The sequence below is a fragment of the Emydura macquarii genome, unplaced genomic scaffold, assembly GCF_026122565.2.
Source record: "Emydura macquarii macquarii isolate MOO-44397 ecotype Brisbane River unplaced genomic scaffold, CSIRO-AGI_Emac_v2 contig_1363, whole genome shotgun sequence".
Lineage (NCBI taxonomy): Eukaryota > Metazoa > Chordata > Testudines > Chelidae > Emydura > Emydura macquarii.
In genome coordinates this window covers 7,709,947-7,998,304 of record NW_027131500.1, presented here as the reverse complement: position 1 = coordinate 7,998,304, position 288,358 = coordinate 7,709,947, and the positions used below count along the sequence as shown (strand labels likewise).

Genomic DNA, 288,358 nt, shown 5'->3' with positions numbered 1-288,358 from the left:
GCAGGGGAAAGAGAATGGGATTTGACAAGGAATGGAAAAGAGAAGGAACAGGGTGAATGAATACAGAGCAACTTATTCTTTTTCTTGGGAGGGGAGGGAGAGAGGAGGCAGAACTGAGTCATGTGGCCTGCTTGTTTTTGAGAAGGGTGGAGCAGCAGTGATAGGAGCAGCAGCAGAAGAGCTTTGGAATGATAGGGAAACAAGCTGGATTCTGGTTTGCTCATCATCACTAGATTGCACAGTCCTTATGGATGGCAGGTAAGGGTAGCCCAGTGTCTAGGGGGCTAGACTAGGATTTAGTGGACTAGGGTTCTAGTCCCAGCTCTGCTCCTGGCCTGCTGGGTGACATTGAGTATGTCACTTCACCTTTCTCTGCCTCAGTTTCTCCATGTGTAAAATGGGGATAATTATATTGACCTTCTTTGTCAACCGTTTGAGATCTACCAATGAGAATTGCTATATAAGAGCTAGATATCCTTCGCTATTGGTGAGGTCAAATGCAGGATGAAGCTTGGCTTTCAGATCCTACTTGCATTTGCAGGACTAACTGTTAGAACTTGGTTCACAAAGTTTAAGGCCAGAAGGGGCCATTATCTCATCCAGTCTGACCTTTCATATAACACAGGCCATTACAGTTCACACAAATATTCCTGTACTGAGCCCAATAACTTGTCTGACTGTGAACATTTAATGTGGAAATCATTGATTAAAGACAAGATCACATAATGCTATTTTTACTATCACTTTTAAGTGGAATTGCACTTCAAAATAACATTAATGTTGTAGCACATTTAACTGATATTAAACCCCACAAGCATGGAAATTGTAGTTACAGAATGAAGCTCCCAAATACTGATTATCATAATGTATGTTAATAATATATTTTGTAGATTAAGGCTCAGTTTTCAAAAATGGCTTCTGATTTTGCACCTGTGAATTTGCATGCTCCCCCCCCCAAGCCAAAGAGGACACACACAACAGAGTTTAGATGGAAATTTATTTACAATATATTGTGTATTATTGAGCTAGAGAGAGATTTCTAAATTATGGCTATCGTGTGGTACGAGGCCAGAAAACTGGAGGCAAAATTAAGAGCCTTGTGAAAAAATTGTTCCTTGTAGTTTTCATTAGGTAAATATTTAATATTTTTGTTTCTTATTTTAGCTATTATTTGTCTTCAAAGCACTTTAGTCAAGTGAAAGCAGATGTGATTAGTCATCATTTGAGTGGTCAAAGAAAGAACACTGCAGTAATTTTAAAAGAAAGGATTAAACACAACAGTATATCACAATGGGGAAAAAACTGAGAGCGTTATTTATTTAATTCTTTAAATGCTTCTCTCTCAAGACAAATGCTTCTCTCTCAAGACAAAAAATATCAGTATATCTATGTATTAGTGGATTCTTGAAGAGTAATACAAAGAAGTGAACCTAGTTCTCTCCCAGTGATTTCCTTTGTTTCTAAATATATTCCATATTGAAACATGATTACTAATAATATATTAGCATAAATGTCTGAATTAGTGTAAATAAAAAGGGAGGGAAATAATTTAAAAAAAAAAAAAATTATTCTTTTCCTCCATGGTTCTGTGACAGCGAAATACAATCGTTTATTAATGGCAGAATATGCTATTCACGTCATCTTGACACAGTACCAAAGTCAGTTCCAGTGCTTAAAATAGTTCATGGGTTTGTGGAAAATAAGCTACACAAGTGCAGGTCAGAGATAATACTGAAAATATTTTCTGCAAGGCAAGTGAATCTATTAATTGCAAGATGGAAAGTGCATGTATAACAGAACATTTTATTTGGGATTTGGTTTCCTACCTGCTCCAGAGGTATGTTCTTAGTCTCAAATAGATCAACTCTACAAAAATCAGGACTACATTAATGAAGTGGTGTGTTTTGCTAAAACTTCAGTATGAAGTTTTTTCATTATTTCTTTGGTTTTTCTTTCTAAAATGGAAATGCGATTTCTTTTCCAAAGACCTAGCAAAAAAAAAAAAATGTAAAATGACTTTTGACAATCATAGTAACACAGGAAACAAGATCTCTGTCTTAAAGGAAATAAGGATTATAGGACATTGAAGATTCCACTAGACTTTGCTAATTAAGAACCCGCTTCTACAATTGTAATATAAATAAATGTTTTTTAATTTACAAATCATGATTTTGGATTTAGGATATATTAGGATATCTAATCCAATATTTTGAAATATAATACCCTAATTTGTTAACACATGACTAATTTGTGGAGAGAGACTCTTCAGTGGATTTTTCCCCCCGTTTTAAGCAATAGTTGGAAGCAATGGTGAATGATATCTAGAGAAGTTATTTTTTTCTCTTCTGTCCTAGGATCTGTTCTATTAATTGGAGAAGGCAATCATGTTTGCTGCCTAGACCATTTAGAAACCTGAATAGAATTGTACATAAACTTGGTACACACATCATTAAGTAGAAGAAATAATTAAAGGAAAGACCATGAGATTAAGGACTAAATCATAGAATGGACTATGGGGATCCTCAAGTGATGGAAAGACCACCAGAGTGGATGGCTGCAGTTGAGGTAAGCAACCACAGCCTCCTTTCTTGTGGGAATGGGTCTTGTAGAGAGCCAGCCCATCCTCCAAAATAAGTGGTGGTGGTAAGGAAGAGGGATGGGCAGGCTTCAAAGCCTGTCGAACACAGCTGTTTTTAGAGAACTAGTGTGAGCCCTGCTAGCCTGAGTCTGTCAACCTGGGCAGGGCGGTTTGAATGCTGTGTAGAAATACCTGAAATGGCCCTTGTAGCCTGAGATGCACTGATTCAGGTCACTCCCTAGTTCTCTAGCAGGGAATGTGTGGAGTCTTGGTGGATTTTAAAGCTGCTCCCACTAGGCAGAAACTCTGAAGTGGGTGGGCAGTTGGGCAGTAGGTATTTTGTCTGCCACACCTAGAGTGAATCTTCTCCCTGCCCCTGAGAATTAGGGAGCAGGGAGGAGTAAATTACATTTACATGCACCAGATTGAATGCACCAGATCTACAGTTTTAAAACAAATTTGTACAAAATTAATCATTTTGTTTCAATTTTGGACATGTGACTAGATTTATGCATCCAACAGGTTTACAGAACCTACAAACCCTGCCAATAAATACAAGTTATACAAGCGGGCATGTCACAGTCTGACTTAGTGACTCAAAACACTTGGCAGCTCTCGTATAAACAAAGCTACTGAATCAGATTGCAGCAGGCAGATGGGAACTTTTTATGTAGTTCATTTCTAATGATGGGCTTTAAAGAATTACAAGATAGCAAAAATGTATCGAGATTTATAAATTAGTTCTGATTACCAAATGAGGGTAGGCAATTGTAATAGCAGTGCTTCAAAGTCTTGAATTATAAACCAGTCACTAATATAGCCTAAATCAAGATTTGTAAATCAAAAACTATTTACCTATTTTATAATGATTTGTGTTTCTGTTTTAAGATTGATATATACATTTCCTGCATTATAAATCACTGTCAGAACCATTGATCAAAAATAGCAACGGATTGCACACTTGCTATATGTAGGAGCAACATGGTATGTTACATGTTTGATGCTGAGAATATCTTTTCAAACATCTTGACTGATTTGAAATTAAAAAAGAAAATAAATGAAAATAAATAAAGAAAAAAGGCTAGCAATTAGTAACCATTAAGTAACAACCCAGTATTCAAATCACCCCTATTTGCTTTGTGGGAAGCTGTAGTATTGTAAGGTAACTCAACTGTGACAGAAGGATTCACTATACCTCTTAATTTATATTAAAAAATAGTACACAAAAGCTTATGCAATTGTTGAATGCTTTTATAAACTCATGGGATAATTTTTCCTGGTTAGCTAGAAAGGGAATTCTAAAGCTACATTTACTTTAATATACATTGATGACCTTAAGCAACTGCCTATTTAACTGATTACAAACCTCCTCAGCTAATGCCCTATAAATTATTTAAAGTTAAGATGACTTTCACCATAATGCTAGGGAGTTTACATGCAGTTCTGTTGTAGGTTTTTTAATTGATCTGCTTCTGTGACCACTTTGTAGCAACAGCTCACAATTTTGCAATGTGACAGGTTTTGTCTTTCACCAACAATGTTCTGCAATGACCTTGGCTCCTTGTTTTGGGATAACAGGTTCTCTCTTCTTGAAAGTGAGATGTCCACAAACTGAGGTCTTTATGGCTGGCTAACTCAGACACTAGAATTTATTTGAGAAGTTTTTACTTGATTGGGGATCTGGTTTATCAGAAGTCTTGAACAGGCTATCTCTAACTCTCCTGAGCAGGGAGCAGTTTTAACTGGTGTTGAAGTCCAAAAAGCTCAGCTGTTTCTTCTAACTGCATCATCTCATGCAGAGTACAGTCATACTATGAAACTATGGTAGCTAAATCATAGTTGCATAGCATGTCTGAACTTTGCATTCAGGATAAAAAGTGCAACATAACCTGTAAATCCTACAGCACTGAACTGAAATGACTTAAGTTCAGAGATGGATTTTAGTTGCTCAGGACACATTAAGAACTAATATATACATTTATGTTGCTATGATTAATAGAAGTAAGAGGTGTTTGAGCTGAGCAGTGGAATCGAAGAGTAACTAATGCCCAATGCCTCCAGAAGTATTGATGTGTAGTGTGTGTCCCCCTCCTTAGAAGGCGGGAAAGTCCTAACTCGTTTCCTGCAAGATGTCCAGACTTGTATAGTTCTTGTCCTCCCTGAATGCAAGGGTACTTGGCTCCAGCACAGGGGTTTGAGGAATGAGGAAAGCCCCTTCTCCTTTTCTCTGTTTGCACACTGCTGTGAGGATGGGCATAATCAAAACCCCAGAGTTGTGTACGTATATGTCATTTGTGATGTGTGTTAATGCTAAATTAGGCCCTGACTCAGGCAACCAATCAAACACAGGCTTGCGCCCCATTAAAATCAATGGGATTAAAAAAATGCCTAAAGTTAAGCATGCACTGAAGTGCTGTACTGAATCCGATTGCTTCCCTAAATGGGATGTTAGTGTCTTAATGGCCCAGTGGGAGTTAATTTGTAAATATAAGTGTTTTACTGTGAACTCATTAAATAAAGTTTTAAATGTAAATAAAGTAAAATATAATTTGTTAATTTGGATATTAATAATGGTGCCCACTGATTTTCAGCAATTAAAACAGCCATCAAAGTTCAATTCTTCAAAATAAGACTTGAATATAGACCCCACTCCTGTTATAATGAATTAAAAATCAAAGACCTCACTGAATAATCACCTTACATGTCGCCCTGAAGTATTTTAACTTGTACAATAAAAAACATATATTGTTAAATCTGACCCTCCGAGATTCATCCTTGGAAATTGTTAGAATTGTTCTCTGTTTTGTCAGGGAACAATGAGCAATTGCTGAACAATCTGTCTCAAAGATATGTAGGAGTTCTTTCTTCAATTACTTATTACATGACACCATGCTGAAGGAAAATTAGCAGCAAAAAACAACTTTAGTAGTTATCTCTCTGTATGTAAGCTGACCATGTTAAAGACTTATTATGAATTATGCTTCCAACACAATATTGTGCCATGGGGTGCTTCTCTTAGAAAGATGCATAATGGAAGAGACCTTTTTCTTCTCCCAAAATCCCCAGCTAAAATTATGCTTATTTTACTGTTTACCAAAGCATTTGCCAAAATTGTTATATTAGGTTTGCTCTCATCTGCTCTTTTTAAACTCAAGTGACATTTCAGAAGAAATCAAGAGGCCAAATAATAGTGACTTGGTGTAAATGATTCCTCTTAAGAATATATGATGTCTCAGTGCTGGTGCTGAAGGTTCCAATATTGGCCTACTTTTTATTCTGCATTGGTCATATTGTGCCATCAGTTTCTAAGCAGAACTCCCATTGATTTCAGTGGAGAGTTCTGTTTTTTTTTGTTTTGTTTTTTTTGGTGTTTTAAAACATGACATACACTCTTCTGTTTGGAAGCTCATTGTCATTGTCTATATGTGTAGGTTTTTAAAGTATAAATGCTTCAAGGGTTTTTTCACATAAATACAATTTTAAAATATAATGCTAGCAGCTCAGAATTCCTCAGTAACTTACCTTATAGCACAAAACAATTAATTGTGTGTTGGAAAAATTGGGAAGAGTTCAGATTTTATTGTTTAGTTTGTGCACCATATTATAAAAGGCCTGAACATGCTGCTCTTACATGAGCAAACTTTACCAACATGAATGATTGTACTGGAGTCCGTCAAGCTACTTGCTTGAGTAAGAGTTTCAGGATCAGACTCATACAGGGATAAATTGTTTTAAGAAATGGTGAAAAATACCATAATAATGTACAGTTCTCCCCTTTTAGTGTGACATTTAAAATGTATTTTTCTTCTGATTTGGAATGAAAATAAATACACATATTTAAAAAAAAAAATCCAAAGAACTGCCAATTCTGGAAAAAATATTTTGAAGTTTTGAATGTTTTTACAGGATTTGTCAAATTTTATATTATTTTTACATTGTTTCATGAAATGTCAGTAGTAGTACTGCACAAAAACAGTTGAAATACCTTATTTTTAATTTTCTTTTTTAAATCATGAAGGGCAGCTTCTATTAAGTTCTGATTGAAACATCTTATCTTTTCTAGATCTACATCTAGATCTTTTCTAATGTCTTCTGTTTGTGTTGTAATTAAACATTTTGAAACTGTAACTTTGACAGTATGGCAGGAGGAGAGAGACTGTCTTTTTGGCAGATTTTCAGTGATGTCACACATTCACAAAAGCCTGTGACGATCAGTACCTGGATGAGAAGCAGCACCTGGGTGAACCCAGGCAAAAATGAAATGATGCTGGTAGGAAGAAGGAAACGTTTGGAAGAGTTAGTCAAAACTCTGACCTCTCCTTTCATCACAATATTTTCTCTCCATTTGTTCCTCATGGTAGTAAGAAGCCTTGCAGTCACTGGATTTATCACTATCCCTGGATGCCTAAATAGCAACAATGGCAAGAAATACATGGTTTTTATCTCCAGCTTGCCAAGAAACTGCATCCCTCTCTTTTTTGATGAGGATCAGGCCACATGATCCATGCACTTGACATCCCTGATTTTGGATCATTCTAACTGTTTGTATCAATGGATGAAGATGGAGTGAATGTAGAGACTCCAAATTGTCACAAATGAGCCGCCCCATCTGCTTAGCAGGAAACGCCACCAGAAATACATCATATTAGTGGCCTGCATTCTCTACTGGATCCCAGAAATAAGTCTGAGAGCACTTTTCCATTCATGATGCCACTGAAAGAGCTGCATTTCTCTTGGACGATGCAACTAAGCTACATATGATGAAGCCTGAAAGACTGAATTTAAGGTGCTCTAAATCAAGCATGGGGAGAACTACTGACCTGAAGAAAGAGCTTTGTTCCAGCCTGTTACCACCGCACATTGCAAAACTCACTTCGGTTTTTTTTGTTTGTTTTTGTTTTGCAAAAGCCTTTCCACAGTTCTCAATGATAAGCAATTAAAACATCAAAGAAAGTGAGCGTAAGGAGGAAAAGTATAAACAAGGCAGCAGAACCTAGGTAGGTGAAGAGCAGAATACACCATGGACAGTTATATGCAAATCTTAATTATTGTATTAGGAATGAAGGTGCAGAGTGTCCTAGAAATACCTAATTAATCTGTCTTCTTTTTTCACTATAACTGGCTCAGTCCTATTAACCGCTTAGCCAATTTGGATGTTAAACTCTGCGTCAAATCCTGTCTCTATAATGGCAAGTGCCAAACTTCCATTACCTTCTGAAAGATCCAGAATTGGTCCTCTATTATTTATATGGTGGTTCAGTGCAGCACACTGTCAACAGATTGCTGAGAATATAGTGCACCATTGTTCCTCCTTTCAGCTTCCTTATATTACAGGAAGCACTGACACAGAAGCTTGTATTTCCTTCTCCTGTATCAAACGCAATGAAGCGCCAGAACGAGCTAGAAAAATTCAGCAGCTATGTTTTTTCTTATATGCTGCAGTCCTGAATACAGGCCTCACGCTGAAGAGAATGGAGCTAGATATGTGAGGAAGCACTAAGGGCCATACTGCCAGGACACGGCCCTGTTGTTGTGAATATTGACTTCCTTCCTTCAGTGCTGAACATAACTCACAGGGACACCTTTGAATTGCTGCAAACTTTCCATGGGGCAGCACTCCTATTTTAACTTCCCCTCTTAGCTAAGTGTATTTGCTTTTCATCATGAAATCTTGACAGTGTTGGGCTCTGATCCAGCAGTCCAGATGGTTCAAAGAAAGTGAAGGATAATATCATATGATTTAGGTTTTTTTTTTTTTTTTTTTTTTTTTACTTCTCTGGTACAAAAAGGAACAGCTTAATGTCAGGTCAACTTTGTAACTCATAAAATGAAGCTAAATTAAAAAAAGCTATGATTAAAAAGTACAAAATGGGCAAGTAAAAAAGCATAAGGTTTAAATAAGTCACAACCAAACAGGCTTATTAAAATAAACATTTCACTCCATTGTTTAAAGGCACACGTGAGGTATTTATTATTCTGAGCTGCAAAACAAACCAAAACCTAGTATTATCTGACCTGAATGTTATCTGACTGATCTTGTGTATCAATATATTCCCACATGTCATATTCAGAAACATGTATTATGGTGTTAAGGCTTTCAGCATTAAAAAACAAAACAAAATAATCTGTCTCAATGAAAAAAAAGTAGAAATCCAACTTTCTTTTTAAGTTGCTCAAATTTGAAAGAATATGTGTCTTAACAGTTACTAATCTAATCAAAGTTCTTTCATTCAAGATAAACCCTGCACTAAATTCAGCACTGTATTCTACATGACTACTGTCATTAAGGTTATTACTAGGTTGTAATGGGTTGTTAAAGGTGGCAGTGTAACTGTAATGTGGCGAGCTTCCTGGCTTCATACAGCAGCCCTACCCAGGGATCTACAAGCCGCCAACAAAGATCTCCCATTTGACAAAGCCATGTTATTCAGCAAGAAAACGGATGAAGTCCTCCATACAATGAAGGACTCTCGAGTGATGTTGTGGACCCTCGGTATATACACGCCTGTAATGAGAAGGAGACAGAACAGGTATCAGCCTTCCTAATTAGTTGGAACGGAGATCTATTTTACTTGTTTCCCCCTATACCGATGATCCTAAAAGTCCTATACAAAATACGCTCAGACAGAGCGACTGTAATCCTCATAGTTCCGGCATGACTGAGACAAGTATGTTTTCCTTACCTTCTCCAGATGTCGATACGCACACCTGTAGTCCTTCCAATGTGCAGGGACCTACTACATCAGGACAATGGCCAGACTCTGCATCCCCACTTGGATAAACTCCACCTCATGGCGTGGCTCCTATATGGTTTCAAGGGGAAGAGTTAGAATGTTCAACACAGGTCAAAAAAGTGTTATTAAACAGCAGAAAATTAACAACTCGCAAAACTTACCTTAAAAAATGGACTAGTTTAAATGAGTGGTGTAAAAACAGACATATATTACCTGTATTGGCTTCAATCCCAAATGTACTGGAGTACATGCTTGATCTCAAACACTCAGGCCTGTCACTCAGCTCTCGCAAGGTCCACTTGAATGCTATAGCTGCCTTCCATTGAAAATAGCAGACAAGATGATCTTTACTCATCAGCTAGTCAAACATTTCCTTAGCGGCATACAAAACACATACCCGGAAATTCACAGGGCCCTACCCCATGGAACCTGGACTTAGTATTACACACTCTAACTGCACATCCTTTTGAACTATTAGCAACATGCTCCCTCATACACATGTCCATGAAAGTAGCTTTTCTCATGGTTATAACTCATCTGCACGATGAGTAGATGAAATCTGGGCACTTATGGCACACCTGCCCTACACAATCTTCTACAAAGACAAAGTCACACTACGTTCCCATCCAAAATTTCTGCCAAAGGTCAACTGAGCATTCCACATTAATCAACAAATACACCTACATACATTCTATCCGAAACCGCATGAGAACGCACAGAGTGCTTCGTTATACACATTAGATGTCAGATGAGCATTAGCGTTTTACTTGGACAGGATGAAATCCTTCAGATAGACATCAGGGGCTTGTCTACACTTACCTCGGAGATTCGGTGGCAGTCGACTGGAGTTAGACAAACTACACAAAAAACTTGTGTAATTCCCGTCGACTTCTGTGCTTCTGTTCTGCACACCATCTTCACTGCACTGCGCGGTTCCTGTCGACGTAGCGCTACGCCACTTGAGAAGGTGGTCTTAATACGTCGATTTCTGGATTGACTGAGAGGGTCTTCACTGACTGCTCAGTCGATCCAGATAAGTCGATCTGACGGCAGCGAATTTGCCGCCATCAGGGAAGACATAGCCCAAGACTCTTTGTGTCCATTGCAGAAAGTTCTAAAGGGGGGGACCATATACAAACAGAGACTGTAAGTGGATAAAAGACTGCATCCACTTACGTTACACCCTTAAAAACGTGCAACCCCCTCAACGGATTACAGCACACAACACCAGAGGAATGGCAACATTCACAGTTTTCCTTGAAAATGTCCCGACAACAGACACATGCAGAGTGGCCACATGGCCTCAATACACCCGTTTACTAAACACTACACCCTTGATCAAGCTTCCAGTTCAGAGGCAACTGTAGATCTAATGTTCTATCATCCATAGACCTTAACAACTCCGAAGTTCCCTCTGCCAATTGAGGGATACTGCTCCATACTCACCTGAAGTGGAGCACCCACAGGGACACCACTCGATGAAGAAGAGGTTACGCACCTGTGCAGTAACTGAGGTTTGTCGAGATGTGTGTCCTTGTGGGTGCTCCACTACCCTCCCTCCTTCCCTCTACTTCGAAGCCCATAGCTGTTATTGCTCCATGGTGGAGAAGGAATGGAGGGACTCAGGTCGCATACACATGGCTCAAGACACCAATGGCGCCATGAGATGGGCTGTACCTGCGTGACCCGAGCAGGAACTGCAGATGAAAATCTCCGATCCGGATGCGAGGGTGTGCCAGACACCTAGTGGAGCACCCACAGGGGCACACATCTCGAAGCACCTCAGTTACTGCACAGGTGAGTAACCTTCTCTTAACAATTAACTTTACATTCTCATTGACTTTTCATTCCCACTGCTGAAGCCTGTTTGTTTATTTATGTAGTTTCATGAATGGTTCATTCAGTGTTTTGCCACACTCCAAATTTTGACACTCTATGTGCCCACTTAGTTTTCCTAGTGGTTGCACCGGCCCTCAACATAATTCACCTCTTGCCACAGAATTGTGCACCCTCAGCTTTCATTTGACAACAGATTTGTTTCTACATGTCATGGTTGCTGAGAAAAACTTGAAAATGTGACCTGAATATGTGTGATGCAGTGGTGTGTGCTGGTTTTCTAAGCCAACACCTCTTAAAAGTGTGAACTGCGTTATTGAATTTGAAACCTAAAGATGACATTCTGTGGCATACTGAAAATATGGAATAGCATAAAATGCGTTTAAAATAAAAATAAATAACATAGGAGCTACCATACTGATTGTGGTGTTCATTTTAATATTTAATATATTAATCTAAACCTCCTTATTATAATTTACCTGAAGCTGCTGTAGAATGTAGGGACCTTGCTCTAGAATTTTGGGTCCATGGAGTACACCAGGCCTTGGTTATTGCTCTCCCCTTATTGACTGTATCCAATCTAAAATTGCTTCCATGATTTGCTATGTAGGTTAGGTTGCTCAATGTGCCAAGGCGTTGATAAGTTCCTAAATTGGTCCATATAAAGTTGATATTTTGCCATGTACATCTACCTAACCTTAGCTCAAATTCTGGGGAAGGGAAGGGCTTTACCCAGTCCATTTATTATATATGATAAACTAGCTTTTGAGAATAGTATCAGAAAATACAAAACTCTTCCTTGGCACACACCTTGACAAGTGTCACCAATCTAATCCCCACTCTTGCCAACAACACTCATGCACTTTCCAAGTGATAAATGCCCTGATTCAGTCTCTTTTCCTTTTCTGAATGATGATTCGTTATGAGGCAGTGGCTTTATTTCCTTTTTCTATATGATTTGGAGCTATTTGACAGTATCTTACTAGTGAGTGCTCACTAGCAACCTCCAAACAATCTTAGCCTTCATGATTCCCAAAGGCTAATATGCTCCACAGGGAAGATACAGGTGGATAGTTCTAAGCAGCACTTGGAGGACAGCATTCTTGGCAGCAGGACTCAGGCTGTGGGACTCGCTGCAAGAGATCAGGCTGAGCCCTCATGTTGACTATGTTCAGATCCAGGCATAGAACAGGCTCTCATGATCTTGTGTTTTGATTATTGAAACATCTATTTCTCTGGCCTTGACAAATACAGACTTTCCCCACTCATATGCATTCAGAATGCTGCTGCAAAGATCATTTTCCTACCCCGTTGATTTGACCATGTCACCTCTCTGACTCCCTCCACTGGTTCCCCCTTTTCTACTGCATCAAACCTACTTGTCTTCACGTGTAAGACTCTTCCTGGCTTCTCTATCTCTCATTCACCACCAAGATGTCACGTCCCACCTCCGATCAGGCAGTGATGCCTACTACATTGCCGCCTGCTTGTTGCATTTATAAACATTCATCTTTGTGCTTTTTTCCATGCTGCCCTTCACACTTGAGAAGAGCTCCACATCCACAAAGCTATCTTCTCTTCCTTCAGATTCTGCCTTAAAACTCTCCTTTTCTGTGATGCCGTTAAGAAACTTGACAACGGTTAGACTGCTAGTGTGCTGAGACCACTGGTTATGCTTACCTACATTGTCTGATTGTTTCCTTGTACTCCCCTGTCTGTCTCCCTGTTCATCTATAGTCTCTTGTTTTATACTTACTGTACGCTGTTTGGAAAAGGGACTTTTTTCTGTTTTGTTTGTACAACGCCTAGAATGATGGGGGTTCTAATCTGAGACAGGGCTCCTATGTGATATGGTAACACAAATCTAAATAATAGCATACCTATTCCAAAAAGAAATCACCTGAATCAATGTTCTGAAAGAAATTATAACCATATAGTAACATTACCTTCTCACACACAGAGAGAGAAAAACACCTTTTGTTTTGGACATTTAGTGTTTCTATACCATAGTAACAGGCACTATATGAAAACCTAAGATAGACCAAATGGCACCATAAGGAAAGAATGGAGGGTATCGATTATCTTTGTTTTATCCATTAAAAATGGTCCCATCCAAAAGATTTGGGAACCCACCCAGAAAGAAACATATATTAGGACTGATTACTGGACTGTAACACTGAAGAGTCATTGCAAATAATGTTCACCATGTGATCCAAGTTCACTGTTAACCCTTCATTTTAGGTTCTTGGCAATTAGTATCTTTTGTTTCTAAGATTTCTTTTTTCATTTGGCTGAATTTACCTATAAAATTGGATCAGCTTTCTTAAAAATGATGAGATCTTTTGCAAAATAAATTAAGATTTGGAATGATATACAAACTTTTAATTGGAGATGATGTTTAAAATCTTGTAAGATCTTTGTATGGAAACTAAGTTAATCGGTTCTTTTTTTCCATTCATCTTTTTGCCTACTGTACCTTTGTAGATCAAACACAGTTTTCTTGCTCTTTGGGAGACTTCCAAATGTTGTGGGGAAGTTTTACAGGAAATCATTCCTAAAGATATTTACGACTTTCTCTTCCTGAGAGATAAAACCCCCAGATACATTTTATTATATTCACAAAGAATTGAACTTCTGAAGATGAAATATTTGTTTTTAGGTAGGTCTTTTCAGTTATGACATAGAGGCTAGCTTGTTATTTTTCCCACGAAAATCTACTTTGAGTTTTACCTCATTCTTATCTCCTGTTTACCTTCAATAAGATCCAACTTGCGCTAATGATTTAATAGCTTTCCTATTGTAAATGTTGTGATTTGACCAAGTTATTAGATATTGTCTTGTCAACCATCATATCTGAATGTCAGACATCAGAAGTGTATGTATATACAGTATAATTCCAGTTATCCTAATTCCTGTTTTATCTGAAAATCCTACTAATTTGAATCCACAGTGTGTACCCCAGGTAGCCCTATGTTACTTAATATCACTTCCATTTATCCAGAAGCCCAAGGGTGTGTGTGTGTGTGTGTGTGTGTGTGATAGTGATAGTGATATAAAATTTACTCCATATGCCTTATATTCCCAAAGCAGTCTCTTTAAGTTAAAAAACAAAAAGTCCAGAAAAACCTCATTGAACTTTGCTGATCCCTACTGAGATAGACCTATATGTATAAGTAAGATACATGTTTAGTCCATCACTACCTTTAGGACCAGATTTTCTGTGTGCTTCAGATCTGGCCTCTTGATGTCTAGCAGAAAGTTAAACACTGATATATATATTTAAGGCGCATGCTCTAATAGTTTGATCATATGCTTTAGGGTAAGTTGGGATTTTTACATCTGTTGAACTGATATCAATGTATATTGTCTATGAGCAGACATATCAAAAGTTTAGTGTAATATACTGCTCAGTTGAAACAAATGAATTAGTTCTGAGCTGAGTTGGAAAACAGCAACTTTTTAATAAGTTAATTAGTTAAAGATAGGCCTGTTAGAAATGTCCTAGTAGATCAGCCTAGTGGTCATCTAAATCATTCTGCCTTTGGCGGTGACCAGTTCCAACTGCTTTAGAGAAAAGTGTAATAAACCTCATTATAAACAATTCTTGAATAAACTGCCCATAGAAAGCTTCTTGCTAACCACAGGCTAATTAAGATTAGGTTGTCTTAAATCCTGAAATATGAGGAGTTATACATTTTAACTTTGTCTCACATAATTGCAGATATTATCTTTATAAATGTTTAATCATTTTTTTGAATCTTACAAAACTCATGGCCTCAATATTATCTTGTGGCAAGGAGTTCCACAAGCTTATTATGCATTTGGCAAAACAGCAGCTTTTATTCGCTTTAAATTTGTTGCCTTTCAGTTCTCCCTTGCTCTTGTTTTATATAAAAGGTAAATAGGAGTGGCTGTTTGACCTATCTCATTCATTATTTACAATCTTCAGTCATATTCCCTTTTATTGGTACCGTTTCCAAACTAAACCATCCCAATCTTTTCAATATTTCTTTTTGTGAAATATAGTGACCTGAGATGAGCACAGTAATCAAGGTGATAATGTCACCAATGTATATAATGAAATTATATAATGTCCTGGTATTTTCTGAACTAGATATGTTTTCAATGATAGCTCCTAATAACTGAGTTCTTTTGAAAATCTGGCCACTTATCTAAATTCCTGTGGTTTCTACTAGTTATACGGTTTGAACATAATATGGTTTTCAATAAATCTTTTTTTGTTTATAAACTACTTAAAATGAAATACTTCTAGATAAGGAAAGGAGCAAAGATTGTTAGGATTGCCTATCTGCCTAATGAAGCATGTTGACTGTTTTAAGTTTTACATCAGTTTTTGCCTTAGACAGGCAAGTGCTGGTAAATAACCAAGTCTCCTATTATCGTTTAGGCAAGGTTTAAAATACTCTCTGGTACCACTGAAATTTATCCAGGAATGGAAATCACTGCAGAGGGATATTCGTTCTTGGATATTTATGCTACATATACAGAGGTGAGAGGCTATTTTAAGGATCTTGTAAAGGTGTATGGAATATGCTGATGTTACTGGTTGGGGCCCAATTTAAGGATTTGAAATAGGCTTTAAAAATGTTGAATTGTCATTTTTGACATAGCCGGAGGGGAAAAGGAAGAAAAGAGAGGAGAGAAAGCAGGGATGCTTGATGTTTTTCTCTGTCCTTTCCTCAGCTCCTAATTCATTCATTCTCAAACTCTTCTTTCAAAACTCCTTTTATAATGAAGAAACACTCCAACATAACTTTAAATTATATTTTATTTCATTTAAAAGTACATCTTTTTTTAAAATTCCAAACATACAAAATATAATTACAGGCAAAAAAAATACACATTCATTTAACAGATTCCTGTAGTTTCTCCTAGTCCTTAAAATCCATTTTTCTAATTTGTAAATAAAAGAAATTGGAATGTTTATTGCATATACTTCCATTTTTAGTCTTTGGGTGTAATTAAGAAGCAGATGTGCTCAGAAATCCTTCCAAAAGCAAAGATGTTTTTTCTCTGAATTACTGACTGAATTCCCCTTCTGACTCCCCCTCCCTATTATTCCATAGAAAGTACGATAGCACAGACTTTGGTGATTATTTGAAATAGGTCACTTTTCATTTTAAATTAATTTATATGTCTTCATTGATACTCATACTTTAACACTGCAATATCCTACATCTATGGATTTTATGTCTGACAGCAGTTTGAGGAGCAGATGAGGAGCAGCTCATACTATAGTAATATTTCTACAGGCAGCACAGAAAAAGATACAACACATATTTACATGTGGAGAATAAACATAGGCTATTCTGTCTACTCGGTCACATAAAAGAACCGTAAAGAACATAAAACTATCGTAAAAAGACCTACAAGACATCTCTGGGTATCAGGTAATAACAAAGTACAATCAAATTTGAGGGTTTTTAGCCCAATATGTAAACAGGCACAACTCATTCATGATAATAGTGATAATAGTTTCACTATTAGTAAATTTGCCCAAAAGCCTAAAAACACCTGTTCCATAATTAGACAGTATCTTAATGAATTCCTGCTATCATAGCTAATAGTATTATCTTCATCCACAGTTTATTACACAAATTAGATAAATACCTAAAAAAGGTCTGATTGTGCACAGTTTGTCCAAACTCGTAGTGAAGTTAATGGGCATTTTGCCCAAGTAAAGGTGCAAGATTAAAAGGTGTGAAGGTGCAAAAGGTCTGGAAGATGTGCAAGTACCATTCTTCTGGTATTCTGGAGTAACCATGTATGCCAGCAGTGCACCTTTATTCTCATCAGATGTCCTGTACTCACTCCTTGCTGTCAAATAGTTAGTCATCTTATGTTCATTCCTCAGTTCTTTTAATTTTTAAAAGAATTGAAAATCAAAGTGAGAATATATTTTGGTAAACGTTTTCACAGTGATATGTAATGGCACTAAGTGTAAAACCACACTGTGAGGTGGTTACTATTTATTTTTAGGATTTTAATATTGAAAGTGCCAACAGTACAAAATTATAGTAACAAATGTCACTTTCCCTTCTACAACTTAAATAATTCAATTAAAACACAGGGTTAGTTTAATTCCTGGTGCAATCAAAGGTGGGGCATATATCTTTAATAAATGCCTCTGGCCACAAAATATCTAATCTGGCACTTTGTGGGATCGCATAGTCTTTTCTACAATAACTTTTTAAATAGCTGTACTTTTCTCTATTTTTGTGCAATCATTTAAAAGCAATATAACTAAACCCCTAAATTTTTCCCTCTCCCCAAAGACCATGCTTTAAAGGTCTTTCTTTTAATTTTCGAGTTTGCTACTATATAATTTGTGGGGCAGGATATTATCTCACTTCTAACTTTGTTTTTTATTCTCCTTTAGGTCCTAATCCCAGAGTACTTACAGGGAGAAAGTTTCTGTTGATCAAGGCACTTCATCCTGGATCACAGTGCACAATCATTGATGCTGCATGGGTAATATAGGACAGAATTTGGCCCAGAAAGTCCAGGTTTGCTTAAATAGTACAAAATATATTTTTAAGGTTATCTGTACTTATAATTATTATATGAAACAGTGTATTCAAGAATACGTATTATGATGTCAAAATGGAGGTTTAAACTCCCCTCCTGAACAATTGAGGTCTTAATTGAGAAGCGAGAGTGGTATTGCAGAAATTAGATTTAAAGACGACCAATGCAAAAATTCACTTTCTTTGTGGCAAAGTGACAAAATAGCCATTCATATATAGACAGAGTTTATAAATAAAACAAAAAAAATGCTTTGAAACTATTTTATAAATACTAAGAGGCAAAATCTGTGCTGCCTTGCACCGTATGCAACGCCAATGCAGTTACACAGGAACAACCAACAAGAGAATTTGGACCCTTGTGACTTACTATCTGATGCAATAAAGAAAAAAGTAATTGCTTTCTTATGGCTGTATTTGTGTTCTGTAGTAAAATAAGTTCTGAATAGAACTCCTACCACAAAGACTTGTGTGCAAGAATGGGTGCGTGTGTTACTACACTAACTCAATGGTAAATCAAGTAACTCAACTATGGTAACTCAGACTGTCCTAGATACACTTAATGTTCATGTATAGTATGCTAGTCAGAGATGATTGTACTGTCATGGGGTTGCTGTTCTTTTAAGGGAAATCTGGATCCAGGCTACTTCCGATAGGCTCTATTCCCTTAAACGAGATCATCTAGGCAGTTAATTGAATAACCAGCACCTGGGCCCTATTAAAGATCATCAGGTCTCAGTTGCAGGATGATGCTCATAGGGAGAGGAGGTGTCATAAGGAGGAGGAGCTCCCAGAGAAACATAGGCCCCAAGGAGGAGACACTACAGGCCAGAGAGACCAGGACTGAAAGGAAACAAGCCTCAAGGAGGAGGGCTGTGAGGCCAAGGAAATAGATTTTATTTAAGTTTATTTGTATTTAATAAAGGGGAATTTTATCTTCTACCTTTTTGGTTGGTGTGAAGTTCCTAAAGGCCCCAACAGAAGGGCAACTGAAGCAAGGAGTGCCTGCAGTGCCACAATAGATTAGGAGAAGAACAGCCCATGATATACACAAAATTACCAATGGGCAGAATCTGCACCTATTACTGCACCATTGAATATCTTTTGAGCAATATGCTATTTCTACCAAATAAAGAATATAAACAGCAGCTTTTAAAATTGAAGTAAGAAATCATATTACTACATAAGATTTTCTCTTAGCTGAACATTATTGCATTAAAGAGTTCAAATCATGTCACTCTTTGGACACAAATTACATTTGTCTTTTTTTCAAAAATATATTGTTTAAAACACATTTTTACACTTATTTAGAGTCAAGATAACAATAAGATTTATAGCCTTCCTGATTGAAAAGGAAGTGCACAATATTCTTCAAAATGAATCCCCTTGGATGCTGTAATCTTCATAACCTCTCCATTTAAAGCATCATCTTCAATGATCATTATCAGTCCTTCGGCAATTAGCGATGGGCTACAGAAAAATAAATGTTTTTCAGTTTTGAAAATAAAACATAGCACATAGTATCTTCTTGGTCATCTTAGTCATAGCATAATGCATTGGAATTGTAGAAAAAATATGTGATAAACCAAGTATAAATAAAGGTTTTCATAAATGCTCACAAACTGAACCATCTACAATTTGCACAGCTCTACTTTCAAGACTTTTGGAACTATAACAGAAGTAGCAAGAGCATTTCAGGAAGGGTATGGGGTCATATAATTTGGACATGCAAAAAATATACACCTGCAACTTTGCAAATTATCTCTTATAGGTCTAGTCATTGGTTTAGACATTTGGTTGCCACTTAGCTTCCTATCAAAGTTCTCTGTGATAAATGCTATGGGAAAATGTTTCACTCCATTACCCTCTTCAAATCTCCTCTGTTGTTCTGCATGTGTTTCTCAGGCATGCTTCCACTGACATTATTAACTGGACTGCAGTGCAAACTGGAGAGGAGAATTTTGCCCTATGTAATTTGCAATAGTGAATGTAAAGCTTCAATACTACTTAATGAAAGCAAATGACATCTGAAAAAGACTGGGCAAACCAACATATTGTTATGCTCTGACATAGTGGTAACTTCATGAATTACAACCGTCTTTGAGACTGGGCGTGAACACATCATTCAGTTAACAAATTGTCAGGACGAGTTAACCACAACCCCCAAACCTAAGGCAAAAGGGGATTGTGAATCCTCCCAGAAGTTTGGACTGAGTGGCCCTAGGGGTTTTGCTGTGTGTGTAAGTGGGAAGGAAGAACACATATCAACTGAGAAGATAGAAAAGGGGCAGGGGCAGTCTCAGACAGCCTGAAGGAGCAGCTGAAAGCATGGTGTCTGACACTGGAAGAGACCTGGGGAGAGATTTTTGGATTAGAGGTGCAGGCTGAGAAGAGTGTTCTTGCTGCTGTGACGAAAATAAGCTGTTTCCTGCTATTTGATTCCTTTTGTGTTCAGAGACCTAGGACTTTGTACATTCTTTGTAAATAAACAAAATAGCATCAAAGAAAGTACGAGACTCAATCAAGTTCTACTTCCAAGTGGAACATCCTTAAGGCCCTGAAATTTGACTAACTGCTAGGGTTGAAAAGGGGCAACAACAACATGGTTTTGTCCATGTTGAGTCCCTTTCCTTAAGTTGCCTTATCTTCTGTCTCACTCGGGGTTTGTGCAGAAATACAGTATAGACATTGGTTATGCTTCCTGCTGTGGATCAGCTCCCCGTGGTACTCCTACTTACTTTCCTTTCAGCTACAGAAGATAAAAGAATATTAGGTGTAGCTTCACTTACTCCATCACACCATAGAACTTCATCATGTCTTTGATCTCATCCTTGTATTCATAATATTGTCCCATATTTTCTTCTTTATCAATTGACTGAAGAATTGGTGTGTTAACGAAACCTGGACAAATTGTATTTAGTCGCACGCCATAATTTCCCATTTGAGCCGCCATCTATAAAAGTGTCAAACATATTAAGTGTTCATTTTCAGAATTTTGTGACCCTTTAAAAAGACTAGTAAATGTGTTGTTTGACACACACTGCAAAAGTAACAGTATCATATTAACCTTTTATTTATCAATGGTTGATGTTGCAAATAACATAGCATAAAAGGGGCTATGAGGGTGGAAGACTGCGTACTGGTCCTGGTCTTATGTATACCCTTTTATGATAAGCGTGTGTGTGTGTGTGTGTGTGATATTTGTTTTAAAATAGGTACTCAAAACAGAAATTAATGTGGTACGAGGTTGATGTGAAGGGAATAAAGACCATTAAAAAGGAGTTTCACTCCCATCAAAGCACATGGAATCCTGATTAAGGAATAAAATCTAGAATGTAATTTATAAATTATAAATCTACAATTATGTTAGTAGCTCCTGAACAACACTACTTCAGGTCACTAGCAAAAATTCAGCATGTACCCAAAGATTTCTGTAGCCTTGGCATCATTACCAGTTAAAAAAATGGTGGTGGTATCAGTGCTTAAATGTTTCAAGAAAAGTTTGAGCAATATACTCTTTAGCAAGGCAAGACCTTGCATACATCCTATATTTTGCTGTGGAGTATTATGACAGAAATCTGAACATTTCCTTTCCTTAAAACAGGGTATTTTTGAGCTTTTCTCATCAGCACTGTAAGCTACAACTATCAGCATTACCTTATATATAACCTTATACACAAGAAGCAGCTGACATCTAAAAATAACCCCAGCAAATCTTGGTTTTTTTCTTATAAAAACTTTTTCATCTGAAAATAAAATAACATGACTATCTCAAAACACACCAAATTCCAGCCCTAAAATTTTTGAATACTTTTCATTCACCTCCCTCACCACAGAAAATTGGGATTCCATTCCTTGCCATAGAATAACTTTTTTTTGTCTGCCTGTTCACCACTATATTGTCTAATTTGAGGTTTACTGTTTTTATTAGAGCTTATCCAGAATTCTTTTTTGGAGATGGCACTCTAACTCTGGGACAGACAATCAACTGTTGTCCTAAAAATTCTAATTTACACCTATCTGTATCAGGCTGCACCTTCTTCTCAGCTATCTGGTAAGTATTTTTAGGTCCTCTTGTGTTTTTCCTGTTTCATTTTGTTGTATTCATTAGGAGGTGGCACATGCTCTTATTTTAACCACTGTTTTTTGTTGTTGTTTGAACGGTATTATAATTATATATTTTTAAAATAATGCAAAAAATCAAATTATATATTGTGTCGTGCAGACTATGGCCAATATGTAATATATGACTCCTATTCCCAAACTGATCTGGATTAGTTAACCTTAGAAGGTTTAGAGGTTTGGGAAAACATCTTAAAAGTCTGGACACTTATCCAAATATATCTCAGCTTCTTTGGGCTAGAAATTTGACTACTATCTCATGTGAAGAAGCTATTCTCAAGTTTGCACATAACTGATCTATGTAAATACATGATTTTATTATTGTTATTCTCATACTTCCCTTGGTATCTTGCCATAAATTAGACTAGAAGCTTCTTGTGGCAGGAGTTGGTTCTTCCTATATACAACATCCAGCATACTAGGGCCCTATCCTGAATTGGAGCCTTTCATTTTTACTACCTCACAAATGTTAAGTAATAAGAATACCCGAGTCAGCCTAAATAATGGGGAGTACTTTTCATATTCAAATCACTTTCCACTTTACCAATTTGTATTGCAGCACCCATTTATTATATAAATATTATCATTTCTAATTTACAGCTGGAGAAACTGAAAAGCTAAATGATTTTTCCAAGGCTGTCTATTTGATTATGTCTTTATCCTCTCTCTACACCACCCTCATTGCCTAAACCTTGTAGTGATCACAAACCCCATATGTACTGACCTCAGTTGTCACCTCCTTGGATTCACCCTGTGAAAGGAGGAGTCTCCAGCTATCACCTTATTAGCTTTTGTTAGAACAAAACAAACAAACAAAAACCCACGCAGCACTTCTGTAGGCATTGGTTTCACCTGCATCACTGCATGATTATAGAGAGGAACATAAAAAAGTAAGCATGTTCTCAAGGAACTGCTGATAGTGTTTTTTGCTATATATACTCACCGCTATAGACCGTGTGAATCCAATTATGCCATGCTTTGTAGCACAATACACTGGTTGGTGTGCAGCAGGCATGAGTCCTTTGAAAATGAAAAGCCAGTTGAATATACACAATAATCAACACCTATTGAGTTTATAACAAATGCATAATCACATTTAGCAGTCACTATTATTTAAAAATTCTTAATTCTAGTGTAGTGAGGGCAAACTGGGGAAAAGGAAAGAGAGTAAAAGACCAGCCAAAAAAACTTCCAGAACAGAACAAGAAGGGAAGAGAGGAATAAGAAGAAAAGAGTATGGTTCAATGTTGGTGGGGTACTTCGGGGATCTGTCCTGAGCCTGGTTCAGTTCAATATCTCCATAAATTATTTGCATAATGGTATAGAGAGTGCACTTATAAAGTTTGTGGATGATACCAAGTTGGAGGGAAGGACTGCAAATGCTTTGGAGGACAGGATTAGAATTTAAAATGATCTTGACAAACTGGAAAAATGGTCTGAAATAAATAGGACAAATGCCAAGTACTCCACTTAGACAGAAATGATCAATTGCACTAATACAAAATGGGAAATGACTGCCTAGGAAGGAATACTGCAAAAAAGGATGTGAGGATTATAGTGGATCACAAACTAAATGAGAGTCAACAACTTAATGCTGTTGCAAAAAAAGCAAACATCATTCTGAGACGTATTCACAGCAGTGTTGCAAGCAAGACATGAAAAGTAATTCTTCTACTTTACTCAGCACTGATAAAGCCTCAACTGGAGTACTGTGTCTTGTTCTAAGCACCAAACCTCTGGGAAGTATCGGACAAACTGGAGAAAGTCCAGAGGAGAGCAACAAAAATGATTGAATGTCTAGAAAACATGACATGAGGAAAGGTTGAAAAAATTGGGTTTGTTTAGTCTGGAGACGGAGGACTGAGCGGGACATAAGTCTTCAGGTATACAAAAAGTTGTTATAAAGAGGACGGTGATAACTTGTTCTCCTTATCCACTGTGGACCAGACAAGAAGAAATGGCTTAAATTGTAGCAAGAGAGATTTAGGTTAGGAATTAGGAAAAATGTCCTAATTGCAAGGGTAGTTAAGTTCTGGAACAAATTTACCTAGGGAGTGTGTGGAATTTCCATAGATGGAAGTTTTTAAGAACAGTTTAGACAAACACCTGTCAGGGATTGGTCTATATAATACTTAGTCCTGCCTCAGTGCAGGAGGGCTGGACTATATGACATACTGAGGTCCCTTCCAGTCCTACATTTCTATGATTCTATGAAATAAGGTGTGAGTTGGAGTGACAGATTTTTAAGAAAAGGAGCTGGGCCTGCAGGAAACAAGTTATACAATAGAGAAAAGGGACTGGGAGAAAATGGTAGAGAGAGATTTCAGAGCAGGGACTCCACCATTTCTTGTTCTGTTAGTCTTCATGTACTTATAGACTACTATTGAAATATTCACTATTGATACTTATACAACAACTGTTAAGTATAAATTGGTCTTCTAGAAAAGAATATTTATAATGACTCTGGGAAAGAGTAACAGAGTCCCTTTCAACTATTGTAATTGAGTCTTAACCTAAGACTATCTCTGTAATACATCACTAAAAAAAGAAATTCGTATCTTGACTCTGGAGAAGTGACAGAGCCCTACTTGAGATATGAAGCTTTTTCTCCCAAGCCAAAAGAGAGGGATGAAGATCGGTGGCCTGCACAGAGCATGGCCAAACTGCAGCTCTCTCTGTTCACCAATACTATTATTTATTAAGTGCTTGACAGTGTGGTCAGCAATGTACAAAGCACAGAGAATGACATGGTCTTTGTTCCAAATACCTTCCAATCTACATAGACAAAACAATTCAGACTTGAGGTACCATCTGAGAGCAGTGTAAGAATTTATTTTATTTAATGATCTTGAGTCAGCAGTGATAGAAGGAGTAAACTTTAAGGAGTGTTTTGAATGAGACAGGGAGGTCAATTTGAATGCCAGTGATCGGAGTGCCAGTAGGAAACTCATAAGAGATCTAAGTGAAGAAGTCATGAAGATGAGAGTGACAAAAGACAGGGAACAGTGGAGTGAAGGGCTCAAGAAGGTGAGCAGGAAGAAATGAATGCAGAGAAGCAGACAGGTCAGAGTTCTGAAGCATCTTAGAAGGAAGATAAAATTAAATCTGATGTAGAAGGCATCTCTTTATATATTATGCTTAGCACCAACGGGCCCCATTCTTAGTTGGCCTCTGGTTAGTATTGTAAAATAATAAGTCAGTGGACAGATTCAGAAAGGGAAAGATATTCTGGGCAGCAGACTAGATAGCTGTTTTTTGTCATGACATTTTGTACACCCTGGAGTATAGCAAGAGGTGTTTTAGGGAGGCCAAAGAGAGATGGGATCTAATAGTCAAGGCATGGACAAATGTTTTAGTTGTATGGAAAGCAAAGATTGGATTTTTGAGAGATTGGGGGGGGGGGGGGGAAGAACCAATGTGATTTGGCTGTACTGGGAAAAGAAGAGAAGCAAAATGAAAATGACGCCTAGGTTGTGTCTCTGTGTGATGACTGTGGGAATGGGGTGGGTGCGGTATTATCAGTTGCAGTAGAGAAGGAAGGAAGTGGGAGAGGGCTTGGGAAGAAAGATTAGGAGTTCAGTTTTTGCCAAATTGAGTTTGGATTGGCAATGGGATAATCAAGAGATGACAGACAGACCATGAATCTATGTATTTATGCTAGCAACTTCCACTATACTACAGGCATTTCAGTCACAAATGTGCTAGCAGGCAAAATGACCAAATTATAATGCAAAGGGACTGAAAACTCAGCTGGAAATTATATAACTGTAAGCAGCAAAGCACAGCCACTCCTAAATTTGAGAGAGAAAACTTGAATATATTGCTGAAAGGAGATGTCATAAAACTTGGATGCTGAAATTACTGCATTAGTGTTCATTTTTTAGCTTTGACTAATGGAAATCACCCCAATTAAAAAAAACTTATTTGTTTTTCCCTTTTTGTTTTTGTAAATAATATGAGCTACAAAGGGTTCATCACAGTGGAGAGGACACATGCAAGGATCTATGCACCAGCCGAGTCCTTAACATGGGATTTCAGTAGAGATTAAGTGGTGCATAGGGCCTTGTGTGGGCTCTCTGCTCTGGAGTCAATTTCACCCAAAGGAAATAATTTTCTGATAAGGCACAGCATCATAATTACAACACTGACATGAAAAACAATATTTCAGTGTTTGACATCTTTCTTTCTTTCTTTATTTAAATGTGACATTGATCCAGTGAAAACAGCACTTTTATTAGCACTGTTTACCTTGAGGGAATGAATGGTGGTGCTCTTTTGAGTTTATGCAACTCTTCATCTCTGTTTGAAAGACCTAGCATTTGGATGCTTTTGAAAGTTGTGACGATAGATCACTGTACCCTTGCACCTCTAAAGTAAGAAGGTTGCTCTATTTCTGGACTCCGATCTATATTTCTATAGGCAGGAACCACAGATCTTTCTAAACTCCGCTGTTTTATGACTCTGGAGAGCTGCCAATGAGTTTATTCCTGCTTGGGTTTGTCCTCCAAGATTATAGCATTTCTTAAGTCTTGCAATAAAGAGTCAGCATTAGTTACCATCAATGTTATCAATCACACCATGGTGGTGATTTGTTTAGTACCACAACATGCTGTACACAGCATAAAGATAAAGACAATTCTTATGAATTTACAGGTGAAAAGGTAGGCACAAGACAGGATGCATTAGGAATCCAGAGGAAGGACTTAAAGCATATTGGACTCTTTGCATTTAAGCAAGCTACTGTTTATTAGAGAGAGAGAATAGATAAAATCAGAAAATAAATTTTAAAAGTACACCTCACTGAAGATTAAGTGGAGGGTGGCACAAAGCCTCACTTTGATATCAAAAGACAGTTGTGCTACAAGTCAAAGCAATTTTTCCTTTCATTTTTTCCTCCTACTGATTTCTTGGCAAGCTGACAAAGAGACAGCTCCTCCCCTTGGTTTATACTCCAATTGCTTTGTTGTTAAGGTGTCCAGATAACTCATTATCATTTTAGACGTGAAGTCAGACTTCTAACTAAATCTGTTTATTCATTTGCCATGGTCAATCGTTTTAATTAAATTTCATGGTCCGCAAATTGGGAAATTAGCTTTGTAGGTAATACTGTATCTCAGAGTCACACTGTTTCTTTCAGTCTATTGAACAGGTTTGGTGAATAAAAATTATGCATTTCCTCGTAGGTATATTTCCCCGATGGACAGGCATTACCCGCTGAGATGTGAACAAGCATCTCTTTTTAAATTAAGATTTAGATGGTCTTTCATCCCCTTTTTCTCCCAGGGCTGCATTGTTAGCCATTCTGAGATAAAATGTGATTCCCTTTACTCATAATCTTAAAGTTATTATAATTCTTTAACAATTACACTTCATATTTGGATGACCATCGCTTAGAATGTTGTAAAGGTAAAGAGCCAAATTCTTCTGTCTCACACATACACACACACACATAAATAATTTGTTATATATTAATTTTGAGTGGGTCCTTGATGTCACACATTTACTTTTGCCTTGCTAAATTTGCACTGATTATAAAATAGCTTTTGTGAAAATGATCAAGGACAAGTTTTGGGAAAATGATGAAATTTATTTAGAAGCAAACTATTAATTATTGTTGTAAATGTTGACAATTTTCTCTATTGCAACAGACTTTTGGCCATGTTTGTTTCTGTCTTTTATAAAAAAAATGCCTATCAAACATGTAGAACAATTATTTTAAAAAAGTGAATAACTGTTATAATGCCAACTTAAAAAGAAGTAGAATTTTCCAAGCCACAAAACAGAACCGAGTGCCTCTCTTTCTCCTCAGACAAAAAGCTGGATAAACAGAATGGCCTTGCAATAGGATCTGAAGGTCAAAATCTCTTTTGGACCAACAGAGATCTAAGAAGGGAAACAAATTAAAAAGTTGATGACCCTGTATCTGTGCTATAGGCTGAATGATGGGCGAGAGGGTTCACCAGAGGCAAAGGTTTGAACACAATTCACTCTCCCTGTGTAGACTTTATTGTAGGGGTTCCTGTTTACTCCAGATAGACACCAGCTTTGCAGAAGTTCCTAGCTACGTTCGAGAATATTTTACAAGCAATAAAATCAAAGTTCTTAATCCATTCAAGTTAGCTCTTGTTTTCTAGAGCTCTTACCCTGACTTCTGGTCAGCTCAATCTCTTTTCTCCTTTCTTGGCTGAGAGTAACACAGTTCTTTTTAAGGTATGGACCCTAAAATCCCAATCCTACAACCACATACATGTTTAACTTTACTTCCATAAGTCTTCCACTAAAATCAGTTTATGGTAGTAAAGTTCAGCATGTACAAGTTTTTGCAAGATCAGGGCCTAAATTGGTGTGCTTTCTGAAATACTATATGCATTGTCTTCAGGAGAAGCATCCTATGGAAAAACACCACTTTGACAATTTGAAATGTGGGTCACTTGCAGGGATCACCTGCATATACCTCACTTAATCATTTCCCTGATGTTGCAGGAGCCTCAAGCACTGGTGAATATTGGTCCTTCCTATTCACTGCCTATGGCACACAACAGTTTAGTCTCCTGTAGGCTGCAATACTTTGGTCTAATTTTGGTTGTTGGGTTTAGCGTGTGGGCACTGTGTGATGTTGATGGCTTGTGATATACTGGAGGTCAGACTGGATGATTTGGTGGTGGTGGTCCCTTCTGGCCTTAAATTCCATGACTCTAACAAGTCAGTATGTTCTTACACTAACAATTGTACCTACTTTAAAGTAGTCTAAAAATATATTTTGATTTTTCTCTTCAGAACCCAGATGGCTCAAAGGGCCTAGTTTATACCATAGTTTCATGAACGCATAAAGTCTGCCAGAATTACCAAATACAAAACAAAAAAAGCCAAATAACAATGCCTTGCTCTCTTTAAATTTCACGTGATATTTATCATAATTCATTCATTTAAAAACCTGTGGCCACTGGCAAGCTCTCTTCTATGGGGCCAGTTCCGCAACTACACACACAAAACTTCCATTGTCTCAGGCCTGGTCTACACTGGCGATGGAGGTCGATGTAAAGTCACTTACGTCAATCTCCGAACACTTGCGTCTACACTGACACTACAGTTAAGTCAACTTAAGTCGCAGCAAAAGTCAACTTAATAAGACCACCTCTGCAAGTGGCGTAGTGCCTAATTCGAATGTATTGGTTCGATTTAGTGTCAGTGTAGACACAACTTCACTTAAATTGACTTTATTGACCTCTGGGAGGTATCCAACAATGCCCCGTTGTGACCGCTCTGGACAGTTGTGCTGTGCTGCTCTGTGGTCACGCTACCCAGAAATGTCCCCTCCCCTCAAGCCCCGGGAACATTTGAATTTTCATTTCCTGTGCTGCCAGCGTGGAGAGAGTTTTGTTGCTGAACTCCTCATGGCTACTGCAAAGCCCAAACCTGCTCCAGCATGGAGTCGACCAGAGGTCTTAGATCTCATTGGTCTGTGGAGCGAGGAGTCTGTTCTGGCTCAGCTCAGAGCCAGCAAAAGGAATCTGGACATTTATGGGAAGATATCCCAGGGCATGCTGGAGAAGGGACACAAGAGGGACACACAGCAGTGCCGCGTGAAGATAAAGGAGTTGTTTCAGTCATATCAGAAAGCCAGGGAAGCTAACGGCTGTTCTGGCTCCTCACCCAAAACATGCCACTTCTACGATGAGGTGCATGCAATTCTTGGTGGTGATCCCACCACGGTGCCGCCCCGCAGCATCAATACCTCTGCTAGGTCACAGTCCATGGACAATGATGAGGACTCGGTGGACGAGGAGGAGGCTGAGGAGAGCAGGGTGCAGGAGAGCGGGTTGTCTGTTCTCCTTGAAAGTCAGGACCTATTCCTGAGCCCAGAGTAGTCCAGCAGCACGCAGGACAGCACTAATGATCCTGGGGAAGGAACATCTGGTGAGTTTTTTTTCTTCTTAGCAGTTCTGTCCTTTTACATGGGGGGAGGGCAGGAAGGGGATTTCAGGATAATTTATGTGATGAGATATGCTCCGATAATCATCAGCTGATATCTCATGGAAACGTTCATGTAGGTAATCTGTTATCCTTCGCAAAAGGTTTCTGGGGAGGGCTGCATTGTTCCTCCCTCCACGGTAGGATGTTTTGATGCACCACGCTGCAATCAAATGAGAAGGCATCATGGAGGAACACAGCATAGCATCATAAGGTCCAGGCTGGTACCCTGCTGTGTGCAGCAAATCTTCCTTTTCCTCGTGCATTACACTCAGGAGACTGATATCACTCATGGTCACCTAGGGAAGATGGCGCATGTTTAAAATACAGCAGATGCCCTGTACCTTTGTATTCCCCATTGCAGTGTCCTATCAAAAAATGTTAATTACTTTTATTTGGTTTAAGCAGAGACTATATACCCCCCTGTTCCCCCGCACTGTCTGCAGATCCCTTGCTTCCCATCTCTGTAAGGGAATAGCGAGCCAGCCCTTCTGGGATGTTAGGAATGGAATGAGGGTCTGTGTTTGCCGTGTGCACTACATGGGGATTATTGTCTACAATGTTGAAGTTGTATCATTTTCTTCAGTCTGCTAACAATGGCTACCTTGTTACTTTCTTTTCATTCTGTAGACACCTCTGCCTTGGCCCAACCTACAAGAAATGCTGCAGAAAGACTATCTCAGATTAGAAAGAGGAAAAAAAAAAAAAAAACCAAGAGATGACATGTTTGTCGAGCTCATGAACGCCTCAGCGGCCGCAGAGACAGAGCTCAGAGCGTGGCGGCTGACCTTGTCCCAGAACATGGACGTGGACAGAGACAGTCGCAGAGAAATGTAGGAGCATGATTGCAGTATTACGCAGGAGATGCTGCAAATCATGCACAACAAGGCAGACATGCTCCGGCAGCTTGTGGAGCTTCAGGGGGAGCAGAGGCAGGACAGAGTCCCGCTGCAGCCCCTCCATAACGCTCCTCCACCTAGGGCTGCGCTGCCCTGCCCCTCCCTCATCCCCAAGAGGTCTCGGAGAATGGCCAGGCTGCAGTACGTGATGCACTCCACCCCGGTCGAAGTGAGCAGAAAGCAGCGATGGCCCTGCTGATAGCTGGCTTGCAAGAAACCACGCTATGCCCTGAGACTGTGAATGAACATGCCCCCCCCTTCACCCATGACTTGAATGTTCATAAATAAAAGTTTGCATCATTTCAACACATTTCTTTATTAAATCATATCTTGTCCTGGAGGGATTTGGAGGGTACAGATATCGATTGTGGGTGGGGGGATGTTTAGCAAAGGCAAACAACACACAGGAAAAGAAATCAGTCCCGCATCTCATTGCAGAACCCGTTTTTCAAAGCTTCCCTAATGCAAAGCGCTCCGTGGTTAGCTCTGTGTACTGCTGGCATCTGGCTGCTCATAATTGGCGGTGTGTCTTCTGCCTCTACAGCCCAACCCTTGGGGAACCTCTCCCCCTTCGCTTCACACACACATTATGAAGAACACAGTATGCAGATATCACTGAAGGGAGTTTCTTTTCATTCATGTTCAGCCTAGTGAGGTGACATCTCCATCTGCCCTTTAAATGCCCAAAGGCACATTCTACAACCATTCTGCAACTGCTTAACCTGTTATTAAAACACTCTTTGTCGCTGTCAAGGTGCCCGGTGTACAGCTTCATTAGCCAAGGGAGCAAGGGGTAAGCAGGATCCCCCAGGATCACTATGGCATTTCCACACCCCCGATGTAAATTTTTTGGTCGGGGAAAAAAGTGCCCGCCTGCATATTAGAGAACAGCCCCGAATTACGAAATACGCATGCATCATGCACCTCCCAGACCACCCCACATAGATGTTGGTGAAATGACCCCTGTGATCCACAAGGCCCTACAGGACCATGGAAAAGTACCCCTTGCGGTTTATGTACTCGGTTGCTAGGTGGGCAGGCGCTAAGATAGAGATGTGTGTCCCATCAACGGCTCCCGCCACAGTTTGGGAACCCATCATGGCAAACTCGTCCACTATGTCCTGCACATTTCCCAAAGTCACTTTCCTTTGTAGCAGAAGTCTATTGATGGCCCTGCATACTTGAATCACGGCAGCGCCCACTGTAGATTTACTGACTCCGAATTGATTCCTAACCGAGCGGGAACAGTCAGGGGTTGCCAGCTTCCACAGAGAGATGGCGACTCTCTTCTCCTCTGTCAGAGCTTGTCTCAAGCAAGTATTCACATGCTTCAGGGACGGGGCCAGCTCCGAGCACAGTTTGAGGAAAGGTGCCTTTCGCATATGAAAGTTTTGCAGCCACTGGTCATCATCCCACAGCTGCATAACGATGCAGTCCCACCAGTCTGTGCTTGTTTTCCGGGGCAGAACCAGCACTCCACGGACTGCAAATGATGCATTACAGCCTGCAGCAATTGGGAATTGTTCTGCTCGATGGCTTGTAGCAGTGCAGCCTCGGTGGCATCACAGTTGCCTGTGCTTCAGCTTCTTGCTCTATTTAGAAAATACTCGATGATAAGCCACGATGTATTTGTGACACTCACAATAATAGTGCAGAGTTGAGCTGGCTCCATGTCTCCACAGCAATGGCGAGCACATGGAGCAAAAAAATGGAGTGAAAATAGTTTTCCTGCTTGTTTGGGGGAAGAAGGGAGGGGGAAGCAGCGTTTCATAATGGGACGATGACACTCGCCCCCAACAGCCACCGTGGCTAGTTGCACTGTGGGACAGCAACCCACAGTGCACTGCTTTGAAATTCAAAATAAGAATGGTGAGTGTGGACGCATGAGACCTGCGCAAACAGTGTGGTGTGTACACGCTGCTGTGACTTCTAAAAATTGACGGGTAATTCGACTTCATACATGCAGAGTCTTAGTGGTACAACTTCCTCTTGATATGAATGCATAAGTCCTTTGAAAATTTTCAGAAGTTTTATAGCCTTGAGATAAGCAGAGGGTTAGGAGTCAGGTGCTTTTCAGTTCTAATCCTTCTTGTGTCAGACTTGCTGTGTGGCCTCAGGCAAATTAGTCTTTTGCTGGCTCACAGAGCTGTTGTAAGGAACAAGGCCTTGATCCTGTAAGGATCTGGGCACTCTGGCCCCAATCCAGCAAAGTATTTACTGTAAAGAATGTGAGAAGTACCATTGACTTCACCTTGCAGGACTGAGCTCTAGGGCTTGCACCTTCTCTAATTAAAAACAGTGGCAAAACTCCAACAGAATTGAAGCCTAATTAGTTAATGTGTGTACAGGATTTCAAATGAAGAGTGTTATATAAGCATTAATTATGACTATTCTTATTGCACACAATGCGAGGCAAAGATACTTGCTATGTGTTGAGCCTTTCTGATGAAAACTTACAGAGAATTGAAAAGAAAAACAACTGATAGAGCAAGAAGTTTGTTAATGGTCAACAGAAGCTAACGCAGCTGAAAAAAGAAAATTCTCTAGTGAGTGTTAAACAACAGCTCAGTGCGGGAGTGTCGTGTGCAGTGACTGCAGGATTAGACTCTTGGATAGCAAAGGAAAGTATAATCACAACACACAAATGGGGGGTGGGGGGAAAGCCTGTGTCAATTTTTATACTCTGTTTAGTCTGATGACCTTGGAAACAACTGCTAAACTCATGCTATGTAAAAGTAAACAAAGCACAGTACACTTTGTTACTGAAAGAGATAGTCATAACCATTAGAGCACCAAGATCACATTTTTAAAAATGTAAAAGTAAATAAATAAAATGTTGATTAGTTAATTAAATAGACATTTGTAAAAGCTTATCAAAACCCAAGAGGGCTGGGTTGCTAGGTCTCAAAAATCAAATCATTTTGTAATGTACTAGGAAAAGTTCACATCCTGCAAGCCTGGTGGAGGCAAGACTGTCACTCACATCAGTACTGGTGACTCATGCCCCACAGTGTTACAGTACAGTACTCTACCTTTGCCCTCCTTTTATATGTTTATATGCTACGTGAAGCTGTTTAATCTTTCTCCAGAGCTGATGGTCCCTTGTGTTACAAAAGCTGTCTCCTTCCCTGTTGATATTTTGGGCCTGATCCAATGCTTGTTGGAGTTGATGGAAAAAAATCTCATTGACTTCAATAGGCATTTGGATCAGGGTGTATAGTCAGTCCTTACCTAGGGCTCTGTGTTTTTGTGTGTGTGTAAAACTATTAATTTAAATTCACATAGCTCTGATGTATGATGTAATTGGGGTGACTTCATTTTCTAAGCTTGCATGTACTGATCTGCAGGGGAATCTGGTGGAACTCTGGACATCCACAGGGGGGGCATCTAATCCACACTGCTCCCTAAACTCACTCAGTGTCTCCTCCTCCACTACTCAATACTCAGTGCCTCCTTGTTTAATTATCTATATTGCAGTAGCTCCTACGAGCTCTAGTTATGACCAGGACCCCATTGTACTAGATGATGTACAAACGCAACAAAAACACAGTCTCTGTCCAAAAGAGTTTACAATCTATATATAAGATAAGATTATCTTCTTATCCCCAAAGTCTCCCCTCATGGTTTGAAATTATGAAATGGGACTGAGCTGGAATCAATGCTGAGAAGGTCAGTATTAATTCCTGCAAGTGTTCCTCACGTGTTTGCTGAAGGATGATGCCAATAGGACCACTTTTCATGCAACCGCACCCTTGACTATCAACAGAGCCAGTATAACATAATGTTCACACACTGGAGATTCCCAAGGGTTAGAGGAAGGAGGGAGGCTTATGCTTTTTCTCAGCTTCCCTCCCTCTGATGAATTTTGGCCCTTTATAGAAGATTTTCTGGTACTTCCTTGTGCTCTATATTTAATTCCTCTTGATCTATTTATGCTACAAAAATTAAACATTTTGAAAAATAGAATGTAAACATTTCCTCTTTGGGCATACACATATTGAAAACTATTTTTTCATACTCACACCATGCTTCAAATACTGTATTTGACTTTACAAGGTAAAATATTAGTGAAGTATAATGAATTAAGTCTAGCTGATGTTCCCTTAATCTGCAATCGTTTGGTAACCTTGAAGGAAAGATTATCAAATTAGATATTTATACCATGCTCATCATTGTGGGACCTGAGATTAATAGTGTAGGAATTACTGAGTATATAATTACATAAACCAAGGGAGCTGGGAAAAATAGTAGTCCTTTTCTATTCATTTTGGAGATCACTGCTAGACAAATAAATGTTGTACAGGTATGAAGAAAGAACAAAAAGGCCATGAAACAGAAAGAAAAGACTAAGGAATAAATATGGATTCATTTTATTTAAAAAGTACCAACATGGAGCAGGTTTTTAAAAACAAGATTTTCTTACCTGCCAGAGATGATATATTAATAATTACCCCTCCATCACCTTTTCTCATGTATTCCAGGCCAATATATGTTCCTCTAATCACAGAAGTCTGATATATGAAATATAAAGAGGAAATTAATTCTAAATATGTCCTTTTTTCCTTCACATATCCTGAGCAGTGAGACTTTTATTTTTAATTTAAAGATATAACATTGATAAATAAGCCACAGCGGATATCATTAAGGAAGTGCTGCTACCGTTGACAAACTATAGCAACTGAGTAGTTTTCTTCTTTCTATTTTCTTTCATGAGTAAATAGTCAAACTAAAAAACAACACTGTAACAGATACTATATGAAAGACAAAATAGGTAAATAAGTACTTAATTATTGATATGCTATACAACTGTTTGGCTTGAGGATGAATGTGATCAATAAATTAAACTTTTCTTTGGACTTGGACCTCATTATTATTATTATATTTTAAGCGCAGATGGTATGTGTTGCATTGAAGAATCTACAAATAACCAACTGAATCCTCGAGAGGTCCTGAGCCCTGTAATTCCCAGAGTTCCAATGGGTGTTTCATATATTTATCATCTCCCAGGATTTGGCTCAGTGACATAATTCCTGTCCCGAAGAGTTTAGAATTTGAAGTCAATGGAAGTTTTACCATTGGCTTCAACAAGAGCAAGACTATACAAGGATCAAAGAACAAGGCATAATCAGAGACGCAAATAAGAGCTATAAAGTAAAACAGGCTACATGGGCAAGTGTTTGTTTTTTTCCAGAGATTTGAGGAAAGGAAAACTGACACTCAGGCCTTGCCTAATTTTGCCTCACTGAGATCCATTACTGCACTTCTCTTCATTCAGAACTCAATCTCATGGAAGGATTCCAGGATAAGGTCCCAGCTGAAGAACTGCAGACGCCATGCACAACTTCACTGTTATTGCTTTAGTGATAAGTTTCAAAACTATTTCCTTTTAATTAAATATAATAAAAATGCTCACTTTTGCCTAGATCTCCCTATAACTGTCCCATCTTTGACCTTCAGTTTTTCCTAAAATCAAACCCTAAATCAGAACCTTTTTCATATTCCCAATTTCATTTAGTTAGTCAAACAAAAGGGTTGCCATATGGCCGGAAAGATTCTTTCACTTTTTAAATGAGAATTTTTATAAATATTATTCATGTCTAGCACTCTTTTCAGGATCCCACTTTAAATTAAGAAGTTCAAATGACTAAGTGGCCAGTCCTGCAAGCCCCCTAAACATGTGACTCCTACTGAATTGACAGTTCTGAGCAGGGAAGGCTTGCATGATTTGCTCTAAATGGGGAGGATGGAAAGCTCCCAAAATAATAAAAATGTAAAGTCAGAAACAGTTGGCCTATGAATAAAGCCCTGTTGTAAGGAGTCGCCAAGTTAAATTGAAAAAAAAAAAAAACCCTTAAAATATGAGAACATTAAGTACTTTTTCCTAGTTCAGCGATGTTATTTAAATTGCAGATACCAAATTGGAATGATTTTAGAGGTGAGCTCTTTTTATATGTTTTATTCTTCAGCTATAAACTATTTTAATAGTAAATGCAGTAGATATATTTTGATACACATTATAAAACTTCATGTAGAAATCATGATCCAGATCCTGCTGCACTCATGCAAGAAAAACTCTGGTTCACTTTAATAAGAGTTATGCCACGTGAGAAGACTGCATGATCAAGTCTTGTATTCTATTATTAATACTTTTTACAGTGCCCAAGAACATGTGAGGCACTCAAGTATAAATTAATTTATTCTTGTTTTCCCATTCATAAGAAGAAATTCCAGGGAATGTATTACTGGTAAGTAAGTAGACTGGTAAGATAATGGACGACTATGAGAAAGTTTGCTTTTTTTTTTTTTTTTTTAAAAACTAGAACACAGATTTTTCATTTTTGTTCAGTATTGATGGGATTCTAGTCTACATTGTATGTGAGCTATATTAAATTATTATTATCCCTTCTGAACTGAGCAGTTAGCTAAATTTGTGGTGTTGAGGGCTGTTCCAGTTAGGAGGAGAAATTGATGATAGTCAGGTGCTTTCTTTGATGCAATCTGGTTTATTTACAAAAAAGTATACCAAGTCTATTTTCTCTGAACACAGGAGGATCCAAACCGGAGATATTTTCTTTGCTTACAGCCCAAGCCTTTTTAGTCATCACCAGACCCAAAAGCTCTAGGCTTCTCTCCGGGCCACACCCCATACTTGTCCAGGCTCTGTCTCTGTCTGTCATCTTTACGTTCATCCCAAATGAAAGGTGACAGTCACTACAGCAAGGTTTGACCGAATGAAAACAGTAGTATGCATCCTGGTGTTTCTAATTTCTTTAACTGAAGGAAAAATTAAATCAATAGGAAATACTGGCATATTATTGACTTTAATCAAAATAAACAAAAAGTCTGCAGATGAATTTTGCCACAGGATTCAAGGAAAGGGCTATCATTGAATCTGCATCTTGCAGGGGTACTTAAAATTAAAAATGATCTAAAACCAGATTTTAGATGAGAGTTCATAGCCTAACTATATCATCATAATGGGCTGATTATAGACATCAATTTTAAATACTCCCAAATTTAGGGTAAATTTGAATTTGGATTTTCAACCTTTAAGTTCTGATCCAAGGTTTTGTTTGAGCTTATTCCTACTTTAAATTAATATGTGGAAACTAACAGATCTACTATCATCAGTGTGTCCCAAAGACAATGCACAATAGCCAGTTATGCAATAGATCAAAACCTAAGAACAGCCAGCAATATGGCAAACTGACTTCCATGACCAATATGTAAGACTTGGCATTGAGAAAGCATCTGCTGAAATGTTTTTGAAGTAAACTGATTGATAGCCTTTTCAGGCCACAGCACCCACTACCCACTGTGGGTCAGTAGCCTTTGATTTTGACCCTAGGTAAGTTGTAAATTGTACACTTGTCAATCCTAAAAGAAGTATTTTTGTAACTATATATATTTTATTAGATTTGCAACTGCAAATGCATTTTACAAATATCTTCACTAATATTTGTGAAAATTGAAATGGGCTTGCTGACTTCCTCATTCTACTGCTGTTCACAGCATCTTCCTCAGGCACTTCTCTGTTAGGGCCTAATTTTATGACGTGTTTAGCAACTTCTGCTCCTACAGGTGTCAGTGGGAATTGAAAGTATTCAGTATCTCATAGGAGCAAGGCTTATGTATCTCTTTCTTATACTCCTTAAGGGAACGGCATTTGATACATGTCTTCAGAGATGTCTGTAAATAAATGTATTGTGTAGGACTGTTTTAATATTAATTGTACTATGTAATCCTCAAAGGAATTATTAAAACTATGTGCATTTATATCCGGTGGTGCTGTCCTAAGGTATAATTATTTTGGAGATAAACAGTAGCTAAAATGTACATGATGAAAGCAGCTAAACTGCTAATAGCTCCATTAGTTGGGACTTTGGATGAAGAATGTTCTATACATGTGATAGGTTGCACAGATCCCACACTAAGGCCGTAGGAATCAGATAAAGGTCCTATTCTGCCCTAGAAAAGCTGCTTAGCCTGCAGAGTGGAAAGGGAGCATCCCACGTGGGCTAATTAAAGGAAATAAATTAACAGGAAATGGAAATAACTTGGGACTCTTTGAGGAAGTGCTTTTCCTCCCGCTCCCATTCCCCATTCCCTAGATCAAGGAAGTAGTTGGTGACTCCCAGACCAAGTCACAACCATATGTCAGGGACTGGGTAGTTGACTGCTTTATCAACATCATAGGATTGCAAATCTTCCTAGACTAAATTAATACTATTAATTTATTTAATTAATTTAACACTTATTATTTATTAACACTTACTATTAATTTAACACTTATAATACTATTAATATTTCTCTTGGCTGAAGCAGGCCAGCAAGTGTTTGATACTGATAGTGACTCTCCCCTTTGGACCAAGTTGAGGAAAATTTAGGTCCTAACTGTGAGGGCTTGTCTTCACTGCAAAGTTAACTTGGGCTCTTACTCGAGTGTTGCCGCTAACCTGGCTCACATCCACAGACAACAACCTCTCACCCAAGTGTAATGGGGCTTTACACTTGAGCTAGATGTCCCATCTCGGGGTAGAGGCTAAAGCCTGAATGCTGCTCACTTGAGTTGGTAATCCATTCATTTTGAGTGCTGATAGTCCTCCAATGCTTTCCCACAATTCCCTCCACGTGCCCAGAATGACAGAGAAATTGTCCCACAATTCACTGGGAAAGAATCTTAGAATGTCTTAGCTGACTGTAACACAAAGATCCATGGGATATTGTCCCCAGAAGTTCTCGTGATACACACAAGTATGGCTTTGCATTGTGGCTGCTCACACCTAGAATAAGCCAACCCAGGGGTTCATTACCACGTGCTGATCACCCAAATTAACACTGCAATGAAGAACATACCTGTAAGTAGGAAAGAAAAAGAGGCTCCTTACAGAAAAGTATGTGCTTTAAATAGAGAAAGTATTTTGTTTCTCTTTTGTTTTTCTATTGCTGGCATGTGACACCACAGCCTAATGCCTCTTCATACTTTATCCCTTATGCAACTTTGAACTCCCACTTTTAGGGTCAGCCAGAAACACTTTGGCTGAGTTTTGAAAGAAAGTCTCCAAAATGTTACTTCATGATACTATAAAATATGGCTGATGGAAAGCCAGAGAGACAAAGAACAAGAACCTTCATATTTCTATACAATTTAGCTTCCAGTTTTGGATTATAAGGAAAAAGAACATCTCTAGAATTACCTCCAAACCAGCCAAGTATAAATATTTTACTGTGATATGACCTTCAGTGCACTGATGTAGGACTAATGGGAACATGTGAGGAAGGAAGTGCCTCCTGGTTTGGTAATTCTTATTACATACTTTGAGAAAAAAATGGGGACCTTTGCTCTTAATCAATGATAATTCTTAAATTAATGAATTTATCTGTTTTGGTGTTTTTGGTTTTGAAAATAAAAAGTCACTAAAACCTGTTTTTTTCCCCAATTGTTTTTATTTACATCTGCTAATCTATCACATACAGCAGAAATCATGTCAAAAATAAGGTATGTTGCCCTTGAAGAAGTGACTCGTGATAAATAATCCATTTACAATTGTATTCGGTAGCTTGGAAGTTCTCCATAAAAGTTTCAAGAACAAAGAACAGCAAACTGTTCAAATTAGAAATTGAACAGTTATTAAATGCAGGTAAAGTGAAAATTAACAAAGCAGATACCTCAGCACTTGGCCCTTAGAAGCTACCAAATTCCACTATCAGGAGCAGCTCTGAAACTAACCTTGCTGCTTAACAACAAAACCCACCATCTCCATACTGCTAATGTTTATTTTCTTACTGAAATATACACATTGATGTATTGTAAATAATGACACCCATCATTATACTGTGTTACAGGTCTGACTATGCTGCCAATAAAAGGAATTGTACTCCTACAGTTCCCAATAGAAACTGTATTTACCATGCTACTGTCCAGCAGTTATATTCATGAGTGTAGAAACTTGTCTTAATGTAATATTAAGTTACTTCTGCAATCCCAATTACAGAATTCGATGAGAGTAGTTCATGCGTGCCAAAGCACCAAATACTAATAAAGACAAATGTAAATCCCTGACTGCATGTCATTATTTTGCAAAGAAAATAATTGCACACTAAGGGAAAATACCTCAAATGTAGTTGGAGGACTCAAATCCATGCCATATTTTATGACTAATGACCCAAGTTAACATGCTGTCTTGTTACTTATGTGTAAATGAGAAGCTCAAAAACAAAAGTTACAAACTCTTAGCCTCCTCTTGTAATCTTCTTGCTCCCTGTGGCTTTATAGTTTTAACTATATCACTCTAAACAGAAAATATGTTGACATGCTGTATCTAAGCAAAGCCTAACTTATTTCTCCTGGCTCTAGCAACATATCTATTCAATGTTGTGCGATACTTAAGTACATTGACATACCCATCACCTTTAATTCAAATTCACATATAATTCTATATAGTTATAAACTTCCTAGCATGATCTATAAGCACCAGTTCAAAAAGTGTGTCCATTTTCATTGATTACTTAAAAAACCCATTAATCATCAGCCATTACATTTAAATTGTGTTTACTGTTAACTCAATATATGAGGCATTTCTAATGATCCAGGGATTCAATCTTATTGCTCTAGTTCCTTGTAGCAGTAAAACACCACACCTTCTTACCTAGAAAAGCTAGTATTTCATGTTGAGAAATGATTTCCTGCATTCCTGTAACATTGGAGATGACATTACATTGTTACAAAGATGAAAAGGCAACTGATGTGTTAGGGAAAACGTAAAGACCCCTTTGTCTCCCTACCTCTCATGACACTTTTTATATAGGTGTCTAAAATAATATACCTTATGTTAAGAGAAAACAGTTGATTTTGGCAAATTCATAAAGCAAGTTACTGGAGAGCTGGGGTTATTTGAATGTTGGTTGGTTGATGCTCATATTTTATTTGTTGTTTGAGCACCATAATGAGCTATACATAAAATACACGAGCAATATATGAGGTATATGAAACTAAATGCTGCTGGTAAGATCTTCCCCACAGAAGTCAGCTGAAGGGGGAAAACAGCATGTCGCTATTCTCTGGGGGACTTCAATACTACATTCTAACCAGCTGAGTTTAAATAGTTTCTTACTACACTATAAACAATTTTCCTCTCATTGCAGCATTTACTTCAACATTAGTCACTGTTATTATACACTGAGGGTCCATAAGTCAGAAAGATAACAGGCTTAATGTACAATTACAGAGCTAAATCTGCATGCTTTTTGCGTATGTGTTCTTCCATGATACACAATGGCATGTGTGTGGCAGATATGATTATTTTCAGAGCTTGCAGAATTCTTTTTACACACATGGTCTAGTTCTGCTGCAATGGATTTTAATGGGGTGATCCCAATCACTTTAATAAAAGTTGTTTTCTCTCCATGGTCTTGATCCGATCTGGAACATTAACTTAATATTGGGAGAGTACTAGTTAGCTGCTGGATTGCAAGGGTGTTTTCTGTCTTTATTAAATATAGCAGGCTTCTGGCTTGATTCCTGAAAGGATCTAAATCTTTGCATATGCCATTTAATTTTTTTCAGAGAGCATCATTTAAAAAAAAAAAAAAAAAAAAAAAAGAAGGGTTCATTTCATCAGTCAAGAACAAGGCTATGAAACTGTGACCTTCCCTTGACATTGTAATCACTATTTTGAAGATTGTAATATGCATTTTGAATGCCTAACTGTAGAGGTCAAGGACAGACTAAGGTAACTTATAGCATGCCTGGCACTTTCTTGAAGCAACTAACAGAAGTTATCAATGGTGGTTGTCAGAACAATGGATTGGCTAAAAGATCTGATTTTCCAACTTTATCTCCAGGAAAAGGTGGGACTTTAACCATCTGACTGGAACTATGAAGCTGGTCAGGGAGTCACATGACAAAGGACTGGAAACCTTATTAAAGGACAGGATCTGTCCAATCTCTTTCTATCTCTCACTCTACTAGCTGACCGCAGACCAATAACAGGAGGACTGCAGGAGGCAAGTGGCTAGGAGTGGCCTACTTGACTGACAGATGGAGCGGGCTCACAAGAAAAAGGGCTCACAAGAAAGGGTGAGAATGGAGAGATTGTATAGTCTTTTGTTGTTTTTTCCTAAAGATTTATAACTCTTGGCTGCTTTGAAAGTAAAATGTATTGTGTCTTAGAAACCTCTGTGCAAGTCCGTCTTCCTTACTTTATCTGACACATGGTCCTCAAGGAGTTAAACTATAATCCAGTGCACCCATGGGGGTAGAATCTGAGGGAATATGCATAAGTGACTGGGGAGGCTGGGAAGGGTTCAGCTCTGGTTTCAGAGCCTGAGGCAGCTGGGCTGTGGAGTCCCACATTCCAAGTAGGGGTGCTAGACAGGAGGTCAACACCAAAAAGTGTGATTGGGTCCTCTTACAACAGACTGGTGACCATACACTAAGGAACTCAACCACATTTCTAAGATAGTTTTGTCTTGTATTCGCCTAGGATATTTGAATTATTATAAACATTAATTCAAGATTCCTTCCAGAATCCCCGGTATAACTTTTGGCTCTTAAAAGCATTTTTTAAACAGGAGTTTCAAACACTTGTCACTATTCTAGCTTTCAGAAAAGGGGAGAGATTGCAGCTATCATGAGTCCACTGGAGTTTTTATTTACACATTGGTTTGAATGCTAGGCCACAGGTGGCATTCTAAATTCAGGATCTTTAGCAGTAACTGGAGAATGGCTGATCTGCCATGTCTCCTGTTTTTACTGGGTATTTGAATCTCCTGGGGAACTGGAAGACGTAACAGAAAATGGGAGAGATCATAGAGGCTAGGGGTGTATGCTAGTAGAACTTCTCATCCTCATTTCCAGTCAGAAGACTTCAGAGCATAGAGTTTATAGCAGGCGTGGCCAACCTTACTGACCACTCCCCCTTCCTCTCCCCCAGACACCCCTCCCTGTTGGGTTCTGTTGGGCAGAATCCTCTAGCTCCACCATGCTGCTGCAGGGCAGAAGCTTCAAGCTCACCACACCAGTCTGGTAGGCAGAGAAGGGGGAGCATAGGGGGCTCTGAAAACTGCATTTTAACTGTAAAAGAGCTGCTTGTGGCTCATGAGCCAGTTTGGCCACCCCTGGTTTATAGTATGAATGTGTGGGTGGCTGGTGAGGCGTAGAGTGCTGGGATTTCTGAGTAGAGCTGAGGCTTTGGGAAGAGATGCAACAGCAGAGACAGCAGCAATGGCAGAGCTGAGTCTGGAGATGGCCTCCATGATTCCAGCTCCCAGGGAGCTGGTCAGTGGGTCTAAACTAGACCCCCAAAGACAGGACCAGTGGTTAGAGTGGGAAATGGGGATTCAATTCCCTGCTTCACCCTAGGCTTCCTGTGTGACATTGGGCAGGTCACTTAGACTCTTTGTGCCTTGGTTCTCCATCTCTAAAACAAGGATACTAGCACTTCCCTATGTCACAAGGGTGATGTAAGGATAAATATGTTAAAGAGTGTGAGTTGTTCAGATACTATAGTAATGGGGGCCATATAAGTATGTTAAGTAGCTAGAATCTGGCAGGACTGATGGATGGCCAAAACTCTGACATGCGTTATTGAAATACACACAGCAAAACCTTGGCCCATCAGACATTAAGCATATGAATACCAAAGAGAGGGGAACTCCCTCACCTGAACCCATAAATGTCACATGACGCAGTGGAGTTTGTAACTTAAAAGGCATTTAAATGTCCAGTAAATTTATTTATTTCTAATTGTCTTAAATAGCATGTCTATCACATTACTAGCGCAATTGATACTGTGGTGAGTAGGAGTAGAATATAAAATTATTCCAAAATATGGTGACGTATAGTCATGAAATATTCAAATGGCCATTGCATCATTTCTATTAGATCTCCTGATTTCAAGCCTTCAACCTTAACCGGTGTAGGTAGGTCACTGAGATCCCTCTGAACAGAGGACTCAAAAGGTTTATTTTCTTTTGATTTTCCTTGAAAACCTCAACTGCCTTCAAAGGACTGTATTTATTATTAAATACATTTTGCAACAGTGTGCAAACAGCTTAGGAAAACACCAGAACTAAAGACGGAGTCAAATGTCCTGCCAATGCTATCAGTTGCACCTCTTTAAACTGCAGATCCACAAAGCTGCAGAGCAAAATGTCTTATTTTTTTTGTAGCTCACATGATCAGGAGTAGTTAAGCACTCTTCCGTTCTTCCCTCTGCAGGACCAAGCTATTTAAATTATTTGCAGGTTCAAGCCCTGAGAGACAGTGACACTAGCCAGGCTTCAATTTAGAAATGGAGAAAACTTCACCAATCTCAACTCACAGACAATTTTTACCTTAGTTTGTATAAATAGTTTATATAAAGTGAGACAAAAATGTAAAATGACAGATCTAACAATGTCTGCAAGATACTCTCAAGTTCTGTCCATGAGACTCTTGCATGCCTGAACAAATTCTATATATGTATTTGAATTCTGCCTCTTTCTAATAACTGTCATTAGGCAACTGCAATATTTGAGCTGTCTAATGCTGCCAGTGAAATATACGTAAAACACCCAGTGAAATATGAGAACAAGAATTCCTAAATGCATTTTATTCAAGAAATCAGACTTAGTTTCCAAATCTTTAGTGGAGGAAAGCATCAGTTTCTTCCTTTTCCTCTTAGACCCCTCTTCTCCTCCTAAACACACACACTTTTTGTTAGTTACTCAAGTTTAGAAATGTTTAGAAAAGGATAACTATATATTCTAAAACTTTAAAAATTAAAAGTGTTGATAATTAGTTTTAAGTTTTTCTGTTTAATGGCAAATATTTCAGCTGAATATTTTATTAGTGCACTCTCAATCTCATTTGTTTAAAAGTAACATTATGTAATACAGCTCATATTTCTTGTTTTCAGAAGCCAGAAAAGCAAATTCATATTTAACATGCATGGTAAATAAAATATTGAGTCTACTCCCCATAATTTAAAGTAATGAACAAATATTATTTTCCTTCCAGAATGCTTCATAAATTTGAGGCTAACACATATAATCACGTTTGATGATATTTTTATGGGTCTTTTCTAGCCCACGACAATGGGCTGGAAAAAATACATGTACAATGTATTTGTGGCAATGACTGTATATGTCTTCAAAGGGAAGCTGACACTATATCTAGAGATTGGATAAAGATCCAAAACCTGTAGAGTGGAAAGCTTAAATCTCGACTATGTATGTCGAGAGAGTTGAAGTATGATTAGATCCCCTATCTCAGTACCTCAAAACAAAGCAACTTTCTGTAAAGATGACTGAAACTCAATCCAACTGCAATTGAAATCAGTGTAGCTATTTCTGTTGACTTCAGAGGGAAATGATTTAACCCTTACTGATTTTTTTTTCAGATAACGTAAAAGATGGTCTTTGAAGACCTATTAAAGGGAAACAGTTGCACTGAGTAGAGTCAATCTATGGAATTCACTGACACAGGAATATTTTTTCATTGTCTCCCACTCTTTCTACATCTAGATCAAGCTTCTTGTCCTTACTCTCAAAGATGAAGATAAGCTGAAGTAGGGAGAGTTTAGGTCCTGGTGCTCAGAAACTATGGGTATGTCTACACTGATGGTGGCAAAGTCACCGCCGTCAGATCAACTTATCTGGATCGACTGAGCAGTCAGTGTAGTCCCGCTCAATCGATCAGGAACTGGATGTACTAAAACCACCTCCTCATGTGGTGTAGTGCTGCGCCGAGGGGAACACAGTTCCCCCCGGGGCACTGCAGTGAAGACACTGTGCAGAACAGAAGAAGTACAGCAGTCAACGGGAGTTACGCAAGCTACTCTGCATAGCTTGCATAACTCCTGTCGACTGCCGCCGAATTGCTGGATAAGTGTAGACCAAGCCTATGGTAATGAGTGCTGTAGAAACACCTTACTGAAAGAAGTAAATCACATAGCAAATGAACATCAACACTGAAAAGATAAATCAGGATTCCCAGCTCCAAATTCAACACTTTTACTCATCCCGGTTCATCTTATATATGGCATTCCATAATTGCCTGAGTGTATTGTAGAGTTTTATTCCACTTCCTGTTAAGCACTAGGTGCTGGCTACCATTTGAAGCAGAATACTAGATATGACAGCCAATAGTTTGATCCAGTATGACAATTCCAGTGATGTCTCAGATACAGGTGGAAGTTTCTTGAAGAAAGCTTTAATTAGTGTGTCTTGTAGAAACAACTGACCCGGAAGAGGTAATGTTATATAGTCTCTTTATTTATTGTTCTGACAGGTAACAGAACTGAGAGGTAATAGAACTTTGTGATGACTTCTCTTGTTCATCAGAAAAAACTCGCTACAACTATAGCTTCCTTATTAAGTATGGTAAGTATCTCCTCTGATGATAACATGGCCAATTTTGGAATAAGGGTACAGCCTGTCCCTCCTTCTGTGACATATCAGTTAGTTCTGTGGTTCTGATCATCTGCCTATTGCATATCTTGATAGATTCCTCTTGGTAAAATACATATCAAAGATGTCTGCTTTTGTGTACAATGATGCACCAGGCAATAACAAAGATGTAATTTGATCAATCAGATCACCAAATGTCTTTACATCAGCAGGTTTGCCCACACCAACAACAGTTGTTACCTCTTCCTCTATCATAAGGCAAAATTAAATATTTTGAAGATTTATAGCTGACTGATAATCAATGTCTGCATTTATTGAGCTAAATTTCTAAATGGACCTCAATCAAACCTCTAACTTACTGGCAAAACTTTATGCCCATGATTAAATGAATTTTCCTTTTTATGTGCACAATTAATTGTGAGCACGTAATTAATTGTAATTTACTGTACTGACTACCTGATTTTGTGTCTGCAAATTAGGTTATTAGGTAGCCAACTACAATCATTTACATTCTGAGTTAACTGCAAGCATAAAAATAAAAGACATAGCTAATTGTGTGATGGCATAATTAAAGCCTGTCTTTCAAAGTCAGACCATCTGTTTCTGTCTATATTGGCTCTGCACCAATCTGATGGTGTCACTCATTTCTTCTTGGGAGACACACACTGTCATCAGTTCACAATGCAAAATATCTTGGAGGTTAATCTCCTAGGATTATTAATATGAGCAGGAGAGGGTTCCCAGCTGTGGATCCTGGGCAGAGAATAGACACCTCTCTCAAACCTGGATATGGGCACCTAACTCCCTGAGCAGGGTGGAGCTAAGGACACATTCCTCTCTTCGGCATCTGCTATTGACTAACTTATACAGCTCCCAGCTTAGCATGCTGGCTTTTGTGGATCGCATTCTTAGGCAATTTTCTCTGCCCCTGCAATGTATAGGGAGCCTAGGAGCCTTACTCAGGCTTTGTGGATTCCAGTGGGACTGGAGGGGCTGGGAAGGAGTGCTAGGTGCCTGAAAGTCAGGTGTTGCAACATCTAAGTCCCTTTGTGGATCTGGGCCTAGAATAAACTGTAGAAATACCTCATTTAGGACACTTTTTTTTCCTCTCTCTTTTGGAGATTCGATTTAAAAGGTGGCTTCGGCAAGTTTGTTTCAGAATCAGCAGACTCAAATTATGCAAAATAACTTATGTTGTCACTTCTATCAAAATACGTCCAAGGATTAATCTGTTTTTGATATTCCATTTACAGATGTGGGTTTGGGGAGAGAGGGAGAAAACAGTATTTAAGAATTAACTCTACAGTATGGAGTGAAAATTCTAGCTAACATGTCAGTAGAGAGGGAATAAGGTGCCTCCCCCATCAACACCTAGTTCCCCTATATAGAAGCTAGATACCATCCCATTGAAGATCTCTGATGCCAGCACTAATCATATGAAATGAGACAAGAAAGGAGGTGGTGAGGTTGGGCAATGACTTTGCTCTCCATCCATACTAGCCACAGGAGCTGCCCAACAGCATGTACTCCCTCAGGCTCCCAGAAGATATTCCCAATTAGCATTCCTTCTGGGACTCCTGCTTTAGCATGGCCACTCTTCACCCTTTCCAGTGTACCTCTGGCTATAAAATCCATAACTTAGCCCTGTACTTTTAGATCTCTTATCTTGCTCTATTAGTGAGCAGCCAAATTCCAGCAGAGTGCCCATGTGATTTTGTTTCGTACTGTATGTGTTTTGATTTAATTTAAAACATCCTCGTGTACAAATAAGTCATTATTATCCTAAGAAACAATTAAATTAATTTTTGCATATTTATCCTTCATTGGAAGACTGACATAGGAAAAAGTCTTTCATGGCTGTAATCCCTTGCAAACTCTAACCCCCTTTCCAAACTTCATGTTACTGCCCTGTTTGCGGATGCAGATTACTATGTTTGGTATTAGGGTTCATGGAAGTGATCTACAGAGCCTCACTGAATCCTAACAGAGCAGAAGGTCTTTCTTAGATAATGGAATGTCAGATTTGAATGGAATGGAATTTGAAAGCTCAGAGCATGAAGTAAGTCCTTCCTTTTGGGGTCCAGATCTCCAAGCTCTGTGGTTTGAAGACAGAACTACCCAGAAATGGTGCCTAAGAAGTGAATCCCCGCTTACAACACACTTTAGTGGGAAGCCTTACAGGAAGAACAGGGGAGATAGTAGACCTCATGAGCAGGAAGGGCATCAAGGACTATGCGTGCAGGAAACTAAATGAAAGGGAAGTAAAGCCAAAGAACTGGGCTGTGGTTACAAGCTTTACTACCATGGATGTGACCAAAGGAGAAATGCTGTTGGGATAATCCTACATGAAGAATTACATGAAGAATTACCATGGAATCAAGCTTTTACCTCACACATTTAAGATATGGGAGTGATAGACAAAAGGCTACGAAATGAAGTGGAAATTGATCAGTGTCAGTTTGGATTTATGTCAGGCCGAAACACAACGGATGCTATCTTTGCACTAAGAATGACAATGGAGAAGCACTGAGAAGGACAAAGGGATTTGAGAATGATGTTTATAGATATCGAAAAGGCCTATGACCAGGTGCCAAGAGAGGAAGTGTGGAGATGTGCAAGAAAGCGAGGGGTTCCTGAGAAGTACATCAGATTGATTCAAGATATGTACTCTGAAACCAAGACTTCGGTAAGATGCTCAGCAGGAAGAGGGAAGAACTTTGAGGTAAAAGTGGGATTGCACCAAGGATCTGCCTTGAGTCCATTCCTATTTCTGACAGTAATGGATGTGGTTACCGAGGGTGTGAGAAAGGATCCCCCGTGGACTATGCTTTTTGCTGATAACCTTGTGCTGTGTGGAGGTTCAGAAGAAAACATGGAGGAAAATCTAGAACGTTGGAGAAAAGTACTAGAGGACAGAGGAATAAGGATCGGCAGAACAAAGACCCAGTTGCTGAACTGTAAATTTAGTGGAACTCATAAGGAATGGGAGGCACCAGTGAAAATTGAAGGAGGAAAAATCAAACAGGTAGAAAGCTTCAAGTACCTTGGATCTGTGGTACAAGAGGATGGTGGTATGGGTGCAGAAATAAAGCAAAGAGTACAATCAGCATGGAACAACTAGAGAAAATGTAGAGGTGTGCTTTGCAACAGGAAAATACCAGTTAAACTGAAAGGGAAGATATACAAAACTGTTGTGCGACCAGCACTAACATATGGTGCAGAAACGTGGGCGACAACATTAAAAGAGGAGACTAGGCTGAATGTGAATGAAATGAGGATGTTGCGACGGATTTGTGATGAAACAAAGAAGGATAAGATAAGGAACGAATACATTCGAGGGACTCTGAAAGTGATAGAGGTAGCAACAAAGTTGAAAGAGAAGAGATTGAGATGGTATGGACATGTAATGTGAAGAGGTGAGGACCATGTGACGAGAAGAGTGTTGGAAATGGAGTCCCCTGGACCACGGAAGAGAGGAAGGCCAAAGACCCATTGGAAGGATGTGCTGAAGAGAGACATGGAAAATGTTGGACTTAAGATAGAAGATACGCAAGATCGGATCGGATGGAGAAGGACCATAATGAACCTTTTTGGTGACTCTGCTTAGTGCGGGAAAAGCTGTGAGAAGAAGAAGAAGAAATTAGTGGTTTGTTGGTAATGTAGACCAATATAACTTTTGTTGTGGTTGCTTTCAGCCAGAAAGAATTGCTTTTCAGGGATCAAAGAGCCACAGCTGCCAGGAAAGTTTTTATTCTATATATCCCCATCTCTATATTTGTAGCCAGGTTTAAAAGCTGCAAAGATTCAACTAGAGTGAAGAATGTGAGAAATGAGTTGTGAAGTATGAGAGTTGGAGAGCTCATCTATGGATTTTCTATTCCTTGGGAAACTTCTACAGAGCTTATTTGTATGTATTTTTTCTCTCTCTGCTACAAGACAACTATTACCTTGGATAGTCTTGTCTACCAGAGACAACAGCCATAGCTTTTCACACTTTGCATACCTCAGTATGCTCCAGATACCTTATATTCTGCTATATCAGGCCTTGCATACCATTATACTAGTCACTAGAATCTTGTGTAATGTAATACACTCTGATAAAAATAATTTAACAATATTTTTACTAAAAACCTCATGGTTATTACCAATAATATTTTAATTTATTCTCTTTTCAGAGTTTTATGACTGATCCCCAGTTCCAGCAGTCTACTTTCTGTGTAGATGTGGAGCAATCAGTGGGAAATGTGCATGAACACATAGCAAAAGACTAGATATAAGATCTGGTGTGTGAGTCTAAGGGAAGATTATTTATCTGCATGTACAACGTAGAAAAAGTAGAGAAAAGAAAAGGAACTAAAAGGTCTGTAGCAAAATATTTAATAGTTACATACAGTTATTATTAATATTAATAATGTACAGATGCAGGACAATTAATTATTTGTCATATATAATAACTGATACTTTTTATTGTTGTCTTAAGATATATCAATATGTGAGATTAGTGTTACACTTATAGTACTTGCGAATGTGCTAGTATAATTATCTATAGTGACTCTCATGCATGCATAGGGCCATGTCATACACTGACCATGATTGGCACTCATGTCACTGGAAGGTAGAGAGGTGTGTGTGTTGTGGGCAATACAGGATTTTTAATGTGAAGCAATGTGATGATCCATGGAAAGAGACTCAACTATAGATCATTGGTGCATCTAAACATGATTTAAATAAAAATTGTTTGAAACACTTTTTTCAAATGGTAAATTTGTATCTTTAGATGTTCTCTAGGTTGACATGCATGTTAAGTTTAAAAAAAACAACCAACCAAAAACACTCTCACAAATCCACAGCACGTTATTTCCTCCTAAACTTTACCTTAGGTGGATTCAAGCACTATAGGCTAGGATTTTTAAACAGGACTAAGGAAAAATAAATTAGAGTTGAGTAATTAACTTCCTTAGGCCTTTTTGAAAATCTCATCTTTAGGTATTGTAAAGCATGAAGGATTCTTTCTCCAAGAATCAGGCAGCACAGACAATACTGAAGAGGTTTATTCATGATACCGGGAAGTCTGATAAATCAGCTTCAACTTCATGGTGTTACAGTGGTCAATTATATACACTTTCTTATCAATTACATAGTACGTTTTAAATTCTTTATCTATTCACTTATAAATACAGACATTGTCCCATTCGGAGAGAACAATAGTGATAATGGTCATTACATACATGCAGAGACACTTTAATCACTCTACTTACATCAAGGATGCTAGGGCTATACTCAGAGTGGGGGTAGCGGGGAGGAAAAAGGGGGGGCGGTCCTTACAAATAGGTGGCAGATGAGACAAAAATTCTAAAAAGCAAAAGTGCTGTTCTCATTGGAATTAGAATCACTAAGAGGACATCTGGCTTCCTGAGCCATCGGATGTTTACACTAGCCATTGTCCTTGAGGCTCAGGTATGCTCGTTAGCCATTTAAATGAGTTTCGACCTACAACTTGTTAGCTGAAAACAACCTCAAGCCTTACAGTATTATAGTATGAATATTTTAAAATAGAGAATGCTTACCAAATTAATTTGTATAGTGCTTTCCCAGTCCTTTTCATTATTCACTCCAGCATTATTAACCACAACATCCAGCTTCCCAAAATGTTCAACTGTTTTTTTAAAAGCACCTATAGTAAAATCCAAGGGAGAAAATTCCTTAGCTGTCTTGTTTTCCATATATTTTAAATATTACAAATGAAATGCAAGTTGCGATATTTCCTACCCTATCCAAAGTGTGTTAATTCATTATTTTTTTAAACAGTTAATGTTAAACACATACTTTGTTAATGTTTAACGAATACTTACAGCACTTACCTAACTATTCAACAAGTATTAACAGTAATACTATTTAAGACTGTTAATGGAAGTAAAATAGTACAACAACCTTTTCACTCATTCAGCACCTTTTAAAATCAAGTCTTTATGGCTTGATCTTGCATAAGTTTGGGGGTATTCAGGCAATTCAGCATCTGATTCCATCTATGTATCTTTAAAATAAAAGAAAAACTTTACACACTGAAAAATTCATGATTGTGTTTGAATTCAATTTATATTAAGAATGAGTGTATCCTTACTCAATGTTGTAATTAATAAATATTTTAAATCTTTAAACTATCAGTAATTCACCATATTACTTGATGAATTATGCCAATTTATGAATAATGTATATATACCCTATATATAAAGTTACTGAATCATTGCCTCTCAGATTGAATCTCATTCCTTTTATTGTTGAAAAATTACTTCCACAGAGTCTGTGTACATCATTCTGAATTAAAATTAATGGGCCAGATCCTCAGGACCTCCATGCTCAGCACAATTTGGGAAGGTAGGGAATTCCAAAAGAGGCTTATAGACACCTTTATGGATCATTAAAGGTGGCAATTTTTTCAGAATAAAAAGCTTACAATACTTTCATGGTGACTGTTTTTTTAGAATTACAAAATACTCAAAGACACAACTACAATTAGAAAGTGTACAGATGTCTGTACTGCTAGAAGCTGACTCAATAGCAACACATGCATATTTCCCAGCAATTTACTGTTCTTAAGGGCTTTATCATGAAACACTGAACAAATGTCATTAACATTCTCTTTGACCAAAAGAACAGTTTTGAGTAGCGTCTCCACTCATTTTATTTTTTCTTCTCTCCAAGCATTGTTCATCACTGTGAACACTTGTTCCATTGAACTGTTTGTCTATGGCAAACATCGAACAAATACTACATAGCAAAAATATCTTGAATGAAAATATTGTTGTAATAAAAGAATAGCATGATTAAATGAAAATCCAAAACATGTCAGGTATCCTGAAAGATAGTTTTGAGATACCAGGCCATTGTGGCAAGCAAAAATATCCAAAATTACAACCCCACTGTTGCCATACCTCTTTTTCTCTGGCCACACCTCTACGTCGGAATGGGTGTAGTGCCAACAGAGCTATGTTTGTGTCACCCATCTCCTACATTAGGGGAATCGACAGGTATTAGGCTAAGGCTGCCCGAGCACTGCATGGCAATTTTAGAAGGGGGTCAAAATATGGTCCAGTTCTTGTTTTTAAACACAAGAGCATTGTATCATGTTAAAAACAGCTGAAAGCAGAGATTGTATTCATCTCCCTTGTCTTTCAGAGTTAGTGATATTATCCTTCACTATAATGTTTTGATATTTTAAGGGCTCTATTTTTAGTTTTCTGTCTTTTCTGTTTTGTGTTGTTGATTGCCTATTTTGTTCTTCACTCTCTGAACCTAACATTCTCTAATCATGTTCCCCTTACTTCCTTCGGGGCCCTATCTTGCACTATCAAAGTGAACTGAAGTTCTTTTACTTCAGTAGGAGCAGAACTGGTTGCTTAGGGCATGCAAAATCAATGCAGTTTTGTGAATGCAGGATCAGGTCCTTAATTAGATCTCAGTTTCAGAACCTGGCTTTGTGCCTCACTTATTTTCATCCTGTTCTCTACAGAAGCTCTCCAGTAACATTGTCCTTGACACCCAGCATTGAAATCTTCTGTCTTAAAAAACAAAACAAAACGAAAAAACTTTTGGCTTATTCTTAATGATTTGTGTATTGTTCCTAGAACTGTACAAATCATCTCGACCACACTGGGAAAAGAACCAAATACTTTTCAACTGTTCATACTGATGTGCTGAAAAATTGTTGATTAGCTTACGTAGTCTATTGCTGGCAACAGGTTTGTCTGGCCACAGTGATCACATCTGTTTAGTGTCCTGTCACATGGTGGCACTAGCCCTTTAAGAGGGAGCAGGGTCAGTGCACCCTGCACCTGGTCAGATGACCGAGATTATGCTTTAAAAAAGAGTAGCTTGGCCTGGAAAGGGAGAGATCTGGTGAATTAGGGCTGTTAGAGTCCCTTAAGAGGAGAGACAGTGAGAACTTGAGAGGAACTCTTTTGGAAAAAAAAGCATGACCATGACCTGACTGCAGATGTGATAGTTAGACCCTGAACAGTGTGCACTGTGTGACTGCAAACTGTGTCTCTGATTGTGTAACTTGTTTCATAGGGGCAGACATGTATCCATACAAAGTTCCAGTGAAGTGGCACAGAGATTTGGCCCCAGTGAACAAGTTGCAGTATCAAGACCACTGTCAGTAAGAAGTTTACAGAATAGGTAGCCATTAAGGGCTTTAAAACTAATGGAGCCAATTAAAGTTAATTGATCTACTTTATAGACAACCAGTTGATACAATTTATGAAGCAGAAGGCAGAAACTATGGGTTTAAATCAAGCCTGACATAATTTTCCATGAAAAGAGCATTAACAAAACTGAAATCCATGGAAGGAGCATTAACAAAACTGACCAAGTTTTCTACCTAACTCACGGCCTCTGAATGAATCTGTGCAAACATTCATGGGATGTTGCGGTTATTATGAAATGTTTGTGAGATGTCTGCTGTTTAATGCTGCATAAAAAGTAAATATTATATAGAGCTCAGTAGAGAATGGGGTGTATTCCAGAATGAGAACATGCATGAAATCACAAACCGCAGGAGTTCATTGCTCTTTTTCTGTAGTGGTTTAAGTTAAAAATTTTAAAAAGCCATATTATCAGTTATTTCTTATCTTAAAGAGCAGCATTTCATCTTCAGCATTTAAGTCCAGGTTTCGCTCTGAGCAATAGCAATGTAAATTCAGACTAGCTCCATTGTACTGCAAAATATCTATAGTGCAGATTGCCCAGAGCAGAATTTATTACTTTCATATTGAGAAAATGTATTTTTGAGTCTGCAGTAAAGCTTTATTAAACATAAAGCTCTGTACTTTAAAGTTTTTAATACATTACTCATAAAAACCCCATTATCTTATGCAGAGGCTCTGATACAAAAGTATCACAAAATACTCAGTGTCTTCTTTATCCTTTCTTTACACTATGCCAGTCACACACTGGTAATAGTATTTCCCACTTGCAGCGTGAGAAACGGATCCTACCTGAGTCACACTTGCAAGTTATCAGAAATAGGCTACCCTCCAGAAACCTTAATTGCACACTTACAGATTCAGAAGCCCAGGCTTTTTTTTTTTCCCCTCTCCTTTTCTCCAGGTTGCTGCATGTTAAGAGAGCGTAGAATGCTGACAGATTCCCTCTTTACCTTGCAGTTGTTCCTGATCTGTAACATCGCACTGCAAGAGGAGAGTCCTCTGCGCTTCGAACTGCTCGTCCAAGGCGGCTTTGCTCTCCTCACCTGCTTCGAGGTTCCGATCCACCAGCGCTACCTGCGCGAGGAGGAGAGCGGGGGGGGGGGGGGGGGGGCGACGCACGTGAGAGGAGCCAAGGCAGCATTGTAAGGCAAGGGACATTCAGATGGAGCAAGAAAGACTCGCCATCCCAGCCGGGGAGTAGACATGCCTATGGCCCCTAATGCACCAGCCTGCGCCCCCCCGGCTGCGCGCTTGCTCTGGGAATGGCCGGGAGAGCAGCAGGTACCTTCCGCGCGCGACGACAATAGGGGGAGGGGCTCTGGGCTTCCTAGAAGGCAGCAGCCTCTGTAGAAGCGACCCCCCCAGTCTTCCCTTCCCCCCCCCCAGAAGGGGGGAGTGGCTCAGGGATGGCGGGGTGTCCCCATGCGCCCCCCGCCGCCGGGACACGCGCTCACCTTAGCGCCCTTCTCCAGCAGCGCCTGGACGAAGGCTCTGCCTATGCCCTGCGCCGCGCCGGTGACCAGAGCCACTTTGCCATTCACGTGCATGTTCGCCGCTTGCTGAAGGCTGAGCGCTGCCCCGCCGTCTGTCCGTCCCTCGCGCAGGGCTCTGGGGCGCGCTCTCTCGCGCTGGGTATTTATAGAGTCGCCGTCTCCTTTCTCTTCCCTCCCAGCCTGGCCTGCGTGAAGCAGGCGAGAAGGAAGCTGCCAAACGCGGCAGCTCTGGGGAACCCAACTCGGTGTCACCTGCCCTGCAGTTCACTCCCTCTAGCTCCCTCCCTCCCTCCGTCCCTCCTCCTCCTGCCGCCGCCGCTGCGGCGACTTTTCCCCTTTTCCCGGGACTCAGTCAGCGCGTGCCTGGGAGGTGGCGCGTTCCCCTCAACGCCTGGCTGAACCTCAGGGGCCAGCAGGGGAGCTTTGCGCTCCCAGCTCTCGCTGTTGTTTTTTTCTCCCCCCTCCCCCCAAGCAAACAAAAACCCGAGTTGCAGACTCTGGGGACAGGTCCTGCCTCTTATCGTGCCCTTTGCATCTAGCCAAATGGCGTGAGACCAACTTAGGGGACTTTTGATAAGGGCTGTTGGCAACTGCTAAGGTTTTTGCGCGTTTTGCTTGGCCCAGTTCGTATCAGCAGCAGGCTAAAGCACTGGGAACGAGCTTCAGATCCAGAAACAATAACAAGGTGGAGTCTCCCCTCCGACTCCTAAGTGCCTTGCTGAGTCCCTTCAGGCTCCCCAGCTTGCTAACAGCTGGGGGAATCTCCTGGGTGTTCATACCTCCTGGGTGGTCATCATCACGTGGCTGCCACTGCTTTCTAGAAATGTTCAAGCTGTCAGGTGATTAAGATAAATAATAAGGTATTTTTAAAATGAGTAATTAAATCTGCCATAATCTATCCATCACAAAATATGGAGCCATATTTTAATTAAAGAACTTTATTGATGAAGTGCTGCCTGCTTCTCCAAGGGGGGCACAGCTGTCTGAAGAGTTAAAAATACAGAATTAATAACAAACAAAGCTGAAATAAAATACCTCTAGATAAATAAAGTGCTACAAAGCCAACTAAAGTAGTGTCAGTAAGAAGGTGGGGGGATCCTTGTGGAAACAGTGAGGCAAATTCATGGTTAGTGTAGGTCAAAATAAGTACACCAGGAGTGAATTTGTTGTAGATTATATTTTCAATGGCCCAGTCTTACATTACTTGCATTCCTGACTCCAGTGGGAAGTGTGGGTGCGCTGGCATTAAGGATTACATTTAATATATTTTATGCTTTTTAATATAGTGTTGTTTATATAGGCTGAACTGTACACCTAGCTGAGCTCCTTGCCCTCCACACTCCCACCAGGCCCTTTGCCCCATCTCAATGGTCAGAACTCTATGCTTTTGGTGAAAGTCAAAACTGGAATAGCAGGCTCCAGTTCTCCCATTTTCACCAACATCAATCGGGGGTGGGGGCAAGGAAGGTAGGGGGTGAGGACTCTAGCTAGGGGGTTGCTGGATTGGGGACAAGCGACCCAGCTGTGTGTGTGTGTTGGTGGAGTGAGGGGGTCTGCATGGTAGGAGTTGGCCAGAGTGGTGAAGTGCAGGGCCAGCTTTCCACTAAAATCTAGCCCACAGAGTGCTTATTTGGTGCTGCAGGCAGAGGAAGCTATCTGGTGCCCTACTCTCGAACATAATCCTCACCCTGTCCCCTAAACCTAACCCTAAAGTCACTGCTTCACCTCCATATCCAGAGTGACCAAGTGGTGATTTTGGTTATAACCAATAGTTATAACATTACAGACAGAGAAATACCACTGAGTTGAAGGTAGGGCCTTGTTTTGGTTGGTCAAATATTCAAGGAGATATTATATTCTATCAGAATGTTTTTTTTTAAAAGCCAGATTAATAAATTATTATAGTACTAGTCCTGTAAATGAAGATGACAGGTGTTTTTACTTAAATCAAATTTTAAAAGTCACTGTACATACTAGAGAATGCAATTCTGGTTCCATATAATATATCCAATAATATATTTAAAATAAACTCATTGCATATTTAAATAATTTCATTGAATTTGAGCATCTCTGCACATTGGCACTGTCAAGGGCTAATCCCGCAAGGTGCTGAGCTCCTCAGTCTTGGGCTCAGGCCCTGAGTAGGTAAAGAAGGATTTTCCATAACAGTTGAATATTGGTGTTGAAGCATGCCCTGCCCTCTCTTTGCCTGATATAATTACAGGAGAACCTTTAAACCCCATTAGTTGGCACAATCTTTAAACGGTACAGTAGTATGGCAGCTGGGAATAAAAGCAAAACAAAAATATGTGAACCCCTCCCATGCCTCACCTATTACAATTTTGGCAACACATACTATAAAGAGCTCTGTTTTATTCACTTGACTATCATATGATACAGCAATGCATATATCTATAAATGTCTGTCTGTGGTTTTTTAATGTATATATATTGTGTTCTAAGGCACAGAGTATATAGCAGGACTATGAGAAGGCTATTTAACATGCTAGGATGTTTGATTAAATTCAGGAGGTCAGTGTCCCAGAATAACTCATTTCTATTAGGGTATAAGGATTTTAGGGTAATTGTAATTGATAATGTTCTCTCAGTCTCATGCAAGGGGCACTCACAAATAATTCAGGCCCACACTTTTTGGTATTTATATGAATGCCAGATATGCGTTATCAGTATTTGTTACATACCACTGATACAGTAGAAGGGGCTCTCAGAAACCCCTTATTAAAATCCTGCAACCCATTGGAAGGGAAGGTAGGGGGGGTTTCTGTGTTTTAAAAGATGTCTCAACCTTTTTTGTGTTAAGAAAGAAGAGCATAAAGAAAACAGTGTTTGGCTCTGAAGATGAGGAACTTTGAAAAATACTGAATGATCAAGAGAGAAAGATCTTATCATCCCTAAGCTCTCATGACTCTGTCCTCTCCTGTTCTCTTCTTTATCTCTCCCATCACTCCATCAGTGCTTAATTTTAAAGGATCCACCTCATTACCACCTCTAACTTTTAACTAAGGTCCCACAAGGCTACATCCTTGGCCCCCTCCTCTCTTGCCTCTACACTCTGTCTTTATAGTTGACCTCATTCACAAGCATGAGCTGAACTGTCATCTCTAAGGTGACGCTCACAGATCTACCTCTCTACTCTAGGCCTATCTCCTGTCAAGCTAAAATATTTGCCTTTCATTCTGACTTGTGGCTGTCCAGCTGTCAGGTTAACCTCAACATGCCAAAACAGAACTCTTAATTTCCTCCTAATTTCTTTCCTTGCTCCCAAACCCTCCTTTCTCAGTGATGGTGGACATTACCACCATCTTCCCTCTCACTCAGGCACATAATGTAGGTATTTCTGTCTAGACCCACACCCCAGGTTGTATTTTCTCATTTCTTCCAGCACAAGTCTTCTTCCAGTATGTCTAAGATCCAGTCTTTCTTCTTTATCCATGCAGCTAAAACTCATCCAGACCCTCATCTTATGTCTCAGTTCCTGCAACCTCCTTCTCTCTGACCTTGACAAATGCCACATTGCTGCACTTTGTATGCAAAATACTGCTGCAAAGATCGTTTTCCTGGCTCATTATTTTGACCATGTCATCCCTCTCTTTGTATCCTTCCACTGTCTCTGCTCTTTCCACCACGTAGAACAGAAACGACTGTCTTTACTTTTAAGGCATTGTTTATCCCAAACCTTTCATCTCTTACACACTATCAAGATGTTGACTTCTGTCTCTGCTGTGCGCCAAAGGTACCAATAGTCTTATTGCTCATTTATCAAATTTTCCAAGAGCCTTTGCATGTTCTCTCATGCTGCCTCTTATGCATGAAAGGAACTTAATGTAAATGGACTTAGCACCAATTCATTATCCTCCATCATATCTCTCCTTAAACTTTCTTCTGCCATAATACCTACAAAATCTTGACAACAGATGGAATCTCATGTGCTGTGACCATAGCTGATCATGCTCTTCAGGACTGTTTCATTGTTACCTTGTGCTCCCCGTCTCTGTGTTGTATCCACTTGTTGTTTCTCAACACACACACACATAAATGTTTACTTACTAAGGACCAATTTGGAGGGGTACTTCTAAAATTATATACCTGAAGGAAGCTAATGCAGCTTCTGTGCAGTACCACAAATATCCAGATAGTCTGATGGGTTCTTAACAAGAATTTGGACTCGTATCTATTTTAGGTACTATACTTACGTGACCCTCCATTACTATAATATCTGGCTGCCCCACAGTCTTAATGTATTTATCTCAACAACCCTGTGAGGTAGGAAAGTACAATTATTTCCATTTTACTGCTGGGGAAATAAGGCACAGAGACTAAGTAACCAGGTTGGCCCAAATCCTAAACTGGGGCCCTAACCACTGGACCATCTTTCCTCTCTACACTAATTCTAGCACATTAGATCACATGGCCACAATGCCAGCCCTTGATAAGTTACACTAATATTCCAGGCCTCCTCTTGAGTTCTCAGTTCTTTGTCCTCAGTGCCATTGTTCAAGTCACTGGTAGGATTGTTTACCTCTGATTATCATGGGCTGAGGCACTGGTGTGTGGTAACATGCCTTTTGGCAGATCCCTGCTCCTGCTTATCGTTTCAGTTGCTGGTCTAGTGAATTAGTCTTTAATGGTTCTGGAATCGCTGACAGCTCCAGAATAAATAAGATTCTTTATGAGGTTATTGCTTAGGTTGCAAACACTAGTTAATTTTGATTTCTGAAATAAAAGAATTGACGTATTTAAATACTGCACTGTGGTGTGATAACTGCTGACTTCCTAAGTCACTTTATAACAGAGATACCATTCAGCAGAGATAACACTCAACAAACTTTGGAATGTCAAGACAATCTATTCTTTAATGTATCTGTAAATCAGTAAAATGTCCCTATTAAAGAAGGTACAGTAATACACCATCTGGCATGTTATCTGAAACATACCGCTTAAACTTTGGAATTTGCTGACTAGTGCAACACATTTTGTTTTCAGGTAACATACAAGCTCAGTGACAAAGATGAAACAAAGAAGGGCATGAACTTAATTGAACAAAGCACACTTCTATATTGTTTGCTTTGGGGGCAACTGTATATGCTTGATGGGACAACACATATGTTCTGGAACTCCATAATGTGAGTAAAATCAGTTTCTATGACCAAGACAGAATTAATTTGTGCTGGTCACTATACACTTACCACAGTCCACTGTCACTTTGAGAACCAGGTAGTCTACCAGTCTGAAGCAGGACATAAGAGGTGTGTGTCAAACCCAATCCAATATGCTGTTTCTGAAATAATCTTCCTTATCAGTCATCTGGCGCCATATCAACCATCTCCCCCTTTTTGAATCCCTCCTTGGGCTCCCTATTGCCCTGTGTATTAAGTTTAATCTTGCTTTCAAGCCCAGCCTCCATCTCTAACAACTCGTCACAGTTCTTCCTTGGTCCTCCACTAGTGACTCCTCCATGCTTTCTTCATTTCCTCCTTGCATTCACACATCTGTCCCTTCTGTCATGCATGCAATGCCATCTTTAAACACACTTCTTTCATGTTACCTGAAAAAAAGTTTTAGATTACCATTAAAAAAAAAAAAAAAAAAGCTCTGACAGAATAATACAGGTAACTAAATTGGTTGAGTAGCCAAATGATCATGTTACTGTAACTCTTGTACTTGAAAATGTGAACTAGTATAATCCATCTGCTAGGTTGGAAAGTTTTCACTGATTTTTCCTGACGATCATGATTTACAGTACCCCATGAAACCAGCCAAAGCTGGCCTTTTGGATCTGTGAGAACCCTGGATGTAGTTCCTCCATTTCTGGGACAGTTGGAGTGGTTTAAGCTTCCACTACACATACCTCTTATGTAACTGTGTCCCAAAGAATCATCTCACTGCATAATGCTGTGGACATGGTGGGTGGAGGTTGTTGAAAAGTAATTTAGTAAAATAACCCAAAGATGCTAAACTGGGGTTTGGATGTTAATGCAGAGTCCTGCAAGTTAGACTGCCCATCTGTGGGGGTGTGCAGGGAGGAAAGAGATGATGTAAGGAGGCTCCCCATACACACACACTCTTGCAAAGGGGTTGGGCACAATGTATTTGAGTTTGGAGACACTGCTTCTGTTCAGAACAAAAGGAGGTGTTAGCTTCCAAAAGGTGCATGGAGTGGTAAATCTGTGACCCATTGCAGTGGTTGGCAGACATGACTGAGTTCAAAGTGGTGTACTTGCTGTACTCATGCAAAAGATGGTGCAATTGCTACTGTAGCACATGCTAGTTAGAATTACTTTTGGGGCCCTTATTACAGCATGATCCTCCTTCACCACAACTTCCCAATATTGTATAAAAGACAAAATATTGTCCTAAAGCTGCATTTTACTTTGGAAACACTATTTATAAACAATTTATCATTACAGGTTACTCAAGTTAACATCTGCTTGGGTTTTTGCAGCATTTATTATTTTTACTGGAACTCTAGCAGATAAACATAAAACTTCCTTTTCCTCAGGGCTCTTAAAATGGCAAGTTTTATGAATACTGCATTCATTTTTAATAAAAGAACATAGGAATTGTCATATTTAATCAGACCAGTGGTCCCATTGTTGTCCTGACAATGGATCATACCAGACACTTCTGGGAAAAGTGGAAGAAACTCCATTAGGGACAATTATGAATTGTAAGGGAATCTTTTTCCTAAACCCCAGCAGTTATGCCCTAAAGCATGAGGGTTTATATTCCAATATTATTTATTTATTGTGAGAAAGAAGCTCAAACATTTAATTTTCAAAAATGAATGAGTTACTATACGTTAAAATCACATTCCATAGTTTAATGGTAAAGTTGGCATGAACAAAGGATGTATATAGACACAAAGCCCTTCATCTCTATTGCTATGAACACCACTGTTTGCAAATTCATTACATATTATGTGTAAGTTAAACAAGCAAATATCACAAAGAACTATTATAAAAAATCACAAGTATGGAAAGGTATTAAGGTATTCCTATACTGTTTTGATAATTCCACATTTTGGCTGGTTGTTTTAAGACAAGAGATCCTGTATAGTTAATTTGCACCTTTATTCAAATTTATTTATAATTAGCAATCCTCAGATAATGTTTTTAGATATTGATGTGATCAGATTAAGCCTTTCAGCCTCCCTCTGTAAAGCAGGACACAGAAACCATTCACAATGAGGAACATATTTTCTCTTTATTGCCTTCACACGTCCTCCCTTGTACCTTTTCGTTAGCACTATACATCTCCTTTCCTTCCCTCCTTTCACTACCCCAATGCCTCCTCTTCTACTCCTTCCAATCTCATCTTTTCCTCTTCATTGCCCTGTGGCTTTGAGTTCCACACTGTAGATTCGGTAGGATGCAAGGAACCAGACATCAGATTGTCACGTTTTAATTCTTGTCCAAAGTGTGGGAACCTGGGGGGGGGGGGGGGGGGGGGGGGGAAGGAGAAAGTTTCTTTCATGATCACTCTCTGAGACATCCATCTCTTCCCACTCAACGGTACATTGTCCTGAACATGCAGGAAGAAAGACAAGGTGCAAGGGATGGGGTATAATTAGGGCAGTGACTTTATTAACTCATCTGGGAAATACCTGGCAATAAATCATACAGATAATCTTTCTTTCCTTAATCATTCCCATGTATTTGGGATGGCTGCTATCAGCCCTCCCCCTTCCCAACCTAATCCCTGCCAATTGATAGAACCCCACCACTCCCTCCTCATATGAAGGCTAAAGAAGATGGGAATGGGGGAGGGTTATCTTCCCGGTGTACCAGACACTAGGGACCCCAGTTCCCTTTCCCCAGCATCCTTTGGGGATGTCTTTCCCTAAATCTATTTCCAACTCCATTTTATCAGGGACCTGGGCTCCCCATGGAATGAATACCTGCTTCTGGTCTGCGGTGAAAGATGATTCTGTCTGAAGGGAACAAGATATAAATACCCTCCCTTCCTCTGTGCATGGTAGGTCACTGTCTCACCTGAGCCAGCCTCTTCCAAGACCAATCTTGGCTTGGGTAAATACCCCCTTTTCCTACCCCTCATAATCCTAAAGCAGTGAGGAATCTTAAAGGAGCCACAATCCCTTTTCTTCCAGCAAAAGCCCCCACCCTGAATTCAGATTGTGGTGAGTGCATTCTCATAAAACAGCCCAAGTCATCTTTCTGCTGTCACCTCTTCAGAATGTGACATCTCTATTTAATCAACATATAAGTGGATGGATGGTCAGGCAATGTCTAAGGAAAGGCTGCAGCACAGTTGCTGCAGTGTGTGCTTGACTATGGAGACTAAGTCAAATTCTAAACTGTTTTTCACCCCAAGCAACCTTATTAAAAATCAGTGGGGTTGCATGGTACATAAATCACAGCAGTACTTGGTGCACCTTGACAGCCGCTCAATGTGGGCAGTAACTAAAAATGGTAGACAACACTAGAAAGATGCTCTGACCCCTTCTTGGTGTGGCCTTTCTCAGTTTCTCCTGACTATCCCTCCTTCATTTGTTCAGGTCAGTTCTTGGACCCCCACCTCCAATTAATCCTATCTGCCCTGCAATTTTAAGCCATTTAGTCTCCTGACTGTTTTCTTTGCTGTCAGCCAAAGCTGTCAGCCTTTACACTCTCAGGACTTTCTGCCTCCTTTTCCATCTCTGTGCTCTCCCCTTTATAGCAGGTCTTGTTTTCTCTATTGGTTGCAGCTGTGGGTGCCTGCCTGCAGCTTTGGAAGCTGCATGGGGTTGTGATCAAGCTGCTTGCTTGTAAACAGGAGAGACTATCCTCCCCCACTCTGTCTATGTTCAGTATGGGGTTTGTAGGTGCCATTACTGATGCCCCAAAGGCAGGTGTCTCTGTCAGTTTGGGCATCCAAAATAACTGGTTAATAGAGGTCCTACAAAATAGTAGATAGCTGTATGGGAGCTGGAAGATCAGGACTGAGGTTTCTTATGTATGCAGCAGAGAAAGAACTAAATAATGAAAGAAAATAATCCTGTGTCCTACATATAATTAAAAGCCTCAACATAATCAGTGTTTTATAATGTTTGATAACTACAATATTTATGAACTAAAGGTGCAGAAGAATGGTACGTGGTTAGTTGTGTCTCAGAACATTCACCCAAAATAATTAAATGTTACAACATTATAGAAATATGATTTCCAAGATCTGATAGTTTTTGTGGTTGTTGCATGTTTTACTGATTTAACAAATTTACAAACTAAATAATATCCATGCCAAACAAAAAGATTTTTATGTATGTATGTGCGTTCCATTGTTCATGGTAATGTTAATATTTCACCATAGAGCATGATTTTAACTTACAAACTTATGTATAAGAATCTGTTTCTATCCTCTGTTTTTTCCATTAAAATTGAAAAATGAATTTAGTTGTGGCTGTCAACCTAATCTTTGTGGCATGGTGTCTATGAGTTGTAAACATGTATTTTACAATATTACCATTGTGAATATGTCTTGGGTAAAAGACTTCCCACACTTCTCATGCTTAAAAATCCTGGCCTATATACAACTGAAAATGCCACAGGCTATTTTCATGCTAATGACTCTTACAATTCCTGTCTTGCCAGTCAGAAGAACTGGAGTTAACTAATAACCTGGAACAATTAAAAAAGTGCAGGAATGGGAAGGGAGTCAAAGGGGCAGCAAAAGGGTTCCAATGTGACCAGCAAGTAGAGAACTCTGGACGGTGTCCCCTGCACTAAGATATCAAGAGAGTCAGTGGATGCCATACAGCGGATCTCCACACAAAATGGGAGCAATTTGATTCTGAGGAAAGTGACCCCACAGTCAGAGAAAGCCCAGCAATAGTCAAACTTCCTCTTAGTGTAGCCGTGTCCAAAAATAAAAAGGTGAAGGGAAAAGTGAAGCCAAAAATAGAGGAGCAGGTTCTGGAAGATGCAGAAAAGGGGCTGCGGATTGGTACAATTGAGGTAGGCATGTGTCACAGCCTCCTTCCATCACACAAAGGACAAATGTTAGGGAAAGTTGTGAACCATGCCAACAATGTGCCCATGATTATGGCTCCATGGAGTAGCTACTGAGGACATCCCGGCAGACCACAGAATAGAGGCAAAATACAGGCTTCCCCATCAGGGACCTATACTCTGAGATGGAGGCAGCAGGTCCTGCCACATGGTGTTTAGACAAGATACCAGGGCAAGGAAGTAAACTGTATGGCGCACATCCATGAAGAGATGTTCCCTTTGTACAGTTGGTGGTGGACCTGCTATTGAACTTTATAAGTTCTCTGTATATGAAATGGTAACTATGTGTGACTCCTATCACAACCAGGAGGGAATTAGCTAAAGTACTGAGATAAATGTGGTTATCTGATGTTTAAAACAATTTGGCTATAATATAATTTATTTATATGACTGTACACATTTATTTTATTCTGAACACCTCTTCCAAGGGATGTTTAGAAGCCTGGGAGCTGAAGCAAATTATATCAGCATCTTGACTATAGCTTTGCCTTGTCAAACCAAAAAGTTGTGGCTGGCCAGAAACCTCTTCATTTTCATTTTGGGAAAATCCTACAGTTATTTATATATGTCAAATATAGATTAATTGTATAATTATAATATATAAGCTCACAAAAGAGAACATAGAAAAAGATACTGGGAACTAGAATGTCCACTAGGTGTTCATTATTCAGAGAACTTCCAAAATTAGAGTGTCCACATAGATAGTCTAAAAACACAAGATATCTAATACCAGTTTAAACATTAAAGGAAGTGAATGGTACTTAATGTATTGCTATCAATGCAGGCCCTAAAGGATTAAGAGGAAATTAGTAAATAACCTGGAAACCTGAAACGTCAGCATAACTACTCATAGGCTGCACCCTTATGATTCAAGTTGTATTTTTTTTAAATCAGTTAATTCCTTAGTTATTTGTCATGTATAGAATTATGAAATAGGTACAGTTTAGAAAGTAATTAAACACAGATTTATGTAACAGCGTAGATCATTTAAGTCTACCTATTTTAAAGAAGTATAACTTCTTGTATTACCAAGGGAAAAAAGGAAGACTCACTAGCATCTCTGTTACAAATACCCCAATAAAATGTAGCCAAAAATGTCTCAGTTAGCCAATAAGGTTAACAATATATAATTTAAATGGGGTCCTGAACATCATACAAACATAGCACAAATTTATAACAATATAAAGGAAGGCCATGAGTTTCATCATATAATAGAACAAACAAGTACTTTAGTCTAAGACTAGACTGAAGCCAAGAAAAGTTTAAACTAGATATTGGGGAAAAGATTAGGGCATTTAAGCCTAATAGCAACTGGGCACTGGAATTAATTATCAGGGGAGGTGGTTGAGGTACTATTATTGTAGATATTATACAACAGGTTAAAAAAGATGTTAATTTAAAAGATGTGACTACCACTCCATTTTCTAGGCTGTTTGAACAGAGTGGTCTTTTAGTTACATTTTACTTTAAAGCAATTTATATCTCAATTGTTTTTGCTATAGTGATATTTTAACTTTTCAATATTAGTTTAGAATTAAATATGGGTTTTGACTGTAAATTCTTTTGTAATGAACAGAAGTTGAAGTAATGAATACACTCATACATGAAATGAATAACTTCCTTCTAGAGAAAACTGATTGATTGAGATTATATTATAATGTTATGCACTTTCCTTTGCAGGGCAGCCTTAGACCACATTGCAGAAACAAACAAAAAAAGGCAGAGCAGTTTTCCGGTTCTTTTAAGAAATTATTTTTATTGAAGTAAGTACAGGTTAACAATGAATTACGTATCCAAGCATACACAATTCTAAAGTGTTCAGTGAGACAACCCATATAAAAACTAGAAAAGTAATAAAACTTCTATTGAAAACCCCCCAAACATATTAGTAAGAAAAACCAGCAAAGTTTGCTGGATTATATGAATTTTCCATGTAACCAGTAAAGTGTTGCCTTGTCTTACTATAAAGGTATTAGGTCAGTTATTCAGCTTATTTGTCAGTATAACTCCATGAAAGTCACTTGAGCTTTGCCAGTTTATACCCTAATGACCTGACTCATAATTTTTTAATATTTATAAATGTTTTCTATCAGTAGCATTTTCTTGAATTCAAAGAAAAAATATGAACACAGGCATATTATTGTATGGGTCCATTTTGAGGCAAGTCAAGGAGCAGCTGGTGCAGTCGAAGTGTTTTGATCTCACATATATGGTGTAAATGTACATATAGAGTTAAAAAGGGGTAAAAGTATCCTATAGTTGTAGAAAACCACTAATAAGAAGTTATATAAATGAATGGATTGGCTTGAATAGCTTGAATTTTGTTTATACATTAAGATTGTTGCAGTGCACAAACTATTTTCTTTTAAGTTTACAATCGTTTTTGAATTCCAAATATAAATCCTTATAAAAGCAGACACAAAACATATGTTTAGAAGTGTTTATGTGGAGCTAGTAGTGCTGCCTAGGATTAAGGTTGCTTGACACTTCCTATTATGTTACCCTGTTTTCAATTTCTTATAACTTTACCAAGCTTTATCTCTTTGGGCTGTAGTTTTTCATCACAGGTATCTGTCTCAGGCTGAATTGTGTTTTGAAAAATTGCAGCTAAAATGGTTTAGTGAGAACCAGGAATGAGATTAGGGAAAAACAGGCATTTTGGCTAAGGCAGTTCAGTGCCAATCTGGAGAATTGGTTTCCATTCCCCATTTGTAAAATGAGAATATTAACACCACCTTGCCTCACAAGAGTGTTGCGAAGATATATTCACTAATGTTTATGAAGCACTCAGATGCTGCAGTAATAAATGCCATACACAATCCACTGAGAAAATGTAACACATTCTATATTTAGTGCAGGGTTTGTTGGAAAAAGTAACATGTGACCATGAAATTAAAGATTATCATAATGAATATGCACAAGGGGGCTGAATTAAAGTTACAGGCAACTTTAATTCTTCCATTTCCTAACTCGTGTGCTTGGCTTTGCAACCTTAATTTATATAATTTTTGTGATCAATCTTTTAAAGTAATCCTACATCAGCATTTTTCTAAAGCTTAATGTAATTGCTCAATGCACTAACTCGATATAATGGAACACAAAACATCATACAATTTTGTTCAAAAAGCAGTTTGCTGATGGAGGTGGTATTTGTAAGTGAGAAAGACAGCCTCCAAAATGCAAGCTTTTAGTTTTAATTTAATTTAAATTTAAATTTAGATTTGTGTATATAATAGAATAATAGCTAGTAGATAAATAATATTCTGGGAGGGAGGGCCTTGAAGCAGCTGCCTATCTCACTTGCAAGCTTCACTTACAATTCTGCTTATCCAAGTAAGATGTAAGGAGAAGAGCCCTAAGGCAACATATTATAATGCCTCAGACTATTGCTTTATAATAGTGTATTCTTCATGACAGTTAATCCTAAAAGTTTGCAAGTTCTATTTAGTCTTATCATAAAAGCATTTCATTCAGTAATGTGTGGTATTGTGTATTCTCTTTCCATTTTTATTGTTCACATTTTTCCATTATTTCACTGTAACATTGAGAAATCTGAATGGGTTAGAACTAATTCTACTTTAATCAGAACTCTGAAATCTGGATTCAGTTCCCAGAATTAATAAGAATCTGTATGAATGTTCCCATTTTATTTCACCAACATTGCTGAGTTCAATTTCAGCTTGCATTTTGGAGGCTGTATTTCCCACTTACAAACACCACCTCCATCAACAAACTGTGTTTTTTGAACAAAATTGTATGATGTTTTTTGTTCCACTATATCGACTTAATGTGTTGAGCAATTACATTCAGCTTTAGAAAAATGCTAATGTAGGATTACTTTAGAAGATTGATCACAAAAATATATAAGTATCAAAGATGAAAACAGACAGGGTTATGAGGGAACTAAGTTTTCATAAACTCAGTGAGGTAGAAGGATTAATCACACTGTAGGAAGTACTGCTTAAGATCGTGAGACTCAATGTATGGCTCAACAGCATATGGCTCACTGGTGAGTTGGAGTAAGGAATCAGTCAACATCCTGATTGAAGCAGTGGTTGCCCGGAGGAAGATAGGCACAGACAATCAGACACATACATGGCTACACACAGTTAGGTGTATTAAAGTTATCATTGTGCTGGGAGCCAGATATGGTCAATTAAGACTATTTCTTTGATGTTTAGCTTTTTTCAGTATTTCTCTGGTCAAAGGTAATTTTTAAAAATTATTACTTTATTATAAATTTATTTTTAAAAAATCTATATATCCTATTCCCAACTCAACCACAGACTTCCTGTGTGACATTGGGCAAATCAGTTAATCTCTGTGAGTATGTCTACACTGCAGTGTAAACCCAGGCTCAGTTTCAAAGCCTAACCTCTCTCCTTCTGTCTAAACACACATTTCTCTGACTCAGACCCAATTTCATAGGACCCCACGGAGGTTCAGGGTCCAAGTTGGAGTCTAGCCAGGACCCAGCATTCAAGCCCTACCCTTTTGCAGTGTGGATGCAGCCATGCTGGACTCGGGCCCTGGGAGTCCAGCAATGCTATCCCACAATCCCAAGGGCCAGTGTTCTTTGTCCTCTGTATCCCATGAGTCACCAATTGACTCCCAGGAAATGGAGACAACCCCTTTTGTTTAAGTACAGCTGATTTATAAGCCTTCCATTTTATTTTGGTCGCAGAGCTGCAAACACATTGATCCTTCTCCTGTGTTTGCAATGGTCACTAACCTGAAGAAGTCCTTTGCCAAGTGTGCTGCTTTCTGGTTACAAGAGCACTGCCAGTTTTTGGTGAGAGGCAAGTAAAACATTGGATTTTAGTAAGAGTACTGGGAATGACTATGCCTGACAGCAAATAGTAAAGAAGCTGGTGGCACTGGAAATTTACAGGGTTGGCTACCAGTGCAGGGAATGGGTTAAGTGGTTCAAGACTGACTATCACAAAGCCAGGGACCAGAATGGCACCTCTGGGAATTTGCAATCAACATGCCTGTTTTATGAGGACTTTGATTGGGTGCTGGGTACTGTGCCTAGCACGTAACCCTCAATGGTGCACAATGACCTGGTCAGCCAGGATGGTGACCCCAGAATCTATCATGGGAACAGACGGGAGCCAGTGATTCTGGTGATGAAACTGGTCTCTGAGAAGGATTTGCTGCAGGCGCAGCTGTAGCACATCCTGGGGCTGTACTTGGAAAAGCTTTTTGGTTGCCCTCCCTCACCCACAGAGGAGTGGCCTGCTTTCAGAACCGGCAGCAGAAGCTGAAGAGGCAGAAGTCACATTGAAGCTGGGTAAGTTTCTGGTTCCATTTTTGTGTTTATTAATATAGCTATGGGAGGGATTTCAGTTTTATGAACCAATGCAAAAGTTATTACAAGCCCTAGGTAGCAGTATGTATCCGCTAATGGTGGATTGCATGGCAGCACCTTGGCATCCACATGGAATTCAAAATGGAGACTGGGAAATGTAAACAGTGAAGCAGACCACTAACAGTGAAGTTTTACTACATGAATGCAAATTTGTGCTAGGACATTTGCTCGGATATTGTTAAAAATGAGAACCTGATACTGCCTTTCCTGTAAGCGCATCTCTCTGCACCAGTCTAATGGTGTAATGAGCCCCCTGAAAATAGTGACCTGTGGAGAGGTGGGGGGAGGTTGAAGTGGAATCCATTTCAGTTACATGTGGTCCATGGGTGATTAAATCAATTGTCTGAGATACATCTGGGGAAGCAGTCTAGAAAAGTGCTGGGCCAGGACAGGTGTGGAAAGGAAGGGGGATGGCAGTCTGGTTGTGTGTTTGCATGCAGTCATAAGAGGCTGTATTGGAAGCTGTGAGGAGGCATGTGAAAGCTACCTACCCATGTGAAAGCTAATGCAGCATCCTGTTAATTCCCTCATGAATCCTGACCCAATTTTGAGTGCTGTTAGCTGAAAACTTTGCCTATAGCAGGAACTCCAGATAGGTAATCACAATTCAGGAAAAGTGGTATTTTTCAGGGCCACCTCAGTAGCTGACCAGCCCACTTCACTCTCAGATGTGCTATTCACTCATCACATGTTTGAATACTTGGGTGGCACACATGGCTGGTTTCCCATCGGCAGCTTGAAATAAAGTGTCTCTTTGCCATTCAGGAACCCCAAGAACTGTTATGTCCTCTAAAGTGTAGAATGCTTGAGATGATAGAGGAAGCTTATGTAGAATGCCATGGCAAACACTCTTCCCAGCAATTAAAAAAAAAAAGAAAAGAGAGTTGTGATTTTTAACTTACCATTCTCTTTGCATGTCTGTCACTGCAATTAACCTGGCTGTGTCCTGGGAGCTTCTGTGGTCTGAAACATCCCTCTAACAATATACTTAAGAACAGTTTCAGAAAGTACATTTTATGTCCTCAAAATTCCAAAAGGAATTTTCTGTGCTTATGCACCAAGACAAATAACCTTCTGTGTTTTGCCCTCTTCAAGGCCCATTGTTCTCTTCAAATCATAGTACGTTGATAGCTCATTCTGGACCCCCTGCTGGTTATCCCAGGTCTGCATGACAATGTTATTGAGGGGTCAGCTGTCTTCCATCATGCCCCATCAAGGCTGTTAATGCAGCACAAGTGGATTGGAGAAGTTCATTCAGTAATCAGACTGTCTGGTCCCAAGCCTCCAGTGCATAAGGGCAAGCATCCTTATGCTTTGTCCTTCCTCTACTTCACAACTCCCAATCTTTTTGTTTCATCCTTCTTTTTCTGTGCTGGAGATATGCAGTTCACAGACGCTATTACAGTCCTAAGACTGGATGAACTTTTATGGGTTCAACATGAGAGAGACTGGCCCAGTGTACTATAAGGGATGAAACAGACATGACTCTTCCCTTTTTCAGTCTCTTTTTTGTTTTGGGGATGGATGCGGTGACCTTTGGCCTGGCTGGATTTGAACTGACAGCTTAGATATGAGAAATGATGTAATCTGTCACACATCAGTTAAGGCATCAAAGACTCAAATAGGCAAATATATGCAGTATTGCATATATTAGAGCCGCAGAAGTCTTTATCGGAAACACATTTATGATATGACGATGCCCATGATCACACCAGTGTCTGAGATTAAATGTTCCTGAGTAATATCAGAAAATTACTGTTTCTCAGTTAGAGTCAGTAATGCCAAATGGTACTGTGTTGTATCATATGTTATGTTTGTAAATCTGTACTTAATGTAATTAAACAACCTTAGTCTTTCATGACCAAGACCCCAGGCAAAGGCTTATTTTGTTAATAACAAATAAATTAGACACCATCACCAGCTAACAAGTGACTATTTGTATCCTAATCATTACTTCTAAAATAATTAAAATGTGATCTATATAATATAGCATTTGTTAAAATACTTATAGCATGTGTATACATACAATAATTCATTTCTACAAGTGACTACTATAAAATTTTTATGGGAAATAACACCACACACCAAAGCAGTATGGTTAAAAAACATAGAATCAGTACAGTGTACATAATGCAACAAAGATAACATAGCAGAACAACACATATCAAACATTAGGAGTAGTCAAAATATTTTGATTGGAAAAGGGGTCTCTAAACAAAACTAATTATTCTATAAAAACATTGTGTTTGAGTTTTTAAACATTTTGACTATGTGGGTGTATGTGTGAAGTAGAGCTGGGTGACAAATGGGTTTTTCAATTTGCTGGAAATTTGGAAAAATAAAAAAAAGTTTTTTTTTGGAATGTACTGAAAATTAATTCATCAAAATTGTTAGCAGTCAGAAAACATGTTAGATCGAATTAAACAAGTAGTTCAACCTGACATTTTTGTTTTGATTTTGAGCTCTTTAACAAAGGAGGAAGAGATTCACAAAATGACTGGAGAAGGAGAATGTGTTACTTCCTCTTTTATAAGCTTTTTCTAACCAATGGTTAGGGCATTTGCCTGGGATGTGGGGTATCTGCATTCAAAGTTTCGTTTCGCCTGATGTGGAGATGGGATTTGAACTTAGGTCTCCCACATTGCACAAAAGTGACTTACTTTATGGGCTGTCTGTCTCTCAATTTCTCTTGTCAAAGCTGTTCCACTTTGCATAACTAATTAAATAGACATTAAAGTAGAGATTTGAACTTGGGTCTTCCCCACTGCTCACGTGCGCACCCCAGCCATGAGGCTATTTCTCTGGCTTGAGGAGGGGTTTTTGTCATCATGCATGACTATGAATTGGCATGACATTACGGAAACATTTCATTTTTTTGGCTTGGTTGAAACTTTTCTCTGAATTTGACACAAATTTACAAATAAATTTGGGTCAACCAAAACTGCATTTTTCAGCAACTAAATTATTAGTCCAATTTTTTTGCCCTTCTAGTATGTGTGGATAGAGAGGAAAATAAATAAAATGAGAGAATACCTTGGGTCTCTGTGACCACTCTTTCATGAAGTTGGTGCCTAACACTGGTTTGGAGGGAGGCATCTTCCTCCAGTCAGAATTCACAGCTATGAACCATCCCTAATATGCTGCCTTTTGTGTGGGTTAGGCATGTTGTAAGTATGCCTAGAGAATCAAGCCCCACTGAGAAGATAGGTGGGAGAATGTCTAGTTTGTAAATCCTGCCCTGAGTGTGAGCTTTACTATATACCAATCACCAGAGTGATGGCAGGATTTAGGTTTATTTGTGCATAGCCAGTGGCTGACACATAGGTGCCTCCAGAGTTAGGTGGCAGTTGAGGATCTCAGTTATGCCTAACTGTGGGAGATAGAGACCTGAAGTGGCAGTTAGGTGCCAGAGTTGCTTTGTGGATATAGCCCTCTGTCACTCACATCTATTTCAGAGATGAATTGACCCATTACAAACTACCACAAGGGCAACAATATTTATAAAATGAGATTATGAATTTCTTTAATTTACTTAATGGTGGGTGGGGTGGATACAGTTTAGTGCCAGAGAATAATATATATATCTTGCTTGTGTTTTTAGTTATCAGACCTCATTATATAACTGAAAAATCACTCAAATCCATTTAAACAAAGAAGACATTCGTGCCTGTGATTTGCCTGGGACTGTCAACAGGTAATATTGAGTGAGTATTTGCTAGCAAAGAACACAGTCCTACTCTTATTGAAATCAATGGGAATTGATTTCAATGAGGGCAGGATCAGGCCAATAAGGACTGAGTAACTGCAACTCTCAATTATTTTAACAGGAGCTGCACATCTAAAGATTATAATTTGTATTACGATATCACCCATAAACTTCAATAAGGATTAGGATCATGCCATGCTTGTTACATTATAACCACCTAGTAAGAGAGAGTCCCTGCCCTGAAGGACTTACAGTCTAGTTTAAGTCAAGGCTCAACCTACAATTGGAAGGGAAGGTAAAAGTATCAGTGATAGGAACATATGGTTTCATACACTAACTATATACACAATTTACAGATTACAAATCATTTAAAATATATAGAATAATAGAATCATAGGGCTGGAAGGGACCTAGAGAGATTATCTAGTCCAGTCGCCTGCACTCATGGCAGGACTAAGTAATATCTAGACCATCCCTGAAAGGTGTTTGTCTAACCTGCTCATAAAAATCTCCAGTGATGGAGATTCCACAACCTCCTTAGGCAATTTATTCCAGTGATTAACCACCCTGACAGTTCGAAAGTTTTTCCTAATGTCCAACTCAAACCTCCCTTGCTGCAGTTTAAGCCCATTGTTTCTTGTCCTGTCCTCGGAGATTAAGAAGAACAATTTTTCTCCCTCCTCTTTGTAACAACCTTTTATGTTCTTGAAAGCTGTTATCATGTCCCCTCTGTCTTCTCTTCTCCAGCCTAAACAAACCCAGTTCTTTCAGACTTGCATCATAGGTCATGTTTTCTAGACCTTTAATCATTTTTGTTGCTCTTCTCTGGACTTTCTCCAATTTGTCCACATATTTCCTGAAATGTGGTGCCCAGAACTAGACACAACATTCCAGTTGAGGCCTAATCAGCGTGGAGTACAGCAGAAGAATTACTACTCGTGTCTTACTTATAACACTCCTGCTAATACATCCAAGAATCATGTTTGCTTTTTTTGCAACAGCATTACACTGTTGACTTATATTTAGCTTGTGGTCCACTATGACCCCCAGATCACTTTCCGTAGTACTCCTTCCTAGGCAGTCATTTCCCATTTTGTACGTGTGCAAATTGTTCCTTCCTAATTGGAGTACTTTGCATTTGTCTTTATTGAATTTTATCCTATTTACCACAGACCAATTTTCCAGTTTGTCCAGATCATTCTGAATTATAATCCTATCCTCCAAAGCACTTGCAACCCCTCCTAGCTTGGTATCATCCTCAAACTTAATAAGTGTACCCTCTATGCCATTATCTAAATCATTGATGAAAATATTGAACAGAACTGGACCTAGAAATGATCCCTGCAGAACTCCACTTGTTATGCCCTTCCAGCATGACTGTGAACCATTGATAACTACTCTCTGGGAATGGTTTTCCAACCATTTTAGCACCCACCTTATATTAGCTCTATCTAGGTTATGTTTCCCTAATTTCTTTAAGAGAAGATCATGCGGGACAGTATCAGAAGCCTTACTAAAGTCAAGATATACCACATCTACCACCTCCCCCCATCCACAAGGCTTGTTACCCTGTCAAAGAAAGCTATCAGGTTGGTTTGACATGATTTGTTCTTGACAAGTCCATGCTGACTGTTACTTATTACCTTATTATCTTCTAGATGTTTGAAAATTGATTGCTTAATTATTTGCTCCATTATCTTTCTGGGTACAGAAGTTAAGATGACTGGTCTGTAATTTCCCAGGTTCTCCTTTCTCTTTTTGTAAATGGGAACTATATTTGTCCTTTTCCAGTCTTCTGGAATCTCTTCTGTCATCCAAGACTTTTCAAAGATAATCACTAATGGCTCAGATATCTTCTCAGTCAACCCCTTGAGTATTCTAGGATGCATTTCATCAGGCCCTGGTGACTTCAAGACATCTAACTTGTCTAAGTAATTTTTAACTTGTTCTTTCCCTATTTTAGTGTCTGATCCTGTCTCATTTTCACTGGCGTTCACTATGTTAGACAGCCATTTGTTTCGGTTTTCACCAAGAAAGTTGGTGGCAAAGAAGTCATTTAGCACTCCTGTCATTTCTGCATTTTGTGTTTATTGTTGAATAAACAATATATATTAAAAACAATTTTGCTAAAAACAGACTAACACGCCTACCCCTCTGGAGCTCATCAATATATATTAATCTCCTCAGTATTCCTTCCTGGCCTATTTGCATCAGATCAAAAAAACAAAACAAAACCCAAAGTGAACTATTTGAAGAACATTGCACCACTCTGCTTGTTCAAATGAAATAATCCATTCCTGGCACTTTTATTCATTTCATATGTGGCCTTCATTTACTTCTCTGCATTTCAGATTAAATGAAATTTAAGTCATTTCTGCATAGCAGAAGTCCATTCTTGTTAAGCAAATTGTTGGGGGTTTCCAAGTGCTAATGCATTGGGACCAAATCCATTTCAGTTGAATCACAGACTTTAGCAAAGACAGCTCATGAGTACAAAATGTGCAGCTAAAATAAAGCTTCCAGTGTCCTTTTTGACTGTTATTTTGAGGTCATTTTCTCTGGAACTTTTGTCCCACAGGTAGAGTGCTTGTTATCTTCAGGATCCCCATTACACATTTAGACGGGAGGTGGAACTCAGAAACACTGGGGGTTCCTTTTCTAGATCTTTTCTGGAAGTCTTATGGCTCTTGGAGTCTGGCTCAGTGATACTAACCACATCTGGCATCTGGAGAAGAGAAAACTCAAGGCAGAGTATCACAGCCAACTAAGATTTCCAAAAATTCAGAGGAAAGAAAACCAATGTACAAATTCAAAATCATAGACTAGGAATTAAGATAACTCAACCATCTCATGATGAAATATAGTTAAATGAAATTCAAGTGGACATAAATTAATTCTTGCTGATTCAGTTAGTTTAACGTATGACTAATGAAGCAAAACTAAAGCTTTAACAAATTCTAGAGAAGCAGTTACGTGAAGAACTCAGCAAAATGGGAGGAAAGCAAGGATTGGGAAAGAACTAGTAATGTAATCTCTTTTTAATAGATAGGTTTTTTGCATTGTTCTTACTTACAGTTATGTAACAAACCTGAAAATCAATCACATTTCTATCCACACTAGCCTTTTTGCCCTAAATTTTCACACCCTTGTTATCAGTGGTTAAGTTTTCCTCATAGCGCCCACAAGGAGAGCACTAGTATAGATCAACCACTGGCATTTTAACCACTGTATGTCAGAGCAGATCTAAACAACTTAGTGGTCAAACTTCAGCTGCCATCCTTCCTCTCTTTCAATATTGACTTCAGTGGAAATGGGATTAGGGGACTGATGCAAAGCCCACTGACTTTAAGTCTACAATAGTTTTTTCAAACATGCTAGTTAGAATGTTAGCTAACATGCTAACATCACACCTTTAAATCCTACTTTAGGTATTGCTTCCCAAACTATGACACATTAATTGAACATAGAAATTCCTGCAATTTTCAAGTGGGACTAGTTAGGAAACATAGCTAGTGATAACTGAGGGTTAAGTATTTTCAGGAAGAGGTCAGTAATCATATATTCTAAATCACATAAAAGGAAGTAATGGAAAAAGTTGTCTTTTGAAGTAGACAGTGGGCAGACGAAAGAGCTCTGTGACTGTATATAAAAATAGCAGAACACTGTTTTTGCTTGTTGCTCACTTCACCTAGGAACTATATCAACAAGACAGAGAACATACTATGTAGTTGTAACTTGTTTTTGAAAACCCCATTAAAAATCTTGAATTAAATAAGTCAAGCTTGTCAGAAGCATACTTTGAGACAATAACTCTTGTCTGTATTTAATTTATCTAACATGGGATAACTTGCTTGTTACAGAACTCAATTGAATTTTCAATCCTGTAATTATGAAAGGGGAACAGAACCAGGAACAATGTAGAGTAAGAAAGCCAATACATGTTCTAGAGTGAGAGAGAGACAGAGAAAAAATGAACAGAGGAAACACATACATAGTATGTGATAACCATAGTTAGAAAATTATAAAGGCAAAATCCAGAAGGACCAGTCTATGGGTACAGCTGGCTCACTGGTTTCTTCTAAGTTTCCAGAGGAAAACAGGACATTTTCATCCCATGCTCAGAGGTTTGGGAAACAATATAGCTGAAAACAAGATTATATAAGTTAAATCAGGAAAGGAGCCAACCTCATATCCAGGGCAAGATGTGTTAATTTGCGTTTATTCATATATTGTCTTATATGTCATCACCACCAATAAAAGTTTTCAGATGATAGAAAATGTGACACTGCCATTTAGTTAATATGGCCTGCATCTGATGTCCCATTAAAATGGCCTTGAATTCTGAACACTTTTTTTTTTTTTTTTTTAAATGGTGGGATTGTCTTTGGGAGTTGTATGCCTAATGCCTGTAGGCCCTTTGAAAATTCCCCTCTAAAACAATCACTGGTCAGAGCGCAAATTATTGGGTCAGATCATTTGCCATTAAGCTGGTGTGCCATCCACTTTGCACACCAGTTCAATGGCAAAATGGGGCAGAGAGGTGTTGTAATACAGCTGCTGGGAAGTTCCTGTGAGCAGGAGGAATACTTGCATGGCATAGAGATGGTGTCATAAGGCCATCCTGACTAGTGCACCCTCTTGCAGCAGGACACAGCATGCCTGCCTCAGTTTCCCCTCTTAGGTAACTGAAGGACTCCACTTCAGGCTCTCTTGATAGAATAATGCCCTTCCTTGAGCTAGTTTATTTCCAAAACCAGTGTAGATAGTCCCAAACATAAGTCCCAAAACAGTCCATTTATTACCCCACTGCAGGTATCCATAAAAAGTTACCTATCCTCTCAGCCATCTATACAACACATACTACATTCCAGTGTCTTCCAAACACATCCAGACTTTGTCAGTCCTCCTCTGTCCCTCTGTCCAGATAGCCATCACAGCCCTTCCACCTAGGGTGCAACTCTGCTCTTCCCAGAGGGAACCCCCCCCCCCCAAAGCCTTTGCTAGAGATCACATTCACCAGGGGAAAATCCTTCACTCCCCTTGGCCCTCTCACAGTTCCTCTTGAAATGTCAGTGGCAAGGCTTCTTTGCTCCCCTCTCTTCAGCCCCCTCTGATCCTTTGTTCCAACTCTCCGGCTTAGAGCCAGCAGACACCTTCCCCTGCTGCTGCCGTGGTCACCTTCAGCCCTCTCCAAACATGACTCTCGGGCTTGGGGATGCTAGCCAACAAACCCCTCTTACTGTTGTCCTGCTTTCCCCCACATCCCAAATATACAGTCTCTTAACCAATTACTTCCTCTTTCCAGCCAGGTCTTGTAGAGAATGTTCTGCTCTCAACAGTTTCCCCCGGGCATCTCTTCATGACTGATTCTATCACTGAACTGGCTCATTCCCTGACCTTTTATGGCTCCCAGCAGCTGCCCTGACCTCTTTATTTGCCAAATGGGTCCACATATCCTGGCACAGGGGTGTTGGATCTCCTTGATTTACAGGGGCAGCCACCCTCTGACAGATGGCTCCCTGCTCTACACCATTTGCATCTGGTTTCTGGGCATTCTGAGTATGCCAGAGGTGAAAGAGGGCATGGATTAGATGGCATAAGACTGGCTATTCTGGGCTAGTGGAACATCCCTGTGGGGCTGTTTCAGTTGAAACAACTTGGAGCAGCTTTGAAGCTACTCTAATTAGTGTTGGGGGGCCAAATTGCCCCTTAACTAACACCAAAGGGGGGGGGGGGGGATAAACCACTTATTCTGTTCTCCTTCAGGCACATTTGATAATCAGGGACATCATATGGATTAGGATAACTGAGTAAAACAGCTTTTTACAAAATACATATAGATGACATACACAAATTCTACTGAGCATACATTGATATTTGGGAATCGTTTAGGACATGACAATGTAAAATGCATGAGATCATGTTGAAATCATGGTGCATCTGTTGCAAAATAATTTCAGATTAACCCTAATAATCATCCTGACATTGTAATAAAATGTGATTAATCTAAAATAATATAATTTAAATATGTTCTCTAACACAGCCAGTTGTTTACACCTACATAATCTGAAATGAATGATTAGCTCAAGATGAGTCTAAGAAGATATTACATTTGGACTTGGAAGACAGAAGGTTTACAAAAAAATCTTTGTTGCCTATGGCACATCTTAGTTTATTATTCATCTGAGTTTATTTAATTGGCTGCTCGCTTAGCTGTGCTGACTCTGTGTGCGAACGGTTGCTATATAGATCCTTTTATAGCACTACATTTAAAATCAACTGATTACTCACTCACTCATTTTCCTTTATCTAATAATACTCCTAATTTTATATTCCTGTGAGGAGTGCATCATTCAAGAGTAGAAAATTTATTTTTCAGTATACATCCAGCCTTTATCAATGTGTTCTCAGTAATTGAACAATTCTGCACAGAATATTCTAAAGGCCCAATCCAGCAAGGTGTTGAGTTTCCATGTGTATTAAATACATTAAGCACCTTGAGGGAAATGTTCAGTGTTTCTCAGAATTATTCATTATTTCTGCTAGTGACCCCATATTGGAAAAGGGTAGATGCTAGCTGTAAAGAAAACCATGCTACAATAAATCTGCTCTTTTTCTAGGCTAATGAGGGTGGGAATTGGGAGAATAATTTGCAAAGATCTCTACCTTTCAGTTTATATATATATATATATATATATATATATATATATATATATGCACTTCTTAGTTTAGTACTGATATATTTGTATTGTCAACTTGGCATCACATAAAATTCCATCCTACCAAGACACACCCTCATTCTCAGACCACCTCAACTAGGGAACACAAGAAGAACAGCCCCAATTTAAAAAAAACAAAAACTATTTTAAAGGAAAATAATCCAAATAAACCAAAACATCCTTCAAAAACAACTAAAAAACTGACCACTGTGATTTTAAATAGCTCTGCACTAAACCATCACACCAAATAGATACAGAAAGGATTGGGGCTGAGAAAGGTCAATCATGAGGAACAAATTAGATCTGAGTATTCAAACTTCAAAGAAAGGCAAATCATAGTTGTTACAGGTTGGCATTAATCTGTCCAAAATTCATGCTTGATGTAGAGTAGATTTAATATTGAGAATGAAAAAGAATGATATATACTCTGTATCCTTAAAAACAGACTGAACTGACTTCAGGTTGACAGCTCCAGTCAAGACCATTAGCTTGCAAAAACACATTCATTAAGATAGCACAAAGAGCAGATGGCCTTTTGAATTTGTAAAGCTGCTCAGAAAAAAACAGGAATGAGGCTGTTGAAAACAAGGAACACAGTTCTGAATTGGTTGAAGACATATCCGCAATGGACACTTCGTAAGATGTCCATGTCATCTCTGAGGTGTTTATCTGTAGGATGCCCAATATTAGAATATTTCTTTTAAGAATATTCACACTTTTAAGACCAAATGGAGCACAGACTATAAGTGGTAGGACATGGGACATTTACAGAGAAAACGGTGGGCTGCACTATCTACCCAAGAACCCAAAGACAGTGACTGACAAACTGCTTGCCAAAAAAGTTGGGGAGAATGAGATGTGCAGCACAGAGGATGCATTCTTTATAAATGTAAGTTGGAGCCGGGTGAATAACTGGTTTTTAGATTTGGTGGCTGAACCAAAAAAAAAAAAAGTTTTGGGTTGAATGAAATGTTGTGTTTGACCGAAAACAAAATGTTTCATTCAGCCCAAAATGAAACAAAATGGTTTTTCCCCTTTTTTAATTTTTGGTTAAAACTAGCTACATTTCAAAACAAATTGTAGTTTCAAAATGGAAAGTCATAAAATTTCATTTTGAAAATGTCAAAGTCAAACATTTTGATTTTATGGAAAAAAATCTTTTTTTCTTTTTTATTCTAGCCAAAACTACCAATTCCAACCTGAATTCATGAGCAGTTCGGTCAATCCCTTATTTGCCAAAAAAACCTGTCCAGTTCTATTTAAGAAATGTCTTTAATGACATGAATTTTGCTTATCGAGCATAGCTTTTGCTGAGCAAAAGATTAGTTAGGCAAACCATGGGGCAGATCCTCAGCTCGTTTAAATGATCAAATGCTGTCATTCTGATTACGTAAAAGTTGACACCGACGTTCTGTTCACTTTGCACAGGTGTAAATCAGTGGTTCTCAACCTTTCCGGACTACTGTCCCCCTTTCAGGAGTCTGATTTGTCTTGTGTATCCCAGGTTTCACCTGACTTAAAAATTACTTGTTTACAAAATCAGACATAAAAATACAAAAGGGTCACAGCACACTACTCAAAAATTGCTCATTTTTAGCATATGATTATAAAATAAATCAATTGGAATATAAATATTGTACTTACATTTCAGCATACAGTTTATAAAGCAGTATAAACAAGTCATTGTCTGTATGAAATGTTAGTTGGTACTGACTTCGCTAGCGCTTTTTATGTAGCCTGTTGTAAAATTCAGCAAATATCTAGATGAGTTGATGTATCCCCTGGAAGACTTCTGCGTACCCCCAAGGGTACATGTACCCCTGGTTCAGAACCACTGGTGTGAATGACTGTCCAAGGCACAGGGCAACAGAGAAGCTAGTCTATTATTTTTAATTACACTTGCTTGGGAATTTCATGCAAACCAACTGGGAGAGGTGAATCTACCTTCAACCTCTAAGAACGTGTCTATATTTGTGGCAGTGCAAAGGCAACATGTCGCTACATGCCACAGTGAAAGTCAACGTGCATCCACACTCACCGTGGTGTGTAGCTACCTGAGGCAGTGAAAGGCTCTGACAGGGGGCAGGCAGCGGGGAAAGGCTCCAGCAGGGTGATGGAGGTGGGACACTGCACTGTTAAAATAAAAGTATAGATGTGGGATGCATTGCTTGGATGTGTAGAGAGTACTTATAGGATGCATAGCCTAGAGTTCAGGTGTATAGGGCACTCTATATCTACTCTACTTGCCTAATCAGTGCTTCACTTTTTATACTCTATTTATATCTATGATAGCTGGGCTCATAGTGTCTGTACTCTGCACACTGCTGTATGTGTAGATGTACCATAACAAGAGGTAACGAAAGAAGGATACTTAAAGGATGCCCTGTTCAGGATTCTTGGTAGTAAGAAGTTCTCTCCAATATACTGTATCACTTGTAGGACAATGGTCAGGATTCAGAGTAAATGCCAAATGATCACATTTGGGAACTGCATGTCAGGAACGAAAAGTGATGAGAAGTTTAACAGAAATATTTTTGAGGAACTATTTGTCTTGCCTTCACAAAGTGGGTTGCAGCCCACAAAATCTTATGCTGGCAGAATGTTGTTAGTCTTTAAGGTGCTACAGGACTCTTGTTGTTTTTGTCTTATGAGATTGGCTAAATGGCTGGCAGTTTGTTTCATAATGAGATTCAATATTTGGAATTTCTGCACTTTATAAACTATCTTCCATGAACTGGATTAAACCTATCAACTAATTTCAGTCCTCCCACTGTCCCCCACGTTTTGAATGGAGAAGAATATGCTTCATTCATTTCATAGTCACCTCCAATTTACATAGTTTTGATTAGCTCAGTTGTGTGTATATGACTAACTGAATTCTACTTTGTTTTATTTTTAATTCCAGTTAATAATAGAAAGCCAATAAGAGCCATTCCAGTTGTTCTGGGCTCTTTAACAATAATGAAAACATATGGCACATTTACGAATAAAACAAAATACAATAAACCATACATATTCCCAAAATAGTCACATACTGATAAATATTAATACAATATAAATGCCTCACTCATGCCCGACCAACCTAAACTTGCCATCTCCCCAAATATATGTCAGATGGATTGTTTTTTTCCAGCGTGTCTAGAAAATTTAACAAATCCAGGCTCTGACCAAGCCAGGGGAAGGTGAATACTAAACTGAGAGGCCTTCACAGAGAATGCCTGCCAATAGCTACTTCTTGCTTAAGCCAAGAAAGTTGCATTTCAGTCACCTCAGCTGCTCACAGCTGCAGCAGTATTGCTTGAGAAAAGAGCCATTCTCTTGCTCAGCATGGTCCCAGTCCCTTTAGGGCTTCATATGTTAAAAATGAAATACTTTAAACTCCACTGGATAGCCTCAGCTATACATGGAGCTAACCATTGCCTTTGACTCCCGTTGAAGGCACTCATAACCACACAGGAATAGGCCTGTAGGCCCTGATCCTGCTTAAAGTGAAGCATGTGAATGGTCCCATTGGGGTTAAACATAAAGCCAGCCAGAGGACAACAATTCCATTTCACAACATTTGAGGTTTCAGAATTTGTTTTCATTCCACATTGGAACAGAAACAAAATATTTATAATGTTTTTTGTAAAACGGAACTGTGGGACAGTATCTGTTTTTGGAGCAAAAGAGGACAGGTTTTGAATTGGGTCCGTCTCTCACACATTGGAAGTGACTGGAGAACCCTGAAACGCAGAAACCTTCCGTTGAAAATTTCATCAAAACCAGTAAGTCTCTGTAAAATGTTTCAGCTTGGACAAAACAGCACATTTGGACAAAAATACATTTAGTCAAATATTCTGACCAGCTCTAGTTAAAAACACTACTCAGTTGCTTAGAGTTTAGTATGCAAGTAAGTTTTGGCAACATGGGGAATAAGGGTATGTCTACACTGCATTCGAGAACTGTGGTTGCAGCACATGTAGATGTGATATAGCTAGATTAAAGATAGCTAGAAGTAAGGATAGCAGTGAAGCCGCTGCTGCGGCAGCACAGGGTGGCCTGGGAAAGTCTTGTCCTCCCGAGACCCTGGTTACACACTTGAGTGCCAAGTTATATCTCGAGCTAACACTGCAGTGAAGAGAAGTCCTTAGGTTTTGCCTGCACTGCAGACTTACTTCAGGCCCAACTGCATTTTTCCCCCCTGAACAAGCTCTGCATTCATACATCCACTTGCCTACATCAGTATGACACAGCAAGGTAGCTACCACTCCCTGAGCCATAGGGCAGCCCCTGAGATAGCTGTAAACGTGCATTGCTACCCCAAAGTAACTACAATGAAAATGGGCAGCCATGGACAATCACAGCAATTGAGCTGCGATGGTTCTTCAATCCTTTACCATAAGCCCTCTAGGCACCCATTCCTGCTACTATCTGACCATCTACTTGTGCTTTGACCAGAAGTGGATTATCTATCTACCTCTGTTCTGTGTCCTGCTTGCAGTTTGCCTGCATATGTTTTTCCAGCTTCATCCATCTGTGCTGTTTGATACAGCAGAACAATGGACGCTAACAAGCCCCTGGAATAGTGAAACTCTTACTTCTTTAAAACCTTCCAATCCAAAACTTTTTTCCCTCTCTGACACTACATTAGTGCCTGCAGATGAATTTTTAGTGAGAGCCAGTAACCCCTGGCAGTCTCAAGGCTGACTCATTAAAAAACTTAAACCTAGGTAAAGATAGTAAAGTGCAAGGTTTTAATAAAACTTTCTTCTTCTCACACTTTTCTTACTATACAGATCATTAAGAGAATACTTTATAATTAATTGTTGTTTTCCTTTGAATCACATCCTTCTATTTTGTGTTATTGTAATTCATTTCAATTCCTCTTTTAATTGGCATTTGCTATGTACCCACACAAGGAATTTACTGAAGTGGTCTCTCCATTAAACAGCCTCCACAATCCCTAGAGTAGGCAGACAAGTTGCCCCACAACACCCTGCAAATATGAACATGGAGTGATATAGTGAGGTGTGGCATTATTCATGTTGGGATACACTCCCAGCTAGCTGTATTATTTGTCACACCCTGATATTGGGCCAGTGCAGATGCAGGGAGTGACAGCATAGTACATGAGGTTGTGCTCTTATGGGTTATGCTAGTATGGGCTAGTAACCACTCAGTTGCTTGCCCTGTGACTAGCATGAAGTGAAGACATAGGCTTAGTCTCTTACCTTGTCAAGGCAACATTTGCTGAGCTGGATGCTTTTTAACAATAAAAATAATAATAATCTAAAACTGCAATATATGCATATTTATATGACAGTGTGAAGGGAAATTTGATTAATTTATGTCTGTTCCTCTTTTTCCCATTTCCAGCACATGAGAGTATATTTCTCATATTCTTCCATATTTCAGCCTTTACATAATAATAATAATAATTAATAATAAATTCATAATTCATAATAAAGCAATTTTAAAAACTGGCACACAATCTTTCCAAATGGCACTAAATAAAGGAGAGGGTTCTTTGACTACTGTGGGTGGATTTATAATATTTGCTTTTGTTCTTGAATGCTGCCAAGTCTCTGTCTCCTTCCAAGTGTTTATTATTATATGAACAAGCATTGCTGAGAATGCTACTGAGATTGAGACCAGAGGATTCAGCAAACTTGCATTACCTTTATCATCCCTGTACGTGAGCACCCAATCTTGCTGTGGGATCTACCTGGACAGGTGTCTGCCCACCACTGGGACTTATGGGTGCACGATTCCACCTGCATACAGCAGACTGCAGGATCAGGGCCTCTGTTTGAGAGAAGTGCAGTTAAAGTTTCTCTCAAAATGGTAAGAGTCAATTACCTTGTTTATGGTGAAATCTTTTTGCATAGCTTAATTCTGATTATTTTTTAAAATATTTTTAAGTGTGTTAGCTGTAGCTGACAGAAACTGAATTCTGCCAGGTGAAGAGTTTAAGTCAGGATTGGATGTCTTTCTAACTGATATGCTCTGGCTCAACCAGAGGTTATGGGTTTGATGCAGAAAGTACTTGGTGAAGTTTTATGGCCTGTGTTGTGCAACAAGTCAGACTAGATGATCCCTTCCGTCCTTAAGATCTGTGAATCAAAGCCCCTCTTGAAGTCAAGGACTTCTATTGATATGGAATGGAAGCATTTAAAAAGAATAAACAGTGAATTTTGGCAACAGAAATTCTTTCTCTGTAAGTTATGAAAAGAGCCATTGAATATATTATGATGTTTACAGAGGTGAAAGTACAGGAGTTCTTTTAGGCTAGATTCTTTACAGTAGATTATGCAGGTTTACTTTTGGCTGCCTGCTGATAACAGATTTATACCTCTTGCTAAATGGTATATGTGAAGATTGTTATTGTTATGAATTTAAGTACCAGATTTTTATGTAATATGATAATGTGAGTTCAAATATGGCCTACAGTGACATGTGCTGACATATACTTTATCTTGCCCTTATGTGTAAAGCTTTTGTTCTGCTGACAGTGAGAATTATCTGCTGAAGGAAAAAAATAAAGTAACAAAAGTGCGAAGATACAAGCTCTACTGAGGGAAGTACAGTGAAATAAAGGAACATGAAAACGCTTTCTGTTAACAAACAGGAAGGTAAAATCTGTGATTCCACACTTTGCCTGGGCTAAGATAACAGTGACCATTCCTGGAATCTTATTTATTACTTTTTAAAAACCACAGATGTGCATGGCACTTTACAAAAGTAAAATGGAGTCCCTGACCCAGTTTACACTCTAGTGTTAAATCTTGCAAAATACTTATTACTGGACATAACTGTAATGTAAGAGACGCTCAATAGAATTAGACTCTGACTAGAACCGATAGACATTTTTAGAACAAAAGATTTTTTCATCAGAAAATGGCCTATTTTCCAAACCAAACTTGTTCATGAAAAATTGTTGATGTTAAATTTTTCGTACTCTGCAAAAAAGTGCTTTTAATTTAAAAACAACAAAAGTTTTATCTCAAAATACCTGTTTTTTTGTTAAATGAAGAATGTTGATAACCATTTTGAGAATGTTTTTGGTATATTTTCCTTAAAAATTTGGAAAAAGTGCAAAAAATGTTGAAAAAGCAAAAAATGTTTGTTTTGAACATTTTGTAATGAAAACAACAGACAATTTATTGGGAACAGTTTTTCATTGTTCGATCAGCTCTGATGTTGTCACAGGGAGACTTTTGGGAGAGAGAAAAAGAGGGTGATAACAAAGGTTATAAGACTGGGTGAAATTGTGGCTCCTTTGACATCAATGGCAAAACTCCTATTGACTTTAATTGGGCCAGGATTTACCCAAAGACTAAAAAGTGAACAGTCATTGCAAGAGGAATGCACATCTTGTGGAGTTTTAGTATTTGGACTCTAGTGCACTTAAGAAGCAGCTGCTTTAAACACATGAAATCCTCTCACCTGATTTTCAGAGGTGCTCATCTGAAGTTCCTATTGATTTCCATGTAGTGTAGCCCAGAACCTGGGGAGAATCAGGCCAATGATGTTTTTAATACCAAAAAAAAAAACAAAAAACAACCCTACAAAAAGGTTAGTGCATATTTCAAATAACTTTTAATAGAGATCCCCACATAAGATGCTTGCAATTTTAATTGAAAATGATCACCCTGGTCTCAGGAGCTGGGCTGTTTAATCAGACCAGCAGGGGAAAGACAATCCAGGGGATTCTGAAAGGAGTGGGCTAGTGGAGGAGAGAATTCTCTGCTTCTCTGTGGCCATTATGGGTTATGGCTGGGTTATGGTGAGGGAGGGGAGAGTTGATTGTTGCTCGTGCCCCCCCCCCCCCCCACACACACACACAATGTGAAGCCCTCAAGGGCATGCAGCAGAAGTGTATGCCCCATCATCCCACCTGTATAATGGAGGTATAATTTGAATTCTGTTTCCAGGATGCTGCAGGTCTGACCAATTGAATTGCTAGGTTTAGGACCAGGAAGGAATTTTTCCCTCCTGGCAAGACTGACAAGATGTTTGGTGGTTTTTTTCACCTTCCTTACAGCATCCTGAAGGTCCAGCTTTGGGTTACTAAGGAATTAGGACAGAATCTAAAAGTTTTAAAAGTAGAGTTTGAAATTGTGTCATAAGATCCAGTGTTGGTGAAGCTGAAAGGGTCAGCTCCCAGCGGATACATGAGACCTGTAGATAACTGTGGGACCCTACTAGCTTGGAGGAAGAACAGGAGACCTTAAGTCTTCACAGACTAAGATCCCCTTCATGTGTACATACCCTCATTTCCCCTGTAAGGGTGGTGAGAAGATTCAGGGGAGGGCTAAATCCTAGGGGTTAAGCTGGCGGGGGCCAACTCTGAATATTGCTTATTTATAGCTAGGAAGGATGAAGTTTTTATTGGTAAATGTCAGTAAAAACCAGTTGCAACCATACACATCCAAACTGTTAAACTATTTCCATCAATAAAATAGAAATTTGCAGATGGCAAAGTAAAAAAATGCTGCTTGAGAACTTACTAGTGTTTGATTTAAGGATATTCAGTTTTTGTGTATTCTGAAATACAGTGTTGAAAACGTATGTTTTAATAGTTATAAAGATTTAACATTTTGAATCTGTCTATGTAATTAAATAATTATTGTCTGACCTCTCCCCTATTGTCTGATCCCCCCCACAAATTCCTGCAGCTGTGAAAATCTGAATTGATAAAAATTGAAAAAAATGCTTGAAACCCAGAATTCTGAACAATTGTGGATTTTTTAAATTAATAGAAATAAAAAAGATGCTTAAAAATAAACATTGTTGTTATCCATCCAAATTATAAAAATATCAAAATTAAATTTTGTCAAGCCTAGTTATTTAGCATGGAGACTATTTACATCACACTGAATCCAAATAAATGCCTGGTATTTGGAGTTTGGGGGGGGGGGAGTATTATTAGCCCTCTAAGTTAATAGAGTTGCAGCCTTCCCACTTTAAAATCAGTCCCTGTGTCTGTATTATTTTTCTGCACCTTGATCAATAATACAATTCATATTATTATTGGAAGTGCATGCGAAAGTGTGTTTATTGTTACAACAGAGTATAGTACAGTTATACTGGTGTGCTAATAACGGAGAAAGAGATCTGGAAGAGCAAGTTTTAAGAGCAAGTAATCCTTGGTGCATTAATCAGGAGTTTGGAGAAAACTGTATATCATTTTACAGTTTCTGCATATTACAGGGCTGCTTGTGATTTATATCACTTACTAAAAAAATAAAAAATAAAAGGAAGACGAATGAAGAATGTACTGTTCAGATGTGTATCAAGCTTTGTCACACACTACTCAGTATTTTAGGAAGGACCACCACTGGTCTGACCATGAGATTAGATGCAAAATACTGTGCTATTATAATAATTTAATGGCCCAGAATGTTGCAAACTGCAAAATTTAACTAGTTCTTCAATTTCAAATGCATTAGACAGTTCAGGGGCTATATTAAAACTGAAACAAAGAAAAATCTGCTAAGGCATCTAACTTGAGCCCCATTTTTCAAACATTTACTGCTGGATGCCGTGCTCATTACCATGACTTCAATGGGACTAGTCACAGTAGTAAGCACTATACTCAGTAGGTAATAAGGTCCCGACACTGCAAATATTGTGCACATGTTTAGCTTTATGCACTGGGAGTAACTCCACTGACTTCAATCAGACTATTCCGAGCACATAAAGTAAAGAATGTGAGTCAAACTCTGCAGGATTGGAGCCCAACTGGTTGCACATGACTTGAATGCTACTACTCACTGAAGTACAGTGCTTGTAAGTGCCATTAATAGAACTATTCACAGTAATAAGCACTACATTTGGTATTTAGTGTTGGCAGAATTGGCTCGTAATTTGCACAAGCTAATATATAAAAAAGAAAAAAGGTAAGTAATATTATTATTATGGTCCCCCAACACTGAAACACCAAGAGAAAAATAGGGGGAAAATTATACTCAGACCTTCTTTAACAAAATATTTTGAAAATGTTTTTCTGCAAGGCTGGGGTCACATTTCACACCTCTTTGGGTGGGTGGCCATTGTCCTCTTTCTCTTTACGTAGTTCTCTTATAAATCTGGGTTTTGTAAAATAAATGTATAAAATAAAATAATTTCAAAGTTATGAAGTATTTTTTCCCCACCTAGATTTTCCTGTGCTTTTCTGATAGAATGCTTATTTAAAGCGCCTGTCTTTGCTACTAATACTGTGGTACTGAACATTCCTTCCAGCAGCCAGTTCTACTGCTTGCTCAACTGCATCCCCATGCATGCACCCATTCACTGACGCAAACTCTCATATTTGTCATCCAAAAAAGTATTAAAAAAAGTCATCCTAGCCATTATAGGATTAAAGATAATCTACTTCCTGTTACAGCCATACCCAGTGTACTGCTCAGGGATAAGGATGACTCAGACTTATGCTCTTCCCATGTGGCCAATGCTATCAGTCTAATATTGTGAGGGCTAAAAATAAATTATCCCTTTCCACCCCATTTCTCACACCGACATCCTAATGAAACGAAGACTTAAATATTTTCTTCTAAAGGGAAAAAAATATGAAAATGATATGCAGAATTATCAGCAGCTTTTTGTTTAGGTTTCATCTCTACTTGCATGTGAGTAGATGAAGACAGGAGCCAAATTCTGCTCTCATTTGCATTAGTTTAAACATGGGATAAAGCTATTGACTTCAGTAGAGTTCAGATTTACACTACCTTAACTAAGTAAAATTTGTTTTAAACTGTTATAGTTACAAAATGATTCCAGCATAAGATTATTACTGTTAAGAGTTGCAATATAGGTAGAATACATTTGGAAGTTAAAGTTTTATGCTTACATTTTACTATTTTGTAAAGTAAATAAGGGACATCATGGCGTCTTTTATCTTTAGATCTCAAAGCACTTAATCACTACTCATTAACTAAGGCTTGCAACACCCCTATAAGATTCTCATTTTACAGATTGGGAAACTGCCACTGACTTGTTTTGTGACCTTGGACGACCTCTTTCTGCCTCAGTCAGGAAAAGAACAAATGAAGCCTCTTACCTCTCAATTAAGACAGGAAATTACTTAAAAACCCTCCTAAAGTCCCAGTCCTGCAAACACTTCTGCAAATGCTTAACTTTAAGAATGTGAGTAGTTTCCATTAATCTCAATGGGACTACTCATATGGTTACAGTTGCTCATGTAAATTGAAATCTTTTGACACCATCTTACTTTTCTCCCCATCCCATTATGCTTATTTTTGTGATCACAGCATTTAAAACATGACCAGTACATTCTAATTTGGATCTGTAACTGCTCTTGCTTCATGAAAAGTCATCAGAAGTTTGAGTACAGTTTAACTCCCTAGACATATATATAGATAAACGGGCAATGGTGCAGAGAGTAAAGTGGCTTTACACAAGGAGGCAAGGCAAGCAGCCAGTGTTCTGGTGTTTGTCTGGAAAGCAGCTGGAGTTTCATTCTGTTGTTGGTTGTAGCAGTATCAGAAGGGAAAATGGAAGTGGGGTGAGAAAGAAAAGACAAGTACGAACAGGATTAGATTGATTTTTAGTGTTCTGGGTTAGTATACAGTAACTATATTCTTCCTTTATACTTCCAGTCACTGGTGGCAAGATATGGTTGTATTTCATGATTGCTGATGTATGTGTCATTGTGTTATACCACACAAAGGACAGGCAGGGACAGATTTAATTGACTAAAAAAATTACAGCACTGGGTTTTAATTGATTGTACAGTTGCCTCAGATTAACTATCAAATGTGGGTATGTCTACACTGCGGGTGCTGCATGGATCAATGCAGCAGGATTGATTGAGAGGGCAGCAGAGATCCGCTCAATCAATTCCGGAAGTGGTCTCTGGTCAACGCAATAAATCCATGCCCCCAAAAAGAGTAAGGCTGTGTTGACCAGAGGGCATCTCCTGTTGACACAATGCAGTGGAGACGCCACAGTAAGGGAATGTAAGTAAGTTGATGGGAGATACAGAAGCTACAGTATTGTAGTTTGCATATCTCCTGTCGATGGCCTCTGGCAGTGTAGACCAGGCCTTTGAAAGAAGAAGCATCTTACTGAGGATTTTAATATCTATGGTCCTTCCAAGAATGGTCACACACACTTACCTCTGACAATGGAGTAACAGAAACCTTAGTTTCCATTTTCCATTATGTTAATGGAGGCTCATGGAAATTACTTAAGACCAAATTAAAAGACTAATGCATGATCTCTACTGGCCCCCAAAACTGTGGTGAATCTGCCATATCTAACAGTTAATATGTAGCACTCGAACTTTATTCTTTTTTGGTTTTGAAGAGATGTACCCATTCTGATATATGGAATAATTACCTTAACAGTGCCCTTAGCTGTGCAGAAACGTATAGCCAAAGTGATTGAATGTTGTTCTTACTTTTGAATGGAAGAAGCAAAACACACCTGTTACATCCCTCCTAGTGGTGTGAGCGCTGCACCTCAACCAAAACAAACCTTAGGTCCTGCTCTTTTCAGGGTGTAACCTAACTATAGACCAATGAAGTATGAGTGTACTATTTCCTCCTTACTAGAGCCTGGTGTCTCCCCTACCACCAGGCTGCCACTCTTTATATCCAGCATCCAAGCCTAACTGATTATCATGCACAGCTACTGCTGATTCTCACTCCTTAACATTTCCTTTTCTATTTCCACAGTCATGGATAGGTGTCAAGGGAACTGCACGTTGACTAGGACCTCATGAGACCCATAAAGGTAGTGAAACAATCAGCGCTTCCTATATTTACACCAGTATATCAACTCAGAATACCTTCCCACCCAGCCATACACCTAGCTACCACATGTACAATTGCTGCAAAATGTGCCTGTATTCGTATCCATAGATAATGCCTCCATGAATATCTATGTGGAAACAAACATGTTTACTACTACAATTTAACAATTTTGCACTAAACACCTAAGTATCTAAGTGTGTATAGGAAGATAGCATGATTCAGAGAGAAGAGGATCGGCTGGGAGTTGGGAAATCTGGGTTCTGTTCAAGTCTCTGACAATGACTTCCTGTGTTACTTTGGTCAAATCACTTAGCCTCTCCGAACCTCAGTTTCCCCATCTGTGAAACAGGACAATGATGCTTACCCACCTTATAATGCACTTTGAAATTTAAGGATGAAAACTACTGCATAAGTGGTACATACTGCATTATTATTAGATAATGCTGTACCACAGGAAAGCATATGATTTAGACTACTTTCTTCTTTGTGTATTTGTATGTTGACTTGTGTGCTCAATTAACATCGCCCTCCCCTTTAAACTTCTTGCATGCACATATCAGAACAAAGGCACTCACTTCATTTGTACTTTATAGCTTTGGACTCAGTTTTACTCATCATCAAAACACATTACTATAAGTCTTAAATAGTTCCATTGACTCCATGTGTCTAGAGTAACTTCACTTGCATAGCTTGTCATGTCAGCAAAGTATTATTGAATTGAATTGGCACTGGTGAATCTATCCATGCTCTTTCTGCATACAGTATGTCTGAGAAGGGACTGAAAGCTGCGAATAGAGCAAAAGACAAAACCAGCAGAAGACTGAAATACTTATGAAACACTAAATCACCTGTAGGCAATCCCATTAAGTAGTAGTTTTTGCAATTAAGTATTATTAAGCTTATGCCTGTCCCTTGGGAGACCTCCTAAATAAATAGGTTTTTGATTAACGGTATTACAATAATATTGTGAGAAATAAGGCAATCTCTGGGCTGAAGTTTGCTGAATTAAGTTTAATGTGTTTGGAGTCCATTGTATTAAACGAATGGCAAATATATTTGGGTGCCAAAGACTATGTATTTCCATGGGAAAGGAAAACACAGTTCTTCCAAGAGCTGAGTGCAGTGAGGGGTGATAAGTCAAAGTCACTCAAATAGTAACACCTTCTGAGAACCAAAACCCGCTGGGGAGGCTCACATATATTGCTTCAATCTGGGTTCTCCAGGGACCAACAGACAAGGAAAGGATTTTTGGTTAAATAGCCTGGTCATAAGCTGACTCAGGGTCTCTTTCTGATCCAGCAAACGGACGGGACCTCCAGTTCATGGAGGATTCCAATCCTTAGGGAAGGATTGGAAGGACTTGGGCCTACTGAGGCCCTGTAAGGCTGTGTTCCTATTGTGAGCAAAGGGTGTAATGAACTTGATACCCTAGGAAAACACCTGGCTGGCATTTGAAGGACTGCTCACCTGCCAGTGTCCATAAAGAAGTTGGAGTGATTTCTGGTAAGTATATTAGAATGCATGTAACGTCAGTTATGGTTTTTAGTATGTTTTCCCTGTATTGTTTTTGCCTTAAGAATAAAATGTCCTGGCTTAGAAAGAGCTGTGCGGTAAATTAACTGTGTAATTACAATCTTACCAATCTCTGAAGAGAAGGCAAGAAAATCTTCCTTAAGCAGTCTGTCTTTTGCTGGGGAATCTCACAGTATAGCCAGGGGAACAGCAGCCTGGAAATATCCTAGTCAGAAAGAAGAGAGATACATATCTCCACCCAAGAGAGGCAGCAGTTGGGGAACCGGAAGCATAGAGTGCATGCCCTTGCTGGACCACAAAGAAGGAATGCAGTTGCCCTAAACCATAACAAATACTTCTTGATTAACAATGTTATTATAGTTCAATTTAGATAGTGCTTTTCATAGATCTATAAAGCACACTACAAATCTGACTAAATATCATTATATCGATTTTATAGCTAGAGAAACTGAGGCATAGAGAGGTGAAGTACCCAAAGTCACATAGCAAATCAACAGCAGTGCAAAGAATGGGACCCACATCTTATGGTGTGCACAAAGCCTTGTTTATGCATGTGTCCTTGTTATATATTATTACCAAATATTTATTTTGTGTTAGTGCCCAGAGATCCTGATCGCAATAGGTACCCTGTTTTGCTAGGTGCTGTGTAAACAAATAGGAAGACCTGGAGTCTATCTGAAGAATCTAAAAAAATGAGCAACAGATGAAAGGTGGGGTAGAAAGTGAGAGAACAGTGAGGCACATATACAGATTTTATTCACACACATGCATCTGATATGCAAGTTTTGCAGTTAGATAAATATTTATCTTCTAGCCCCATCTGATTCTTAACCATCTCAACCATTCTTAACTGGTTGATTGATTTCTCTTAAATGTCACAGCAAGGAGAAGTCTTGGGAAGGGGGAGACATGGAATACACTGTATTTCAGAGGTGAAGTGTCCTAATGTGGTGAACCGTTCATCTTCCCATCTTTTGGCAGTGGTTTCATGAACATTGCTGTCTACCAGTATGATTAGACATTAAATAAATGTTGTAACTCTTCCAAAACACTCTCATAAAACATACTGGGTAAATCCAAAGTGTTTACATGTAAAATAGCTAAGTTACAAAACAAAACAAAAATCCCAAGCCAAGCAAACAAATGAACATCCACACACATGCGCGCGCACGCACACACACACAAACAATCTATGATACAAGGGTGTGGTTCTATGTTAAACAAGAGTTACCTGCTTAAAACAGTTCTGTTAATCAATTGTGTGCTAATTCTGTATGTTGTTCTGTGTGGGTAGAGCCCTGAATCCATTTGGAGCCTGTTGAAATAAATTATAGGACGGGGGCCTTGGTTCCCACCAACAGTTAAGAAGTCACTCATTTATGTCTGTTATACTTTATTAAATTATAAATAAAACATCCCTATTCCTTATGAATAATTCATGAAAACTGTAAGTAAACAAACTGTAAGATTCACATTTCAAAACATAATTAGTAGAGGATCTATTGTTTGAAATGCTAACCTCTTTCTAAGATGGCTGTTTTGATAAATATCACATCTCCATGTAGTTGAACTATTCTTTCAACTTTTTTTTTTAAATGGTATATGTGAAAGGGTTTGGATCAGACATTTTATTATTTGTCTTTGTTATTAGCCTCCTGACTTAACAGCAAATATGCTAAAAGCCCTCTTAATCTCTTTAAATAAATATATCCCTTAAATAACTTTGACCTGTCTTTGGTTTTGTTTAGTCTAACAATATGGTGGCAGTATTAAAAAAGTCATAGCACAGCACAAATATTACACACATGAGCCCATTTGTTTCATGAGTTCATTTCAGGAAAGTTGTCTGGATTCTTTTAATAAAAGAAAAAGAAGAAAATCATAGGTGTGTTCAGCCCTATGATATTTCTTTATGACAGTGGTCCCTAAACTGTGGGGCGGGCCAGCTCCTATGAGGGGGCAGGGAATGAGCAGCCTAGGAGGGCAGGGAAGAACATCAGGATGAGGGGGGTGTCAGGGCCTGGGCCAGCTCCCACAAGGGTGCAGGAAGGGAGCACCACCCGGCCCCGCTCTGCCCCCAGCTCTGCTCTGGCCCCACCCCCGGCTGCAACTACGGCCATGGCTCAGCTGTTGCCCCTGCTCTCGGCTCCCAGCTTCTGCCAGGGGCCCCCGGCCTGGCCGCGACTCCACTCCCGGCTTGTGCGGCGTGGAGACATTCTATTACTGGTGGGTGGGGGGTACATGAGAGGAAAAGTTTGGGGCCACTGCTTTATGAACTAAATTTCATTTCAAGATCCAGCTAGTTATATATTTTTCTCCATAACTGCAAAATAAAACTACTTTATGAGATGTCATATATATAATGCCATTGAATGTTGAAATGCCAAAAGCTATTTTAATTATAGAAAATAAAGCATTATGTTGGCATGGAAAACTTCCAAATCTCAATAAGGACAAGGAAGCAGCTTGCTTCCTGAATGGATATAAAATAGAGGTTATCTTCAGAAAAAGGAAATGAAATAAAACTTGTTGGCTGTGGGTAGTTCATAGTATTTGCAGGATCAATTAATATCCAATATGGGTAAAATTAATATGTTATCAAATTAATAAAATGTACAATGAAAAAAAATCAATGCAAAGTAGAAATAATATTGGACGTGCCATGCATATCAAAAGAGAAAACCAGGCAGGTCTGATCTCATTTACACCAGTGCGACTCTGGTTAGGCAGAATAAAGATGCAGTGGGCACAAGGAGCCATTTGCAGTTCCCTCAGTCGGAGCCACCCAGCTCTGGGTCACGTTAGCACTGCATAGAAGCAGATCTACATTCTCTACTGTTGTAAGATCCAAGTGGAGGATTGGACATAGATTCCCTCTGCTCTGCCTCCTCCCCACTCTTCCTTGCCCTGGCCCTGGAATATTCCCAGCATGCCCTTTCCTTCTCTTACATGGTACAAAGTGGCCATAGAAGAACAGAGTTCAACTAAATTATGACTGATTTACATTGGTGTAGATGAGAGCAGAATCTGGCCCTGTGTATATGTGAGAATGTAGGCCCCAGTCTTACAAACACTTATGAATGCGTCACTTCACCCACATAAATAGCCTCATTAGTGCTCAGTCAGGTTATTCATGTAAGTAAAGTTACACGCGTGTGTCTTTGCAGGATCAGAATTATAGTGTATATAAACAAATTCAGTTACACTATTGTATATCTGGAGCAATTCTATTTAAATCAGTTCAGTTTATCTGGATTAACACCGATGTAATGGAGAGCCAAATTTGGCCCCTTGCACACAAGCAGGCAATAAAACTGTCTAATCAATTGAGTGCAAAGAAAAATGTCAAAGCAAAAATATTTGTCTTAGATATGAGCATGGATTTAGTGGAAACCGGGTGGGCACACCTAGCCACAGAACAGTGCTGCATAGGCTTACAAAAAACAACAAACCAAAACAAACAAACAAAACCCCAGCCCAGCTGACCAGTTAGCATGTGATATTTTCTGTACAATTATTTCTTTTGTGTTTGTGCAGACATTGCTTCCTCCCTCCAGGAGCCACAGAACATGTGTAGTACAATCCGGACAAGGCAGAGTGTTGCTCCCATCTTGACTAATCAGAATGAATTTAAAGCCATGACCTAGAAAGAACTTACTGTCTGTAAGCAACAGATGATTTAGCTTGGTTAAGGAAAGGGGAACATCTGCTGAATAATACACCAACTGCAATGAGCATTAGAAATTGTATGTGAACCTGAACAGAGGGCAGACTTGTTACAGCTATGACCATGAACTCAAAGCAACCACTTACCCACAAAATGAAATCCCTTAAACTTTGACTTTGTCTTCATTGCTAAGAAAAATAAGTTTTTGCTCCCCATTAGGGTAACCAACATGCGTGTTATCTCAAGGTAAAAACACAGCATTGACCTCACTTTGTTTACCTAGTGTCTTGTCGCTACTGTTTTTTCCCAAAGGGAAAACTCCCCTTTTTTCAGGGGAGTAAGGACAGTAAGGCCTTTTTACCTTGGCAGAAAAAAGACAAGATTTCAGGAACATTGAATACATATACTGAACGGGCAGGGCCTTTCATTCTGGAGACTTGCCTCATTTAGATTTTGAAATGAACATAAGAAGAGCTAGTTGTGAATTTTTTGACAAAACGTTTTTCATCAAAAAATGTTGATATGTCAAAACCAAAACTGTTTGTGAATTAGCTTCAGGTTCAACAAATTTCCCATATCAAGAAAAAAAATAGAAGAAAAATGCTTTGAATTGGTTAAAACATTTCATTTTGACACTTCTGAAATGAAAAGTTCTGGTTTGCTGCTTCAAAATAATGTTTTGTTTAAAAAATTAAGCTAATAGGACTGAAAGAAAAAGGCTAAAATAGAACAAAGGTCAATACCGAAATAACACTTCAAAACTAAAAACTAAAAACCCTTCAAAATTATCAAAATGAAATATCTCCACTGACCCAAAACAAAATTTTTTTAGTTTTTTGGTTCATGAATCTTTTTCAAGTTTTTTACTTTTTATGCGGCCTTGAGATGGGAAAAAAATCTCAAGGTCTCAAAAATATTCATGTAATGAGAAAAACATTTCCCACCGAGCTCTAGTCTTAATGATATGAGAGATTGTCCTTTTCTGAGACTGAGACTACAGAGATCTGCTGAGATGCTCAGCAGAACAGTCACCAAATTTGAATGTTTTCAGTGGAGAGCCCTGATGTAGGCCACACTCAGAAAAGAATTTAAGCATGTACTTAATTTTAAACATGTGAGGAATCTTGTAAGCCTTGTAAGATGTGTTCTTAACTCATGATAGCTAAGGTAGTAACTAACATAAGATAAAATACAAGGACATATGTAGGTTTAATGTGTGTTTACAGGTTTAGGTAAATCCTAAGCTCCTCCAACCTCTTTACCTTGAGCTGCTAACGTGAAAAACTACAAACTGCCTTGTCTTCACTAAGATTTTACCTTGTGTTAGTTACCACATTAGCTTACATGAGTTGAGAACACACCTTATTTCCCCGTGAAGATGTACCTATAGAGTTTGATTCTGTGGCTATGTCTGCACTAGGAGCACAGTATAGGAATGCTGATATAGTGTACTAGCAAATGCTCGTACTATGCATGCAGCTATGCTGACAAAGCTGTGCTCGGTATCAATATAGTAAAACAACCTCCACAACTGAAACAAGCTATCCTGATAAAAGTTCAGTTTTGCTGATTGTGCTGCACCTACACTAGGGAGTTCTGCCCATCAGGGATCACACTTCTTCATATCCCTCACTAATATAGCTACTGGCAGAAGTCTGTAGTTTAGATATAGCTTAGGTCTAGAGCAGAGGTTCTCAAACTGGGAGCAGGCCCCTCTGGGGAGGTGCTGAGTATATTCTGAGGGAAGCATGAGATACTTTAAGAAAAAAAAAACGTATTGTACACATTTTACCCACCGCCATGAATAACTAGCCAAGCTAACCCCTTCAGACAGATCAAGTCTTCAGCTGGTGCTGTGCATTAGACTCAAGATGGCGCTGTGCATTTGGGTGGATTTCTGTTAAGCTTGCATAGCATTATACAAACTTGTTGCCCACTGTACTTTAATCCATTTGCTATGAAGCGGTGTGCACATTTAATTGCAAGCATCAATCACCAGGGCAATTTTGTTTTTGCTCTTGTCACGATGGACCATGGGCTCTGTTTCAATCAATGCCTTGCTACTTTTCATATTTAGTGGGAGTTGCAAGTTGGTTTTTCTTTATCAGTATATGTAATTGTGTGGCAGGGAAGAGGGCATAAAGTACTCCAGACACAAAGAAGGGGGGCACGATCAAATAAGTTTGAGAAGCACCGGTTGAGAGTGAAAAATCAGGATAAGGGGTGAGGGGTAATAGGTTCCTATATAAGACAAAGCCCTGAATATCAGGACTGTCCCTATAAAATTGGGACATTTGGTCTGGCAAAACTTGCATTAATTTCAATAGCGCAGAATCAGGCACAGAGTCATTTGGACTACTCAACTACTTGAAGTTAAGCACATGCTAAATTTTTGGCAGGATCAGGGCCTAAACTGTGGAATTTGTATCCTCCATTGGTCTGATAGAGCCCAGATCTGATGATTTGCAGGAGACCATGTACAGTACACATTTTTTCAGTCTGAAGGGATGTGAAACATGTTTTGTTTAATTTACATTTTTTGTGTTGTCTCTTTACCTTTAACACTAGTTAGCATTATGGTGTTCTTGTTGAAATGTGCACACGTGTGTGGAGACAGTTCAGATGGGGCCATTTTTAGAAACTAAAGAACAAAGTCATAATGTTGTCAGAGGTCAGACAAAGGGGCACTGCTAGAGTAGCATAGGAAAGTGGTATGAGCCAGTCCATCAGCCCTAACCAGTGTTATCAGTACCTTATTTTCAAAAAGTAAACAAAGCTCAGAAAAAAATCAATATAACAGGATGTCTTGCATTTAAGGGCTGGAGGGCCTAGGGCTAGGCACCTCTGAAAACAAAGGAACCACACCTGGATTGGATCACGTGGTTCCACTATAAGAACATCAGGAAACTGCAGCAAGGGTGGGTTGTAAAAGTTGCTGAGACCGTCAGAGGTCTGGCAGTAAGCTGGGGGAAAGGGATGTCCCTGAGAGTGCAAGACCAGCATGGTAATTGTTATGCTTTTGTTTTCAATTTGGTTTACTGTATTGGGAAAATGAAAAAGAAATAAAAGCTTGGCCGGAGGGATCTGTGAAACAATTTGCTTAGTGGGAATGTAATTGGAGAGCCCTGAAGAGGAAAGAAACTGTTAGCAGAGCACTGTAGAGCATCGCTGGCCACGAGGGGGACACATGGGAAGTGGCTGGCCTCTGCTACAGGCGAGATTCCAATTGCTTTAACTAGAACATGTCCTAGGAGCATTTAATCATGTATTTTTGCAGTAGGTGACAGTTCAGGCCTAATTTTGCAACAGCTGTCTAATGAGGTGACTATGTTCTCATTATTTTCTTTGTTATGAAAGAAGAAAAACAATATCAACACAGAGAGACCTTATCTCACTATCCCATACTTGTAAACAATGAGCATACAGTAGTAGAATATAGATGGGGAAGGATACTTATTTTGTTTTTTGGACCGGAAGCTAAGGGAGGTAGCCTTAGTAGGTGCTAATAATCGGCTTGCACCTTTTCTGTTTTTATCAAGTAGTGCTAACTTGCCCTTAACAACAACACTAGCAACTTTCCAATATCTTAGCAATTTTGACTTATGTTCTTGTATGCTGTCTTTCTGAGAAAATATCAGCCTCACATAGACCTATAAGAAATAGCAAAGATTCCCAAGGGACAAAATTGAAAAAAACCCACAACTTTTAAAGGAACAAAGACACGTTGTAATTTTTATTTATCTCTTCTTTAAAAAAATTAAAATGTTTAAATGTACATTAATTTAATTAATGCAATAAATTGAAAAAGAGCCCAAGAACTGACACAATCACATGAAGTATTTTTATAATCTTGAATTTAACCCATGTCATTTAATTTCTGGCAGAAACTGTTTTTGGCATCTTTGTCTTTCACATTAATGGTTCAATCAGTTATCAGATGTTTACCTTAAACATGCATTTTGATAGTCTATGCATCATTATGACAGACAATGCTTCCTAAATGAAGAAATCATATACAGTATTGGAGTAGGTACTCTGAAAGTTCTATTATCTAACTAATTCAGTACCCATCGTGCATAAGGTTCAGGTTTTTTGCTTATGGCCAGATCCTATGTGTAAGTCCTCGACAGTTTTGCCATTTACTTCAATGGGAGCAGGATCAAATTCCTTGGGAGTGATGTTTAGCACCTACAGTTTCTGAAGGTTGAGGAGTCTGTGCCTTTAAACAGCAGTCCAAGAAAAAAAGAAATGTAGAAAATATAGTCCAATTTAAAAGAAGCAATATTTTTTTCTTCTGCCCCTCTGGAGTAAATTGTTCAGTAGTTTCACACCACAGAGAGTATTTGATACTTCTGAGGAATCTATAGAAACTCAATTGATGTTACCCCTGACACCCAAGTTCTAAATTCTTTTTTTTTCCTGATAAATTAATGAAGACAACTCCACCAAGACATGACTATGTAGCCAGGAACTTTTGAATTCTGGTGATAGTGACACAAAGACACTTGGTTAAGTCACTTAACCTATCTGAGGTAAATTTTGCTCTGATGGTTGTCATGTACTTAACTTGGGGTTGCACCTATTGCAAGTGAGGTCTGAATTTAGCTCCTTAAATCTCATTTTATCTGAAGAGATAATACTTACCAACCTGTTGCCTCACAGGAATTAATTAATATTTGTACAAGAGCTGAGACACATGCTGATTCGTCTCTTACTTTTATTTTACACTGGTGTAACTCCATTAACTTGAATGGAGTTACACTTGATTTACTTTGATGCAACTGAGAGCAGAATCAGGCCCATAAAGCACATTTGACATATTTTACATTTGATTTGAAATATTATGTAAAGTTTCCATTACAACACATGGTGTACCATTTAATGTCATTTTGGAATCAGTCATGTTCTGGCTGTATCATCGTAATTATACAAATGATCTTCTTTACCAGGCATGGAGGAAAAAAATAAGCCAGGAATTTTAGTGCTAGATTTTTAAAATTATTTTGGTGCGTAATTCCCATTGATGTTAATGAAAATTAGGTGCCTAAATACTTTTTTTTTTTTTTTTTTAAATAAAGTTGGCCCTTCATGACATTTTTTCTTGTGACAGAAAGCTGCACAAAGGTTTTAATATATCAGTGATCACATTATAACGGTAGAACTATGTAACTGAATGAAGTGACTTTTTCTTTTCAAAAATAAAAACATTGACAGTTGCTGCAGCCAGCATTACAATTCTAGAAGACTGTCCTCTGATTTGATCCAGTTCAAGCATTTTCAAATACTTGTAAGAGTCCTTGCTTTAAGCAATATTGCATGATTGCTGCATGCAAGTTTCATATATCTGAATGCAATGTCAGATGTGGCTGACATTTTTATGGAGGGCAAGAAGTGCAAGGCCAGTTTTGTGAACTTGTAGCTTATACAAAGCAGTGTGTATCTGTGTATCCAAAAAAGATATACAGAAAAAGCTAAGCAGTGCTATCGGCAAACTGGAGATGACTGTTTCATTTAATGCTGGAAAGATTTAATTCTAATTTCAGTTTAAACCCTCTGATTTTATAATAGTTGAAAGGTATAGATCAGGCTTTCGCAAAGCAAAGATACCAGCATTCACTTTTATTTTTGGCATTATGTATACAAAACAAAAGTTTAAAATAATTTTATTCTGACCCATGTTCAAATTCCCTACAAAAAGTATGAAGACAAATAGCCTTTAAAGCGAAGATGAAACAGTGAGTGTTTTCCTAAAGTTTTTGCTAAAATTTTAGTAAAGGCCTGATCCTGAGAAGTGCTGAGTACCCACAATTCGCAATGGCCAACACCTCTGCCTCAAGCCACTTTTGTGTAGATGACTATGTTTAGCTTTCTTTAGTCACCCAACGTTGAAAAATACAGATTTACACAGCTTGCTCAAGGTCACACAGCAAGTCAGTGACAGAAACAGGATTAAAACTCAAAGTTTCCAGAATTTAATGATTTTCTAAAACAAGGTCACATCATACTAATAATTTTGTTTAGTTTGTGTGTTGACTAAATGTTATCACTAAAATCAGTCACCACAGCATCACTGGAAAGAGATGGAACCAAATAGAAAAAGATTAGGGTAAAGGGTGAATCACCACGCTGGCAGTCTGCCTAGCACTCTTGAGACATTGAGGATTACTGTGTGGTTTTAGACACTGGTGGTTCTGTGGGTTTGCGTAGTCATTGGACAGCCTGCATTTGCTTCAATTTGTTTTTAATAAAAGACTTGGAGAAAATTCCTCCTTATAATGATGTCTTTGGAATTGCAGAAAGGATTCATGAGGCTCTTTTGGATGGTTGATGATTATATAAATAAAAAAAAACCCCAAAATATCCAAACGCATGTGATGCTAGCATATTCTGTTGCACTGTGAAGCCGGTATCTGTGACCTTACTTGACTTTTACAGCTTTGTACGGTACAGATAATATTTACCGAATCAAGCCCAGAGGGAAAGTTACATATATTTTGGACTACATACATACAATTAAGTCAGAGTAAGTTTAGTAAAGTTCAGATGAAGGTGACCCAAGTACCATTGTGAAAAGACATCATTTCACCGGTTGCTGCCTCGCTACACCTGTCATGTTTCTCAGTACACAGAGAGCAACCATATGGCTTTTCCTGAGAGACTCATTTTGGATTAAGGGAAACGACAAAACAAGAAAGAATAAAGGGCAATGAGAAAAGCATTTCTCCCCTGCACCATTCGGTATCAAGTCTGCACCCAGAATGGCAGCTGCCTTGGCCAAGTTTTTAGAAATGTAAAGATGCAGCACAGAGAAACCAGATTAAATGTTGCATAGCAGAACACACCATACTACTCCCATGTGCTTCTGCAGGATGTAGTTTTTACTTCTATTTTATTTTATTACTCTGCAAATGTGAAAGCTAACTAAAAACATGAAGACATTTCTTGTCTGAGACGTTCCATGCCACACACCAAGTCACAAACCCTGAATCGTCCTTCCCAGCCTTTCTAAAATCCTAGATTCAATACTGCTCTGTTAATTAAAAAAACACCCCAAACTTTCTATTCTATTCCATAAGTTTTACTGACATGTTGACTGAAAAATTTCATGCTGCTTTATACCTTGATTTTGTGACTTGTTCCATGTATGTTCATGTCAATGGGACTTGACACAGGTCTAGAGGTCCAACTGCTCAGAGCGAGTTGGAGAATTGGGGCCCTACTTCATAAAATGATACAATTTTACAAAAAAAAAGGAAACCCACTCCATTTCTGTGAAATGGACAACCCCTCAGGTAGAGATGGAATAGTTGTAGACATCATAGTAGTTGCACATTGTATTAATAATGCTTAAAATACAACTTGAAAAGTTTTTTTTTTAAATTGGGACAGCAGCTACTTTGAAAGGAGTGAAGCTTGAGTGAAATGGCATTGAACAGGTAAGTATTGAGTTAGTTACTTACACAGTAGAAGGTTGCATGGGAAAAAGCAACAAATAGAAAGATATGAGGTGGAGTAAAGGACATGTATAAGTTATATTTATTTTGCACACCCACTGAATACCAAAATGGTGCATTCATGGTGCATTACCTAACCGCTCAACCCAGCATCTGAATGATGTATAACTTACATGATCATTTATACCAAATAATCCCCAGTGTAACTTTGTTAACTTTGGAGTTACGCTATAAATTTAGTCTAGGTGGTGGATGGAAGATATATGCATCTAGTGCAATCAAAATTGACTTGTTAGCTCTGACTGCCGAAAAAGGCAAAACATAGACCTCTCTAGGCCTTTAATTTCTAATTAATGTGTATCTTTTTATTTTGTAATGTGTATGATGTGCATGTGTATATAAACACACTTTAAAATATCAGGATTTTAGAAGTAGAAATGACTATGATTGTATACTTCAACTGGGATTGCAAGATAAAGAGTGCCCAGCCCAATGGACTCTAATCTTTGTAGGGACCTCAAGATGTCTCTGCAATATGTATAAATAATAATATTAAGATTGCATATGTTCATTTCACCTCTTTCCTTTCTTTGCTTTCCACGTGAGCTTAACTGAAAATGAGTTTGTCTTCACCCAGAAATCATATATATATTTTAAATATCTTGTTAATATGGAGATATTTGTTTACTATAATGGATTTCTAACAATGATTAGCTCAGAAAACAGTTTACATGAAATAAAAAGATCTTGGAAAAGGAGATATTGGCTCAAGAAGTATAACCTTTAGTTCTGGAACATAGCTGACAAAATTTGTTGTACATGTTAGCGATTTCATATGTGCTTATAGCAGTGATAACAAAGTGTGATTTGAAACATATGGTCAATATCATATGAGAGGCCAAGAGAAATGTCCATTTTCATTTGTTTCAGAGGAAACAAAATTTTCAGCAACTGTCTTAATATCCTGTTTTTTATGGCTGCAATTTAGCATATTTCTAAGTCAATTGGAAACACTTTTTGGCATCATTGAGTACAAATTTATATTAAAACCATAATAAAAACTTAAAGTGCTCCTTTCTTTCATATTAGATACATTAATTTATGTAGCATTGAATCAAAAGGGAGTAACTCTAACCCTAAATAGGTGATCACTTAAGAAATGATAGAAGCTTTCATTTTTAATTGGACAGAAGTCCACATAAATAACATCTATTTTTAAACATTTATATCCCAATTTCCTTCATCACACACTGATGCATTCTGATGGGTTTGTTAGGGTGTAGATGGAGTTCTTCTCCCCCTTCTCCCTCTCCACATACGTGAGGCATGGCCATAATGATTGTCATTGGTGGGATAGCCCTTTAAGAGAGAGATGAACTTATTCCCCAGCTGTGACTAATATGCTGCTGGTAGGTGGCAGTTTGCTGGTCATCTAGTCCTTAGATAAGAGGCCAACAAACAGCTCAGTTGTGGGAGAGAGACTCTAGGAAGGCCCTGGCTCAGGGGATAGGACTTGGAAATTGTCCAAGCAACAATAGCTGGTTTATCTGTGGGATTTAGGTTGCACTGTTTTAGTTTGGAGAAATAAACCCATCCTTGAAGAAAGAGACTGAAATTCTGTAAACTGTTGAACTATTTTTAAAGTGTCATTCCATTAGTTTACAATCCACCTCTACCCACAACAGACCCTTCAGAGAGTTGACCTTTCATGACTTCTGCAATGCAATCAGGATGTTCTGGGTTTATGGAGGTAGCAGTAGGCCTGAACAGGATTGAAGATGTCAAGAAAGGAAGGAGAGTAAAAGTCACTGGCTCCTCTTTTATTATATCAGTAGGGAAGTCAATGTACTATATTTAGTATTTGGATCTTATGTTTAATTGCAAGATATATATACTTTTAAAAAGTCACATGTAGCCAGAAGGCTCTTGGTTGACTACATATGAAAGAGGAACCAAAAGAACAAGCTTTTCTGACTAAGGGCATGTTGTAATAATTTGGGCCTACTAATTTATCCTAACTGGGTTCAGCTGTGAGATGTGAAAGTTCATAAAAATGTCACAATGACCTATAACAATAAATGTCAATGGGGGAGAGGAGATGGAAAAGGGAGACAGACTGAATTAGTACAGAAAGGCCTACTAGCATAATTCAAGGACTGTGTTAAGATCATTGTTGGTAAACAAGAAAAGTGTGGGACCAGAAATCAATGAACCAAAATCGGTATCTTGAAAATCAGGGTAAATGGTGAACAAAATAATAAGGGGATGGACTGTTCTACCTATCACTCCCCTCTTGGGTCCTCAAAATTGAGAAAAAGTGAATGGAAGAATTTAAGAAGGGACGCAGCAAGATTTACCATCATGACTGCAACTCCCACCATCCACCATGATGCTATTGGGCTTTCTTTGTTTTGATCCTAAGTGATGTCCAGACCAGGCCGAGGGCGGGACCTATATGACATCACCACCTCCACTGGCTCTGCTAAATCATCATCTGGGATGTAAGACTTTTCCCTCATTTCCCTCCCCCTCCCCCACATCTACTATTTCCTTTTCCTTCCCTCCTTACTTTTTTTCTCTTCTTTTGTCCTCTGTCTAATAAGAGTCCGGCTTAGCTGACCAAGACTGTATTTTGCAAAATTGTCCAGAAAGCTTGTGACCAGAAAGAGGTAACTAAAAACAATACCCTATATAGACTGATGGTGGTATAAGTTTTCCAGGTCTTGGAATGACATACAAGACCATGTGCCATAACTGTGTTTCTCTAGCAGAGAGGTTACAAGTGAATTTCAACCTTAGGGACAGAAAAGGCATTTTCTATATTTGCTGTTCTTTTATTTCCCTTTCTTTTATGTGTGTCTTGTTTTGTCTTCCTATTGGACTTTAACAACAGCTCCAGCTCATCTTACCTAACTTTTCTTTTTCCCAGAAGGAGGGGTATTATTATTGTCACGCTGGCTGAATAAAGAGGGCCCTTGAGGTGTATTCAGGAGCTCTGATTATTCCCTTCTACATCAGTCTCACGTTGGGGGTGTCACGCTGGCTGGATTGGGGGCGTGGGCATTTATTATATTGTGTGACATCAGTATGTCAAAATCATAATAATTTATGTAAGATATGCCATGTCAGGAACTGTTAGAAAGGTTATAATGTGCTAAGTAAGATGATAATGTTTATGTTCATGTGTTATATGTGTAATGGGAGTTATGGATATATTTGACCATATCTGTATTTCAAATTGTGCTGTCTGAGACACACTGTAGACAGAGTGGCGGCAGAACAATAGCCTGCTTAATGGCCTATCGAGACATCCACAGATGCAAGGGGCCCAGGGAGAAAAGCCAGAAGTATACCTGATGAGTCATCAGCACTTGCTCATGTGACTCTGAACTCCATTTTGGTTCCTGTAAAATTCCACAAACAGCATGGCAGGGGCCAGAGGACATATAAGGCAGAGGCCTGGGAATCCATTTTGTTCTTCAGTTGGGATTCAGCTTCAGCTACCAACCTTCCTCAGGATCAGCTCATCTACAACTGAACTGAAGCTGTGAAACAAAGGACTGAGACCCTTCCAAGTAATGGATGTATACCAGAGGGACTATACAAGCCTGCAAACTCCACAATTCTTCTAGAAACCTGATGTATATGGACTTTCAAATTATTTGTATGTATCTGATTACTTTAATCCTTTAACATTTCTCTTATGGTTTCTTTCTTTCTTTTTATAATAAACCTTTAGTTTTAGTTACTTTAGTTAGTTTTAGCGTGGTATTTTGGGTAAGATCCAAACTTATATTGATCTGGTACTGTGACTGACCCTTTGGGGTCAGAGGGAATCTTTTTAGTAAAGAGCATAGAGTTTAAAAAACTGGTCTCTTTACTGGACCTTGTGGCTGATTGGGAGCCGGAGACTGAAATGCAGTAAAGGGGGCTCTGTGTATTTGTATACTGGCTTCTTGATAACCAGTGGGGGGAACCAGAAGCACAGTTTGTGGCTGGTTGGGAAGTCTGGCTTCAATGCCATCCACCAGTGCTGGGAGAATCTGCCCTCCTTTTGCAGCCTACCCTGACCTTGGCATTTTTAGGTGGCTACCCTAGGCACGGAAGGGTCACAATTATCATTTCTAATATCATTCCCGAGACTGTCAGATGAGGGGGTTCTTTCTTAAAATTCTCTCCAGCTAAAGAGAACGAGAGATGTTAATATGAAAGTCTTACTTAATAATTTACATTTCAAATGTTTTAACTGTTTTTCCTTTTTCTGTAACTATAATAAAACATAAAAAGAATTTTTAATACTGTGTCAGCCATGGTATTAAGCAGGATGGGTCTCTGTTTACTGAACCTTGTTTAAAACTGTTTAACATTGGACAATTTTAGGGTTATGTTAACACCGTTGACTCCCTGGGCCCATTTATTCCATCAAAATTAGTACAACTGGCCACATTAAATTGTGCTAGTAAATTTTACTCTAGATTTCATGTATGTATTTCTAGAATTTATAATCCTAGATCTGAGGTTACAGGTCAGGCTCAAACCTAGAAGGGGAGTGAAAGGAGTATTTTCCAGTTCTAACTAGGATATTGTTAAAATATTGGGAAAAATCCAACCAATGATGTAAAGCCTATAAAAACAGATGCACTAATATTTTTCATTATTTGAGGCCAAAATATCTTGAGAAGTCATGAAATTTTGACACCATCAAATCTGAACATAACCTAAACGTAACGCCTGCAGGATGCAAATGCTGCTTTCTCTAATCCTCTCTAGAATGAATGTTTGTGGAGAATTCCATCCACTTTGACAGACCTCTCAGCAAAAATGAAAATGAAATTTGCCTCTGGAGAGCTTAGTTGAGAATGGAAGTATAGCAGAAGATACTCAAATAATGTTCTGACTGCAATCAGCCATTTAAACATACAAATACAGCAACATTTTAGAGACCCACAGGATCTGTTGGTTGCAATGGGGAGATGACGCATTTTCAAAAGTTATTTTCAGAATGATATATATGATGTGCCCATAGCTAGACTTTGCAGAGTCAATTAATACAGAATAGTATCCAGTTGGTATTGAAGTACAGCCTTTATCCCTACCATAGTTAAAACAAAAGTTGACCCATGGGGCATAAGGACTGCAGAAGTTTACCCGTTTTAAATATAATTGATAATTATTAAAAGAATGCACTCTATTAAAAAGCAGAGCTATTCAAATGCATGCTAACAGGCTGCTGAGTTCGTAAAATGTGACCTTGAATGGTTAATGCCATTGGCTTTAACTCAGTGTTTTTTCCATTGTTTGCGTCTTATGGGCTGGCACTGAGCATAGACAGCTCCTTTTTGACAGGTGCTGAGTGCCCATCTCTTTCACTAATGGCAGTGCGAAAAAAGGGGTTGAAACCCCCATAGGTTTGGTTACTAGCATTCTTAAAACTGACATGGTTGTGTTTATGTATACGATTTAAACTCCATGGAGTTTGCAGGGCTGCGGGCTTTCTGGGGTTTCTTCAGGGAAGCAGCTTTCTTCTATGAATTCTAGGCATGGGTTTATACAGCACAGTGTGCAACAATATGACATTTCATCCTAACAGGATAAGTGTTCAACATCATGATAAAATAGGAAGCCTGAAGATATAAATCTATCATGTTCAAGTTCTGTTCAGCAAATTCGCATGTGTTAATCCTGACTGAGCTCAGATTTCCTCTGAATGGCTTGTCCAGAGCTAAAACATCCTTTGTCTAGAGTTTCAGTAAAGTCTAAATTTAATTGGAATCCTTAGTCTTTACTATGAAAATTCATCAGCCTTGTGTACCATATATTGTATATTTTCAACACCTGTCAAAATAAATTGAAGCTATTATAACAGTGGAGTTAGTTTCTTCCATGCTATCTTACCTCATTTTTTTTTCTATAAACAATTTACTTTGATCATGATGGGCTTCCAAACAGCAAAAGCTATTTGGTGGGAAAAATCAAATTATTTTGTAAATATATAGCTACAAACAGAAAAGCTCTGGGTAGTACATAAATACAAAAACCTGAAAAATAGCATCTGTAATCTGATTAGGTAAACATATCAATATTTTATTTCTAGATGTGTATTAGATCCTGAAGAATCAGCATGACAGACAGATATAGGCAATATAAAGTATGATCATGATCTTTCAGCTGTGAATGGCAAAAAGTATTCTGAACCGGTTGCACAATTTATTTGTGATTTTGTAGCCCAAAATAGATGTAACTAGTCATCGAATCAAAGATTACATGGATATAGCTGCTATTACACAAGATTTTGGAAAATTTACTTTATTAGATAGAAAAAGCAACTGTTGATAAGTGTAGACGCAGGTTTGTATTTCATGATTTTGTTTTGTGCTGAAACCAGTTGTTTCTATCACTTTTTCTCTTCTAATGACTATTTATTCTTTCTTAAAAAAAACTGGCTTTTTCTTTATTATAAATGCTCATAAGTGCTGTGTGGTTTCCAGGAACGGTGGTTTGATGTAAAACTGGCAAATTGGGATACACTGCACCTTTAGGTGCAGAAGATCTGGAATTTCTGTCGATAGCCAGTGTCAGGGGCTGGATGTCACCAGGGAATGCTTCAAAGGGATTTGGGGGCTGGGGTACACCTACTGTTAACTTGCAAGGCAAAGACAATGCAGGTATAGCCCAGAGGGCAGTGCTTGAATGGCTACAAGGTTGGAGGGGTCAGAGAGCTGACACTGAGCAACAACAAGAAAGGCTCCCTCTCATGGGTGGCTGGTGAAGCTACCCCTAGGGAAGGCTAGCTCCCTGTCCCGCCTCTTCTGCCCCAAGCCCCCACCCACACTCCACGCCTGCTCCGCCCTGGCCCCCCCCCCCTCCAGCACTCCTTTCCCTCCTCCCTCCCCCCCCCCGCTTGATGACATGTGACTCTGCTACCTGGGGGGCTCCCTCATCTCTCTATCTCCTTCCCTGCTCTCTCCCACCAAGTCAGGGTGAGCTGCTGTGTGCCTCCATAGGCAACTGGGTGGGCATGGGATGGGAGCCTCAGCCTGTTCCTCCCTCCCTGGCTGAGATGGGGGCAGTGGGAAATTACCAAACAGACCCAAGCATTGGTAGAGGACCGGGGTGCATTAAACAGACCCCCAGGGAGTTTGGGAGAGATGCAGGAAGGTCGGGCAGGAGGAAGAAGGGGAGAAGAGGTGAGCTAGGGGAGAGAGAAGGCTCCATATCACAGCAGAAGGATGGCTGGGCAAGCTCCCTCCCTCCTGAGCCAATGCCAAATGCTCACACACCTTCCGTCCTTGGGCTGCTCTGGCTTGTGTACTGCTGCTGCAGCCCTGCCCAGGCAGCAGGGCAGGGGTCCGAGCGAGCCCTCCCTTCTCCCATCTCACATGCTCGTTCTGCCTCCAGTCCTGGAAAACCCCAGGCGCCCTCCCACTATTGAGCGCTCCCCAAAACACACTGCTCCTCCCGCCGAGCCCAGCCAGCCCCCCCCAGTACTGCCACCCTGCCCCTAAAAACCTCGCCCCTTTCCAACATGCCCCCAGACTGCTGCCTCGCCCACACTCTGCCCATTGGACAGTTCCCAAAAGACCTGTCACCCAATGCCACCCCTGCGGTGCTGTGTCCCCAAATACTGCTCCACCTGAGAACCCCCCCCCCCAGTCTGAAGAAGGGCAGCCAATGCCACGTTGCACCAGGCAGGCTCAAAAAACACCTCCTCTTTCTTTCACCACCCTCCCCGCTCGGCTCCCCCCTTCTCCATACACATCCTTTCTCCGAGGCCCTGCCACTCCCCCACCAAGCTAAGAGCTTCCCCCACCACTTGAACAAGTAAAACAAATGAGGGGGGAGCATTCGCTGCCCCCAAGTGCCCCTAATTGCTGCCAGCCTGCGGCTAACCTCGTGGGATTGCTCTGAAGGGCTCTGGAGGGGGTTTCATTCCTCCCAGCCATTTATTGCTTAGCTACCGGGCCCTGCATAGCTGGCACTGGCCCTGAGGACTGGACAGCCTAGTGGTGCCTGCCCCTGCCACACACTGAGTGATCCAATTCCAGGCCAGCCCTGAAGTGGCTTGGAAGGGAATGGCCCACCCTCTGCACAGAGCGTAAGGCTGGCCTGGTGGCGTCTTGTCTAATGTTTAGCTCTCTTGCCTCCCCCTTTGAAAAGTGATGCTGAGATCCGCCCTGCACACACACTCCTGTTCTGGCTATTTGCTCCAGCATCAGCCGGAGGAGGTGTCCCATACAATCCCAATCTCCTGTGAGCCAGGAGGCATGCATATGAATGAAAGGTTAATTGTGAAAACACTTAGCACTTCTAAAGCACTTCCCATCTGATGACCTCAAAGCACCTAACCAAAAACAATGAATGAAGCTACACAATACTCCTTTGAGACAGGCAATATTATCCCTCTTTTTTGGATGGAGAAACTGAGGCAGAGGCTGATTAAGTTCCCTATATCCACTGCCTTTTAAAATCAATGGAAAGACTCCCCTTGAGATCAAGCCTTAAATGACTGGTGGTCCACTCTCACACTGCAAGTCTGTGAGAGGGGGGCCATTATAAAACCCCAAATCTTCACCTTCCTGGCTCTGCTTTCAACATCAAGCCAGGCTGCTGCTTCCCTTACAGTTTACTTTCCATTTCCCTTATCTGAAAAACACATGAGTGTCTTTCAGGGGACTCTTAATTGATTACTGAACAGGCTGGGGGGCAAGGAGGAGGACGCATGGGGCGGGGGGGGGGGGGAAGAGAGGAGGAACGGGTCTGGCAAACACAGAGAAGTACTGCAGCAGCAGCAAGGAGTCGACTTAGATTAAGGGCGGGCAGACTGAGAGCAGATTCAGACTGTAGCACTGCCCAAGGCCAGTCAGGTAGGCAGCGACAGGCAGAGAGTGTAGTGAAGTGAAATTGAAACTGAGACCGGAGAAGAGAAGTTAGAATGTGTGCCTGGAGTTCTGAGCTTTATATGCTCCATGCAGGTAGATTCCCGGGAGGCTGAGCGGAACCTTCATGGAGCATAAAAACTTCTGCCTTCCCAGCAGAGAGGGCAGGGAAAGAGGCAGGGTCACTACAGCCCCTCAAGGGAGGCTCAGCCTTTCCCTGCTTTTAATACCAACCGCCCATGCTCTCTCTCACTGGAGGTGGGATATAAAAGGATGATTCTCAGTCCTAGGTTCCCTGAAAAATGTCACAACTTGATTACGGATTGTGAGAATAACTTCTGTAGAAAAAAATGACAAGGCATTTTTCTGATCTATTGACATCTGTACATAGGTCTGTGTGACAAATGGGTGAGTCTCTATATGAAAGTAACTGCAGCTAGATGAGTAAGTATTTAAGAGTAAAGTAAACAGTGCCATAGGTAATAATTCACTTAGCTAGGACTCCACGGGCCTTAGAACAGCTGCAGAGCTGAATTCATAAGCCTTGCCCAGTACAGCAACTTCCCTAGTCAGGCATTTATGTCAATACAGGATGTATCCAATTCAGATTAAAAAAAACCCAAAACTCTGAGTATTCTCCTTTCTCTGCCTCGCTAGGACAGAGAGTCACCGGAGAACTAGTTACTGGTGTTTTTCGTAATACATTTTAATTGTAGGTCAAAAGAAGAGGTACCTAGAATAGCCTGTAAAGTGGAGATATATACAGGATAATAGGCACACAGATTTAAAAGTTAATTTCTTTGTTAGTGGTACAAATTTAAATAGACTGCTTACTACCCTGTTACATGTATGATATACAGTAGAACCTCAGTTATGAACACCAGAGTTACGAACGTTTAAAAAAATTTGATAAGGTAAGGAAACTGTTTCTGTGTTTGTTTCATTTAAATTAAGATGGTTAAAAGCAGTGTTTTTCTTCTGCATAGTAAAGTATTAAGTCAATGGTCTGTTGTAAACTTTTGAAAGAACCACGATAACATTTTGTTCAGAGTTACAAACAACCTCCATTCCTGAGATGTTCATAACTCTGAGGTTCTACTGTGTAGCAGAAAATTGTGTATAGGATTGAATGTTCTCAGGCATCTAAGGCACTTTTTCTATATAGTCCTTAGTGAAGGGCAGCAAGTTATGTGGTTTGGTTTTGTATTACATAGATTCAACTTGCATGCAAAAACTCAGTTTACTAAGTAGCCCTTCCTTCCCCCTTAGTTTTTCCCTTTACATATATGATACCGACCCAGAAGAACTCTGAGAAACTGGTAGCATTTCTTTTGAGAAATGTCGCATGGAGATTTTCACTGTTCTGGGAGAGTGAGTTCTTCAAAAGCAAAACACTTAGTCTGCAATAAAAACATGCAAAATATTGAATTTTTACTCCCTCTCTCTCTCTCTCTCTCTCTCAAAATTGGCAGAGTTTGGTATGGAAATAAATTCATTGTCCCAAGAGCTCTGTTTCTGGAATAGAAAACTTGAGTGAAAGTTGCAATTTTCAGCTAAATGTACCTGATTTTTAAATCTTGCAAACTCTTACTTGCATGCTTACCTTCAGTCTCATGACTAGACCTAGTGAAGTTACATATAAACGTTTGCAAGACCAGAGCCAAAACTTGTAATTGTAATAGGCGTTTTCAGTATATTTTATCTTAAATGTAAGAAGTCTTGCCTGTATCCTAGTTTCAGGACTGTGAGGGACTAGAGATTCTGCACATGACAAATACACAGCTTATTCTCTCTGGGAGTTGTTGGGTTTTTTTTTCTTTCTTTAGTGTTGGACAAAAGCCGGATAAGGCACCCATTGAAGTCAATAAAAAGACTTCTATTGACTTCAGTGGACATTGGATCACCCACCCTGTATCCAAAGTACCTGTTTTGCTTGTCAGTAACAGGAAATAAAATATTAGTGAAATGTGAAAACATGAATTTCAAGAACTTTTGTAAACATTTCTCACATGTCTGCTTTGCGATTATTGCCACTCCTGTGTATTGCAAATAGTCACTGTGCCAAATTCTGTCAGCAAGGTGAGATTTTGCAGACATCCTCAGGTTTCCTCCCTTCCATTTCCATTTCAGCTGTTGTCACCATGGAAAATCCATCCCTCTTCCAAGAAAATATGGTTGTGGAGAATTTGTATAAATGAACACACTATACACTGGGGTGTAAACTATACATTATATTATGCAGTAATAGTATTATACCTTTTATCCAAAGCTTTTCAAATTCTCTAGAAACTGACTTACACATTTCCAGATATTTTCATTTAGAAGCTTCAGATTCTTTGTTTGCCTGTATATTTTTCACTGAGGTATAGAGCCCTGCATTTTTGTATCCACACCCGATCCACAAGAATCACCTTGTATCCGACCCGCAATCTGCATTCCATCTTTTATCTGTTTCTGCATCTGCACCGCACCCCTAGCAACGTGCTATTTCATAGTGCCTCTTAGGAGAAGCATCTGTGTGCGCATGTGTGTACTGTATACAGGACCTCAAAGGCGGGGAAACAACTGTCTGCAGCTCATAACCTATGAGGCTGCTTCCCCACCTTCAAGATCCTATATTCCCTCTCCCCACCATACAGAGAAAGGGGAGGTGGTAGATCAAGACAGGCAGCAAAATCTCCCAGGCTCCTATTGCCACAGTTTAAGCAGCCAAGCAATTTAGGAAACCTCTCCCAACTTCATTATTGCCATATCAGGTCAGTTGGAAAGGGAGGCAGCTACTTCTACAAAGTGAGTCAATATGGCTTCCTGACTTACTTTGCAGAAGCAGCTGTCTCCCTCTCCAACTGACCTGATATAGCAATGGAGTCTGGAAAGGTTTCCAGAATTGTTTGGCTACTTAAACCGTGGTGATAGGCAACAAAATTCCTCATACTCCTATCTTGATCTACCACCTCCCTTTTCTCTGTATGGTTGGAGGAGGGAATATAGGATCTAGAAAACAAAGAAGCAGCCTCATAGGTTATGAGCTGCAGACAGCTGCTTCTCTGCCTTTGAGATCCTATATTTAGAGCCCTGCAGGGATACAACATTTGTATCCCTTCTATTCTCTTGGTGCAGTAGAAGAAATTCCAACTGAATTCAGAGGGAAGGGTTTTTACTTGCACTATTTTATGATACAAAGAAGAAAGGGTGCTAGCAACCGCTTGTGACAGCTAAATAACTTTTATTTGAAGACTCAAGTGCAGGGTGGTAATTCTGGCCTCAATAATCTCCTCCCTGGACCCACAGGACTGGCACACAGCTCTTGATCTTCAAGATGCATGTTTTCATATTGCCATTCATTCTGCACACAGAAAATACCTACTATTTTAAGTAAGCAGTTCCCAGTACCTGTACTGGGTAATGCCTTTTGGACTGGCAACTGCATCAAGGAAGTTCACCAAATGTGTGACTGTAGCAGTAGCCTACCTGAGAAAACAAGGAGTTATAGTTTAGCCATACCTACATGATTGGCTCATCCGAGGCAAGAGTCCTCTATAGGAAGTCCATTCTATTTAGCAGACTCTTCATCTTTTCACCTCCTTAGGACTTAGGGTCAAAGGAAAAATCAGATATATAGTTCCTATTAAAAAAAGGCAGTTAATTGGGCAGTATTGAATGCAACAACAGCAAAGGCCTACCTACCTCAACAGAATAGTGAGTCTAATCAGTCAACTACAGGCACATCCTCACACATTGGTAATCTCTTCCCCCCAACTTCTATGTCACATGGCTTCCTGCACCTATGCTGCATGCAAAGGCAGTTGAGTCAGTATATCATAGGGTGACCAGATGTCCTGATATCTGATAGGGACAGTCCCGATATTTGGAGCTTTTTCTTATATAGGTGCCTGTTACCCCCCACCTCCTGTTCCAATTTTTCACACTTGCTATCTGGTCACCCTAGTATATCTGACCATCAGAAATTGCCTAGAGAAGAGACTGGAGTTTCTCCTAGATGTCCTATTATCTTCGAATTGGTGAAAGGATCCCAAAAAAGTTTGCATAGGAATGCCCTTCTCTCCACTGCTCCCATCCTAAACTCTAGTAACAGAGGTCTCTAATATGAGATGGGGGGCTCATCTACATCGCTTACAGACTCTCTGGTCTTGCCAAGAGGCACAATTACCCATACGTGTTCTGGACCTGAGAGTAATTTGTTGTGTATGTGCAGCTTTTGTTTCAGTTCTCAAGCAGTAAGCTGTCCAGATCTCAACAGATCTTTCTGAAAACCTGGTAAGTGGAGAGCCACTAGATGTGATGTGATTGATACAACAGTTCCATAACAACATTCTATATTAACAGACAGGGAGAAACAGGATCCTTCTCTTTGTTGAGAAACAGTATGACTGTGGAACTGTTGTATCATTCACAACACATCTAGTGGCTCTCCATTTACCAGATCTTCAGAATATTCTGGCCAATTGCCTGCAGACAATTTACAAATGATCATGAATGGTCGGTAAAGGACACTGTCAAGAAATATTTCCTAATTGTGATCAGCTTTCCATAGATATTTTTGCAATGTCAAAGAGCAAGAAATACTTAGACTTGTTCTCCAGTGGAGGTCAGGATAACAGATTCATAGATTCCAAGGACAGAAGGAAACACTGTGACTTTCTAATCTGATCTGCTGTATAACAGGCCATAGAGTTTCCCCCAGATAATTCCTGTTTGGAGTAGAGCATAGCTTTTAAAAAGTCTTGATTTTAAAATCGCCACTTATGCAGAATCCACCATGAATCAATTAAACTCTTAGCACCCACCTCCATCAAATTTGGCCACTGCTATGAAACACCATCAGTGGAATATACATGGAGAACCACCTGAAGAAGAAACAGATACTTACTTTACAGTAATTGTGGTTCTTTGAGGTGTGTTGTTCATATGTATTCCATAACACATCCTCCCGCTTCGCAGCTACGGAGTCTTGTAAGATCTGGATTGTGTATTGGTGAAAGAAGGCTGGACATCCGAGGTTGCCCTGCCCTTGTCCTCTGGGGGGGGGGCATGAGGACAGTCAGGGCCCAAGCATGGCTCCCAACAGACACTGTTTGCCAAAAGAATCTGAACTCATGTGCACAGGGCAAATGCAAATCATTAGTGGCACATATATGGACAGCACATCTTCAATAGCAACAGTTACTATACGGTGAGTAACCTGTTTCTTTTGTTGAATAGAATTATTTCTCCCTGTAACTTTAAATAGAGAGCAGCTAATCTGTTTAATTTATTTCCTTATCACCAGCACATTGGTGGCTTTTGTGATTAAAGTGTCTCTCTTAAACAGGGAAGTGTGGCTTCTATTTACAAATTGCAAGATAAAGGAGCTTAGCTGTTTTGCAGAAAGTTGAACTGCTTGCTGAAGTATAAATGTGCACACACAGTAATTCTCCCCCAACAAACTAAAAAAACTCCATTACACCAAGCATTACAGGAGAGTGTTAGAGAAATGACTGTGATGTGTATTAAATAATGCCAAGCTGGCATCAGGCTGTGTGAGTTTAAAGTAGTCAAATAAATTAGCTGCACTGTTATTGTAAAATGTAATTTAACAACTGCATTTGCTTCTAAGGGTATGTCTACACAGTTAGACACCCATGGCTGGCCTGTGCTAGCCGACCTGGGCTTTCAGGATTGTTCCGTACAGCTGAGGCTAAGGGGCTGTTAAATTGTAGTGTAGATGTCCAGGCTCGAATGCAGTCCGAGTTCTGGACCCTTCTACTTCTCAGGGTACCAGAGCCCAGGCTCCAGCCTAAGCCCAAATGTCTACACCACAATTAAACAGCCCTTTAGCCCAAGCCCTAAGAAACAATCTTTGCTACTAACAACATATGCCTGCGTGTTCTTGGTAACCCCTTTGGCATGTGGTGCTCAGAGAATTGCCTAGTGAATTTCCATGTTCAAAAAAATAGGTTTTTATTGGGATTGCAGCATCATGTGAAAGGTTCAGTCAGCATTTTTTCTCCTTGCACTTCATCTCCTTTTATTTATAAAATAGAGGAAAACAAATTACAGGAAGCAGACCTGCTGTAAAGTTAAAGATCACTTCCAAGCAGGTTTTTGCTCTCCAGTCCCTAGGTAACTTTCTTCCCCCTTCCAGTTGTTTGGTTAGGGGCACTCTCTCTAGGCCTTCCCTAAGCACAGACAGCCCTGCACTGGAGGGACCCCTTTGCTGCCTTGCACCCTGTGTAGATATTTACACCCAGTGCAAAAAGGGTGTAAAATGTTGCCAAATCAACATGGTAGTATTTTACAAGCACTTTGCAAAACTGTGACAGACAACACAGAGATCAAGGCCAGGGGAAAATAAGGCCCAGTGAGCTCTACTTGGCTCTTTGTACTCTGCTTTTACAATATATCCCATCTTCCTTTCTGTTTTCAGAGGGCCAACAAATTTTTCTTTTTCAGTTACAGACACAAAACACCAATCCAATAATGCTAAACTGTAATTCCAATGGATCCAATAAACCATACCAGGTATTAAATGTAAACCATAACACAGATCCTTGTACAATCCATAAACCCTTTTACTCTTTTTAAATCCAGGTCTTGAGCCTCATAACAAAGATAAATCCAGATGAAAAGAGCAAAGAGGTTTTTCCCCCCTTAGAATGCCTGTTAAACTGTTCTTCCCCCAATCATTCTATCTTCCAGAGGCACACAGCCTGTTCCTGATTTTCCCACTCTCAAACTGCAGAATAGCTTCAGGCAGGTGTGTTTGGTTACAAGGGGACAAACTGGGACAGTTTGAACCCCATCTTCAATTAATTCTTATTTCTTCTGCAGATGATCACTAATGCTTTCCCGGAAGTTTTTCCTTAATCTATTATTGCCCTGGAAGAGTGAAAAAGGAAAAAAAAAAATGAGAAAGAGGCTCTGATCAGCTATAATAGAGAGACGGGTTGAGTTACAGTCACACCAGGATTAACCCCCCAGATCAGGAGTAAACTCCGCCCTAGCTCTGCCTAAAAGAACTGGAACCCAATGGTCCTAATTCTCCACTGCCTAACCCCTCATCATTCCAATTTGGTAGCATTTTACACCCAGTTGGCATAGGTGTAATGACTATACTGGGTGCAAGGTGGTGGAGAATCAGGCCTGATGTCTTTTTTCAAGCTCCAGTGCTACATGAGGAGCCCCTCACCCTGGGCCAAAAACCTTTTTAAGATGTTTGAATTTGTGCCAAAAGCAGCATGATTTTATTTTGCCTGAATATAATCTTTTGGACTGCTACTTTGTTTTTTTCCATGCGTTCTCTGAAATGGCTGGCAATCCTCTTAAATATCATCAGTAACCCCTGACATGCAGAAGCATTTGGCGGGCCCCCAGAAGAAAGTTATTTAAAGAAACAAGTAGTGATTTTAGCACTGTTTTCTCCTTAACTGTAGGAGTGCTCTAGAATTTTTGAAAACCCATGTGAAGATAAGACTGTATGTTACTTGTGCCTAGTGAATCTGGAGACGTAACTCTGACCCCACTGTATAAGACTCTGAGTGACTGGGACTAGGGATTTGTGCTGGAGGGACAATGCTAGAGTCCCTGGAACTGGGACAAGACTCTATGACCTAGAGGAATTTATGTGAAATGCTGTGGGGGGAGGGCGGGGGGTGTTCATGATAGGTTGAAAGATTAAGGGGAATATTTTGGTTGGGCTGGGGACATGTTAGGATCCTGAAGTGTGTTATAGAGAATGTCATTGTAAAAATAATAGAGGGGGAAAAAAGGGGTGTGGGGTTGGGGTTGGGGTTGGTTTTGTTTTGTTTTGTTTTGTTTTCCTCCCTGAAAAGAGGGCAGGTGTGTTACAGGGTACCAGGTCCCTGTGAGTAGAGCGAGTCAGACCAGATGAGCCCAATCCAGCCAATTAAAGGGGACTGGGCCACACCTGGGCATACAAAGGGCTGGAAATGAGAGGTGGAGGGAGAGTGATTGAGATGGGCTGTGCCTGCAGAAGGGCAGCTATAATGGAATGGTGCTAGCATCAGTAGTAGGCACTTGGAATAAGGGGCTAGGTGTTCAGGGAAGCAGTTCCTGAGGGTGCAACTCTAGGAAGGAAGTAGAGCTGTCTAAAACTGGGAAGCTCCTGGAAGCAGGAATACTAGAGACCCCTGGGAGGAATGGCCCTGGAGTCTGAGACAAAGGAGTGAGGTAAAAGATAGCTTTCTGTTTACTTGTCTATTTAAAAAAAATAAACTGTCTTAAAGAAGACTGGGTATGGTGGTGTGTGCTTGGAAGCTGGGGTGAAGCCCTGTCCTATGATATTTACCATGTGGTGGTCTCCTTTCATTTTTGTTTATGGACATACAAGGGAAAGTGGGGTGAAGAGTCCCTGTGGTGCATATTCTAATGGCTGTAGTAAATGGGTACTCTATATTGCTGCTATTATGGGATGTGAGCCTGTAGAAGTTACTCCATTATGTGATGAAATGGATGCTGCCCTTTTGAAAGCCTACCATTAATTTTTTGTCCATTTGAATCTTTCTGATCATTTACAGGTATATATTATTTCTATTAAATATTAGTTCTACATATTAAGTCTATTTGAGTCTTTGCTGGCACTTTATGATAACAGTAAATTATTTTTCTATATTCAGTATTTATAAGGTGCCTGTCATCTTGCTCTGAGTACCAGTTAGCACCCAGGAGTCTATTTTGCATAGAATTTTCTAGCCATGTAGTCGGTGATCATCAAAATATTATTAAAAATTACATTTTCTCAGAGGGAAATCTCACTATACTGATTACTTAGGGTATATGAGGCTGAATTTAGATATATAATTGGTACCAGTCTCTAGCTGCAAATACCTTCAACAATGAAAGGGTTAATAATAATGAATTTACAGTGGGAAGCCATAAGAGAGAAATTTGTATTATTGAGGTTATCAGGATTTAAATTCATACAAAAATTCTGAAGGGGAATACTCCTCTGTGTTTTTTCTTAATGTCAGACTTCTTCCGGGTTCATTACAGCAGAATAGATTTCTTGCAGTAGTTTCCAAAGTAAGAGTAAGAAGCAGGCAAAAAGATGGTATTATATGTGAGCTGTGATAGTCTTCAGGTTTTTTTTTTTTTTTTTTTTTGCAGCTGCAGCCTTAGTAACTTAAGGTGAAAGGCTAAAAATTTCCCTACTGAACCAGGGAAAGGTCAAAACAGGTGTTAAAAGGTGAATTCACTTTGAACAATGCCACATTGCTCATAATTTATAAACCATCAGTTATAACTGAAATTAGCATTTTAGGGTAAATCAGTATTCCTTTGCCTTCAGCTATCATTCTTGAGAAGTGATCTCGTTTGTGGCACTAATTGTACATGGAAGGTCAGACACTAAGCCAGAAAAGTCAACTTTTTCCTAACTACTTTTTTCTTATTCCCGTTATTCAGTACTAGTTTTACATACATGTATTGTATTGTTAACATGTTTATAACTATTACAATTAAATGAAACATTTATAAAATTAAGAAAAATTCATGTTAAACAAATTGTAACTTTAGTGGGAGTTGAATATTTGGGACTGTTGATGCATCAAATTTAATATTTAATTATTTGAATGATTAAAGGAATTTGTATGGGTTCTGATCTTGCATTTTGAGCCAGGTGGTCCCTAGTGTTTATGCAGAGCCCCTTTGAAATCAGTGTGGTTCTGTGCGCCTGTCCCCCCTTGCATTAGCTCAATGGTGGGATCAGTGTATATGTTTTAAATAGCTTTGCCATCAAAAATAGCGTTGGAGCCATGTGTCTGCTGGAATCCTAAGAGGGAACCACACCCCCACAGCCATGTCCTTGCCAATCTTTAATCACCAGGAGTTTCCATTGAAAACAATATGAAGGCCTCTTTCCAAGGCACCAATGCTGCACTGCCAATATTTTAACAAGATACGGAGGATTGTTGATAGAGTCCTTGTGATAAACCTCATAGGTGCATGTGTGTGAAAAAGACTGGGAAATGTACTAATTTGTCATCCTAGTAAAACAAAAAAGCTCTTGCATAACCAACAATGAAGGCAGTAATTTTACATTAAGATTCACTTTGCTAAAAATGTTTATAACTTGTTCCTGGGAAAAAATACTGTTAAGACAGCTCAATTTCCTGCTGAGGAATAATGTGTAAATCTGCTGTAGAAGGGATGATTGAGTAGCATCCAGAGATGGGGAGATTCTACCTGTAGTAGCTACATCACCCTTGAATCTTTCCTTCAGTGTGGTGGTGGAATTTTAACAATGACTTCTTCTTCGTCAGTATTAAGCTCTGAGTGCATTGCCTCCATATCATTTCACAGATGGAAATCAGTATTTAAACTTCAGATTAATACATAGTAGTACACTACCACTGGACAATTTAGCTGGCTCATTGGTCTGTGTGTTGCAATTTTTATTGCAAGCCTGTGTGTGAGGCTGTAGAAAGAACTCCTTGCTGCCATCTATTGGTCAATTAAAGGAAGAGAGAATGAGCAGACTTTATTTGCATGTTTTGCTACCCACCATCCAAGTGTGAACATTTTGGTGGTTTTGGTTTAAAATTCTTTTTAAATTTGGGCTGTATGGGTAAAGAGATGTTGTTACCCTTATTGTATGATAAATGGGCAGCAGAACTGTATTTAGTTTGCCTTGAGTACAGTCACAATAAATAAAATCTGTTTTGCACAGTCTAGTAGTTTTGGGCTCAGATTTAAGCCAGACAGAAGGGGATTGGAAAGTGTGAATTCCTGTTCACAAGGACTCTTCTCCACAGTTCTATATACTATTGAAATCCCCATCCCCTTGATACATATTGTAACAATAGAGCTGAGTGAACTCTGCTCTAAGCATTCCCCCTGTGTAGCGACATAACCCAGTTATATGACTTCAGTTATAAGTGGAAAAGGACAAACTGACCAAGCAAGCAGCCATGCTCCTTACCCAGTACCACTCAAGTTATAATTATAGATAGATTAGGTGATTAAGCATCTAGGCCAGACCTGGCTAGAAACTATTGTAGTAGGGTGAATATATAGTGCAGAGGCAATCTTTCAGTAGGAGGTGGCAGCAAGGTGTCTTCATGGAAGCCAGATTGCTTTGCTTGCTTGCTAGGGGCTGGAAATGAATCTGAGTGCACTCCCATATTCTGGGACTTCAGTAACCAGTGACAGCAAACTGTGAGTGGGGTACAGCAGAGGGGAAAGTGAGGTGGTGGTTACACTATCAAGTGGGGGAAACTGAGATGGACTACTGCAAAAGAATTTGTGGGATGACTGTTTTAATTATTATTCATATAAACTTGAGAAAACAATAGTGGTTTTTCTCCCCCCCCCCCCCCCCAATAAAGATTTCCTTGTCTTGTACACTGACTCGGTGCTTGAAAGAAGGGAAGTATTGCCCATTAGGGGCACCCAGTTTTGTTTGTAGGGACTTCAGCCAGTGGCTTTTCTTTTATTTTCTTTAAGAGGAACTCTGACATGTTTGAGCATGGCTCTTTTAGTTGCCAACAACACCTGGTAGAAGGGTTATATTAAATTTTGTTTTCTGGTGTGAGGAGGGGATAGCAACTCCCAGTATTACACATTAAAGAGGCAAGAAGTCATAGGGCTTCATTCTGTTCTCTTATGCTGGTGTAAATCTGGAGGGAGTCTGAACTCCATTATTGGGGTGACAGCAGAATCAGGTCCATGTTTGTCCTCAGTTATATTATTTGAAATCAGATGAGCTAAGAACTCTGCCCACAATCTTTACAGAAGCTGGTTATTGTGTTCTGCAAAACATACTGAGGATTTATAACACTTCACTTTCATAGCATTAAGACCTTCTGTTAATGGGTTTCTGATAATTCTGTAAGTCATGCAAACGTCCATTATCTCACATTGTTCTGTTTCAAAAGTCCTATGGTAACTGTCACTTAATATCTAATTAGAATTAATTATATATTCTTGTTAAATAAACCCTTGTTTACTTTGATCCTGCAGCCTTCAAAACTATGTAAATGTGACCCTTGTGTCTAATTAGTTGGGCTAGGATTCAAATTAACAACTCAAGACTAATTATGGCCTTGGTCTTTACACAGGTGAGTAGATCTCAAAGGGATCAGAAGGGCTTCTGCACTCTCTACCATCCCTGATATCTAATTGCCATCTGTAGCAACTGAGCCCCTAGGAAAGACGTAACATTGTAGGTGGGCTATTGGAACACAGATAAAACAGAGTGGTAGACTTGCCAGATGCCTTAGTATGCCAGTTTGTAGGCTTACTTCCATTAGATGCCTGATACTAAATGCATTTAACGCTGCTAGAAATCATGTGCATAACAAGTAAAAATAGACTCTAAATGAACTTGTCAAACAAGATAACTTGAACCTTTATGTGGGAGAATGAGGAATCACCATTTTTTCCTCTAAGTTAATAAAACTAGGGTTTGTTTCATCCCTTTCGCACAGTTCCTTCTCCCCTCTCTGGGTTCCCTAGGGTACAGAATATTTTGTAATTAAGGCACTGTAGAGTTTCACAGCAAGATTCAATGCAGGAAATGGGGAAAGTCCCACAAACAACCTATTTTCATACAAATTTCATCTGCAGTGTCACATCTAAAACAGTGGCTCTCAAAGTGAGGGGTGGGCCCCCTTGGGGGGGGGGGGGCACAAGATGGATCATAGGGTTGGGAAGGGGGTGTGGAGCAGGGGACAGAGCTGGTCTAGCTCCACACTCCCCAGAGATGGAAGCAGCATTCGCTGTCCACCTCCAGCAGCAGCAGCAGTCCCTTGCCACTGCCAGGCATGCTCCCTGCGCTGCTGCTGCTGCCCCCGCTTCCTGAGCCACTGCCAGTGCTTGCTGCTCCCCGCTGCCGCTGCTCCTCGCATTGCTGCTGCCGTGCTTCCTGGGCTGTAGGCCCTATTCTCTTCTGAAAAGGGGGGTTCAGGGGAAGGGGGTGTGATTGTTAGGGCCTACAGCATGGAATGCACCCCCTAACTATCGCACCCCCCCTTCTACTGAACCCTTCCCTTTCAGGGGAAAAAACAGGGCTTACAGCACAGGAAAGGCCCCCCTGTTTTTTCTGAAAGGGGGATGCAATTCAGGGGAAAGGGGGGGGGGCATAATTGTTAGACAAAAGTCCTTGGGGGGCGGAGTCTCCATTTAAAAAGTTTGAGAACCACTGAATTAAAAGAGAACACCTGGTGGCATTTTCTCTCCACTTTTACAAAAATACAGTATCTTTCAGAGCTGATTAAATGTATGTACGTTGTGCTTAACGTCAAAAAGATGTAAAATGCATTTGATTTGTTTGATACTTGTTTAATAGGCTGGACTCTGAGTTTAGTAGACTAATTTGAAAAGTTGGGAGCTGAAAAGCTGAGAAACGACCTCAGCATAAGAGTACTGGGAGAATATTCATGTATCACATGAAGTATTACAAGATTAATCATTCTAAATCCATTTTGTGCAGATTAATGAAGTATTATCACTGTGCATACACATTTATATCAATCAAAATGGAAGGAATCAAATATTCTTCAGATTTAAAACTCATTTCAGAAACTTCCATACTAACATCTGCACATCTTGCAGCTTCTTACTTTATCATTTTGCTTTTCTAGAGATGCAGTTATTCAAAGATACATGATGTTTCCTCTAAGGAATGTGACTAATGCATTTTCAGTAAGAAGAAAAACTTCTGGAGGTGACTGATGCAGGCAGAGCAGGTGCAGCTCATGCAAAGGCCCCTAGGCCTCAGCTGAACACTGACCAATACATAGCTGGAAACCAGTTTGCCTTACCTGTGTGCTAGCATTGTTACAATAGCTCTTCAGTTTATAAGAATGTGTTAAGTGTATAGACTTTATGAAAGCCCTGTAGGATGCTGCATGTAGTAATCTCACTTATAAAATCTGGATCCTGTGTTAAGGTTATATTGAGTATTTGCACTATATTGAGTATTTGCACTATAAACCTCTGTGTATGTCATTAGTTAGAAAAGGAGCATTAATTAATGTAAAATACTGGCTTTTTACATGCCAAGAAGGCCATATATGCCATTGTGAAACATTAGAGAACAAAGACTTTAATTGCTCCCCACAACATCCATGAAGAGGAGATGTGTGTGTGGACTCATCATATCAACTTGAGCTCTGGGGGAAGGGAATAAAAATCCCTGACAAAAAGAAACTGGATCTCTATGCTGCTTGAACTGGGAGGGGAAGATTTCAAAGTATAAACAAGAGATCCCCATTATTTTGCCTGAGTTAGCCCTAAAGGATTTAAAGCTTGCTTACTTATAGAAGCTTTTACCAGCTTTTGGAACCTAAGACCATAACTGGTGTGTGTGTGTGTGTTTATCTGGCTTAAACTTGAACATCACTATCTTATTTCTTTTTCTTTGCTAATAAATATTTAGGCAGTGCATAAGAGGATTGGTTATAAGTGTTTGTCTTTGATGTGGGATCTGAGGTGCAATTGACCTAAAGGAAGAGATCAGTCCTTTGGAACTGAAAGTAACCTGAATATTGTTGGTTTTTTGATGTAACGGACCATCTATCACAAAGGCAAGCTTACCTGGTTGTCAAGATAGACAGTTCTCTTGGCTACTCCGATCTGTGACTGCATGTGAAGGCTGTTGTAGTGCCTGAGGAGTTGACACTTGATGCATGATTGGTGAAATCTAATCATAGAACTCAACCAGTTTGGGGTTTGTGCCCTGTTTCTTAAGTCATGCTCCTTAGCCACTGCAGACAGCCTGACAGTGACATCATTAATATGTTCCTAAGGAGTCTTTGAAAAAACATAGGTATTATATAAGGTTGTTCACATGGCCAGTTTGCAATTTCAGTAATGTAATTCTGTGTACCTCAATTCCCCCCTGCATTTTCAAGTGGAAAAGGTGGTATTCACTTCCTATCCTAAACTTTAAAGAAATCTGCACTGGACACTGTTTAATGTGTGCTGCATTTAATGGATGTCTAAAGTTTGAGTGAAATCCCGGCCTATTGACGTAAACGGGGGTTTTCTATTGAGTTAAGTGGGATCATGATATCACTCTGAGGTAGGTAGGTTTTTTTGGGTTTTTTTGAGCTATGACTACACCAACTAAGGATTTCCTGCCAAATGTGTGTGTACTTAGCCTGATTACCACTTAACAGAAATGCAATTTGCTAAGTACTTTGAAATACTTCAGAATAAAAGGCGCTTTAGAAATGTAGGAGCATGCCTTTTTCTAACTTGCATGTTTATTTGTCCAGTGTCCAAATCTGTGGTAGGCACCAATAGAAAGTCCTTTTCACAAAGAGCTTACATAGTGAAAGACAAAAAAGAAGGGGTGGGATAGATAGAATATTTTTCTAATCTTGATTGTCTCTGCATACTGAAGGCTTCCATTTGTTTTTAATTTTTTTCCATAAAGAAACACACTGAAAAGTACAAAAGGGAAATGACCTAGAACTTATGTATGTTTCCAAATACCACGTGCTTCATGGGATCTCCAGTAGTATTGTATAATTCCATAATTCTACAACTTGTCTAAGATGCAAAACCAATACTATATAGACATAACATGCTAAAGTGGGAGTTACAGTAATAAAATAGAAGTTCTACACTGAGAGGGGAGGGGCAGAGGGAGTGGAGGAGGCAGGAAGGGAAAAGAGGGATTAGGTGGCATGGATACCTGGCATTCTTTGAGCCGCTTTAACATTTTTATCCAAATGTATCTAGAAACATGGTCAAATGTCTTCAAATTCGTATCTGACCTCTGAGGCGATAAACTATTCTTGCTTTGATCTGAATGGTACTGCTCCATTCTGGGCATAAGCCTGCTCTTCAACTCTTGAAATATCATGTGCTTGGTGATCATTGCAGCTGTCAATCAGGTTTAACTGTGCCACACAGACTATCTTAGCAGGTGACTAACCCATGATATAACTCACAGCTGAGGTTTGACTGCTGAAGCGGAGTGCTAGTGTTTTGTGTGTGGCTTTTTCTACATTACTTTTGATGATAGTTTGGTATGTGATTGGTAAATACAGTTGCATCTAGTGTCTAACTTAGACATGTTCCAAATCCCATTGAGGTCCATGCAAGTCTTTCCACTGACTTCAGTGAGAGTTTAATTCAGTTCTGGTCAAATCCAAGTAGAAGCAAGCAAATTCAGATTTTCAGGTTCAGATTCTGCTGCTGCATATATATGTCCTCAAAACACCGAAGTTGTTAGCCATATCTTGGATAACTGCAGATATAATGCAACCTTAAGTATTTCACCAACTAACAGCCACAGGCCCAATGCAACACTAGTGTTGTACAAGGGATGAATTTTGCCATAGGCTTCAGTGTGGTGGTTTATCATTGAGAGACACTAATAGACTGAAAACTTTCAAAATGAGGTTTCAGGAAGGTGATATTTCAGTGTGTGTGGTGTGTGTGGTTTTTTTTTTTGAGTAATGCTAATTAGATTCCAGAGATAAATTAAATATTTTTCTCTCGGAATGACTTTCCACCATGCTCAGGTAGTCATATTAGTTAATAAATCAAAAAAAAAAAAAAAAAAAAAAAATGCCCTGACTTAGACTGGCATTGTCTAAGAAATATTATTGGTGACCATTCTCCAGACACGTTCTATCAGTGCCTACTGAATGACAAATACTAGTTCTCTGAAATAATGCTGATGTCCTAGCCCTTTGTTCTGAAAGCTGATGCAATATATCGTAAGTAGAATTCCTTTTGCTATTGCCCCATCATATTACAGCTGCTTAGAACAAGCCCAGCACTTTCTTCTGCCAGTAGCGCTTGCTTTTATTTTTTTCATACAGTACATATTTGGTATCACTTGAGCAGAAAAATAGCAAATTTGGGGAGGAAGAGACTTTATACACAGATACTGTAGAAGGGATTTAGGGGTATAGGAAGAATCCATTTGTTGGACAATGGGCATGTTGTATTATAGTAGATGTACAGACACCCAGAGTATTGGATGAGCACACTTTGAGAAACTGATATGTAAACCTTCTTTCTCACCCATAGTGCATTTTGTACGTAACAATCATTTCTGCTACCTGTTTTATCTCTAGAACATCTGAATAAACTGCTCAGGCTCCAAACTGAGGCAAATGCTATTAGTAGTGAGACTGGAGGAAAATTTCCTGGATAGGTCCCACTGCTGCTTAATGGGAGACTTGCTATTGACCATAATGAAAGTTAGATCACATCTCAGTATGATGCGTTCCTGCACAAGAACACTGACAAATAACCCTTTCTTGTTCTGTCCTTCTTAAACAATGACATGCAAATTTTGTGCATGCAAATTTAGAGGCTGTATCTGTCTGAATGAAGTAGGTAGCTATAGACCTCATCTCAAATCTTGGGTGCATATGCAAAATTGAACCTCAGTGCTATGGTGATTGGCATGCTGTGAATACTTAAGACAGACCTTGAGAGAGAGAATTATATTTGCAAACTTAATAGCTCATTTGAAAATTTTGGCTCTGAATCAGGAAAATATGACGGAAGAAATTGTAATGAAAAACACTACCATTTTCATTGGTATTGGTGAATGCATTTTGTTCAGGAATCTTCTGCATATGCCAGAAGTAGCACGTCATGTTGACAACCATGGTAAAATATTCCATTTAAAGATAAAAATTGACTAACCTTACAAAAATCCTTAGGGCAGTAAATTATTGGCTGCACCTTGGCTTCATTTGTGCAGTACAGGATCCTTAGCATCAGAGAGGAAAATGGATCAGAATTAACCCTTCAGTTACAGAATTTTTCCAACTTAAGAATGTCTTAAGGTTTGTAGAATAGGCACACAGCACAGTATCTATATGATGTTTGTGTGAATCAGTGGAATCAGTTGAGCAGAATGGGTAGTATGGGAATGTCTCTCTATGGTCCTTTATGGCTATGATCGCTCTACTATAGCTCAATACCTCATAATCTTGAATATATTTATCCTCAACGCCCTGGTTAGGTAGGGAAGTGCTGTTTATCCCCATTTTATAGATAGATACTGAAGCAGTATTACCCTGGAAGTCAATGGCAGAGCAGGGAATTGAGCCTGAGCCTTGGGTTGCCTAGATTCAACACCTTAACCACCGAGCCATCGTTCCTCTGGTAGACAAGACCGGGCTGGAAACAGGAAGCTGAGCAGAGTCAGGATAAATGACCTGTGGAGTAAGAGTATAGGGATTTGATAGAGAGTGGCACAGAGGATGCAGCTGTGCCAGCAGGGTGAGTAGAGGAGCTGCCAGAATATGTGATATTCCTGCTGATGCAGGAGGATGGGTATTCGGAGGGTCAACAGAGATGCAGAAGTATCTAAGAAAATTTGACTCTGTTGCAGAAATAATTGTGGCACTGTGGGGTTGTAGCTATCCTTGGAGCGGAAAAGCTGAGACACCATCCTTGTGGTGTATTACAATGAATAAAATAGCTTCCAGCACTTTTAAAATTAACTTAAGCATTAATGGACTGATGTTGCTCAGCTGTTACCAATTTAGAGTATATTAAGGCACTTAAAGGAATATTTTCCACACTTCAGCCAATATTCAAAAACTATTTATTTTATCAAAGGCACATAAGTCATAAATCTTTTTGTATTTTTTTGCCCATGGCCCTGATTTCCATATCTGTGAAAATAGATTTGCCTTTTGTACTCAGCCCCCTCTTCCTTGCTTTACTCAGTGAACCAGACAAACCACTGTTACTGACGACAACACTCGGTATCCTGGAACTGGCTTGATGTCAAACACTCATTTGAATGCTCACTGAACAAATCAGGCGTGTAAAGATTGATGGGGCTGGTGGGAGGGACAAAAAGCTATGAGTTTGATTGAATTGTGATGAAGTGTTATGAACAGCTGCCTAAATGTGGCAATGTTTATGTAACTTCTGCCAGGAAATTCATTTAGTGCATTTGGGTTCAGAGTAAATGTCCCTGATTGGTGGTTTTTGTGATGTGGATTTAACCACAGAAGCCAGAGATTGAACACCAAGGACAAAGTGACTCCTTTTAGGTTAAAATTAAAGTACACTAACAGATCACCATGGGAAGTTTGTGCCGCCGCTGCCCATATTGTACCTGTTCTGTGGGTAAATATAACCCTTTAGTCTCTCTCATGACTGAGTCAGGCAAATATCAATAGCACGAAGAGCCAGATCCAAAACCCATTGAGATCAATTGAAAGATGCCCACTGACTTCAGTGGGTTTAGGATCAAACTCTAAATTCATTGAATTTGTTTTGAACAACTTCTCTAAGACTTTAAAAATCAGCTCTTGATTTTCTGTTTAAGAAAAAACTATTGAACAATGATTAACAACTAATTCTAATCCTCTTAAACTACTGCTTTTGGGTTTTATAAATACACTTTTATAAAAGATCTGAATTAAGTATATCAAATTTAACATTTTACGTTTACTCTGTCATAAGGCTGATAGGTCTGGCTATAGCAGATTTAATATCTCAATTCTGACAACTATTTTAACTCATTTTAGTAGATTTACATCACCTAGAAAACTAGCTATTTTGCAAATAGTGATGTGGTTTGTACAGTGCTTTATCCTTTGTAAACTCTCTTTACTAATGAATTAGTATTTAGAGTGTGTACCCTTTTTTTTCTGTAGTTTTTCACTTAACTAAAAGGAGCATGCGTTATACTTATGAATAAATATGAGAGAGAGAGAGCCATCTTGTGGTTCAGCTGCAGTACTCCTGACAGATTCCAAATAATGAAGCATTTGCTGAGAATGAATGATGTGCATTAAATGAGGAGCCACACATTTAATTCTGGAATCACTGATAATTTGGTTCAAATGTTTAATAACTGGAAAATGAGGTCCTGTGATTAAGTTAAGCAGTACGAGCAATAACCTGGGAGATGAAATCATAGAAGTGTAGGATTGGAAGTGACCTTGAGAGGTCATCTAATCTGGTCCCCTGCACTAAAGGCAGGACTACATAATAACTAGACCATCCCTGACAGGTGTTTGTCTAACCTGTTCTTAAAAACCTCCAATGATGGAAATTCCATAGCCTCCCTAGGCAATTTGTTCCAGTGCTTAACTACCCTTGACAGGAAGCTTATCCTAATGTCCAACCTAAACATCTTTTGCTGTAATACCAATATTCCAGTCGTGTGTTATCCCACCTCTGATGCAATATGTCACAGTTGTGATCATTCATTAGCATTTCTAGTTCTTCCTGTTTGTTCTCCATACTTTTTGCATAAATACACAGACATCTAAGATACTGATTTGATTTCCCCTCCATGTTCCCTCTTCTCTCCTTTATCCCTTCTGTAATGGTCCATGCTCCCTTCCCCCCCCAACCCCCAGATTCTGACTCTTCTCCCAGGTCTCCATGTTTTTGACTTACCTGAGGCCTTTTGTCTCCTGCCTCCATCAAATCTAGTTTAAAGCCATCTTCATTATGTTAGCCAGACCTGTATCCAAAGATGCTCTTTCACTTCCTCAATAGGTGGACTCCATCTCTTCTCAGCAGTCCTTCCCAGAACGGCATCCTGTGGCCAAGAAAGCTGAAGCCCTTTGGTGATACCATCTGTGCAGCCAAGCATTCACCTCCAAGATGCATCAGGGACCCAGGCAGAGACCACCCTTGATTGGAAGGACTGAAGAGAACACCGCATGTGCTCCCAGTTCTTTCACCCTCACTCCCAGAGCCCAGTAATCACTTCTGTTGTGCTCAGTCATACCACACATATAAATAGTGCCCACATGGGTGAGTAGCACTGGTAGGGGGGTTAGTCAAAGGGCTGGATGATCCTCCACAATTCCTCTGTAACGTGCTGTCTGCCAGAGACCTGTATCAGACATATCTCTCAGGATGCCACATCAGGCTGAGATGGGTGCCTCCATCACTCTCGAAAGGGAGTCACCAACCATCACTACCCATGTTTCCTGTTAGGTGTGGTGGTCTTGACCCTCCGGTACAGAGCTTGTCCTCCACCTTTTGGGAGGCAATTCTTCATCACTCATTGCCAGGGAAGCATGACAGTTTTTCATTGCTATGGTCATTGGGTTGGGAGTAGGGATGGAGAACTGCCTGCTGCCAGAAATAGCCAGCAGCCATTATCCTACCTATGACAAAGCCATATCCTCCTCCCCCGTGATGTGACAGCAGTCCTTTCTAGCTGGATAGCTTCCTCGGGCTTGGAGGGCTCCATAGGAATTCTCTCAAGTAATTCCTCCTGTGCATGGATGCTCCTTAACCTAGCCACCACCGCCTGTAGCTCTCCCCCCTGCTTCCTGAGAGATTCCACCAATAGACACCTTTCACACCAGACAATCTCCCCAGCATGGCTTTCTGTGAAAGGGAAAATACAGGCCACAGTTGCTGCAAATCTGCACTGGGATCTTGGTAGAGGCATCTCTGGTCATGTTCTCTGTCTGGATACAGATGCAGGTGGAGAAGACACTGGTGATGCAGCCTTTCCTAACCATAGCAATTATATTGCAGCTGTTTCTGGCAGTGGGACAGTGGGTGTTGCTCCACCTGGCTCAGGTGAAAACAGGAGGCTTTTATTGCACAGACATGAGCATAAATACTATCTTCTGGTCAACTGGGGGAAGGGGGTGATATGTCAGCTTCATACCAGGTCAGTGTGGGGATGCCACCTGCTATGTAACAGATACCTCTCTTGTTCCTTTGAGGGCTAGAGAGCCACATGTCTTCTCTGACTAGCCAGAAAGGACCCAACTACTTAATGTGTGGTGATGTCACTTACACGTGTGCAGAACAAGTCTAACTCCACAAGGCTACTTACATAAGGTAAGTTATGTGCTTTTTAAAACAATCCCTCAAATGCTTATCAGACCTATAGATTGTCTAATGAACATATATTTGTATAGTGCCAAGGATAGATGCAGTGTAGCACAGTGCTCTTCACAACAAGTCAGGTTTATGTTTATAGTCTGGCCTTCCTGTCTTGTTCAAGCTTGAGCCAAAACTCCCTGAAGTCCGTGAAATACTCTCAATTACTTCAGTGGGATTTTGGACTAGGTCTAGAATACGGAGAGGGTTTAAATTGTGAGGACAGGTACATAGGATCTGATGACATTAGAGGGTGGGTGTGTGTGTGTGTGTGTGTGTGTGTGTGTGTGTGTTTAGTACTAACAAATAAAATGGTGACATGCTTCATTTTGTCAATGACAGAACTTGAGGTACAGAATACATATTGATGTGAGTAATGTATTATAATTTTTTTCAAAATAAGTTTAAAAAAATTCTGGTTTATTTTCACTGACGTAGACAAATTTGAACCAGTCATTCTAACTTGATGTCTCAGAAGAAATTTCCTATTTAGATAGATTTTTTTTGTTTGTTTGCTTAAACGCAGTCTTTCACACAACCTCAATACATTATTAAAAGAATTGTTCTCCTGTTTACTATTGGCTCATTTTAGTCCTTCTAATGTCAGAAGAATTCTATTTTTTGGTAGTCACAAATGTCCAGTTGTTTACATTAAACAGGAAGTGTATATTTTATCACCATAAGGTCAGTGCACAACAATATTGCATTAGAAATATATTGCAGCTTGTTACAAGGCTAATGTAAGATAAATGGTTCTTTGTTCATATAAATTAGCATAGTGTATTAGGGCAAAATTATTAACTTGATACTCCCATAGACTTCAAAGGGCTGTGGATCAGGTCTTTAGATCCACATGCTAGGGTCACATCTGGGAATTCTGTTTTCTTACAAACACAAATAACCAATTGTTCTTAAAATGAGATCCTATGCATTCAGGGAGAGCAGAATACTGTAGTCAAGATCTGCTGTGTGGATCAAACAGAATTGATATATGAAAATACTGAGCAGTATTCTGAAAAAGTTAGCTTTATTTTAGAACAAAATCTACAATTACATGAACAATACCGTAAACTGCACATGTTTTAACACCTCTGTCTGCAGAGAATGTTAGCTGTAGTGCTGAATATAAGGTACTGTAATACAATATAAAGGAATTTAATCAAATTCATGCGTCACTTTTTTATAGAATTTTACTAAAGAAATACTTCTAAATGAAAACTGCCATTGACTGTTTAGACAGAATTCACAGGAAGATATGTTTAAAAATCACAGACATGTAATTAATACACTATTATATTTGTATATTGCTGTAGCCTTTTAAAAAAGCTTGGGTCACTATCACAAGGTACTGTATATAATGTTAAAATTTTATGTTGAAAGCTTATGGCACAATTACATATCCATGGAACGTCAATATTTATTTTAGTCCATTTCATCTATTAACTTCATTCTATTGTACATTTTAAAGTACAAACTTAAATGTCTCTCTTGCATATTTCACAAAGATGAAAGTGAAGAAGTGCAATAATATTCAAGCATGTCAAGAATGCAGGATGAGTCGATACTTTTCTGCCATTTAAGCCAGTGCTTCTAGCAATCTAACCTGCTTTCACAAGTCTTCCAAACTGATATTTCAGAAACTACTATACGTAACATTGCCTGAAGGCACCATTTCTATAACCATTGCAAAATGAAATTCTATTTGTTAACAAGCAGTTTAATTTGTGATTTTTATATTTTTCAGCTTAGCCTTTTAAAGAAAATGTTATGCTTGTCTGTTGTTCTCTTAGAAAATGCCACGTGGCATCTTCTACAGTAAGATGTAGATAAAAATACTTTGCTAACTTAATAGGGGTATTGTAAAATTCATTAGATTGTTCATCAGTTTAGAGCTATAAGGCCAAATTCTGCTCTGTTAGATCAGATTAACTCCTACAACAGTCTAAATGAGAGCAGAATTTACACATAAAGGGCTAATAAGTGCTAAATGTAAATATTAGGTGAATCACCTTCTTGCTTCCAACAAGTTTTAATTGGGCTTGGTTATCATATGAACTCATTTTCATCTAATATAAAATTATTGCTAGGAAGAATACATTTGAATTGTTTTAAGGTTAAGAAAGACTTTAAAAATCTTTCTCTGTTCTTAACTGTGTGTTTTTTTTTTTTTTTTTTTTTTTTTTTTAATCTTTTAATCTTAATCTTGGTTTTAAATTCATCATCAAACAGTACTGCTGTAATTTACCATGGTACAAAGTGGAAGCATTTCTTCATTCCTGCAGTCCAAAGTGCATATCTGAATTGCTTAAAGAGAAGCTTATGTACAGAAGCATATCTAAGGTTTCAAACTGGACTTCTTATAAAACAGCCTCAAAGAAAGCACTGCAAAAAAGATAAGTGAGAAGGAGGGAGCTAGGAGAGAGGGCAAACATGTGAAAGGAAATTCAGAAAGACCAGTTGTATGTAGTCTAGGACAAAAGGGGAAAAATCACAAGTTGTTTGACTTCCACCAATCCCTTTAATCAACTGGTGTCTGCAGTCAAGATTTCTTGAAGCTAGAATATGGTGATAGGAATGAGTTAGTTTAAATCTGCCCTTGAATAGGTAACTTCTAAATAAAAAAAGGACTATAGTCTTAAAAACATCAGGAAACAATGAACACTGATTATGTAACTTTTTCTTCTTCTTGAAAGTAATTATTAAACCCATGGAGGGATTTGCTTTGTTGGTTTGCATTTGTACCCAGGTGTGGCAATTAACCATGTTCTAAGCTGCTACACTGAGGAATTTAACTATGAGTAAGGCCCTACTTCATTCGCGATATTGCGGAAATTGCAGGTCCCACGATTCAGTTTATTACCCTACTTTGCACAGTCCACAATTTTGCATACACTTTGAGAGTGCAGTACTTAGTTGCATAAACGTTCAATGCTTGCAAAAGAGTAAGTGATTGAACTTGATTTCTACAGCAGTTGTGTTTAAGACTTCTGAATTTTGTATTTTACCAATCACTTTTTTCCTAATGAATGGAATATAGATGCAGCCAAAGTCTAGTTATGCTGCTTTTTTTTGGGTAACATAATACTTGTGTTTATATCATTCCAGAACATTTTTCTTAATTAGGCCTAATCTGGCTTTTCCAAATACCACCATTAATCAAGATCCATTATTATTTTTCTTGTCCACCACTTAGTTGAAATTATTTGAAGATCATCCTGCGATTCAAGTAGGGCCTTAACTGAGTTAGCTGCTAGAAAATGAGGAGGCCTGTAGCTGCTGAATACAACAGGATACACAGATCTCATGGAATTTCCCCCCTCATTTTCTCTCAATAACATAAGGCTTTAGATGGTGTGGTCTGGAAACTCCAGTCCTCCAGTCCTTGAAGAAAGCAGGATACATGAGTGTGCTCCTTAGGTGGTTGACCAAGGATGCAATGTTCTTGTGCCATACTGTTTTCTGCCATACTGGCCCTCTGGCTCAGTAGCTACTAAACCATGCACCCATAGGCTCATCTTCCTGCACGTCTACCTTATCCCTCTCCCTCTGAGGGAGGAAGAAGGCACCAGAGGGGAGCTGGTGCTGGTCTGAGCAGCATAAACTCATTTTAACTTCCCCATGGGAATCTGCCATTTGAGAGGGGAATATGGAGTGTGCAGCAAGTGTTCTAAGGTCAGTGGTTTGCCCCAGACAGACTGCAAGCCAGACTGATAGGTGTAGAGGGGCATGCCACATGATCACAGCTTCCTTTGCAAGATGACTGCACCAGTTCTAGGAGAATGGATTTCCTTCCACTTCTATAACTAGTGTGTGGCACATTAGAGAAATAATTTGGGGTCTAGTCTCAATGCATTACTTTGGTTTTCCAACTCTTAACTTACAGGGCACCACCATAGACAGCAAGAGTACAGAAAACTGACTTGCAAGTCAATGTGAAAGGAAGATACGGTGGGTACTTAGTGTCAGTTAGTGGTAGCTCTTGCATAGCTGTACAGGGCTTGTGTGTGTGCAAGAAGCCTTCCCTCCTTGAGGGATTAACTAAAGGCCTCTTACATGAGCAGTGCCTGCTCTCTGCAAGACACAGGGACACTGAGGCCAGTGCACTGGAGTAGTAATCTCCATTTTAATGAAGGGAGCAGATTAACACCTTTGGGACAACCAGAAGCTCAGAGTAGCTCTGCCTGAGGCATAGTAAATAGAGCTGGTTTGGAAATTTTTCAGCATAACTTTTTGTTTTGGCTTGAAAATCCTGATTGGTCAAAGCTGAAACTTTTCATGAGGAAAGGGTCAGTTTCTCAACTTGAAAATATTTGGGAATTTTGTTTTTGAAATAGTTCAAATGTTTCATTTGAACTATTTTTAGAAAGGAAAAATTCCAGAGTCCTCATTTGAAATGACTTTTTCCATTAAGCTAATTATAGTTTGAAAATGATCAAAATTGAAGCAAAACATTTTGAAATGTTTTTTCAATTGACCTGACCTGAACTTTTTAAGTTTTGTTTGTTTGAAAATCCCCAATAAAAAAAAAACAGTTTGTGAAAATTTTCAAGATTCAACTTTTTTGTCCTGATCTGGGACAGGAAATTTTGAAACCTTGAAAACTTTTGTGCACAGGAAAACAGTTTGTTAGACCTGGGCAGAAATTTTCTTCACAGCTCTTCCACTGCCCCCTACCCACACCTGTGGCATAGCTCTCACAATCTATTCCTTAATATTTACAGTTTCTTCAAACCTTGGCGTGCCTAACAACATGAGTGTAGGGTAGGTGTGTTGTGCCATTTTGTCACCACCTTTCCATAGCCCACCCATACCTTTTTATCATTATAAAAAGAGTCAGTTTCAAGACTTAGACCTTCCTAGCTGATAAGGCCCTAGCTCTGAGAGATCATTCCTGGATTTGTGTGGTTGGTTGGCATGCCTGCTGGTATTTTGGACTCTTTCCATAGGCACTAATGGGTAGCTGGTATTTTTCTGGTGTGAGACAACTTAAAATCTTATTCGACAATTCTGTCCATCTTATTATAGGATTTTTACATTCAGTACAATACAAGTATTTTGAATAAAGTTTAAGCTGCAAACTGCTGATGGGCTATAGTGCTTTCTGCTGAAATAAATGTTTCATAGCTGATTGAAAAGGCCTCTTATGTAGGCAATTGTTACTGTTAGGTTCTCATTTTTTATGAGAACCTATCTTCTGAGGGTGAAATCTTGGCCCCATTGTCTTTGATGGGGCAAGATTGCACTTCAACTATTTAATTGGAAAAAATCATAACTTCTTTCTGAATGATTGTTCAGTAGTTACAAAATAAATCACTATAGCTTGTCTCTTCTGTCTCACCATTTCTGTTCTTACGAGCATTACTAAAGCAAATACATTCCAGAAATATTCTAATAACACAGATTTGTTTCTAAAAATATAGTTCTGTATATTTTGTTAAATGTATAAACTTAGAAATACTTTGCATCCTCTAAAGGGGTATATACTCCAATAATTAGCTCCCATTGGTATCGATGCACATATTTAATATACATAATTTTAGTTCATTAGGAATGTCTGCAAAGCAACCCTACTGAAGGTTTATGCATTTACAATGTATATGCAGTAGTTGCTAATATGACTAACGTACAGTTGTTGCAGAAATAGTGTGCTACACTGATTTCCCCCTCCCCCATTCACTTGGAGGTGTTCATAGATAATTATTGATCTTATCCGGCTCCTTGCTAGTTGTTCTGTCCCTCCACACAATTTTGCCACTGTTAGTTTCCAATCCATTTTGTATCTTGCTCTCAAGTCTGTTCATCTCATTCTTTCATCTGAATACCTACTTTTCTCAATCTTTGTCTCCCACTATTGAATGTTTAACTGTAATTGTATTCAGCTGTGTTGAAGCGTCTTCAAAAGCAACATGTATGTGTATGCATGACATTCAGCCTATTGCATTTCTTTGGAAAAATGCAATCTGGGTGAGAGCCTCAGCTGGTATAAACTGGTGTAGCTCTAGGGACTGTGTTTATTCCAGCTCAGGATCTAGTCCAGTACATTTTATGTACTGATTTATCCAACAGAGTTCCTTTATTGGTGTTGGAGTGCAAGGCCATTGCTTTAAAAAGGAAAGCGCAAAAGACCAGAATAGAGAATTGTGTAATATTTTATGACTGTCTCGTGATAATGGGCCCAGTCCATCTCCTCTTGAAGTAATTGGGATATTTTACCCTAGAATACAGTGGGAGCAGAAATGGGCCAACAAATCTTTCCAGAGATTATAGTACTTAAGTTTGCGGGAGACAAATCATTTGGCCAGCTTCTCAGTCACATGTATATAATACATTAGCACATGTATGAGTTAGTGTTCAGTTTTTGGGGGCAGGATTTATAAATAGATCTGTGACAATGATACAACATGTGATCCCAAAACAATTGCTCAAAATCAACTATCTGAATTATTGGGTACTAAATGGGGGGGGACAGGACCTAAAGACCGTATGCAAAATTGAAGAGTTATGCAATTGTTTTCTGAGACAATTTAGCACAACCAGATTGTTTTTGTCTTCTTTTAAAAATTTTTAAAAGACAATGTTGCTGTGTTCTAATCTTCAATGCGAGGATATGTTGCTATGACTGGTTCATACGCAATATGCCTCTAGCAATGCAGCAGATGTTTGCCTCCAGCTGTTTTGCTTTTGTGTATACACTTTAAGCAGTAATAACTACAAATTTTAAATATGCTCAAAATACAGAAACTTTTCAACAATCAATTCTCAACTATTTAATTTCATTACAAGTTCAAAGCATCAAGTATGCTCTTACTTGTAGCTGTCTATAGGTTTCCACATTTTATAACACTTTATTTTACTTTTCATGAGAGGAAAGTGGCAACACTGTTTTACTGAAAGCTGTTTTAAGAAAGCTTCTTTCAATTATTACACAATAGATATTTAATGTAAACTATGTAATTCTAAGCAGAGAACTTGCTCCAACAGTTTTAATTTCTTCTACCTTTTACTGTGAAGATTGTCCTGATTTATTTTTAGAAGAACTACTTAGGTTTTTTTTTTCCCCTCTAAGGTACAAAATATTTCCAACTAGTATCTAAGAAATCTTCAGAATCTTCTAATTGAGCAAGTCATTCAGTTTAAGAAAAGTGACCCAGTAATTTTTATGTACTTGTATATCAAACATTTACTGATAACAGAAGTATTGGTGCATAAATTTTGCCATTGTCATCTTCAAAAAAGTTCATTAAAAAAGCTACCTAGAGAACATATCTATGATAAAAGTAAACTTTTCCCTTCCATTTTGTTTTGAATGTCACTTTTCACTGAATTAAAAATGACATCACAAGTTTATTTGGCTTATCTCCCCAGATACCATGGTTTCTGGACAGTTACCTGATGTAAAAAATTAAAAATCTATCAAAATGATTAAAAATGTTTCCCTTTAATTTATCCATGGGTGATTGTAGGTAATTAAAAATACTTAGGGGGCAACAATCTTTCAAAAACAGTAACTTGTTCCCATTGTGTGATGCACAGTACCAGAAAGTCTGACTAATGGGTCACTTCAGACTGGGCAATAGATATCTGGCACTACCTTGGGCATTACACCAACATGTTTTTAAGCTTTAGGGGAACCATAATCCATTTTGTAAGTGCTTTGTATGAGTGAGGTTTTTTCTTTCTTTGTTTAAAAAGAACCCCAGAATATAATTTAAATGTGTCCTGTGCTCATTGCAAAACCCATTGTCATTGCCTTTTAAATCAAGAAAATGTGCTTTGAACTCGGATTTGAGTTTTAGAGCTCATTGCTACTTTGTAAACTTTACACGAGGGTTAGAAATTTGAATATAATCTGTACTATGGGACTCCTCTAAGACATTTTAGATCCACTTTGTAATATATTTTAAAAATACAGTTGAATTAAAAAATTGTAAGGAACTTTAAAGAATACTGTACAATTATACCACTATGAAAAGTATGTATAAATAAGTTGGCAGTAAAGCTTTAATATAGTGTTTGTGATTTTACTATGAAAAAGTTGATTGTTTAGTATGAAGTAGAAACGTAGTCATAGCAGTTATTATATCTTCATCTGTCCAATAGTGACTCTGCATAGCAAGTCAAACGGGATCTTTTTCTTTGTGCCTTTTAGCTATCCCAGTGAGCATCTGTGTACACATTTGTAATGGAAAACCTCCTGTTGAACATGCCAGCCAAAACTGTATGTACTAAAAGCCTTAATCTTGTTATTGGTGAATGTCCTCATGCCTAATGATTTTGTAGATAACCCAATAAAAAATATTGAAAATCAGAAAGGCTAATGGGAAGCAAGCTCTGGAAATAGTATCAATTTTCTTGGCCCGGTCAATGAATACCTTCCTCATTTCATCATGGGTTTTTGGTGCAGTTTGAATGGGATTATTTGGCCCCTTTGGCATCACTCCATCTTTTGCTTGCAGACACTGTCCCATTCCATAGGTTGTAAAACTGAACCGACTTTCCCGTACCTCATCGTCCTGTTGTAAGAAAAGCAAGAAAGTTCTTCAGTTACATAGATCTCCCAACTGCTGAAAACAGTTTTTTGCATCCTTACTTCAGTGGCTTCTTCAGCCCACCACTTTTATTTTTGCTGGGTGACATCCTGGTCCCCTTTGAAGTCAATGGCAAAACTCCCATTGACTTCAATGAGGCTGGGATTTCACCAACTGGCATTTTAAAATACATAATCTATTCAACTTCCATTATTTCTAATTATCTGTGATTTGATAATTTATCCAATTTGCTTTGTTCCTTCCCATTTCGGGCCCAATTCCACAGTCTTCAACCAGACAAAACTCACATGGCTCTTTTGGTCAAGGACCATCTGTTTTGTACAGTACTTAATACAATGGGACCCTGGCCTCTAGGCACTATCATAGTGCACATAACATGTTGACATCCGTTTAATTAGTGGGAATTCTGCCTGTTTGAGTATCAAATCTAATTAGTCTAACTTTTATACCTTATTTCTATAGTTCAGTACAGCTATATCAAATAAAGTTTCTTAAAATGAAGGTAAATTGTAGGTAAAATGTTATAAGTAGTTTTGATCCCTCTACTTTAACCTTCTCTAAGGGACATACTCTCTTGCAGTTCCTCCACTGTATATCCAGAACAAACCCATTGATATCAATGCAGTTTTTCTGGATTTACTCTTGTGCGAGGTGAAAACTGAATTTGGTCCTAAATCACTGAGTGGAAAGAAGAATATATACATGGTACGGGGATGTGGTATGTGTCCAAAGAGGAGGCTTTCTGTTTTTGAGCACTTTTTGCTTTATCACTTTCCCGATTATGGGTACCAGGTAGGCAGAGATGCACTGTCTCGAATTTGCTGCTGCAATTTATTTTGCAGGTGCAAATATAGATGCACAAATCGTACACAGGAATTGAGTCAGGTCCAAAACTGGCAAAGTATATCTTAAAGTTTCCTTTACTTTAAAACTATTGTTTCTTTTTCAATACATATCTTACTGAAGAGTAATCCAATTACTTTTGAGGAATTCACATTTGTATTAATTTTAGACTCGATATTTCTTGTTCTTCTCTGATCTAGCTTAATTGCTCCATCATATGCTTTTGAGCTCTGAAATGCAGCAAAGTATTTAAAAAAAAAAAAAAAAAAAAAAAAAGGTATTTATTCATTATTATTGAGAAATAAGATGTGTAGTCCAGGAAAGCTGTTGCCTTAAAAGAATACAAGAAGAAAAAGATACAAGGAACTGTTTTTTGGGGTATTTTTTTTCCCTCCCCCTAGCCCATGAAAAATCTTTGAGTTCTCAGAAAAATTTCCTGTCCTGAATTAGGATGAAAAGAGGAAATCTTAATTTTTCATGAACCAAAAATAAAGAATCCTATCAGATCGGTTGAAATGTATTTCATTTCAATATATTTAATTTTGATTTAAACTTTCTAATATTTTTTCCTATAAACTAACTTCTAAACAAAAAGTCCCTTTGAACCCAAAAAATGGAAGTTTTTGTCACCGAAGTGGGTTGTCTTGATCTCAAAACTCGTTCAAATTTTTTTCAAAATGAGAAATGTGTCAAAACCATTCCTTTCCTGTTAACAGTTTTAGTGTTGACAAATCAGCATATTCTGGAAAAACAAAAGCATTCAGTTAAATTGAAAAGCTTAGGCTGAGTTTTGAAAAATCTCAACTCTACTGCAGAGATTCTATGGCTGGATCAATTCACAAATGGCAAGAGATTTACAAAGGTTGTGTAAGTGGTTGCCATTCCACTGAAATGCTTTCTAAATTTGTGTTGCAATCCTATAAACTTATCCACAATTCTCTGTTTAACGTTTCTAAACTGGCTTTATTATAATTAATAATGCATTCTAGTAAACAAAATGAAGAAATAACATGAAAGCAAGAAAACAGTCAGCATTAGGTTAATAAGACAAGGGGACAAATAACAGAAATCCAAAATGATAGCAGGATGCAAATGCTGAGACGTGATTAAAAAAACTGTTGCTTTAAACTAAATACTATGGTACCAGTACTTCTGTTGTCTGAAAAACATGGGAAATAATATCTTTGTTATACTTCCAACAGGTGAAATATGAAGTGCTAAATTCATCTTGAGACTCCATTGACTTCAGTGGAGTTACATGTAAGATGAATTTGGCCACTAGATTTTTGAATACCTTGACCCAGTAAAAGAATCTGATTAAGGGCCTAACTATCCATATACTTGTGTTTTTTGCAGGATCAGGCCCCAAAATGGGACATAGTAACATAGAACAAAGTCTTAATGAAACTTAGTCTTCTGAATGCTTCTTCATATATATCTGAGAGAAATAAACTCATCTCAAATAACATTGATGGCACAAGTGTTGGCATTAAAAAACCAAAAAATCATCCATGTTCCATCTCTTTGTGTCCTTGAACATCTTGGCAAATGTCCATTGATTGGACCTATGCCCCATGAACTTCTCATTCTTTTTTTAACCCAGTTTTATTTATATATCATTTATTATAATTGACCAGTTCCTCACCGAATGGCTTCACCAGCTGGAGGTAACACCACCAAAAGATCTGGACCATAGAATATCTCCTTCAAAAAGTGCATTGAAAACTCAAGTCTTCATTTTAGGACGTATAAAGGCAAAAAAATTGCTTCCTTGTTATGATTTTTCTAGTGCATTGTCTTTATGTGTAATTGCTTAAAAAAATTATAATTTTTTTGTAAAAGCCTTTGAAGTTTTAATATAAACAAATAGTTCTCATGTATACTGCTTAAGAAATTAATCATTAAAATTCTTCAAAGTGCAGTTGCATATACATTTTTTTTATCAATATACATGTTTTACCAGCTCTTAAAAAAATTATAGTAATTAAAGAGTGCTCATAAATGTTGGTAAAGATTTTGTAATGCAATCAGAATTCTTAGGAAGCTTGAAGGTAATGAGCTGGTTGGTTTTATTTGCATATCAGTATCCCTATATAAAATACATAAGTATAATATGATCAAAAGATTTAAATTCCTTAGCTTAGCTCAAGACTATACTGTTTTTCTGTTTTGAGACCTGCTTTAAATATACTTTTCCTGAGGAATAATATACATGCTGAAAATAACTTCACTGTAATTTTTGGCTGTAAGTAATAATAATAGTTTCAGGATTTATTTGTAACCTTTGAGATATTTCGGACATTTTAATATTTTACTCCACATTTTTTGCAGAAAGCATTATTTGTAGTGAAAATAGCTGAATAAGCTTTTTAAAATATTTATCCAAATTATTTCTTAGCTCTGATGTTAATTTTCAAGCCTCCTTCAGAATAGCAGAAAGTCAAATTTTAATTCCATGTTTTAATCCCATATGTACACACATGGACTAGTGAATTAACAAAATAATCACCTTTTTAATACTTCACATCATCACATACAGGTAATAATGAAGGTTAATGGAGTCCACATGGGAAAACATTAGTTCAGACAAAAGAACAGGGCCTTTGTTAATGACTGGATATCACATTATGACAAATGGACATCTTCTACATAGTTTACCCTTAAATTTGTACTGTAGATTTGAGCCAATGTCCCGTCTACAGGTTCGGCACTTCTCAAGCCATTGCTACGTCGCAATGATTCATTGATTTCATTTCCATCAAGCATTCCCTCAAAACACTTGCATCAAAAAGGGAGGGTAGACCAAAAAGGGAAAAAAACAGAACAAAAAAGAAAACAAAACAAAATAAAATAAATGTGATTATCATTAAAAGGTATAATCAATCTAGCCTGTGCATCTATTTTCATTACTAAAGACACCATGATCTTTAGATCTTTGAAAACAGAATAGAAAAGTAAGTATCTTTCATTAGAATTTAGTTTAAAAATAGAACTATATTTTTCAGTTTAGGTACAACATTCCTCTAAGTGCCTGCTTCTTTTGAAACATCAAAAAAAATGTGGATCAATTGTGTATGATGCTTCTAACTCTGCCTCTTCTGTCATCTCTTATGCTCATTTAGATGCTCAAAAAACTTCATAAAATTTAAATGTATTAATTCTTTAAAAAAGACAAATAATGCATTTATTTCAATTTAAAGTTAATTGAAAATGATTTGTTGAAGGCCAGATCCTGCAGACTTGATTCAAGCAAAACTATCACTGACTATATAAGGACTACAGCAACAGTTTTCAGGTTTGGAATTTAATGTTAATCTCCAGTTTCAGGATTTATTATCTCAGCTGTGTGTAATACATGTGATAATCGGCCTAACAGTGGCACATGTTTTGTTTTTATAATAAATTTTTTAAAACTATTTCAGTCAGACGCTAGGATGGGATGGGGTTGGAGGGTAAATCTCTATCATTTCCATCCTCTCCACTACACCAGTGATGCTAGACTTAAATATCATTAACCTGTTTCTATCACAAACATCTCTCTGCTTTTCTTCATGCTTTGCTTATGCACGGAATGTTCTCCAGGAATCTATCCATGAGGTCATTATCCACTCCTTCAAATCCATCCTCACAACCTACTTCTGCTGTGATGTCTGTCAGTGACTAGGATACATGGCATGTTGGGGTAGATGACTTTATTCATTTAGAGCCCAATCTTACTTCCATTCAAGTAAAAAGTAATCTTTTTCTGCTCTCTTCCATGAGAGTTGGATTGGGCCTTTCAAAAACAAAATCACCTTTAAATAATTTGGAACCAAAGTTAAGATCACACAGTTGCAGATGTTATCTCCATTACAATTCTCTCCCTGTCTCCTTTGTTCATCACACTTACAATCTAATTTGAGAACAACAGAAACAAGTAAGATCTTCAAGGAAAAGACTTCATTTTCATGTATGTTTCCATGCACCTAGCACCATAGGGCTAGTTGTGATGGGGCACTACCACTAGAGCTAGTTGATGATATTTGGGGAATATTTTTATGCAAATTGTTATTAAAAATTATCTTTTTCAGTAAAGAATGAACTTTGAATTTTTTCAACCAATTCTAACTACCACAATATAAATCAAAATAATGTCCACATTCTCTTTTGCCAATATCCAGATATTACTTTTTTTGAAAAATGTTAACTGTGTACATCAAACCATAGATTTGTAGCATTTAAAAATTAAAACAGGCAAAGCTTTGGGCCACATGCTTGCCTTATATAGAAAAAACAAGAAGGGGTGTGAGATCACTGATTCCACAAATGGAAACTCATTCTGTCAGGAGTAGAGTTCTATACCCTGTGGATTGGTAAAGTGCCATCTCTCTAAAAATGTCAGTGTCCTAGGATTGTGGATGGACAGGCTTACCTAATAGGCTTTTTCATCTCTAAACTCTGCTTCTATAATCTACCTAGGTATAATAGGGAACAGCATGGCAGTTTTAAATTGTGAAAAGAAAGAGGATTTAAAGTCAAAGTCTCTTCAGGTTATTTTAACACTTATCCTGGTATTTAAGATCTCTTCATTCTCCTGTTGATATCCTGGTCGAACAAAATTCACTGAAGAAGCTTTCTTTATATGATGTAGTTTAAAGAAGTAAAATAAAATCTAATCCCTAAGAATCGGTGATTAACCAGTGCCAACTGAATCAAAGTATGCTAAACCATATAATCACTGACTATGGTAGCTGAACGGGAAAGTGATTGGGGGGTAGGGAGGAACCAGCATAACACAGCGTTAAAGAGCATTTGTTACTTTTACTAGATACAAATGCACATAAATCTCATGTTAGAAATTGTACTGAAGTAATCATGATGTTTGGAAAGACTGTCTAACTGTTTTAATCCAGAAGACTTCAGTTATTTTTGCTAGCAGCATTAGGGATCAATCCAATGTTTCCTTGAGGAGCAATATCCTTTGAGTGAATGTATCAAGTTCTCATACCGTTGCCCAATAAGAGAGGGCTAAGTAAGGGTGCAAGAAAAAGGATACTAGCAGAGTTGTTCTGGCTTGCAGTGCTGGAGACTAAGTCCATCAGTGGGTTGGGAACTCCTACCCTGGAGTGGATATAGGCCCTTGCCATTAGCATCCTCTGCTTAGCATCCACAAGAAGCAGCATCAACATCAATTGCAAATAGAACTGCCTGCCTTCCCTTATAGATAAGATTGACTTCAATAGACAATAGAGCAAATGGAGGTTAAAAAAGGGAGGGGTAGATTTGTTTTTACACCACTGATTTTAAACACAAATTCTTTAAAAAGCAAAACATATAACCCATACACAACAGAAGAAGAAGAAAAATGCACACTGATTCTTAAAAAAAAAAAAAAAATTAAATAAAACAAAAGTTAGAACTACTAGGGTAATATTTAGCAAAAGCTGCTAATGTTTTTCAATCATCCACCTTTTTAAAGTGTAACAATTAGAGTATGTGTGCAATTCCATTGAACACCTTACTATTCAATGCATAGAACAAGGAAATCCAGGAACAGGGTAGTTAGAGAGAAATCCATAAATAAAATGTAGGCCTAATTTAAGGAAATAACTAAAATAAAAATGCCAAAATACTTTAATTTTTACTATGGCAATGATTTTCATTGTAATTGCTATGTATCTCTGAATGCAACTGAGTAACTATTGCCATTTCATGCAAATTGCTGAAATGTTTGTCTGCTTCATTCAATGCTAAGCCTTATTTTAAGTATTTGCTAGTCACTGCTCTATTTACCCTGTGCAGCCTTGGAATATGCACACACAACTCTTACTGACTTAAATGTCAGGTTTGCGTGATCTGATACTAGAATTTGGTCTTATTACAAATATTGTAGCTTCTGAGCCCAATTTGAGCTCACAGACACCAGTGTGTAGCAGGAGTAATTTCATGGTGTTAGACTGGAATAGAAGCACTGTAAAATAAGAATCCTGCCCATTGTGTTCAAGTTTCAAGGGCTTGTACCTAGTTCTTAATTTGTGCCAGGGCTGAGCCCTGGCACCTCTGTCCTTGGTATGTCAGTGGACAAGGGTGATCCAGTGGACATAGCGTACTTGGATTTTTTAAAAGCCTTTGACAAGGTCTCGCCCCAAAGGCTCTTAAGCAAAGAAAGCTGTCCTGGGATAAGAGGGAAAGTCCTTTCCTGGATCAGTAACTGGCTAAATGATAGGAAACAAAGGGTAGGAATAAATGGTCCGTTCTCAGACTGGAGAGATGTAAATAGTAGTGCCCCTTAAGGGTCTATCCTGGGACCACTGCTATTCAACATATTCATAAATGATCTGTAAAAAAGATAAACAGTGAGGTAGCAAAATTTGCAGATGATACAAAACTGCTCAAGATAAGTCCAAAGCAGACTGAGAAGAGTTACAAAGGGATCTCATAAAACTGGGTGACACGGGCAACCAAATAGCAGATGAAAATTCATTGTTGCTAAATGCAAAGTAATGCACATTGGAAAACATAATCCCAGCTATAAGTATAAAATCCTGGAGTCTAAATTAGCTGTAACTATTCAAGAACGAGATCTTGGAGTCATAGTGGATAGTTCTCTGAAAACATCCATTCAATGTGCAGCAACAGCCAAAAATTGTTGGGAATCATTAGGAAAGGGATAGATAAGACCGAAAATATCACATTGCTTCTTTATAAATCCATGGTGCATCCACGTCTTGAGAACTCCATGCAGATCTGGTTGCCCCATCTCAAAAAAGATATATTGGAAAGGGTAACAAAAATTATTAGGGGTATGGAACAGCTTCCATGTGAGGAGAGATTAATAAGACTGGGACTTTCCAGCTTGGGGAAAAAAGAAGAAAGGCAAGATATGATAGAGGTCTATAAAATCATGACTGGTGTGGAGAAAGTAAATAAGGAAGTTTTATTTACTCCTCATTACATGAGAACTAGGGGTCATCAAATTAGGCAACAGGTCTAAAGCAAACAAAAGGAAGCATTCACACAATGCACAGTCAACCTGTGAAACTCTTTGCCAGAGGATGTTGTGAAGGCCTAGACTATAATGGGTTCACAAAAGAACTAGATAAATTCATGGAGGATGGGTCCATCAATGGCTAATAGCCAGGATGGGCAGGGATGCAAAACCATGCTCTGAAGCGTCCCTAGCTTCTGTTTACCAGGAGCTGGGAATGGGCCACAGGGGATGGATCACTTGCTGATTACCGGTTCTGTTCATTCCTTGTGAAGCACCTGGCAGTGGCTACTGCAGGAACACAGGATACTACACTAGATGGACCATTGGTCTGATTCAGTATGGCTGTTCTTATGACAGTTTAAAAAAAAAAAAATTGCTTGAGCCCCGGCACCTTTTTCATTATAAATTCAGCACTGCTTTTACCTGCAAAGTGCTGAGCCCTGTGGCCTGATCCAGCAAAGCATTGATGTCCATGAGACTATGCTTGTACTTAATGTTCAGCACATGCTTAAGTGGTCTTCTGGATCAGACCAGAATCCTCAGCACCTAATAGATCCATCCTTGAGGTCTTTGATTTGGATTGTTAACTGCTGAAGGTGTGTACTTGGGGAAGCTGAAGTCTTTTTTTAAAAACAAAGGTTGTAAATGTAGTTACTTTCCTTCTAGAGGAGGAAGGAAATATTTTACTCCGCCAGACTGTGCCCTTGTGTTTAGAATACTCAATCTGGTTTTCACTCTGAAAAGACACTTATTGAATTCAATTAAGTGAAATTAGCATGTCTGAGAGCCAAAGTAGAAGCTTCTGCAATGAAGCAGTTTACCTATGGGAAGCAAGAGAAATGGACCAAAAAATAGTCACAATGTATCATGCAAGATAGGCATTAATACAACATATGTGATGCCTCAGTTTTGCTTCACCTGCACACTTCCCAATAATCCATCTTTTCCAGGCCCACTCTTAACATTTCAAACCTTCAGGCTGCTTTCAGAGAGCTGTCATATTTCAAAAATAACCTGCCACAAAAATGCCTTTCCTCATATAGGGCTGGGGGAAGTGCACTTTCTGTTAGTGTGTCAGCACGAAGTATTTCTTTTTCCTCATCTTTGTTCAGGGCCTGGTCCTGAAGGCTCTTGGTGGGTCCCCTGAGCTTCAGTGGGCACAGGAGAAAGTCCAATATCAGGGGCGGAAGTAGCCTTCAGATTCTATGAAGGCATTTTCTTGGACGTAATTTTGAGTTGTAGTCAAGTGGGGCCTCAGTTGCCCATAACAGCATTTTCCACTCACAACCTGCATCGTGTCTTAGTGCAGAGGGGAAGCCTTGAGGAAGAGAGGAAGTTGGAGAATGAGCCTGCATCAACCCCACAGTGATAGCTTCAGTTATGTGGGGCTGGACCCTGTTCTCCCTTCAGGCATTGTGATCTGGTACATGGGGTTGTAGTGCCAATCAGGTTTGGCTCCCTTGGTTTCATGATCTCTGTAGATATGGTTGAGCCCATGAAACCATGTTAAAGCTGCCCTGGCCAATAGTTACATAAGGTATAAGAAGTGGGCTTCATGTCTGAGATTTCTGAAAATGCTGGACAAAATGCATTGGCTTGGGACAAACCATTGCAAGCTCTTATATAAATGCTAATCCTGCCCTACAAAATCTTACCCAGGTAGGGCTATCTCCAGGCATGCTGTATTGTGTAATAGATTTATAATATATTGGGAATATGAGGGGAATAAGCTGATACCTCATTTGTAACTTGTGACCTGAATAATAATTTGAGCCCAGGTCTTTGGGAATGAAAGACTCAAGCTAACTGACATGTTCTTCTTTAATACAGTTTGAAATCTGATACATAGCAATATTCTACATAATGGCCTCATCCAACTCCTGTTAAAGCCAATGAAATACTCTCTTATTGACATCAATGAATGGCTGGGGTGGAAAAAATTGTATTCTCAAACATTTTTTCCCTATAAAGAAATCAGCAATGAGTAGTGGCAGTCTAACTCACATTTGAGTACTGTGGCTCAAATCCCGGAAGTCTTTACTCAGTATTTACTCAGGTAGAATTTCCACTGACTTCAAGGATTTACAGGATTTGCCCTTTGGGCCTAGATTGTGCCACCTTTATTCATGATCAGTAGTAACATATTTCACAAGTAGTCCCAATAAATTCAGCTGAGGGCACAGAGTCTCAGAAGATCATTGCTCTGTTAAAGTCAATTAAGAGCTATATGACAATTTATACCAGCTGAGGATGTGACTGCCACCTGAACAGAGGAGGTACAATCTGGTGCTCAGTTACCAGAATATATAGAATACAAGAAAAAGAAACTTAATGACATTTAGCAGAAAATGTACTTCCCCCAGTAGCAAAACTCAAAAGTGAGCTTTTATCAAAAACTACATTTAGATCAGACACCTTGTTAAGGCCTTCTGTTGAGCCCTAGAGCCAAATTAAGGACTATGTTTAATAAATCTCCAAGCAATTATGTGAGTGTACCAGCAACACTTACAATCATGGAGTACTTTGACAGTGCTTTCACAGGATGAAATTCATCCCTGAAGAGCAGGAGCCATACATGGCCCACCCACAATTTAAATCCCCCTTAATCCCTCTTTTGAGGATTTAAGTAGGATTTGTGTGATTGTGTAGTCCTTGTACTGACCCGCTGCCCAGGGTGAATTTTACCCTATGTTACCATTTTATTTGTACAGCAACTTTAAGCAGTGCCATCCTTAACAACCAAAGCCCCCCTTCTTTGTATAAATCTGTCTCAAAGTTGTTAGTATTGCTAGTTTTGCGTTTTTTTTACCTTGTTCTTCTTCCTCTTCCGGCGGAATCTCAGAAGCTCTTTATGCTGCCTTGACACAAAATTTACAGCTGCATACTCCAAAAGTGCAGAAAATACAAAGAGCAGGCACACTGCCATCCAAATGTCAATAGCTTTGACATATGACACCTATGGAGAAAGACACTTGAAAATATTAGAAACACAGATGTGAATTTCAGTATCTCATAATGCCAGGGGGGAAATAAATTAGCATCCCCAGACCACAGTGCTATTTTTACCAAACAAGTACTAGCATGAAATCAGCTTATAACAGAGGACAAAAGATTCAATCTTTATTCCTCACAATTTAATTTTTTGAAAAATGAATTTCTTGCCTGTTCGTGAGCAAATCTTTGCACAAATGTTTAGTACTTCATCAACATTTCTTTCTGATTTGCTCTACCTGGTCTGTAATCAAAACTCTGATAATGTAAAGGGAAAAGCAGAAAAAAGATCATGACATTTTATTGTTAATTTCTGGAAGTGTATGATCCATTCTCTATTGCGATCTGCTCAAGCAGCATGAAGGGGCTGGCATGTGGCTAAAATTGACCAGCAAGAAATTTCTCTGGCACAGGGGAACGCCTCACTGGCAAAAAGCCAATGGAGTTAAGGGCTGTGTTGGAGAAGGAAGGGGCTGTAATAAAGCAGAGCTCTCCTGACAGAGGATCTACAGAGCCCCTTAGCTGCTACAACTCTTGCTCGGGTTGAGGCAGTTGGAGCTCAGTCTCAGATCACAATCTGGCCCTGTACTTTAGGGCATGCTTCTGCTCTGATTAAAGCCAGTTAGAGTTTTGACATTTGATCCTACTAGAAGCAGAATCAGGCCCCCAAACATGTGATGAAAATGTATGCAATTTTCTCAGCTATAATTTTTTTGTTCTTTTGTTTTTATGTGTATGTAGTGTAATTTTCCCCCAACTTGTTGCAGCCTTTACTTTTCTACCTCTTTAGCATCTATTGTAAGGTGGTTGTAATAATTGTGGCCTAGTTGGCTTACCCCATTTGTGAGCTTCTGGGAAAGGAGTAAGAGTTTATAACATATTACAATAACTTATAACAATAAATATTGATGGTGCAAAGTGCAAACATGAGAGAGATTGAACTAGTCCAAACAAAAAGGCCTACTAATATAACCCAAGGACAATGTAAAGATCACGTAAACAAGAGAAGTGTGAGACTAGAAATAAACCAACTAACATTGATATATTGGAAATTAGGCCTACTGGTAGACAAAATAACGAGAGGATAGGCTATTCTGCCCATCACGTCCTTTTGGGATCCTTAAAAGAGAAGATTTTGTGGGGAAAATTGAAGGTGGCTGCTGGCTGAGTGAAGGATGGAGGAATATGAAGGAGTGAGTTTCACCATGATGACTGCTATCCCCCTACTATTTCCTGGGATCCACTATAAAAGCATTGGGTCTTTACTGTTCTAATCCTGAGAGATGGCCTAACCAGATTGGACCAGAGAAAGGGATCCAGATGACATGGCCATCTGCACTGGCTAAATCCCGAACACCATTGGGAGTGTGAAACTTTGTTACACTCCCTCCCCATTTGTTTTTTTCCTTCCCTGCCTTATTTTTTTTCTCTTAGAGTCTGGTATAGCCCACTGAGACTATATAATTTGCAACATTACTCTGAGCCACTGACCAAAGAAACCATTAAAAGCAATGCCCTTAACAGCCTGATTCTGGTACAAGTTTGCCAGATATCAGGGTGGCTAATAAGACTGTGTGCCATGTCTGTGTTTCTCCAGCAGAGAAGTTGCAAGTGAGAGTCAACACCAAAGGCAGAAGCTGTATTTTCTATCATTGCTGTTTGTGTTTCTCTCCACTCTTGTGGTGATCTTGTTTTGTCTTCTAGGAGACTGGATTAGATTTTAACAGTTCCAGCCCGTCTCCATTAACTATTTCCTTTTTTTTTTTTTTTTTTGTCATGAAAAGCAGTTATCACATTTAATATCATCCAAAAGACTGTTTGTTTGCAGTTTTGTTGTAGTCATGTTGGTCCCAGGGTACAAGAAACAAGGCAGGTGAAATAATCTTTTATTGGATGCATTTCTGTTGATGAAAGACAAGCTTTTGAGCTCAAAACAGTCTAAAAGACTGTCAGGTAGGGTTTATTTTCCTTTTAAAGATTCTGTGCAGTGAAAGGGAAATTATATATGCCTTATAATTTACATTTTAAATACTTTCACTGTTTTTCTTTCTTCTGTATGCTTAAGAAAAGGTTAAAGGATTTTAATAGTGTTTGCCATGGTACTTAAAAGACTGAGGTCTCTGTATGTCAAACCCTGAACCTTTGCTGAAAACTACTTAATATTGGACAGTACAGGGTTGTGTTCACACCTTTGCTCTTTGAGCCTATATATTCCATCAAAATTAATACAGCATCATACACTGTAGGACACTAAGCTCCCTCCAAAGACAACCAAAGGCGCATTTATTTTGATCAGAGAAAACAAGGACTGGCTCCAACAATCAGAATGATATAGTATTTACACACAAATGAGTGGTACCAGCAAATTACTACTATAAATTTTTCAGCAATGCTACATAAGTGATTTAAAAATGGAAAACATAATTTTTTGTTTTGTGGTGATTTCATCCATGCTGATTACAAAGACAATTTTGTAAAACACTTTTGGGCTAGACTGTCACCCTTATTCAGCCAGGCAGTCAGATGGTGGCTGAGGTGGTGACACTTGTCCAATACTCCTCACTGTAAGAGGATGGTGCTGGGGAGGACTGGGATGAGCCATGGATCCTCGAGAATAACTGGCTAGATACACATAGTGAGCTCTTATATGAAAAGAAAAAAATAACTCCCTGTGCCCCCGGAACCAGAGGTGGGGAGCTGGAGAGACGTTACTCTGTGAATCTCAATTTTTTTTCTCTGGTCTGCTTGTGGGAGAGTACAGTTACATGCTGTCTTTTACTCATGGCAGACTATAAAGCTGCATCCTCTCAATATTTGCTAACTATGTTGGCTTATACTGAGACCAAGAAAGGGACAAACTCCTTGCAGATCAGCACAAAAAGTCTGGGCAACATTAATGGATCAGTGAAGAACACTTGCTTCAGGGTTCAAATTCTGTACCATTGAAGGTAATGGAGTTAAGCCAGCTGAGAATTTGGCCCAACAGATGTATTAGTAAAGAAGTAGAATGTGTTCTGTTTTTTTTTTTGGTTTTTTTTGAATATTTATTAAATAGAACAAAGTGGTTTATCTCCCTCCTGTTCATCCTTAATGAACATTATCTGTTAATAAGAGCACATATTGTAAAGACTATTGAAGGCCTCCAACAGCTATATGTAATCATCATAGAATAGCCGTATAGAATCATCATAGACATATAGAATCATCTGTACTAGCACAGTGATATTGGTATAATACAAGCAAAGCAGGGTTTTGCCTACCTTTGGAAGTGATGCTCGTGAACCTGAACTTTGTGTTGTCATGGTCAGTACAGTTGTTATACCTAAAGCCACTCGGGCTGGTGCTGCATCCATATTGATCCAAAACGACACCCAGGAGAGAATGACAATCAGGAGACTTGGTATGTACATTTGAATGAGATAGTAACCCATTTGCCTTTCAAGGTGGAATCGGACTTCAATGCATGTAAACTTTCCTAGTTGTAACCCAAAAAAAAAAGTTAATGAAAGTAGGCTATTTTTTGTCAGCGTTTAACGCACACTCTAAATAAAATATTTGACTAATTCAACTAGATTTGTCTTCTAATGGAGTTACAATAGTTTTAATTTTATTTTCAGAATATATACATTTCCCCATCACCACAAGAACATCTGTTGGAGCAAGAGCAATTGAATGTTCAGAAGGTTCTCTGCTGTTAGAATTCAGTAAGCTGCTCTAGAGTTGTGCTGCTTCTTAAAGTAAAGATCTGAATGAAACACACTAACCATTCTGCCATTGGTCATAATGAGCAACAGGTCATTTTCCAGCCTTTGCCATCTCAGTTGCTATTTGGAGATATTGCCCTGTACAGAGGGAAGTTTTACTCTCCCATGCCATCAAAACTACCATCCCATGGTTCAGTTTTAAGTTTAATTTTATTTCTTAAATATAACCTAAAAGGGAAAGATGAGGGTTGGCCAAAGGTCAACAATTAGTTACTGACAAGTATATATGCCTTATCCCCTTCCAAAATGTTCTAACTTGAAAACCTAGTGACCAAGGTTTTCAAAACTGGGGGCTTCTAATCAGGTTACTTTAGGAACCTGAATAAGTGGCTTGATTTTTTTTTTTCCAAAGTGTTAAGAACCCAGCAGTTCACAGTGACTTTATTAAAAATGAGCAGGGAATGTATTATTCCACTGTGGAAATAGAATATCACTATTGTCTCAAAAACCAAAACCAGTGATGATGCAAAATGTTTTTTTTTACCCTTTTAAGCCAGAATTTGTCACAGTTCCTGACCTTGAGTTATTCTCCTTTGTAATTCTTTGTTTCTACTAAATATCAGCATTTGAAGGCAATTTGATATAATTTCTGCTGTCAATAAATATATTTCACCATAGATTGCTGTGCTTATTGGAATGAATTTTAATAATTCTGGATTTCAGACGGATGCATTTATTATATTTAAAAGGTGTGCAATTATTCCAGAACTTGTTGATTTCCAATAAGTTCAGTTATTTTTTCTAATTCACTTTTACCCACCAATATGTCACATACATATAGCAAATCCCATGCTGCTTATCACATTCATATATCATCCTGTATTATCTTTGTACTGAAATGGCATTATTTGACTTATAGAAATTAATTTGAGTGAAACGGAGTTAAAAATTTCTTTTATTCTCCATTTCTGGACAAATTAAATACTGGTAAAGTGTATCATTCATTCGTTTATTTCCTTAATAGAGCTTTATTATAAAGCTATTAGTTTTGGCTGTAGATTGTGTAGTAAATTTCAGAGAGCGCAATCCTTTATTTCTGTGGCGTAACACAAAAGTGTCCACATTTAAGTAAGACTAAGATGCAAAAATTCTATTTTAAAATTAGAGAAGACAATCAAGGAGTTTTATAGCTACCAGATCAATCATTAGCTTCACTCATAATCTGTGTCTGACTTCTCAAGATAATTCTCTATTGCTGATGTCTCTAGCCCAACCCAACCTTAAATCGTAGCACATGCCCTGCTCCATGTTTTGCAACCTCCCCTTCTCTGGCCTCTCTGATCCACCATGACATCCGGGGCTACTGAAGTCAATAGGAGTCTTGCCATTAACTTCAGTGGGGTCAAGATTTTACCCTACATCTCCATCTTCAAGTCTGTTCAAAATGCTGCGGATAAAGTCATCTCACTTAGCAGATTCACCTTTTCCATCTGCCTACTTGAATGTCTGCACTGGCTTTAACCTTTCGCATCCTTGCCTTGAAGGTTCTGCACAACTATGCTTCTGCTCACATCTCCTTTTGCTTGTGACCTTTGCTCTGCCAACTTGGCGGCCTTGACGTTCCCCATTCTCCTTATCCCATTAGCAATTCCGTGCTTTTTCTCGCACTGTCTTCTTTGGATAGAACACTCTCCCAGATTTTATATGCCATAGAAGCTCATTTTCCTTCCTTCTCAAACTCACTTCCTATGCCTCATCTTCTGATCTTGATATAGTTATTTCACTACTTCTTGAAAACAAACCACAACAACCAACAAAAATCCACAACCTTGATGCTAACAAGTTTTATATGTAACATTATTGTATTTCATGATCTGATAGGGAGAGACTGATTTGATACCTGGCTATTAAGCACTCTGGTAAAGCTGCTCCCCAGGCACCTAAAGTAAGGTCCATGCTGCTGACCTTCTTGTTGACCATAAGAGAAGCTTGTTCTCGGTTTGAACTTTTACTTTTCCCCGTTTTTAACAAAATAATCAGGCCTGCAAGGATGGGGCCTATTGCAAGGACTAAGGGGCTGGAGCCTGGACCTGGCTAGCCCTGGGGCCTCAAGGTATAGGGATCAAGTGAGAGCTGCCAAAAGAGTTAGACCTTGCCAATGGAATTATAACCAATAGTAGAAGATTTGATAGCCATATAAATAAAAAGAAAATGAGGAAAGATGGTGTGGACCACTGAGGATGGGGTGGAGATTAAAGCTAATCTAGGCATGGCCCAACACCTACACAAATACTTTGCCTCAGTTTTTAATGAGGCAAATGAAGATTTTCGGGGTAGTAGTAGGATGACTAATTGGAACAGTATGGAGGTAGAAATTACGACATCTGAGATGGAAGTCAAACTCCAACAGCTTAATGGGACTAGAGCAGGAGGCCCAGATAAAGACAAAGTAGTTAAGAACGCAAAAGGTGAACACTAATTAGGTAAAATACAACATGGTTTTACAAAAGGTAGATTGTGCCAGACCAACCTGATCACCTTCTTTGATAAGGTAACTGATCTTTTTTAGATAAAGGAAACACAGTAAATGTAATCTACCTGGATTTCAGTAAGACATTTGATAATTTCCCATGTGGAACTGTATCCGTTAAACAGGAGAAGATAGGGATTCATATGAGAATTGAAAGGTGGATAAGGAACTGGTTAAAGGGGAGACTACAATGGGTCCTACTGACAGGTGAACTTCCAGGCTGGAAGGAGGGAACTAGTGGGGTTCCTCAGGATCAGTCTTGGGACCAATCTTATTTAACATTTTTATTAATGACCTTGGTACAAAAAGTGGCAATGTGCTAAAACTTTGCAGATGGCACAAAGTTGAAAGGTATTGCTAATAGAGCAGAGGACCGGAATATCACACAAGATATGGATGACCTTATAAACTGGAGTAATAGAAATGGGATGAAACTTAATAGTACAAAGTGCAAGGTTATGTATTTAGGGACTAACCACAAGAATTTTTGCTATCAGTGACAGAGGAGGAGAAAGTCCTGGGTGTATTGATTGATCACAGGATGACTGAGCCACCAATGGGATGCAGCTGTGAAAAAGGCTCATGAATAGGTAGAATAGATATAGCTAGCACTAGTTACCCAAAGCTCAAGCCAATGCATAGCTTTTCTCTGACTCAGTGAGACTGAATTGTTCAGACATAAATTTCAGTATTGTCATGACTCAAACCCTTTTGATCTAGAACTTCTGAATTGAGAGAGACATCAGGGATCTGACAGTTGGCAGCACAAAAGTCATATTAGAATATCCAGAGCTCATCTTTTGTCCTCAGAGTAGAATAATATCAGAACTATTATTGTCCAGCAGGTGCTGAAGTATATAATATCTTGAATTCCACCTGTCTATCCTGAGTGAGCTGATTCACAATGAGGCCCAGTTCTGTTAATATGCATTTGGTGGCAGCAGATGAAGATTGATTTAAAGTGGTTGACCAACTTCTGGGTGATTATAATTATACTGGCTATAGATGGCTGCTTGTATTTTTTGAACTTGGAGGGATACACAAAATGCTCCAGAAAGCATAGACTATAGTCATTAAAAGTTTTTACCATGTTATTGCTGCTGTACTGGTGATGTGGATACTGTCTCTGGCAAACTATTTACGGAGTGTGTTCAGACAGGCATCTGACATGGTCAGGGCTGGGTGCTAGTAGAAAATGTTTGGCTTTTTTTTTTTAAATCTCTGTCTCAAAGACAGGCTGGGTTTTGTTGCTCTGTTGTCAACATATCTACCTTGAATAAAGAACAACTTGCAGGTTTCAGAATTATTACTGAATGTGGGCTTGTCACTACGCAGCAGGGATCACATTTTTGGACAAAATATTTGCTGTAGGGGAACTGATATATAGGGTACAATAACTTAATCAGCTGAACAAATCCCAATTCCTCCATAATGCAGAATGGCTTGTAGCCAGAGATTTTTGCTTTAGTTCTCTAAATGGCCAAGGGGGAGCGCTGAAATGGAAGCTTGCAGAGAAGCCTCAAAGGGGGTTTGGAAGGGTTCCGAGATTGATGGATTGGGTGTTTGGGTGAGTGAGAAGAGTGGTGTCAGTGTCAGGGCATTTTGAGGCATTTGGAGTGGTGATTGTTTTTGGGAGTGGGATTCTTGGATGGGGATTGGTGATGGGAGGGATTTAGTGGATGACAATTGAGACATAGCAATTGTAAGGGGGGTTCTTCCTCCTTACTACTAGCTTCTCCCCTATCCATTTTAATGTTCTCAGGCCTAACATAACCCTCCCTTTCCCTGGCACACAACTCGCTGACCCATCCTTCTCATTAGCATAGAATGTGAGGCAATTAGCATAGAATGTGAGGCAATTAGCATAGAATGTGAGGCTAATTATCATAAAAGGTGAGGCTAGTTAGCATGTTAAGTAATTGATTGGCTTACAGTATTTTTACATCAGAACCTAATTAACATGGCAGTCATGGCCTAATTACCATATTAGGTGGCCTTCAAGCTGATTGGCTGAGCTTGGCTGATCAAACTGTATTTAAAGCTCAGTCAGCAGGCTAAGCTTTGTAGAGAACTTAGATCACTTGAGGAGAGGAAGAGCTGAACGTAGGGTGAGCTGACCATCTAAAGAAGAAGAACTGAAATCACTTCGAAGAGAAGAGCTGAAAAGAACCACGACATCCTGAAAACATCTGAACAGTAGTGAGCATCATTGAAACAAAGGTGCATCTTAGGCTTTAGACAACTGGGCTGAGTCCCCACTCTATCTTTAAGCCAAGGTAATCCTTTTGTTAGGAAGCCACACAGGTACATCTGAACTTACAGGAAAATGGGCTAACTGAGTCCCTGCTCTGTGTCTGAGACTGAGGTAACTCTCATAGCAATCCTTGGACAGAGCAGAAGGACCTTCCCTGACGAACAGAGGGGTGTTTGAAAGGTCGTGTAAGTAAAGGTTACCTGAGTCTGCAGGTCAATAAAGTTGGATGCTTGTGATCTGAGTGAGATTCTCCCTCTCTACCCATCTAGCAAACGCCTGATCCACGTTTGTTGGATGATAGATGTTTAAGTATAGATATTTATGATAGAATGTTAAGTATATTAAGTTATATAGTGTTCTGAATAACAATACTACATCTATATTCTTAACATTATTTTACCATATATGTTCTAGTAGTCTAAGTACTATTTTCTATACCATATATATTTTTAATATTTGTATTCTGATGAATATATATTGTTATATGGTTACAAGTCATGCCTGATTTCTATCTTTCTATTTAATGTAACCATTCACTTCTAAATAAACATGGTATCTGTTTTCAAAGCATCACAACATGTGTTCTACCTTGATTGGAGGGCTGTATCCATGTCCTTTCAAGGGAGGATTGTCTCCTTGGAAATTCCAATAGAGCAAACTACCATACCAGAAGTTTTTAGGGGTAATCCTGTATTCTAAAGTTCTCTCTGTAATAACAAATTGGCTTCCCTAAATTCTTCTGGGCTTGTCCCCAGCACCATCATTTCCCTATTGCACTATGCATCATCCCTACATATTAAAAAAAGATGCTCAAAGCTCCTAAGAGCCTATAACCTAAATATAAGATGAGTCAACAGGTAGATCCAACAAACAGATGGGAGGTGGACAGAGAGTGCACAGGTAACAGAGAGATGATTCTGATTAATGTAATAAACATCATCGGACATCAGCTCCCTAAATATCATCAGGTGTTTTGAAAGCACCATGGCATGGGTGAGTTTAAGGAAAGTTTTGAAAGCAGTTAATATAGAGGTGCTGAAAGCTTTACAGGGAGCTTCTCCCATGCACGACTGAAGCATGGGAGAAAGAACAGACATGCTTGTTGGAAAATTTGACAAATGAGTAATCAAAGATGGCATCACTAACGAAGTAGAGGCAAGGGTTGATAGCTCAATAGCATATGAGACTCTAAATGTATGAGTTTGTTAAAATACTCATTTACACATTACTTGCTGTTAGCTGTTTTGAGTGCTTTTATAAGCAATAGATCACCTTACTTTTCAATGTGACTTTTGTGGCTAATATGAAATATCCAAAAATTTCAGCTTTGCAACACTTAGCTTTGGTTGGATTACTATCAAAGAGAGAACCTCTCAAGTGATGATGCTTCCTTTCTCTCACTCTTAGCTCACAATGGAACCGCAAAACAAATGACTAGATTAGAATTCTCAGGATGTTATATGATTGATTAAACTGTGTTCAAAATGCACCCAATCAGATCAGCAAATTCATCTGATAAAGGATACGCATGTGCCAATCTGCTTTTGTAGTTTTTTTTATGCTTACATGACAAGAAGCCTAATTCTGCTCTCATACCTGTTACTTTTAATGACTGAAACTCTGTAATGCTTCACCTTTGTATGAACAAATCTTTGTTTAATACTAGCATCCATACCATGATTGCATACAGCCAAAACTTATTAAATTATTTTTCCTTTGCTTTCACAAAGTCCATTGATGTCATTAGAAGGCTTTCCAAACTGCACAACTTAAATCCAGAACTTGGCCTCAGTGTAATCATTTCACCTAGGAGGTGGAATCAGGTGGCTAATCATAGAGTAAAGACTATTCAGCATGACTAAGGGTGACAGAATTGGGCACTATGTGGTTCCAAATGCCTTCAGAGAACTTAGATTAATGTACTAATCAAAAGTCCCATTTCAGATTTGTCTGATTTTTAGAGCTGTTTGGGGGGTAAAAAAACCCACCTTTTTTTCTGCAGAAAATGTTGAGGTTTTGGCAAAAATTGGAAACCCATTTTATTGGATAAAAACCAAAATATTTCAACTGAAAACCAAAATGTTTCAATCCCAAAATGCTGCCTCGGGAAACTGTAGTTTAGGTACCTCATGCTCCCATTCTCTTCTATGGGCAAGGCTCTCTGGTTAGACTACATCTTTCATGGTGCATGATGATCTTCCCTCTTGGTGAGGGAAAGCAAAGTGATGCATCATGACAGTTGTATGGCCACAGTGAATCATGGGAGATGAAGTCCAGCTAGGGAGCGTGCTGGAGTAATGGGAGCAAAAGATACATAAACTATAATTCCCATGAGCCAATACAGCAACATTTCAGAATAAAAATACACTGGTTTTTGACCATTCATTTTATGGATTGAAAAAATCAAAATTTTCTGTGCAAAGCAGATGCTATTTGTGAAAAATGTTGTTTAGCTGAAAACCCAATATTTCATCAAAACACACTTTCAATGGGAAATTTTCAGCCAACCCTATTAACTAACATGTCACATCAGCTTCAGCATCAACATAATAACAAGCAAATAGTCATTTTAAAGAACAGGATGTGAAAGAAGGGAAAATGAGGAATAATGTGTTTCTAGAGGAGGAGATTTTCAAAAGCACAAAGATCAATGGGAGTTGGCTGCCTAACGGGCCTTTGTATCTTTGAAAAGCTCTTATTTATGCTCTGGAGTTTGTCTTTAACCAAGACATCGTTAGAGAAGAAACAAGCAAATGGTTTGTTCTGCAGATCGATTAAGGGTGGTACATGTACAGCTATGTCTAAATGGCATGCAGATGTTTGATTTCTTTTTCTACTATCTAGCCTGCCAGCAGAAATCAGTGTTTTTTTGAAAGCAGGGGAAAAACAAGCCACAGTTCATGAAAAGATAGTTGCTGATTGGCTTTGATTCTCCTTTGCCAAAAGAAGCATAGTGTTTGAGCTGGAGCACTGCTTGTACTTTCTTTCCTACTGAGCCATTATCAGTGTCACTATTAGGCAAATAGTTTGACTGAGTTTGCTGTGGTCAGTAAAAAGACTTCTGCTCAGAATGACATGAAGGCATTTGTCATTCAGTTCCTGTCGTTTCTGAAATGCTGCTTAACACCGTACCTCCATCTCCTCCCACTTCAGAAAATTTCTTAAGGAAAAGAAAACAAAACAAAAAACTAAAATAAATTCCTCCAAACAAATAACTTTATTAAAGATTAGTTAAGGTTATTCAAACACACACACATCACCAACACAACCATAAAAAGGCTAGAAACTAATTGTCTTCATCTACCCATTACAATTTACAGCCATGATTTCACCTTCATCACACTTCATTGCCCATATCTACTCACAAAACGCATGCCCTTCTCCCTTCATGGAAAACATGCACCCTGTGGCTTGGCCATGCAGATTTATTAGAAATAGATGTTTTCTGATTGCTCAGATGACAAACTGGCATAGCATTATAATAAATGTGTGTGCTGTCCAGACTTTAAGTTGATGGTTGTTTAAGGGTTGCATTGGATGGAAGGAATTGTTTTAAGTGGAAACAGTTTGTAATAATGTTTATCATTTGAGGACATTTTTGTTTATAGTGTGTATAGTAGTACTATGCATGTAGTGTGATAAAGTATGGTGTGGTTTATTTTTATTTTTTTTCAGTAAATATCTGTGGTCAGAGTTAAGGCTGCATGTTTTATGTGTGCTGTAGGTGGTGTATATGGATGAGATAATGTGAGGAAGGCAAAACCATCTTTGTAGGTTGCAAAAAGTGGGTGGGGACAGAACTAGTGATTTTTCTGCTTATTGTAACTGTGTTGGTGGGATATGTCATGTTCCCATTCATTGTTCCCCAAAACCTATCACTGGGAGCAGTGCCATGTGGATCCAAAAGGGAGTGAAGAAGGATGTTGCTGAGTGATGGTAGCCATTGCTGGAAACAGGATGAGATAGGCCACTGTTGCGTTCTGTGGTTGGAATGGTTATGTTCCTATATTTAGAAGCAATTGCAGTTTCCCAAACCTCTTGAACTATCTCTACTTAGTGAGGTTAATTTTCAGTTACACGTGGAGCATGCATGAGACTCTCTCAATGCTGCTTCCTCACACCATGCTGAAACTTCACCAGTTATTGTTAATACATTCCACAGGCAATCTCGTGCTTGTGCTATCTACAGCAAACCTCTGAAACAAGCTTCATATCTTGTGTCGTAACTATATCTATACTGAAATGATTGCTGGGCAATTAGCAAATGCTATTTGTAGCTATGCAGCATCTTTTTAACAACCCTTTTAATCTACTCTGATGTATGCTTGAGTGAGAAGCTTTAGTTTTCAAAAATGATGATCAATTATTTTTCCTTGTCCTATGTTTTTAATGGAGTATCAGTGCAGAGAATCACAGAGTGCCCTACATAAACAATGAGTCCTCAAACACAAACTGCACATAAGCGATCACATATTAGCATAACATAGTGGATGGAAATGAAACACTAGGGTTTTGTTATCTTGCCAGCGTCTATTATTGCCCACATAACAGTGGATAATCATGATGCCGACTGTAGAAAAAGGAAGACAAAAGATGTGAGGACTAAAACAACCTCCTCTATCCTCCAAAAAAAAAAAAGCCCAAAACTTCCAGTCTTATGGAATTAACCCCCATGAAAAAGATTGGAAAACAAAATAAAGCCTCCAGGCTACACTGTGAGCTGCACCTCCTGAGAGGTGTACCACAGAAGGCACAGCTCAGGAGGAGTGGAAGCAAAGGTGACTTTAAGTTATCTTTATGCTGCCCAGGTTTTGCTTGTGCTGAGGAACAGTGTAGCTCCTGATATAACAGTCTTGTGGGTTGCTTTAGTTTACGGCAGCCTCCCTGCAGTTGCCTATGGGCTGCTCCTCAGTCTAGAATGGCTATTTCATTTAGCACTACAGCTACTGTGCTGGGCTTGACATTAAATTGCATCCTCCATTGCCGTGTGGATACTTCTTGATTGAAGAAAGGCTAAGGGATCTCACCCTGACAGAAAAAGGTGCTCATGCTGAAGGGATGGGCAGTTAGCAGCTCTATCTAGGTTGCGCTCTGGCAAAAACTACAACCTCTATGTTTCTGAACATCCAAATGCTCTCAGGCCTTTTGGATTCCGGCTCAGTGGTCTAACGGGGAGGACAGGTCTATGGCAGCCTCTGCTCTGCCATAATTTTGCTTAGGTGTATGCACTGAAGGTTTTGGCAAGATTGTCGCTGGGATCTGAGAGAGGCATAAGGGCCCTGGGGCAGCTATCAAGATTTCCAAGCAGCCCTGTTTAGGGATGGCCTGCTTGCCTTGTGTGGGGGAGGCCCTACAAAAGATGAGTCAAACAAGCCTTGCCTCATTGTTTACATCCTGGCTCAACTGTTTTTCTAAACAGAACTGCTTGCTGTGGTATTCAGACTTTGATTCCTGGATGCTACTTTGATCTGAATTCAGATTTGAGGAAAACAGCTGTGTTGAGTAATAAGCTTGCATGTTTCAGAAATTGCAGCTTTTTTAGAAATTAGGCTTGCAGAAACAGGCTTCATACGGGAGAAGGACTATACCATTTACTGGGAAGGCAAACCTGAAGGAGTAAGGAGAGAGTATGGTGCAGGTTCTGCTATCAGAAATGAACTTCTGTCATTGTGTGAAGCTCTGATTGCGGTGTGCAGATGTATCATGACACTTCAAGTTAGTCTATCAAAGGGATTCATTAACCTTGTTAGTGTCTATGCTCCAAGTCTGCAGGCTACGATGAGGAGAAGGACAGCTTTTACTAACAGCTGGAAGAATTGATCAGGCAGTTCCCTTGGAAGGAACCCATCCTAGTACTTGGAGATTTCAATGCAAGAGTTTAATCCAATGCTGAGATCTGGCCTGGGATTCTGGGTAGGCATTGCATTGGATTTATGAATGACAATGTTCAGAGAGTTCTCAAGGTCTACGCCAGTCAAAACTTATTGGTGACCTACATCACCTTTGCTGGTAACATCAGAAGAAGAATATGATGGAGACAGCTGCTGTCCAAGCATTGGCATCAGCTTGATTTGGTACTGACAAAACATATATATTTAAAAGATATCTTGCATACGTGATCCTTCCAAAGTACAGACTGTGACACAGACCACTCTCCTGTCTGCTGCAAAATGAAATTTCAAGCTAAAATGATCCACCATAATAAAATTGCTGTACAACCTCATGTTGACTTGTGCCAAATCAATGATCCTGTCAAGAAATTGCTTTTTAATGAAGAAGTAGCAAAGACAGCCAGAACAAATGAAAGTGCTTTAGATGTATGGAAAGTCCTGAAGACAATTATGTACAATGCAGCAGTTAAGAATTTTGGAAAGAGTACTAGGAAAAGTTGACTGGTTTGTAGACCATTTGGAGATACTGCTGCCAGTCATTGAGAGGAAAAGATCTGCTCTGATCAATTACAAGTCTACTCCTATTACTGATTCGCTCAACAACCTAAAAGATGCTTGTAAGGTTATTCAAATAGCTTCTAGGAAGTGTGCTCAAGAATTTTGGCTGGGTCTCTGTGACAGCATCCAACAGGTGGCTGATTCAGGTGACAGTAGACAATTGTATGAGGGAATTAGAAAGGCCACTGGGCCAATAAGGAACAAGATCACTCAGCTGAAAGATCTGGATGGCAATATCATAACTGATAAGGGGAAGCTATTGGAGAGGTGGACTGAACACTATGGAATGATATACTCAAAGGAGTCTGTAGTTGACCAATGTGTGCTAGGCTAATTGCGTGGCTTTGAAGTTATGACTTCACCAAACCTACATTAGAGGAATTTGAACAAAGCATCAAAAAGATTCACAACAACAAAGCTTCAAGATCTGTTTACCTGCTGAAATTTATAAATGTGCAAACAAAGATTGTTGCAAAGATTGCACGAGGTATTACTACTCCGTTGGAAGGAAGAAACTGTTCCGCAAGATTTTAAGGATGCTTGTTTCATCCAACTCTATAAAAACAAAGGAGACAGAAGAGATTGTAGTAACCACAGAGTTATATCTCTTCTTAACATTGTGGGGAAAAACTTAAGCAATATTCTTTTACCTAGATTTCAAACTTTATTCGAGAGAATATATCCTGGGAACCAGTATGGCTTCCACTTGGAAGATCCACCATAGACATGGTCGTCTCGGTAAGACAACTGCAGGAAAAGTGCAGAAAGAAGCATATTCCACTCTACCTGGCTTTTAGAGCTTTAAAAAAAGCCTTTTACATAGTTGGTCGATTAGGGCTTTACATTGTTCTGAAGCTTAGTTGTTCATCTCTATTGCTAAACCTTGTGAAATCCTTACACAAAGGCATGAAAGCAACTGTAATATATAAAAATAAAGAGTCTGACTCATCTAACATCAAAAATGGAGTGAAGCAGGGTTGTGTACTGGCTTCTATGTTTAATATTTACTTTTCAATCCTGCTTCCACATGCGTTCCATGAAGTCCAAGAGGGTGTCTATCTTAGCACTGGACATGATGGAAGTTTGTTTAATATTGCAATATTCAGAGCTGAGATGGAGATCATCATAAGAGACCTGTTTGCAGATGATGCAACCCTTGTGGCTCACAGTGTTAACGCCTTACAACATCTTACTACCAAGTTCTCTGATTCATGTAAAATCTTTGGGCTAGCAATAAGCTTGAAGAAGACTGTTATCACGCACCAAGACTCTTCAGAACCAGTTCCAGATATCACCTTATATGATATTTGTCTAGATGTTGTTGACCAATTTTGCTATGTTGGCTCTATTGTTATCAGCAATGTAGATCTTGGTGCTGAGCTTACTAGTAGAATCAACAAAGCAGCCAGACAGATCCTGGAATGATGATAAATTGTCAACTAAAGTGAAAATCCATATTTGAGACCTGTGGTTTTATCCACCCATCTATATGGCTCAGAAACATGGATGACTTACATCAAACCTATCCAGACTAAACACCTTTCATATCAGATGCTTGCATAAAATTCTTTGAATAAGATGACAAGACAGAGTGACAAATGTGGAAGTGTTAAATTGTGCTGGCATGTCATTCATGGGAATGTTGATTAGTTTAAAAAAAAAAAAGGCAGGTGGCTTGGACATGTCAAGGAAATGCCGAATTACAGAATCCTGAAGTGTGCGCTATACTCTAAAGCTCAGAAAGGGTCTAGAAAGGGAGGCAGATCCCTATGCAGATTTCAGGATGCTTGCAAGAATGACTTAGTATCCTTTGGAATCTCTGTGGATGATTGGGAAAGGAGTGCAGGCTGCTCTTCTGATTGGCAGAGTCAGCATGTAGATAGAGTGAGGTGTGAGGCAGACTGGATCGATCTTGGATGACCGGTGTCAGAGCAGGAAAGAATCTGCCACTCAGATTCAGAGCATAATGTGTGGGTGTGCTCTACCTGTGGATGGGACTGTTACTTGAATATTGGACTCAGGAGCCATCAAAGAACTCATGGGTGCATCCATCATGCGCTGTAAAAAACAATGGTACCATTGACAGTTACTCCTTTTCCTGTTCCTGACATGCCAGGAGATCAGTGTGAACCCTGTATAGCTCCTGCAGCAGTGGAGTTCACCTGTGATTTGCTGAGAAACATATAGCGGCCACACAGGGGGCAGAAAGTGGCCCTCTGTGTTTCCTAGATGAATAGGTTATATCAGACAAGTGAAATACTGGGTTTGTCCTAATTCATTCTCTGAGGAGAGGCAGGATCTGCACTTCCAGTCATAGAACTTGGATCCAGGAACTCCTGAGTTCTAATCATGGCTCTATCACTGATTTTTTCCACGTGGCCTTGCGCAAGTCACTTTGGCCAAATTTTTCAGATTTGATTGCCAAAGTTTAAGCATTTGGATTTATAGCTGGGCACCTAACTAAATGTTGCCTGATTTTTCAGACATGCTTAACACCCTTAAATAACAGGCAACATATTTAGTTGCCCAAAATATTATCTGTAATTTTGTGCCATACTTCTCAGAAACCCATCATTTGAAAAGACATGATTCATGTCCCAAAATTAACTCCATCCCATACAAATTGGGTGTTCCCTCACTTTTATTGTTGAAAATTATTTCAATCACAAATAAAGATGTGTGAAACAGAAGTGTTAGAAAGCCTTTTCCCCCCCACTAAAGTGATTGAATCACACAGTAGCTTGTTTCCTGCATGAATAATTTTTGTGTGGCCCTCAAAGATTCAGTCTTTGTCAGTCATTGCATCCCACATTTGCACCTTGCCAGGTTGAGGCATGTTTTTCTCTAGTTTCCAATTAGTAATAAGGAAGATAATACTTTATTTGCTCAAAGCATAGTGGTATTATCTATAGGAGTACAGACTAGGGACACAAACTGGAACTTGTGAATCAAATCTGCTGACAGCATGTTTCTTACCTGTTAAAATAAAAAAATAAGTGTGACAGATATTGCAATTTCCTGCAATATACTGGATAAACCCTACTGAATAAAGAGTGATGAGTGGAAAGTGGCAGGAAGGTTTTTTTAAAATAAAATAAAAAAAATGAGGCGGGTGGAATCCTGGGGTTTTTAGCTTTTGCTATGTGTATTTTTAATAAAGATTGTACTTGTGTCTTGAATTGGACAGTTACATTTTTAAACAAAGACAAACACTAAAAGTATAAAATAGTGATCATTATTTATTATTATTGAAAAAGCAACATCTGGTATTTTCTATATGCAGATTTAACTACTGAGCCATGTCTTTCAAATAATTCCAGAGGTGATGCGGTATAAGGTCACAATGGTGATACGGTGTAAGATCACAAAGGATTCTGTGCAGGAGGCCCCTGTGGCCACATGACACCCCAGTGAAGCTAATGGGGTTCCACCAAAGTGCAAGGTTCTGCCCTTGTAGAGTCACTTCCGGGACAATGAGTCTTGGCTGATCTGTCTCTGCATAATTGATGTATTTCAAATGTCTATCTTTCCTAAATAAATGTATAAGAAAATTACAAATCTTTTCAACCATCAAGCACCTGTTTTGTTTCATTATGTTAATGCTTTAAGGGCATGGTATTCTGTGTGTGTGTGTGTGTGTGTGTGTGTGTGTGTGTGTGTAAATGTTATAATCTTCAGATGAGTTCAGTGATGTATTTAAAACAACAGAAAATAGCAGCAGCTGTCTTTCCAGTTGTAATGGACTAAGAAACTCTCCTACCTGTATTGTAATGTTTGGTGCAATAACATAAATCTTTCTCTTCTTTCAACAGAAACTGTGGCAGAGTGAGCCCATCTGCTACCTGTACAGCTCCCTTTTCTTGCCATTCAAAAATGAGATCGTTCATTGTGTATCCAACTAGAAAAACAAACAGAACAACAACCCATAAATCTACTGCAAAATTTTAAAACACCTATGATGCACCAAATACCAATGTCCTACACAAATTATATGAGATGAGGAAAATATAGCAGGTTCCATTATATCAGTCAGCCAAAGGGGATCATCACTCATCTCAGTCATGCAGATCTAGGCTGACAAAAAGTTATTTATGTAGATCCTTCTGAAAGCGTATGGCCAAATAGATTGAGGGAGAGATTCTCAAATGTGTCTAAGGATGTTGGATGCCTAACTCTCTGAAGAGCTTTTGAAAAGCCTACCCTCCATTTATTAAGGAGAGTACAGGCCTATTGATTGAAATCTTGTAAAGATATAGCGTAGTTTGAAATAGTGCCTTATTCACACTCACACCCCCCCCCCCTCTCCTACCCTGCCCCGGATCTAAATTGCTCTGAAGCAATTTAGGCTCCAATCAGGTGAAGATATATAGGTGGAGTCCAGCAGCTCTCTTTCCAGGATTAAGGCCATAGTTGGCTTGAAAAGACATTTTTTTTCTTTGAAGCAGGTGCAAGACAAGAAGAAAAATAACTGTGATAAACTATCGAACTCTGATAATGTTCCTATATGCCTGCCTCCATATCCCCACAGTAGTATGTAACCCCATTCCACCCACTAAAAAAGCCCCAAAACCATGTGTGTATTATACTTGTACTGAATTATTCAGTAATCCTCCTAACGCTACAAGTAGCTGTTTATACAGAATCAGTGATGTGTAACCATCAGTATTATAGCCAGACAGTGGAAATGTTAACCCAGGCCAGATTCTTGCCAAGTTGAGGAAGGACACACACACACACACACACACACACACACAAACCATGCCCAGTAGCTGTCTGGAATCCCATTGGAGTGGAGGGACAGAAAACAGCCTCCTACTCTCTCTGTGTACTGCAGGTATTAACTTTCTGAAAGTAAGTGGGGAAGTGCAAAGTGTGTGTGGGGACATGTTTCTGTCACTTCTCTCTCCCCTTCCCCCTTTTGTTCCAGAATTGGCTGGGTGTGAATCTAGGTGCACGTAACACCCTCTTTGAGGGCAGTAGAGCTATTACTCCAACATGCAAGCCTCAGCAGCTTCTAGAAGGAATTGTGCTAGAAACTGGAACCCTTCGACATACCTGCCCCGCACAATGCTGAATCATTCTCTACGTTTCCTTCTTAAGGAGCGTAAGGAGTTTTCATGGCTTTGAACTCTGTATGCAGACTGCCTCCTTCCCACCCAAAATCAATTTTAGTTAGAGAATGGCCTTTCCCAAAACCTAAGAGCCTTGAACAATAGGAAACATGGAAATTGGAACACAGATCCAAATTTCACAAATGGCCCGTCATTACAATCGATTGACTGCGGGTGTTCAGAATCCATTCTTGCACCTGCATTATGTGGCTTCAGTCCAGCTCTACTTTTAAAAGAGTCTTTAGCCTTTTTAATATGTTGATTTAATCAGATGCAAAGAAGACAATAGGCTGTTCACATCAACCACAGAGAACTGGAAAGCTCTTTTCTCTCTCTTTTTTTTTTTTTTTTTAAACCAAGTATATCTTCAAGATTCTCTTCTGTGTAAAACTTCTCCCCTCAAACATTGAAATCTTCTGAGTCTCAGTCAAGGAAATCTTTTAATTAGCTTCCTGATGTATGTGCAAATCCATGGGAAAATCTGTGAGAAAATCCCCCTTCACCAGTCAGTGACCTAATTATTCCCTGTCTAAGGATATCTCTGAGTATATAAACACTGCTCAGTTAAAATACACTGAAAATCTGTTAGCAACTGAAAGAAGTGGCTGAGACAAACCACTTACTGTGTACTCTAAGCATACTGTGTTCAGACATCACACTAGTTAAATCCTTTTAACACAGTTGGCCACAATTCTCAACACTCTTCTATGCCTCCAAACTATTCCTCATGTTTCCCAGCCTTGTATTCACAATTGTCCACAAATACTCCAGGTCACAATTAACTTTTATCTTTATCTTTCAATTTGAAATAGACACATTACCGACAATCGTGTCATGGAATTCATTTTATTTTTACATTAAATTTATGTGGCGAAACTTATTTTGCTGTCTTGTTTTACCACACATGACCTTCTGTAACATAACCAGCTTTAAAGTCCACCACGGACTGCTCAAAACTATGAAACCTCAGACGTATAGCTCCTATCAAACATGCATTCAGAAGAAAAGCATCTGTGTGTATAAACAGATTATCATTTGAAGCATGTACATTATAGCTAGGAGAAATATCCCCAGAGTAAAAGTAATTGAACTGACAAGAAACAACTGCTGTGTCAAAATGTATTTCACTAAATCATATTCATTCATTTATAATGTATGTTTTTTATTACTGTTTACCTTGGCCACCTATTTTTATATGATACAGAATGTTTAAAATATTAACAATTTATGCAAAGTGTTGGTATAGTATTTTTAACCATAGTTTTTCTGTTAAAATATACAAATAATACAGCTTTGGCTTTTTCCAATATTACAAATATAATTTTCTAGATCTACATTATATTTATAAGATAAATTATATATCAAAGAGCAAAAGGCCAAATGCAGAGGTGAGTAACTTAATCTAAGTGAATCTAAAATGATGTAATATACACTGTCTTCCCAGCTCCTAAGTATTAAAGTTAAACAAATCTAGACTAGATCCCTTACTAATGTGTAACTTACATCCTCTTACTCAGCGCCTCTACATTTGGCCCTGTGAGTTAAGCTTAAAATGGTGCAACTCTTATGTTACATGGGTGATAAGAAGGTATAAATTATACCATCTCTGACTCCTTTAAATTAATCTAGACTTGATTTTGAATTTTGGCCTGCAAGCAGTGTTCACTTTGGCAGATGTCCTTGTATTGCTAACAGCATATTTCTTACTTTTTAAAATAAAAAAAAAGTAAATTGACAGATATGGCAATTTCCTGCAATACTGGACAAACCTTACTGAATTAAGTTTAACTATCTTATGAGTTCACTGTATTAAAAATGCAAATGTATCCCTCTGGTTAAGCAAGAAGTCAGTCTTTTAAGCTTTGCCCTCAGGAGGGGATTTTTGTCTGCTGACCACTTGTTATATGTCAAGATCAGAGGCCTAAACTGTATAAAGGAGTGACTGAGAGATTCATGGGTGTGACCAGGCCTGCTGATGGGGGAGGGAGGTTGGGTTTAAAGGGATGAATTGCCCAGGGATCCGGTGATTGAAAATGGGATAGATTCATGGGTGGTGGGTGAAGCTTCCCCTCAGAGAGGCTAGATTCTAGTCCCGCCTCTTCTGCCCATGGCTCTGCCCCCTCCTTTGCACGTCACCTCCTCCCTCCCCCACTCTCACCTCCTCCACCACTGCTTGCTTTCTGCTTAGCCCCCCTGCCATCGCTCATCACCCCAGGGGAACGGTTGGTGTGGACGAAAGGAGAGGGGGCAAGCACGGGGTGAGGGGGGGAGATGTGGCAGTGAGTGGGGTAGGGGGCAGAGCCTGGGCCTGAGGCAGTGTGGTGGTGCTGTGTGGGCAGGGCCATGGGTGGAAGAGGTGGGACGGGGAGCTAGCCTTCCCAAAGGGAAGCTTCCTCAGCCGCACATGGTCATAAATCTCAGCCCTCCCTTTCTAGGGTGGGCATTGACTGTTCTGCCTTGGGGCCCGGAATTGCTGTCGGTAGGCCTGGGTGCATTCTGAGCTAATAGCTGTTAACTTGTGACCACAGAAAAATCCTTTAGTGGGATTTGAAGAACTGACGTCCTTGTTGCAATTGGAATGATCGCTGGTAAGCTTATTAGCATGCATGTAGGTGGTTTTATTGTTTTTAATGTTTTCTCTGTTATGTTTTCCACCTTAAGAATAAATGTGCTTGCTTAGGAAAAGCTGGTAATTTATAACTGTGGACAATTACACTGTTTATGGCCTCTGAGGAGAAAATCAAAGGAAGTTGCTGGGGAATTTACAGTGCAGCCTGGAACTGTGCAATCTTGGATGCACCTCGGTCAGTAGGGAGAAAGATCTATGTCTATACCCAAGAGAGGTGATGGCTGGAGAGCCAGAAGCCTCAGAAGGATGCCCTTGGTAAATCATAGAGGGGGAATACAGTGTCCTGAACTGTGACATTACTAAATTGGACTTTTCTCTTTTCTTTTCTTTTTCTTTTCTTCAGAAATTCCCATTTGCCAGGTAGTTATTTCTAGTTCAGTGTAGCTCTGAACCTGAGAGAAAGGGAGGCAGGAATAGTGACAGGAGGGTCTGGTGTGATTTGTGAAGATGCAGCAGAAAATATGCAGTCCATTTGTCAGAAATAAGTCAATTGTGCAAGAACAAATCCTAACTCTGGAAAGAGGGCTGTCCAACAGCATTCTGAACACTAGGAAGCTAAAAACACCTAGACGCTTTTTGTCTTAGAATTCCTTGCGAAAGGACTAGTAATGTAGGAGATAGCATCATGGAAACTCAGCTGCTGAAAGAAAAATATTCTTAAGTCTTGGTGCATTTTGTGCTTTCCTGTAATGACAAAGAAAATACAACACAATGATGGTGACTAGACTGTGTGTACTGGATGTAAGATAATTTGTGAGAAATAATATTTTTTAATTTGTGATATAACTATCATAAACACAGTAGTTGTCATTAAAATGCCAGAAATTGTCACTCTGTAGTGTAATAGGTCTCAGCTTAAGAAATGTGATGCCGTAGTATTGGGTGTGGTGTATTAAATAAACCCCAGAAGTCTAGATAGAAACAATTGTAGTTACTGCGTAATATCTATTTTACAAACATAATCCCTAATTCTGTAAACATTTATGTATCTGAGTAACTTGAAGAACCTGAATAGCTTACACTGGGTTGAGTTCATTGGGACTAGTCACATAATTAATGTGACTCATGTGCATGTGTTTTCAGGATTGGGACCAATGTTTGTAAAAATACAAATACCACTAGATGTGGCAACAGAGCAGGAATCCTTATAATACACTTTGTATGCTCATTTCAATAAAGACATATATTTAAAAAATACGCAGAACTACCCAATATAGAAAAGTGCTTGACAAGATAAAAGAATGTACTCTTTGTATTTAATTAACAACTGACTTATCAGAGGAAAGATTGACTAAGTGGGATAAGCTGTTTAGAATGAGTAATGTTACTTTTTTACAATAACAGATTGTGTACTTCTTGTAATCTTTATGTATTTCCATCTTGTATATGGATATACTCTTTTGCTGCTACTATTTGTGTAAGAAAATAACCTTTGCAATTAACAACTTTATACTTAATAATAATAAAAACATTATTTAGATTATAATCTTTTGGGGGCAGGGACCAGCTCTTTGTTCTGTGTTTGTACAGCACCTAGCACAATGAGGCTTTGGGCTATGATTAGGTACTACTTCAATACAAATAAGTAATAGTAGTGGTAAATAATAAAAATAGTATCGAAATATGCTAAATATTGCAATACCAATATAAATTATCCTGCCAGAACATTTTGATATTTTTTCTTAACAATTGTATAACAGTACTTCTAATTTAGATGGGGTAAAGAGGCACCATCAACTTCTGTCTGAATTTTTTTTACCTATTTTGTTAAAAGTAACACCTCAGATCATTATAGCTGAAGGAGATAAGAGAAGAAAAAATCCCTTTGTTGTTTGTTTTGTAAAGTCCTCTGAGATCTACTAATGAAAAGTGATATATAAGACCGAGGTGTTGTTATTTATACATTTGACAATATTTCATATCCAGCCAGTTACACTGTTTCTTCTGCATAATCAGTGAATTTCCCCTGTTGTTTATATATTTACATTTACATAGAATGGTAGGGTTATGTTTTGGCTTTTGAAAGAGTGAAACTGCCTTACTTTTATGATTGGTCCTGTCTCAGTATGGTATTCCCTCACAGTGTATTAAGTGGGCTACAAATTTTGTACAGATTTCATACACTATGTATCCCTTTAGCAAATGGATGAAGGAGAAAGGCTATACAGACACATTTTGGGATAAGACAAGATTGTCCCTTGAGTCTATTGTTATATTCTTTTTCTTTGGGCCCCTTTACTGTGGGCAGTCTGTGATATCAGGGTATTTCAGGTCTTAAATTCCCAGAATAAGGGACAGAAGAATTTTACTGTCAATGACAATTTTTACCCATGTGGATGATGTCACAGTGGTGCCAGGCAGTACAAAAGATAGGGACTTTTTTGACAACTTAAACATTTTGCAGTTGCAGCGGGAGTAATGATCAACATGAAGAAGAGCAAGGCTTTGTGGGTATGGACCCCCTGGGGTTATAGAAGTTTGGGGCCAAACCTTCAGTGGTGGTTCAGTAGCCAAGTTGAATTGGGAGAAATGGTTTGCCTCCTGCCAGGTTAAGGTGATGAGATGGAAGAGATGGACCCTGATGTTCACAGAAAGGGTAATGTTAAGTAAACAATTCCTGTTACATCTTTGCATTTACATGGCATATGTGTAGCCAGCCTTACAAAATTGTTGCTCAAATTGACAGTTATTATTTCAGATGTTCTGGGGCTATAAATGTAACCTAGTGAAGAGCAGCATATTCTGCTTGCCAGCTTAAAAAAAGAGGTAGAGGGTAGTATGCCCTGATTTCTTGATGTTTGTGTTTTGGTTTTTAAATTTTCATAGGATTCACACAGCTGAGGTAGGGGATAGTCACCTATTTTCCAGTATTTGTGGGAAATGTCACAGGGGAAGAAATTGGGTAACTGGGGAGAAGGGGAGAGGGAAGGAAGAGATGCTGCCACTGAAAAAAGTTTTTTTCTCCTGCAACAGCCCAGCAGGCTCTCTCTTACATCTTAATGGAAGTTGTATGTATCTTCAGTTGTATGCAAATTCAGGTAACAGCATGCCAGCACGGTGGCTCGCAGTTTAGGAAACCACTATGCCAAAGGGTACTTAAGGAATATTTTTCAGAATGCCATTTGGCAGTACTGAATTGTCTAGAAGATAGTCTCAGGGAATGATTTCTGTACCTTTGAAATAACAGAGTTCCCTTCACGCATAGGGATATGCAGTGGCAGGTATTTCATGGTATTTCATATGTCAGAGTTAACCTACAAGGAAAACACAGATAAAGACTGCTCCCAGGAAGCATGCTCTGGATTAGAGAAGACAATGGAACGCATTTTATTATTCTGCTCCTTTATCATCCGCAGCTGGGAGTTGATGCTCTCAAAGCTACAGATCCCACTGTTGTGTGGCTAGAGTTATGCACAATGGACTTTTGGATGTTTTCACACACCAAAGGATTCAGCATCTTCCTTGATAAGGAAGGTCAGACGTTTGTTGTATATTTTCTTTGAGAAGTTGGCAGTTATTAACGTGGTGGTTTTATACTCTCTGTAGCAGAGCTGCTGTTCAGCCTGAGTTTAGGCACAGAATGACTCACCTGAAACTCTAGCTCACGCTATTTGTGCACTCATTCGATTGCTGGCAATGGCAGAGAAAAAACACATGCGTTTGGTGGCGTGGTGGTTGCAATGTGGGGTGGGGCTGGGATATCAAATTGACCTTTTAGTTTTCAGAACAAGGAGTCTGGATTGGGGTGGTTTGGGTAGTCTCTTTTTGTATCTGTGATTTGTCCTGATTGTGACTGTAATTTTGGAGTTTTGTTTTGAAGATTTTATTCTCTCTCTCTCTCTCACACACACACACACACCCACTAACCCCAGGATAGCCAACAGCCTGCCCTGGTCACAGCACTAATCACTGGGCTATTGGCTATACTGGGGTGGCTCATGTTTATCCCAGTGCTGTAAAGGAAAATTTTTGAAATCTCAAGAATGTGTGAGGAATGAAAGAACCAATTTTTACCCAGCTCTAGAAGGGACCCTGTCACATATTAACAGTTTCTCCTCCTACTTTGCATGGCCCTGAATATTGATTAACCCCTTGGATCAAAGGGGCAACAACATCATGCTTGTCTCTCTTCACCGTAATATATGCTTTCAAATGGACTTCCTCTATTTATATAATAACTTTTATTGATTAAAAGCTAAAATGAATTTCAGATTTTCCTAATTTATAATACATCAGAAATACTTTAATATAATTTGCATTTCTTATCTCTCCTACACAATAATCACATTTAAAAGGTGGTGAATATTTTTATTCTAAAAGTAACAAATACTTCCACAATGAGAGTTGCTTAAATCCTTGTGGGAATTATTTATAGCAATCTACATAAAGAATACTGGATCAGGCTATAAGTCAGAGGAAGTTTAGAATGTGTTAACACCCTAAGAAGATCTAACAATGTGTCTGAACTACATGCATGACTGAGGGGAAAGCAGATTCCTTTGTGTTTGAGGAAGACACATACCATTTTAACATAACATTTTAAATATTTAAGCAAGCACAGAGTATTGCTAGCTTAATTTAACAAGTCAGTTGGTGCTTATTTTTTTGGATTATCACAAATAAGCTCTCCCCAATAGCCTTTTTTTCCTTATATTTTAACTGACTGAACACTCTGCTTTAGCCCGCACAACTAAAATTTTCCTTAATCTGTTTCCTGAAAAATATCTGTAACCTGTTCATAGTAAATGTCTTAAAGTTAATTTTCATGGGTGATTCTATAGTTAGCAAATGCTTTACTAATTTTCAAGCTGAATAAATGAAAGAGCCTCAAATAGCTACAAGTGCTCCAGATTGTGACTTAAAAAGTCAGAGGTGTTCCCTTCAAAATACCCCAGTGAAGGGCAAAATTCTCCTGAGTGTAGAGGAGCTAAAAGTCACAAAGAACTACAATTGATATCCATGGGATGTTTGTAAGTCAATACAACGCAATACAGTCAATAAACATTCAGACTGTGGTAAAAATAACAACAAAAAATCCCAACCAACCAAAAAAAAAAAAAAAGAAAAACAAACATAACTTACAACATGAATCCATGGAGAATTTTGCCTTTGAAAGAACATAAAGATATAATTTACATTTTTGTGTTGATTTTTGATGCAAGCAACTTTATATACTCTCCCAGAGGATGAATGTATTGCTATTAAAAAGCATGGATGCTGAATGGAAAGGAAAAACAATATTTGTGTGTAGAATAGTATTATTTTGAGTGTTTGGTTCAAAATTAAAGCTGACTCCTTTGACTGCAACACCACAATCCCAGCCCTTGCACGCCTGGAACGCTAGAGGGAAAGTCACAGCATGGCTTTTAGCAGTGCTAAAATCCTCAGAGGAAGTGAGGCCATGGCTCCCACTTTTCCCCTATATGACCCGGATCTTTGTGACCTGGGTTCCAGTGTAGAAGCAATGAAGCAGTGTAGTGGGGAATAGCACATGCTTTATCTTTACAAAGAGCATAGAAAACGTCACTATGTCAGAAGAGCTGTCCTCTGGAAATATTCTGCTTGCTACAGCACACAAATGGGGATTGCTCCTTCTGTGTGCTCTTGGATGCAAATCCAAAAAGGGATTGGAAAGGTGAGTTAGTGGTTCTCCTTCCCCTGCAGCACCAGTCCAAACCAGCCAGCTACAGAGAGGGGAGCAAAATGCTACAACCCAAAGGATGGTGCAATATATGATCTTCCTTTCTGCTCTCTGAGCACAGGGCTCCGCAAGTGAGCTCTGGAGTTGTGTGGCTTCTGCATTGCTTCCTACTTAGGGCTGCGGTTAAATTCCACAATCTAGCCCTAAAATATCAGCATCCTGATAAGAGATCAAAAGGGAAAGAGTGGGCTGCATGGTTTTCTTTTCTCTAACATGCCTTTTTAATGTAGCTTGAAAGTATGTTAAATAGGAAAAAAAATAAAAATAAAGGGCCAGTCCCTGACTGGCATAAATCAGCATAGCTTTATAAACCTTAATGGAGCTATACTAATTTACGCCAGATAGATCTGACTGGTAATTTATTTATTTTTACTTAATTAGTGTCATTTTAGGAAGTTTAAACCATATTAACCCCCCTGACAGTGGAAAGACAACTTCAAAATTAATCTCAAAGTTTAGTGCACATCCTTTCACCAGGTGGTTGGGATATGACCCCATGGAGGATAAGCAAATGCTTATTTCTCCAAAAACTGCATCTCCCTGGAGATCTACAATGGCTTTGTGACTCTGAACTACCAGTAGGCTTTTCCCTGATGCTGTCCTCTTTTCTGAAGCAGGGGCTCCTCCACTAGATGCTTTCCTTGCAACGTCCCCTATAATGGGCTTCCCACTCATGGAGGAAGAACCTGAATAAATTAACCTGGAATGGTTGAATATTAATTCATTTGGTAAAGATTTCACCAAATCTATTTTACTGTAGCAAGACATGGTTTTTACCATCTCCTACCATTGGGCGCTGCCATCATAAAAATCCCCTCCTCTCCTTTTCATTAAGAAACACACAATTGGTCTCAAACAACCCAAGGAACTCTAGTGTTTCTCTACAGAAGAGTTCAGTTTGACTAGACATTTGCCTTCCAGTTCTCCTAGTCACAATGATTTATTGAGTTCTGCTCTCATTATTTTTTATTATTACTGTTTAAGGCTCATGTTCAAGAATGACTTTGGTTTGGTGATGAATCCAAACAATCCTCTAGGCAGCCAGCTAAAGTAAGAAATACCATCATTTTGACCACAATGACTTTACTATTTTCCTGCGAGGCAGCCCAATAGCATGCTTCTGAGAGAGAGGAAAGAATGAGAATCTGCCTGCAGATTATAATGCCTAAAACTAAAGATATGGCAGATGTTTGAACTATGACCTGAGATCAGTGTAGAATCAGTGGAGCAGGCCAAGGATTTTACATGTTGATATGTCTGGGTTCAAACTAAGAAATAATTCTTAATAATAGTGTTAAATATGTAATTCTTTAACCTTATTATTTTTTTCTTTTTTAAAATAAAATCCTCAATTATGCAGATCCCTAAGGGCTAAATAAATGCACCAATACTACAAAATATCCATATCAAAAGAAACATTGTTTGTAAAACCTTACTGAGGATAATCTTGTGCTATCAATACTATGTTCTCTCTTTGGGGATGGGAGATGGTTTGAGATTACAAGGTTAGCCCATGGATCCTGACTATTTACAGGAAAATTCATCTCCAACCCTGTGGATCCCTATGAATGCTGCTCCTTGGTACTTCCTCTCGCACTGTGCCACCATGGTCTCCTGCTTTGCTTATGTCTTCCCCTATGATAAGAGAGCAGAGTGCATTGCTTTCCAGCAGAATCCCATGTGAATATGTTGTTGGGGTTGGAGGAGCACATATCAATAAGAGAAATTGCTCCGTAGCTCTGTCCCCACATGCCTAACTGTGTGGTGTTAATGTGGAAGAGCTTCTGTGGGCTCAAGCAACAGCCATGGATTTGGTGCCACCCTTTTTTCCTTCTGGGAGACCTTTCTGCACTGGATGGGAGCTTCTAATAAGCATTCTCCTCTCTGCAGTCCTGTTGCCTCTGGATACTGGTGTATAAATGTATATCTGAAGCATTCCTTTTAAATTAGTGTTGTAACAAAAACACATCAGGCTGGATCTCCCCCTCTCACAGTAAAAGGGGCCATGGGGAGTAAATCTTTCTCATAGAGTTCCTCACCATTGTTATATCTGGGAAAGGTGGGGGAGACCATTTCCTCACTCCATAATACAGGCACATGGAGGTCCTCAAGAATAATCTTGGTTTGCTGAGGAATCCAAACAATCCTATATGGCAGGCATCCAGATAAGGTAAGAAATACCATCATTTTGACCATAGCTACTCTGGCCCCCATTGTGGCCCTTTTTCCTGGGTACAGGTGCTCCTGGGGCCTTTAAGGTGGGAGTTCAATTGGAAAGACAATGTAGTCTCAGAATCCATTATTAGCTCTGTATGGCTGGTGGTAGAGAAACAATACGCACATTCCATCCCACCCCAGGCCTATCCTTGACCTGACCACTCTTCTCCAGCTGTCTGGTGTCTGGATCCATGGAGTGCCCTTCACAGGGCTCAAGGGAGAAAAGAAGTTATGCTGCTCAAACAGCTGAACTTTTAGTGCAAGAGAGGAATTCTCTGCATATGAGAACTTCTTTGCATGCCCATCTGAATGGGATCATCTTCCCTTAAAAGTGTATGTGGTGGAGAGGTTTCTCCTTCATTGTCTATAAAGATTGAGCAATTGAGCTATTCAACTTAAACATTAAAGGAATATATTAATTAAAATAATAATAATCTGATAATGGAGATATTTTCACACTTCTTTACATATATTTGTGTTTCATAGTCAACTTCTCCCTTGTTAACAGGATTAATCTTTACCTGAGCCAGTAGCTTCCTTTAGTTATTGCTTAAGATTCTAGGAATCTTAAATTCGACAGAAATTCATAAAACAATTTAAGCAAGGTGTCTTTTTTCCTCCCTCCAAACAACATAAATATATGAATAAATGGAATGCAGCGAAGTACAATAAAATTAATTTAAAAGGGAGAGACACAAGAAGCTCTATTAAGGGGAAAATCTTGTGTTGAGGAGAGATGCCACAAGGATAAGATATTTCTATCTGCCATTATTCTATATATTATTCAAACAGAACAGAAATAAAAATATCAGAAGCAATCTCAAGCTGCCCTGACATGAAGACTGCTCTATAAGGGGGGAGTGCAAGAGGTATGTCCCTTGACTTCCTTGTGCAATCAAGTAAGAGCTATGATGATAATCTAGCCCTTACTGCATAAGGTTATACAGCATTTACTGCTGAGTCTGGAAAACTGTGTATTTACAACATAAAAATTCATTTTTATTTTTGTATCACTGTTTGCCTTTGTAAATATCATCTCTGTGTCATGTGATTGTGCAATAGGGAATTTACTCCCTCTGGAATGGATGATTAAAGGAAGACTTCAGTGCAAAATGTTCTGCTGGAAAGTACAGTAGAACATCTATAATGCTATTCAGCTAATAAGTGTTGGTTCCCTGTGGTGCAGTTTGTGAGAATTTGTGACTTCTGAAAAACAAAGCAGAGTTTCTTCTGTTGCATAAGAATGTTCAGCTGCTATATTATCTGTGCTTACTATGATAAAAAGAGAGGAAAATATAGAAAGGGTTTTATTAAATTTTAAAAACAAGTAAACGTTTTCAAGATTTCATGTTAAGTTCATAACTTTCTGAATGCAAAAAGATGTTTTAAATGACATCTTTTGTTCAGTCAAATATGATTTTTTTTGTTTGCTTTGTAGAAACATTATTATATACAGCAAATGTACTTGGCATATATATATGCACTCCAATATAATTGCCTCATGGTAACCTTTGCTGTAGTTACACTTAATTATAAAGAGCCAGATCATGGCATCAGTTATTAAAAAGATTTCCCATTGGGCTTAATGGAGAGTTCTGTTTAAACACTGATCGTGCAAAATGACCTAAAAGTGCCTTGACCTTTGGAATAGGTAACTAAGGTTGTCATTCTATTTTTTGTCAGGAAATTTCCTGTTAGACTCCACCATTAATCTGACATTAAAAGCCCACTTGAAAATATTACCATCCACCCACTGTAATGAAAGACAGAGCTAATTTTCAAAATCACCTTGCAATTCATTTTTTAAAAGCCAACAATAAAATCATACAGCAAAGAATTTTGACAGGTTCAGTGATGTTGAATCACTTCCCACTGATGTTTGTTCACCTTTCTCACTGCCCCTCCTTTTCCAATAAAAAAAAAAGTTAATGATGCCTCTTTCAACCCTTCAGCATACACACGGTTCTGAAACACTGTAAGAAACTCATCCATTGAGTTAGGCATCTATTCCGCTTCTGTCTTTTAATATTCTAAATAATCCAGTATGCACATTCTAGACACAGGAATCTCATTTATACTTTTACTTATGAATATTTTTATTCTAATACTAAAAATATAAAGCAAAGAGAATATTATAAGTTATATATTTATCAGGAAGGGGATGTGGGGCATGAATTCTCTTCTAGACATCATATCCAAAGCATCCCATAGTAGGGGTGGGGTTTGTTCCCTTTGCAGAAAAGGCCATCCTTAAACATGGCAGAGACATGGGGAGATCCAAGCCATCTGTGTGGATGCCCTGTGCCTCCACACCAATTGTACACTGGCTCAGATCCGTGGATCTTAGAGTACCATCTGCAGGGCCCGGAGCTGAGTCAGGGATGGTTCCGTGAGGGTGGCTGAGCCCTTTCCCTCACAGCAGGAGGGAGTTTTGTGAACCACAACTCCCCTCCATTTATGTATTTATGGGGGAGTCATCTGGATTTTTTTATTTAAAAAAAATTAGCATGGGCACACCTTAGATTACGGAAAGAAATAACGCTCCTACATATTCATCTTGCATTTTGTATTAGTGGGCATCTAAGGATAGATATTATGCATAGTGTATAGGGACTTGACTAGTATGCTTGTTTTTTCTAGTGTGGAATAATTATAACATAAACTCAACATTTATTATAGGAAAGCTTCACTCTCTGTATAGATTTTAATGTTTTAAATTGGAGAACTTAATACCACTAGACCTTTCTTTCCCTACTCTCTTTTGCTGGCTATATTAAATGGAAAGCTGGTTATGTGTTACAAATTCCACTGAGTCCAGTCAGTAAGTCTTCATTATACAGTCCTTTGATGTCAGTAGAAGTCTGGGCTTGGTAAAGACCAATGGGCATATTTATGTTCAACTGATCTCTATCTGGCTGGTCCCTTCCATATGTAGATCTCTGCCACCCTGTACAGAGAGGGCTCAAAATGCTGCCTTTTCATGGATTACAGAGGATATTCAAGGAGTTGCATGAGTTGAGAAGGTGGGTGGGCAGAGGGAGTAGTAAGTGGAGGATGCATATTATTCTATCTTTACCAAATGGAAATTCCTCCATAAATACAGCAAAGGATGTATTTCCTTTCCATGGCTCTCCTCTATGGTCAGAAAATCCCCCTTTTAGGAGGTCCCAAGAGAAACCGCAAACATGGGAGTCCAATGGGGATATTGCTACAGAGCTGGACCAGAGCAGAGAAGCAGGGCCTTAGTGGGGATTACTCTTTACACTCTTTTTTTTCTTTTTGGATCCATATGGATTTCAGGGTACTTACAGAGTGTGTAGACTAGTTCCTCACTTTATTTTGTAGGGGTACCACTTTTTCCCTGCCAACTCTGAGAAAAGACTTTAGGAAAGGACCCTTTGTACATAAGGGGCCATAATTCTGATATTACTGTCATTTGTGTAATAGAGATGAGAATTTACACCAACATATATTACATTTTTAAAAAATGAACAGAATTCTAGGCATGCTAGAAACTGAAAAATATAATAATGAAATGCAGGCATGCTGAAACCAGGCTGAATTCATGAAGCTGGAAGTACTCATCAAAGCTCATCTAATAAATGACTTTGGAATTATGGAACTATTCTGAAATAATTTCACAAAACTCTCAAAATACACAATACTTTACAAATTACCTGCAAGCCTTACTCATGCATAATTATCTGCATAACACTACTCAATGTAAGGATGGCAGACTCTGGCCCTTAAGTAGTTTTTTGGATTCAAGCAGTGCTTATTGTATGGTAAGGCTTTAATTGTACAGAATACTAACAAAACATGCTTGTTTTTGGAAAAGGCAGAATTCTCTATATTACCACCTTTTCTATCCCAGTGTGTGGTGTTATCTTTATACTGTTATTTATAGAAGAATACTTTGTTCACACTTACAACTTTCCAGCTGCATTATACATGTTTGTACATCCATTGGAAAATTTTTGAGATCCATTGGGCAGGACAGTATTAAAGTCAATCTGAAAGAATAGAAAACAATTATTAAAATATATCTCAAAATACCCCAGAGACACACAACAGAAATGTTAACACACCAGTTGCTATTAGTATTTGAAAATAACTAATACTTGAAAAGAACTGAACTGAACTGAACTGAACCTTTCTAACGCTCTTGTAAGAATTCTGCTTGGTATGGTGATAAAAATACTGAGAGTCAATAACCTAAAATTATCAGAAAATATTATTTTTTTCAGCCATATTTTCTAACTCAGTGGGAATTGTACAGAACTGCAGTGATATTTTGCATTACTATAACAGTATAAAGATATTACAGTATTTCAAAACCTTGGCATATGATTTACCAAGATACTCCCCCCTGCAGGAATTACATAACAGATGCCAGGTGGAAATCATGCTGGCAGAGTAATATAAGCTTTTGTATCCTAAAAAACAATACAGTTAATTCCCACTATGAATGTGTTAAAGGTGATGTTTCAGGCATCAGTTATACCAAAAGAAATATGTCTGTTATTTTAAACTGTACAAACCACACCTGCATTTTGTGCTAACCATAATATTTATAGTAAACCATGTTGCGGTATTATAGGCACTAAACTTATTTTTAAATATTAAAATACCATAATTTATATTTAGTGTGATACTTGCTAGAGAGGTAAGAAAGAAGAGATGCACAGAGATAGAAAACAGGTCAGAGTTCCTACTGTGAATCATATCATGGAGATATTTTATTGGGCTTTCAGGGTTTTTTTGTGTGTGCAGATATAAGTAGTTTCGTTAACAGCATACTGTTGAAAATTATATAAGATGGACTAGACTTTGACTAGGCTTTGTGTGGGTGAGTAGCAGGCTTACAAGGGTGCTTCCTTCCCTATGCACTTCCTATGCAGGAATCAGTCACAAATGTGCCCAGGGATTGTTCCCTAACAGCATCTCTTGCGACACAGGTCATCTCAAAAGGGGCAGAGAAAGATCGAGTCATACTCCAACCTTCACCCACACTGGCCAACCACTGTGGCCAGTCAGCCACTGAAGGTAGCAAATGCAGCATCTTCTGGGCAGGGTACCCTGGAGTGTTGGGGAACTCTGGAGGCAGACTGGGCCTGCTGTTCACACTGAGGTGGTGCGGTTCCTTACCATCTCCTGCATGTGGCAGCGCGATAAGGTACAATAAAGCTCTATTATATGAAGCCTTGTTCAGCAAAGGACTTAAACACATGCTTAAGTCCCATACAAGTCAATGGGCCTGCTTCTTATTTGCACTACAGCCCTTTTACACCATTCTGGAAGGATAAAAAGATCATAAAATGAAACGCACAGTGTAAAGATGCCTCAGTTGATTTCAATGGAACTGAAGTACGTTTAAAAGTTAAATATGTGTTTAAATGCTCTGCTGAATTGGGGGCCTAACCAAAAAACGGTAAAGGCTTATTTGGTAATGTAGACCTTTCTTGCTAATGCAGGAATCCCCCCACTCTTCCCGATAATACTGTGAATCGTGCTTTATCCAATCTAATTTGTAGTGTTTCCTGGAATTAGGTTTTCACCTCTTTCTTGGGGGGGTAATAGGCCACAGACTAATAGGCAGTTTTTTAGAATACAAGCTAATTTATCAGTTATAAATTGTTACAAAGATACAACATGCAGAAATATTAAATTCAGTGATCAAAATGTGAGTATAAAGTGTTCTGATTGATTCTATGAGTAGTGATGTATGTAATCAAGTGGGAATAATTAAAAAAAATACATCAACAATATTGCTGTTTTTTAAAGAGAGTCCTATGTTATTCTGCTGATTTGACATAATTGCTAATTTCAAGTTTAGTATTAAAGAACCTTGAATTAGAACAAAATATAATCAACATTTTTTAACTTCATTGGGATCAAAGATTGGTTTCACTCAGTCAGGGGGAACAGTCAGTTAAGAGAAAACTTAAGTGTCATTTAAAAGGATTTCTTCTAGGATTTCTTGACCCTTACACAAAGTATATTAATAACTCTCTTATCCCAGGTGCACAATTATTATTCCAGAGAGAGGCAATGTCTACAGTATGGTTGTGATAGCAGTCCAGCTACAGTGCTGTAACTATGCTTGTAGTGTAGACACAGACAACAGCAACATAAGGACTTTTCTGTCACTGAAGGAACTCTACCTCCCTGAGGAATGCTAGTTAGGATGATGAAGCATTCTTCCATCAACATAGCAGCAGCTACACTGGGAGTTAGATCAGCATAGCCATGGCACTCAGGGTTGTGGATTTTGACCTACGTTTGAAATATAGACCAAACCTGAGAATATAGACAATGGGTCTGATCCCTGGATTCCTTTTCCACCCCAAAGTCCCATTGATTTCACATGAAGTTTGCTTCTGCTTGAACATATGGACTATAAAAGACCTACATACAAATTTCTGCAGAAGTGGCATGCTAAAAAGTTTTTATTTACTATTTTTAATTATTTTTATTTTTAATTATACACTTTTACCCCTACATTATTTCTTTAGGTTCCATTCCAGCACCTAGAAAAGGCTTGCAGGGAGAAAGGTGCAAATGACCTCTCTGTGATATATTACCTTGTTTTACAATCACATCCAGAGCTAGATAAAGAATCATTTTAACTGATCAGAGAAAGATGCCAGCAAAAGTCCATCTCTTTTCTGATTTGTATCAGTAGCTACAGGTATGTAAATGTTGTTAATAAATGTAGCAAGTAAATCGTCACACAATGACTTCCCATGGAAACATTTGTGGAAGGGCAAAATAGATGCAAATTCTGTACGTTTTATGGCGGGGTGCTCTGGCAGCATTATCCAATGATGGTAGTGGTTGATGATTGAGATGCACAGTTTGCTGTCAGATTCAACAGGTCAGCTGGCAGAAAGCTGGATAAGAGTTCCCAGCACCTTTCTGCCACTCCCCCAGAACCCCAGAGTTAATCCATTTTGGCCTCAAGAGCAAGTTAGAGTAGCAGGTCATTAGGAATTGTTCCACTGGCCACTAGTGCACAGTGTGTTCTTCCTATGCCCCTTCTCTTGGTGCACTATGTGTAATTAGCCAGCTATGTCAGCTAGCTTTATACCACTTGGGGATCCCCTGTGGCTTGGGGATCCTTGGGACTAAGTGAGGATCTGACCCTTCGTCTTAAGTTTTCCAGAGCATTAGTCTAAATTTAAATGCTAATCTAAAATAAAGTCTAAATTGAAAAATGGCTGTTTCATGGTCACTAACAGACGTGTCAATACATTCATCATTCACTCCTGGTTTGCATATGTTCAGTTGCAATTATGCTTGATCGGAGAAAGGAAGCCTCAGAACTTTAAGAGTTTTCAACATTCTTTTTTGAATGACAGTTCTTTTGGAATATATTCATCAAATGCAAGACTAACTCAAATTCAGATGAATACTCAACTACATGTTTACTATACGATTTTGAGTCTCTTTCATATATTGGCTTTGTTATTCCTGTTGAAATATTTTGGCAATTAAATTATGGTGGAGTAATCACTGAGATTACCCTGGCACCACAAGAATTGTGTGAACTACTTGGAATCTGCTCGGAGCACAATGGTTGGTTTTATACCTTTAGTACAATAATGTACAGACTGGCAGACCAAACCTTCTTGGGACATAAAGTGCTGGTTGAAAAATTAGCCAGGCACCCCTCCTGAGCACTTTTCCCTCACACCCAAACATAAGAACAGCATTTTGTCCAGTCTTCTAATGCATCGGTTTATATGCAGAATCTTTTCTTTATCAGATCAAAAGAACCCCCATTAGAATGCAATACCCTCAAAGCATGGCAGGGGAAACACCCGGTTCAAAGGAGGCACATTTTGCTCTCAAATGTACTATCATAAAACAGAGGTGAATGTTGAAAAGTGCAGTTGATCAAAATTTTGCTGGCTTAATGTAAAATTGAATTCCTGTTACATATGACAATGGTGATAGATGTATTTTACACATAAATCTATCATACAGACTGGATTTTTCAGCACACTGATAACAGTGTAAAGTGGTGACTGGTGTAAAACTGGAGTATAATGGAAAGGAAAACCAGGCCCTAGAACTTGACTACTGAAATGCTCTATTATTGATTTCTAGTCCCAATTTGTGAAATACCACATGGGACACTGAAATTTCACCTTTCTGATTACTATTATCTTCCCCAACCTCAATTTCTACTAGTAATGGCTCATACTTTTAGAAGTGTTAGAGCTTAAACCAATGACATACATCTTATGAAAGCTTCAAAGCATAATTTAGGAGGGGAAGAGAAGCAAGGCGGTAATCATCAGAGTAACTTGATTTTTTCAATATTTGTTTTTTATGTACGAGGTAGATACAATTCTCAAAAGTTTCACAAAATGTAAAAAAGTTAATACTTCTATCTCTGATGTGCTTTCCCTTCTCAGTAACATGTGAGCAGCAATTTGAGTCCTATGTGGCTACTGATGTATTAAACAGTTCCTGGTTTCCACATTTAAGAGCAGTTACAACTATTAAGTGATGCCGAGATAACAGTGGATTTGTGGAAATGTTAAGTCTAGTATTTTCTCCACGTCCAGGTAGGCTCCAAAGAGGAGCCATCACCTAGTGTTCCTGTGTACCCCAAAAGAGGGAGCACTGAACCCCAGCAGAAAACTGGACTGAGCTATTGTGACTCTGTTCCTTCCAAAGGCACCATAGGTAAAGCTTTTTCTGAGGGGAATCTAAAGGGCTGGGAGGCAGCTGTTGGAACCTACTGTGGGTGGAAATGATTGGGGCAATAGGACTATGTGAATAGCATCACCTCTGGTCTCCTGAATATTTGTAGTCATGGGCAAATATTTAGAATGAAGGCTAGAACTTGAACTCATTGAACTTGAACCGGTCCAAACACTAATGCTCAGGAGATCTGCATTTTGTCCCTGGCTCCGTCAAAACCTTTCTGTGTGCCCTTGAGCAAATCACTTAACCTTTCTGTGCGTCAGTTCCTTATCTGTAAAATGGGGATAACAACTCTTTATTTTCTTCACATTTTGTCTTGTCTATTTAGATCATAAGCTCTAGGGCAGGGATGACTTCTTACTGTGTGCAAATAAAGTGCCCAGTATGATGGGGCCCTGACACATGTTGAGGCCTGTGGGTGTTATTGTAATACCAATTCAGCACTCAAAACTCACATTTACTTCACTGATAATTCTGCATAAATAACAATTGGAGATATCTGGTTCCAAGTTTCCCTGCCTGTTAAAAACCTGTAGCCTCACAAAGTATATAGTTAAAAAAAATATTTATTTTTTCAGAGACCTACCTGATAGAATAAAGAACATTTCCATTTTTGAAAATTCGTAACAACTTGTTGTCTGTTGTAACTTCATGAAAGTTGGCACCTTTTTCATTAGCAAAGAACAAATCGGGTTTCCAGATGGAATCCAACATGGAAGGATCTAAATCCAAAGAGTCATCTGGATATTCGCTGTATGCAAGGCGTGGATCATTCCAACTCTGACGGAGAAAGATATTCACTCGGTAATCCTAAATGAAAGACAAAACAGGTAAAGCTTTATCAAAGATAGGGGCTTTACTTTTTATTTTATTTCTTCGCTGTGTAATCCCATAACCTTCTCTGGATGACACACGATTTATGTCCATGAATGCCAGCATGATACCTTGTTTCATAGATTCCAAGGTCAGAAGGAACCATTGTGATCATCTAACCTGTCCTCCTGTATAACGCAGGCCCTAGAACTTCCCCAAAATAATTCCTAGAGCATATCCTTACTTGTGATGATTAGTAGTGATAAAATAGGTAACAGCAAAGATATGTTTCAGGACATCTGGAAAAAATCATAACCACGGCTGAGTTAAGGCAATGTGGGGCTCTAGATATGCCTCACCTCAAACTTCACCCACATAGTTCAGTTTCACCCCTGCTTGGGCTACAGCACATAAGAGCTGTCTGCTAACGTTGGGCCCAGGGGAAAGAAGCTGCCTCTTCTTATCTTTTGTAGGCACATTATTCCCCAGCTCCCTAGACCTCTTCAGGCCAGCTGGGTTCTGTCCTAGAGAAAGAAGACTCAGCATCCATCCCCACAGAGATGAAGGATAGTTCAGTGGTTAGGGCACTGATCTTGGCTTTTGGAGACCCTGGTTCGGTTCAGTTCCCTGCCCTGCTACACATTTCCTGGTAAGTTACTTAGTCTTTCTGTGCCTCAGTTCGCCATCTGTGAAATAGCAATAGTAGCACTTCTGTATCTTAGAGTTGTCATGAGCATAAATATAGATACTATGATAATATAATTACTTATGATTAACAACCAGGAGGAGGCAACAGCATCATGATAGAATGGCAGCAGGAAGAGTTACTCTCACTACACAACAACAATACTGTGTTATTGGAGGGATTCCTAAAAAGCAACAGGTGATAGTTGAGATACATGGAGCTGTTCAAATCTTTCCGGTTGTTATTGGCTTTCTGTGCTCCCTGGCAGAAATTGTTGCAGCAGGTATATTTGGGCTCTTCTTCACAACCACGAAGGCTAGAAACATTTTATTTAAATGAAAGTTAAGATTAAGATCTCATGTGACTTCAAAAACTGAGGTCATATGCCTAGACCAAGAGTGTCTATGCCTTGATTCAACATTGGTCATAACATGATGTTTTAATTTTCTTCACTACTATATTATTCAATTACTTTTAGATAAAATCAAAGACACTGCTGTCAGGTACACATAGGCAATGTACAATGCAGATATGGAAAACACAGCATTGTCGGGCTACTGCTTTAACCCCTACACAACACTATTTTCTGAAGGTTGAAGTCATAAAAGGATTTAATGCGTGACATGAATTCCACTCCATCTTTTCTGCATCCTTAATATAAAGGAAAACCAATTACTAATATAACAGAAGACACCATTTGAAATTGGGTACTGTCATTCTTTACAAAAGTGCAATGTTTTTAGTTTGATGCTGGGATTATAGTCTCCAGCTGTGGTAAAATACAAAAATGGTCTCAGTAAGCAATAAAGCACTGGTAACCAGCTCATTTTGACAGCCTTTATATGTTGAGTTGAATTGTATGCCTTTTTAATATAGCACATTTTTAATGCATTTTTACTAAGGAAGGAAGGGAGGTTAACGTTAGAAAGGAAATTAATCAAGGAAGTAAGAAAAATCCCCAGGTATTTAATTATATATTAGATCATTTAAATGGCAAAGAAAGTTGTAGGCTTATGTTTGATAATATCATTAAAACATATTGGCATAGCTTTAGATTTTGAGAGAATCCTTTTATAACATCTGAACATCTGTCCAAATTCCTAGATTAATGTTAAATAATTGTAGGTAGAGAAATTCTTGGGAATGTTCTGTAAAACATAGCATTATCAGAATATAATTCAATTTTATGTTTCCATGTACCTACCTTAATACACTGCACATTTGGGCAGTCTTAAATCATCACCTCTCTGGTAACTGTACTATCAGGAATAGATCCCTCTGAAGTCCTGTTGCAAGTCCTCAGCACTTCCAAGGATTTGACCCTCAGTTTATTTTGGAGCATATTTTAACCACAGATTTTGAGTTTTGGTTTTACTGTATCTGGTAATGGTGTTAAGGGTAGTGTTTATTTAATTAAGGGTGATAGATGCCAAAGGACCTAATTCTCCAACCCTTACTCATCTGAAGTAGTACCTTACTTGGTGAGTAGTTGTTGTTATAATTGGGAACACTTATGGAGTAAGGTGCTACTCAATGTGAATAAAAGTGGCCAAATCTGACCCATAGAGTGCTATTTAGATGCCTAAATACCTGTGAGGATCTAGGCCTTGATCACTGATGTCTTTCCTTTGATCATCAGAAACAACCCTAGAGATAAGTGTGCACTTGGACCATTCTGTCAGGACCTACTTATTTATCCTGATCAAACTTCCAGACAAAAACTGTATGTTGAAATATAAGACCAGCTGGAGGATAGAACTAATTAAAACCATTGGAAGACTAAGGAAAGTGTAGATCCTCTACTTAGTAGGGAAGGAGAGCTAATAACTGATGACATCAAGAAGACTGAAGTGTTTAATGCCAATTTTGCTTCAGTGTTCACTAAAAAAGATTAGTAGTGACCAGATACGCAATACAATTATATTAAGAAACAAGGGGAAAGGAACACAAGCCAAAATAGGAAAAGAACAGGTTAAAGAATATTTAGATAAGTTAGATGTATTCAGGTTGGCAGGGCCTAATGACATTTTGTCCTAAAGTACTTAAGAAACTAGCTGAAGCAATCTTGGAACCATTAGCAATTATTTCAGGAACTCCTAGAGGATATGTGACATCCCAGAGGACTGGAGAAGGGCAAACGTAGTACCTATCTGTAAAAGGGAGAACAAAGAGGATTTGGGCAATCAGTCGACCCTAGGTACCCGGAAAGATATTGGAACAAATTATTAAATAATCAATTTGTAAGCACTTGGAAGATACCAGGGTTATAAGGAAGAGCCAGCATGGATTTGTTAAGAACAAATGAAGCCAAACGAAGCAAATTTCCTTCTTTTCTTTCTTTGGCCTAGTGGATGGGGGGGAGCAGTAGACATGAAATATCTTGATTTTAGGAAGGCTTTTGACACAGTCCCAAAGGACATTCTCATAAACAAACTAGGGAAATGCAGTCTACATGAAATTAGAAGAGTGCACAACTAGATGAAAGGTCATTCTTGAAGACTATATTCACTGTAAAACTGGGATTGTCCCATAAGGGTCAGTCCTGGATCTGGTAATAGTCAATATTTTCATTAATGACTTGGCTAGTAGAGGGAGAGTGTATTTATAAAATTTGCAGATGATACCAGGTGGAAGGCATTGCAAACATTTTGGAGGACAGGATTAGAATTCAAAATTACCCTGATACATTGGAGAATTGGTTTGAAATCAACAAGATGAAACTGAATAAAGATAAGTGCAAAATATTTTACTTAGGAAGGAAAAAAATCAAATGCACAACTACAAAATGGGGAATAATGGGCTAGGTTGTAGTACTGCTAAAGAGGATGTGGGAGTAATAGTGGATGACAAATTGAATGACTCAACTATGTGATGCAGTCGTGAAAAAGTCAAATATCATTCTGGGGTATATTAATAGAAGCACTGTATTTAAGACACAGGAGGTAATTGTCCTGCTCTACTTGGCACTGGTAAGGTGTCGGCTGGAGTACTGTATCCAGTTGTTGGTACCACACTTTAGGAAAGATGATAAAAAGTTTAGAAAACCTGACCTCTGAGAAGAAGTTTAAAAAAAAACCTGGGTATGTTTAGTTTTGAGAAAAGAAGACTGATGGAAAACTTGAAAAGTCTTCATATATGTTACGTACTGTTATAAAGAGGACTGCAAACTACTGTTCTCCATGTCCACTGAAGGTAGGGCAAGAAGCAATGGACTTAATCTGTAGCAAGGGAGATTTATATTAGATATTAGGAACAGCTTTCTAACTATAAGGGTAGTTAAGCTTTGGAATAGGCTTCCAAGAGAGATTGTAGAATCTCCATCATTGGAGGTTTTTAAGAACATGTTGGACAAACATCTGTCAGGAATGGTCTATGTTTACTTGATCCTGCCTCTGCACAGGGGCTTGGACCTCATGATTTCCTTTCCATCCCTACATTTCTATGATTCCCAGCATGTGTTAAAAGCCTTCTATGGCAAAATCAACCGTACATCCATGTCATTAAGCATAAGGTTGGAGCAGTATGGTGTAGGATTAATCTTCACCCATTTTAATATTTGTGCTAGTTTAGGGCTAATGCCCAGCAGGTGTAGAGATGAAGGAGAGTGACAGAAGCCTCCATCTTTTGCACAGGGGCCAAAGAAAACCCTGAAAACAAAGGCAGCTTCTTACTAGTATCTCTGTGGGTGCTGTCTTCCCCGCCAAAAAATGGCAGGGTGGAAGCAGGGCTGTGGCGTTTACACCGTAAAGGATGTAGCAGGCTTCTTACTCTAAACTTAAAACTGAGCCCTTAGGGCCAGATTGTGGTCCATCCAGCATGCCTGTGTATGGGGGAAGTATGGGGGCATAAGGCATGCTCTTACTTCTCTACCCATACCATGGGGAGCTGTATGTGTGGCGAGCGATACCTCTGTGGGGCTGCCATGCTCTCCCCCCACTCCAGGCATATGAGTTTGAGTGAGCAGAAAATGGGAGGAACCTGGGCTCTGTGCCCCCAGTACATTGGCCAGTGTAGCTGTGCTAGCATGCTGTGGGGACGTACATTGTGCTATGTATACACCTGGAGCAGAAACAAAACTGGCAAGCAGATTGTGAATCTCTGAGGGACTTTAGGCAGGGCTTGTAACAAAGACATGATTTAACATTTAATATTTATTGCAAGTAAAATATGTTTGTCTACTTATTTTACCCTTCCCACTGAGGGTACAATGAGAAATAAGTGCAACTACTTGTGGAATAAGGTACTAATCAGCATGAATAAGGGTAGTGGAATTTGGCCCTAAATGTTGGTGTGTGAAGGGAAGTTGGAGGGGAGGATAAAAGTTCACTTTGGAAAGTATAAATGAAAAAAGCAAATGGTGAAAAATAATGAATCTGTTATAGACTACATTAAACTGTGCTGAATGTCAACTTGGCTCCTTAGCCATCTGAAGTTGGGATCAGATTTGTATTGGTTTAACTTACCTGGCAGTCAAAGGTTATTAAGTAGTTATCCCCTCTCAAAACTATTAATGAAGCTGTTTCATTTTCAGATATCAAAAATCATACTCTACAAAAAAGGTTATATATTTTACTAGTGCTGCATGAAGGACATACAAGTGCTCATTGTTCTGAGCTCCTAATTACATAGTGTGAGCATGAGGCTTAAATGCTTTAAACAAGTAGTATAGTTTTGTGTAAACACAGAGAGCAGAATTCAACTGCCAGCACTGATTTGTTTTTCTCTGAGGATTACTAAATAACACTCTTCTACAGTTTCTAATGTTTATAACTAAAAAAAGTTGGCAGGACTCCTTCAGTTTTCACTTGCACATAGGGGCCAATCCTGCCCCCTTTGCATAGCACAGAAAACTCAAGTGTTGAGGCGGAGAGAAAGCTAGGAGGGCTGATTTCTGTGAAGGAACAGTGGAGTCACTCTGTGGCCACCTCTAACACCCCAAGGCTGCTGTAATCCCTACAGCTCCTGTGTCCTGGTTTTGTGGTGTACAATGGCTGATAGATACAGTTGGTCCTGCTGTCCTGCCTTTCATCCCTATAGGAAAATTGTACTTGCAGTGTGTGAGAGAGGCCAGGTTCGGACTCAATCCGCCATTGCAATGGAATCTACATATTCATTAACAAATTCTTTGTTTCTGCATATTTCTTCAGTGGATGAAACAAAATTGAATGACTAGCTAAGTACTATTTGCCTACCTGTGAGTAGGTTGATGCAATTAGTGTGACTATATTAAGTTCCATTTAATAATATTCAAGGATTATCACTCTGTGTGTCACTCTAAAGCCTAAAATGTCTGTTGATTCGGTGTGAAGTGATGGAAATAGCTACAAGAATGATTGAAAATTCTTTTTGTTTAGAATATCACCAGGTTCAATCATCACTGGAATTTGCAGTCTGTTACTGTCCAATTTTTAAGTTCTCAGACATTCTGACTCTTCAAACTTCAGCCTTCAATGGCAAGGCATGTATCTATGCTATGCCAAAAGTCCTGGGCCATTGTGATATCAGAGGTAATTCAACTAATTACCACCACATACACCACAGATAATTTGCATGCAACAGTTTCATTGGTTGTAAGAGGGAGACTGCACATTTGGTGGATTATTTGGCCCAACTGCCACATCTGTGCAAAGCACAGGCAAGATTTATAGTGCTCAAACCTTTATGAGGTCTATTAACTTATGATTCACTATGCTGAGGTACACAGTGCTACCTTCTCACTGTATGGTATGCCAGAATGTTGACTGTCTCACTGGAACTTGGTGATTTATAAAAAAATGTATTAGTTCATAAAATATAATGTCTAGCTCTTTACAACCCTTTGATAAAGCACAAGCACATATGAGGCACAATATTTTCTCTTGGTTAATTGGTTGTCCTAATTCCAACTCTAAATTACTGAAATAATAGGCAGCTTTTCAAAGGTATTTTTATTTGCATCTTTTGCCTTTCAAAGGATTCAGGACAATTTATCATTGGCCATGTTTTATCACCTTCATGATAATGAAATGATTTTAGCCAGATATTTTGTTCCTCTTAAGAGTTACCCCTGCAATTAAAATTATTGTCCAGTTCTTTCAGGATAAGGCCTATTTGATCGGCATACACAGGTGAATGAATGACAGAAAAATGGGATGGGTTTTAAGTGGCAGGCCACAATTTTATTTAACACTGTTGAGAGGTGCTGTGTTCCCTGCAAACCAATCTCATACATCAGGCATTTAACTGAGTCTAGTTTGGGGGTCAGGACATCCACCATGCAATCAATAAATTGGAGCAGAGCTACCTAGGAGGTGCCCCCTTTCACTCTTATCCACACTGAATACTAGCTGCAACAAGCTGTAACAAGTTGTAACCTATCATTTAAATAAGCTCCTGTACCAAATGGCTGGAGGATAGCTAATGTGATTCCAATTTTTAAAAAAGGCTTGAGAGGTAATCCCAGCAATTACAGGCCAGTAAGCCTAACTTCGGTACCAGGCAAATTGGTTGCAACTATGGTAAAGAACAGAATTATCAGACATATAGATGAACACAATTGGTTGGGGAAGAGTAAAAATGATTTTTGTAAAGGGAAATCATGCCTCACCAATCTATTAGAATTCTTTGGGGACCTGCCAATTTAGTACAATGGGAAAAATTCTTTCCTGATCCCCAAATGGGCAATTCCTCAGAATCCCACAGAATCCTAAATAACACAGCATCAAGACTATACTAAGGGAAGAATGGGATAGCTAGCCACAGAAAGAGGCTTTTAAAACCCAGGCAGAATAAATAGGCAAGGAAAGGGCTCTGCAAGAGCCAACTGGTGAGCCTGTTCTCCCATTTGCAGCCAGTGGGAAGGAAGGAGACTCAAGGTAGGGGGGCAGCCACCACCCCCCTCCCTGTCACAAGTCCTGCATGCTCTTTTCTGCCCCTCTCAACCTCCAGGGGTACTGCATCTTTTCCCTGTGGTTTACTACTTTAGTAGGTGACTGATGTGCACAGGCACAAAAGCTGTAGATATAAACAATTTCTTTCTGGGTACCACAGCTCAGATTAGTTGATATTATTAATGACCAGTACTTTCACCCCCTTCTTCCTTCACCAGTGTTTCTGTCAGAAAAGTAAGTGCTTTCCAAGCCTACAAAAGCATCACCTTAGCAGTGAAGTAATTTGATTCCTTCTTCCACTTTAGTAGCAGGCATCAAGTGAAACATTTTAAACTATAGAAAAATTAACATTGTCCTCTCTCAAATGGCAATGACACTCTGAGTCAAATGACACTCTGATTGACATTCTGTGCAATTCTTCTAAAGCCAATGGGAATACATGAAGTGTATATCTGAGCAGAATTAAGCCCTATGGGCAATTTTTGCAGTTTTTACAACAAATTTGGTTATAATTGTAAACTCTTTATCCGGAGCTGTCAAGATATTGCCTTTTGCTAGCAGTAGATCTAGACAATCAAATGTTCTGTTTATCTACAGGACAATAATAGGGCAAGTTTCCCTGATCTGTGGGGAACTTCCTTTAGCAGTAACAGAAGTAGTTCAGTCTCCATGATCCAAGCAATTCTTGGATTTTCTGTTGAGTCTGCCAATTTGTGCAAAGTATGGTGACGAGTTTGTGATGTGGGGCGAGCAAATGTTCATTAAATGGGAATAGTGTTTAATCTCTTTAAAATGGGTTGGGCTGGATTCATATTGGTGACCTCCAAGCTAAAGGCTCTGAAGGTCATTAGCAAAGCCCTGAGGCATCCAGTCTTCCACAAGCATTAACGTTACACCTTGAAGAATAAGGCTTGCTCAAAGCACCTGTATCTGAGCAGTACAATATGGCTCATTAATTACTATCCGAAGTAATACCATTTATTAAAGTCAAAATTTTGAACATATGGCATTATTATAAAGTGATAGTAATACTTTGGTAATGCTGTGAATATACAGCATTTCTAAAGCATCACTAAAGTTATTATAATTATATACTGAGTACATCACTATGCCTGTCACTTTATACATGTAGTTACAATATTTCTGTTCACTCAAAGAAGCATTATGGTAGTTCTCTATAGTGAGGATATTGCCTTATGAAATATTATATTTGGGATCCTGACAGCTCTGAAGTGATAAGTATATAAAGGCAAATTTGCCAAATTTCATTTGCAGATCACCTGCACACACTCTTTATGGACACTCTGATCACTTGCACCAAATGATCACATTTACATGCACACAGATGGATCCCAGTATTCTACCAGCTTTAGTTTTATGTACCATTAAAATTCCAGCTAATATCTCAATCCAAACACTAAGCAGGAATTTGAACTTGCCTGATGCAAAATGAAACAAAAGTATATTTGCTTTGTTTGTGCTAGCTCACTGCAGCATTTTTACATGAGAAGCTCATGGAATTGCAAACATTACCTCTAATACTAAAGTTAATAGTGTTATGGGAAATGTACTTCACAAAAGCAATGATAACTTTGCTGTTGGTAGCTATGGGAATTGTTAGCTCAAATAAATTTAAAGATCTTGCTCAGGAAAACACTTGAGGATTTCATGCTGGTGAAGTCACCTAAAATTGCATGAAAGCAGATATATTTATGTAGATTTAATATTAAAATTTGTAACATTGGTTTTTGAACAATCCCTAGAATATTAATAAAAGACTCAGTGGGACAGATTTTTTTCCTTTCTTATACCTGTTTACTTTTGACATCCATGAATTTTGCCTAGCATGTTCAGCAGTTATGAAATATTTACTGAAATGTTTTAAATGAAAATTATTAATATTATATAAAAATCAAAATCCAGGCCTAGATTCAGGCTTCATTACAAATGCAAAATGTTTTAATTGAAAGGATCCTGTAGTTCACCGGCCTGATTGATGGTTTTCTATCAACAACATGTGAAACTTTCAACTCACATGGTCTTGAATCCAAAAACTCAAAACAAAACTTGGGTGGGTGAGAGGAGGAGTGGGGGCATGTGAGTGGAAATTGAAATGTTTCATGTGCAGGTTTGGGAACTGAAGTGAAACCAATTATACTCAGAAAATGTTCTCTATTTTAGAGCCAACATGCCATCTATAATTTTCATTTAATGACACATAATAGAGTTGAATGCTGCTCTCAGTTATATCAGTGTAAAACTGGAGAAACTTCAGTTATGGAAATGGAGTGAATCTGGATTTGTCTCAGTGTAAATGAAAGCAGAATTTGGCCCTCTACCACTGCTATATACCATCAGCCAAGGGTCATAACTCTTCCAACCTCACCCTCTCTGCCCCTATTTTTCTCTCTTTCCTTTTCTTCACATTCTTTGGGCACCATTTTGATTGGCCTTTCATTGCTGTGTGAGTATGGGAGAGGGTGTAAGAAGCCCCTGCCCACTGCACAGCTGTTGTACACCAGAGGTACTCAATTATTTTTTGTCAAGGTCCAAATTTCTTGGTCAAGGTATAGTTAAGGTCCAGACTCCAGAGAAACATTTTTTCACATCGCAATAACAATAATGATAAGTACATAAAAATTCTGCAGTCCATTCAGAAGTTTCTGGCTGTATGGATTTGGCCCACAGTCTGCCTATTAACTACCCCTGTTGTACACAATGCAGAGTTTTCACCACTGAGGAAATTATCATGAGTGTCATGAACTGGGTCCACTGGTGGCTGCGGTGCTCTCAATTTTAGGACTATTGCTTCAGCTACCTGCAGTTCCCCCATTGGCTACTAGAGGCTGCACTGTGCTGCTTGTGAAGCAGTATCTGTCTGCAGGGCAGAGTCTCAGAGCAAGTGCTTCAGAGTAGATCTGCTTTTTCCCTTTCAGCAACTGAGCTTGTAGCAAAGGCCTCACCAGCCTCACTCCCATTACACTGCAACAAAAGAGTTAACTGAGGAAGGAGTCCAGGGGCAAAATATGGGCAGGAGGAATCCGTGCAGACCAGACACCTCCCCTGCCATTAGTAGATCAGCTTCCTCTGCAAATAAGGGTGTGGAGGTCTGGACTCCATGGGAGCCTGCAAGGGGGGAGTGAGTGAGGGAACCTGGGCAATAGAGTAAGTCCTCCAGCAAGTCGCAGAGATGCCACATTTTCTGTACACTCTAGATGCAGACTGTGGTTTCCTCCTGAGTCACATTTACTGCTGGGGCAGAATGAAACAAAGCAGCCCAAGGCAGGGCAGTCGCAGGCTCAGTGCCGGCCCAAGCTACGGTCTGACCGGGCAACAGCCCGGGGTGCCTGATTGTATGGGGTGCCAAAATGATTGATTAATAATCTACGAACAATACGTTTTTACCTTCCTTTGTGGTGAGTTGCAGCTGGAGAAGGAGAAGGATCCAGATGGGCACCATGATGCCCCGAAGGCTGGGTTCATCTGTGGGGCCCCTCCCCGGGGGCTCTATCTCCACAGCCCGAGGCGGAAGAGACCGAAATACACCCGGCCGTAACTGTCTCCGGAGTGACTCAGGCTTGGTGGCCGGCTTATTAGGGATGCGCAGCAGCAGCGGAGCCAGGGGAAGGGAGTGTGAGAGGCAGAGAAACTGGAGGGAGATGATCCATCCCAGAGGTGGCCGCATCTCAGCGCTGGGTGAGGGATCCCCGTATAACAAGCCGCCCCGCCCCAGAGGCGGCTGCACAGCAGGGTGGCAAAATGGCTCCCATGATCCCTCTCCGAAATGGGCACGACTTCGATACGGTGGCACCAAAATGGCCGCCATGTCCTGAACCCGACGCAATTATAATGTCTGCCCAAAGCGCAAGAATGGCTTGGGCCAGCCCTGCGCAGGCTGCAGCTACACAGAGCAGCAGAAAGTTTTGTTACCTCATTTCTGTAGATAGTTCCTGTTCATTATAAAAGTTTTATCTTGACACAGGTCTCTGCTCATCAGTAGGATACTACATGGCACCAGCAATAGAAGGCACAAAGTGCTGGAAGACACATTGAGAAAGATAACTTTGCAATGACTGTTACAGAGCCTGTGCAGAAATAATGGAAGTGGTTGGAGATCTTTGGGTCCTTAGGAAAAAATGTTATTTATGAGGGAGAGATTTTCAGGATGAGAACACAGAATGAAGGGGAAACAATAGTGAAGTTCGTTACTGATTTAAAATTAAAAATCAGTCCTGTGAGTATAGGATATATTTAAAGAAAATAGAATATATATTCTAAGAATAATATAAAGAGTATAGAATATATTTAAAGACTCTTTCACTGAAGACCAAATTGTCCGGGTATGTAAAAATAAAAAAGCTCATGAATGGGTACCAAAGAAGATGACTCTGACACTAGAAATGGCAATATGCATATGCCAAGCAGCAGAAAAAACAGAAACACAAATAAAAAGCTGAGAGAAATGCACTGTGCTCATGTCTGTGAGTACTCTAGCTAAATCAGCAAAGGCAAAGTTCACAAAAGTTAAATTGGCCAAAGACAGAAACATGGAAAGCCAGAAACAATCCCAATGATGTGGCAACCAGCATGAGTATAGGAAATGCATATCAGGTGGGCAAATATGTCTAAACTGTAATAAACCAAACCATTATGTTAAAATGTGCAGATTAGGCAGGAAAAGGTAGGTATGAAGTGCAGAAAGGTATTCCACAAGTGAAGAGTAAGAGCAGTTCTTAAGCATAACAACAGGGGAGGTTGAAAACGCAAAAGATTAGCTAACTAAAATGTGTACATATGGCACTTATATAGCATACAAGATAGACACTGGGGAGACAAGTAAATGTAATGACAGACTGAAAAAGAGAGATGTAAGGAGCACATAAAAGTGGAAGAGTTAAAAGTGTCTGAAAGACTATAATAGAGGAACAGTTCCAGTGCAGGGATATTGCAAACTGACACTTAAAGGCAGGGGGAAATGATAAACTAAGTGTTTGTGGTAATACACAGACAAGCAAGAAGTCTTTGTCCTACATACATGTGAAGTGTGTAATCTCATTAAGAGGATGTATTCCATAGAAAGACAGAAAGATGATAAAGAACCAGATATAAAAGTATTAATAGCATTATATAAAGATGAATTTACTGAAAATGAGTGCCTCCCAGTAATACACAAGATATGGTTAAGAGAAGATACAGAATCTGTAGTATATGCTACATGAAAAGTTCTAAAAACCTTAAGACAGGAGTTAGAAAAAGAGCTGCAAAACATGACAGCAAATATTATTAGGAGAACAGAAGAACCAACAGGTTGCGTTCAATCCTAGTAACTATAGAGAAAAAAGTAGGGGGACTACAGCTGTTTATGGATCCTAAGGAGCTGACTAAAAACATAAAAAGAGACATCCACTTGCCCACTGAACTCATGTCTAAAATGGCTGGAGTCAAATTCTTCAGCAACTTAGATACACTGGCAGAATTTTGTCAGATTCCCTTGAACATTGATAGCTCAAAGATCGGCACTTTCAAAATGCCCATTCGGAAGATACTGCTTCCTAACACCACTTTTCATCATATGTTTGGCTCCAGAAGTATTTCACCATGTAATGAGCCAGATGTTAGACGGTCAGAGGGAGTGAAAGTGTACAATGACATCATAACTTGGGGCAGCACTGAACATTGAACCACACCACACTGAACATCAGGAATGACTGAGGAGAGTACTGGAGGATGCAAGAGCTAATAACTTTAAATTTAGTAAAGCCAGTGTCAATTCCCAACAATAGAAATAACATACTTGCGAGAGAGATTGATCTCAAAAAGAATCTTGCTCGATGAATCAGATTCAGGCATTACTGAATGCGGAGACCTGAAGATAAAAAGGGATTTCAAAGGTTGCTAGGCATGTTGAATTACATCAGCAAATTCATACTTAGCTATACACCAGTCACCTAAGGCATCTCCTCACAAGGGAACTGAATGGGCATAGATGCCAGAGCATGAAAGGGAGTTCAATGATTTAAAGCTCATTCTGACATCAGCTCTAGTGCTTAAATTTTTTGACTCACTGAAAGACATCAAACTCTCCCCAAATTCCTGGGAGCAGTATTGTTACATGGAACATACTGGTTGCCAGTATCATATGCACCTAGGACTATGATGACCCCAGAAAAAGATGTATGCACAAATTTTAAAAGAGAAACTAGGATTGGCATATGGTTGTACAAGATTTCATTACTTTCTCTATGGCTGTAGCTTCGAAGCTGAAAATTATCGCAAACCACTGATTGCAATGCACAAAAAGGCAATTGGAGAAGCACTACCAATGATACAGAAAATACTTTTAAAAAACAGATGAGACCCTGGAATTCCAACCTGAACATCACTTAGTAATGGCAGACTCACTCTCAAGAGCATATAATCCATCTGTCAATACACAGCTTTATGATCTGGAACAAACAGTAAATACACATGTGAACATGATAAAACTATCGTGCTATATATCTAGGGGATGGCATAGGGGATGAATTGATGATAGAAACAGATAAAGATGAGATGTTGTGATACTAAGCAATAAGTAAAGGAGGAAAGAATCAACACTTTGCATCTCAATATTCATACTGTAAAAATAAGCTACCAGTGATCTCAGGAGTGTTCTTGAAGGGAACACAGATCTTTGTTCCCTGATGAGAAGGAAAATATTGGAATGAATACATGAAAGGCATTTGTGAATGACTAAATCAAAAAGTAGAGCAAGAGAAGTTGTATTTTGGCCACAGATGAAGAGTGAAATCAAAGAAATGGTGACCAGAGATGGAACATGTCAGAAATTCAGCGATTCCTGGCAGAAAGAACCAATGAAACCACACAATTTACTTGCAATTCTATGGGACAAGGTTGGAATTGATATGTCCAGCCTGGGAAGACATGATACTTGGTTATGATGGACTTCTTTACCAATTTCCCAGAAGTAGTCACACTTGAAGATACCACAGCAACAGAAGTCAAATCTGGATTTGCACATCATGGAACTCCATGAACAGTAATAAGTGACAATGAACTACAGTTCAAGAATAGAGAATTCCTGGACTATGCTACAATATGTGACTTTCATCAGAAGACGTATAGTCCCAGATATGGAATAGCTGAATATAGCTTCACTATAGTGAAGAACTTGCCCAGAAAAGCAATGGAAGCAAGAGAAGATTCATATTATGAACTACCTAATAATGAGCTGCACTGTGGAAGGTCACATGCCTAATTCCTCTACAAAAGGTAAATAACTACTCAATGATCATATATAGAACCAAAAACAAAAGATAACTAAGGAGTCTGTGATAGTGAGGAAAAAACAGGAAAAGTACAATTGGACAAATATTACAATAAAGCAGCAAGACCTCTTCCACAGTTAAAAAATAAAGACCTGGTGAGAATTTTGCAAGACAGGCACTTGCCAGTCAAAGCTACAGGGATCAAAGAAGAGTCACCTTGCTAATACTCCATGAACACAGATAAAGGCAAAATCTTACAAACGATTTGTAAGAATTTGCTTAAGATACCTGACAATTTGGCTGAGGCAAATGGAGTGAGAGCAGACACCAAAGATTCACAAGCAGACCCTATTATTGACCATGAGACTGAACTGTCTGTTACATACAAGGACTTGCCTGAAGATGGTTTGCAGTATAGACGATTGGGACAATTGCTGAAATGCCCTCAGAGACTGATCAAGACATGTTAGGGTTGTGTTTAAGCAACCTGAAGAGTTAAGTCAGTTATTGCATGTTATAGTTTGTTAGTTTAATGTAATATTTTTAATTCAGTAAAGAGATCTAAAAGAGGGGAAGATGTTTTATAGAATAAGTCCTCTTCCTGTAAACTCTTTATGAAGTCTTTGGTTTCCTGTGACACATTTCCTTCTGGGGCAGGTAAAAAAAAAAACAAAAAACCCAAGACAGGGCAGTCACAGGCTGCAGCTATACCGAGTAATGCAAGTTTGGTAACCTTATTTCTGTACATAGTTCTTGTTCATAATACAAGGTTTATCTTGACATTAGTTTGCTTATCAGTAAGATACTGACAGAACCTGCTGAGGAGGTTGGCATGGAGGAATGAGACTAGGACATTCCAGTCTGTGCAGCGGTTGAACCAACTGGGAGAAAATGAGATGACTAGGATAATGGACTGGAATGGCCCAAAGAGAAGGTGTATGGGGGCACTACATTGTCAGTGAAAGGGAGCAGAACTGCAGGAAACTATTGGAGAGTACCTGCGGGAGGGGAAATAGGGGATGACAGAGGGCTGGACAACAGCAGCTGAGTTAGTTCACTGATCACTGCAACTCCAATTAGTCAATCCAGAGCACACAGTTTATAGACTGGGATGGGCTGGAGGGATTTAACTCATTATCCCAAGTCATACAAAAGGCAAAGGAAAGACATGTGAAAGGAGAAAGAGGATGAGTAGGAGACTCAGAGCTGTGCTTCCCCTCCATGTCTCTGGAGCTGAGAGTTGCATGTTACTGACAGTATGAGGCTGCATAGGCTATAAAGATGGTAGAAAAGAACACTATAAATATACTGCATGAGATATTTTACCTTTATCTTCGAGCCATTTGTGGGGCTGGCAAGTAGGTAGGAGCAAGCTTGCCCTATCATGTGAGATCAGAGAAGGAAAGGATGTTAATCAAAGGTTAAAAGGGGAAAATGGAGTCCATGTCAGGAGAAAAAGGGGGAGCCCATATGTTTGTGAGGCTGACTTGCTAGTTTCATGGTTGAATTCCCACCCTGACATCTTCACATGCACACATGATGGGGAGAATAGGTTCTGTGATGAGTTCAAAAATCCTGACTCACTCAAAAATGCAGTTAAAAAAACCCTCATGATGGGGGGGAGAGTGGGATGTGTTATCTCCTAATGTTTGAAACTATAGGATAGTCAATAGTGTCCCCTGTGCTCTCTAAGCCTAATGACTGTGGGAGGCTAGCACCACAGTAGCCACACAGGGGCTGGCAATGTCTCCCTAGCACACTTTCCAACATATTGGGCATATGGTAATCCCTTTCAGATAGAGTGAAGGGGCCACACTCCTCCATTCCTCAGAACGCCAGGAAGCAATGCAACTGCCCGAGGAAGTCTTTGCTTCAGTAAGGAGCAAGTATTTGAGGATTTAGCTCCCACTATCTAATACTGTAATAATATTTTAGAGACATATTGTGCTATTTGTTTAATGGGGATTTCAGTTTAAAGCTAATTGCCCAATATTGCTATGCATTATCTTTACTTTAATGATATCACAGGGTAGCACAACTGAGTACATTGTTTTCTGTGTTGTGAATAAAGCTGATAAATCAGTAATTTCAAGCCAGGAATTCAATCTCCTCCTGTTCTGTCAGCTATGTTTATGTGATAGTTTGGGAAATCTGTTTATGTAAAACTTATGAATTCTGATTGATTTTATGAACTCTTTGTATCACTGTGCCTCAGTGCCCTGAATCAGCCATTTGCTGATAGTCAATGGACCATGTCTCACCTCACGCACCCTCTCTGGAAGCTGTTACAGGATAATCAAAAAGTTGTTAATGTTGAATGACTTTGCCCTGCCAATGTAATAGATATTCCAGACACATTGGCTAACCTGCAAGAAACCATTTTTTTTCATTCTGGACTTCAGGCAGTTGGTGACCAAGCTCAGGATCACCTGATGAGGGAATTTGATCATCTGAGGGGTGGACTGCAGAGATCCCACTGCAAAGACATTGGGTAACAGACCCAGGTCTGCATCTGTGTGCGTACCTAGAAGTCTGAGGCCAGAAAGACAGTGCCTAAACTCTGACTAACTACTGCAAGCCAAGAGCATGAAAGACCCAAGAACTGGGTTCAGGAAAGCAGCCTAGTGAGTGTCTAGTGGCGGGTGGGACTCAACATCAGGGTTGTAACAGCTTATATATGGGTACAAAACTCAGCAGCGTCGTTTGCAGTAGCACTTTCCATCCTACCCAAAAGCCACATTTCTATTAAAAAATATATATTTTCAAGTTCTTCTGTCAATATTTCAGATGACATGTGGGTAGTTTATTTCTTCCATTTTTTCCTTTCCGGCATTGCTGATAGGTGTAGCTAACATTAGCTTTTTTATTTGGGGCATTCAGCTTTTTTAATTCCTGGTTTCAAATATGACCATAATTCTGACATATTGCTTTCAAGAGAATTCGCTCTCCCTCCTAACTTAAATCGCGTACTAAAAATGGATAAATTCTGCTTCTTTGTATAATCTGCTATTCCACTGTGTGCCTCAAATATCCACAAAGCTATCGTCTTCCCCTCTGTATCATCCTTTAACGGAGATGCAGAGTTGAATATATCCTGTTCCTTTTTTCTCTTTGTACTTCTTCGGCTGGATGGATACAAGAATTATATAAACTTCTTCTGTTGCTGTTGTTTCTCTTTCTTTCTAATAGAACTTTAGCTCCTAGAACATCATCTTCAGAATCCTCTGACCCTTTTAATTTTAATATAATCTGTTCAAATGAGATGATCACAATAGGCTACTTGCCAATACCCTCAGCAACTCCCTCTCTCATTTTGATGTAATATTGTGGAATTGAATGCTATAATTAAAAATAATATAGTGAATGAACACACAGAATGAAATGTAAAGCAGATGACTGGCTATTTCTTAGGAAAATGAAAGTGTTAGACCAGGACAGCAACAGAATATTTTTTTCTGTGGAGAAAAAGAACAACTAAATCTAAGCTTATCTCACAAATTTTAACTTTTTGCCAGTGTTTTCATGGTTAATCATAATTTGAGCTAATTAAAGTAATTGATTATTGTTACATTACAACAGTAACCAAGATAAAGATAAATTCTGTACCAATGCAAAGAATATTTTGTTTTTATCATCCTGGATGCAAGGGAGGTACACTGTGGGGACTGACTAGATAAAGACTGATGTAAAGAAAAATTCTTTACTACTGTACGTGAGAACCTGGTATGCCACAAAACACATTCATGGATTTAGTTCTTACTGGCTAGAATTTCTAATGATGCTACGTTGGTCTCTGAAAAATATGAAACTTGACATACTTTTTAGTGCTGCTTTGATTAGTGTAATTAGACAGGCTGCCCTGTGGCTGATTAGGCTTTGTGTATTAGCAGCCTTTCCATTTTGCATTTGTTCAGTGGCCCATACTGCACAAAGACTGTACTTCAGATAATCTAATTATTCTAAGTAAGCTGATTGAGTTTTCTTAGTTTTCCCTTACATGTGTGAAAGTTTAAAGCTGAATTCCGTCACTTCAATGGGCTTTGGATCAGGCCCTTAAAGAACAGAAACTCACTATAGAAGTATTTAAATCCAGGTGAGCCTTTTAAAGCTGTGGAATTTGCTGTTTCTTAAATAAATAAGTTTCCATCATTGAGTGAATGAGGAAGGTTTCTGATAGAGCACTACTTTGTTCATTGGATATTTTAGGAGACTGCCCTGATTGACATGGTGTTTCTATGGATCAGCTTATTGTGTAATGTTTGACTACAACCAATGGCATTTTCAGCATAGAGTGTTAACATGCTCTGAGACTGGGTATAGAGAAAAAGAGCTCATGGATTATAAGCATTTCTCCCATGTACACATCTACCTATCAAGAGAACAGTGCATGTTTGACCTGCCTGTACTAACTACAGTGGGTGCTGAGTTGATAATTTTCAGCACTAATGGTGTTTCTGCCGGGAGGATGCAGCTTTCAAAAGAACCCCAGCTCACTGCCTTGGACTGAGAGCGCAACTGTAGGTTCTCTGATATCTTTTAATTGAATGTTGGTTTCAAATAAGAATTGGCTTTACTGAAATAAATGTTTTATTCTCAGGCCCTGACTACTCACCGTATTTAACTTCCAGCTTTTATTATTTTAAAAAGACTGATTAATCCTGTGTAGCCAGACATAGATATCAGAAGAAGAGGCAGGAGTGGTGGCAGCCAAATCTTTATGGGCCTGTCTTCACTGCTAAAAATGGTGTTTTTTACCTCAGGCTAAACAAGCTGTCCTGAGGTAAATAACCTAGGTAAACTCACCAAGGCCAACCCCTAGGTGGAGGTGGGGGGCATGCATAAACTGTTTACGTTGTGGTAAAACTAAAGTGTCTTGTCTTCTCTGTGTTTTTTTTTATCTCAGGATATCTCATGTGTTAGTTAATCTGTGGTTTAAAAAAAATGCCCCTTTATGAGCAATGAAGACAAGCCCAGTGTCCTTTTTACACTGGCCAGAAGAGGCTGGCTAGTGCAGGAAGTACTGAATTACACCCGTCAGAGTAAGATATAGCTCCCATTCTGGTGTAGGGTCCACCAATGCTCCCAGAAGCATTCTGATCATCAGCTAAAATTCCTTCAAAGATTGCTGCACTGGTTCATCACATCTTCCCTCCGACTGTGGATGCTGGCTGTAGAAGCCAAATTAGAGTCCTGACTTGTATTAAGCATGTTGGGCAAAACTAAATACATTCACTTGCTATCATACAGACAAAATGTAAAACACTTGCAAGTGCACTGATGCTGTGGGTGAGCACAGCACCAACTTAAATTTGTTTCACTGCTCTCAGCAGTCAGAACTCCATTTCTGTTAATGTCAAACAGTGAATAAATTGTTACAGGTCTGAAGCACATTAAAGCTAATAGCAATTTTGTGACGTGTCGTACTTCAGTTACGTCTGTGAACGAAGTTGCAACTGAAATCATGGCTAGATATGTTCACCATTAATTATAACTCATTAATCTGTCAGAGATTCAGCATAACAGCTGACAAGAAACTATCTTTGATTTAAATTGATTGGTGAGTACTTAATTTTAATTGGCATGCCAAATCTGTGACACAGTAACAAGTTATGACTAATGCCAAACATCCTTGAGAACATGCTTCTCTGCTTTGCATATCCTTATGTCATTCATTACAGGAGTACTGTAGAGATGTTGCGACTCAGGAATTAAGGGTATATCCACCTGTGGAGTTGTTTCTGACGAACTCTGTGTGGACACTCTTATTCTTGAATATATAGAGTTATTTTAGAATAGCTATTGCATTTTAAATTCATGTCCTACCATAAACAGAAACTACTTTCAAGGGTAGACAAGCCTCAGGGTATATTGATCTACATGAAACTATAACTATGCAGCTTCCAGTAGAAGGGGGAAGGCATTTCTATGTTCTTGTTTATTCTGTCCCTTACTATTAGGACTGTTTATACTCTGGGTTATGAATCAATATAATCTTATCATTTTCACCCTATATCCATCCCCATCAACTATTTGTTTTATGATCTAGTACCTGGAATCATATCAGGGTGTTATGTGCAGGAGTAATGCAGTTAGTATATAGTAAATGGGGTACGCTGGAGTCTTGGTGCATATGGTCCAGTGGAGTTCCTGGTCTGTATATCTAAAGATGCATTAATGTGATAATGTTTCTTGCTGTCAATGCATGGATGAAGTGGAGGATGGCCTGTGTTTGGGTCAGTATGTCTGCCCTGCAGTTAAAAGCTTGTGGCTGGCCCCTGTCAGCTGATTCCTGTCAGCTGACTCAGGCTCAGGCACTCAGGCTGCAGGGCTGTAAAACTGCAGTGTAGCTGTTCCAGCTTGAGCTGCAGCCCAGGCTCTCAGACCCTCCTCCCTCGTGGGGTCCTAGAGCTCAGGTTCCAGTCTGAGCCCGAACATTTACAGTGCAATTTTATAGGCCCGTCACCTGAGCCCTGTGAGCCCAAGTCAGCTGACAGGGGCCAGCCCTGGGAGTTTTTAATTGCAGTGTAGACATACCCTGGGTGCTAATGGGGTAGGGTATATCTGAGTACATCTGTGTGGCAGCTTATTTCCATTATGAACTGAAACTAAAATAATTTAGTTCCAGTATTAAAGTAACACTATTAATGCTTGTTCTCTATATCATTAGCATACTCCAGATATGATAGTTGTGATATATATTGCATGATGCATGATGACTCAGCAGAATGAGAAGTGGTTGTATAGAGATTGCTGGTGTTGATGCACGGGATAGGCAGTGACACGGGGTCAGATTAAAATTATATGTGGAATTTTTACTTTGAATTTTCTCTCTTCCAATTGTTTGTTCTTTAACTTTAATCTTAGCTTTGAATTCATAAAAAAGTATATCACTGCAATGTCCTAAACATGTTACTGTAATTTAACCTGGTATCTCTTTACAACATTATCTGTAATTTAATGATGGTTTTTCTCTAGGAATTGCCTTAGATTTTAAAAACAATTAAAAAAAATAATGTGTGAACAAGTACTCTTTTTTATATTTCTTCCTGAAAGAGAGAGACTATATTTTGCTATAACTGTGGAATAAGACAAATTCAGTGGAATAATAGTGTCATATCAAACACTCTGTTTGTACCTGTGCAGTTTACAGGACAGCTGCATGGCTCAATATTTCATAATTCAGAGACAGATCCAAAATATTGTAGTACTCATATTAAAATCGAGAGGGTTTTTATATTTGAAAATAATTGGTGGTGAAATAAAATTAAATTTTGCTTAATATTTTGTAACACTGTTGGTTACCCAAGTAGAATGTGATTTCCAGAGCATTTAGTGATGATCTATCTACACTCCCATTGAAGTCAATGTAAGTTTTATTATTGACTTAATTGGAAGCAGAATTAGGCCAACATCAAGTGTTTTTGAAAATGTCAACTGTAAGGTCAAGGTGAACAGTTACAAAACACAAGTGATTAAATAAATGGTTATGTGCACATTCCATTATTGCTAGGTCTATCACTTGCCTTCATTGCCTCACTTACCATGAGGTATTGTTGCAATTCTTACAGACCTTATCCAGAGTAGGTGGGGTTGCTTTTGTGTGGTTCCATTCCACCACTGCTTCCATTTTTTTTGTTTCTTTGCTAGAAATAAGGTTATTTCCTTTGGATTTTTCTTCGTTAGTTATTTATGGCTATATAGCAGAATTTAAGTTGTTGGATGTATTATTTACAAGCATGGTATTATAAATATCTGTCAAGGATGCCTAAAGTGTAGGATAGAGATTTTTGTCAGTTGTATAATGAGAAAGTACTGTATAATAGTAATAATAGATGTGACAAAGACTTTCTTTGGATGTCTGGGTATATTTTTTATCGCAGTATGAACTCAACCATTGTTGTTGTTAATGGAAGTTGTGTGTTCATAACTCTCAATGCATTACACTAAAATCCCACTGTAGCATGCTCAGATTAATTGAGCTAAAACTGAAAAATGACAAAAGCTTTTACAATGGTTTTAATTTCAAGCAATAGTGCAAGGGTTAGAGAAACATTTATATGACAATTTACACAAGCATACGTAATGTACAATATGGCTATGTCTACATCCACCTTTGGCACATTTCTCAGTGTACAAGTAGTAGCTTTAATGCACTAGCAGGTGATTAGTAGTCACTGATAAAGATACTGTTGCTCTCACATCTTAAGGTATTTGTGGATAGGTGAAAGTTGAGCTTTTCTGAGCTGGGAGTCCCCATGGTGAAGGAGGGAATTGGGAGAAGGAAGGTGTAGGTTTCTTTCATGCCCCTGCTCACCAATGCAAAGACCAAATGCAAGCTGGCCTTATTATACACAATACACAATGTCTAATATGGCAGCCGAACCAGTGCTGTCACAGCCATGCTGGGGCTATCAGTATCTCACATTCACCCTGTCCTGTTTGATCTTCAGCAGGTTCCTGTGAATCAACAGTACCGGGGGGAAGCATACAGCAGCGTTCCCACCCATGAGAGCAGCAAAGCATTGGACACAGAGCCTCGGTAAGCCCATGGATGAAGCAGAACTGGTGGCACTTCCTGTTCTGTCTGGACGTGAACAGGTCCACTTGGGGAATCCCGCACCTTTGGAAAATCATGTTGACAGTCTCCAGGTGGAGTGACCACTCGTGATGAGAAGAAAAGGACCTGCTGAGGGGATCCACTAGGGCAGTCCTGGCATCGGGAGATGTGGGGCCACGATATGAATGTTGTTCAGCACACAAAAGTCCCAGAACCAGATGGCTTCTTGGAACAAGGCTGATGAATGGCTCTGCCTTCCTTGTTGATGTAAAACATCGCGGTGATGTTGTCTATTAGGACTTGAAATGTTCTGCCTGTTAGGTAGGGAAGGAATACCTGCCAAGCCAAACACATTGCTTTGATTTCTCTGACATTTATATGGAGAAAACAATCCTCCTGCGTCCAGAGACCTTGTGTGCTGATATAATTGAGGCTCCCCACCCCAAATTCGATGCATTGGAGACCAATTTCACCAAGGGGGATGGTCCTTTGAAGGGTATTCCTCTCAGTTCTGACTGAGGGTCTGTCCACCAAGTCAGCGATGATAGGATGAGTGGTGAGATTGTGATCACACAGTCCAAAATGTGTCTGCATAGACTGACTGTAGCCATAACCGCAGTGGTCTGAGACAGACACACTTGCCAGCCAACATAAGTGCAGGCTGCTATGTGGCCCAGCAGTTTGAGGCATGTCCTGACAATCATGAGTGTGGGTTTGAACATGTGTGATGAGGTCTGTCATGGCTCGGAACCTGGGCTCGAGGAGGAAGGCCCTGGCCTAGGTGGCATCAAGGACCACACCTATAAACTCTATCCACTAGACTGGGACAAGAATTGACTTCTGCTTGTTCACAAGCAGACTCAGACACTGGCAGGTGGCCTGTAACAAATCGAGGCTGCACTGAACCTGAGTTTGCAACCTGCCTCTGATGAGCCAGTCATCCAGGTAGGGGTAAATCTATACCCCTTGATGTCTCAGGTAAGTGGCCACCATAGATAAGCATTTTATGAAGACCCTTGGGGCAGATGAAAGGCCAAAAGGTAGTTCTGTGAATTGATAATGGTGCTGGTCCACCACAAACTGGAGGAATCTTCTATGACCGGGGAAGATTGAGATGTGGAAGTAAACATGTGTTAAGTTGAGGACAGCGTACCAGTCCCCAAGATCCAATGAAGGGATGATGGAGGCTAGGGAGACCACATGAAACTTTAGCCTCTTGAGATATCTGTTGAGGCAGCCAGGATAGGTCTGAGGCCTCCGTTGATCTTTGGTATAGGAAAGTAACAGAAATAAAACCCCTTTCCCTTAATGTTTTGAGGGACTTCCTCTATGGCTCACACCCATAACAGGATTTCTTCCTTCTGGATGAGAAATTGCTTGTGAGAAGGGTCCCTGAAGAGGGATGGGGAAGGGGAATGGGTGGGGGGAACTGAAGAGAACGGCTGGGTGTAACCATTTGATATGGTGTTGAGGACCTAATAGTCCGATGTAACCTGGGCCCATGCTGGAAGGAATGAAATCAGGTGGTTGAGAAATAAATGGGCACATGGGTCCTGAAGGGAGACTGGGATGAAGTCCTTGGGAACAGCTTTAAATTGAGTGACATGACCCACTTGGGTGGCGCATAGGGGACCGAGTCATGGAGGAGGTTGGGGCATGGCAGTGACATTTAAAGACTCTCTCTCTCTCTTTTCTCTTATAGGAGCCCTACCATGGTGAGCATGAAAATCTAGGCTGTTGTGGTGGAGGGTGGAATTGCTTCCAGGAGGCCTGCGGAGGGTGTACAACTCTAGGGAGTGTAAAGTAGCTCTTGACTCTTTTAGGCTGTAGAGCCTGGCGTCAGTCTGCTCTGAAAAAGAGCATTGCCCTCAAAAAAGAGGTCCTGTATGGACTGCTGCACCTCCTGGGATAACATTGATGACACCATTGACCATCAACCTGGCCACTGAGTCTGCCACATCTAATGCTGTTTGTAGGGAGGCTCTAACCACAGCCTTGCCTTCCTTTCAGATGGAGGTAAACTCCTACCCAATCTTTTGTGGCAGCGAGTCCTTGAATTTAGCCATTGAGTCCAATAAGTTGTAGTTATGTCTCCCCAGCAATGCTTGCTGTTTGGAGATTCTAAGCTGAAAACTGGGTGTGGAATACATTTTTCTTCTGAACAGATCCAGCTTCTTTGCATCTTTATTTTTGGAGTCAAACTTGCCTGGCCCTGCCTGGCCCTTTCATTCATGGCCGCCATCACCACCAGGAACCCCGGGAGTGGGTGCGAGAAAAGATATTTATATCACTTGTCAGGAACATAATATTTCTTTTCAGCCCTTTTTGAAGTTGGTGGCAGTGAGGATGGGATCTGCCATAAGGCCTTGACCACTTTAAACACCCCTTCGTGTACTGGCAATGCGGCCTTGGTCGGTGCTGTCACCGCCAGAACATCAAAGAGGCTGTCAGTGGGCTCCATGACTTCCTCTGTCTCTAAATCTAGATTGGAGACAATCCTTTTGAGGATCTCTTGGTGAGCATGAAAGCCATCTGGAAGGATTGTAGGGGCCTGGCTGGTAATTGCCTCATCTGGGAATGATGAGGACGATGGGATCACTGTGGGAGGGGGTGGCATTTCCTTCTCTTCCATGGGAGCTGTCCCCGGGAGCTGTCTTCTGGTTTGGTGCTGGCATCAGAACCCAAATCCTGTTCCTGCACTAGGCCAGTCAGTACCTCTCAGATGCGGCTGTGGATGATAGGTAAGAGAAGGGTCCTGATTTCCAGCATGGCCACTGGACTGGTTATTGCCCCGAGGCTAGCTTCCTGCTGTGGGACCCATACCCAAAGCTTGTGCACCCGATGTCTGGTGCTTTTAGGGTTGGTGGCTGGGTTGTCCTTCCAATTCTGAGGAGGATGGTTCTTCCCATGGGGACCATGGTGCAGCAGACAGTGCTTCTACCTGATGGCTACAATGCGGCACTGGGGAAGAATGCTGAGGGGAAGGCGACTAGTACCAGGCTTCCCAGAAGTGATGCCATGCAGGGGAGGAGAGGTGAGATGGCAGCGAGTGGTGTAGCGTCAGGGAATGAGGTGATGGAGATCGGCACCAGGGGCCCCATTACAGGTGCCACACCACTGGCGACCAGTGTCTAGATGACAAAGACCAGTACTGGGGTGACTGAGATCGGCGTTGCTTGGCTGGAGACTTGCATCTCAGAGCCGGGGACTGGGCATGGAGGGTTAGAGACCGGTGACCTTCGCCGAGTTGTTGGAGACTGGGGCCGACGTGTCATGGACGTACTGGAATTCAGAGAAGCGGCATGGGTCGGTTGACCACTGTAGTGGTCCCATAGCAGGTTTTCCCCTGGAGGTGGGTACCTTCACTGACTCTGCTTCTGAGGGAAGTTCTCATGGAGTGGGTGGCACCGGCAGAGCCATGAGGTCCCTGGTTGTTTGAAAGGCCCTACGGATACCACTAAGGCAAAAATATCTCCGATAGCCAGGCACATGGGTGCACACACACCTAACATGGAATCAACATGAGCAAGCACTTGAAGAACTAATGTTAGCTATGTATTTTATCCATGCAATTCTAATACAAGACAATGAAAGTCATGTAGGCAAGACCCTATTCAACACAAACCTTCAAAAGACAGTACATAAAGGCTAAATTATAATCTAATTTATTAATTAATATCAAAGTGTATTTAAAGAAAACCATCCAAAACTATTTCAGTGCATTTAAGTTTACTTCTAAAAGATAGTGTATTTATCTGTCTGAGTTCTTGGATGGCCCCCATTACTGTAGTGTCTGCATCTCACCCTTACACCTTATGTTATCCCTTCAGACTACAAGGGCCTGGATGCAGCTTTGGAGGACATCATCATTCACCCAGAAAAGATCAAAGGGATGTCAGGCACTTTTTCCTTTCCACTGACTGAACACTCCAAGCCCTGCTAAATCAGTTGAGAAAGATTGAGTCTTGAATTTAGATCCCATATGGTAGCACATTGCATTTCATTAAACAGTAATACTGGCCACGAATCATCATTCATAGCTAATCCTGTTGTGGCAATAAATCAGCTTTCATATGGTACATGAAAATCACATGTTGAGCCACAAGTCAATAGATTTTCAAACAGTGTAAAGACTACTTTTTTACAAGCATGGAAATAAACAGGGATCATTTGCTCTCCTACAAAGAGAGCAGAACTTAAAAAAAATGTATACTTGAAATAAGGTAATGAAGAAATTACACAAGTATGTACTGTTCTGACTCCCCCCATACAAAAAAGTGATTCCCACCCACCTCATGAGTCACCTATTGCTGCAATATCATTATTATAGTGGAGAAAAAAACAGATGAATGAATATTTACCACAATTATTTTAAATGAAAAGGCTAACTACTGATAATCTCTGCAAACTTTTTACTTCTTATTACCAGACAACCATGCTTGAGTTTGCTCTTCAGTATTTTCCACTAGAATATTTTGCTCAAGCTATACAAGCCCCTGAAGTATTCACAGTATCATAGTAACAACCACTAGTGTTAAAATTATTCTTGTGTTGGCAGTATTTTCTTTCCTATTTTTTGAAGGTTAATAATTCATATGTAAGACAAATTGCTTTAGGCTGACGAGAATACATTTAGCACATAATCTATCCAAACAGCAGGATGACAAGACAAGAGTGGGGCCATAGATGGTACTGAGAGAGTGAAAAGTAGTAGGAGTTGGGGAAGATGGTAAATTCCTCATTTACCACATTGAGAAACCTCTGATTACACTCTTCAAACAGAACTTTGACACAGCAAAAGGTGGGTTTCATCAAAGGTGTTTTCGTTGACTCTCTCCATCTACTCACTTATTTGCCCCTCAGGCAAATAAGTTCAGGTTCAGAGAAGCAACCACCTGCACATCCACCAAATGGAGTGGGGCATTCCTCAGTTGTGGGGAGAGGTAAGAAGAGTGAGGCATCAGCAAGGGCGAACAGTTGTTGGGCATGAAACCAAGAATACACTTCAAAGTTATGAAGTGCATGTGTAAGTAGTGCTCATTTAACTTTTGCTTGGTGGTTCATTCCAGTACTTCTAGTATCTGATCAGAATCAGTCAAAATGGCATATTTCCTATATTATGATAAATTTGTGGATTAAATATTATCCTTACCATAAAGCCTTAAAGGATTTATCAGTTTATGCCAAGAATTGACACAATTTGGAGCAGTTTGAAAGACATACACACAGATCGTACTAGCTCTTATAGAACCATAAAACTTCAATGAAGAGCCCTTAATGCCTTTTCTTGAAGCCATAACAATCATACTTATGAACACACTGAGAATTTCATTTTGGAAAGAAAAAATAAATTATTGGCCAGAGAATCATTTAACTATGTCTTGTAGAGCATACAAAAGAGTTATATCCATTATTTAAAAAAAAAAGTAAGTAAAAACATGTTTAATTTTTTTTTTTTTTTTTTTTTTTTTTTTGTATAGGACTCATTATAAATAACCAAGAGTTTAAAAATGTATTGACATGAAGTATTATGAGTGGTGCCTATCCAAAATTATACACATGGTTTGGCTTCTGATCTTGAACATCCTGAAGACTAGAGTACAAGAATTAAAAAAACAAAAATAAATTGAAGACATAAAATCCAAGTTAAATAATAAAGTTAAGGTAACTCAAACTGATGAGAGGAGGGGAAATTCAGAAATGCTACTCTATCCCTACTCATGGTGATGTAGTGTAGGCACTAATAAACTCTTCCACCATACATGCACAAGGACAGAGTGACAGTCTTTGAATATCCTTACTTTTCTTATTTTTAGATTCATTTTTAACATTACACTAAATACTGTAGCTTTTGTTTGAGTTAAGGGAGTTACAGTAAATTGTAGGTTTATACAAAAATGAAGGCCAAAGGGTATATTCTTATTTGATGGAGGGGGATTTATGGGTTTAATGCCCATTAATGCTAATAGGAGTTAAGGGCAAAAATCCCCATACGTCAAGATGAGATTAACAACCATTAGCTAAATATACACACAGACAGCTACACTAAAAACATCTCAAAAATCATTTCCTTTGGCTTTCATTTTTACATACATAATTTTGACATTGGTATCGTTGTATTCATAAATTAAAATAATGTTTTGACAGTTTAGTAAAATAAGAACTGCTATAAACATATATTAGAACAAAAATAGTTGCTAGGCAAAAACAAGATAATACACTGTTAGCTTCTGTGCACTGATTACAACAAACCATAGAACAGGATATACACAGGATAAAACAAAAGCTACAACCATGTACAATTACACAACGGGCCTACTGCAACATATAAAAGCTCTTTTATACAGTAAAGGTGAATATATTTAATATTGATGATATGGGATGATAAACCCATATTATGTTTTTGTACTTCCCAGTAACACCTGTCTTAGTTACTTATATGGCATCCATCACTGTAGTACCTGGCTGTCTCACAATTTCTAATGCATTTATCTTCACAGCACTCCTGTGAGGTAAGGAAGTCCTATGAGCCCAGTTTCACAGATGGGGAACTGAGGCACAGAAAGCCTAAATGAGTTGCCTGAAGTCATGCAGGAAGCCTGTGGCAGAGCAGTGACTTAAACCCAGGATTTTCAAGTCCAAGGTTAGGACACTAACCACTGGCCATCTTTCCTTTTTAATGCTAATTATTAATGGAAAACACACATTTACTGCTCTAGACCTTCAAACCCTACAGGTGAAATAAAAAGCAATTCACAGAGAAGACATTTGATTTGTTTGCTGTATCTATTTCACTTTCTAGCTTGGCCTTTTTAAATATAAATGGTATCAGCTATGTATCATTATTCTCCCCTAGCTTGATCACACACATTCTAGCATTATTCTTCATTAATTTAAGTACAAATATAGGTTGGGGGCAACCAGGAAAACACACATTACTTTATTTAGTTGTACACAGAGTTAGAAAAACTCAGAATTTATTAAAATGTTACTGATGGTCAAGCTTTCTGCCTTCTGTTCTTTAAAGATATTAAGCTCAGCAAGGTCTTACCACACTCCTCCTCAGAAAATAGTAGTGGAGAGGTCCTCCAAGCTGCCTACAGAGGCTGCGAGGAGCAGCCAATCAGGGGCTGAGGCACTGAAGACCCACCTGATGAGCGCAGCGACTGACAGGGCACCATGAGCAGAGGAAATTGAGGAATCTGCAGGCATACACACACTCCATCAGGGGGCGCTCGTGAGAGGTGGGTACCACTCCATTACAGTGGTGCCAGAAGTGGGATCATTTGGACCAGCCCCTGCAAACAAGAGGATGATAGAGGAATTGAAAAGAGCTCTACTTCAGCAGCAGGTAGAGATCCAGTGGAGGGTAAGAAGAAGGGTAAGAAGAGGCCCAACAAGCTGCTGGGCAACTCCATGACCTGATTCAGGAGTTACTTCAGGTGCAGCAACAACAGCAACTCCAGCAGCCTTAGTTCTGGGCTGGGCAGGAAACTCAGCCACAGTGACAGCTGACCAACATCCAAGTCATAAAGGATGACTGTATTCAAATGTGGGAGGCTCCAGTGGCGGTGCAGACTGAGAAAACCCAGCCTGGGGTCAAGAAGAGCAACATCCCAGGAGTAAGGTGCTTTAACTGTGGGAAACTGGGGCGTATAGAGAGATATTGCTGGGCTTTGCAGTTCAAATAGAAAGGCAGGTTGCTGGAGATAAAGAAATCTTATATAGATGGAAAGCCTAATACTTTGTGGGGGAGGAAAGCAAGAGCCCCAAAGTGAGGGAACTCAGGGTCCCAAGGCTTCCACAATCCCAGGATTAAGAAATGTGTGGAACAGATTTTCAGCTGGCCAGAGCAGCTGGAACTACAACAAAAACTGTCTAGACTAAAAAGACAGCAGCAGTACTTGTTGCAGAGCCTACAGAAAAAAGGCAGAAAAGGTTACAGGTACCGGGGAGACCGGAGGGGTCCAGTGAATTGTTGGCCTAAGGTTCAGCCAAAAAGATGTTACAAGTGTAGGCAAGCAGGACATCTAAAGAGGGGTTGCTCTTAAGTGGCCCAGCAGAAAAGAACAGGGCAGCTGGGGCGAATGGCCGGGAGGACCCCCACAGAAACCTTGCTATGGGCAGAGAGATTAGCAAAAGACAGGTGCTTTTATGGTGGAGGGATTGGACACATTAAAAGATTTTGCCTCTTGCGGAGGTGGGCTTGCCTATCTGGGCACACAGATGTGTCCTAAGGGGGCCAGGAAGAAAGACAGAAATGCTCCCCAGAAAGAGGTTGGGAAAAAAAGATGCTGACTAAAGGGGGGCAAGGATTGTTAAAAGTGCCCCAGGCAGAGAGGCCTGGGCCAAACAGAGAGAAAACCCTGACTAACGGGGTCAAGGAAGCTCTCCAGGCAGAGAGGCCTGAGAGGTGAGAAGAACCTGAGGATGCAGGGGAGAGGACTGAAAGTAAAGGATGGGTAAGAAGAGTCATTACCTGCAATAGGACCACCCTAATTTGTCTGATGGGGGAGGAGTGTGATGAGGTGGACTAGATCTAGAGGCCCTCTGCTGCCACACCAGACCCCAGAAAATAATAATAGAGTGGTCTTCCAAGCTATCTACAGTTCAACTTTACTCCATGAAAACACTTTTCCCATTCAATCTTTTAAAACAAAACAAATGAAAAAGAGTGCCCTAATCTGACTGTGAACTAGATTAACCCTCATTTGTTGTGGCATCTTTATTAATGTGCACATTTTTTGAAGTAGAAGATGAGTGCATTTTAGACACTTTTTCGTTATATATTATTGTGATGTGTCTTTTATGGAAAAGGAAGATAAAATGAAACTGGCAGATTAGAATGCAGGTTCAGCAAGGGGATTTTCATAGATTAATCTCTTCATGTAACAAACGGAGCAGCTGCTGGCCCAGTAGAATTTGAAAGACCTTTCTCTGCATCTGACTCAGTGACCTGGGCTAAGGACTGCAGAGACAGGATCATGATACAGAATATGGAAAGATAAATAGCACAAGTTTAAAAAAAGTGTAAGATCCAGTGTAAGATCCATCTGTAGACTGCAAAAGTGATGTTTCTATTTGCTCTTCTAGAAGAGAAAGATTTAATTATCAGAGTGCAGGAAAGGAGGAATTAAAAGAATTTCTCTAGCATGTTGAATCTGAAAGGTGACCTGTATTTCAAGTTATGGTGCTTGTGATCTAAAATGTGCAAACTACATTATTCTGCATTAATCACTGTAAACACCGACAAACTGAGGAATCTGTTAGGCCTAATGTTATACATGTTTCTGCCAAAGGAAGACTCATTTCACGGAAACTTGTGGTTACCAACTAAACAACCTGTATTGTACTGAAAAATCAAGAATATTACAGCTATCAAAATATATGTAAGGGAATACTGCCTTCAAACATTCTGTTTTAAGACAATCCATGTCAGAAATAACGAGAGTCCTGTAGCACCTTAAAGACTAACAAATTTCTGTGGTCATAAGCTTTCGTGGGCTGCAACCCACTTCATCAGATGCATGGACTGGAAATCACAGATAGGAGGTATTATATATATACATCCAAGGGTAAGAAACATAACAATGGGGAGGGCAAGTGCTAACAAAGTCAATTCTGTTAGGGTAGATGAGGCCTATTCACAACCGTTGATTAGAAGGTGAGAATGTGTGAACAATGACAATTACTTCTTGTAATAAGATAACCATTCCAAGTCCCTGTAATTGTCACTGTTCACACATTCTCACCTTCTAATCAACGGTGGTGAATAGGCCTCATCTACCCTAACTGAACTGATTTTCTTAGCATTTGCCCTCCCCATTGTTATGTTTCTTACCCTTGGATGTATATATATACCTCCTAGCTGTGATTTCCACTCCATGCATCTGACGAAGTGGGTTGCAGCCCACGAAAGTTTATGCCTGCAGAAATTTGTTAGTATTTAAGGTGCTACAGGACTCTCGTTTTTGTTGTATACAGACTAACACGGCTACCCCTCTGGATCTTTTCACCATGGCAGAAATAGTTATGCTCAGCTATAAGAAGGTCAGGCTGATGAAATTGAGGAAGTGGATAACAGATGGTGTAATGCTGACTGGTTGAAAAATGTGTTATACAATGCTTTTTTTTTTTTTTTAAAGTGGGTGAAAAGCACATCTTGTTTTTGTCTATATAATATCCCAGGCTTTAAGGGAAGAAACTGTTAACAGCAAAAAAGGCAGCTTTTCAAGTTCCGATGCACAGTCAGGCTGACATGCCTATTTGCAGCCATACTCAAGAAATACCCATAAGCACAGGTTTGGCAGGAGTAAGCAAGAGACATATATCCTTTTTAAGGATAATTAGCTGCATTTGATGTCATTTGCCATTAGATATTTTTCCAGGAGTCCACATCAATGTACTCTTAGCACATGTTAGTTAGTTCACTTAGGAATATATTTCTGTGCTAACATAAAGGTGCTCTTCTTGACCTTTTAAATCCTTAAGAATATTGATGGACACTCTCTCTCATTTTTGGCCAATCATATTTTCAAATGCTAAATAAGATTCTTTGATGCTGTCTTACTTGTTCAAGTGCACCATATTTGCTACTCTTTGCTTCATCCATTTAGCACCCTCCTTCTCTGAAACTCTGTAACCAGAAGGGTCAACAATGAGGCCATTCTCATTCTTTAAATTAAAACTGAATAATCACTTTTAATTTTTTCTGGGCACTGCTGATTGCTGTATATTAAATTGCTATACATCTCTTTAAAAGTATTTTGATATGTCTTAGCCTAAATTTACACAGTACCATACCATGCTACCCTGAGAAACTTTGTGTATGAACAGAGATGGTACAAACACTATGGACTCCATTATCTTTTAAGAGTTGTTGCCAAAAAGTAAATCAAACAATACTAAAATTGTTTAGGCTCCCAGCACTCAATCTTGCAAGATTCTGAGCATATTGGCAAACCCAATCCAGTAAACCAGTTAACTATATGTTTTAATGTTAAATACATAGACAGTTTATTGACTCCTCACATTTGTAAGGTTGAAGATATGCTTAAGTGTTTTGCTGAATGAGGGCCAAAGAGCTTAGCACCATGCAAAATCAAGTCTTTAAATCATATTTAAGTCACAAATTTGCACAAACCCATAACGGGCTCAGTGGCCAGAACTGCAGAATTCCACTGAAGACACATGCTACTATTGTGTATTTAAGAATAAACAACTTCTCATAATTTAATAAAATGAATTGGATTTAATTTAATATAGTTTACAATCACGAGAAGTTTAGACATTTAATTAAGTAAATTAATAGGATTGAACTATAGAATGCTTATAGTATGCTATGCTTCCAAATCTAGAAAGAATATTTTTATTTTGAAGTATTTTTACCTCATGCTACGAGTGTAAAGTCAAAGCAACTAACTGGAGGGTATAACAAGGGATGAGTTAAATTAGGCTACCCAGTTCTTTCACTTACACCTTCTGGCTCCTTAGATTCTCTTGCACATCAGTCCAAGGGGATTCATTGGTCTTGCAGAACCTACCTGAGTGTAGGGAAGCCTAATATTCATCTCACACCTGTGTACATCTGACATAACCTTAATGGAATCAATGAAAGCGCTGGGGTAAAACTGATATAAGTAATATGGAAGCGGACCTCGCCTCTGGATTAAGCCAGTTGTCTGTTCTGTTATACACAGCCAAGCCAGCAGAGGGAGCTCAAAGATTTTGATCACCATTAAAAACACAACACATAGATACAATATGGATTTCCAGTATATTGATACATTATAGACTATAGGTGCATTGCTAAAATAATTCTTGTAAACGTAGGCAGAGATCTTTAAAACATATACATTAAGTTCATATACATTTAGATTTTTAAATTCCAGACATGCTTTCAGATATCAGTTAATGGCTTCCTTAATTTGTATTTAATTTTTCTCTTTAAATCTTTTATGTAAAGATTGGAAAGAAAATACATTAATAACATTTTGGAGATTGTGATTAGAGGCTTCTAAACTGTCTGTATGAATAGTGATTTAAGATAAATCCCAAGAAGAAGGTAACTGAGTTTAAGGATTAGCAGAATAAACAGCAAATAGTAAAATACTGTAAAATGACCCCTATGCAAAAAAAATTCCAGCTTTTAATAAAACTGTAGATCTTACTTTTGTAACTTTAAGGTATAAACACTGTCCTAGTTGTCAAGAGCTGTTCTTCATCACTGTTGTGAAGGTAAAAATATTAAACCAAAATAAGAGTCATAAATAATGCAATGTATGTTGCAGTGCTTATATTTTATAATGACTGATTTCATTCTGGCAGAGTTCAACAACTGCTGGCCATAAGTAAAATTCTTTTCTGAGCAGCATCAGTGCAGTACTTATAAGCAAATTATCAGTATTATGGCACGTCAGCAGTTGCTAGGTAATCAAGGTTGCAGTTTTTTTGTCCAGCCTTAAAATGTTTGCAGATGACATTACTAAAAACTTAATAAATACTATACCATGATGCTTACAATGCTTTGGAATTGCCTATATTTATAATTTATGTGACTCTGGGCTATTTATGCCATACCATGATAAGTGTGTATAATTGAATGGTACTCATTGTGCCTGGGAACAAATTATATAGATTACTATTTTCCTATCTAGAAGCTGTCTTTCAAGGATCATTATAGCTAGGGTTAAATATTATATGTAGATTGTGCTCCCCGGGGATGGAGCGGTTCGTATTTTTAGATCTCTGTGATGAGGAAGAGACAGGCGGACAAGGAAGTGCCCATACAGCAGTTTATTCACGCAGCACTTAAGTTACAGATTTTAGGCTGCTGCTAAGCTGTTAGGAGTACAATTTAGGGATCCAGGCGCTTACCAGCATGAGGGATGGGGAGGCCCTTCTCCATCCTATAAGTGCAACCAGGGAGCCGACCACTAGTACCGATCACTAGCCGACCACTAGCCGATCCGCTAGTACCTCGACAGATCCACGGAGAGCCTCAGGGCAGGGTGCACCTGGGGAGTCCTAAAATACCCCCTCCCCCAATCCTAGCAATAAGCTTATTGGCTACATTTCAATCCCCTTGGGGATTGGGCCTTAACACTTCTTTTTTTTATTGGTAGTTAGCTAGGGCCCAATCCACTATAAGCTGCAATCACTTGTTTACTGCTGTAGCTAGCTCTTAGCTGGCTTAAACTGGTTCTGCGGTCAGCCTACTTCTGCTTTCATCCCGAGGTTATGTCTGGGTCATTTTGGGCCTAGCTATTGTTACTTATGCCAACTCAGGCCTAGCCGTTATTACTTATGCTAACTCAGGCCTAGCCTTGTCACTTTGCTACCCTCATGTTACAATATTCTTCCACTCCTTACATAGATTTTAATTGTTTTAACTAACCTCTTTCCAAGGTGGTAACACAGAGCAAAATGTATCACCTTCTTTGGTGGGACAATACAACCTGTTTACAATGGAAAGTAACTTAATCATGGAGAAGAAATGGTTGAAATGGGAATTATGAGTTCAAGTTACATGAAACAAATCTGACTGTTTTTATTTATGATTAAATTTTGGCTTTTTAAAGCCAGAGGAGCACCGTGAGCAGGGAATATTTTCAAAAACCAAATGCTGAGGAGGAGACCTTATGCCAATAGGACATATGTAGGTCTTGATCCCATTGATTTCAATGGGACTACTCCCATTCTTAAAAGTAGACCATGCTTTTGTATCTTGCTGGATCGGGGCCCTCATGCCTTCTGGGCACAGTGGGGCTTGTAGAGATAGTATCACTTGCTACCTGTTAAGTGGGATAGCCATTTCCTCTCCCCGCCCCAGCACCACCCTGCCGGCACACTGTGGGTAGGAGAAGTGATGGTCCCTTTGCCCAGACACACCCTATCCAGGGATTGTGTGCTTCTTGAACACGATTCCTTAGGACAAAATCTGATCCCAAACTTAGTGCTATTTTCTGGATAAAAGTTGACATTTCTAAAGTCAACATACTGCACTCAGTCTGCTCATAGTATTGCCATTGCTATGAGTGGTTTTTCTGTTCATGGATCAAAAACAATACATATTTGTAATTACATTATCATTTTTGTAGCTGCATTACAAATTACATAGTATACTATCAGTACAAAATGGCTTTAAAAACAGCAATCAATCTGTATCTCTGCTACATCGGTATTATATCCTCATTCTACAAATGTGAAAAAGTCAAGCACAGAGACTAATAAACTTGACAAGGCCAAACAGCAAGCCAGTGACAGAGCTGAGATTAAATGGACAGGGTTTTGGCTCAGAGTCCTACAATCAGTGCATTAGACCAACCTGCTCTCTGAATTGAAATTTTTAAAAAGTATACACTAACACAAAAGATATAAAGTTGACTAACTGGTATAAATATTCTAGAAATGTCTGTCTGCTTTGAAATGGCTGTCAGTACTTGTAATATGATAAATACATAAATGAAAGAAATAGGAAAGCACTTACTCTGACTTCCAAAGTTACTTCTTCATCTCTATTCTTTCCTAGCATTTTTCTTTTAGATAAAGCCCTATCATATCCCAAATTCCACTGAAATTTAAGAGCTAAATTCTCATTTCCCCTGGAAAGCCCAAATAAACAGCTCCTGAAAGGTGGACTTGTCCTTACCACCTCCAAATTCACAGCTACTACTGCATAAAGTAGCAGCTGCAGTCTGCTGAGCATTTCCTTTGCAGGGCGGGTAGCCAATGAATGTGTATAGTTTGCCTGCCTGCTAGACATAAGCCTACCTATCCCATGGATTCCCCCAAACTGAGTTGCTAAAGAGATAGCTGCTGTGGAGAAGAACTCCAGGCATATAAGAATTACATAATCCCCCTGTACAACCCAAGTAAATCTCTTTGGCTGCTAGTCCTTGAAACTTCTTCAGTCTGCTTAGGATGCACATTCATAGAGAGTGCTCCCAATTTCCCTTCAGAAACCACCATATTAAGGTAATCTTCTACTTGGAAAGATCATTTTATTGTGTCACCAGCCTCCATAGCCTTCCACAGTTTTCAGTGCTACATTGTATTTAGAGTAAATCATACTTTACTGAAAATAAAGAAGTTCATCATGTAAAATGTGTGCTCCATCTGTTGTATAAAATGGAACAATAGCATATAATTAACAAAGCCACTTGTTGATTCATAACTTGTGATATTAAAAAGGTAAAACGCAATAGAACATAAACTTTTTAATTACATTTTTTTTTAAAATAACAAATTATGAAATTTCATTACAGCGATCAGAGAAGACCTGAAAAGCTATTACTGTTGGTCTTCATAGGTGTGTTCTTCAGCATGCCAACAGTAAAATGATGGATTTTCTACCAGATAAACCAACTACTGAGATAAATATTCTGTTTATTGATTTTAACCATAACAAAAATGATTTCCTCCTCAGTTTAATTCCCAACCAAAAGAAGACCTAACTTGCTGTTCAGTTCTTTGAGTAACTTTAAATTGAACTTTAAATGTTTTCTGAGGTAAAGTGTCTTACCATGGTTGTCTCTGCAATGGATCCAAAACTGTTTATAAATATGTTACACGTGACGTTAACTGGAGGGCCTGCAAAAGAAAAAAAATAGTGGGTGACCACCAAAATATATTAACAGACTAAAAACTATGATGAAAACAAAGACTCAATCACTTGGGAAGAAGTAAGAGACTACGTTCAGGACTTTTTTATAAGTGATGTGAGAATGTGTTTTGTTAGTGCTGTTATTTTAACTGTTTAATGAAGTTTTTCAGTTTATTTTTTCCAAAGATTCATTAACTGTCCTATAATTTGTAGGAATCCCAAATAGGGCTCAGGAAAAAGAAGGGAGCTCATCATATCTTGAGAGAAGATGCCAGGCAAAAGTGATTGTGCTTTTTGTTGAATTTAGTACTATATCACCTAAAACAATCTAGAGGGTTACATGTCAGTTTTAGTAGAACATAATGTACGTTGCAGTCCTTCTTCACAGCAGCTAGGAAAAAGTAACTGTTTACTTGACAGGCCTGCTGTTTCTGAATCCTATCTACTGCATTTGGTAACAAAAGCGCATTACTACAGCTTTTTGCTCCTGTTAGCACTGAAGCGCCAATACAGCTAAGAAAAAATGAGCTATATTCTATTCTGCTTTACATGACAGTCACAGAAATGGCACTCAACTGCCTCCACAGGTGCAGAAACTTGATGGGGCTGACAGTGAAAGGGGACAGTCCCAGCAGCAAGCATCTGTTACAATTGGCCTGAATTTTTCATTGATGATGTCAGATGGAGGCACTGTCATATGGCTACAGAATGTGAGGGAATGGACTGGGCAGGAGTTGTGATATCCGGCATCATGGGTGGTGTGACCAAGCTAGTTGCTGGCATCCCCTATGGCCAGTTTTCAGTGTGGTTAAAAGATAAAATGAATCATTCACAGAGATAAAAGACCTGAGGTTTTGGTGATGGGCCTCAGGCTCATGGAACATGATGACACTTTGCGGCCTTCACAAGCTAAGGTTAGACCATGTGGCCCTTGCAGAACTTATCCTTCTGCACCCTCTGTTCCCCTTGCTGGGGATTAAGGAGGAAGGAGTGTACAAGGACTCAGAGCAAGCTGAACCATGGGGAGTAGGTTGAGGACCACCTACCCCAAGTTATGGGTCCTAGGCAGGTACCACTCCTCCCATGTGTTAAATTTTAATAAAAGTTGCGGCCTGCTGCTTAAATCCATCCATGTGTTAGTCCTCATTTGCTGCTGTGTCTGCGTCAGTTGTTCGGGATCCATTCCTGCAAATATTTACTACCAGGCATAGTCTTTCTGCCATGAGTAGCTCCATTGTCTTCAATTAACAGTTATTACCTTGCCCTGAATTTGCAAAGCATCAGTAATGGCAGAGCAGTGCTAGTCAGTCTGACATCTGACTTGAGACCTAAAACATCTTCTCATGCAAAAGGTTTTAAAATAATTTAAAAAATGCATCATGGGGTTTAATGTTACCATTTCTCAATTACTTCCATATTGTATTTGCTCTGGTAATTAGTAAAAACAATTTTTCTTCTGACTGCCAGCCCAATCATCATTGTTATTATTTAACTCACTTTGGAATTTGAAAGCCAAGCTGGTTTCTTTCTTTGTTTCACAGTATCACCAGTAATAAAGGTCCCAGATTTGGAATTTAAGACCGGATCCTGCAAACATACTAACAAGAGAAATGTTTAACTGTCCTGAGTAGTCCCATTGAAGTCATCAGTAGCTCCATCGTTGTTGCTTCACTGCTGACTGACATCAACGGGACTACTGCTGTGTGGCGGGGCACCTGCACCTCACTGGCCTGGAAAGGGTTAAGAGGGCCCTTGGGGAGGCTGCATGAAAGGTAGCCAATAGGAAGGGGCTGCATGGCAGCCAATCGGGGCCCAGGAGGCTGGTATAAAAGGGAGCTGCAGAGCCAAGCAAGTGGACTGGCTCCCAGGAGTTTGAAGAGGGAGGACTGTCAGCACCCTGAACAGAGCAGTGGCTGGTTGCTGGGACTCAGCAAAGCTGAATGCCCTGAAGCAAGGGCAGAGAAGGTACTGGGGTTGCAGGGAAGTGGCCCAGGGAAATCCACTGGGAAGTAGTGGGTGGGACTGGGTTCCTCCAATCGCCATACAAGTGGTGGCAGGACAGCAGTGGTCACAGTGGGAAGTAGCTAGAAGGGACTTCATTATCTCCCAGAAGGGGGAAACATGGATTGTGAGTCAGTCAGAGGGCTGAGTCATGAGAAGGAGGGTCCAGTGGAGACAGGATAGAGGGCGAGATGCCATGGAGAGGGTGTCTGCCTGTTTGAGAGTTGATTGCCCAGATAGCCAGCAGGAGGTACCAAGGCAGTTAGCTGAACCATGTTACATGTTGTAATAAATGTTTGAAGGATCAACACCTTCACTAACAAAACTCTGCTGAAGGTGCATAAATCAGAACAGAATCCAGCTATCCTTTCTCTGACCTTTATTGGCTCTGCAGTGGAGGACAGGAGTGAAAAAGCACTGAGATCACTTTCTCAGTAAAGTGAACAAGCTGCATACACACATAAAGCAGATCTGTTGGGTAAGAAGGTGCCAATTTTTCAGTCACTTTGCCTATGATGACATTTAATCTACTAATTTAAAAGATTAAAGCTGCCTTATCTGATTTTTCTTGAGTTTCAGTGTAAGATATGACTGTGGCCCAGGAATGGTGCAAGTGGTGGGAGGGAGCGGGAAGGTGATCTCAGGGGACCAAACTTATTGGCTGCCTTTGGGTGGTGAAATATCCAATGTGTGTGCAAGTAAATGCCAATTCAGAGATACATTGCATTGTTATATATGCATTGTGTATTCTATCATTTCCAATTCAATATGATGATTTCTATTTCAGAAGAGAACCTCATGGAATTTAAATGTACTGAATGGCATATCAGTTATTGATGGAAAAAAAACAAAACAAATAATGCTAAGTTTCTCAGGATCAGATGTAGAGTTCCATAATTAAAAATTAGCAAAATATTTAAATATGTTTTCTAAAAAATACAGAAACCAAGAGATAGCTATACACAGGGGATGTCCCTTTATAATCATAGATTAATCTATGTTCCTCCTTTCCTAAGTCAGCGTAAATTGCTTAGTTCAGTCTACTAGGATCTGAACCTAAATTTCTTAATGTGATAAGTTAATGGTAGGAAATAAGATTTCTTTTAGAGATGAGGGAAAAGTAATATTTGAACTAAGTTGGAGTTGACAGAATATGGAGTGTCTTCCTATATTTTGTCAAAACACAAAGAAGAAATGGGAAGTAGGGACACTTCTGAGATGCAAAATGAGCAGATTACTCTTAGATGGAAGAAACCATATTGATTTTAAAATGTAAATGAAGTAAAGCAAACTCCAAAGTAGTGTCACACCCCATGTAAGGTATAGTTATTAGGATGGGTGGGTTAAAATAATATGCCCAAGTATGGATCTTACTAGATAGTTTTTTCTCAAATAATTTTATCTAAATTTGCTAAGGAGTGAAATTTGAAATTGTCACTGATATTCTACATCAGTATGAGAGGCGCCTCTGCAGTGATGTCTGTCAGACTTTATTCAGATTATACAGATGAACTGTCAGACTTTATTCTGTCTAAATAATGCAAGTCAAATCCTCTAACATAATGTTGAAAGGGGAAGGATTCTCACTTGGCACTTTCAGTCAGATTCAGAGATCTGCTGTTGATTGGGTCACAAGGGGTCACTGTTACTCTGATGGACAGGAAGAGAGGACTCTTTTCCCAAAGATTATCAGTATCAGAATCTCCCTGGGTTGATTTAGAGAGTTAAGAGTAAAATTCAGTGCATTCTAAGAAGTGATATCAGGTTTAGGTATATAGAAGGAGGAGGCAAGCTTGTTCCCTGGCTTCTACAAAAGCTCTATATACCAGAGAAGCAAATTATGAGAGGAAAGATAGAAATAGTCAGATTGAACAAGGGTTTCTTACCTCTTCCACAGGTTTCTGCACTTGTTGGACAAATTTGTTTTCTATACTCCCAGAATAGCAGGATGAGTCAGTTTTATCATCTTTAGCCTTAAAGAAGTGGTTGCTTTTGTGACTCAGTGAGTTACAGCGAACAGGAGAATTCAGGAATGACAAGGTGGGGTCCAGTGTCTTTTGTGCCAAAACTTTAGGTGCTGTTTGTGCAATGTTCCCGCTTGATCGTCAAGTGATAAGAGTAATTAACCCAAGTATTCTAGATCAGTATATCAGTTTTGAGAAACTGGGAAACACTGTTTTTAATACTGTAAATCAGAGTTAGGTTTAACATTTAAATATGCACTGTTTCTAAAGTTAAATATTGTGGCCCTCTATTGCACTTCAATGGTTATCATGGCAATACTTTCTAAGCGTTCTGATGAAATATCTGATAACTAGCTTATGACTGTTTTAAAAATAGTTACCTTTTAAAAGTAAACCAGTCAATATTAAATTTTATATCTTGAATTATGTTGTTGTAAGTTTTTCATGATCAGAAGCAGAGATGTTCAAATTAGAAAGCAGGTAATGACCCATTGATGTTATTCCTGAAATAGCTACAGCTCATTCCTTCCCACTCTTATGACAGATTTGAATGGGTATAGACTTTAGGTTTGGATTCAGATTTGGAAAACCATGATGCAATCCTACAGTTGTGGTGAAAAGATCTGGGTATGAGTGGAAATAAGTTGTTTTGTTTTTACCAGGGATTCTTCTCCCTTTTCATCCCTGGCCAAAGATGTTTCAGAATGTCCATATTTTAGAGTTAGAACTAATATTGGACCTCTTTGCAAATACTCTTTAATCCCTCTCTTTTATTGAACAAAAATGTGATTATCTTGTGTATTCACAAATACAAAGCAACCAGATATGAAGACTAAGTATGACATGCAGTTGATAGTCAAAGAATATATTATCTGCAGTGTCTAGGAATTTTAATAAAAAGGTATTCAATTTTCTAGTTATACCAGGGTTGATAGTCTGGGATTTCATACCAGTACTTGTTTCACCTCTTAAAAATTGTTTGATAAATTACAAAGTGCAAATGGCATGAAGTTCTATTTGGCAATACTTGCTTTTGGTGTAATAATAGCAAGAATGTGGCAAAGTGATTAAGGAGATATTTATTCTTAATGATCTGAATCTTTCTTGACAGACTTGTTCAAATTGTATAACTGTCTAGAAAATTTACAAAGTACACTTTTAAGAAAGAGGAAAAACAATGCTGAATTAGGTTTTTGTTTCTTTACATTCCAATGGTTGCAAAAAAGTCTCCTGGTCCTTTGAATTATATATTCAAGAAGCACAATACTGAATCCACTAATTGCTAAACATCTGCCTCATTCTATACTTTAGCCTCCTCAGATTGTGATTGCATGGTGCCCATGACAACAAGTTCCAAAATCCAATCCTTGAAGAAAATGCTAAACCATAAGATCCTTGCTTTTATAAATTCACCTACAGAGCCTTAGATGATTCAAAGAGAAAGAAGAAAGGGAGATTGCATTGCCTGGTTTTATTTGCTTAAGGTCCTCTTTTGTGTAGCATAGCTTTACCTTTTAATCTAAGATGCTGCACAAAATAGGAGCACCTCAGGCAAATAAGACTAGGCAATGCAATCTAAAGCTTAGACTGAATTTAGAGTTTACATGCTAAAGGGAATAGCTATGGTACATAGTTGAGAACACTTCTTAATAATGAGACAAACAAAATAGATTACACACAGGGAAGTAAACTTTTAAGTGGAACTCATCTATTGTTGTGAAAGTTCTGTTTTATACCCAGAGTTTTTCCTCCTAAGCAAGAAGCCAATGGCTTCTAGTCTCTGAAAGATGCAACTGGCAAACAACCAAACAAACCAATCTCTAAGGAACTTGTTTCATAGCCATTGCAAACTGTATATTGATTTAAAAAAACATATATATTTTTTGTCTATTTGTTTGATATTTTTGATACACATTGTGATTAAAACTAAGGTGGCAGAAATGTATTCTGAGAAATTTCACCTCTACTCATCTATTGCAAACTAGATGTTTCCAGACAAGTAAATCATTTGAGATGAGTTTTATTTACAGTTCTAGCTTTTTAAGCTTGTTTGACTGGGAAGCACTTTGACAGACAACTCACTCTCCTTTTGCCAACCAGATTGACTGGGTAAACAGTAGCAAAGAAAAGTAAATAAATGGCAGAAAGTACCAATGGCTTCAGGGATGTAGCTAGTCAAGTTTCTGAGCACTGTTGAAATTTAAAACCTTGTAAAATGCAGTGATAAACAAGAGGTGAGATTGAGAAGGTTGGTGAGATAGATGACCTGAGAAGGTCAACATGGAGGAGCCCTGGATGCTGATAGGGCTGACTTACAGAAAATACTTTGAAAAGAGATCAGGGAACACCTCTTGAACTCGAAGAAGAGCACAGATGAGGAAAAACTAATGCAAAAGAACACTAGTAGAGGCCTTATTTGCAAGAAATTTGTCCCTCCAAACACAATCTGTATTTGAAATTTTTTTTATTTTACTAAATGTACAAAGGGTTAAGTTGATTTTAAAATGTTTTAATTGTTTCATAAATTTATCTAGCATTCTTAAACTCTAAGAGGTTGACACCTTTCCTCCTTAAAGTTATAAGATTCAGCCATTCCCACATACCATAGTGACAGCTACAATATTAAAGTATCTGCCTTGGAAATGACAAGAGTTTGCTTATACATTTTATTGTATCAAACATTTTTAATGCAACTGCTTGGGTCCTGATATTTCCGGTTTGTGCTAGGGCTGCAAAGTCAGCTGATATTATTTGTATTATGGTAGCATCTAGAGACTCCAAACAAGATCAAAGCTCCATTTTGCTAGCCATTGTAGATGCAGCTAAGAGACCTGCCCCAGCCTCAAAAAGATTACAATCCAAATAAAAAAAACAGACAAACTGGGAGAGAGGAAGTGCTATTATCCCCATTTAAAAGATAGAGTACTTTGATACAAGGAGATTAAATAACACATAATGTCACACGAAATTTGTGCAGGGCTGGAAATTGAACTGATATTGCTTGAGAGATAGTTTGATGTCTTAAACACAACACCATCATTCCTGAAACTTAAGGTTTGGGCTTGGGTTTCAGTCTTAATGTGGGAAGGACTAACTGCTGTCTGGGGTGCCTCTGACCATGAAGTCTAAAGTGGAAACTGAAGTGTACAGCAAGCGTTCCAACTGAGAAACTACCAGACAAGCCAGATCCAGTAACAAACTGGATTATTAAAGGTGTGCATTGGGGGGAAGGCCTGTGCAAATAGAAGATCACAGAACTTGTTGGAAACCTCTTAAAAGGGTGCCAGAAGATTATTGGAAAGCCATAGGTACATAGGCAGGAGGAGGGTAGCTCCTAATGTTTTCTATCTTAAATGCATTCACCAATTACATAGTATGCTCTTTATCATTAACAGTAGTATTATAGTGGTGTTTTGTGCTATACAGACATACTGGAAGTACTTTGATACTTTAGTTAAATTCATGAACATCTCTATTTGATTCATGAACGTGAATCAGAAATATGAAAAATCTGTAGCTGTATCTTGTGTTTTTATTTGTTTAAATTCGACTATATGAATATCATACTAAAATACAAAAAGAATGCCAAACTTTAGCATTTTGGCATCGCAAGTCCTACCCAAACTTCAACAGACTATGTTTTTGCTGAAATTTGAATGATCAAAGTCAAGGATAGCTGCGCACGACAGTTTTAACTAAGGGTACATTGGTTTTGCTGTTAATTTTTTTACAAAAACACACATTTGCACCAAAGAAAATATTTTAAAAAATTGAATTGCTTTTTAAAATTACCTTTGAAATTTGGTCTGATTCTTGCATCATAGCCTGACATCCTACCCATTAATTTATCCAGGAAATCAGATGGTGACATTGGCATGCTACGAGATCTTGCACTGTCTGTTTCCTTTGTGGCGACCAAACTAAAAACAAAAAAGACATGATTAGACATAATTTATGCTAGTAATTAAGCACCTAACAAGATAGTCATTTTGTCCATCAGTGATAAACAGATCAATTCAAAGGTAAAATTGTCTTTTAAAATTAAACGATGATAGAGAGCTATTTTAAATAGGATATGTGAAAACAGTATGCTCTTATTTATATCCATTTTGTATCTATTTTTTCTAAATTTTTGCCAAACTGCATTGTGACCATTTTTTTTTTCTGTCAGGGCTCCTCAAAATTAACCATATTTCTAATCAACCCTAATTGATTTGCTCCACAAAATTGCAATAGTAAATGACAATCTCAACTACACAAATCTATAAATCTGGAATATCATTATTTGGAAAGTGCTCTGTGATTAATCTAGTTAACTGGGGTCTTTATAATGGAAACTTGCATCAGAGAAACTTAAGGCAGGATCTTTCACATTAGTTGGAACAGACACACACCGTTTCTGTACCACTGAATGTTTACTAGTGATATCTATGTAGATGATACCAGATGGTTCATTGGCAAATTTTATTCCATAAGATTGTCAACGAGGTTCATTTTCCTTTAAAACCAAAGTCACTGCTGCAGTGGAAGAAAAACTTAAATTAAAGGAATTCTTAGGGCAAACTTCTCTCAGGTCCACATGGTAAATGTTATGTCCTATAGTCTGATCTGCCTAGATATACAGAACTCCCATTGACATCCTAAAGGGTGCTCTATGCTTATGTTCTGCTCTCTTGATATATATATAGAGATCAACCAGGGGGACCCTAAAAAAAGATCAAACTAATAAATATATACAGTTATTGTGAACAGCACTTCTCTTTGATATAGTGTGAAACTATAATAGTATCCGGTTCTAGGATCCTGAGAAAAGATGAAGAGTTCTGCTGAATTACCCTGATCTCAGGTTCTAGGACAGTGCATACAAAAACAAATCTCTTCTGCTGACTCACGCTGGTGTCAGACCTGTTGGATCCCATTAGTGTCAACTGATTATCAGAAAAGCGTTTAAAAGTCTCTTTGAAGCAGAAGTAAATAAGAGTCCGAACTGAAAACCCATAGGAACCTTCAAACTCATTAAAACCTTAGTCTGAGGTTTATGTTGCTTAATAAATGAATCCTCAGCAAGAAGTAAGTTTTTGGGCCAGATTCTGTATGTGTACCATACTAGGAGAAGATTGGGAATGTTTTTTAGAAACTTTTTTTTTCCAAATTTAAAATTTCTGTGGACCCATTTATTTGTTTTCTAGCTAATTATTGACTGCATGGCTAAAACACTTCTGAAGTCTTCCATCATATGTTTTATTTACAGCATGAAGAGTTACAATGTTTTATTGGACTAAACAATCTGCCCCCTGAATTGGAAATTTGGATCTTAAGTGTAAAGACAGAAAAACCAATATTTATTTTTTTTTTTTCTTCACTGGATCAATTTTCCATGCAACAAGTCTAAGACTTCATCACTGAACACTTAGAAAAGGTGTCCAGAAGTTATTTGATTAAGGAAGTTGATATTGTGGTTGGTCTTTTTTAATTAAAAGAATCTGTAATTTAAAACTTTATACTATGTATTCAAAAGAGGGTGATGTAGCACTGTACTGATGATTAAAGAGTTATAAAAATCAAATGGCTTCCTGGAAACAAACTGTACATAGATTTATCCCACTGACAAGAAATGTATATTGATTTGAGTTGGGAAGAATGGCCAGTTGGTCATTTACTCTATCATTTGCGTAAGGGCAGGATTGTTTTAATTATTCCTAAGCTATTCTTGACAACTGGATGTCAGGCCCAACCTTGAATATATGTGATGGTGATTCTATAATTTTCTTTGGTAGCTAGCTTAGTTATGCATTTCTTCCTGTAGATAGAAATGTTTTTTGGATATATCATTTAACATAATTTTTCCCTGTTGCAGTGTAGAGCCATTACCGTGTGTCCTTTCCCAAAAAACAATATTTCTGTCCTCTTTCTAATATTTTCTATGGACCTGATTCACCACTGTCTCACACAGTGTATGATCATTGTGCAAAAGGAGTGATAAATGGTTGTAAAGCAAAACAAAACAAATCAAACCCCACTACACCCACTTTGCACAATTGTACACATTTCGACTGCACTAGGTACAAGGTAGTGAAGAATCAGGCCCAATGGATGTCTAGATGTTTAGATCTCCTGTTAGTCTTCCATCTGAAATGCCTATTTTAACTTCCTCCACATTGGCTGCAGGTATTTTATTTTTGTTTTTGCTCTTCTCTGAATTTTCTTTAGTATGTTTGTCTTTTTTAAAATTATACTGCCCAAAACTGAAAACAGTACTCCAAACTGAAGGGTAGAATGTTGAATAGAGAAGAATATTTTTGCTTTACTAATGATTCTCCCAATATTGCATTGACCTTCTTGCAACATGATCATGGTGGTTGAGTAATATTTTATGTAGTCATTTAAAAACCTAGGATCTTTCAGTGATTCTGTTGCCCAGGCTATATTCTGACATTGCTGAAATTGATATATTCAATGTAAGTAGTATATATAGTGTAAATAAGTTCTATTTTAATTCCTTTCAAAGTTTCCCTCAATTTCAATAGGACATTGTCCTGACTAAGCACTGAAGGATTGTGCTCTTTAAGAATAACTTCACTAGAGAACATATTTTTAAAAGTTGTGTGCAAAAACTAGTTAAACAGTAAAACACCTGTTGAATTCAGTAGGACCTGGACTGATACTGCACGTCAAAGGTGGGGTCTTAGGTCTTACTAGCTATAACTACATGGCAGCTGGGAGCTGCGATTCTCATCCTGGGTAGACAAACTATCAGTGCTTGAGCTAGCATGCTAAAAACATTGGTTTGATGCTGCAGCATGGGCAGCAGCTTGGGCTAGCTACGAAGTTCAAGTCCACTTGATCTGCTGGGCCCAAGCTCGGGTGATCAGCCTGAGCCCTGGCCCATTCTGGAGCAACCACACCATTATTTTAGTGCTCTAGCTCTGCTCTAGGTGACATGAGTCTATCTATACTGAAAACCACACCTTGCAGCTGCAGTGTAGACATTCCCAGTGTGGCCTAACTGATGTAACTCTGAGTTTGTCTACATTTAAAAGACTATTAAGGTTGCAAAATTAAACACTCAAAACCCTCAGAAATGCTGGAATAAGATTGCCTGTGCCTTGTGCATAGGCATTATGGTATAATCTCCAATTACATAATCACATACTGTATTTTCCCTAGGACTCCTGCCTCATGCAGGGTACAGAAAGGACAATGCACTAAGAAAAAATCAGTGGTGTGTAGCGAATGAAGCTGTTGCCTGCGGCATCCTCACCTATTTGGTAGTGGTTGGAAGTCATGTAGTGAATGAGACAGGATTGCAGGAAGAGAGAGATCAGCTCTTGGTTGAGGTTTCCATTATCTTGGACTGTAATATCATAAAAATAGCTACTCATGAAGGACCATAGTCACATTTGAACCAGAACTGAAAAAATGGTCACTGCTTTGTTTGTATCTGGTATGAAACCAAAAGCATGGGGGTACCTTCTGAATAGGGGGACTTAAATCTGATCCCCCTATCTCTCAGCTGCAATTTAATTAGAAAGGGTTCAGATTCCAGGTTTTGTTTTGATTCATCCCTGAAAAGAGAATACCTACATAAAATAGATATGAAGATTAATTAGTTAAAGTTTATAAAACACTTTTTTGGAAGAGTCAGAAGAAAAAAATATTTTAATAAGATTTGATTTTGTCATATACACATGCTATACATTATATCTTATAATAATCGTAGAATCATAGATTAGGGTTGGAAGGGACCTCAGGAGGTCATCTAGTCTAACCTCTTGCTCAAATAACAAATAAGCTTTGCACTTGTATAATGCCTTTCATCTCAAGATCTGAAAGTTCTTTAAAAACTTGAATGAATTAAATAGCACAATTCCATTATAACATAGGTATTTTTCCTATTTTACAGATGGGAAAACTGAAATACAGAGAGGGGAAGTGACTTGCACAAGAATTGTGGGGCAAGGCTAACATTAGAACCCAGTTCTGATTGCTAGTCCTGTGCCTTAATCACAAGCTCATATATTGTAGACCTAGACAGTCATTTTGATAACACCATAGCAGGTCATTTCTACTTATTGTAACACTGGTTAGTGGAGCGGTAGAAAATACAGTTAGAGGCATGGTATTTTTGACAGGAAAAGACAAACAGTACAGAGGAAAAATAAAAGGAAATAATGAGATATGTATTGCTCCTGGACACTCCACTGTTAAGAATTCCCCAGTTACATCACACACTGCCTCTAAAAATAAGCCTCTGTTTGCTAAGTGGATGCACACTATGAATATATTCTCCCCTCACTCAATATAAATATAGCTCCCATTAGTGTTAATGGGATCTCAGCACCCACATCAACAAGAGAATAATCTTCCCCTTCACTACACACAGCTTCTGTACATGTGCAGAGAGTCATTCCTGCAAATCTAGAGGGAATACAGATTTTCTTTTATACTCTGAGCTGGTTCTTTCAAGAATTCCATCTGTTTCCCAATGGCCTGGGTTGAAAGAATGTAAAATTTTGATAACATTACATCCCATGGGTCATTCAAAAAGCAAGCTACAAAAGACTGTTGGCATAAATTAAAAAATGCACCTTAAATCACCCACCTAAGATAAATTTAACACAAGCTGTTCCTTTCCTAGATGTCCCAGTGCCTCAGCTTTTATTGGAGAGACCGCCTTTAGGAGTAACAAAGAGGGTAGCTCCGTCTCCATACTTATTCACTTCTTGTTACTGGGCCTACCAACAAGGGTGCTAATTCTGATAGTGGTTTTGTGTCATGGATTCCTGTCAGCTATATTTAAACATAGCCACCAAACATACACCAGCTTAGGCTAGATTCAAATCAACGATTGATTGATTTATATTTCTTGAAAGTATATTGGATGTGGTTGTTTGGTTTGTAAACCACAGCTGGTTAAATACCTAAAATCTGATTTGCTAAATAAACTATTGGTGAGAAAAAACAAGTCAAATAATGAAACTGAAGCATTCTCTGACCAGTTCTATTCAAAACATACAAACTAAAGGGGTGGTGCTGAAGGAATTCCCAATCCAAATAATTTACCACATGAAACAATCCTGACTAGCAAATTTGAATTTCCAACAACATAACCGATACTGTTTTCCTCTGACCACTCTCTCTCAGCTGATCTGTTGTGACTGTCTGCCTCTCTGGCAAATAAAGGATTAACAAAAGCCTTAAAGGAGGCCAATTTAGTAACAGTCCCTGCTGAGAAAAAGAGAGAGCCCTAAAGCCAGGCACAAAGCAAAGTAGGAGGAGACTCTGGGGGGTGGGGAGGGAACGGAAGTGTTGTCTAGAGAAGCTGGAAATGGCCTTGAAGAAGCTCCTCGTTGGTGGGTTGGGAAGAAGCTGCACAAGGAGACAGAACTTCAGATCAGGAGTAGTAGGGGCAGCAGCTCTGTAAATCACATTGATAAACAAGGGAAAGGTAGGAGCAGCCCAGGAAAGCACCAAGAGATTGTAAGGAACACCTTACCTTCCTGTTCTGAGCTGCATAAAATCTCACTATGGGTTGAGTTAAAAATCTGGTTCAAATTGATGCATGAATATGCCATCCAATTAGATAGTTATAAGAAATAGTTAAGGGGCCCCATTTACAAAAAGGCTTACTAGAGTCTTCCCAGAAACTAACACGTATCGGTGGGAGGTTCCACTGGCTATTGTGACCAGGTATGTGAGAACACAAGTAATGAGAGGCAAGAAAGCCAAACTATAGTCTGTTAAGATAGAGTGACCCTGGAAAAAGCTAGAGAGAGCTTTTGGTTAAAAAGGCTTGGGGTTGTAAGCTAAGAAACTGCTCCTCTTGCTCTTGGTTCTGCCTACCTTTAGAGAAGCAGAACTTTGTACATTTCTTATAAGGAAACAAGATTGCATCAAACAATACCAGACTCCATCAATTTCTACTTACAATTGGAACATCCCCAATTTGACCCTGAATCTGAAAAGGAGTAACATGCCTAACACAGGGTCCCTGGGCTGGAGGAACCCAAAGGAAAGGATGGGCCTGGGTTTCCCTTCCTCAGCAAGTACGGAAGCTCATATCTCAGGACTGAGGCTAAAACTGGCAAGTCTCAAACAGAAGCAAAGGACCATCAAACTTTGAGGTTTTTTTATGCTTTTTATATTTTTCTGCTAACTTGGAAGGGAGATTGAACTTAAAAGGTGATGTGGCTGGAGGCTGGGCCACAGAAACTGCAGATTACCATAGAACCAGAAAATAGAAGGTGCTAGAATGGAATACTGCCTGCATCCTGGCTTGAGGGAGCAATCTGACAGTGAGTTCCCCCCATTATGCTATCCCTCTCCTAACAACTGAAAGACAAGATTAACAATACAGCTTGTCTTGAAAGGATGAGTTTTGATAGAAAGCAAAAGAGAGAGCATCCCAAAATAAAGGACCTTACATGGAAAATATCCCACCAACATCCATCTCTGTTTTGAACCAGGAACTGTTCTCTCAAACACCTTGCAGATTGCAATGACAGTGAAACTACATGGAGAGAGAGAGAGAAGGTCCCTCAAGTAGCCAGGACCCAGACGCTTTCAGGTCAGTGTCAACATCCTAATCACCACCTAGAAGTTGAGAGTTGATTACTTATGATCTATAAGTACCAGCCTAGGATGAAAAATTCTGATAATAGAGCTCTTTGCAAGACAAAGGCACAACAAGATCCTGTGACTGGTAGCTGAAACTACACAAGCTCAGGCTAGAGATAAGGTACATATTTTCAATAGTGAGTAATTTATCATTGTAAAATCTTACCAATGGATGTAGCAGAGTCTCCATTACATGAAGTTTGTAAATTGAGATTTGAATGCCTTTTTAAAAAAACATGCTCTAGCTCAACCATAAGATGTGGACATGATGCAGGAATTATTGGGTGAAATCTTTGGCCCATGCTATACTGGACCTCAGATTTGGTTATCATAATAGAACCTTAAAATTTCAGACTCTGTAATGGTGGTGGTGGGGGGCAGATTGACTCAGATTTTCACAGAGATCATAAACTTGAACACTAGAGATTTAGTAGTTGGCAAAAACTCAGACGTAGCTGTGCACCTGGTATTTGGGCTTATAAATCATGCCATTTAAGCTCTAGGAAATGTGTCCCATTCCAGACATCTGAACTTCTGAAAGTTGGTCTATATAAGACCATCCTTTACTGCAATTTGGATAGTTTCATTATTTCCCCAAAACTTCCATGACAATATTGCATCATAGTTGCTGTAGTTCATGCTACAAACCTTCTTTAGCTGTCCCCCCCATTTCTATTCTGAGCTCAGTACAATGTCAATCTCAAATTTGCTGAATGGAATACATTTAGGGTTCTGCGTGAGCCATTATACCCAAATTAGTTCCCTCAGAATCTTACACCCCAGAGAAGGACAATATACAAAACTACTATTATATTTTACTTGTAGATTCATTGGTAATTCCTTCTTTCTTTTCTGATAAATTACTTCTGTATTGTATTTTGAAAACCTCATGCCTATATTTTTGCTGAGTGTAAGTTATCCACATCTTTGCCATTATGATTTTTGTCCATAATCAGAGCTGCTTTCTCCCCATGAGCAACTGAAATACCGATTCTTTGAGCCATTGAAAAAGTTAGACATTTTTTTTAAAGTACAATGTTGACTATAGAACCACCTTGTAATGCTGCTGTGCACATAATAGATCAATGGCTTTTTCATATTTAGTTTTTTGTTCGGGACAGGAAGTGTAACTCAAGGCCCCGAAGCAATGGGAACTTCGTTTTGTGGTTCATTTTATTCTACTGACATTTGAATGCTTTTAACACAGCGTATATTAAAAAGCTTTACAAAGCAGCTCAAGGAAATTAATTACATACTCGTGGGGAAGTGACTGTACAGAGGCCAAAGCTGCAGCCAGTCATTATGCACTCAACTGCATCTCACAAACAGCACTACCAAAACATTTCTGCAAATTAATCTGAGCTGATATTAATGGATTGGATCACTCATGAGTAAAATAATGATTACATTGATTTAATTCCAAGAATATTTCCTTTGATTCTATGGTAGTAGTGAGTGTAATGGTGACAATAATCATCACTGTTAAATAAAATATACCGAATTAAAGAAAAACACTTTCAGCAGACCTGTTTTAAATAAATCCAGCAATCTGATTGCAACCAATACTTGACAGTCTAATTAGTTCCCCCGAATCATATTTTTGTTTAAATAGCATATTCACAGTTAAGGAAACTGGTCTGAGTCAATAACTTCTGCATAAATAACCTCCAGAGGTTGATGTAATTAAAGTTACTGTGTAATAGAAAACCAAGCTATGGAATAATTAGTGATCCATGGTGACAAAAAGGCATGAAAACATCATACAAGAAAACTATAAAAAGACACTGAGTAATAGTAGATATACAATAAAAGCAAATGTCACTAGGACTGTACACAGTAGAAACAGTCAAAATATTTAAAGCTTCTGCTTTTGACTGACATGTAGTCTTGGGAATTTGTTGTTGTTTGGTAACTTGAGGTGTGGGCAGTTACTTGACTCTTCAAAGACCATCCACCCTAGAGTATAATGTACAATTCCAGAGTCGAGAACAACTTTGACTAAAAATCCATCATAGATCAATGATGACATGAAGGCATTAGAAATAAAAAAACAATATCCTCACAAATGGGGAAAGAAAGGGAAATAGCAATCAATACACATCAGAAGTTAAAGTGCAGAAAATTGATATGGGAACCTAAAATCCTCAGGACAAAATCCATGGCTGGCAGAGTTAAAGACAATAAAAATAAGACTTTTTAAAGTATATTAGGAACAAAATAAACCTTAGTAACAGTATAAGCCCATTACTAAAGGGAGATGGCAAATTGTTAATGATGCAGTGGAGTGATCAATAAATATTTCTGTTTTGTATTTGGAAAAAAGCAGGATTTTGTACATGTATTACATAAGAATGATTAAGTACTTTCCAGTTGGGGAGGAAGGAGTTGGACAACATCTGCTAGGGATAAATATTTTTAAATCAGCAGGCCTGGATAACTTGCACCAAGAATCATTAAAAGAGTTGGCTGAAAGATTTCTGGCCCTCTGATGTTAATTTTTAATAAAACTTGAAATATTAGAGATGTTCTAGAAGACTAGAAACGTACTAGTGTTGTGCCACTATTCAAAAAGTCCATGCAGGATGACCTAGGTAACTATAGGTCAATTAACTTGAGATCAATCCTGGACAAAGTAATGGAAAAACTAGTACATGATTCAAATAATTCCTATTCTTTAATTTTTTTATTTTGTTAATGCCAGTCAACATGGTTTTATGGAAACTAGGTTTAACGAATCTGATTTCATTCTTGCCTGAGATTACAAGTTTGGTTGATGATAACTGCACTAATATAACATATTTAATATTTTTGTAAGACATTTGACCTAGTCCCACATAACATTCTGATTAAGATGTTAGCACAATCCTATTTTAAGAACACCTATTAAATGGATTAGAAACTGGTTAACTGACGGTCTCAAATAGTAGTTGTAACTGGGGAATCATCAGTTAATGGAGGTGGTTCTAGTGGGGTCTACAGGGCCCAATACAAGGGCTGACACTATTCAAAATTGTCATCAATGATATGGAAGTAAATATAAAATATATGGATAACACAAAGATTAGTGAAGTGATGAATAATGATGGCAAGGCGGCCCTAAAGAGCACTCTGAATCACTTGGTATGCCCCATTCAAACAAAAGGAATTTTAACACAGCCAAATGCAAAGTTATACCTCTAGTACAAGAAAGGTAGGCCATATCTTCATAATGGGGATCTTGGAATGTACAGTATCTTGGAAGGCAGTGACTCAGTGAAGTTAGGGATTGTAGTGGATAAGGAAATAAAAATGAGCTCCCAGTGAGATGATGTGGGCAAAAAGGACTAACGAGATCCTTGGATGTATAAACAGAGGGGGGAGGAGTAGGGAGGTGATTTTTACCACTGTATTTAGAATTGGGGAGACTGATTCTAGAATATTATGGACCGTTTTGGTGTCTGCATTTTAAAAAAGGTTTTGAAAAATTGTAAAGGATACAGAAAAGAGCCACACATTATTTGAGGGCTAAAGAAAATGTTTTAGGATGAGAGACTTAAAGAGCATGATTTGTTTAACTTATAAAAAAGAAGATTGAGAGGTGGTTTGATTAGTGTATAAGTACTTTCAGGGGGAGAAAATACCAGGAACTAAAGGGCTCTTTGATTTAGTGGAGAAAACCGTAACAAGATCCAATGGTTGAAAATTGAAGCCAGACAAAATCAAATTAGAAATTAGTCTCAAATACGTTTATAGTGCTGATGATTAACCACTGGAACAAGCTACCAATGAAAATGGTTGATTCTCCATTTCTTGATGTGTCTTCAAATCAAGACTGGATGCCTTTCTGGAAGATATGTTTAGCAAAACACAAGTTCATTGGGCTCAATATAGCAGCAACTGGGTGAAAAGCAATGGTCTCAAATACTTGACCACATATTTGACTTAGCTGATCTAATCATCCTTTCTGGTCTTAAGCTCTGAGTCTTCAAGAGTTCTGAATCACTCAATTCCCCAAAACATCGTCCTTATGACTTTCTGAGCAAAATTTTTTCTAGTTTCTCTAGCTAAAACCAGCCCTTACCCCAGCTTCCTGCCAAAACTGCTCTTCCTGCTACTTTCCAACTCCCATTCTGGAGTACCAGACTGCTAAACCAAACCAGCATGCTTCCTGAGGAATTGCATAGGAACTGTTAGTGCCATTTCTAGCATGTTCTGCTCGCTGTGAGAAGACCTCCTTCCCTTCCACTATGCTTAAAAAAAAAAAAACCAACCCAGCAGATCCTTTTTTCTTAATGAAGTTGCACACTGCTTGTATTAAGGCAATAGGAACAGCAGCACCAGGACCAATCATACACTTTAACAAGATTATACATTATGGAGGTAATGGTAGAGAGTTTTAGGTAAGGTTGCATTTAGATTTCCATGTGAAGCAGGATTAAAATACTTTTATTTCACATTTCAGTAATTGAATTCAATCTCAAAAGTTAACAATGGCCCAGTTTTTCTTCTGTGTTAGTCACTCTGCACTGTGCAGTCAGCACAAAGCGGTGGCTAAAGCTGGCATACCTAGCCACAGGTAGATCATTCTAGTGTAGAAGAGTACTTCAGTGGCATAGAATTGACACAACAGTATCTGGGCTGCTCTCTCTCTAATTTGTAGGGAGGCATGACTGAGCAAATGGGGGAAGGGCCAAGACTTTCCTGCACTCCATTATCCACTATTTATGTAATGGTCCACTAGAACTATACACAGCTAGTGTAATTTAGAGCAGCCTTGGAGGGAGAAGGGGTTTCAGGAAGCAGACGCCAGCTTAGGGAAGCCTGCAAGGGAGCAGGACCACTGGGATCTGCACACAGAATTTGCAGGGTGGCTATGTTTGTGGGAAGGAAGCCTGGTCTTCTGAGGAAACTATTGAGGAAAGCCTCTTCAAGGAGAACCTTGGATATTTTCCCTCAAAGTTCTTGTATGAGTTTTTCTATGGAGTACACTACTGGAGCCACAGAAATCAGATTGATATTGCTTCGCACATGAGTTTGAATGCCTTAAATCTCAAGATGGTTCTTTTCTATATAGCTGCTCAAAGTTTTTGCATGTTTGTACCAAGGTGCATGTTATGAAAAGGGAGTTCATAAGAGAACAAGTTCTCTCTAGATATGCTTTGCCTTTGTCTTCTGTTAGCTGGAGTTGGCAGTGTAGACCCATAGAGCATGTGTGATTAGCACAACTTTTACAAACTACCTGGCCAGGCCTGATGTTCTTGGATTGAAATCAGAGTTTTCCTTCTTCTAAGCATGCGAGTGCATGCTTGCTCGCAACTTTTTTTTTCAAATCATATTGTCCTGAGTCTTATAAATTGTTTCAATGATCTTGCTCCTAAAAATCTGATGTCACTTGCATGCTACGCAATATACTGAATTTACTCATACCTCCTTGCAGATATCTTAGCAGGTTTATCGCTTTCCAAACTATTCACCTTTGGGGCTGAAATTCTTCCATGTGTAGTCTCAGCCCCAAGGTGGATTTTTTTTTAAATTTGGAAACTTTAAAGGGCAGGGATAACTATATTGAAAAAGTCTGTATAAATGAGATTGCACTAGCATCCCTAAAAGGATTCTCTTAATATCAATGTGAGACAGGAAAGAGCATTAAAAAATCACATTTTAAACCACCTCCTTCCAATTCTCCTCATCCCTGGTGTAGGAGCATGCTAGAGTTGGAGAGTGAGTATCCAAAGCAATGTTATGCTCTAATGATTACTACTAGCATTTTGGTGACGGGTTGTTGTTACAAATAAGCATAATTTAGAGCAGCCCCAAAGGTATTCATGATGTTCCAGGTGCATTCTTCAGAAGCTGTCATTTATTTCTGTTGAAAAGGGCAATATACAGCTATTAAATTATTTCCCTTGTAACTTTATTTGTGGTTTCATCTTTCTTTTCTGATACAATACAGAAGTAATTTATTTGGAAAACCATATACCTATACTTTTGCTGAGTGTCAAGTTATCCTCATCTTTGCCATTATGATTTTTGTCAGATAATCAGAGCTTTTTTTCTCCCCATCAGTATTTGAAGTAGATTCCTTGAGTCATTGAAAGTTTAAAATGCAAACATTTCTAAGTACAGTGACTACAGAAGCATCTTGTGATGCTGCTGTGCACATAACAATGGATCAGTGGCTTTTTCATTGTATGATTTAGCTTATTCCTTGGAACCACAAGTATAACTCAAAGCCCTGTAGTTATGGGAACTTTATTTTGTGGTTCATTTTATTCTATTGATGTATGAATGCTTTTAATACAGTGTATATTAAAAAGCTTTACAAAGCAGCTCAAGGAAATTAATTACATGCTCATGGGGAAGTGACTGTATAAAGGCCAAAGCTGAAGCCAGCCATTGTGCACTCAACTGCATCTCACAAACAGCACTACCAAAAGCATTAATCTGAGCTGATATTAATTGATTGGATCACTCATGAGTAAAATAATTACATTGATTTAGTACCAAGTTTAACTTAATCCCTTGTTTCTATGGTTGTATGGTTGTAGTGAGTATAATGGTGACACAATTCATCATTGTTTAAAAAATAGGTACCTAAGTAAAGAAATAAAGTTTCATTAAAAAGTGTCTGCTGAAATCAAACAATCATCTGATTGTAACTGATACCTGATAATCTGATGCTATTTTAATATTGTGTTCTGAAAAGTATAGTAGAAAGGTTCCTTGCTATGGCACCATCCTCAATGTTTGGTTCCCATCCTACAGTCTATCAATGAATAGCGACTGTGTGGACAATTATGTGAGGCAAGCACAAAACACATTAAGTTCTGAAAGCTAGAAGCAGTCAGAAAAAGAAAATAAACATAAAGGGAGCCCTCTCTGAGAATGAGTTGGGTACTGAGTAGGAAAAAGCAAGGTACTGAAGAGGTCAGTTTTTACCATAAATAAAGGACATTCAAAACATTGCTGTAGCAATGAACTTGAACCTGTGAAAAAGAAATTCTTAAGGTAGCAAAGTCCCTTGAGGTTCCAAAATGAGACAGCTTCAGGCAAAAAATAACAAATGCTAAAAAGAATGGCTGTTGAAGGATCCAAGGTAATCCAATTTAAATGTGTGTTCTGTTTATGAATGAAAACCATAAGGACTACACATATACAAAGGTACAAACTGGTTTCAGTTTTACAAAAAAAGTAGAGGGAAATAAAGAGCTGAGCTAATAATAATTTGTAACAAACATATCTGGCAAATGTTGCCTCTTCTTATTCACAAAGGGCTACATTCACCAGGAGGACCTAGTGGAATTGATAACCTCTCACTCTCTCGCTGTAGCTCTTTTACTTTGTATAACTCATTGAATATTCATTTGGCCTGAGAAAGAATGAGTGGTTCTATAGCCCAGTGATTAGGACACTCAGTTGAGAGTGGGGACAGTGGTTCCAATCCCTGCTCCAATGACTACTTAATTATTTAGAGAAAGTGGAACAACAACAACAAGAGTGATTGTTCAACAAGGACAAGTGCAGAGTCCTGCACTTTGGACGGAAGAATCCTATGCACAGCTAGAGACTGGGGACCGATGAGCTAGGCAGCAGTTCTGCAGAAAAGGACCTGGGGGTAACAGTGCATAAGAAGCTGGATATGAGTCAGCAGTGTGCCCTGGTTGCCTACAGTGAGATAGATTTGGCATTTTTTCACCTGTGAATCCTGTCAGAGTTTATACATAAATTAGGTTGAGCTGCTTGGTAGTGTCAGGATATAGGTGGCTCTGTGGATGCCTGCTGGCAGAAATGTAGGTGCCTAGAGGATTTTAATGGTGAAAAGTGTGGCATGCTCGGGATAGGAGGGGTGACATAAATAGGTGACCCAGGAATAACTCTGTACCAGTAAATTTACAGGGTTACTGTACTGTGCCAATGGATAATGTTTGGGAAAGTATGCAACAATGTACCCAACTAGAATGCAAGACATCTGATAACATCATAGGAAATTCTGCTGTTGTGCAGGTTACCAGGGGGATGTGCGTATGTAAATGCTATTGAGAATAAGGGGAACGAAGAAGACAACCTATGAACAGCAGGGCACCCTAAAGGTTATGGGGTGTGGAAGTACAGATAAGGGAAAAGGGAATGGAACCCTCATGCATATGTATAAGGTCATAAGCATGGTTATTAAGAGGCTAAAAAGAGTTCCTTGGTATGGAAAAAGAGGGAAGACCCCATCAGGAGACTAGTCCCCTCACCCTCACTGATGTCAACCTGTTGAGGGATGCACCTGACTCAATGATGTCTTTGAGCATGTGAGTATGAATACAGGGCTGGTTATTGCATTGGCTCTCTCAGGTTTTGTATATGTGTTTGTGACTGTAATACTGATTATCTGCTCGGTGAAATTTAGAATACACACAATTCCTTACATGTAGCTGTATTTGTGGCCACTGTATTGATAAGCACATGAAGAATGGAGTCTTCCAACCTAAGGAAATCCCTCAGGGTGACTCTCATCTGGCTGATCTTAAAACTGTAACGGCCCAGGAAATTCACTCATTAGGGACATTGTTTTAACACAGAACAATATCAATTCAACTTAAATAAAGGTACATTGCGGGCGGGGGGAGAGACTGGCAGTGGGGAGGCAGCAGGACATCACAATGTTAAAAGTAGCTATGTTGATGGGGGAGTAAGTAATGAGAATGTAAGGTACATACCCACAGGGTTGAGGTGTATCTTTGCTCACCTAAGCAGTTCCTCACTGTTTACACTGCTATTTATACACAGGGTCGGGGGGCAAGAAGTGTATGTATTCTACATGCTGTCTAAAGGAGCATGCAGTGTAGGCATACTTTCTGACTTGCTAGTCAAAGACTATTGCTGAAGTGTGATAGCTCACACAAGTCACATGAAATGGTTAGTGTTCCCAAGCTGGACGAGTAAATCTCTTAAAAACAGGCTTCTGCCCTGAGTGCTGATAAGAGAATTAATAATTCATTGTGAATATTAAAGTATGCATTTAAAATGTGCTTCCTATAGGCATTTGTGCTACTAAAATGTCATACCACTGTTTGTGGAAAAGGGGCCCCAAAAGGGGCATAAACTCAGTAGAGGAAAACATCTTTTAAAAGCAATTTAAACTACATTCTCAGAAGAAACTTCACAGTAATCTCGGAGCTCTGCCTGAGCAGCAATTAAAATCATGGAGAAAAACAAAGGAAGCTAAAGTGCCTGACTGTACTGGACAGGGTGACCAGATGTCCCAATTTTATAGGGACAGTCCCGGTATTCAGGGTTTTGTCTTGTATAAGCGCCTATTACCTGCACACCCCCTGTCCTGATTTTTCACACGTGCTATCTAGTCACCATTGTGCTGAGGGGTCTGAACTATAGAAGGAATCTGGGCCAGCCCCACATAGAAGGGAGAGGTCATTTTGGGTGAGCTGGGAGCCATGCCACAAGATCACAATCCCAAGGATCCGGTGCCTGAGAAACTACATGCAGGGAGCACAGTGCAAGCCCATTCCAGCACCTAGGCTGGAAGAGTAGCTGCAAAGAATGTTGTTATAGCCTCCGGTTCTCCCCATGGGCTGTGACAGTGAATTCTATCCACCCAACCTCATCGCCAAAGTCATTTTACTTGAGTTTTGTGGGTGGATGAGTTAATTTCACCCAAGGGGAACAAAATAACAGAATGACTAGCCTAATGAATGAAGGGAGAGGGAAAGAAGTACTAAATAGTACCCATTAACAAGTGAAAGAGTAATTAAATTATTGACTCAAAAATGGCTGAGATATCAAACTCCTTTTTAAAATCTGTAATTAACAAAATGCATACAAAAGTTCAGACAAGTAGGAAGCAGTGAAGAGTAGTTACTGGAATACTATACTTGGAAGGTATGGACAGGTGTAAATCAGCCAGCTTGGATAACATGCATTGCAGGGTGGTAAGGGGATGAGTGATGAACTTATCAAATCAATGATAATTATTTCAGAAAAGACACAGAACTGGGAAGGTACCAAAAGACTGGAGAAAAGCAGAAGCACTATCAATCTTTTAAGAAGGAAAAAAAGAGCGACTGGCAATTTTTATCCATAGAAGAATGACTTCAACACCAGTAAAATAGTGGTACAAATATTACAAGAAAATAATTGCTACATAGAGGGTGGAGTTTTTGAAAGTATCTAAGGCCAAGTCGATATGTACAACCGCTGCGGCACGACTGGTGAAGATGTTCCATGCCGATGGGAGAGAGCTCTCCCGTCAGCATAAAAAAACCACCTCTGCAAGCAGCAGGAGCTATGTTGGCCAGAGAAGCTCTCCAGCCTACATAACCCTGTGCACACGAGGGCTTATGTCAATGTAACTTATGTCACTCAGGGTGGTGGAATCAGGGCCAACCTTAAGGAAAATCGTGCCCTGGGCAAACTTGTATTTTGGTGCCCCTGACTCCCATGGGCACGGTGCTCCCCCATTGCCCCTGGCACCTCAGGCTCCCCTTCCCTTCATCACCCTCTGGCCCCCATGGGCTCTCCAGGATCCCCACTGCCCCGCTGCCCTCCCCCCCCCACAGTGTTAATTTGTATTGAAAAAGGTACCGGGGCTCAGCCCCAGCACAAATTAAGCACTGGCTGGGCAACTGGAGAGCAGCGACTTCAGAACTGGGCACCCAGCCAGCAGGCAATGCCATCGCCAGCAGCAGCAGAGAAGTAAGGGTGGCATGGTATGTGGTGTATAGCCACCTTTACTTTGTGCTGCTGTTGGTGGCGGCCCTGCCTTCAGAGCTGGGCGCGTAAGCCAGCAACTGTTGCTCTCCAGTCACCCAACTCTGAAGGCAAAAAAACAGAGAATCACTAAGTTGCAATTAATTTGTCACTCTGTCACATCATGTGATTTGAGCAAAAACATTTTCAACTTCAACATGCTATACAGAACAACAGATCTTTCTGTACATCGTAAAAGACGCTGCCTCCTAGAACTTGTCTCTTATATCGGCTCTATCCAACTGATTTAATACAATGCCATCAGAAAGGATCATTTATAGATTGGATTGGCTTTCTTTCTTGCTGGTCTTTTATTGCAGAGTTAATATTTTAAAACAAACAAACAGGATAAAGACTTATTTTACCCATTTTGGTTTTGTAATTACTTACGTCCCGTTTGGTTTTTTTAATCTAAAATGGAAGTACACTCTTTCACATGTTCCAGTAAAATAGGATGGACACTGCATCATCTCCTAAAGGAATTTCCACTATCCATAGCTGTAGAATTGGCATCTCCAAAGATTAAGGTTTAAAAAAAATACTTACAGTAATCTGTCAAACAGAATACAGAACACAAAGCATTTGTTTTTCCAAGGTTCTGTTATAATTGTATAATTTAGCACCTTCTATGTTAGCTGAAAAATAAAAAGCAATAATAAAAATATATAAACAAGTGAAAAGGCCATGGCATAAGGGGTATAAATTTTGGACTTGAACATACATTGGCTGCTATTAAACAGTCTTTACAAATAATTATTTGATTAGGCTAATCAATATTGTAAAAGTTGATTCCAGTGCTTATTCTGAAGAAATTATCTTTATTAGGAATTAATTTGTAGGGAAGTTCCTCCTGTGCAAACCCATACATTCTAGTTTAAACAACATTACATATCTGCAATGTCTGTCTCATAATCGGCAAGAAAACATGGTTTATCTCTCACACCACATGCTATATATAGCCAGCAGGAGTCTGGCGTATGTGATTTTTTACTTCAGGATACAAAGACTATATGGCAGAAGATAGAATTGTTCTTTATTCCTCATGGCAGCAGTAAAACATTAAAATGTTTGCAGACAAATCAACAGAAACATAGTGTTGCTCCAAAACTCTGAACTGCTCAGCTACAGCAGGAGCTGGTGACAGATCCTGTAACCTTCATGAGTTCAATGGGATTAAGTGTATGACTAAGGACGCCTTGCGGAGTACAGGTTTTCAGGATGAAATATTTGTCTCCTGCTGATAGGTTTCTGCATGCTCTCAAGAATGAAGTAAAGGAAGAAGAGAACCCAGGGAGACAGGGGGAAAGGGACCCGTCTTTTGCTAGGCAGAGAAGCTGAGAGATGATAGTCACTGATGAAACTGAGCGTGATTTCAAGCATCTAATCTGAGACGTATATCTGAAATTATTTGTAAAATATGCAATTATAACAATAATGAATAACCCCTTCTCCCTTAGCTCCTCCTGTGCCCTCTTCTCCTCTAACCCCTGCAACCACTGCACTGTGCACCCTTTGCCCCTAACCCCTGCCTTCCTGCTCCCTAACCCCTGCACCCTGGGTGCCCTCGCGCACCCCAGCCTCCGCACTCTCCCCTTTGCCCCCAACCTCTGTACTGTGCCCCCTTTGTCCCAACCTCTTGCACTCCTCTTGTGTGCCTATGTGAGGAAAGTGACCCGGATTCACAGAACAGCTGGCATTGCTGCTCGCTCCCCCCTTAAACGCTGCTCCTCTGTGCTACCCTAGGGGATTGAGGAGGGTAGTGAGGAACAAAGCCAGGGCTTCCTGAATCCAGGTCAGTTTCCCCACCTGGGCTGCGTGAAGGGAGGGCAGAAGAAAAGCCGCTCCTGACGCTCACCTACAGCACAGCCCGGGGGGGGAAGTGTCCTTGATACAGGAAGACCTGGGGTTGCTCCTCACTTCCCCCTCCCCCACGGCCACCTAGGAGGTCATGGAGAAACGTGTCAGGGGGTGAGCAGTATATGTACATCTCCACTTGTCTGTCTCCCACCCACGATCTTCTGCCTGGAGGAAGCAGTGAGAAATCTGGGCACTCTCCCATACGTTGCCTCTGTGGGTTTGCGGTGCTCCCCTGCCAGCCTGTGGCAGGCACCTCTCACTGCTCACAGTGCATCCCTGACCATGGCGCCCTGGGTGGTCACCCATCCCTAAGGACAGCCCTGGGTGGAATATTCACACCTCTGAGCAACATAAGTTTTACTGACATAGGCTGTAATATAGACATAGCCAAAAACACTCAAGCCATGTCTACTCTACCACATGCCGGAAAAATGTATGTTGTGAAGAAACACAGCCTGAGTTTCTCTGGCATCAGTGCACAGCGCTGTGTTGGCAGGAGAGCTGCTCCCGCCAACATAGCTACCACCACTCATTGAGGTTGTTTTATTATGTCGAGAGGAGAACTCTCTCCCATCTGCATAGAGCCGTTACACAAGCAGTCTTAGAGCGGCACAGCTACGTCAGTACAGCTGTGCCACTGTGAACTCACTAGTTTTGTCAGGGCCTTACTCACTGATTCCTGACCCTGTTCAGTTAGAGGGAGAGGCACCATGTCAGCTGGCCAAACCTCTTCCCTCTGGGAGGAAGGATCATCTGACCCAGGACAGATCTGGAGGCTGCCTTACCTGGTGCTGAAAATCCCATCCGTAGACCCTGATTCAGGAAAGCATTTCAGATTAGGAAAGTACCTTTAGTGCTTTTCTGAACTGGGGCCCTAGAGAATAAAGAAACCATGAGCAATAAGATTTGCACAGAACAAATCCTGACAAACTTGCTAAGTTGGATTTATTGTTTTAATTTTGAAGGAGGGAAGAATACAATTTCAAATTGAATGACGGACTGAATGTAGAAGATCTAATATAATTGGATTTGGGTAAATAATGTAATGTATTATCACAATCTGGCAAAAATTAATTCGTTCCCTGAATAGGTGTAGACTGAGCTTGACCGAAGAAATGAAGCAGAAGGAAGAAAATAGAGGTTAACAACGGGCAAATTATAAATTCACAGTGGCCTTGTAAATAATATGGTAAAGAATAGTAGGGAAAGAAGAAATGTGTAATACCTTGTAGCTGTGGCCTACCATATAGTACAGCACGTGAACAGTTCATGATCTAGATGGGGGTTGGCTACAAAAATTAGTCTGTGATTTGCTGTAGAAGGGAATGCACATGTGGTAGCCTGTTTCAGAATACATACATAACTGATTTGTATTCCTGGACTTTGAAACTGTAGCCTATGGGCACCCCGCTACACTTGAGCCTGATCAACTCAGTGTAGCTTTGCTGTATGCCTGTAAAGGAACTTGAGGGATGAACCTGGAGTCAATCTGAGTCCTTGAGAACCAGTAGGTTGAGATCTCAGGAAAATCCCAACAATATGAATACTGCCAGGTGGACTGAATGATTATAATCCTTGGACAGTGATAAACAGGAATGTATTGGATTAAATGGAAGATGCAGAGATCAATGTTAGGTCTCATCTTATTTAACCTATTCGTTAATTATTTGAAAGAAGAGATAGCAGCACCTTATTGAAGTGCACTGATAGTAGGTTTCCATTGATTTGTAGATGTTCACATTTGCCAAGAATTGTCACACTTCCATTTTATTAATAACTATTTTATAGTATCTTATCTCTGAGTTCAGCTCCCTCTGTTCAGTTTATGCCTTTTTCCTTTTGTGCCTATTTGAAGTGTCAGTGTCTCAGCCCACATGATATAACAGGGAATATGTGAATAAAGCAATATTGGATTTATTTTTTTTCTGTGTGTTCTTTCCAAAAACTAACATAAAAGTCTTATGGTATGCGACATCATCTTAAGGTGAAGGTCAGGATAGTGCTTCAGGATACTGCTCAGAGTGACAGGATTCATGCCAGATAACGACAGAAACCAGAATTTCTAATGCATGCAGTGAAGCATTTCCCTTACTGAATAAGTCAGTGAAAATAATGCTAAGGTTAATAAATGATGCTGTTAGCCTTTCATGTTTTCAGTGAAATTGATCCACAGAACACTATACACCATTACATACATACCCACATCATATTTCAATGCTGTTTTAAAATTTCCTCCAGATACATAACTTTCCTGATATTGCTCATGTTATCTTACATCCAGTGTCCTCTCAACTGTCAGCTCACTTTTCTCTGCTTCTTGTAGGGAAGTTAATCAATGAGAATGTGCTGGAAGCAGTGATTATCATGCCCAACTGCATTCTTGGCTGTTTCATGTGCAGGATGCTTCACCTCCTGAAGGGTTAACTAGCCTATAAAAAAGATGATGAACAAGAGCATTTGTCCACCTATATTCTGTCCACAGTTACTTTGTAGAGCAACCTCCTGTTTGAAAATCTGAACAAGCATTTTTGTGCCTACAGTTGAACTACAAGTGAAAACCTCAGTACTATCTCCTCCAATGGCCTGATTACTGACATAATAAAGATCATTAAAGATGTGCTCCAACTATGTATTGTGTCAGGTCAGACATATTGTTCCTCCCCTCATAAAATGACATGTTTTATCCTATTACCAGCAAGTCCTCACTTTTCATCTTTTCACTTCTGTCTAAAGGGGCACCTTTAGACAGCTGGTTCCTACGCTCTAAATTTAGGTAGTTCCTGCAGGTGGTGCATCTTTCAGTTCAAGCCTGCCTAGGGAATGGAAACTCCTATCCATTCCTACATGTAACCAATGACAGTGCAATTTTAAAACTTAATTATATTAAAAACCTAAAACAAAAAATATCTAAAGCTGTTTTGATGCCTTGCAATAATCAAGACCTTTTGTACACAGTATGCTAGACCTAAATTCTAGGGGAAGGTCCCTGGATTCTGTAGTAATTTGCTGAGACAGATTGGAAATTGAAAAATAGTGTGGCTTTTAAAAAAAAAAATAAAATAAATGTATCACTTTGGGAGGCAGCTTGTGATTAGGATATACACATTTGCTGGATATCTCTGCTAAATGATCATCAATAAAATAATTAAGTGTGACATTTCTAACGTCATCTTAAGGTTTCAGAGTAAACAACCAATTTACATGAAATTCACATCTCTGAGAGTGATTGTGTCAGGCTGTCTGTAGACTCTGGAGGAGAATATTATTGTGGCTTACACTTGGTTCATGTTTCTAAGGTTACCTTCACAATCATGAGAGAGAGACATTTTTCTTTTCAATAAAAGCTGGAATTTTGGAGTACAATTCAGCACTAGGGAGTAGATTCCACAGAAAACTGCAGGCTGTGGAATTTCAAGAATACAAAAGGCCCTAGCAACAGTAAAATGCCTATTTATTTAACATATGCTAATGTATTTTAAATGTGTAAGTATTCAGAAAACTGTAAATCGTGAGATTGTAGCACAAGTGGCAAAGATCAGTATGCTTGTAAATGTACTTGGGATGCATTTCTATATCTAAAAAGGTGTTATTTAATGAGGGCAATTAAATAATATATTCCAAAATTAGTTGGACAACAATGGTCTTGATCCATTATACCTGTTTTAATCTGTTTAACTCTCTATTGATTTAAATGGCATTTCCTCTAATTTTCAACAGTGTAAATGAGATCATAATCAGCCCTGACACATCAGAATCTTTCTGATTTAAGAGAGCAATCGTTACATTTTTCTTCACACAGAATCACGGTTTTCATCTTATTACTTGCTTTCAGTTTTGTTTGTATCAATTGGCTAGGAAAGGATTAGGAAATACTGAGAGGTAAGAAACCAGCATTAACACAGCAAGAACTTAAAGGTGTGGGCTAATTTAAATTTCATTGTAATTTTAATTTAGTTTTTCCATATTTTACTGTACAAACACATTTCTTCCTTTCATGGTGTAACAAAAACAAAGGTGGGATCTAAAGAAAGCAGTTTATTTTAAGAAATGAGGAATAGCAGGTGAAATCCTGGCCTCATAGAAGTCAAAGGCAAGCCATTGACTTGGATGGAGTCAAGATTTCACCCAGTATATTTAAATTACTGTGTTCACTCATAATAAAGCTCTCTTTTTCTTTATTTTGTAAACTACAAGGCAATCCAGGTCCTTAGGCATACCCACGTAGAGAGTCCTATTGCTCTGCTTTTGTGTCATTGTTACTGGTCAAGTAGGACCTAGAATGAGACAACTGATGTATGTCAGATAATCTATCCATTGAAAATAACTTTTGGTTGTTACGGAGTAGGGCTGGAGATGAAAGGCTCTGTATTCCATTTCCAATACCCAGAATGATTAAATTTCCATTTCTCTCACCCCAACACAGGCAGATCTTTTATGATTTTAATAAAAGACACATTCACTGAGTTTGCAATTCATGGATTTTTAATTGCTACTGTATTAACATTAAAGGTGTCATTCTTTGCTTCTTAAGCTACTGAGGCTTCACAGGCAATTCTGATGGTGTCTCATATTTTATGGGATATTTTATTGTTCTACTTGACATTTTAAAAAAAACTACTCCAACTATTTGCATGAAGAAAGGTTTGTTGGGTAGCAGTACATTCTACTATTATTACTACTCACCTGAAGTCATAATTCTACATAACATAAGAATAATCCCCACAATAGTTAACTGTAGGCCCAGTCACACCTGTAGATATGTAGCAAAAGGTACTCTCTCTCCACGCATCCTGCCCTCTAGTGCAGTCAACCACCTCCATGGTATGATTCACCCACAGACAGAGGAATGAGGGATCAGTGAACAGGTTGAGGGAGAAGTGGATGGGCAAGAAGTGACACAAATCTTACCATCCGCTTTCTGGAGGTTACTTGTGAAGTATGATATAGGGAGAAGCAATAATATATTTTCACAGTCCTACCCCAATAATGTGGATAGCTATTATCTCCCCTTTAAGGAGACCCACGGGAAAAGAGTGTTGTCCCTGAGAGTTCAGCTTCAGTGGAGCCACTCGATTAACAAGCAAAGGCCAGAGCTACTGCAGAGTGACCAGACTCCACACAGCTGACTTCAATCTCCTCTTGAGTGTCTGGGATCCATTCAGATTCACAGGGGTTTTGATCGAGCCCTCTCGCCTGTAGAAGGCAAGTCCTGCTCCTGGTAGAACAGGGAGAAGTCTCCACAGGAGACACTCATCAATATTTCTTCCCCTTTAAATGCCTCTTCAGTGTTTCCCTGTGGAAGTGGGTAATCTGGCCTTATAGTATTGCCAAGGGTTATGGTTTTATTTTTAGATAAGCAGCAGGAACAGATGTAGTCCTAAACAAAGATTCTGCTTTACACTACTTACCTGGGGTGACTCAGAGCACTTTATACTAAACAATATCACAGCAAAAACTAACAAAGAGAGTACTCAGTTTAGATTAAAAACTGAGAATTTTGGAATTCCTGAGTTTGCAAAGCAATTTCCACAAAGAGGTATGAACAGAAAAAGCCTTGCTCCATTTTGTGATGAGTTGCTAATGAAACATTGACAGAGCAATTCTGAAATACATGAAGGGCCCAGTCCATAAAGAATCTGTTTAAGTCATAATCAGAATTTTAAAATCAATGAAGAAATGTACTGGCAGCCAATGCAGAACTTTTAGATAGGTTAGGTGTATAATTAACAAGTCTTGCTACTGAGTCCAAAGTGATTTGGAATGTGCTGATATGTTTACAAATAAGATCAAGAAACAGGGAGTTACAATAGTCCCATCTTATGACTTTCATACAGTAACAAACAAGGACAAACACATTGAGGATATTATATGAAAACAGAAGTGTATCTAAACTGAATGCTCTTCAAAATTATATATAAATTAATAGTGTTGCATGTCTTATGTCATGTCCCATAAACCACTATGGGAAGTATAAGATCTAAAATACACTACTCTACTACATGCCAATTGCATTGTTATAATAATACATAGAAATAGTTACACCGGATTTCTAAAATGCAAGTAAAGTTGTTTTACTCTTCTACCTGCAAAATAGCTTTTAGAAGTCCACTTATATAAAATAATTATCATACAAGAGTCTTCATTTTTTTCATATTTCTGATGTAAAGGGACTTTAAAATGGGATGAAAAATTATTTCTTTTCATAAAGGAGTCAGATGTCGTCTCTTTTACAAAACATGCCGGAAGGGGGACCTTGACCATCTAAAAGATGAGTATAACAAGCTTGCATTTAAATAGTCTATCTTAAAAAAGGAGACGTTTTGTTTTGTTTTATTTGGCGTGTACTGCCAATTTAAGTTCTACTTTTCTACGAGATGACATCTAAATACGTGCAGATGTAGTACTACCACAACTCAAGAAATTTAAGTGTCTTCTACAGAAGTACTTAACCTCTCCCTGACCCCCTCCCCAAAACCCCCACCAAAATTAAATTGATGTAAGAAAAGTTAGAGATCTAATATTAGGCAAAATATGAGAAGACTTATTACCTTTGCATCATGTCTAGAACAGGTGAAATCATTAAGGGCTCAGTTGTGTCTAGAATGTACAGCTCTTCATTAAAGGTATTGAATAAGACCCCCATCCCCGTGGAGTTCCAGATGTGTGTCTCAGAGGGAAGACAGTATGGTAGCAGTATACTCCCCACCCCCATCTGCCCAAGTGAAATGATTACACAAGGTGCAAAGCAGGGGAGAACTGATCTCAATGACTCCCAGTAAGCAAAACATCTGTGTCAACATGTTAATACGCTCTTATCTGACCTGTTGAACTATGCTGGTCTATATCCTTTTGGGAAGACTTGTGATGCTTATAGCTCAAGTCAGGAGCAGTTCTTGTATTCAAGAGTGCACAAGGGCTGCAAATTTGCCTTGCCCCTGAGTAGGGAATAAGCTGGAAGCTTCCTATTCTCTCCCACCTCTTAAGCTCCTTGAAAGAGGCCATACAGTACACAGTCTAGCTTCTAGATTGGTTTGTGCATAATGTTTTGTTTTGTGCATAATGATCAGTCTTAAAAATGATCATTTAGATGAGCAACCCTGCTATTATGAAACCATCTGTGTTGCTTTAAAATGGAATAAAATAATGTATGAATATGCAACACAAAGATGTGAGTCTGCAATCTGAACTAAACAAACGAGTTAGCTTGCTTGGGTACTATTTTCTGATCTGATGCTATAAAATAGTTAGCTGCTTTCCAAAAATTCTTCTCTTTGTCAATAAAATATATTTTTGCATTATTAAATAAAGAGTTAGTTGTTCATTCAATAGTATAATGACATTTAAATAAAAAGTCAAGGAAATCATGATCTATACGTAACCTGGAAATAAAAAAATTGATAGTAGTACATTTCTACTTTTAATTATACTTTATTCAGTAGATAACCCATGGGGTCTACCCACCTACGCTATACATTAAATATTCAACACTACAAGAAAATGTACACCCTCTTATGTGCATTGCCTACCCTCCCACACAACACCAAATAATCGTACATCATGTGACCCAGTTTTTTAAAAATCTGTACCTATTTCCAAAGATAAAATCACAATAAATGGTACTACATTTCTCAGGTTGATTTGATTAGCCTAACACTAACTAAAATGAATGTATAATATTCACAATCACCACTGCTTGGTACTGTACACACGTATGTGTTTATAAATAACTTCTCTGTATGTTATCACAAGAGAGTAACTGGTAACCTACCTTTTACATTTTTATTTCCTTCCTGCACCTTTGAAAAATAATAACGATAGGACACTCAATACTAACCTGCCTGCGTGGTATGTATGTTGTATGTATTTATGCTTTTTTACTGTAGTACAAAGCTAACATTCAAATATATCTGACACGTGTAATAGTTTAGCAGCAAACAGCAACAAGATGACCTCAAATTCTGCTTTTTAAACGTCTACGTTGTGGGGATTTTTGTTTGCTTGCCTTTATAAAGTAAATAGAGATTAATGGAAGAGGGAGTCTAGCTTGTTCTAGAACGTAACCACATACCTATACAACTTGACAAAAAGGATGTTTGTGCTGGTATCAGAAGAGTAGTTTATCTGAGACAAGTGCATTGGGCATATAGTGATTAAAAATCTTGTGTACTAGGATGTCCTCTATTTTTTACTACTCAAGTCTTGATTTATTGCTCCCTCAGTATCTTACACTATATACATTTTAGAAAGCCCAGCTGCATAGTATACCAAGTAGGTAAACATCTTAGAAGAAATTCTCTAATCAGTTTCCTCTCTCTACCCGCCTATAATTGTTCCTATTTCTGTATGAGACTTTCCTGACATCTACTAAAGTGGCCACAGTAGCTGCCCTATGCGAAATAAAATAATGAATAGTAGTAATTTAAATCAAATGTATTCCAAACTCTGAATAAACGCCGCGGAACTCTTACAGCTACACATCTTTAAACTGGAGAATGTTAAAGTGTTGCATTTTCCATTTAAAAAAACATGCTGACAAAACACAAGCTAATTGGCCAACTGTGCCAGGGGGAACCCCCCGCTCTAAATAAAACAAGGAACCGTAACATTATAAAATGCAACTGAAATCCAGCGACACCCAGTAGCTCAAAGTTATCTCAAAGACACAAACCCCATACATTTCCATGACAATGGAAGGCTACTGCCGCCAGACATTTGTGGCGAGTAAGGCTGGCGGGGCAGCAACAACGGTACATCGTCCATGAGTCCCAGGCATTTCAGTTGTGCAAGAGAACCGCTTGGGGGCAGGTTTGTGATCTCCGGCTCCCACCGGGCAGGGACTCACCTGAGCAGAATTGCAGCTTCCCACAGATAAAATCCCGAAACAGCTGCACGAAGGTATCTAACCCTGGCCATGTTACCACGAGGCATTCACACCCTCCAGGGCAGACGTGTCCGAGTCATGGAGGATGCAGAAAGAGTGCCAAGGAAATTAGTTCAGTCTCGGGAGCTGCCGGGGGAGACGGCCGGGCCGTCAGCACCCTGGAGAGCTCCTTGCGGCGGTGCAGCACCTGTAGACCCGCTGATTGGGGAGCCTTAGTCCGGGGTAATTATTCACCAGCGCCTGGCACTTGGCCGAGCATTTTCTGGTGGTAGCTGGGAACCAGCTCGGTAGGGCTTGGATGTGTCATTTAAAAAAGACGGCTGTTCCAACGGGGGAAGATCAGGCAGAGCAGAGGCGGCAGCGACAGCAAGAGCTCACCTTCCCTTCCAGCCTCCCTCCGGCTCCTGCTGGCAGCCGGAACCCCGCTCGCCACATTCCTGAGCAACTGGAACCCTAGGACCAGCTGAGAGAGCGCGCAGGGAGGGCGGAGACCAAGCCCAGGCAACGGGCTGCCCTCAGCCACTCAGGGGAGCTCCCAGCCAGACTGGCAGCCGGGCTGACTGAGCAGCGGTGCCACATACCAGAAGGGGGAAGGATGGGGGAAGAAGGGACGCTGATCCTTCAGACGTGTGTGTGTGGGAGAGAGAGGAGCTGATGTTGGGGATGGAGTGGGAAGGGAGGGATCCCCTGGAAGCAGATGCGTGCGTGAGGTGGGGAGAGGGGAGGTTGATCCTCTGGAGGGGGGTGAGGAATTGGTCCCACAGAAGGAAATGCGGGGGTGCTGATCCTTCAAAAGGGGATCGGGTGGGGGGAGGGGTTAGTCCAGCCAGGGACGAGGAGGGACATTTCCCCCCCGCCTTTTTCTTTTCACATCCTTCACATTCAGTGCGAGTATTTGAGCGGCGCCATCTGTCATAGTTGCTGTCAGAGCCCTCCTCCAATGACACGTCTGGAAAAGAGCGGCGGCTTCGATGTGTCCCTCGGTCCCCCTGTCCCGTGTTGGTGGGCTGGAGGCTCGGAAGGGAGGAGCTGTGTTGGGACGCGGGTGCTGTGTGTGGCTGGAGAAGGGCGGGGAGGTTGCGATTCGGCGGGGGGACGGGCGCGAACCAGGGACTGCAGGTGCGCAGAGCATTGGGCGCTGCGCAGGGCGATTGGCCCATTGAGGGGCTGGGCGCAGGCTAGGCGCTGGGGTTAGCTGCACGCTCTCTCCGCGGGCTAGGAAGCGCTGTCGGGGGTAGTTTCCAAGCCACCTTAAAGGAATCCTGTGGCCCCTGTCCCTTTTCCTCCCCGGCGATGCGATGGGAGGGAGCCTGACGAAAGCCAGCTGAGAAGGGGAGAGAGCGCTTGAGCAACGAGGGGTTGCGAGCTTGGGGAGGGAAAAGTCTGGGGAAAGGGAGGCGAGTGAGAGAGATTCACAAGAGGAGAGACAGGAGCGGGGAGAGAGGGAGTGAGAGAAGAGAGGGTTAAAGGCGAAGGAGCGTGCGAACAGCTGTGCTTGTTAATGAACCTCTGTTTGTGCAGGACAGTGGGGGAAGGGCATACCCATGGGGCTGAGGACGCACAACGAGAAAGGACCTTGGCAGTTGCTCCATTTCTCTCGCTGATGAAATGCTCTGGCCCGTGGTATGTTAATATGTTAATGCTCTCTCGTCTGACCTGGTGAACTATGCTGGTCTATATCCTGTACTGAGACAAAGTAATATCTCTTATTAACCCAGCTTCTGTTGGTGGAACCAACCATTGGAGTTACACGGAGCTCTTTCTCAGGGCTGGAGAAGGTAGCCCGAGTGTCTGAGCTAAATACAAGGTGGAGCAGATTGTTAAATATAAGGAGTACACACATTTTGTAGGAGGCCACTTAAAATGAGCAAAGGAATTAAGGATTAGCAAGCAGTAGGGTGTGTTACACGTTGTAAAGAGCCATAAAACTGGTGTATCTGTTAAATCCATGGATGTTACTGTCCGACAGAGTCATGAATTTTGCAGTTCACCAAGCTCGGAGAGATCATTTAACTTTTGGAAACATCCTACTAGAGCAAGGCCCTGTGAGTTTATACTGCACCTGCCTGGGGTTCTAGGGGTGTTGTCATACTGCAAATAAGAGACTAGAAACTGACTTTAAAGAGGAATGAAACTGACACTTTTGAGTCACTTTCTCAGTATTGCCAAGCCCAAACCTTCAAAAATCATGAGTCAAGTCACCAAGAATCATAAGATTGGCTTAAAAACCATGAGATTATGTAAAAATAATAGATTTGGTGTTATTTTTATTTCCCTTCTGCTTTTTGAGACTTTTCAGCCTTAGGGTCACATTTGGAAGCTTTCTCCACAGCCTCGAGGGCTAGAAACTAACTTTTCCTTTAAGAATGAAGGCTGAAATCATCACATAGTCACTTGATTCCAGGAACTGGGGCTTTAAGGAAAGTAATAATTATCATGAGACTCATGACAAAATCATGAGAATTGGTAAAACTGCTTTCAACTGTGTTTAAAGGCCAGTTACTTTCCAGAAGGCTCTTAAACAGAACGCTATAGTGATTGAATTGCAATGCTCACAGGAGATTATTTAAAACCAATTACCAAGAAAATTCACATTTTAAAATTGAGAAAAAACGTTAAGAATTTAAGTTTCCAGGCTCATCTTTTGAAGGTGTTTTGGAGGTTTCCTTTTGAGGATGAGGACTAAGATGTCAGCTATGGAGTCCAATACAGCTGCAAGAACACAGCAAACATATATTCTGTATTTGACACACAGAAGCTTAAGAAGTGCAGTTTCACGTACGCATTCTTGGCAGTGAACATGCCTGATTCCTATTGTGCAAATGATAAGGATGTCAATTGCACAAGGTGCTCTGGACCACATGGTAAACTGGGCTCACTTTGCCTATGTGCATTTTAATTCAGCTAAATACAAGAGCATATATCTTGGAACCAAGAATTCAGGTCACAAATAGGATGGAGGAACTGTATTTTGGAAAGCAATTATTTGGAAAGAGACTTACGGGTCATGGTGGATAACAAACAGAACATGAGCTGCCAGTGCGATGTGGTGACAAGAAGGTGAAATGCAATTGTTGGATGTATAAATAGGGGAATACTGAAAAGAAATAGGGAGGTGTTATTTCTACTATATACAGCATTATTGAGACCATTACTGGAATATTGTGCCAAGTTGAGGTGTTCACTGTTTAAAAAGGATGTTGGCAAATTGGAACGGTTACTGAAAAGAGCTACAAGAATTATTCCAGGTCTGGAAAACCTGTCTCACATTGACAGACTAAAGAAGTTCAATCTATTAAGAAAAAGAAGGTTGAGAGGTCACTTGATCACAGCCTATAGGTACCTATGTGTGGAAAAGATTTCTGATAGTAGCAGACTTTTTAATCTAGTAAACAAATGCATAACAAGATCCAATGATGGGAAGCTGAAGCTGGACAAATTCAGACTAGAAATATGATACTTTTTTTTTCTTTCTGTTAATGCAAATTATAATTAAGCACTCGAACAATTTACCTAGGGACATATTACCTTGAAGTCTTTAAATCAAGATTGGATTCCCCCCTAAGAAACAGACTCTAGGTCAGCCTTGACTCATGGGTTTGATGCATGAACAAATTGATGAAATGCTATGGCCTGTGTTATATGGAGGTCGGATGAGATGATCCCAATGGTTCCTTTTCACCTTACAATCTATAAATCTAGGAAACGGGCATATTATGGCATGATCAGAATAGCTCCTTGCCTTAAAAACCCTATAGAGTTAAAGAAAACCTCACTTTTATAGTTACGAAAGCACCAGGGCTTTCTTTAAACACTAAATACACATCAAACTGCCAGCTTGTTCTCCCAGCTGACACAGTCACAAATACATAAATCACAATGACAGGGCAGATTTGATAGTGGTATGTCGTCTTTTTTAGTATACCTATTACAATTGGATACATTGCAGTGTATAAATAGGATGTTGTGATGGACCACGACATTAATTCTTATTTCAGACCCTTGTTTTATTTAGACATGTTTTAGTTATATTAATTAGTCTAGCTTTCTCTGTAAGCAGGTTCCCCAGGATGTAACTCATTCAAGTGTGACAGCTCAAAGGCTTGACCTATTATTAAATACATAATCAGAAAGAGAGAATGTCTTTTGTGGTTAATACAGCCCCAAAATGAACAAAGCAAGGGGAGGGATAAGACAGAGGCAAATATGGTTTTGAATCTAATATGTTTTGTGAGTAATTAAATTTCCTTTTGCATATTTCAGTTTCTTGGGACTGATTTTAAAGTATGAAAGTTACAGTCACTGAAAGAAAACATATCTATTTGTACAGTAAACTTCAGTAAGCAATGAAAGGGTTAAAATCAAAGAGAATCATTCCTTTCCAGAAAATAAGGGAGTGGAGATTTTGTACAACAGCACAGGTCCCCTGCGACTGTGAAGGAGAGCTGCTGGCCATGAAACTGCAAGGCCCGGTAATATTATCTTAGATTGTGTCTTCCTTGCAACCAAGGTTTCTGCTAACCAAAGAGAACTTTAAACAGTCTTCTGAGTATGACGTTTTGTTTAAATGCTTGCTCTATTTTATTTCACTGTTTTCCAATTGCATATATGTCGATCATTGTTTCCTTATAAACTCTATAAATCAAGACTGTCATACTGTCTGTATGCATTGTAGTTGTAGCCGTGTTGGTCCCAGTATATTAGAGAGACAAGGTGAGTGAGGTAATATCTTTTATTGAACCAACTTCTGTTGGTGAGAAAGACAAGCTTTCAATCCACATAGAGCTGGTCTTCAGGTTATTAGGAGAGTTTTACTAGTTTCTCTGGGAGATGTATTGGCTGATTTTATTCTGGAGGCATTGAAAGAGACTGCTTTTCCAGAATTAATGCTCTAGGAGAGACAAAGCTCCAGTGGCTACTGGTATTATAACTATCATGCCCTCTAGACCTGCTCTGAGTCATTTGAGAGGCTATAACCCCTGTAGACTAACCCCTAGGTTAAATGCAGATAGATGGCCTATGTTTGCATTCCCACCACTGGAGCTGTAATAATAATAGTGGGAAATTTTAGTTGAAAAAGGCTAGTGTAGAGCCATCCTAATGGGAAGATATATAGAAATTAGAAAGAACAGTGTGTTCAGACTTGGCATCGTAAGCAAAAGGAACACAAGGCAAGGTGTGTACGTAACAGGTGTATATTTAAAAGTACCATTGTGACAGTGTCTAATTAAATACCTAAGTATAGCATACTTACATATTAACCACGGTGCTTGGAAAATGTATGCTTATATATAAAGGCAACAAAGCAAAGATATAAATAGAATGCAAATCTGTGCTGCTAATAGTTTAGAACTAACAGAGAAATGCTGAGGTGAAGAAGGGATGTTTATATTTGAAACTGTAATCTATTAATAGAGGTTCTCTTTATGTACCTGTCACATTATCTTACATATAATTTTATCAGCTAACCAGATTACTAGAAAGTTCATAATTTTCCCTTGCTTTTCTGAAAAGCACAGAATAACCAAGGATTAAACAGCTGATTTATAAAAAGAGGAAAGAAGGCTCAGATCCCCAGATTTAGATACTTAAATACATTTGAGGATCTGGGCTGAAATGCCCACAAAAGCCCTCTTAGAGCTTGTCAATGTAGTATGGCAATGGACACTATGGGGTGTGATTTCTAAAGTGTTCTAACATGTTCTTCATTAATTAGTCTGTGCAGACCCTGCTGAAGTGCACTAAATATTCCCTAGTGCATTTTAAAGTAGTGCTGTTTGAACTTGGGCTCAAACCCAGGCTTAGTGTGCAGAATAGGCATACCCCTAAAGGCCTTAAAATAAGTTGAAATATATTATGGAGTCATCAAAGTCATAGCTTTAAAGTCAAGATTGTATTGTGATTTGCACTTAAGGCAGGGATTAGACGAGGCATTTTCAAAAGTGATTAATATTGGCCTAAATTTACTTCCACTGAAGTCTTTTAAAATCATTTTTAAAGTACATCCAGAACAGATCAGTTCCCCCAGATCTCCAGTACACAGTGCCAGTCTAAATAAAACTTAAATTAGTTAGCCCCTCCACCCCCAAAGCCCCACACTCAGCCCTACCACATGCTGATTTCCTTGCAAGCCAGAGTGAAGATGGGTTCTGCAGTATGCACTGAAGGCTAAAAAACGTGGGCTGTCGTAAACCTAGGGAGGACATGAGTTCCAAAGGCCCAGAGCCCTAATGGAGGATGTGCTGCTAGCTTTGCTCTCTTATAATGATGGGGCTTCAACTCAGGCACCTCCACTGGCAGTGGCAGGTGCAAGGAGAGAGATGTTGATTGATAAATCTCTTAGGTAGGTAGGTTCTGACTCATTTAGGCCAGGTACCTATGAATAATATAGCATGTCTTTCCTAAACCTACTTACGCTTTAAGTACAGAATCAATTTTCTGAGATTTTTTTCAAATAAATCTATTAATTACCTTGTTATATATTTCTTAAATGACCCCTTATGAATTTGTGTGTGATTTTAATCTTTTCTGGAACCTTTGAGCAAAGAAATGCTACAGTTAAGAGTTCAAATTGACTCATTTATTGATGATTCCAAAAATTAAGGCAGGAGCTATTAGTAAGTTCTTAAGTGTACAAAATTTTAATTTATAGACACTTTTATTCATAAGTAGAGATGGCTGAAAAATAGAAAAACCCCACATTTCCCCCCACTAGCTGTCATCAGCCATTTCTATTTACACAGAGAATTATGTGTGTGTTGTATGTATGTTATCATAGGGCCGAGGAGCTCCAGTCACAGACCGAGACCCCATTGTGTGAGATGTTGTATTAACACGGAACAAAATGAGTTGACAGTATATTTTTTGCAGGATAAATTATCTATAGAGAAGCTAACAAAGAAAGTATTTTACATCTTTCTTGCCATTCAGCCATTTACAAGATTCTGCACTTTTCTGGCTCATTTATAAGCAATGACCCACCTACAGGGATTTTGGCCCACTGGATTCTTGTAAGTGCAGACACAGAAGCCCATTCACCTATCCTTCTCTTTTCACCAGCCTAACTGAGAATCCTGTATATGAAACCTCTGGCAAGAGGTTTAATAAATTATCATTAATTTTGAAACTGAACAGTAGAACTCAGCAAGATAGTCCATTATCACCCTTATTGTTTCCTGTTGCAATTGAACCACTAGTCATACCCATTCATGCAGAAAATTAGATAAAATGAATAGCAACAGAGGACTTAATACATATAATATTACCTTATGCAGATGGTGTGTTGGTATTATTAACAAACCTAGATAAATGTATATCCCCTTTAAAGCAAGTAATGTGTTAATGTGGATTGGTCTTGGGATCCACAAACTAGGTTCAATCCTGCAAAATTTATTAATAAGAGTAGATCCATTGAAGTAAGTTATTTATACATTTGTGAAAAGTATCAACAGTAAAAAGAATAAGATATTGATATAACTTTATATGGAAACGGTATTACTTTCTTAAGCTCATGTTTGTTTCCCTGCAGCTAGACTAGCAAAAGAGATAAGACTCAATTTGATCCCTGTAATACCCCACTAGGCCCTCACTACTGCCAGTTCACTTACATTTTTCATTAATCTTTGTTTCTGCTCTTTCAGATGGCTTTCATGTTCATATGATAATGACCCTTCTGCAGTGAGAGCTAAGAGGAAAAAAATTCACTGAGGATCCCTTTGCTGAGATTGCCTAATATTGTTCAATCCAGGAGCATAGACAACTTGCTTTGTTTGGGAGGGAGCAGAGGGGACTAGTGTTAAAAATAATAAAATATTAGTTGTTGAATATCTCTTTAATTAATATTTTTGTACCAAGAGTAAATGTATTCACTTTTAATAAAGTTATTTAAACAAGCATGCATGCATGCATGATGGAAACTCAGTGTTTCCTTTATTTATTAATGTAATCCTTCAATTTTCTAGACAGAGCTAAAGCCCTCCCTTCCCAAGCCTTTAGTTGTCTATGCCCACATCATGATGTGGAGGGAAACTACTCAGCTGTCCTACTCTTAAAGTTTGCAGATCCCAGGATTTCATTGAAAGTTTAGTTCTCGTTCAAGTGGAGCCCCTGACAGTGCAGTTCCATTTAAGCCCTTCTTATGCCCCTTAATGCCAAATGCTTATTGGCCAGCATTTACTAATTCGATATGTTTTTACTGACTTAATCTATTATCTCAAACTTTTAATGGACTCAGAATAATAATAATACATTATAATTAATAAATAAAAATTACTTACATAGCATCACAAATTTACACTGACCTTGCCAAACACAGAGAAAGACATGTACATTGTGTTTACAAATTAAGATTTGCATGCAAATTGTTGAGCAGTCCTTCATACAATCATGCTCTTTCTTATTGATCACTTTCTGTTCTTTACATTGTTGTTTTTCAGAGGAATTGCAAGATGTTATGCCTTAATTATGGTATCTTTTATTACTTGTTCCCATTACACCTTACTCTGTAAAGGCCTTATCCCTTAGAGTCAACGGGAATCTTCTGTTGACTTCAGTGGACTTTTGATAAGGTCCTATGGCCCTGACTCACCAAGATGCTTAAGTATGTCCTTAAGCACGACTTGCTTCAATGGAAATTAAGCACATAAAGTTAAGCACATGCCTGAATAAGGAAGATTTCTTGAATCAGGACCTTTAATAGTTCCTCCCTTTGTGCTTAACCTGACTTTATTTTCTTTGAACCTTTTTTTTTTCCTCTGAAAAGAAAACCAGCCTGCACTTGAAACAATGTAGCCCTCTTGTTTTGTTAATTAAATCAAATGAACATTTCACAGGAGATTACCTTAATTCTTCTGGTATCCATTCTATAGTCAAGTTATATTATTTCTTGAAAAGAATCTCTTCACTTCACTGTCAACCTCCAGACACTTCAGCCACTTCCTCTCTGAAATCCCTTAAGGAGGGCCTCAGAATTAGTCCAGAATTTTATTTTTGTTATTCTATAATGGAGAACTATATCTATCTCCTCTTAAATTCTGCCTTCCTTATATAGCTACCCACGCTTTTATCAAGCGTCTAATTTTCTGGGAAAGATGATTCTGAATTGCTTTTTAAATCTGAAAGAAATAGGTTTTCCATTTCCTCTCACTGCAAGTTTACAGACTCAAGAACTAATCAATTCCAGATTTTTTTCCCCCAGAATATAACAAGAAAGTATTCTTATCTAGCTCCCCAATATTAAAATATATCACTAACAAGAAAATCCTCCTTTTTCTGTGAACAATATGTTCAATATGTTTCACCCTATTCAGTTGTGATTTGTTTATTTTAAGACAATTTTTTGCTATACTGATCTGGTATATTGGAACATAGTAATTTGGCCTATATTGTTTCCAATATGATTTTCTCCTCAGTGACTTAAAATATAGATAAATAAAGTGTCATTTAGTATTAGTTTGTTTATGATTATTTATCAGTTTATGATGATTTATTAGTTTGTTTATGATTCAAAGGATAACAGATAAGACCTAGATCCTCAGGTGCACTGAAGCAGTGCTTGGTACCCCGGGTTAGGCGAGAACATAGGTGAATTTCTATCACCTCTCTGTCATCCTGAGCGTGAAAGCAACCTTGGGGATACTCTAGGTTGGTGTTATTATGCCAGCAGGGATCCCCAAAGATCAGCGTGCTCCAGCCATGCCCCCTCTCTTCTCATCACAGTGTTAGCAAACCTCTCAGCCTGCCAAGGCCCAAACATATGATGCAACATATAACAAAGGCCAAAATTGAGGGACATAAATGAATGATTCATGCATGATATTTAAAATGTTGTGGGACTAATTCCTTTAGTGTCCTCTCTCTCCAACCTCAGTTTCATGATTCTTTATTTTTCATATAAATCATTTTCAACATAAAAGTGAAGGGACAGAAAATATGGATGGAACGTAGTTAAAATCTGGACGAACATGAGTGGCAACCTTTGAAACCGAGGGACATTTGCAAGTCATAGGGCTGCAAATGCTACTGTGCAAGACAAATTTCTTTCTCCCCTCTTAAGACCATGAAAAAGGGTCTTAGCAGGGGAAAGATCTAGTCCTCAGAGTAGAAGTCTCATAAAGGCATATTTATGCTCCATGGTCTGGGTTATAGACCTTATGTATCAATTATCTTTAATTAGATTTTTGATTAGTGTCTTTCTGTTTGAGAAAGCAAGATCATAGCTGGCTTTTTGTATTTTTCATAGCAGTTTTATTTAGAGCATTATAATTGAAGTGTTGTTTGTTCCATAAGAATTAGATTAAGAGTGCCTCTAGAAGTGATAGGGTTGCCTTAAGATCATGGGACTGTGAAATTTCTTATGTTCTAAGTATGAGATAAGTGTTTCCAGATCAATGGTGTTTGCTAATCTCTTTCTCTCTCTCTTTTTGTTTTTGGTAGACTAAAGAATCAACTGGCTTCTGAAAACAAGTTTCACAACATCCTTTAATGTATTTGTAATTACATTTCTTGTATTATTTAATATCATGTGATTATTAAGAGCTGCTTTCTGCTCATTTGACTTTCTTTGTGATTAGTCCCATTGAAATCAATGGGATGATTCACGGAGTAAGGTACTACTCAACGAGAAACAAAGTGGCCATCTTTGTCCCTAAATGGTTGATCAATGAACTCTGATTTCTTTAAGAGGCATCATTGCTTCTCCTTGACCTGAACACAAACTTATTAGGAGGGAGATTTTAAAGGATCACAGGCTCTAGAGCATGATCAGATATTTTAAAGTTACATTGATCACAAGCAGCAACTTTAGGTCAATTTCACCATTAAAATCAAGTCTTAAAATGCCATCTGTGTTCAGTAGTACTGTGACAGTAGCCATCATTCAAAAGTCATTAATGTGTATCACAGCTGCCATTAAAATCAGCATTTACACACACACTCTCATCTGTAGGTAAACATTGATTTTAAAGGGCAACCACTGTACAAAACACAAAGGAAGCCTGAGAAAGCCACAGAGGTACTTTCCTCACAGGTCTTCTAATCAAAACAGACATGTGGTATGAGCAGTAATGTACTGAAGGGAGACATTGATGTCATTTCCCAGGTACTGCACCTTTACTTATAGAGGAATCCCCAGGCCTGCTGCAGGGGCATCTATAAAGCAGCTGTTCATGGTTTCATTATTTATTTCGGAAGCAGAATTAGACAGCAAGTCACTGTTTTCTCTCTCATAGCAGATTTATGTTTATTTTTCTTTGTTTTTTCACTATATGAAATAAACATTACCTAGGTTGAAAAATGCACATTACTCTTTGTGTATGAGAATGCTTCCAGAATGTACACATCCCTAGATAACCAAAACTAATATGGCCACCCATATTTTTGCCTTTTTACATCCTTCTGTTATTTGCTTTACTCTCTCTTCTGGGTCCTTATCATGTACTTGTCTGAATTTGGCCCATTTAATTCATTGGAGTCAATGACTTTAATTAAAATAATGTGATCAATCATTTTTACTATATTTTTAGTGAATTGTAATGATCAGCAGGTATTTGTAACTGGTTTCCAAATTTACATCTTTGGGGACAGATTCCCTGCATTGTGCATTGTGGTTGCTTTTCACTGTGTTGCTGGTGCAATCTGGTTCTAAAGCTAGTGTATCAGATCCAGTAAGATCCTCCATTGCAGCCACTTGTAGCATAGAATCAGCACATTCCCTTGTGTCCCTCCCCTTCCTACCTGCTAACAAAGCAGGGAAAAAGGGCATGATTGGTAGAAAAGGGGTGTGGTGGGGCCACCCCTATGTTGTTCTAATTCGGAATGGGCAATAATTTTCACAGAGGGGTCACTCCACAAATTTTGATAAGTCGTCACAGGCCTGGGCCACTTCTGGCTTCCGGTCACATAACCGGAAGTAGGAAGTTCGGGAAGTGACCAGCCAAGAAACTAACTGCCCGACGCTCCAGTTACCTTGGCAACTGGAGCATTGGGGAGCTTAGTGATTCTCGGCCGGTCGCTTCCCAAACTTCTTGCTTCCGACCACATGACCAGAAGCTGGAAGTTTGGGTAGCAACCGGCAGAAAGCTGCCTGATGCTCCAGGTAGCTTAAGCAGAGTGTTGTCATTAGAAGCAACAGATTGGGTGGGCCTGCTTTTACCTCTGTATGGTGGGCCGGACATAAATGTTAGATGGACTGGATCCAGCCCATAGGCCATATTTTGGCCATCCATGTTCCAATCCCTAGTTTGGGGCAATTGGCAGCTGCTCTACATTTACATTTGGCGCATGTGAATTCGCCCTCTACAGAGTGACAGCAAGATTAGTGTAGAGCAATGATGAGTTTTATTCCACTTTTGTGCACACGTGCACATGCTCCAATTTGTACTTGGTACAGGTCAGCTATAAAATAGAGCCTGTCACCTAGTGTTCAAATTCAATCAACTGACTTCAGTTTACTTGTTATGTATTTGAGGTCAGTGAGAGTTTCGAGTATGCAAATAATGAAGGATCAGGCCCCTCAGTGAGTGCTCTGAACAGCATATTTGTATATGTTGCTGGAAACACATGAGGCTTTTAGGAACCAAACTGAGGAGTCTGATTCTCCAATGCCTAAGACATTGTGCAGCCATTTACACCTGTGGAAAGTAGGTATGAAATGCCATCATTTTGATATGGTAGTATTTTACACCCACTTTGCACATATGTAAGTGGCTACATAAAATGCAAGGCAGTGATGAATCAGACCCACTGTATACATTACACCACTGTATACCACTGTACACCACTGTATACATTACACCAGTGTCTGTACTTTGGTCACTGAAAAGCCATGTTAGTGACAGCGGCTGTCAGAAAATATATTGTCAACTGGGTTTTTCTTCTCTCTGTCAGAGTCAATAATATATAGAATCATGTTTAGTTTTCAAATAAAGAGAAATGTATTAAACATTTTACTATGCCTGCCCTTGAAAACTGCCTGGTGCATGGGTCAAAATAAAACACTAACTAATCAATCTTTCTGTCTCTCAGTATTAATAGATGCTTTCCACAGTGACACTGTATCTGAGCATTATCTGGACAAAAATAAGGCTATGTGTACATACTGAGCAAAATCTACTTATGTTTTGAATTTTATGAATTAATCATTGTGTGCAGTAAGTTAATACTCATAAGGCTACAGTCATGCAGTGGTGAAGCTTTTCTTTTAAAACAAAGGTCTGTCACAAGACACAAAAGAATAGAAAACACCTTTAAAAGTCATCTTCATATTACACCATTAATAAAATCCTCTATTGAAGAAGAAAGCCTCTGGGGAAAGCCTCTGATGATAAAACTTCTGCCAGGGAAAATACCCCTGATGAAAAAGTTTTCATTAAATGCGTCTGGCTGTTATTTACTAGACATAATCCCTGATAGCTCTAGCTTCACCTGAGCTTCCAAAGTGAGACTGGGAGCAGACCTTTGAGCAGCCAACAGATGAATTAAGTTATTGCTACTCCCTCAATTAAGGGCAACAAGATAATTTATAAAACTGGACCCAGGTGTTTCCTTACTTCCTTTGGCTCCTAAGTGGTTATACTAGCATAGCACTGTGAGTATGTTTCTTCCTGGTGGAGAAGCCTGAAGAGATCTGAGAGCTGCCTTACGTTTCTGAAAGGTATCAGTTTAAAAATTTTAAATTATCAGTTTGGAACCTGTTGTCTTGATGTAATGCCTTAAGTGGGGGGACTTCTACTGCTTCCCTTGAGGGCTGTTCTGCATTCTAAGAGACCTTACTGTCAGGAAGGTTTTCCTTAGTCCTACTTTTATATTCTCATTTAAAAAATTCCTCTCCTAATTTACAGGTCTTGATCAACTGCCTTAGTTCCTACAGAACTTAATATTTTATGCATTACTTCCCCAACATTCTTAATGCACCATTTTCAGCTCAAAGAGTTCATAGTTGACTGTGCAGGTAACTGTATCTTGTCACTCTCTTATGCCAGTTCATTTCCCTTCCTATATAATGCCCAGTGGCCAGCCTATTGTTTCTCTGTATGCAGATGAATTTGGTAGATGTGTGCTGGCTGTCTAGAAGCTCAAAAGTTTCTTTTATACCTACTAGTTTTCCACATTACCACTATTCCCTCACTTGCCTGCCTGTCTGTATGGTACCTCTCAAATCACTGCACCCTATGTCTTGAGCCTATTCTTTAATACAGCCCTACTTCCCAAGTGTTTATACACTTCAGATCTCTTTACACTACTCAGTTTCCTAATTATTTTTACTTAGGCATGCTGTGTGCCTTTAGCTTCTTTGTCTTATCTTGCAATTCCATTCCTCTAGTTCCCTAACAATGTCATTCTTCCATGCAGAGGGATCTTTTGGTATGCAGATGCTGTTTACAAATTACAAACTACTAGGGTACACATTAAAATGCAGCTATCTCTGGGGAAGAATGTATCTCGAAAGCAGCTTGTAAAAGAACAATTATACAATGTTCAGTGTACTAAAGATCACACTTCTTACAACAGTAATACTTTTGCACTTCTTTTTAAGATAATTTTTGGTAGTATTTGACTTTGATCCTGGATTGTCCTCTCATTTCATGTAGAAGGGAGCACAAGGTGTTTGTGCTTCAGCATAAGTGCAGCTAGAGGATATAAGCATAAGTGCAGCTAGAGGGGCAGAAGTATGGTTATGTGCTAGGAGCAATCTTCTGCATTGTGGGTAGCTACTCTCAAGTGTCTTCTGTGTCTGCTATCTTAATCAAAATGTAAAGGATAAAACAAGAGTGTGGTGTGGGTGCATATGAGGAGACAAGGGTTTAATGTAATCATGCTAATAAGGCACTTGATGATCTATTCCCCTCTTAAGTTTATTCATTGCTACTAGGCTACAGTAACTTGACATGGCACAGCAGTTCTTTTGATAATACACAATCAGGTTGCCTTGCACGCTATTATTTATCCTGTGCTTGTTTCACACACGCTTTTTGTGGGGTGAAGCTTTTTACATTTTTACTCTTTGGATTCACTTTGAGTAGCACATCTCTGAGCAATATTCTGGTTAGTCTGTCCTTCCTCTGTTGCTGGTTCCTTTTGTGCCACTTCTGTTTGCCCATAAATCCCTTCTAGTTGTCTTCCAATATGGATGAGGATTAA

At 39.1% G+C, this 288,358-nt stretch overlaps 2 protein-coding genes and 2 long non-coding RNA genes across 7 annotated transcripts; 2 read left to right on the top strand and 2 right to left on the bottom strand.

Annotated features, from left to right (window-relative positions):
- Nucleotides 1–17,390: 17,390 nt before the first annotated feature.
- On the bottom strand, nucleotides 17,391–57,030 carry HPGD (15-hydroxyprostaglandin dehydrogenase). Its single transcript, XM_067551710.1, has 7 exons — nucleotides 56,739–57,030; nucleotides 56,235–56,358; nucleotides 52,645–52,751; nucleotides 35,109–35,196; nucleotides 22,759–22,835; nucleotides 20,483–20,646; nucleotides 17,391–19,163 (listed from the first exon to the last, which is right to left on the bottom strand). The coding sequence occupies exons 1-7, from the start codon at nucleotides 56,829–56,831 to the stop codon at nucleotides 19,025–19,027; spliced, it is 792 nt and encodes a 263-aa protein (XP_067407811.1). The 5' UTR covers nucleotides 56,832–57,030; the 3' UTR covers nucleotides 17,391–19,024.
- Nucleotides 57,031–124,901: 67,871 nt separating this feature from the next.
- Nucleotides 124,902–147,053, top strand: LOC137155443 (uncharacterized). 2 transcript variants are annotated; one of them, XR_010920461.1, is made up of 4 exons: nucleotides 124,902–125,078; nucleotides 137,355–137,615; nucleotides 138,548–138,665; nucleotides 146,857–147,053. It is a non-coding gene; the product is annotated as an uncharacterized lncRNA (long non-coding RNA). The 2 variants fall into 2 exon arrangements; XR_010920462.1 differs by having other exon boundaries at nucleotides 124,905–125,078; nucleotides 138,554–138,665; nucleotides 146,857–147,051.
- GLRA3 (glycine receptor alpha 3) lies at nucleotides 146,941–273,252 on the bottom strand. The gene is made up of 9 exons (XM_067551973.1): nucleotides 273,182–273,252; nucleotides 244,927–245,054; nucleotides 237,089–237,156; nucleotides 197,960–198,183; nucleotides 192,586–192,668; nucleotides 176,758–176,895; nucleotides 161,321–161,535; nucleotides 157,879–158,025; nucleotides 146,941–147,220 (listed from the first exon to the last, which is right to left on the bottom strand). Exons 1-9 carry the CDS (start codon nucleotides 273,250–273,252, stop codon nucleotides 146,951–146,953), a joined length of 1,344 nt encoding a protein of 447 aa, XP_067408074.1. The 3' UTR covers nucleotides 146,941–146,950.
- LOC137155444 (uncharacterized) lies at nucleotides 239,035–283,900 on the top strand. 3 transcript variants are annotated; one of them, XR_010920463.1, is made up of 3 exons: nucleotides 239,035–239,134; nucleotides 274,742–274,843; nucleotides 283,655–283,900. It is a non-coding gene; the product is annotated as an uncharacterized lncRNA (long non-coding RNA). The 3 variants fall into 3 exon arrangements; XR_010920465.1 differs by lacking the exon at nucleotides 283,655–283,900 and adding an exon at nucleotides 280,861–281,127; XR_010920464.1 differs by lacking the exon at nucleotides 239,035–239,134 and adding an exon at nucleotides 273,767–273,847.
- Nucleotides 283,901–288,358: the final 4,458 nt, after the last annotated feature.

Coding starts and splice junctions, on each gene's coding strand:
- HPGD (XM_067551710.1), bottom strand. CDS start 56,831: ATGCACGTGAATGGCAAAGTGGCTCTGGTCACCGGCGCGGCGCAGGGC. Junction 35,197..52,644: donor GCACTATACAAATTAATTTG/GTAAGCATTCTC, acceptor TTCATATATCAG/ACTTCTGTGATTAGAGGAAC. Junction 19,164..20,482: donor AAGTTCTATGGTGTGATGGA/GTAAGTGAAGCT, acceptor ATTTTTCTGTAG/CCCATCGCTAATTGCCGAAG.
- GLRA3 (XM_067551973.1), bottom strand. CDS start 273,252: ATGGCCAGGGTTAGATACCTTCGTGCAGCTGTTTCGGGATTTTATCTG. Junction 237,157..244,926: donor AATCAGACCAAATTTCAAAG/GTAATTTTAAAA, acceptor TTTCTTTTGCAG/GCCCTCCAGTTAACGTCACG. Junction 161,536..176,757: donor CACCAAACATTACAATACAG/GTAGGAGAGTTT, acceptor GGTTACAACTAG/GAAAGTTTACATGCATTGAA.